Source organism: Botrytis sinoallii, assembly GCF_014898435.1.
Source record: "Botrytis sinoallii strain Bc 23 chromosome Unknown BSIN_001, whole genome shotgun sequence".
Taxonomy (NCBI): domain Eukaryota; kingdom Fungi; phylum Ascomycota; class Leotiomycetes; order Helotiales; family Sclerotiniaceae; genus Botrytis; species Botrytis sinoallii.
The window spans coordinates 4,559,126-4,843,553 of NW_024066028.1; the positions used below are offsets into that span (position 1 = coordinate 4,559,126).

A 284,428-nucleotide genomic window follows, 5' to 3' on the forward strand; every position below is an offset into this window, starting at 1 on the left:
TTTATTTAAAAGAATATTCCAAATTCATCTTTCCCGTTATCTGTTTTAATGATAGCAATCTTGTAATTGAATTTTTTTTCAATTTGATTGATAAGATTTATTAGTATAAATATAACAATCTCTACAGATTTATTTTTTATAAATTTAAGCCAAATTTTTTTTGTTATATTATTAATAATTGTAATAAAATATCTGTTTTTATTTTCAGAAGGTTCTTGAATTTCTGATAGATTTATATATAAGCATTATAGTTTTGTAAATATATGGATAGCTGTATGTTTATTGAAATACTTATTCATTTTTTTTGCAAAACAAGGCTCATAAGTTTTTTAATTAGTATTTTTCTTTTTTTTAGTATAGTGCAATCTATTTGAAGTTTTCTTTAGCTTATTTATTTGATTATAATTAAAATAATCTAAGTGTTGATATATAATTTTAGCTTTATTATTATTTGTATTAATCTTTTTTGTTTTTGAGTCTATATCTATTATATATATTTATTGAATAAATGGTTGTTGAACGATATAATTATTATTAACATATCTTACAGCTATTTCTAATTAATTATTTTTCTAGTATAATACTGAACCCCCTTCGAAAATAACTTTTCGATCTGTTTTGATAAATATTTTAATTGAAATAAGTTGATTATTTCGAAAGTCCTTGATATATTAGATATCTCTTAATATAAAGTTTCCAATAATGACTATTCTATATATAGTATTTATAGAATATATATTATTCACAGTTTTGATTCTTCATGGAGTACTCTATTATATAATATTAAAGAGATTTTCAATAGAATTAGTAAAATAATAAAAGACTCCCGAATCAAGAATCTATATATCATTTTGGATTTTGGTATACATTACAATATTAGAATATAGAGAACCAATATATTCGTCTGTTATAGTTATTTGTATAAAACTATCATTCTCAATATTTTTATTTGAATACTAGGCTTTTCTGATTTTATTATACTTCCAATAAATATCTTACTAGTATTCTTTTTTTTTATAGAATTTGTAAGTGTAAAATCCAGTTTTGGTAGTTTTGCCAGAACTTGGTAAAGTATTGTTATCTTTTTCAGATATATATTTTCTTTCATTCCTATAATATTCTCCACATCCTTTTTTGTTCTTTTCTCGAGTTTTTTTATTACCTCTTCCTCTTATATTTCCTTGTATAGTATTAGTTGTTACTAAATAATTTATTATATTTTAAGGAATTCTCTCAGCTTGTTATAAAGTATATAATATATCTCGTATATTCATATTTGATAATATAATAAAGTTTCGCTATATCTACTAAACTTCTATATTTAATAATATATTCAAAAGATAAAAGTAGATCTTTATTTCGGATAAAGGTTGTATTGTTACAAATAATTTATATTAATAATCGAGGAGTCAATCAAAAAAGAATTGAATCATCTCTGTTTTAGAATCGAATTACTTACAGATAAATTATTACCAGAGATTCTGAGCATATTGAAGATTTGTATTATTATTGAACATTAAGAGTTTCGTTCAGATTTTTGTAATGTTTTTTGCATCGATTATATATATGAGTTGAGAATGGTATATAGGAATAATACAGAAATTGATGATAAAGAATATAATTTCTGCTTTTCTATTCTATTCAGTAATATCAGTTCGACCATTTACTAATTTTACACTTCTCTCTGTATACAGGGATAGTGCAGATACTGTCATGGTACGGGTAAAGACTTATATTGTACCATAAGGGTAGAAGAGCTATGGAAGAGTGAAGCCCTACTTATAGGAAGTAGGGCGCGCTAGTATTCTATACCTGAGGCACAAAGGCAACTATAGATCATATAGTTGGCATCGTGATAGTACCCCCCGCTCAAAGCGATCGGTCCACAATCGCAATACCAATTAATCTTTTAGAATACAAAATAACACTAAAATACTCTAATTTCTATTATTGGATTAAAATGAACTTTTTTAGGAATAGTAATCAATTAATAAAGCTTTTTAGATCTGCCTCGGCCTCGATTTAGGGGTACGCTTGGTGTAAATACTAATAGGGAATCAGGAGTAATAGGTCTTTTGAAATCCATTTAAATAGGCGGTTCTAGCTTATCTGGATTTGTTAAGTGAAAAGCGATGATCGTATCTTTCTAGCCGCAAAGATCTTTAGCAGGTTGCCAGAATACTAGATAATGTTTCTATTTGATCTGGTAGTGAAATCCGTCCTCATTATAATAGTCGAATAGTTTATCGAATTCCTACCACTCGATTTCTTTATTCGTTTCGTCATCTCTTTTTAAAATACATTCTTGATTCTAACAGGATTCAGTATTATTGATTGTTTCTTGATCGACTAATCCGGGTAAACGATGGAATGATCAGAGTAATGAGTTGTGGAATACTGGAAAGATCTTGAAACTAGTGGAAAGCTGGAGTAGACAGGCTTATTTATAAACTTTAATAATCTTATAAAAACCATCCCATTTATTATCGCCTTTCTTTATCAATCAATTAATCTTCATATTCTTAGTACTAATCCACACTTTATCATCCTCTTTATACAAAGAAGCATCAATACAAATCTTATTAGCGTAATCTTTATATTTCTGAATAAACTAAATAGCTAAAGCTTTCAATTTTATTAGAATAATATCAAATCAATCCATAATCTTATTAACCTTTAGGAACTTGTACCTACATTGATATAACAAATTCAAAAAAATAGATAAAAAAAACTCAACACCAAGGCATAAATAAAAACTATAATTAACAAAAAATAGAAATATACCAATAATCTCCGAGATTATATTATTAAATACAAACTCTACAAACAAAAGCTAATCGTATTAATCATCTTAATGAAAATTCATAAAAACTCGAAGATATTATTCTACCATAGCATTTATTCTCTCTGTTTATTTATTGGACTTAGAGTAGAACAAAAAGGATCATTTCAAAATGATCGATAAACACTCGAATAAATATTTCCAAAATTCTAATATAAATTGCAAACCTCTATCAAATATAATATTATCGGATAAGCTATATAAACAATAGACTTTCTCAACAAACCGATCAGCAAACTCCTTTACAAAAAATCCTATAACTAAAATGAAATAATGCATTTTCGTCAAACAGCAAACGACTATAACAATATATTAATACTTCTTACCATAGCATTCGCTGATTAGTAGCAGTATGATATAGTCAATGGAGATATCGGACCAGGAACAAAATGGTATAAATAGAGATTCTAGGAATCCGGGTGCAATAAGGCGGGAGGTTTTGGTTTAGAAACAGAATTAACAGGCTTATATATAAGTTTCGATTTCTCTTAATATATTGGACCACCAGTATGTACAGGAGACAAGATCAATAATCTTAACTCAGTCAGGGTGCCTAGCGGGGTCCAATGGAATGCATTCAATATATAATCTGGATATGGAATTCAGCAAAGGAGGGGATAAAAAGGCGATTGCAATAGAAGATTTTACTATTAATCAATCTACAATCTTGAAAAACGATTCGGAGATCTTTTCGAATTAATAATAACTAATAGCGAGCAACTGAGTTTCGAAAGGTTTCGCATATAATAATAATCAATTCAGATGATTTGTATACTATATTGATGAGATTGTCGATCAGCTTCTCGGTATTAGAAATAATTATACCCATAAGGATTGTAATAAGATCAATATTGTTATTAATTTGTTAGATAAAGTCTTTAAATATAGTATTATCAAATACTTTTTCTAGAAAAACTATTTGTAAACGATTTTTGATCCAGTTATTATTAGAATTAGTGTAAACAAAATAATCTTCTGCCTTTTGGCTCAATATATTAGAACGAATTATCTTATAACCAGAATAATATATAATACAAAAGTTAAAGTCAGATAGGAATTCAGTTTATCTAATTTGTCTTTGGTTTAGCATCTTTATCAATATAAAGTACTCTAAATTCTTATAATCAGTAATAATTTCGAATAATTTCTGGATTTTATATAATTCAGATTTCTATTTTTCTAAAAACTTAATGATAATTAATAATTCCTTATTATAAATCTTGTAATTACATTTAACTATATTATATTTCAAGAAGAAGTATATAACTGAATATAGTCAATCCTCATTATTATATTGAGAGAGCATTCTGTTTACAGCCCAGTTTGAAGCATCTGTTTCAACAATTGTACAGCGATGGTGATCAAATATTACAAAAACTGGAATGAAGACAAAGGCATATTTCAGGTTTTTAAAGGCATTCTTTTGATCAGTAATCCAATTTTATATATTCTCTTTTTTCAATAAATGGTTTAAAGGTTCTGTGATTTTAGAAAAGTTGTAAATAAAGTGTTAGTAGAAGTTGGCGAACTCTAAAAAGTGTTGGAGGTCTTTTAGCTTAGTTAACGATTTTTATTTGAGGATAGTCTTAATCTTATCAGAGTTCATCTCGATATTACTAGGAGTAATGATTAGGTCAAGGTACTTTGTTCTCCTCGTTTTGAATTTGCATTTATCAATATCAATTTATAATTTAGCATCAATAAGTCTCTGAATAACTTTACGAATTTACTTTCGATAATCTATAATATTTTCAGAGTAAATCAAGATATTATCTAGATACACTATATAATTCTTATTCAGAAAATCAAAAAGAATATGATTGATATAGTTCTGAAACGAGATAGGAGTATTATAAAGGCCGAAAGGTATTATTAAAGATTTGAATAAGCCGAAATGAATTGTAAAAGCAATTTTCCATTTATGACCTTCTGCGATCCATAGTTTATTGAATATGACAATAATATCCAATTTGGTATAAACTTTAGTATAGTATAAGGTATCAAGAATTTCTTTGATTAGTGGTAATAGATAATAGTTCTTAATAATAACATTATTCAGTCCATAGTAATCCTGACAGATTCGAATACCCCCCCCGGGCTTTATAACTAGAAAGAATAAGGTAGTTAATCAAGAGCGGGATTTGTAAATAAATCCTTTATTTAGATTATTATCGAGCTATTTGTAAATGACTTAAAACTCAGCTAAGGATATTGGGTAACCTTTATTATATAGAGATTCTTTGCCTGGTATAATCTCGATTTTGTGATCCCAAGAGTGTTGTAGTGGAAGCTTGTTGGCAAGGGAGGATAAGAATCTAGCGAATAGATTGCGAAGCTAGGGTAATAGTTTGCTCTGAATCTCTATTATAGATAATACAGATCGATCAGTCTTTTCCATAAACTTCTTGATATCACTTTTTATGATATTGCGATATAGTTAAATAGAATCGTTTATTACTATATAGTATAATTCGCAAGCTCTATCTAATTTATTCCAGATTACTTTTATAATATAAGCTTTTTGATTTTTATAGAATTAAATAAAGCTATTAACTATAAGGAACTTTATATTATTCATTTTCTATTAGATATTTTGTAAAACGTTAATTGATTTTTTAAAAAGTTTCTATAGCGATAGGAAATTCAATAGGAATAAAACGTTTTGATTTTATGGTGGTTGATTGATTGATTGATTTAATTAACGTCCACCTTCAGTCTATGACTATATAGGACGGCTAGGCCAAATGGTCTAGCGGATAACTTTTAAAGTACAAAATTAGGAATTTTAACAATAGGGTAAGTGAAAACTAATACTGGGGACTCGTTCCCGCTTACTATACGAAGTGCGTATAGTAAGATATAGAGTAGAGAGGGTTAAACCCTTTCTTTTCTATCTTTTCTCTCATCCTCCTCCTTCTCTTTCCATTTCCAAAATGGCTCTCTCTCCTTCTCTTATTGTCTCTTCTTCTTCCACAATTTCGTTTTGTATCTCGGCTCTTGATAGGTGCCAAGTTCGAGTAGCGATTTTGGTAGTATTGATGAATTTGATTGCTAGTTCGATACCTATTTTCGTATGTAGCAGAAATTGTAGGTTGATTTTCGAGATTGGTATTTCTTTGAAGATTTCCTTTCTTTCTTTTCTATATATTGGGCAACCAATAAGGAGGTGTGCAGCTGTTTCGATATTGTTGCAGATACACTTATTGTTTGAAAGTTTGAATCGATGTAAATAAGACTTAATATAACCGTGGCCGATTTTGAGTTGAAAGAAGGCGCTAGCAGTATTTCGCTTAGTACCTTCTGGTAGCTTGATTTTGGAGCTGATTTTCCATGGGAAGAGTTTCGAATAGGTTGTATCTGATTGATTTGATCTGGATTCGTATTGATTGAGAGTCTCTAGCCATTGATCGGAGTCGTGTTTCTTTACTATCATACCAAGTAGCCCTATACTGGTTTCGCTTGAAGTGGCCCGTATTGAAGTTGCTTCTTTCGCTAATTTATCAGCCATTTCATTTCCTTGTATCGAAGTGTGACCTGGAACCCAATTTAAAGAGACTTCAGCTCCTTTTGCTCTAATATCCTCTGCTGCCTTGATTGCTCGTATTTGGTAGGCTTGCCCGGGGTGATCGGAGGGGGTTTTTAGACGATAGAGTCCAGCTTGGTTGTCCGAATAGATCTTGAATTTCTGTCCTTCATATGCTACAGTGCTAGCATATTCGATAGCTTTTGTAACTCCCAATAATTCTCCATTGTATACTAATTGATTGATACCAATATTCGAACGTTTTCGATAAGAGATTGATCCATTTGATTGTATTGCAACTATCCCTACTCCTATTCCAATTCCTTTTTGGTAGAAGATGCATCAGTATATATATAAACTGTATTTTGATCTCTGTGTTTAAATATAATATTGTGAAGAGTAGCTGTATCTTCTTTCGAGGCTTTACTAATATTGACTTTGTAAGGTGTATCTCTTTTCCAGGGAGGGAAGTTGAAATGGGTAATCTTTCGAGAGTAGATGGATTGAAATCTTGTTCTATGGATTCTCTTATTTTATCTAATTGAAGTGGCTTGTAACGTTTCCTTCGAGGGGTAGCCATTGCTTCTAGGTCCGATTTGTGTTGAGATAGCACTTCTTTTTCGATATTGATTGGGTGATTTGGTGATAGTTTCACTAATCGAAAGGCATATCGTTTTATGTTTGAGTCTAAACGGATTTTTGCTGGCTTTAGTCCTGCTTCGATTTCCATTGGAAGGATTGGGGCGGTTTTGAAGACTCCAAGTATCTTTCGAAGAGCTAGATTTTGAAGTGATTGAAGCGTGTCCTTGAATTTGATCTGGCCTTTCCACCAAACTTCCGATCCGTAGTCAGCAATACTAGTTATACAAGCTATGTATAGCTGTCTCATAGCCTTAGGACTAAGGCCTTTTTCTGTATTAGCTAAGCGAGCCATTCGTTGAAAGGCTCTTTTCGCTTGTGCTGCTCTGATATTGACGTGTTGATCGAATTTGAGATTCGGATCGAACCAGATACCAAGCCATCTAATTAGAGATTGGGGTATTACTGTTTCCGAATTGGGTAAAGTAATAGGATATTGAGCTGTTAATTTGGAAGAGGAAAAATGCATTAGCTCTGTTTTAGCTAAATCGAATTGGATTGCATTCTTTGAGCTGAGTTCGTATAATTGTTTTGTAGCTCTTTCTAACGAATTAACATTCTTTCTCCAAGTAGATGACTTAGTGATAAGAGCGATATCGTCAATATATGAAAGGAATTTGATTGAATTGTTTTGGAAAAGATCTCTAATATAAATCAAGAAGAGGATTGGCGAGATAGGGCTGCCTTGTGGTATTCCGGTCGAAATTGGCTTGAAAGATTCGATTTGATTATTAAAAGATAGTTTTAGTTGTCTTTGTTGAAGAAATGAAGCTATCCAGGAGATAAGATTGGTTGGTAGTCTCAGCTTCTTGCAGATATCCAATAATCGATTTTTGAAACATGATCGAATGCTCCTTTTATATCCATAAATAAACCGAAGTCTTACTATTAGCTCGCTTGTTGCTTTCAATCTCTGTATTCAAAAGGAGAGCTGTATCGATTGCCGATTTCTTTTGTCGTCCTCCCATTTGGCTATAATGTAAGAGATGGGTAGTTTCCGCTAGATATCCTAATCGTTGAGCTAGAATCCTTTCGCTTACTTTTCCTAAGCAATTGAGAAGTGCAATAACCCTATACGCTTTTGGTATCGAATAATCTGGTTTCGAAGCTTTTTTTAGGATTGCTCCAGTGGCTTGTTTCCAGCATTGTGGGTGGTATCCAATATTGAGAAGCTTGCTATATAAAATAAAGAAGGTTTGTGGAATAGCTTTATACGCTCTTGTAATGATTTCTTGAGTAATACCATCTGGACCAGGAGTTTTCCCTTGAATTTTAGCCGAACAGGCGTTCTTTAGTTCATTTTTAGAGAGATCAGGCCATTCCCATTCGTTGGATTGTTGATATCCTTCCCATTCAGGTTCGGCTGTGATAGGAGGTTGAGGGAACAGAGTAGTTCGAAAAGCAGAGCATTTTCCTTCAAAAGAGGTTTCTGAAGTAATATCAGGGATCCTTTGATTTTGATAATCCTTTGTATAGGCCATTGCTTTGAAAATAGTTTGAGTGTTCTCTTTTTCTAGGAAATCGTTCCAATGATTCTTCTTTGCTGTTTTAATAGCTTGAAAGTATTTGTTTCTGATAATTCGATAAGCTTCTTTTGAACTAATATTTTCGAGATTGGATTCAACTTGTTGTTTTGCTTTTCCTAGTTCTTTTCGAAGGGCTTTCAATTCAGGAGACCACCATGGCTTAGCTCTTTTGTTTGTTATAACCTTCGGAGTACAGCTTTCCATTGCCTTTTGGATAATCCTTGTAAGTTCGCTAGCAGCTTGATCCAATTTGGAACGATATATATCGTTTTCTTGAAGGAAATCAATCGAATCTTGTGTAGTTGTTGTAAACATACTTAGTTCGGCTAGAGTGGGCGAGTGTTTGGCTTTGAATTGTAGAATAGATTCGAATAGCTCCCAATTGGCTAGCTTTGTATGATATCTGATTATTGGCTCTTGAAGAGGGGTATTTGAAATCTCTTTTCCTTTTAATTCAAATAGAATCCCTGAATGATCGGATCCAATATTAGAAAGTGTTTGCCAATCTTGTATCCTTGAAGAGATGCTTTGAGAAGCTAGTGTGAGGGTCGAGTATACTTGGATTTGTCAGATTAGTTCGAAAGAAAGTAGTAGCTCCAGGCTCATTCAATAGACTTAGATTTTGATCTTCAATCCACTCTGCTAGTTGATCGGCATTAGCGCTTTTGTTTGAAAAGGGATTCCATAATGGATGATGGGAGTTGAAGTCGCCTAATATTATTGTTTGTTGATTAATCGATAGATTGTAAAGGGACCGATCAATTGTATATCCTTTTTCCTGTGCTTGATCTGCTTCGTTATATATATTGATAATTTGGAAGGTTTCGCTTTCATTTTGGCAGTTTATTATCTGTATATCCGGGTCTATTGGCGAATGAGGGGCTAGATTAACTGTAGCTCGGAGGTCTTTGGAAATATATAGGAGGGTTCGGGGTTTGAGATCGGGGTTGAAGTTGGGGAGAATTTGTATAAAATTGGAGTGTATAGTCGATCTGCAATTAGAGAAATTGGTTCCATTTTTTTGAATCCAAGGTTCCTGAATTAAAATCAGATCAATATTGAGCTCAAGAGCAAGCTGTAGAACGTTCTCTGTGGCTTGGGAGCTTTTGTTGAGGTTTATTTGAAGAAATCTGATATTATTGTAACACATTGATTAGTGCTGTTGGCTTTTTTGTTGAATAGCTTTGAAGATTTCACAGCTTTTAGAGCTAGCTGTATGATTTCCTTGACAATTAGAGCATTTGGTGATAATATGAGAGCAGAGTTTTCCTCTTAAGTTGCAGACCATACAGAGGTGTATTGCTGTAATGTGTTTGCCTCCGCACAATCCGCAAGAAGGGTCTTTTTGCAATACGAGCTTTGATGCCCAAAGCCCTGGCATTTTTGGCATTGTGTAGTAGGTTTGGATTCGTAGAATTGTTCTACTCTGACACTAGTGCCTGCAATATACAACCGCTTTCGAATAGCTAGTTCGGCTTCTGATTTTGAGGCAAAAGCTATAACGATAGCGCCGTCTTTTTGGTGGGCTCTTTTGGCTATTGGAGTGAGCCAGAAGGGAGTTCCTATTGGCTTGAAATCTGTATTGAAGGTTTTGATTTCAGTTGTAATCAATCCATTCCTTTGGGCCCAGAGAACTCTTTTATAGGGATATTGTGAATAATAACCCTATGCCATTCTTGGTCTTTTTGAATCCTTTCGAATTTGATAACATTTTTCCAGATGGCTTTCTTTTTCAATTAGGAATTGTGTTGTAAAGGGATCATTAGTAGTGATAATGATATTGTTATTGAGAGAGAGTATTGCTGCAGCAACTACTGGTCCTTTGATTCCAATTTCCTGGAAGGCTTCATTAATCTTGTTTCGAATCGTTAAGGGCGAGAAGGTTTTGGAGTTAGGGATTTCTGGTTTGATTAAGAGTAATCGTTTTTGGATAATACTAGTCTTTTTCTCTATTGGAATAGATTTGTTACTTTTTCCTTTAGTAACTAGATTCCATTCCCCTTCTTTTGTAATATTAGCGTAAGAAGGTTTTGATGTTGATATTGTGGTACTGGTGGGAGCCGATTTGGTTAAAGCTTTGGTTTGAGATTCGATTTTCCGTGTAGCTGTTTCCAAATGATTGATTTGGGATGTGATGATTTTGGAAGCTGTAGTGAGATTTCCTTTTTCAGTGTATTCTCTAAAGATTTCTAAAAGATCTAATAGCTTAGATTGTTCGTCACGTGATTGAGAGAGAGTGGAAGCTAGAACTATGAGATCTCTAGCTTTTAGAATAGCTTCTTTAGGAGTGATTGGATCGTTTTGGATTTTGAATTGCTTGTTTGGATTGGTGAGTAGTGTAGTAGAGTTTCGCTTTTTGTTTTGGTTGAAAATTTGAGTGATGTTGTTTGGCTTTTGAGTAATAAAAGGATCGCTAGGTATACTGAAATCTTGTATTCTGATTTCAGGACTGGTTATTTGATTGATTGATGAAGTAAGGCTTGATAATTCGATTGGGGTTCTTCTGGAATAAGTAGGCAAATTTGGGGTTGTAGGAGGGCTGGAAGTGATTGCTGGATAGGTATTTGGTATTATAGATTGGTCTGGGGTGGCTTCTCTCATATCTATATCTGAAAGAGTATTCAGATTAGTATTTGGAACCTCTACAACTATACAATCGGAGTGTTCCATATTGATGTTGAGATTGGGTTGTCTGTTCTGAAGTCTTGGAACAGAGTTTTTCACGCGTTTTTTCGCGTGCGTTTCGTGTTTCGAAGCGTCGGCGGCAGTATCACAACAACTACTGGCCAGAATCACTTGGAGATAATTGCAATGGAATTGTATTGATAACTATGATCTAGAGCGATCGTGAGAAGGTCGTATTTCGAAGAAAAAGTTTCCTTCGAAATTTGTTGTGTGTTGATTTACGATTTTATGGTGGTCTTTTGTGTATTCTAGAGCTTGTGATGATTTGTGTTGGAGCTAGTTTCAGGATTGGCTGGTTTAATATTATTTTGGTATAAGTTTTTGTTTTTCTATTGATTTGATGAGTATAATGGTGGTTTGAATCGGGTGGTATTGGATTAGTAGGATTTATGTTATAAAGGTTTCTATTAGTATTCTTTTTCACAGTTGGAGTTGGAGGATTGTATTCCAAAAGTATTGATTAGTTTTGAGGTGAAAAGGAGGGAGTCTGGAGATTTTTGTTAATGATTTCTTTAGTAAAGACACGATATAAGATTAAAATAGATTTCTTTAAAGTAGACTTCAAAATAGATTTCCTAATAGATATTTGTAGTATTGGATTGAATGCTATATCTGCTGGGATCGATATATTGTTACAATCGGGGATGATAGTTACAATAAAGTTAATTAAGCAGTAATATCTGGAATAATATATAGACATGAATTTAAGAATCATTATTGCCCAATTAATAATAAGATTATAGCACTGAAGCTATAAAAGACCAAGAATCATAAAATCCGTATTAAAAAGATTAGTAATATAGAATAAGTCAATTTCTTTATGATTATTAATTCATAGATCTAATAATATATATTGAGATAGGATATCAGAAGTCCTTCCATCTACAAATAACAGATTGCAAATAGTAAGAAAGGGACATATAAAAATATCAAGCTTGAATATAAGAGTTCTATCTATAAACCCATATCCCATGGCTCCATTATCTATTAAACCAATAAATAGAATAATTACATTAAGCATAAGGAAAATTTCCATTGAGATTTTAAAAGATTTGCTATTCATTATTTTAAAATATAAAGGATCCCTAGACATAATCGATCTCTTAATCCACAAAGACAAACTTTCTATAAAGAATCTCGATTTACAATTATAAATCGAGATTAATCTTTTAACATATTTAACTAGAGAATTAAATTTCCACTATTATCCGAATGTACAAAGCCTTCGACAAATCCATTCAGATTTTTACTACTAGTGGGAACTGGAGAGATATATCGAAATAATGCCGCGACAATTGGGAAACGATTAGTAGGCGGGAATATATTCTGATAAATAGAACTATAAGTGTTATAATAGGGTCCAGGATTATAATGATAATTAATAACAGGAAAACGGTAAACATTCGAAGTATATTGATTTGTAATAGGGGGATGATCGGGGTATTGTATAGTTTCTGAATTAATATTATATTTTATATTATTGCATTACTTTTCTTTGTAGTTGAATTTGATATGATTAGGCTTTTTGTAATAAAGATAGAGGCTAAAATCTAGATATTGTTTTCTATTATAATGTAATAAGAATCGCTGGCCTTGGCGAGTAGTATCTAATTGTATAGGATCTCTAGAGGGATCAGGTATAGATATTATAGTAGTAATAGCAGGTTTCTTTTTATTAGATTTTTTCTAATTGCTGAAGTTGATGTTTTTGTTATATGGATATATATATAGTAGTAAGCTATCAGGAAACAATCCCTGATACTGTGCCTTTTGGACAGATTGCGTGTGTGGCGTAGTGGTAAAGCTTACAACTCCTATTGTGTCCGCTTACGTAACAGAGTATCAGGGATTTTACCTTGTGGATATCGTTCTGGGATCTCTGATTTCGGGCTTTTAATTGGGATTGGGTGAACAACCAATTGAAAAGTGGATCGAATTAGGGACGAGGATGTATCTGCTTAATGATTGGATATTCTGAATTCATTAATAATGGATTATTAATGGTGAGGGTATTGGATAATAGAAGAGTGTTATTCTATTATTACAAATCATATGGTTGACTATAGTATAGTATAATAGCCCCTGTACTAGCCTTTTCGGGACGAAAAGGTTAAAGAGGAGGGCTCTGTTATATGGATATATATATAGTAGTAAGCTATCAGGAAACAATCCCTGATACTGTGCCTTTTGGACAGATTGCGTGTGTGGCGTAGTGGTAAAGCTTACAACTCCTATTGTGTCCGCTTACGTAACAGTTTTGGTTCTTGTGTTGATTATCAAAATGAATCTTCTCCTCTAAGTCATTATAGATATTTTGTCATTAGATTATTCATATATCGATATTGGTGGTAGAAGGTTTATTAGAATGGTTAATTGAAGTATTGATTAGTTTTTGTAAGACTTTGAGTTTAAGATTGGTGACTTGTTATTCAGCAGTCTTTTTATATTTGATAGCAAGCTATTTGAATTTGGTAATAAAGTTATCAAATAGGGTTTTCTTTATTTTATATTTATTATAATCCATGGAAACTTTATATGAGAGATCTAGAATCTGGTATTGTTTGTTTAATTTATATTAGATATTTATTATAGTATATTATTCAGAGGACTAAAGATCAGAATTATATATATTATCTGTAATTGTATCAAAGTATATCTGATTGTTTGTATAAGTAAGGCTAGAAAGTAGGTTAGCAAGAAATATGATTTTCTAAAACTCTAATTTATTTTTGTAATTTGTAATCAAATAGCGATTGATTGTGCTACAAAAAGTTATATATTGATCTTAATACTTTACAATATCTTATTTATTATTATTAAACTTTTCAGGGGTGGTAAGATATTTGCAATAAAGTAAAGCTTGTAAATTATTGTGAATAATAATCTTCAATATTTTAATTGTATTTTTCAATTCGATAATCTTTGATTGAGTATTGGTGGCTTAAGCCTGAACAATGGCAGCTTGGGCTTGTAATAAACCTGCGATTAATTCGATTAATTTAAATACAGCTTGAACAATAACAAAGTATACAGCATTTAAATTATTGAATAGATCTATAAAGGAAGAGATATCGATTTCAATAAAGTTGAGAATGTGGTTTAAAAAAAGGAATTATGGAGGTAGGCCAGATATAGATACTTTTAATACAGATACTTATTTATCTATTTTTGATACTTTTTGAGATTCAAAATATTAATAATAGGGTATATAATGGATTAATGGTAAATATGATCGGCATAATTGGGATAAGGTGTTGGTAAGGCTTTGGAAATAAAATGAGAAATAAAATTATAATAGTTTATTTAATGATAATACAAACTATTATAATACAAATAAAGACTTATATTATACCATAAGGATAAAAAAGCTATAAAAAAGTAAAGCCCTACTTATAGAAAATAGGATGTACTAGTATTTTGTGCCTGAGGTACGAAGGCAACTATAGATCATGTAGTTGGCGTTGTGACAGATATTATTATCATAACAGTTTGAATAGCTTTATAGAAATCTATCCAATTATAACCATTAAAAGTAACTAGTATTCCCCATTTTATTTGGATTATATCAATAGTAATTTTGTTTGCCATGATATCAAAAATAGGGGTAGCTATAGGGGAATGAGAATTCGAAACTCAGAGAATACAAAGATATAAAATGAAGCTTATAATAACGCGATGCTCATAACCTATCAGAAATAGATAGTAAGTTACGCATAAGAAGTAATATATTGAAATATATATATCAGATCTATATATCCGGAAAGTCCGAAAAAGGAGTTTTATAGTAGTGTGCACGTGCCACACACGTGCTACACATGTGATTTCCAACAATAATATTGATTACATCAATTCTATCCAGAGGCCATATTAACCGGGTCTTATAATCTATTAGAAGATTGAGTGGAAGAGGCCTCTATATTGACTATATAGTTGTATGTGTAAGCATATTGATCTCCCCGTAATATTATATGAGAGGATCAATATGCCTGTCTATGGTTCGTCTAATCTAGCCCGTTTAGGTAACCGTATTACTAATCACTACACGTGCTTAGCACCGGTAACTTCTATTCCTTTTAACATTATTCGATATAGAAATATGATACACTGGTAAATATAAGCCTGGCCTAGGACAAAGCGATTCAAGCAAAAGTATAGGTATAAAAGGTTATCTCTATTGCATCAATAGAATAATCAATATTGTTATAAGAGAAGCGATCCTAATATATAAGATTATATTAATCACAGCTTTTATTAAGAAAGCCAACCTATTATCAGAAATAATTGTATTAGAATATATCAAACTGTGATTTATACTTTATTTAAAAATAATCGATAATCAGTATTTGTTAATAAATCGTTTAAAGCCAATAATACAAAAACGTAAATGAGGAATAGGTATAGTAAGAAAACTTCTTACAAGAATCCAATAGCTAGGCCTTCTCATCCCAGAGACTCAATACTCGAAGCTATTTTGTTTGTACTATTTGATTAATTATAAAGCAAATCCAATAAAAGGATTAATCAAAAAAGAAGCAACTCAAGCCTTCAAAGAATAATAACAACAACTCTTATCCAAAGATTATACGATCTTCTTTAATAAATTAGAATAAACTATTAATTGCGAATATTGTATTGATTATAAATATATAATATATTATAATAACATTTAAATAGTTTTTGGATTTAAGCAGATTCAAAGCGATTTATATGTATTTAATATAAAAGTGATAGGAGTATGATATAGATTGAAGTATTTAATTATTATACTTGAAGATTCCCCGAAGAATTAGATTTGAATATGTATTGATAGTATATCGATTATTTGGAGTATATATGGAAATGTATTGCTTATAATGTAATAAGCTTTTTATAAGTGTTATAAAGTAATAAAACAATTTGATATCAAAATAAAATGATTATCTAAATATATAAAAATCAAAGGCAATAAGGAAATAGATTGCTTAGCAAATGTAGGTGCAATTAGGCTTATGGATCAGGCAATCGATAAACTATTAACAATCAGTGAGGTTCAAATAATTATTCGTTAGAAGTGCTTATATATAGAATCTATTTAATGGGAAGAGATAAACTCTTTTTTCTTTACTAACTACAAGGAGTAATCTTCTAGATATAGTATAAAGAAGCTAAAGGAACTAATTCTATCAAGAGTAGTCTTATATTGACTAATAGTTATAAAAACAAACTACAACGACTACACTATTTATTATCAGCGATTTGGTTATCAAAACAATAAGCTAAATTATTTATATAGCAGTATTAAGGAATTATATTACTTCTTTAAATATATTATAAACAATTTAAAGTGTTTAGATTAGCCTTTTGCCCCTATAGAAATGTAATTTAACAAGCAGGCAATCACATATATCAAGAAACTCTTATATATATCTAACAAGCTTACTCAACTAATTATCAACTCAGAATTCTACATTCAAATCTATTCTAATTATTAAAAGATCCTTAAAAAGCAATAATTGTCACAGCGCCAAGTACTCTACCACTAAGCCACGTAACCCCAAAAGGGTATAAGTAGTTTGATCAACATCAAACCTACTAAGTAGAGTTATAACCAATCCGTGACAATAATCTTTTAACAAAACTTACTACTCACCCCTTATAAACTCATTATTTAATTGATTACTCGAATATATTATATCTCTAAAAACCACAAATTCAATATACAATATAAAAGCCCTATTATTGACTAAACAAATAATAATCCATTCTTATTTCTTCTCCTTTATTATAGAGATTAAAACTTATAACGAGTCTATTCATTCAAAAACTAAGCTCTATTTTAATAACAATCTGAATCAAATATTCCTTTCTAGAAATAGAAATGGATCACATTTATAGAAAAATGAATAGCCCCTGATATTGAAGTTAAATTGCTAAATTCGATTATAACAATCACACTGCTCAAATAGTTCCTTATCTTAGCATATCTAAATACCCTTAGAGAGGTTTAAAACAAATGTTAATTAATATAAATAAATAAATAAATAAATATATCTTTATTTATAAAGATACCCATCAATATTTCAATAAAAAGTAAGAAGAGAGTTTAATTAATCAAATCAATAAGCTGATACAAAGATCTATACCTTCTACAAGTCGTATAATCAAAAACCTAGTGGAAGAGATTATAGACCAATCTATAGAGAAAAATTGAATAGCCTAATTCATTTTTTTTATTTATTTATTTATATTAATTAACATCTGTTTTGGATCTCCCTAAGGGTATTTAGATATGCTAAGATAAGGAACTATTTGAACAACATGATTGTTGCAATCGAATTTAGCAATTTAACTTCAATACTAGGGGCTATTCGCTTCTTTACAAATACAATCCGCTTTTATTTCCAGAAGGAAATATCTGATCTGGATTATTATTAAGATAGAGCTTAATTCCCAAATAAATAAACTTATTATAGACTTCGATTCTTATAGTAAAAAAGAAGAAACAAAAATAGGTTGCTATTTGTTTAGTTAAACAACAGGGCTCTTATATTATATATTGGGTTTGCGGTTTTTAGAGATATAGTGTATTCAAATGATCAGTTGAGTAGTGAGTTTATAAGGGATGAATAGCAAGTTTTGTTGAAAAGATTGTTGCTTTCTAAGGGTCCTTTAATAGTTAGAACAGATCTGAGTATAGAACTCTGAGTCGGTGATTAGCTGAGTGAGCTTGCTAGATGTGTGTAAGAGTTTCTTGATATATGTAATCGCCTGCTTGTTAGATTGCATTTCTACAGGGGCAAGGGGCCAGTCTGAACGCTTTAGGTTGTTTATAGTGCATTTAAAGAAGTGATATGGTTCCTTAATGCTGCTGCATAAGCAGTCCAGCTTGTTGTTTTGATGACCAAATCGCTGATGGTAAGCGGTGTGTAGTCGTCGTGGCGTATATCAAGCCTAATTCATTAAGAGGCATAAAATATGTTTTAAATTTATTTATTTATTTATTTATATTAATTAACGTCTGTTTTGAACCTCTCTAAGGGTATTTAGACATGCTAAGATAAGGAACTATTTGAGCGGCGTGATCGTCGCGATTGAATTTAGAAATTTAACTTCAATGCCAGGGGCTATTCGCTTCTTTGCAGGTGCGATCCACTTCTGTTTCCAAAAGGGAACGTCTGATCCAAGTTGTTGTTGAAACAGAGCTTGGTTTTTGGGTGAATAGGCTCGTTGTAGGCTTCGATCCCTATAATAGAGGAGAAGAAGTGAGAGTGGGTTGTTATTTGTTTGGCCGAGTAGCAGGGCTTTTGTGTTATATATTGGGTTTGTGGTTTTTAGAAGTGTAGTGTATTCGAGTGATCAGTTGAGTAGTGAGTTTATAAGGGATGGGCAGTGTGACGATCTGGCCTCAGGCCTAGATTAGTCATCCATTTGCCCCACCTGGCAGGTCAAATCTCGCTTCGCTTTTGGTCCCCTCTTGGTCCTCTTCTGGTCCCCTCCAGATCTATAAAAGCCTTTTACAGATTCATTCTTTATATAATAGTTTATTATTCTTTAGTATCGATAATTGATTCATTTATTATTATATTATAAATCTATTATTATTATATTATAACAAACTTTTAATATTTTTATAAAGAATAGAATATCTTTTTGAAAAGATCAAAATATCTACTTATAATTATATTCTTTAAATCATTAAACTACTTATAAAGAATAGAATATCTATTTATATTATACTTTTTTGAGTTTTTAAACGAAAATAGATATTATGCTTAAATTATATTTTTGAAGTTATTAAACGAAGAAGCAAAAGACTTCATTATCCTATTATTATTAAACTCACAATACCTTCTTGCTATATACCAATATATTAACAATCTAAGGAAACCAAAATCCAAATCAATAGCTCTATCAAGAATAAGAAATTGATATAGGAAATACATTACATAAGAATAACAAAGAAATGGAATCCAATCACTTTAACCCTTCTCCTCTAGATCTATCAAAACAGAATCTTTTGAATTTCCTTAATATTAATACGATAATAATGGTTAGACTTCAAGAGCTATTTTCGGAATAGCTATTGGAATAAGGAATATATAGCAAAAACTATTATCGCTTAAGAGCAATTAGATGGACTACGGTATTGAACTTATTGAATTTCTATTTATAGTATAGAAATGCTTTCGAAAATCCTATAGGAATTTTTTCTTTAATTGAGATATATAATGGTTTTGTAATTTTCCTTACTCCCAAACAAAGTTGAATACTAAAGTGAAAGATCCGGAACCCTTGAATAATAAGGTTAATTCTATATTTGAAGTATAGAGATTATTTGTTAAAAATAAACTCTTAAATAATACCGATTATTATCCAAACAAAGATTTATAAGTAAAAGCAATTTTTAAATAAACTATTAATGAAATACAAAGATATCTAAAATCCAAAATGCTATACAAAGATTTCCGAATCTCCAAAAATACTCTAAACTATTTTGAAGATATATATCTAATATCCAATTATTTGGAACTAGCAATTAAGGAATTTAGAAACTTGAGAATAGAACCCTTTACATTCCATCAATTCTATATTCAGTTCCTAAAACTAACTACAGAATCAGATCAGTCTGAAAAGAACCTTTATAAAGAACTAATTGTGAAGATATCTCTATCATTAAAAAATGCAATTATTATTACTATAAATAGTTATTCTGAATTTCAAAAATACATTTCTCATTTAACCAATATAAATATAAGGATATGAGCTAGCTATCTAAGGAGCTTGACAATATCAAAACAGATATCCCAATACTTAGAGAAATTATTTTCAAATTCTTTATAATTTGATAAAACATTAAGCTAAAAGAAAACCGCTTTTATTGGATTTACTAAAGAGAATTCTATAATTCCCAAAGTTTTATTTAATTGAAAATCTCATTTCCCTAAAGTCTTAGAAAAATATTTCATATATAATGTTTCTAATTGAAATAAAGATTACAAATGCTTAATAAAGATTAATAAGATTAACAAAATGAAAAAAAGCCTTTCTATTTAGAATAACTAATTAGATTTAAAACAAATCTTTGATTCTGATTTATATAAATCAGGAAAAGATTAGTTTTTGAAAAAGTCTTTATTTAAGGATTTCAATATATAAAGAATATTGATCTTAAAAACCTTATAGAAAGTAATAGCTTTGCTATTATCTGTTATCTACAAATTTATAGCTTTTAAATCCGCTGTTATACTCTAACGGATATTGATATTAACGCTTACCTTCTTATCAATATTCGATTTGCATAACAAATTTCCAAATATATGAGTATCTTTATATTTACCTTAAACCATTATATTGATATTCAAGATTATAACGAATAGTCAAAGGCCTCTATTACTCAAGCTATACATCTAACTCTATAACTAAATGGTAGAACCTTTTTTTAAGTATTATTCTTATTAATTGATATGAAAAGAGATGTAATCTTAGGCAATGAATAGCTTCAATCTTACAATATTACCTCTCGATTCTATAATCATATCCTTATATAGCCTGCTAATCTACCAGTTATACCCAGTTTCTCTAGTGGAATCAATATCCCCCGCAATTCTCTGGAAATCCTTGAAACCTATAGTTATGAAGAGTATTAAGTGGATGTTAATTGAAGAAATCAATTTTTTAATATCAATTCTATTAATCTTTTTTTTATACCTCAAATTAAGTTTATTAATTGGCATAATTAAAATATTAGAGATAATCTTAGAAAGATAGAAAGATTGATTGAATAATATAAGAATGAAGAAATTTCGATTCCTTTCGAAGGCATTAAAATTAATACTTTGATTCCTTTTACAAATATCAAGATTGCTATTCTCAACCATATTCTTATCAATTCCGATTCTTTTGAATCTCTTCTATATAACTCAATAGATATTACTGTTATCACTACCAAAGCCTTTAAGATATATACTCATTGTCATAACAATACGGTTTTTGGGACTAGTATATATGAAGTCAATGATATTCTTAAAGATTGTATAGGAAATATGGAATCTATTGAAGTCGAAGAACTCCATTCTCAGATTCCCACTGTCTATTATGATTGAATTAATATTTTTTCTAAAACTATATTTAATAAGCTATCTAAATATACTTTTTATGATTATTGTATTGAAATACCAAAAGATACAATTTTAAAAACGAGTTCAATCTATAATATGTCAATTAAAGAATTCTTAATTGTTAAGGAATATATTATGGATAATTTAAAAAAGGTTTTATAGAAGCCAGTTTCTTTCTATTTGCAATGCTAATTCTATTTATGATTAAGCCTAATAGAGGATTATGATTCTATATAAATTATCGATATCTTAATGTTATTACCAAAAGAGACGAATATCCTTTATTACTTATTAACAAGATATTAGTTTATATCTTTAAAGCTAAGATCTTTATTAAATTTGATATCCACCAAGTCTTTTATTGAATCCGAATATATTTTGATTTAGAAGATCTTATTATATTTCGTATACGATATAGCATATATAAGTATAAGGTTTTACCTTTCAATTTGATTAATGATCCGGCTATTTATCAAAAATACATGAATGATATTTTGTTCGATTTTCTCGATATTATCTGTATTGCTTATTTAAACAATATTCTTATTTACTTAGAGAACAAAGAGAAGTATAAGCGATATGTTATTCAAGTTCTAAATTACTTATAGAAAGCTAATCTTTAAGCTAATATAAATAAGTGTGAATTTGGAGTTACTAGAACTAAATACCTAGGTTTCATTATCAGTATTAATGGTGTAAAAGTCGACCCTGAAAAGGTTGAGATTATTAAGAAATAAAAGCCACCAATCAATATTCGAGGAATGCAGTCCTTCCTCGGATTCTGCAACTTCTACTATCGGTTCATTCAAGACTTCAATAGGATTGCCAAACCTCTCGTCCAGTTGACTAAGAAAGACATCAAGTTTTTATAGAATACTAGCTGTAATACTAACTTCGAGGAATTGAAAAGACACCTAGTAAATACCCTTGTTCTGAGATACTATTATACGAAGAAGTAGATTATAATCAAAACTGATGCCTTTAATGGAGTGGTTGGTGAAGTTCTTTTCTAGTTTCAAGAAGATAACCAATGGCACCCGATGGCTTTTTTTATTAAAACTATGCTTTTAGTAGAAATGAACTATACTATTTTTAATAAAAAGATACTTGCTATTATAAAAGTATTCAAAATATAGTGCATTGAGTATATCGCTTTGCCTTATTGTATTAAAGTTTATATCGATTATAAGACATTAGAGTATTTTATAACAAAAAGAATCTTAAATTAGAGGTAAGCTGGATGGGCTGAAACCCTATCGAATTTCTGGTTTGAGATTATGTATTAATTAGGAATTAGTAATACTGTTGCAAACGCCTTAAGTTGCAGAGAATAGAATACTGTAAATCAAAAGCTTAAATGCTTAAAATAATATATTTAAACTTTTCTATTAGATATAATTCTCAATAAAAGAATTATCGACAAACTTAGTACAAAAGAAAAAGAGGTAACAGAATTATTAGTTCTCAATACCGAGAACATGGATTTGATAGACAGAATTCTAATAGTCAACCGAAACCATTTTTTTTATAAACAAAATGTAATTTGGCAATATATTTAAAAAAAGGATATTCTATGAGAAACAATCTCGTTTTATATAAAGACTATCTTATTGTTTTTAATATAGATTATCTATATATTAATCTTATAGAAAAAGCTTATACTCAAATCTCTTTAGTATACTTTAGAAAAACTAAGATTAAGTTAATCTTGTAAAAAAGATATTTCTGGAAAGATATATCGAAATTCATTAACCAATATATTAATAACTATACCATTTATTACAACTTTTATATTTCCAGAGATAAGATATTAGAATTCCTATAGTTATTATTTATATCCTTAAAACCCTAGGCAAATGTATCTATGGATTTCAAAACATTCCCTATTGATAAGTTTGGTTACAACAATGTCTTTGTGGTAATAGATAGACTATCGAAATAGTCCATTTCTATATCATGCTATAAGACTACCAATACTAGAGATATAACAATAATATATCTAAACAATATTTATCAATAGAAAAGTGCCCTAAAGATTATAATCTCCGATAGAGGCCCCTAATTCATATCTTTCTTTTAAAAGGAATTCACTTGAATCTTAGGAATAAAGTTGAAACTCTTTATAATATATTATCCTCAAACAAATAATTAAACAGAGATCATAAATTAATATTTAGATTAATATCTATATCCTTACATCAATTACTATTAGGATAATTAGTCTGAGCTCTTATATATTATAGACTACGCATAATTCACTCTTCTATATAAAAGTCTAGGAATATTCTTATTTGAGCTTCAAAATGGATATAAATCTGTTATCTTTTCGATTAGGATAGGTTCTTTACTATTTTTATTATCCAAAAGAAACTTTTTTAAAAAGAAATATAAAACTTTGCTTCCAGAATATACAAAGCCTAGAAAGTTATTAAAAAAATCATTTTCAGATTTCAGAACAAGAAAAGAAAAGATACCGATAAATACAAACAGACTATCAATTTTAAGGTTGGTAATAAAATCTTTATTATTATAAAAAACTTTATTATTGAAAGATTTAGCTAAAAGTTTGATCTATAAATAGCTAGTTTTTATATCATTCTTTTCAAGAAGGATTATTCTTATTATTTTAATTTACCAAACAGTATAAAAATATATAAAGTCTTTTCTCCAGATAAATTTCGAAAGTATCAGATAATCTTATGCCTGGTCAAAAAGTCGATTCGCTACTTTTAATTGTAATTATTGCAGATATCGAATTCGAGGTTCAAGATATATTAGCCTTAAAGATTGTTCAAAAAAAGGTTTGTTATAAGGTAAGGTGGATAAATTATAACAACAATCCTGTATAGTATTATTATAGAGATATAATATATATATTCTATAAAGTTAGAAGATTTTATATATAATATCTATATACTACAAATCCTTCTGAGAACTTATTAAAATGGATAAAGAATTGGAAAAATGGTATTGATAATTATAATAATCTATTAAATGAAAATCCCATGGATATAAGTAAGAAATAGTCTTATCTAGCTAGTTTATTTCGAGAAGAGTAATCTGATGTATAGGCCTTTTTCTATTATCACGAGAATTTGTTTGTTTTATATTTACTTTTTGTTGAATTTTCTATACTTTTATTTTACTTTCTACTTTATTTCTGTAAATCAATTTTATTTAAATCAAATCAATTCTTTGATTCAATTTGAAAATAAAAATATTAGCAATATTTCAAGTTCTGTAAAACGTCTTTAGCTTCTCAATGCGTTTCTTTGAGTAGCAAGCTCAGGCAACACCATTATAATCCTCTTTACTCTTTAGTTCGCATTCAACACCAAATTACGAAGAACAAAATCTGCTAGACTAGCAATTACAAACTGTAATATCTACTCTGCTGCCTGCAGACTTATCTATTCTCATTCTTATTTTCAGCGATTCTATTTATTTTATTGACATTTTTATATATATCGACTTATATTCAAATTTCCCAAAGTTTTAATAAGCTGAAATAATCGAATTCAGCAAAACACAAGCCGCAAAGCTTGGTATCAGCTTAGACAGCTTCGCTATTAGATTATAAATCTATAAGTTAAAAAAGGAACTTTACAAATATCTGAATATAACAAAGGAAAACTTACAAACCAAATATACGGTTTTCATAACTATAGCTACCCATAACAAGTGTTCATAGAAAGATATTGAACTTGCTACTAAGCAATTAAATAGCCTTATGGATGAGAGAAGCAAACGCCTGAGTCAGCTTATTCAAAGTAGTACTAAATGGAAGGATAATATAACTAAAATTATGGTTTTTACCCAATTTCTGAAAGCTGCCCTAAATGGTCTTATTGCTTGCTATATATTAAATACAATAATTATCAAACAATTTGGAAAAATCGAAAATCATCAATAAGGTGGTATTCGCTTTCTAGGACCCACCACTATTGATATCAAGAGAGTACAAGTCCTCTTGAAAAAAGTTCCTCACTATATCTTTCTCCGCCCCTCTTATAAACTCTCCTTGCTATGAAAGTATAGTATACATATACTACCCGAAAGCATCTATAACAAATGGCAAGATGACGAACTACATCAAATAACCAGCTTCTGGTTTGATGGAGAAGAAGAAAGGAAAGATGAATAGTATATCTTAAAGGTAATAAACAATGTTCCGCATTACAATCAAACGATTTGCACAACTGCGGTAAACCCTCTGCAACGAGTATACAATATCCCAATCAATATCTTTGATAACAAGGAGGACAACAATGACAAAAAAGAGGAAAATGAACCGCCGACTATACCTTCAAAAAAGCAAAAGGCAACAAAAAAGGCAAAGGAAATAATAGTAATGAAAAAGGAGCCTAGGTTTTTAGAGATAAAGAAGTAAAAGAAAGGATAAGAATAGATTTGAAGGCAAACCGTTTTTTAAAGAAGGGGTGATATAATAATCTAACCTCAGATCTAGATTAATTATCCATTTACCCCATCTAACAAATCAAATCTCGCTTTGCTTTTAATCCCCTCTTGGTTCCCTCCTGATTCCCTCCAGATCTATAAAAGCCTTTTATAGATTTATTTTTTGTATAGTAATTTGTTATTCTTTAATATCAATAATTGATTCATTTACTATCATGTCGTGAACCTGTTGTTATCACAAGCAGCAAGCTTTGTTGAAAAGATTATTGCTTTCTAAGGGTCCTTTAGTAGTTAGGACAAACAAAAAGACCATTGTTCTCCGTAAGGAGTGGCTGGCTCAATGGTAAAGTGATTGGTGCCCACTTCTGCTCAGAGCTATATCCCAATCGATATCTGTCTTTTCGAAGCCTAGTCACCTACGAAACCACAGCTTATCATCCGCATACAATCAAAAAAGAACGTCGTGCCCCCTTCCCGATCCTCTAGCCCCGATATAGAAAAGCCTTCACTTTATTGCTACTCTACTTCCCCACTAGAAAAAGTGATTCCACCTGCATTCGAGCGGTTACAATTATACCTCCCTCTCTCGACAATAATGATCACCTATTTACAACAACCTACAATCGCCTTGGTTTTTAACAGTTCGATCATTTCAGCCTTTATTAGCTTATGATTACTCCAGCCCTTACCGATTGATAACCCTTGCCTTTTCACAAAACCCCGAACAACCCCTGAACTTCTCAGTATGAAATGAATTGAACAGTTCGAACTTGTAAGTTAGAGTGAAGCAGCAAAAGCACTCGTAGCGCGGCTGCCCTGCTCGCTACTAGTATCATAGTTGTAGAAGAACGGAATGCTTGGCTATACCAGCAATTGTATGTATATAGAATTGTTAGTTTAGTTCATTCCTAGTACCCCCTGGGAGGTCGTGGCGAGCCCCTGTGGCTTGCCCCCCGGATGTAAAATAATAAATAAATAAATAAATAAATAGTAGTTAGGACAGATCTGAGTGTAGAATTCTAAATCGGTAATTAGCTAAATGAGCTTGCTAAATATATATAAAAGTTTCTTAATATATATAATCGCTTACTTGTTAGATTGTATTTCTTTAGGGGTAAGGGGCTAGTCTAAATGCTTTAGATTATTTATAGTATATTTAAAGAAGTGATATAGTTCCTTAGCGCTATTATATAAGCAATCCAGTTTGTTGTTTTGATAATCAAATCGCTAATAGTAAGTAGTATAGTCGCTATGATCTGTTTTTATAGCTATCAGTCGATATAAGACTGCTTTAGTAAAATTAGTTCTTTTAATTCCTTTATATTATATCTAAAAGACTACTCCTTATAGCCAATAAAGAAAGAAGAGTTTATCTCTTCCCATCAGATAGATTCTGTATATAAACACTTCTAACAAACAATCGTTCGATCCCACTGATTGTTAGTAGCTTATTGATTGCCTAATCCATAAGCCCAATTACACTTATATTTGCTAAGCGATCTACTTCTTATTACCTTCAATCTCTATATATCCTGACATCGAATTGTTTTATGTTTGTAACACTTATGAAAAAGCTTATTGCATTATAAGCAATGTATTTCTGTATATACTCTAAATAACCAATATATTGTTAATACACATCCAGATCCGGCTATTCAAGGGATTTTCAAATATAATAATTAGATACTCCAATCCACACCATATTCCTATCACTTCTGTATCAAATACATATAAATCGCTTCGGATTTGCTTAAATTCAAAGGCTATTTGAATGCCATTACAATATATTGTATATCTATAGCTAATATAATATTTACGATTAATGATTTATTTTGATCTGTTAGAGAAGATTGTATAATCTTCAAATAGAAGTTGTTGCTATTACTCTTTGAAGGTTTAAGTTATTTCTTCTTTGATTAATCCTTTTGTTGAATTCGTTCTACAATCAATTAAGAAATACAGGCAAAATAGCTTCAAGCATTGCATTTCTGGAATGAGATAGCTAAACTACTAGATTTTTATAAAAGGCTCTTTTACTATACCTGTTTTTTATTTGTATTTTTATATTACTAGCTTCAAATGATTTATTAATAAGTATTGATTATTAATCGTTTTTAAATAAAATGCGAATTACAACTTGGTATATTCTAGTATAATTATCTCTGATAGCAGGTCTGCTTCTTTGATAAGAGCTGTAATCAATATTATTTTGTATATTAGAATCGTTCTTTTTATAACAATATTGATTACTTTATTGATATAACAAAGATAACCTTTTATGTTTGTATTTATATTTGGATTGCTTTAGCCTAGATCAGGCTTATATTTACTAGTATACTATATTTCCATGCTGAATAGTGCTATTAAGAGAATATAAATGATCACTGCTTTTCTTAGAAAGAAAGCTAGCGGTTTATATATAGTACAGATAATCGATCTGATATACAAGGCTACTTTCATAGCTTTTGCTATATATATTTTGATATATTATAAAAATAAAAACTGGCGATCAAAGAAGATGCCCAGTTATTTCAAAATAGACTGAGTACTTTCATTCATTATAATTAATATTAAAATGATTATTAGATTTGGATTTACTACTAATAATAAATTAATAATATTATATTATCTGGTAATATAAAGTAATTCGAATTTCTCAGAAGCGAATAGGATTCTGTTTTCTTTACTCTATTTGATAATCTATTATATTTATTATTATAGGATTCTAGTATTTATAGAGAAATACTTAAAAGAGTAGTAGATCGCAATATTATCTACATAGCCGAAATGGAATTTCGTATTTTGATTAAAAAGCTTAGCAAGATAGAGTATATAGAGTATAGGTGATAGTGGGGACCCCTGAGGGGTACTGCATGCTACTAGATACTCCTCAGTTGTAATGCCTTCGAGTCTCACTCTGACTTTTCTGTTTGTAAGGAAATATGTTTTAAAAGTCAGTATCTCTAATACATTAACAATCTATATATTAAGGCTAATAATATTAAATATTTTGAATATTTTTATAATCTAGTTATGTCACGGGGTGACACTAAGCCCTTTCTGTCCTGTCCTGTCCTGCTATATATGTGAGAGTAAGGTAGAACTTCCAGTTCTACCTCCTAGTCTTTTGGGCGTTTAGCTCAGCGGTAAAGCTTCTGAATACTCCCAGAGGTGATCCCGTGACAGAAATCAGGACTAAAAATGGGCGAGTAATCATAATACCAATAAGATTTAAAAGCTGACTATTTAATGATTCTATACGAAAATTCTAACGTGGTTTATCAGTGCGTGGCCCATATCAGTGGATGGCCCACTTTCACCTCAATTTACACTTTCAAATTCATATTTCTTAATAATCTTTGAATCAATTGATTAAAGCTATTATAAATCTAATAATCTAGGATCTATTATATTATTTTTATAGGTTCTTATATTATAACCTGTCTTTCTATACTTATTATAATATCGATTAGAGAATGCCTTCGTATTGGAATTTCCTTCATTTTGATATCTGTCGTGTTGAATTTGGATATCAATCTTTTGTTGAGATAATATATCTGCAGCTTTCTGTTTAGTAAATACTTCTTCTTAATATAATTGGGTTTTTTTTGTATATCGATATTTACTTAATGCCTCATTTGCTTTTCGAAGTGTATAAATCTTTGTATTCAAAAGTGTATTTTTATATACTAATTTTTCTGTACTTTTAGCTAAAGCTAGTATAGTTTTAAATAAAGGTATAGGAGAGTTTGATTGATGATAAGTTATTGGAGATTTAATTAGTATTAATTGAAAGAGCGCTTTTGTAGGATTGTAAGGTGTTTGAGAAATCCAAGATTCTGAATTGGGAGGAGGAGGAATAGGTGTATGAATTCGAATATCTAATTTAAAAAGCATTATTTTAGGATCGAATAGGACTAATCCTGTTTCTCGAAATTCTGATTTCATATTCTGATTTGTAATTGATTGTTGATATATAGCTTTGAAAGCTATAAAGAATTCAATCTTTGAGATATAATTGATATATGCCCTTATAAACCCCTCAATTTATATACCATACTTTTGTTTTAAGATATTAAAGTATTCAATATCAAGAGGCTAGGTTAAATGATTTGAATATAATGGTAAACATATATATTTAATATTATTCTCCTTGTAATAGTTCTGGAATGATATTGATTCATAGCTTTCATACTTATCTAGCACTAGTATTCTATATTTGCTTTTAGTTCGATTTCTTGTATATTTATCGAAATATTTCAATTATTTTAATCCTGTTTTATTATTCGTCCACCCATTGCTTATAGATTTAATAGCCTAATCTGCAGGAAGATTGGTTTCTGTATATCAATTGGAAAGATGTACCTGTTCTTGAACTATTAGAAATAGAGATATAATATTCTCCTCACTATTGCCGCATATAATCACTATAGCCTATTCTCGATTGCCTGACTATATAGCTTTACTTCTGCCATATCTCTCAGTATCAGTAACAATTATATCAGTACTTATCATTCCCATTATAAAGCCTGTTTTATCAAAATTCCATAAATTACAATCGAGAATATCATATTTCGCTCGCATATTCGATATAAGTCGGAATTAGTTTTCAATAAGTATAGGATCTTTGCAGAAAGCTTTTTGAAAGTTATAAACACATTTAAAACACATCTTTAACTTCATATAACATTTGATAAATCAATGAGCCCAAAGCTTTCTAATTCTTTTTATATCTCGAGATTCAAAAATATGATTCGTTATATTTTCCACTCCCTTTTATTTAGATACAAAACCTTTCGAATCCATATCAATTATATACTAAATAATAATTTCCTTTTCTAATTCCAAAAGATTTTGAGATTTAGATTGAATTTCTATATAAGGAGATATATTATCAATTCTATATTGTAATATTAATTATAGAATATTGTATAGTATTGCAGCCTTTCAAATACTTAGCTTTTTATTTTTTTAAATAACTGCAATAGCGAGTAATATACAGACTTCTTTATTATTCGAATCCATTATAAATTGTTAATAAAACATGTGTTGAAATGAGAGAGTCGAATTAAGGTGAAAGTGGGCCACCCACTGATATGGGCCACGCACTGATAAACCACGTTATATCATATTATTAATATTTAAAAATTTCAGTTTGATATCTTATAAATTATAATTATTATTAAATATTGAAGTTCTAATAATAATGAATTTGAGATTGTGCAAGATGTGGGGTAGTGCAAGATGTCGGGATATCGGTTACACCCAAGAGATAACGCGTCAATCGCTCTAACCACACACCACGTAAAATGCTAACGGCAATCTGAAATCGCAACCGAGAACGATTATCACATGGTTGTCAGAAAAATGAGGAACAAGAATGCTTCTATCCATGTCCTGTCATCTAGACGCAAGCTGCTTTGTCATGTCTATATATCTGCAACATAATCCAAATACTATCCTAACATCAGCAACGACGAGGGCAGTCCTTACTGTTCGTCAAATACCAAAATTGTGTAACCTTATAGAAAGGATACGAAGTTCAGCAATGACTCGCGGTCCCGAGCATGTGCTAAAACTCTAGCTTCCCCCCGCGTCTTGCCTTGTTTCACTAGTTCCACAAATTCGTGATTATTAATCGTATGAAATCATCTTACTTGTGGAATATGGCCATAGGATCGCCAATTTATAGTCTCAGGAACAATATGCCACTTTTCTTCTCTTCCAAATATGAATGCTCAAAGATTGTATGACTACGCACGATCCCCTTCTTACTTGGGCCTCTCCCTGGAGGCTTTTACAAGCTTTCTAGTTCTATAGTTGGATCTTCCGGTCCTTTCAGCCGAGCTCGATATTACTATTATTATAATTATTGGCAAGATCGAAGATATACTGTTATATCGATCAACCGATCGATTTAACATAGATAGGGGAAAGCGAATAGAGAAAGGGTAAAGTTATTGAATCTTACTTGAACTGAGTTCACTTCACTTATATCTGATAGGGATGAAACTGATTACCTTTAAAGGCTTTAAAATGAAGAATTGAAGAGATAAAAGCAAGTGGAGGAGTCTCCTCGAACCGGGGGCTAATCCTGTGATATTTCACGTATATCTTAGTAATCACTTTGCATCTCAAAGCACCTCCGGATGCAACATCTTCCACACTAGATCCATATTATGCGATTTCAGGTGGTTCCGTGGAGAAAGATCAGACAGAACAATCATGTATAAAAGCTCCTTTCCCTCAGCTCTATTCATATTTTTCTCGTGGCAGAAATTCGAATTCCAATTCAATATCATTGACATCCTCACGTTGACCAAATGTCCAAGCGTATTCTTCTCACCGGAGCAAATGGCTTCGTGGGTTCATGGATCCTCGACCACCTCCTCAGACAAGGCCACTTTGTCCGCGCCGTAATTCGCTCTGAATCCAAAGCCGAACGAGTTTCCTCCGATTTCCCTGCCTACGAATCTCATCTTGACTTCGGGATCGTCCCCGATATCACCGCCCCCGGAGCTTTCGACGAGGTGGTCAAATCTGATCCTTCTTTTGATGTCGTGATTCATACTGCTTCTCCATTTCTCTACAAGGTTATCACGGATAATCGTGAATTTCTTGATCCTGCAATCAGAGGAACAATGGGTGTCTTGGAGAGTGTGAAGAAAAATGCACCGGAGGTAAAGAGAGTTGTGGTCACAAGTAGCTGTGCTGCGATTATAAATTTTGCTGAGGAGGTTGTTAGTCAGCCGCCAAAAGTCTATACGGAGGAGGATTGGAATCCTACTACATGGGAGAGTGCATTGGAGGGAACGCCGAATAATGCGTATCAGGCTAGTAAAAAGTTTGCGGAATTGGCTTGTAAGATTTTTATTCCTTGGAAATTGGGATGATAGAATAGTACTAATAATTTCTTTGTAGCATGGGATTTCGTGGAGAAAGAGAAACCGAATTTTGATTTAGTAACCTTGACCCCTCCGATGGTTTACGGACCGTTGAGACATACAATTCATAGTACGAATGATCTCAATCAATCAAACCTGAGGATTTATAGTGGATTGGTCAATTCATCTAAGGATGCTGAGCTACCTCCAAGTATGTTTCTTCAATATTATGATGAAGATGAAAATAAAAGCTAATGTGACCAGACGGCCTCCATACATTCACTGATGTTCGTGTAAGTATACTCCCCTCTCCTTCGAAAGGCCTAAACATCTAAAAAAAATCCAGGACCTAGCAGAAGCCCATGTCCTCGCTGCAACTCTCCCAGAAGCATCGGGACAGCGTTTCATTGTTTGTGAAGGTCAAATATCATCTCAAAATATCAGTGATATTCTTCGCAAAAATATCTCAGAATTAGAAGAAAGAACACCAAAAGGTGTCCCCGGTGATAAAGGACTAGAGGATGGCTCTTTCGCATGTAGTAGCGAGAAGGCTGAAAAGGTGTTGGGATTGAAATTCAGAAGTAAGGAGGAGACTTTTGTGGATTTGGCTAGACAGCTCTTGGATATTGAAAAGAAACAGAAAGATGCAGAGTAAGTTGTGAGAAGATAACTTATTTGTGAAGGAGTGGATGCTTTTATTGATTTATATATCTATTGTTGCAAAAAATCTTGAGCCGGCGCTCGGGACTCTAGATGCAGATTGACTGTGCTACCGTGTATGGTCGTTTGAAGACCATTGTTTAATGGCAATAACCACTCACGCAAGTATAGTCAGCGTTGCAAGGACTGTCTGCGCTGCAATCCCATCCATTGCAACCCCAAGTACAAGCTTCGGCTTGACGGCAATAACCACTCACGCAAGTATAGTCAGCGTTGCAAGGACTGTCTGCGCTGCAATCCCATCCATTGCAACCCCAAGTACAAGCTCCGGTTTGACTGGGAGCCTTAGTAGTAGTAGCGCTGGCAGTTGGTGTGCTCCCAGTGGTAGTGCAGCCCGTCTTCGTATTGTGTAAGAGCAACTGTTGGGCAGAAGACAAAACTGATGAGCCTCCTTCCACAATCAAGAAGTTCTCTTCTTTGTTATACTCGAACCATGATGCTGCAATGTAGTTTGGATATTCGCACATGTCTTGATTCACCAATTGGCTTATCCACGCAGCATTTCCAGAAGATCCAGCGTAGGCTGTTTCACCAATGGCGAATGGGATGTTATAAGCAGCGGAGTAGGTTTTGTAGAAATTGCCGTAGCAGTTTGAGAAGGCGGAGGAAGAGAGTGGTGATGATGAACTGGGGTAGCAATCGACACCTACTATATCGACGTAAGACGCGCCTGGCCAGTATGGTGCAACCGGAGCAGATGAAGTGTCCACATTGGGAGACCAGTACATTTTGATCTTGGGATTGGTGGAAACAGCTGCATGAATATTCTTCCAAGCTGTAACAAACTCAGCCGCCGTTCCATGGTATGTACCATCCGTCTAGTCTGATGTTAGTCATGATGATAGTAAAGTTTGGGATGATTAATACTAACAATGTAGTAATTCATCTCATGACCAAATCTCAACCAAACCTCTACACCCTTCGCAGTGAATTGTTCCAATACACTTGCAACCTGACTAGCTACACTACTAGTTACCTGACTAAATGGAATAGTCGGCATGACCGCTGGTTGGAACACAGCACCAGAAGCAACAACATCATCTAGACGTTGAAGGAGTTGAGATCCAGTAAATGTACTAGATGTTATTTGCGCATACCATCCATAAGTACTGGCTTTTCCGCCGAGTTTGCTGTTTATTTGTGCCATGGTATAGGCTGGAGATGTCACTTGGTATCCATCTGAAGGAAGGAATCCAAAGGCCACGCCGTTGGAAACTACTCCACCGGAAGGAAGGCCATCAATTGGAGCTGATGAACATTAGTCATGAGTTTTACAAAGAATATGGATCTATCACCTCGTTTTTCAACAGAAAATTGTGGAGTAGCCAAGGCTGACACTGCCGAGAAAACGGCTGCACCGGAAAGAAGAGAGGTAGAGAATGATTTCATGGTGGGATAGAGATGTAAAGACTGTTGGTGTAAAAGTTTAAACCAAAATTGTTCTAAAAAACAAGATGAGATGAGAGTAATCGAGCAAGTGAGATGATAGATTAAGTACTTAAACGTTCAATGAATCACAGTATGTGTAGTTTCCCCTCCCGTTCACTAGGATGGTTTATCATGTGAAGAGAGCCCCAGCCGTCCCTTGAGTTTCAAAACATGCACCACCATGGCCCATGAAGCTTATTTATCGTATACTTTCGGGTATCCGACCAACGCTAGCAAGGATAATTACTTTAAGGTTATTTTGGAGTTAAGTGGCTTCCCTTCCTCATGGAATAAAATGCCTTGAAACAAAAGCATTTGATAAATAATTTATTGAACAACAAATCAAATAGCCATGGTTATCTCTGGAATTTTAATTTACGATGAGCTTAAGTTTCGAATCCTTGCTAGCTTTGAACAAACTTTGTGAAAGAATAAGATAAACACAGACATGGAAATGGAAATGCCGTGTGGATGACGGAATCCATCTGTTCAGCCGCATGGTATGACATTTCTCACTCTCATTGTACACCGAAATCTTTTATCTGGGATTGGCGCTTAATTGGTAGATCTTCTTGATGGAAAATGATCATTCTTTCATCAACCCTGCAAGGCAACATCCAGACCCTGTGAGACCACAAAAGCCATATACTACTATTCCTGTGGGGAAAAGTATATTAGATCGAAGTTTGAGATTGAGAGTATGAGGTGGTTTATTATAGGATTCAATATCGCTACGCTCATCACATCTCGCTTCATCGCTAGATTCTTTGGGAGTAACACTCCTCTGTCTCTATATAAACAGAATATTACTAAATTCATACAGGTGTTTCCATTGCAATTGGAGGTGGAAATATCTCTGATATGTATATGCCAAGTGAGCGAGCAGGTGTTTTCGGGGCAACGGATAGCATCGCTACTATCAAGAGTGGAGAGAGGCTTGAAAGATAACAGCCTCACGGAGACGCCGAATCTAAGATATCACCGTTTAGAAAAGATCTTCACTGCCCCGCATGTATGACCCGCAAACATGAACATATGCGAGAGGGGTAACCATCAGGGTGATATTTTGAGCATCGCACATCTGGATATGTTGTATACCAACAGGGATTGATGCCTCTATCCAGCCTGATATTATCAGTTGTGCCGAGAAGTGTCTCTTGGATGTGTTGTTCAGTATTGTTCAATGCCCAATTCCTATCAAAAGTTAGGAGGTGCATACAATCCGCAACAAGATTTCAATATATACGATGAAGGAACATACACCCACCCAAGTTCATGTATGTATACACGCACGATTCCTGATGTCAATATTTGTGGACGCACAGATATTGACATCAATATTTTGCGTTGTGAATTATGATGTGGCAAACACAATGTAGACGTACATCATTTGACCGTATATCATGAACGGAAAGCTGATGGGGAAGGTGGTAAAGACTTTGTGGGTGCCGTTGGGGGAAAGGGAAAGCTGATAGGGAAGGTGGTAGAGACTTTGTGGGTGCCGTTGGGGAAAAGGACTGGGTTATGACCAGAAGATACGGGCCTTGGCAAGATGGCTAGTAGATGTAGTCGAGGGGAAGGCGGACAAGTGGATTTGTCGAATGCCTAGGTAATTCAGACTTCAAGCTATTCTACTAAAAACCCATTATTTATTGAAATATTTACTTGATACTTTGATTTTCACAGCGATCGAAAACCCATCATAACAGTAAATCGCAAACTGGTGTTGCAGCTGCGGTATCTCCGAGCTTAACGCTAATCGGTGGAAGCTTCAGTCAGTCTACTCGAGGCAGCCGCAATTTTGTAGCAAACAGTTGAATGAATGACGAAGAACATGATCTATACTATGTGTATCATTTGACCTGTATTTGGTCTATTTGAGAATAACTGTGTAAGAGTTGGTAAGGCCAGGGCTGATAAAATCGTTTTTGGTTGAATGCAATATCTCTATACAATGAAATACTCCCTCGTGATCGCTCTAGAGGCTCTTAATGGTGAAATCGAACTATGGATGCCTGATAAAGGTGGGATCTGAGGACAGTGTGTCGCAGTCAGCAGGATGATTCAAAGTCAAATCTAACGTCAATATTGAAGTCTTAGAAACCGCTATCACAGACTATTCGGCCCGTTGTACTCTATTCCTTCCACATCATAACGGTAAAAGGAGCATTTTTGCTATAATTATATTGATTGTTCTTGAAAGTGATTTCTCATCTCGTGATGTTTAAAGAAAAGATTATAGAATCAAGCCATGAGAAATCAAGAAGTCCTCATAAGAAGGAATACAAAATATATACATGTTGGTAATTCAATAAAATCAATGAAATAATTGAAAAGGTAATAATCAAATTGTTAATATAATAATTCGATTACAAACTCAATACTAACGCTATACTAACTCTATATAATCTAAATAAGAGATGGAAACTAAATACTATCTAAAATGACTTCAATAATTTAAATTTCTTACATAGTCCAGATTATGAATATAAAAAAACCTCAAATTTTCTTTTGATCTTCTCAAACTCTAGTATCTAATTTGAAGGAATCATAATTCATTAAAGAAGTCCTTTGAAAAAGTACTCAACTCCCGTCTCTTATTTTGATTGAGTACCTATATAGGAACTAATCGCTTATTTTAAGCGGTCAATTATTTAATTAGTTACTTCTTTTCTACTTTCATTTTTCAACTCTTTAATTCGTTAACAAAGCTTTTCAAAGATAAGTTATGTATTATTTCTGTAACATAAGTCTAATTTCATCAAGAGTAATTTCAGTTCCATCAATTTTATCGAAGTAGTGATTCAAGATACATTTAGACATTGATAGGCCTCCTTTCTTTTTCCATTCGCTTGTTACCCCCTTTCCCCTTTTCATTTTATTCAATACTCAATCAATTCATGATATATCTCCAATTTTTGGTAATAGGGATGTGTGAATCGAGCTCTTGTGATGCTCCAGAGTATCGAAAGAGCTTGTAATAGAGTTACAAAACGTACATGAGAATCAATCGGAGGAGGATTGTGCTTAGTCATCAGTATTTACACGCTAAACTATACAACAGCCACCATTACGAGGTCTTTACATTAAAGAAACTAGACAAAATCTTACACAAATATGGTCCTTAAAACGGTATTCTGTGGCCATTAGAACTGTACATAACAACCGTATTTTACGGCTATTTTGATTTTACGGGGAGATTACGGAAGGATTGTTTCAAATGCCAATGTGGTTAGGGGTTGTGGTGTTGGTGTCCAATAGTTCTTGTGGCTTGAACACACTAGCGCCGTCAGACCCCAAAATAAAACTGTCCTAGCGGCAAACAAGCATTTTCCTAGAACATCTTCATTTAAGGGTATGACATCCGGATTTGCTCGATCCTAAAGCAACTATATCGAGTGTGGACTCCAGATTCCACGCGCTGCCCCTGAACTATGCCGATAGGAGTTGATGCTCATTTAATTCTGTGGAAGTTTGTCAGCGAGGGATTCTTATATCAGCATCGGCAGAGCTCGAGGTTACATTGTATCATGAAAATCGAGACAAAGGTGTTGACATTTGGGGTTATTATCGTAACTTTCATAATCTCACTTTTCAAATGCTGTTTTATTGCTTTCAATCCGCCTGTCAAGAGTCCAGGATGTGGTGTATTCATTGTTGTTGGCCCCCACAACATCCGTGCCGATATTTTCTAGGGTATCAGAGCTTTCCACGGAAATCCTCATGGACCCTTTCTTAGAGTTGATACCGGGGATATATAACAATCCAGAAAGTTCTCCACAAGGATATCCCAGACCATCAAAGTTAGAATCCCAAATCGTATTACAGTTCAGACTACTGAAACACTAATGAGCAGCTGCCTAACGTAGAATAGCGTCTCGTGTTGCACAATGTTCCATCACCTAGGTAGTATACCATTTTTAAACGCACTCGTTGAGCTGAGAGAACACCGCTTCCTTCTTTTCGTCATTATCTAATCAATTTTATAGCATGGAACAAATGTCAGCAAAAGGGACGCACTGATCTTCTGCAGCTACATGAAATTCCATATCTACTAATTGCGGATCATGCAAGGTGATTTGATATCATTCTTGTGTGATATAAGCCTAAAGTTTAATTTGAAGTCGTTGGTATATATATTGGTCAAAGCAAGACGTGTTTTTTCATTCATCAGCTTTCCCTGTATCTTTCTCACATTCATTCACTGAATCTTAATTCTATTTTCCTAACAGTCATTCTTTCAACCTTGTCTATTCCATCATGCATTTAAATCAGTTGATTGTTTCTGCATCTCTTCTCGCCGCGACCGCACTTGCAGCTCCCTTGGATGCTCGCGGGTAGTTCCACACCTCACCAGCCAACGCAAAAGTTACCCTAGCAGCAGCATTTACTTCTGGCGCCGGCAATAAAGAGCCAAACTCTACCACCAGCAACGGTGTTGGTAAAGGCGCAGATAATTACAAGTGCTACTCCGGTGGCTGGCAATCTTTCCCATCATCTTCTGAGTGGGTGTCATTTGATGCCATGTGGAACAGTTCCACTACATATCTCAAAGAATCATGTGCCAATACTGGTGCCTTTGGCTCTGGCGACAGCCCGGCACAGATCGATAACATGTACAACTCAATCTTGTCGGTTGCAAGTGCTAGTTTGGTGGACCCAAGATTCATCTACGCCACAATTTTGCAAGAAAGCAGTGGTTGTGTCAACATCGACACTAGCCAGAACCCAGATCCAAGTCAACCTGACAACCCGTATGTTCTCATTTACTTTTCTTCTTAATCAGCTACCTTTCAAACCCAAATCACTAACAGTGTCCAGCGGACTCATGCAATCTGTCGGCGGTGTAAAATTTGTCGGTAACTCCGCATCTGCTTCCGCCCAAGCTGCATCTATTCGCCAAATGATCGTTGATGGTACTCAAGGCACATCTCAAGGCGACGGACTTGTTCAATGTATCAATCAATATGGAAACATTTATGAAGCAGCTAGATGTTACAATTCTGGCGGGGTCAATAAGAGTAATCTGAATGATGCTGAGGGAGCTACACCAAGTTATGTTACCGATATTGCAAACAGAATGACTGGGTGGTTGAATGCGCCACAGAAGTTCGGCTCTTGCAAGAAATAGACTCCATGGTGCAGTATGTAGATACGGGGTAGACGGAGATCTGTGGAGTGCCTTTGGCGAGGTGTCTCGGGGCAAATGAGCAAGGAGCTACATCTCGCTCGCGGAGGTGTAGTTTGTGGTTCGCAGTTTCTGTGTTCTTGGAGCTGGAGAACTTCACAATGTCATAATTTGAGTTACAGGATATGTGATAGTCTGGACTGTAGTCCAGCAATTTACAACCCTGGAATATTCAACCTAGTTCTTGATGTTTTAGCTATTTCAGACATTGATATAATTATCGTTGTTGAATTCACAAGCATTCTACTATTCTGTCTTTTTGCCACTGTTTCTCACGATTTTTAAACTAGTCTCTCTATGAATAATGTGAGCTAACAATAAATTCAAAGATTGCAAAAACTCAAAAATAGCTATACATATGTCTTCTTGCTAACAATAGAAGTAACAATCCATGTTGCGATTCTAGACACATTCATACATTAGCTCATATTTGAAATCGTAAAGACATACTGCTCTCACCGAAATTGCACCCGGAGAAGTCTCAGGATTAGCCCAACCACCAACACTACAATTTGGCATCCCAGAGTTCACGCTTGTAGTCCAAGACTGGGTTCCATATACAAATTGAATGTAGTCTGATGGATTTCCATTAAGCTCCGGGGTAACGACGATAGGAAAAGGTAAAGCGGTGTTGAAAACGTAAGGATTTCCATCCCCGGCGACCTTTGTAATATTTTTTGAGCCATCTTCTCCACTCCCCACAACCAGAATATCATTTCCAATACCATCTGTTATATTTCCTATGTGCACTTCGAAGATAACATGTTCGTTGCTTGGTCCAGGAAAGCTTTTGAATTCTTCGAGGTGAAACCAACATTTTCCTGCTGTGTAATTCTGGTTGACTTGAGGAGTAATACGGTACGTAACTATGTCTACTTGAAGCGTACCGCCGGTCTTCCAATTTGATGGGTTCCTGGCAGCATCGGAGTCACAGGCTGTCAAATATTAGCAAGCTTCATACCCCCGCAAAGATGATAGAGAATTATACTATCCATGAGTGATGTCATGTTGTTAGAGCAATAGTTCTTCAAATCATGCATGATATCTATCCCAGGTGGCCAGTCAATTGCCAAATCAACTTCATAGTGCCCACCTTGGTTGTAAGTATCGAGTATTGAGCCGCTATCTTTATCTTGTGTGCCTTGTTTAGCAGCCTCTTGACAGAATGTGTTGATTTGATTCATCATGTCATCGCGGGCCATAAATTTATTGCTTCCGGAATTACATGTTTGCTTAGGTGTTGAGGTAGGAGATATGGCGACGGAAATTGAGTTACTCGATTGTGAGACTGAAGAGATAGAGGTTTCTGAGGGGTTTGGCGACGATGAAGTTGAAGATGATGTCGAGGAAACAAAAGTTGTCGATTTGATATATGTTGAAGGACTAGCTGATTCAGATGTTGATATCGACGCGAAAACTATCGGAAGACCTGTTTTACTAGCAGGAGCTAAGAGATTATCGGTTGTTTGTAAGGAATCATTAGATTTGCTGAGCCTTGTTGCAATACCACTGCTGGTTGTCTCGGAACATAGCGTCGAAGAGGATCCAGAGATCTCAGCTGTCGTGATGATGATCGGAAGCGCTGATGTCGTCGGGAGATTAACTCCCATAGAGGTTGTACTGGTCTTCAATATAGAGCTAGTGTGGTTAGCCACTATTATAGTGGTACAGAGACAATCACATGAAGATGCATTCAGCTCTTTTCCAAAGACGGAAGATATTAACACAGAACCAAAGATCATTGAAATAAGAAGATAGTGCGGGAACCGCCTTACGGGTACCATATTCAAAGAGAGCGCATACATGATGTAGACTTATATTTCACTTTGACAGAAATAGCAGTATGCCAATTGATAGGAAATGGAGTCTAAGAGCAAGCTACTTATAATATTCTATATGTACATTATTGCCCCGTTCTAGATTAATTATGACGCCAAAAAGTTGATATTATTTGACTCATATAATATAGCAACATGATAATCATTTTCAATCATTTCAATTAGAATTCGCAAACAATTTTCTATTGAATGGCAATGCTAAGTATAAATTGTAGCACAAAAGAATAGAATGTGTGATTCAAGATTGTGCGTTGATGCCCCAGAAGACAAACAATATTTGTTTATTTAGCCAAAGATTTTTTAAATAACATCAGAACCTCGAATCAATCTCGTCTCGGAAAAAACTCGCTTAGAGGGAGTAACTAGATTCGAGTTCCAGATTACTGGGGGAGTGCGAACGCCTTTAATTATGCTGAAAAGCATCTAGGAAACTTCAGACCCCTGCAAAGTCCCTAGAGCCTCCGCTTTTTTCGCGACGACGGAGCATCAACTACCATAGATTTTTGATCACGTTTCATTAAAGGGGAACTTCGCTAATAGCACGACAACTGAGAGAGCAATCTCGCAATTTCCAATCGGGATAAATAATAATACTGAAAACACATAATATAATGGCGGATTAAGTTTTATTAGACTCACCCTTGAGCAAGGACTGATGTGTTCTTGACCGGGGATATATTGCCACTGAAGATGCTACTGCCAAGAACACTGCGACGACGGGTGAACATGACTGAAGCTGTATCATGTAGTCCGCTAGTTCGGGAAGGGTCTTTATCTTTTCACAACCAAGTCTGTTAAAATTTCCACCAGTCAACATGTCGATAGTTTCTTCTATGATCATGATATTGCATGAGACAACGGCACAAGCCCGCGGATAATTTGAAAGTTACAGATTTGGTACAGCCAGTAGATAAGAAGAACACGGCATGAATCCTTCCATAGATAGGAGGGATTTCGAAGTGATTCGGGAGTGGCAAAAACGGTACGAATGTCAGAAGTTTGATCCATCGTCGGCGTTGCCGATGAAGATAAAAGATTATCTATCCGACGGGGCTTTTGAAGACGGAACAACGAAAATCTGCGCTGTAACTAACATGCTTATTCTTGGCGTTCTGTTTTCTTCCGAAAGGACTATGAAAGCTCGGGGATATACGGAGGGAACTCATGTCTTATGGGATTATTCAAGATACATGCATTAGGTTCACCTGCAGGATTGACCGCCGCGTAAAGATTACGCTGATATCATCGAAGTTAGCTTCGAAAAAATTATAAGAGATTGTTGGACCTCGTCCGAGTCCCCTGCCAGGCTGATGAAACCTTGTACCTCAAGACTAAAAGGGTTCTGTTGAAGATCTGTGAGGACACATAGTGGATCTAGTATAGATGTCAGTTATCTACTGGCCTTGTAGTATTTGGAATTCGGCATGGAATGTGTGTCCTTAGCCTTTTTCAAGCCCTTTATACCCTGCAGTCACCAGTGAAGATTGTGCATCGGCCTTGATCCTAAAATTTGATATCGTGATGACAGTGGCGATTTCTTCAAGCCACAAAGTAGAGATTTCACAGGCTCTGTTTTCGCTGTGACCTCGGTATCGGTAATCACGCCAGATAGAGTGAAAATGAAGCGATTGCCATCTCGCCAAGGGGTGCAGTTTTCTTGCGAGATTACGACCGGGAGTATATGGAGGTGCGGAAATCTGTATGTCATGTAAGCTCACGACGAGGAGCAAGGGATGACAATACGTGGATACTTGGGTGTATCTATCGATATCGATGCCACGGATTGCTTTCAGTTGTTGAACTCAAAATAATAGAGAGAAGAGAAAATTCGCTGGATGTGGAAATTTCCCAAAGGAGGCAACGGAGAAAATACACGGCTTGCCTGGAGATGGTAATATTTCCAAAAGGAGAAATCAAGAGTGATATATGAAGCTCCATACGTTCAAGGACCGCACATGACCTGATATTAAGCGAGTTTGAGGCTCTTCAACATGAGTGCTCGTTCGTTGCTATTCCCCTAGGTGGGTAGTTAATGTGGTGGTACTGAGAGACATCGGAAAAGTTGTTCTGTGCTGTACGATTCCGCGTCGTTCAAGAGATCTTGCTGGTCAACTTTTTCCTATTGATGTCATTAGATATGCGTCATAGAATATCAAGAGGATAAAAATGATAAAATCAATGAAGATATCTCAGCTTACCTAGAGCTGACAGTCGGAGTGCGCAAGGTTCAATACACGGCTTTACTTCGGCTTCCAGACGCGCCACGCGCCACGAGTGGCTGGTGGGAGGTGTACCCCGTCCGGGGCCATCTTTGAACTCCAGCTCCTTTCGAGCAAATTTGATGTTAGTGCAGACTCTTCTCTTTTGGCTGGTGACATAGCTTATTAATTAAACTCGTCTCAGACTTATAATTATATTCCAATAGACACTGTTCGCGCACTCGTTTGCAAAACAATTCTGTTGACTTTCTTATGAAAGGTGCTGCCCTACCCTAGCTCCACTGAGTCAGTCGGCTTCAAAGGCTCGATCGCAAGTTCACATGCTTGTCTCTGTACGATGCTCTGTAGTTAAGCTTTTATTGCTAATATCGAGCCATTGTGGACGGGTGGACGCGAATGCACACCAACCAGTAGTTTTCAGCGCACTTCAGTTACTTACGTAACCCCAATGAAGCATCATTTGTGGGTGTGACTGGCGGCTAGATAGGGTCATGAAGCCCCAAAACTTGCGAGAAACCTAGGCTTTGAAGTTAGCCCGAGGATAAATTTCGGGCTTGTGAACCTAATTCTCCTCTCAGCCGTGCTTTATACACCGCTGACAGCGTCCTAGTCCTCATTTCAGATCTTACACAAACCTTATAGAGACCCGTGCAAGCATCACACACCATGGAGATGCCTGTGTTTGGGGCGGATTTTCGTGAATCATCAGTATTTATTCAAGGAACCAGTCCACTTCACCCCGCAAAAAATGTCTAGTGACATATCTCGGCACTCCAAGTTAAGGGGACGCGTCCACTTGTGGGGTGTCGTCCACTTCTGGGCACCTGCCGGACATCGTATTGTCCGTTCAATGTTGGGATGCATCCGAAGACATTTATCAATATCTCAAACTTCTCTCTTCGTTGCATAGCGTTCGTCTCATCTCAAGCTTCATTTTCAACGACCAAGAGTTTCTTTTCGTCATGCGCTGGTGTTCGAAATATGTTTTACCGATAGCTGCTTCAGCAGCTGCCGTCGCAAATGCAGCCAGTGCCACGGTCACTTCTATGCCATCCGTTACTTTGGATTATTCGACCATTGTTGCCACCGCTGGTAGTGAATCGATTGGATATTACAAGTACCAAAACATTCGTTATGCTGCTGTTCCTACTGGAGATCTTCGTTTTGCAAAACCACAATGGCCCCCAGTTGAGACCGTTGTGAACGACGGTACTTTGGCTCCAGAAAATGTCGACTGCGCAACTTATGAGGACTGTCTGTACCTTGATGTCTGGGCACCTGCTAATAGTGCCAACAAGAGCCTGCCCGTTGTTGTATGGTCACATGGAGGTAGATTCATCTTTGGAAGCAAGACAGCGGTCACTCCTGAAGCCCTCTTCGCCTTGAGTAAAGATTTCATCTTCGTTGCCTATAACTATAGGCTCGGAATGACAGGTCTAGCTAACGGTCCGACCCTGAATCACGAAGGCGGAACTTCGAATGCTGTAGTTTGGGATTCTGCGCATGCTTTCGATTGGGTCAAAAAGTATATTAGCCACTGGGGTGGTAATCCAGAAGAAATAGTAGCCGTTGGATTCTCAGCCGGTGCTTCACAGGATCTTTTTCAGATTACTGTATGAAACTGATCTATTTTAATCCAAAATATAAATCAATGACTGACCCTTCTCGTGTAGAAATTTGCTGGTCGTGCTGAACAGACTTTTGCTCGTGCGTACCTTATGTCGCCAGGCTATGTACCCGGAGCTGGTCATCAGAATGCTGAGGTGAGATTTTCTATATATCCATACAATTCTTGGATTGATTGTTCATAATATATTTAGGCCTTTTACCAAAATGTATCCAGCTCTGTTGGGTGCTCGGGTGGTAGCTTGAAATGCTTGCGCTCTGTTAACTTCACAACCCTTCAAACAGCCGCTACCAACATGGTGGCTAATTACACATATAAATTCCAACCTCGTGTAGATGGGGACTTTATTTCCGATACATGTGCGTCCTCAATTATAGATACTATCTCATCCATTACTAACTAAAGTCAACAGACGAATCTCAGCTCTATCAAAAACGCTTCAACTTCACTGGTCCTCTAGTAATAACTCACGAGCTCCACGAAGTCAACAAAAAAATACCTGCGGGTGTCAATACCAGTTCAGATGTCGCTCCCCATCTGCGACTATACTTCCCTTGTATTACAGATGGTATCATCAATGAAATCCAGGATCTTTACCCCTCAGCCGACTATACAAGTGAAGGACTTCGTTTTGCAGATATTGACCAGGACTTCGAGCTTGTGGCCCACAACTACGCTCTAACTGAAGCACTTAACAACCAAACCTGGAATGCTATGGTGGCGCTTGGTGTAGCTACTCACGGCATGGATCAAAATTATTATTGGTACAGTAACTTCACTCTTGTTGAAACAAATACCACTACCACTACAACTACAACTGCAGCGGGTGCCGGTATTGTTACCACTACAGACATTGATTTCAGTGTTGCTCTTAAGATGCAAAAATATTTGGTGTCGTTTATCCTAACTGGGGACCCGAATAAGATGTGGCCGGAGGATAAACTATACTGGCCATTACATGGAGGAAATGCATCTTCGCCTGGCCAGGAGTTGGTTTTTAATGATACCATGTATATTCAAGATGATATCTTGGCCAGTGAAAAGAGTGTGTTCTGGAACAAGGCACTTTGGTATTAAAAATTTCAAAAGAGTAAAATATTGTTTTCAGAAGGATCAAGGATATATTCAGCTATATAAGTACAATTATTTGATACCGAAGATAGACCTCAAGACCCTTGCCAATGTGTGGATATTATGTCTTGCTACTAGAAACAAAGATGGAGTGAAGTATCCTTGAACAAAAGCCCACTAGACTACAGACATTGACTTCTCTAGTTTGAGTCAAGACTCAGATCCAATTAGTACTGAGTATCAAAATATCTGGAAGTTTCATGAGTAGCGGTCATGCGAGACCATTTCAAACATGACATCAGGTGGAAGTGGGGATGAATGATAGTAGAAGCTAAAAATGCGGGGTAAGCACCCCAGAACATTTATTATCGAACAACCCAATATCCCAATTCCACATCCGCATATCCAGAATCCCATTCAGCATGAAATTCCCCATACTCAGCGATCTCGGAGCAAAAACTCGCTTACTATCCATTATCCTGTATGATCCAAGAACCCGAGTACAACTCATACCCCAAACCCCGAGTACAATATATTTCTTCTCGTCAACGAAAGGGCCGTATCTTGGCACGTAGTATTTCCTGTCCTACCGAGCCGAATATGCATACTGTGCAACGAGACCCGACATACCCGAAACCGAAAATCGGTTGGGTCCTTAATTTTGGCTGCTTTTTTCATGCACAAGTCTATTTTCAATCTTCAACGGCCTGGCCCGAAGACTAGATCGTGGGAAAGCCAGGAGGCTGGATTGAAGATTGAAGAATGTGTAATTTATCAATTGGGAGAGAAGGTTTAGTAATGATAGATACACCCATTGTGGGTTTTGAAGGTTGCCATGGAGATGGGACTGAAATAATTCCGCGTTGATGTCCATCTCGAACTTGGGCATTAAAGGCATGTGTCAAGCGTCTAGCTATATGCTTCGTAACTGTAGGTTGCAATAGTATCAGGTATCAAACGAACTTCAGAGGTTAGCCTTCGAGCTCAACATAATTCAATGGCTGAAACTGCTTGTCGTGATTCAAGATTAATGACCGCGATCGTGATGAGAATTTCTCTTAAATTTGCTTGGACTCTCTGCTACAAGGCGGCAATTGTATTTTTGATGGAATTTACGGCACGAGACCAGGTTATGGGTACTTGAAGCGGTTGTCAGCTCGGGCTCAGCATACTGTCGGTGAATGATAGTGCATCTTCCAGCTGAACCACAGACATATACTCTTCAAATAGGCTTTCCAAAGTTCAAGTATTTCTTCCATTTCATGTATGAATAGTGAGCTAGAAACGATTAATTACAAGAATGATGTAAAATTTACGCCAGACCCCATGAGAAAAGAAAACAAAAGAGAACATTCGTCATCTGCAACAATTTTGCGCCCCGCATACAAATCTAAAAGAAGCCGTAATCGCATATATTCTATACCATGATTTCATCAAATCATATCACCTGATCCATAAGCTTTCAATCACTTAACCCACTTCTTCAACCATTGACTCAAGAATTGCTTCACGTATCCATCCTGAATGATATCAGGTGGACTCTGCAAGACTTTGCTATCTCTCAAGATTGCCTTGGTGTCGAATGTGACTCCGACAATTTCAAAGTCGCTGATACTAGTTCCCTTGCTGCTTGGTGGTGTAGCACCAGAGATACTGCTTCGAGGACTGCTAGCACCACTTGAACTTGCAGTAGCCTCGGCACCGCTGTAGCCATGGCCGTTGTTACTCTGAAGGTATCGCTGTTCGAAATGATCCAAAAGCTTGACGGCTGGGTTTTGCTCTTCTTGGCCGTTAGCAGCTGACTCTCTGAGCTTTTGTAACCAATCTCCGAATGGAATAGCTTTGAAGTCAAGACCGGCTGTAGAAAGTTCGCCGAGAAGAGACTCCCAAGTGAATGTGGCAGGGTTGACCATATTGTAGACAATAGGAGGGTTGGTGCTGTCAATAGCACATGGTCGAGGAAGTGACTTGAGTTTCTCATCAATCTCTAAGATGGCAGTGGCAAGGGTATCAACCGGGATCCAAGAGCAGTTCTCGTGGAAAATTGGGAGAACTTTCATGGAAAGTGCAGATCTGATCATGGATGGCACGAATTCGGCTTCGTTCCAGAAACCGTTATCCCTGTCTCCTACAATCTGTCCAATACGAAGAGCATAGGCTCGGGCTCCACCACGAGCAGCATTAAGAACCATGTATTCACCAACAAGTTTGGATTGGGCATAACCCATATTCAAAGCGTTATTGAAGTCTTCAATTGGAGCATCTGGGATGAGAGCTGGTGCAGGTGTGTTCTCAGCTGTGGAGATAGAGGAAGCGTAGAAAAGACGAGCTGGCTCTGAACGATAGACAGCGAGCGAGAGGTCCAAAAGGTTCTTCAATCCAGCAAGGTGGGGTTCAAAACTTTGTAAGCCAATGATGAAGTTGACAGACCACGCTAAGTGAATGATGAGTGAGACCTCAGTCTTGAATTGCTCAATCATAGCTTTTCCAAGACCAAGATCACTGAGGGCAAGATCAGACGTAAAGGCGACAACCTTAGATCTTGCGGCAGGAGTGAGAGATAATCCACGATCTTTGATAGACTTTAAGACTCTGTCCATTGGATTCTCTCCTCTAACAAGACAGTACACTTTTCTGAACTTGGGGCTGTTCACCATCTGGTATAAGGCGTGAGCACCCAAAGAGCCAGTAGCACCAGTCAAGATCTATTTTCATGTAAGTATATTGGCATCAAAAGGGTAGTGGAAACTAGACATACCACAACTTCTCCAAAGGTGGAGTATTTCTGAATCAATGATTCCATCAGTGGAACGTTATCTTTGTTTTGCTCGCCTCCACCAGAGCTAAGAGAGAACAAGTATTGTGCTAGAGCTCTGACAGTTCCATGTTCGTAAACGACGTTACTGCTAAGTTGTTGGCCCTTAAGATCAAGAGTCTTCTGGATTATGCGTCTCATTTGAATGGCCCTCAAACTGTCAATATCGGCATTGAAGAAATCGGTATCGATGGATTCCAGAGGATGGCCTGTAATATCCTCGTATGTCTCGGTTAAGAAAACTTCAGTACCGGCGAGATCGAGTTGTAAAGTTCCTTCCGCATCTCCATCAAGACTTTCATACAATTCATCGATTTTATCCGCAAACTTCCTGTAGATTTGTGCGCGTATGATGCTTCCCTTATCAGTTCTGGGGTATTCAATATCTGAAGCTACAAGACCGACCATCTCCTTGGTAATTTGAGAGAAGCCCTCAGCACGAGAGTTGGCGTCAACAATAGCTGGCCAGATAGCCTCAAGATATTCTTCATCTGGGAGCTCATCGGAAGCTCTGAAGATCAAGACACCTGGAATAGCTCTGTCTACACCAAAAACGGCAGCTTCACGAATGATCTCTTCTTGACGGAGACGACCTTCTATTGGAAGTGGAAGAACTTTCTCTCCATTGCTCAAGGTGACACGATCATCAAGACGAGTCACATATTTCCAAGTGTCAGGAATGGTTGGATGCGGCTCAAAAACGTCCTTCGAACGCCACGAACCAGGCGCGGGATCATCCGAGTTTGAGACGGACAATCCTGGATGGCTCTTAAGGTACACACACTCGAATTGATTGTCGCCGAGAGGGTCCATGTAGATAGAACTTCTGATGTTTTGGTAGATTCGAACGTAATTCCATGAGTCATCGCCGTCGGCACGGCGCATAGTATCACCAAGAAGACCTGCTTCAGTACTAATTGAAGTTAGTTGACATGAGATCAGAAGTAAACAGGTGGAATGGGATACTCACGTTCCAAATACGACACCAATATTAACCTTCTCCGAGGCCAAGAGATCACCAAGCTCATCAGGAGTACGAGCACCGGCTGCAGTGACAATCTTAGCTTGCTTCAAATATGCCATACCTCTTGGGTGCTCAGTTAAGAGTCCCAAAGCATATGGTACAGCGTGAAACACCTCAGGTTGAGTTGCTTCAATTGCGAGCATGAGGTTGTCTGCAGTCATTGGTAGAGTAGCACTAGGCAAGTTTGCCTTCTTTGCCATGTACATAGCTTGGAGTGTAGTCGAGAGACCATACATGTGGTACAGTGGAAGGGCACCGAAGTTGTGCATTCCAGCACCTTGTACTGGATGGGTCAACACATTCTTGTGGGTAAGGAATACCGGTTTAGGTAGCCCAGTAGATCCAGAACTGTGCATGACAATGGCGACCTCATTGGTCTCAACCTCGCGATCGAATTCTCTTATGAAAGGCTTCTCACTCGCTGGGCGTGGTACTCCATATTGAGCCCGCTGAGGAATGACGACAGATCTTAAAGTGGCCTCTTGTGCAACGGCATCACAAGTAGCAGCAATTTGTGGTGTATCACCACGGATTATGACCTCGCACTCTGTTTGCTTGAGCAGGTTGATGATAGCTATGGGTGCTATGCGAAGGGAGAGGCAGAGAACAGTGTAGCCCAAACGACTGAGAGCGAAGAAGGTGACCGCGAAGTCTACATTAGATGGAGAGTATAGACCAATAACTTTTTTCCCGCCCTAATTTCAGAGTCAGAATAGTTACAGTGAGTCTTGGGGGTGCATATTAAGTTGACTTACAGGCTTCAACCCATTCTTAATGAAGTATTTGCATGCAGCATCGACGAATGAGTCAAGCTGTTGACCAGTGAAAGTCTCATAATCGCTTGGATTATCCTCAACTCTTGGATATCCCAGAATAGGAGCAGGAGGATTATCTCTGGAACGATGGCGGATAATATCGTCGAGCACCCTGAGCTCTCCGAAGGTATCGTAAAGGTGCAAGATATGCTCTGGGGTGAGATGGGCCATTATGATCTAAACGACAACTAAGGAGGCTATGAATAGAGCGAAAGAGATATTGATTAAGAATAGAGAGATAGCAGAGATGTTGATGAGAGAGGACTGAAGAATGAATGAAATCTGAGCTGGGGAGCCGACTTGATAAACACCTTTCGGGTTGAGAATTCGGATGCATCGGTCAGCCATGGCTTGGTGACTGTATACCGAAAACGTGAGTCCGGTAAAGCAATCCTCGTCACTTCACCCATTCTTGCGCTCATTAGAGTTTCTTCAACTCCGGAATTGCTAAGGTGATTGTTTTCTCCGCACTCTATGCTTCACACACATCCCTCATTCTTCCAAACACTCGCTTTGTCTGCTAGCTCTGGCATAACAATAACTCCATCTCGGCAACTTTCCGCTTTGATTGTTTACAAATGGATGAAAGCCAATTGATATAACACCGGAGTCTTCACGTAGCCTAGTTGTAGTGCCGCAAGTTCACGCTAAATGATTACCTGCACTGTGTGCACACCTCGGAGCTCAAATTCAGACCTCATCAGAACTTCTGACGGGATAGAATACCAATGGGTGCATTTAGCCAATGTTTACTGCAGCACGATATTACGTGGCTATCGTATTGTTGAAGATTTCACCCGAGATGAAGAAGTCGTGTGCTTGTTGACTCGGGGTAGAACTTAGATTGTGATGGTTGGGTTAAGGTTCTGGACCACCACAACAATGATTATGTCATCATTTCACCAGCCACATGAGACGCACAACCTTAGCCCATGAAAGCGTTGAAAGATTACCAGGTAGGTAGGTAGGTATGTCTCGCATTTCCGACAGAAATTGTCCTTCTACACCATCTAAATGTGAGAATTGGCTTATCAGTGATAAATGATCAGTCATTGATGCAATTTCGAGAAAGCCATCATTCGATTCCCGAATTCAACTACTGTAAGTGACATTGGAATTGAGAATAGCTCATCATCACTTTATCAGACACCTGTAAGTCGAGATGGTGATCGGTACCTAAGTTCAATAGTAAGTTTCATGGGAAATAAAACAGATTTTTACACTACTTGTACCTAAGCAGATGCTAATATTCATCATATATCTTTTGACTTTCATGAAAATCCTGAGTCAAAGACATTACAGAGTTTATTCCTCACAAATAGGACAAGCATATTCAAGCGGTACGTAGAAAATCGTGGTCAAATTCTGTGGTGCACCATATAAGGTGTCTTCTCTATAAAACTAATTTCACCAACAACTCATGTTCCATATCCAACATTAATCTCCTGAACCAATTAATTGGTAAGAGGAGGAGTATCAACCACAAGAACACCCATGAGATGCTCAGCAACTCTAGTTCCAACCACTTCAGCACTCTCAATTGCATGTCTAATTGCTTTATCCTCTTCATCTGACAAGTCCACATACAGAGCTCCAATATTCTCTTCCAAATACTTGATCTTTTTGGTACCTGGAATTGGGAAAATGAGGGGGTCTTGTTTAATCATCCAGGCAAGTGTTACTTGTCCCGGGGAGGCATTCTTGGTTTTTCCAATTGCAGTAATGGTGTCGACGAGTTTCAGATTCTTATCGAAGTTCTCCTGGGTGGCAAAACGTGGGATTGTTCGTCGGAAATCATCCTTGTCGAAATCATCGACTGATCTGTATTGACCAGTGAGAATACCACGGCCCAATGGTGAATAGGCAACAAGCGCTATGCCGAGTCTCTTGCAACAGTCAAGAAGTCCAACTTCTGGCTTCTCAACATCCATAGAGAATGGACTGTACTCAATTTGGTACGCGTGAATTGGGTGAATCTTAACAGCACGTTCGAGAGTATCAACACCACACTCGCTGAGACCTAAATATTTGACTTTGCCAGCACTTCCGAAGTCAGTATCTGAAAAAATAAATGACGCGACTGAAGACTTACTCGACAAATTCTTTCATAACAGTAACAATTGTCTCGACTGGAATTGTTCCAGTGAATCTATGACTATTCGGATGCGCATGAGAACAAATTACGTTTTTCTTGAAATCATTTTGGGTGCACCTACCAGTAGAGTAAATCTATGTAATCGGTTTGAAGTTTTTCAAAACTCTCTGCTACAGATTGACGGATGTACTCTGCATCGTTTCGGATTTCGCGACCACCTTCTGGGGTGACATGGTTACCGAATTTGGTAGTCAAAAAGATCTAGACAACAATAGCACCCATCTTTTAGCTTTCTTTCGGAAGCTGATGCAATCTCACCTCACTGCGTTTTCCAGTTCTCGTGAACCATTTGCCCAAAAGTACTTCATTGTCGCCATACATTTGAGCTGAATCCCAATGAGTGCAGCCTAGCTCATAAGCACGATCAAGGAACTCAAAACGCTCCTCATCCGAGCCAGGTTTTCCATAGAAAGCTATAACAATTGTCAATGTAGTTCTCATTCATTGATGAATTTGAAGGACTTACTACTCAAACCCATGAGTCCGAGGCCAAGGGCAGGAATTTGAGGACCGTTGCGTCCCAAAGCACGGGTTGGAAGTTTTGTAGAAGAAGGCATGTTTGATCTTTCAAATGATTTTTAAAAGTTGTTTGTTTAATTATTTTATCGAGATATTGATTCTTGTATTTAACTTTCTCAACAGTAGAGTGAACTGATTTTGAATTAGGCACGGCTATATCTTGGGATAACAAAAAGTAAAAGAGGTGTCCACTTCATTTCAAATAGTCGGGGTAATGGTGATATCTATACTCGCGGCCACCGATATAGGACTTGGATGAGATTCCGTGACTCCATTACCAAAAGGGGGAATAGGAAGGATGTTGTGAAATGTCGCTAAAGAATGTGGGTTCGATGCTGATAATCTTCAAGCTGGAATGTTGTAAGGCTCGGCCCGTGAAACTGCCAAACCTTAATCTTTTCCATTGCATTTGTCCCGTTCGGTTGCTCCTGATTGTTTACGATCGGAGACAGGGAGCCGGGTTTGATAATTGATGCATTTCATCTGTTGTTGAAGAGAATCAAATCTTCAGCCGGAGAATATTTGTGGCATAACCTTACACAACGCTATTGATGCTTGGAAAGTCACAAGCTGTCAGGTCTTCTTCCAAGGAATTATGTAAGCATGTTGTGACGACTTTTTTTCGAAATTTTATGCTCTTCCAGTGGCATTAGATTTATGGTACCAAAAAGCGTACTATTTTTTCCCTATATCTGTCTAGTCTACTTGGGGAAATATCTACTACCTGCATTCCAAATTACTACTCTGAATAATTCCATAATTACGAACTCATCATTGCCACTGTCCCAATCTCAGATTTAGAACCCATGAGCCAATGACACCGGGAGAAATACGTATTTTTTCTTTCATTTAATCGTTTATTATCTGTTGTATTTATTAACACATTCCAAAAATAAATTGTTTAATATTTAATTCTTGGAGAGTCTAGAATCCATGTATAGGTGTGTGATAAATATTTCTACATCCACCCTCGAGCAGCCTTTAGGTCATCTCATCAACTACCTTACCCTTTCTACATTCCTTGTTTGTCCAGTACTCCGAAAAGGTATTCCTTTCGAAGCAACAGAGTGCGTTTAGAAGACTGTCTGTGTAACAGCGATTCAAATCGAAGATTACTGCTGGTATCTCTCACATAGTTTTCCATTCAATAATATCAGATAATGACAAAGACCGGAATATTTCCACAAAGTAAACTCTAAGATTCGGTAGGAGAACCGGAATGAATTTGCTTTGATCATATTCGAGTGACAGTGAAGTTTGGTGCACAATCCCAAACCGGTATGTAATATTTTCCTTCACACAGCAGTTGCATTTTGAGTGCGAAATCCGGAAATTCTCACGCAAGACTTACAACAGTCTTTCCCTTACGCTTCGGTGAAGCATCCCAATTTGTACAAACCTACTTAAGTTTGAAGACTAACTCAATAAAGCAAAGTATCATTGAACTCCTTATCAGATTACACTTTCTATCAGAATGCTTGCTCCACGAACATAATCAAAACATGGGAAAGCCCCTCAATTGCATGTATGGCCCAAGCTCCGGGAGCTATGGCGGAGTGTTAGTGACCAGAACGTGTCTGGCAGTCCCGATTTAGAAGCTCCATCAACGTCTGTTGCAATGGATCATGAAACTCCTGCAAGATCTAGGATGTACGATTGGTACCATAGCGCGATGGTACTAGCGTTACTACCATGTAGAAGGTAACAAGCTGAGATAGGGCAACACCACTCCTGGAGTAGCCATTGGTATGTTGTCATTAGGAGATTTTTGCAAGCTCCCGAATTCCCAATCGCGCCAATCTCATCTCCAGATCCAGCAGCAATCTTAGATCTCGCGCAGGAAATGTTCATACACCTTTGGTATAGGAACTTGATCTCATTGAAGATAGAATAGGCCGAAAGTAGCCCGTTAGCTCTGCTCCGGCTGTCCGCTCCCCACGAATACCATCACTGCTCAATGGAATGTTCCTGTTGCGCGGTATGGAAACACTCTTTTGGGAAGTGTATACACTTCACACTATGTCGATAGTCAACAAGATTCTGATATATAAGTTGTCGATGTTGTCGAGGTAAATACTTTTTTTATCATCATCAACAACAACATCTTCAACATTCTATCAAGGCATCGCTAGAACATCACTTCCCAGTTTTCCAATACTTGAGTCTTAGACATCTAACCATCTACATCCAACACCTTCACTAAAGCTTCTTTGAGTCAATCAACCATCTTTACATCCAACAATACTTCATACTAATAATATCAACTTCTTCAACTTCTTCAATCACTCAAACCATCTTTAAACATGTCTCAACAAGGAACTCTCCGATCTGATGTCCCAGCCGCCTTCGCCGCAGCCAACTCTAACCCCGCCCGTTTGGTTCACCTCATCCCAGATGAGCTTGCCAGATCGGTTCCTGATCATTCAATCTTTGCTTACCCAAAGACTGATATGCCACAAGATGGCTTTGTGGAAGTATCTGCCAGGTCTTTCGCCAATGCGATCAACCGTACCGCTTGGTACTTGGAGTCAATCCTCGGGAAAGCCCCCGCTGGTGAATTCCCAGCTGTCGCCTACCAAGGCCACAGTGAGTACATTCCTTCCATTCCACAATGAATTTGACATACTAACATGGCCACCAGGTGACATTCGTTACTTTCTTTTCATGTTCGGCGCTATCAAAGCCGGATACAAGATGCTGTATCTTTCTCCCCGTAACAGCGTCGCCGGGTCTCTAAATGTTCTTGAGAAGTCCGACTGCCACATCTTCTTGACAGCTCGCAACACTCATGTTGAGAACATCTTGAGCCAACGCAACATGCGCACTGCAACAGTGCCAGAACTCGAAGAGTTGCTTGAAGATGAAGAGGTCCGCGCCTATCCTTACAGCAAGTCCTTTGCTGAGGCACGAACCGACCCGTGCCTCGTCCTCCACACTACCGGCTCCACCGGTCTTCCAAAGCCTATTACCTGGAAGAACGAGATCCTCAGCACATATGAGGCTTGGAGAACTATCCCAGCAGTCGACGGATATGTTCCAACAACTGAAGTCTACCAACAATCTCGCAGGGCTTACAATCTCATGCCTTTGTTCCACACTAGTGGTTTGAACATCGGTATCACCATGTCTCTCCTTCTCGGTGTCACCACTGTTTACGGTTCTGCCAATGTCGTACCTCACGCTGCATATGCCGATGAGATCCACAAGTATGGTGGTGTCGACGCTTCAATTGGCCCCCCATCCATCTATGAGGAATTGAGCCACGATCCCAAATCCCTCGAGCGTATCCACAACTTTAACTACATTCTCGTTTGTGGTGCTGCCATCTCCCAGACTGCCGGTGATATTATCTCCAAGCATTGCAGAGTTGTTTCCAACTTTGGAGCTACTGAGACTGCCTGTCTTCCACGATTGGCTCCTGCCGTCGAGGATTGGGCTTACTTCTACTGGCATCCAACTCACTCTGGTATTGTCTTCAGAGAGTACATGGACGGTCTTCACGAGCTCTACATTGAGCGAAAGCCTGAATTAGATCTTTACTACCAGGGTATCTTCAGCACCTTCCCTCAACTCGAGGAGTACTCCATGAATGATCTCTACTCTCGCCACCCTGATCCAGCCAAGCCTTTCTTGTACAAATGGAGAGGTCGTGCTGACGATGTTATCGTCCTCAGCAATGGAGAGAAACTTGCCCCAGCTCTCATGGAGGCTTCTCTCTGTAGCAGTCCACTCGTCAAAGGTGCCATGGTTGTCGGTCGTGGCAAGTTCCAACCAGCTGCTCTTGTCGATCTCAAGGATGCTCCACCAGCTAGCGCTGCTGATCGCCACGCTCTCATCAAGGACATGCTTCCAGCTATTGCCCAAGCTAATGTCCACGCTCCTGCTCACGGTCAGCTTGATCAGTACCACATCTTGTTTGTTGATCCCAGCCGCCCGATGCACTACCTTGGTCAAGGTAAGATCCAAAGACATCAGACATACAGATTGTACGAGAAAGATATCGAAGATGTCTACACTGCTGCCGAGAATCTCGATGATCAAGAAGGTGAAGTCGGTGACATGCGAGTGGACTTTTCCGACCGCACCAACATCGCTAAATGGCTAAAAGACCTCATCGAGGAGACCGCCGGCATTCAAAATCTTGGACCTGATTCAGCATTCTTCGAATCTGGCTTGGATTCTCTCCATGTCATCAAGATTGTTCGTGAGCTCAAGATCCATGCCAAACTCACTGGTGGCAACAACCTCACTCCGGACTCCATTTCACCAGCTTCTGTATACTCCAATCCATCTTTGGTTGAGCTCTCTGAGTTCCTCTACAAGACAGCAGATTTGGCACCTGAAGATCCTGATAGTGCCTACCAAAGTGCCGATCCTAACGAGAAGGAAGTCAAAAATCCTAAATTGACTGCCATGGAGTCTCTCTTCCAAGAATTTGTCTCCACCCTACCAGTCGAGTCCAAGCCTCGTGTCACACCAGTTACCACCGGTACTACTGTTCTCCTCACTGGTACTACCGGTTCATTGGGTTCATACCTTCTCAATGAGATGAACAATGACTCCAACGTTAAGCACATCTACGCTCTTGATCGCTCTGCTGGTGGTGCCGAGAAATACCAACAAGCCATCGCTGCAAGAGGATTAAGCCCCATTGATTCCAAGAGAGTTACTTTCCTCAAGGCAGATCTTTCTGACTCTCAATTGGGTGTTGGACAAGAGAACTACACTAAGATTTTGGAGAATGTTACCCACGTCCTTCATTGCCAATGGCCAGTTAACTTCAACTGGACTCTCAATTCATTCAAGCCATACATCACTGGTGTTCGCAACCTCGCTCAAATGGCTTCCAGCTCTACCAACAACGCTTTCGTGATGTTCATCTCATCCATTGCCGCCGTTGGTGGATACAAAGGAGTTGGTGGTGTTCCTGAGGCACCAATCCTCGACTTCACTGCCGCAGCACCTATGGGATACGGTCAATCCAAGCTTATCGCTGAGGCCCTCCTTGAGAAAGCCGCTCAAATCTCCGGTGTCCGTACTGCTGTCTGCCGTGTTGGTATCGTAGCCGGTCCAGTAGAACAACAAAAAGGAATGTGGAACAAACACGAGTACATTCCATCTATCATTGTCTCATCCGCCCATCTCGGTGTTGTCCCAGAGACCTTCCCATCCAGAGATCACATCGATTGGCTCCCAGTCGACAAGCTCTCCAAGGTCTTGTGCGAGATCCTTGAGACCGCATCTCAGCCAGAACTTGACGCCGCTACAGGCGCTATCTCTTCTGCTCCTCTCCACAGCAAGACTTTCCACGTTGTCAACCCACAGTTCTCCAGCTGGGAAGAGGATTTGGGACAGAACCTCCTCGCCGCTTACCCTGAAGGCATGGTCAAGCCAGTCAAATTTGAGCAATGGGTTGACGCACTCAAAGCTTCCGTGGATGAAGCTGAGCGCACTGGCAAAGTCGATGTTGACGCCAACCCCGCCATGCGCCTTCTTGAGTTCTACTCCAAGGCAGCAGCTGGTGGTGCCGTTGAGAAGGGTGCTCGTACCTTACCTACCAACGTTTCTCAGTCTGCCAGTAAGACTTTGAGAAATCTCGGTCCTTTGAATAGAGTGTGGTTGGAGAACTGGATGGTTCAGTGGGGTATCAAAGAGCCTGTAGCAGTTCAAAATGCTTTCTTGGCTTTGAATTAGACATGGCTGTCACTTAACGAATTTCCTTTGTCACTTTTCATTTCATGTATCTTTTCATGCATCTCTTTTAATTTATGAATGATAGACTTGGGTATTGGTTTAGATAAGATATTGGGATAGATGGATCAGGAGTTTGGGATTTCATTCATGAATCACGATTATTGTTCATATTTAATCATCGATAAAACACAAACAAATTTGATAAAATCACAATTACATCATTTGCCCCAAACAAAAGTGACTGGATATAATATAAGTTACCTGACGATCATTGCTTCAAATCTTCAGGTGTCAAGATCAATTCAACTGATCATTCTAATTCTCTCGTCTTTCCAGAATCCTTCATCTTCTTCATCCATTTCTAACTTCGAGCGTTTTCCACTTTTTGAGATGGATGTGTCCTTAAGTTTTGTGGTGGCTTGTGATGGGTGGCTCAGTAAAGCGGAGCGGCTTACCTAGTGGCTGGTGCAATCACACAATCACACACACATGTGACCTTGAAAATTAATCTTGATCATGAACTCCATAACTGGTGCACGTGATCGGCTTGGTTATACAATGAATTATGCCGTGTCGGCTGAACCGCCCAACTTACTTCACCGTTGGTTCATCTATTCGGGTCCCGTTACACAGCCTTTGCATGAATCGATATATAAACATGATCTGTTCCACTTACCTATCACCAAGCTTTTACAGCTTTGCTTGGCGATCCTAGTTTCCTTAGCAATAACATACTTATTGCTTGAATTTGGGGGCTAGAACTACATCACATGACTTATTCTCAGCCTACCGCATAATTCTGAACTAGCTGTGAGAGGACCTGCGTGGAACATGATTAACAGTACATGAGACATTTTGCTCGCCATCAATAAATGGTTGGATAATTTACGAGTTTTGAAGCAAACAATGCTGTAAATGTATTGCATCCCTAGTTCTGACTCGGGGCATGCGCTTTGGGGCTGAGCGGGAAGGAATGGGAACTGCGGGTAGAGTGGAAGATCTGCAGGTAATTGAAGAGGTGGGGAAGGAGAAGGTTTCGGGAGAGCTCGGTAATGAATGATTTTCGGTGAAGTTGTGTTATCCGAAGGCATCCTCTATTTAGCCGAGACACCCCTGACGTTAGTCGGCAAAGAACCCGTACCCGAAAAGAATCTTCACGAGTAATGAGGATTGAGAATTTGGACGAAAGTTGGTCAAAATCTTCATAGTCAAAGCTCATGATTTTGAAGTTAGATATTGATACTAGAACTTAAGGTGAAGTTGCTGGTTAAGCAATTAGAAGAATTTGAAAGTCCATAATAATTTGAACGTTGATGAATGATGTTCGGTAACATCATCAAACACCAACTTCAACCAACAGAATAAGATTTGCAATGATAAAACTGATATCTGCATGGATAAATGGTGTTGGTTGGTTTCCACACGCTTCAAAATTTTACAAATGTTTCAAGGATTAGCAAATACTATCCAATAGTTATTTTTCCATGCGAAGGCCAATGATTGGTGGTGATGGTACGAAATAAATCAAAAAGCAAAATCATGACCAAAACCTGCGTTTGCTCAGTATTAAAGTCCGTAGATTATCGCGATGCTATTAGGTCAATCCCCTGGTCTTTCTTGGCTAATTCTGCAGTGTCACCATAATCGATGAAACTCGGTCACGATCTGCAAAGCACATGGGAAGTGTGTGAGTTGCTATATGAAAACATGGTTACCACTATATATCTATGACTGTATAGTACATCTGTTTCCTCTGTACGGTACATATGAAAGAAATCCGCCGCCCAAATATCACATCAAAAAGGAAAAAACCCAACGATGCTCAAGCTACCCCTCAGAATGAGGATGCGAGCAATTGTTGTACAGTGGCATCCAGCTAACAAGGTCTGCGCGTAAAGATCGATAGTGTTCGAGTACTCTGCGTGCTTTGGTGTGCGGAATATCTTGGAACTCAAGTGGTGCATCAAAATATTCCGCCGCAGTTGGCGGGAGGTCAAAAGAAAAGAAGAGATAAGTGATTTAGCCATGATGCTTCTAAAAAGGATCTATCGACGACATAATAAAGAGAAGTTGAATCAAAGTGAGGAGTAATAGTTAGAGATGATTTCGGATGGTGGCGCTTTGAGGCGAACTGCTTAACAACCAATAATGTCGCAAGCGATCTTCTCAGCGAAAGCATCTGAATGGAGTGTTAGTTACTGTTCAATTGCTAATTTTTATAGGAAGGATAAGACTTACAAACTGTGGACATAGGATGTCCAGGAGGAAGATGTGGGAAAGCGGCAGCGTCAACGACACGGACGCCAGATACACCAAGAACTCTGGCCTGGTTATCAACAACAGTGTTGGTATTGTTAACAAGACCCATGGCACAGGTCGATGTTGCGTGCCAAATAGTGTTGAAACTGGTTCGGACAAAGTCTTCGATTTGAGCGTCGGTCGAGATGTTAGATCCGGGGAAGTACTCGTCACCAATGACGAAGCTTTGAAGGGCATCGGTGGCGTAGAATTCACGGACACGTTTGACTGAAGCAACCATGATGTCGACGTCAGATTGTTCGGTCAAGAAACCTGGGTCGATCAAAGGAGCAACATTGGTATCGGCGGAGGTGATGGTAAGAGATCCGCGGGATCGAGGAGCGACGAGAGCAATTGCTAATGTGGCATAGTTGAATCCATCATTTGGATCAGTTCCCTCGATGACCTGGTTGCCTAGGAAAGAAGAGATGGCAATGTACTCAACCTCAGGCCAATCAGCAGGGTATTCAGCCAAAGCTTTCTGAGTCTCATTGCTCCATTTGCTTCTGTACTTTTCGGGGATCTTCTCCCATCCAAGAACATCAGTATCGGGGCTAGTGTACATGCCGGCAGCTGGGGTGCTCTCGTACATCTCAAGTTGCTCAGCAGCATACTCAGGATCGTTCACAAGTCTTGAAATAGTAGGAGCATTGACACGGTATCCGATACCAGTGAACAGATGATCTTGCATTCCTTTTCCGACACCTGGACGGTCGGCAATGACATCAATACCGATGGCACTCAATTCTTCTGCGGGTCCAACACCAGAAGCCATAAGAAGCTGTGGAGATCCGAAAACACCAGCAGACAAGATGACCTCCTTGTTGGCAGTCAAAGTAAATGGGTAGCCACCAGTCTCGACAAGAACACCGGTTGCTTTCTTGCTATCGTCGAAGAGGATTTTCTTTGCCATGGACAGAGTGTAAACCTTGAGGTCAGGTGATTTCATACCGACCCTGAGGAAAGAAGTTTCGGAAGAATCACGTGTCATCTTTTCAGCATCAATGGTGAATGTAGGGTATGAAGCTCCAATCAAGGTTCCACCCAAAAATCCAGGAATCACCGGTACACCGATTTGAGCAAGACCTTCGATGGCCCAGGTTCCGAAAGCTTGGGCATAGTGGGACCAAGTGACTGAAAGTGGACCGGTAGCTGGGAATACTGCAGCATCAGCAGCAACGAACTCTGGAGTGGAGTTGGTCGATCGAAGGCTCATGTCGGGAGCAGTGAAGTTGACAGACTTCTGGTAGAAAGGAAGAAAGTTATCCCATTCATAGGAATCATCGCCAACCTCGTCGGCCCACCTCTGCATTGATCCAACAGTTGCACGTTGATAGACCATGAAGTTTCTGGCAGAACAACCTCCCAAAGTCTTACCACGAGCATAGTGAAGAGAAGTGTTGAATGCTCCCTGTTGAGAATGTCAGTAAGTGATTTCCAATTCAAATCATAGTCCTAGAACTTACAGATTGCGCGGTAGTCTGATAACCCCAATCGATCTGAGGTTGCCAATCGGTAGCACCCTTTCCAGCGAATACACCATCAGTGGCAGGAAGTTGAGAGATGTTTCCATTGCTAATCTCATAGAAAGTTCCAGCTTCAATGACAGCAACGCTGCCAGCCTCAGCTTCAGCCAATCTCATGGCGATAGTTAGACCGGCATTGCCACCACCAACTACAACGTAGTCGTAAGTGGCATTGCGTCCAGGAACACCAAAAGAGTTACCTAAGAGAGCTCTTGCTTTGAGATGAGAAGTACCCAAGGTAGGTCCTGCTTGCGATTGAGAGACCAAAGAGAGAGCTGCCAGCCCGACTGCTGTAAAGTCTTTGCTAAACATATCTGCTAATAAGGAGGATAGTATGCAAAGGTGCGAGGAAGGAAGTGATCTTCAAGTGAAGTGATGATGGCAATCGGAAGAGATTCTTCTGCAATGAATGAAGCTGAGGAAGGAAGAAGATGATGGTGATGAGGATTGAGCTTAACGTCGAGACTTTGAGCAGTTTATATAGACGTTCAAGTTGATGCTTAGACCACTTCTCAGACCCTTTTCGCCCTCGTTCCTATCACCCATGATGTTTACTATCGTATAGTCTCACTTCATAGCCCGCATCGAATCATATTCCATACCATGAAGTCGAGGGTGTTGAAGAAAGAACCCTGGCTTGCCGTAATATCGCGTACGGCGCAGAGACAGCGAGGTTAAGCTTTGTTCAGCTCGTTTCTGAGGTAGGATTAACGAATGTCGATATTTTGGGAACCGAACTGCTGGCGTTTTCGCGTTGTTGACATGTGGTAACCCTGCTTACATGCAATGAACGTGCAGCGGGAGCCTAGTCCCGCGTTAGCTCGTATCCTCGAACCATGATCAGCAGAGGAAGATAAGCTATAGAAGAGCTAGGGCTGCCAATACTGATGAATGTCTCAAGGCGATATCACGGCTTTGATTTCATCACATAAGCACCCGAACTTGAATCCGGTCCGGGCAAAGACCGACGAATGTGTACCTTCTGTTCTACAACATTTTGATATATGATCACTGCATCATTTTGAAGAGCTAGAGCAAACAGCCAGGTACCGTGATTGAAAACTGTTCCAGTAACTGCAAGCAGTCTTGTGAAGTGAATCCGAGTGTTTGGTCCCAAGTTCCTAAGCTTCTTGGCTCACTCAGCCTCACGTGAGCCTTTCTTCATGTTTAAGCTATAGATGCTGATGTTGTTGCCTGGTTCCCCGAGACCATGCAAAACTCAGGGTCTACTAGGTTCTGGAAAACCACAGGATACACCACATATATGGACTCGGGCCCGCTGCATATCTGCAAGACCCTGAAAAAATAGGCGGGATTACATCACACCCATACGCGCGGGAATATCAATAAGGTTCCCCCCGCTGAAGAAACACGCCGTTGCATAAGATAATAATTTAATCGGATCCGTGCCTTAGGCACATTGTATATCTACAAATAATACTTCTTTCAATCAACGCCCTATCATGAAGTGAAACGCTGAGATGAAGGTGTTTAGATGGTAAGACCAATGACGGTAAGCCCTTTTGTTACGAAGGATTTGTACCTTGCGCTGATAATCGTAAATGCCATGCTTACCAAGAAACACCGATTACAATGCCGAGTGAACCGGCTACTACCATACTCCGTACGGTAACATTCTGATGAAGCTCAAATAATGCTCATCAAGGGTACTTTGCCATAATCCTATGTCTTCGCAACTGAAACAGAATTCCCACTGTTTTCGCTTTCGCAACGACGGAATACAGAAATGGCGAGAAGACATATGGATTCGGCAAATCCTGTTCTTTGGCAACCAAGTAAGCTTATTTAAATCTCTCGGCTTATTCATCCGATATAAGAAAGCCGGGCCATGTATTCAAGACATTGTCATGAAGAGAACTTGAGTCGGCTCTCTGCCGTGGTTCGGATTCCACGGCTTCGGACCCGAGTACGTACAATTTGAAGTTCCAGCCAGTAATTTTGTGGCCGTACTAACTTCTCGGTTCGCCTTTGATTGGTGTTATCAACGAAAGCCTTGCACGTGGCGAGGACCCGAGTGCAATCTGAATGTGTGAGAACTCAATTACTTGCAGTAATTGGTGACATTGTTGTTTTGAGTGAGATTGTAGTATTAAATGACCTCGTAGCTAAATTAGGTAGTGTGATGAAAGTACGTACACTCGCAGTGGGTATTCCTATCGATTATAACGTCCTATCCATGATAATAGTGCTGTGGATTAGCTTTTTGAAGTTGATAGGTCGTGCTGAGAGAGTTCCTTTTTGGAAATAAGATTATGTACTCCGCAGGCAGTTTTCAGTAGGTGGGGTGGAATGATGAAAGAAAGGGCTGATAATAATCAAGCGTTTTCCGGTGCTATTTACGATGCATTTTGACAGATCAACATGGGTTTTAGTGCAGCCTTTATGGGGCTCATAGGCACGATAGGCTCTTCTCCGAAGCCCAAAACGCTATCTCCGCCTCAATCAGTTGCACCGGTACCTAAGTAGTCAAAGCTTGGTAACTCTTTTCAGACAAGTCGATTAGAAATTTGTAATGTATCATATGCATGATGTAGATTGGTATGATATCGACGGTAATTCCGATAGATGTCGATTTATCTATGAGCATTAGCATTCTGATGAATCATTGGTTAAGCCCTACCCAAGCGTTTGACATCATGTCTAAAAGCAATACATCTTAGTTCGCTAGATACTTCATCTCTAGACCTTTCTGGTATTGACACTAGGCATCATCCACGGGAAAATCGAATAGTACAAAGCCGTAAAAGCCGTATGTTGTTTTGTGGCATTCTAGCCATCTATCTTCCCGGGTCCCTTCAGGTGGGGCTGGTTGGGGTAGACCCCTTGGCACCCAAAACACATTAATTGTGCCGCCCGTGCACAAATAAAGAATACCAGAGATCTGCTCGCACTTTTGACACCGCAAATCATACAAACTCCATATTCTGTACATACAGGATTGGTATCCTCTATGCTCATATCTTGAGACTTTCAACTTTCCTAAAATTGACCTTAGGAGGTACTAATTGACCGTTGATCACGAGCAATAGCCTTCGGCTAGGTTTTGTAGCAATCTGCTATCAAATCTCAGTTGCTGCTGTGTCGCATATACATCCATCTAGCCACCGTCATCTCTCCAGCGCATCTCCTCTCCGTCTCTACACTTGATACCCGTCACATTACTCCCAAAATGTTCACCACTTTCGTGAGCATGCCTTCTACTACGCCTAGTACTTCTGCATCCCCAGAACCTCCACCACGGCCCCGTCCACGTCAAAAACGAAGTCAAGTGGCCAAAGCGTGCGATTGGTGTCGAGTTCACCGGATCAAATGCGATAATGACCATCCGTGTAACAACTGCAAAACTCGAGGCGGCAACTGCAGCAATAGCGGTGCTATGAAGTTGGCAACCCTTCCACATGCATATCGTGAGATTGAACGCCTTAAGCAAAAAGTGCAAGAACTTGAAAAGGAACTCGATAAAGAGCGCTCAAGCGATAGCAAACAGAACATGCAAATGCTTCCTCCACATGGACTTCCTTCGCCGCCGAATAGTATTGGAAGTTCCCGATCGGGACACGACACTGGATTAAGCGGTATGAGTGGCTTGGGTGGTATGAGCGGCCTTGAATTTGACGCAAACTCAATCAAGAGAGAATGGGAAGGCATTCACATTAGCACCGCGCGTTCCCCACAAAAGACGTGGTATGGTTCAGCATCACTGTACTATTTCATCGGGCGCCTCAATACTTTCTTGACCGCTTCACTACACCAAAAACATTCTGCTCATGCCATGTTACCGAACTCGGCGAGTAAGGTACTCGATGGACCGACTACAGCAGACACATCAGACAACAAAAATGGGATGATGGTCCCGATAGAAGACCCCCTCAACGTTGGTGACTATCTTTCACCAACACAAGAAGAGTACTTTCTTGGGCTCTTTTGGCAATCATACTATACCTCAAATCCCATTATCGATGAACAAGAATTCAAAGAACATTATCAGTCGTTATGGATGAATTCTGACAAAGAGAGAAAACCTTCCGCGCTTGTCGATATTATCCTCGCAATGTGTATGCAGTACGGCATGTCTTTTCTGCCCAATGTAACACGCGCACATAACCCCAGCTCGAGAGCTAATGTAAACGTCAATGACGCAACAATCGCTGGCAGATGGCATTACCGACGTTGTCAATCTCTACTGGCAGCCGATCTAGAAGCACCCACAATAGCTACTCTTCAATGTCATATTCTCTGTTCCATATACCTCTGTTGTGGATCATTTCAAAATATGGCAGACAGCGCTTGCAGTGCTGCTGTACGAACAGCTTATATGCTTGGTCTACATGTCGAGCCTCCCCAAGAAATGCCAAGAAAGGAAAGAGAACTGCGGAAACGCATGTGGTGGACGCTCTACGTTCTGGAGAGTAAAATGAGTATGAAACTCGGACGTCCATTTTTGGTTCATGAGTGTAATACTACATGCACCCTTCCTACAGACGACCGCGATGTTGCCATTGCTGCAGGACAAAGCTTTGCACCTCTGGGTGATAATGTTACCTGGTTGACTTGGAATCTTCACAATACGAAACTGTTGCTTGTTGCTCGATCGGCCTACTCTGCATTTTACGATACCCCAGTCCCTAATACAGTCAACGTAAGAGGAACCATTTGGGATGACTTACAAACTCTTGCAACTTATGCAGATATGCTGGAACCACACTTAGAGCGAATGGATGAATGGCTCAGGGGTGTACCCATGGCACTCAAAACTGATCGTCTCAATGGCGGGTCCCCCTTCTCCACAGATCTATCACATATTAACATCGAGCCATTCGCACCACTGTGGCTTCAACGACAACGACTCCTCTTGGAACTTATGTACCACAATCTCAGCACCAACCTCTGCCGGCCGTTCATCATCTTCAATCCAGCAAGCACACCCAGTGCTCTCTCAGAACAAATCGCACTCAAATGTGTCGGCCATGCTATGCAGTTGACGCACATTATGCATCATGTAATCTTGTCGACATCGATCCTAGCAGGTTGGCAGGAATCCTTCCAGTGGCAGTGGAACTGTGCAATGACTCTCGTCGGTTATATCTTCGCATATCCTCAAGGCACACAGACTCGAGCAGCAAGAGGTGCTCTCGACCTCGCCATCGCTGTTTTCGATAACTTTGGGAACAATTTCGCTCAAGCTGCCAGCGCTGCTAATGTCATGACTGAGCTCAGTGCTAAAGTCGATATCCGCCTTGCGCAGACTTATGAGAAGCAAATGATGGTGCAACAGTCGAAAGTCATGATCAAGCCCGATGAAGTACAATCTGTCATGAGTGCAGGAGACTCGGGATATGAGAGTCTTCTCGATGATAGCTTCACTGGAATGCAAGGTGTAGATTCGTTGTCTTTCGATAATGAGACGAATGCAGAGATACAAGATATCTTGGCTCAATCCATTGATATGACATTTCCAGCCGATTCATATACAGACTTTGAGATGTTATGGGCGAATATGGGGACGATATTTCCGGAATAGTAATGATGATGATGATAAACAAGAGGCATGGATTTCAGGCGTTCTTTTCTTTATGTTTCTTTCCATTCTATTACTATAGTTTTCTCAAATTCAATCTCGGGTTGGCAATGGTATGGCAATATGCACATCATGTTAAACGCATGTGGGTGGTGGCTGTATTGGGAAACAATATTGTGGAGTAGCGAGATTATCCTTCGGTAGTTACTCTTGTATCAGCAATAATTATTCGTATAGAATTAATGCTTTAACCACTTGGATATCATGTACTTGTTTATTGTAACATACAGCTGAATTATGACAAAGAAATTACTCCATGGCCATCTTCAATCATAAAGCTAGAGCCAATCATGGGGAACTGTCATTTTCGTAGCTCGCAAGCACAGCGATTTATAGATACGCATGATCGACTTTGAGTGTTAAGCCAGCGATGTTCGATCCTTGGCTTGAGGCCGGGAAGGTTGCCGAAAAGCCTTCGGCGCATGAGCATGTAGTCTGATTGGCTCATGTTAAGACACGAAAATCGTGGGGTAGCATAATCGAGAATTCTATAATTTAACTCCGAGACTCCAGATATGGAGTTGCAGATTAACTTTGTATTATCCAAACGTTGATGGATAATAACCAATGATCCGTTAAATTATCTTATCGTCCAACAGTTGGTCACCAACATTGCTTACATGGTTCAGCCCTAATGGGGCATCCGGAGATTAGACCCTAGTAAATTTTGTTTCGCGTTTAGTCATAAGCCTAAAGAACGTGGGTCCCACTCGGACATAAAGCAGTGAATGCCCATAATTTGTCTTCCGGATTCTCCTTCAAGATCAGGTAATCATCAGGGATCTCCGTCGGATGCGAATCGGTAAGTTTGATTACGAACAATCCCGTGAGTACATGCGCTTGTACACTTCGCTGATAGTCATTGTCACTAATCAATACCAACGCATGGAACCATGGGCCGGATAGTGCCTGGACCCAAACATGGAGGAGCGGCCCTGAGTTCAAAGATTATATAATGTGAGTTAAAAGCCATGGTAAACATATTTTATCCCATATCAAATCAACTTCCTCTTCTACTCTTCCCTCCAGCTTCTCAAGACATTCAAAAACATCTATAACTTCACTTGAAATTCCAACTTTTCAAGTCCATCCTCAAATCATCTACTTCTTCCCAAAATACAATCAACATGCCTACCTTCACAGTTTTCAAGGGCAGAGCAGATGGTACCCCCATCAAGAGCACCACCACTAAGCCAGAAGAGCTCAAAGGGGACAGCGTTTTGGTAAAAATTACCGCTTCCGGTGTTTGCGGAACAGATCTTCACTACGTTAGTTCATACTCCATTGCCACCCTTTGTCATTTGTTCTATAGCTAACCCCCACCTAGAAAGGTGCCGACATGGTCCTTGGCCACGAAGGTGTTGGTATCGTTGAATCTGTTGGCCCTGATGCCAAATATCTCAAGAAGGGAGACCGTGTAGGATGGGGTTACGAGCACGATTCTTGTGGCCACTGCAATGAGTGTCTTACTGGAAACGAAGTTTTCTGTCCAGAACGTGCTCTTTACGGATATGCCAACCTTGATCAAGGATCATTTGCTTCCCACGCTATCTGGCGCGAGGCCTTCCTTTTCCCCACACCAGCCTCCATCCCTGACGAATATGCCGCTCCTTTACAATGTGGAGGTGCTACCACATTCTCTGCCCTCCAGGGTATCAAGAGTACTGATGTTGTTGCTGTGATGGGAGTTGGTGGATTGGGACATTTGGCTATTCAATTTGCTGCCAAGATGGGTTGCAGAGTTGTTGTGTTGAGTAGCTCGGACAAGAAGAAGGCTGAAGCCACCAAGCTCGGTGCACACGAATTTATCGCTACCAAGGATGTTAAGGAACTCAAGGTTTCTAAACCCATTAACCGTCTCCTCGTTACCACTGCCGCTCAACCAAACTGGGAATTGATCCTCCCAATCATGGCACCCCGCTCCACCATCTACCCCTTGACAGTTTCTTTCCAGAACCTCGAGATCCCATACATGCCATTCCTTGTCGCTGGTATCAACATTCAAGGAAACCTTGTTGCAAACAGAAGTGCCCACAAGCAGATGTTGGACTTCGCTGCATTCCATGAAATCAAACCCATCGTTCAAACTTTCCCTATGACGGAGTCAGGTATCGCGGAGGCAATGGACAAATTGGACAAAGGACAAGTTTACTATAGGGCTGTTCTCTTGGCGCAGTAAGTGGAGCGCTTTGACTTTTCTTACTGTTGATAGAGGATTGGGTGAATGATTTGGATGAGAAATTGGAATGTACAAAAGCAAGAAAGATAGAAATACAAGATGATCCTACACTATATGGTCTTCTAGCTCAGATACTTGTGAACTCGCGACTAACCTTACTCTTCTCTCTCCATAGAATCATCGAGAAAGTCCTTCCTGGTGCCTCTCGGTCATCAACATCTTCGTCCACTACCCTCCGCAGTCGATTCACTTACAAGACTTGGTTACATTCCATTCTTTCCTCTTGCTCGCCCAAAAGCAAGAAAGCCAAGAAGAGTGTTGAGAAGAAATGAGTCCGCTTGACGACCTTTTATTTCATTTGTTTTTCAGGTGAAGATAGTTATCGGGACGTGGATGAAGTACTGTTTGTGATAGATACACTTAATACCCCAGGTTGAATGTTTTGCTTTGTAGTAGATAAATCATTAGGACATAATCGAAATATTTTCTTGTATTTTGAGTGCTATTTGCTTCTCAGCATCATATTCCTAAAAATGGAAAGCTCTAAGATCTCAATATAAAGTGATGGGCTGATATTCATCTCGAGGTAGTCTTATTACGACTGGCCGTGAGTATTTGATAAGCACACTTATCAAGTAACCTTGGAGCAAAAATATCTTGCACTCTGCAGATGAGATTACCCTGTCACAAATTGAACTGGGACCCTATCCAAAATAACCCCATCTCCGTTGCGATCAGTCGCTGCTCACGAACAGCGTTGATTGTCCTCCAGTCGGAATCCAAATATCGCTGACCTCGTCGATGGAGTCGAAGATGAGATCAATAAACGTGAGCTTCTTCTCGAAGATTCAAGACTGCGCATCGGGCACTGGACATGGATTGTGACGACAGTAAAAGTTCTGATTCAAAATGCGAGTTCTCATCCAGTTACGAGCCCATGAAGTAGATAGATGCGATGCTATGATACCCGCATCCATAATAATCTCAACGTTCTTGTCTTCATGTACGAAAGCTTAGGCGAAAGATGTAAATTCCTCCGCAGGTGCTGAGATATGTGCAGTTAGTATACGATGGGAGAGTTATTTGGTCATGAGTCCAAGAAAGCCATAAACTGTTAGTTGAACATATTTTTCTGTGAGGTCCATCGCTTGAACATTCATGCAGCAGTTTTACCGTCCATTATTTTGCGATCTCGTTTGGTTATTCCCTCAATTTATCCCTGGGCATCGACCTTGGTTGCATTTTCTATTCCATCTCACCAGTCTTGCCACTTCATGAACTCATTTCCAAGAGTAATAGTCCTCATATAACTCAGCTTCACTTCCTGCGCAAGTCACATCTTTTACCAGTGTGAAATTCTATAATGGCATGAAACCCCATTCAATCTCTTTAACCGACGAAACTGGGTGCTTGCGAGCATTAATTTGAAGTTGCACCAATTTTACAAAACTTGTAAAATTAGGTTTAAAAAGGAAATCGATCATCCCCTACTGGGCTAGTTTCGCCTCCAAAGTCTACAAATTAGTCCCGAACCTGGTGTTATTGACCTTGTGAAAGCCATGCAACAACTTTCCAAGCTCTTTTGTATATCTCAGACGTCAAAGCAACTTCCTCACCAGGCCTCATGGAGTCCTGATTCTTTGCAAAATCCATCGACCCGAAGCCTGCGTCGTCTGCCAACATAAGTTGCTTCTGAAATGACAAGAGAGCGTTCCAAAAATTAGATGTAAATGGCATCTTACAACTATCGAGCTGAAGATTTTCAGCTGATAGAGCAACACTCCAACAACAAAGCAGAGTATAGATTCAGCCCATGCAAATCTGTACACTGCTACGACGAGTGTAAAGCCATTGATATTTTCATGCTGACACTTTAAGCCTCAGTCGAAAGACTTGCCTATGTTCCTCGACAACTTCAGAAACAATTCACAAAAAGTTAGTTCCACCACCAAGTCAATTCATACAGGCACTTTCTTCACGATTCCTTCATTTCAGTTACTCAGAATATAATATCCCGTCTTTCCACATCTGTTGGGATGCTGGATTTCTCAGTACAGTTCGTTGAATATCACCAGAATACTAAAGAAGAAGATGAGGCAACAACAACAGTCATTTATAAAGACTCCACTAGACTGAGATATAAGTCTAGGACGTAACATCATACTTAAAAACGGGGAGACAAACTCTCAAGAACACCACATACAGAATATTATCTACTAAGGCGTGTTGCTAGAGCGCAGAATCCATCAAGTATTTGTACAGGTTTTTAATAAGAACTTCTTCTATGTCTAAATGGAATGGCTGCAGCAACTTGAATTTTGAAGTTGGCGCCATCATCGCATGTAAGCTCGTCTTGCAATTCCTCACTCACTCCGTCTACACGCCTGTAAAGTCCCAATTTGCCACGAAACTCTCTACCATGCTTGTCCCATAATTTTTTTGGTTGTCCCAGACCCAGGCCCCGCCTGTTCTGATTTCCCATCGCTTTTGTAGATTTAAATACCTATCAGCAAATTCTGTTCCTAGTTTCGTCTCGATGAGAATGACCAACATTCTTACGGGTAAGAAACCCTTGAAAATTCTACATAGGTTTGGAGGGTCATCGTGCTCAATTGTAGACTCCATTATAGCGAAATTCTGAACTAACGTTCTTCGCAAGGTGTTCCGATTGACCCGTGGTGCCTTGTCAAGTATATCATCTGTCTCTGTCCAAAACTTAAACTCTTTATTAGGTGGAATGTATAGTATATCACGCCCCGGATTGAAAGGACATGAAAATATGGGATATCCTTCAATTTTCTGAACAACAAACCCTTTTTTATGAGCCCATTCCACAGCAATTTCACGAGCCTCGTGATTAACCGATACTAAGCGCGTCTCCATTTGTACATGGCCTAACATACTGTGGCGGAACTCTAAACGCATGTTCTTCGTGTCATCCAGCGGGTCATGCTCACCACATGGGTCGTATTTCGTAAGATGAAGAAGGTGCCAACATCCGTGTTTGTACTGGAATAAAGCTGGTTTGATAGCATCTGGCAATGTATCATGCCATATCTTCATCCGCAGCTCTCTGTAAAGGTTCATGAATAGAGGGAAGCCAGTAACAGCAATTGTTGATGCGCGCGCCATGTTCTTTTGAGTGTTGAGTCAGTGTGTGCTCTAAATCCACGACTCAGCGTAAAATAAAGCGTAAAGATTCATGGATCAGGGATTGAAGAGATTTTTCTGACATGCGAGGAACGAGGGAAACGTACAATGTGATTGCCCGGTCCTCCACCTGATATCAATGTTATCTGCAGTACCAATCCTAGAGATAAATGAGGCTCAGTTTCGTGAGTGCGGACTGAGGAGTTTGATATTCAATAACAATTGGTAGCCGTCCTTGTCTTAAATCTTGGTTTGAATGTAAAGAAATGCTCTCCAAGATACTCCAAAGACGAAGTTGCGACATGTAAGAGTAAATAAATATGGGAATCTTAGGCAAGCCTGTACGAGTAAATATTGAGGGCTGGCTCTTGCCGCAGCCTTCTCGCTCTGCAACATGCGCAATGTTAGTGCCTGCTTATTAAGTTTGCGAGGAAGCTGCGATGCCCTTTTGAATAAGACAAGGATTTAATTGAGAATCATAACACTTCATAGACCGAAGTATCAAAAGACCTTTTTACCACACAAGGAGAATCTCTTCCGAACAATCATCGGACGAGCCGGAGGGAACTACATGCATTAGTTGCGCACCAAAATTACTGGTATGAAAAGAGACGGACTTCTGAAGTGAAAAGCCGGAGGAATATTTCAAATAACCAGTCCAGTGATGAGTATACATCTTCGAGACCCATGGAAGAACTCTCGCAGGGAAGTGCATCAATGAATCGGCACCTTAGAACTTTCTACTTCTTCGAATAAAGAGCAAAAGTAGCAAGCTGTTGCTGTAATCATATCTGTTGAATTATCGAGCGGCTAATTTGTTGAGGAGCTTTTATGAGTGGTGTACTAACGCCATTTGAAAAGGAGTTGATACGAGCTATTTGAGAAAGCTTTTTTCGGGATCATGGCAATTAATTGTGTAGGAGAATGAAGGGGCTATCACACGTTCCATTCGTTATGTGTCATTTTTTTATTGGAGGTTTTAGCTCTGCCCACATGCGATCAGATATTTGAGGCTTTGAATCCCATCAGATGTCTTCAAAGAGGAATGATTTCGGCAACTCTAATGAGAGCAAAGCACAATAGAGAGCCATAGCGAAACAGATGGCAGCATATTTAGTAGAAGAAATCATCAAAGTAATCATAATTATTTCATGTCAACTGCACCTTGCAGTGATGTTCATTAAACACCAAAGTATTAACCGTCGCTCCTTTTCCTTAAACAAGAGACCAAACGCCATTCTCGACTTTAATTTCCACCTCTCTGTTCTCATCTAAAGCTCTTCTTCCAGCTTCCAAGATAGCGGTTGTGCCGACAGTATTGCCCAATGTGGGTAATCCTCTATCATCCAAGACCTTGACCGCAGAAACACCGTCTCTATTGACTAATCTGCATCCATCGACAAACTTCTCGAAACTGACATATCCATATCCTGTCTGTCCAGCGAAGTTGCCCTCCTCGTCTGGTGCGTAACGCATGTAGAATGGGTTATACCACATCAATTGACCGACTTTGTCATCTGCGACATCGTATCCTCTCTTGGCTTGATCAATGCGGATTTCACCTCCACTGGCCATGTAGTGGAAATATTGATTTGAGTGAACACCAGCTTTTTGTGGTGCAGTCCAGGAAGCAGTATACACACCGGTGGCTCTCTTGTTTGGATCATCCTTCTTGACCCAGTGCACAAGTAAAGAAATAGTATCCTCTGTAATTGGATCACAACCTAATCCAACGGCTGTTCCCTTACTAGCACTAGCTGAGACCTTGACTGGCAAGAATCCTTGCTGTGAAACCATTGACTCGCAAATATCGATGTGATGCGAATTCAGGTAATAACTAATATCTGAATCCACACCAGCCCAAGCCTTGAAAGTCTCCAATTGTGATTTGGGTTGACTCATATAACTGTAAAAGTAATTGAAATCACCCAATCCCAAGCTCTTGTGTCTAGCATCGGAGTATGCGGGATCAAATCGTTTGTGGTGCTCGATGTAAACAAAGACACCATTCTTTTTGGCAGCTTCGAGAAGCTCGAGATGCTGAGAGAGAATTTTGACTGCGGGCTTGGTGATCAAAACGTGGATTTTACGTTCGATGGCGTAGAGGGCGATGGGGTAGTGGGTTGTATCGGGAGTAAAGATTGTGATGGCATCACCTGGGGAAAGCGCATCGATGGCAGTTTTGTAGGCTGCTGGATCTGTTTTATCATTTGCTGGGAAGGAATCGAAGGATGTGTCGAGATTGTTGTAAACTTGGGAAATGTTCTTGTTAAGATGTTCGCCTGGTCAATTCTGTCAGTGGGTGATGCGGGGAGTAAGATGCACATTTAGATGGAGGTGGGAGACAAACGGATAGCTGGGAATTTTCCACCAGATGTGCCAACCATAGACAATTTATCAACCTTCCCACGTCTTCGCAGATCAAATAATGAAAGTCCTACAACTCCCACTTTCTTGTCTGATCCTGAAGCCCCACCTCCTACGAAACCGGTGGTATATTCACCAGTTCCCACCATGAGGACATTGAGGGGTTTCAAATCTGAAGCCATGATGATAGTGTTAAGATTCCTGTTTGTGTGAAGTGTATTTGAAATTTCTGAAAAGATGAAGAACAAGTAAAGATTTAGCCAAAGTCAATTGAGATGCAAGTGAATGGAGAGCTTAAGATAGTGGGGGATGATGTCGACTTCATAGTGAAAGTGGTGGTATAATTACCCTTAGCTTCCAAGCATTAATTTGCTTAACCATAAAGGAAAGAATCACTGTGGAACAAATTGTTGGGTCACGAGTTTTGGCGGAGAATTTGAGGGGTCAATATCGGAGTTGCTCGCTGCTTAATTATCCGGGGCTAAAAAGCGAGAAAAATTGCGGGATGAAGGGTTGGCTCGGATATCTAGAAGAATCCTGGATGAGACTCTACATGGAAGGAAAGTCGACACTTTCTTAGAGTGTAACTCTTCTATAGTCTTGGATTCAATCGTAAATAAGCATTTCTGCATTATTGTGTTACATTTCAGGAACAACTACCACGATCTCTCAATTCCTCGAGTCGAGGGCTTTCATCCCGACTAGGAACATCATCATATAACCATTCTCCAATCATTCAAGACTTTTAACCCCGCGATCTTGATTTCATAGGTACAGCAATCTTGTGCTCCCATTCCTATTTGTAAACGTCTCTGCATCTTTTCTCTAGTCTTGAAATTAGACGGATCATATTGCATGATTGAGCCTCAACGCCTAGCTAGATTGTATATCATCTTAAGACAATCCACAATAACTTTTTGATCATGAGGTTTTTTCCCCATTCTATACCCAGAAACATCTCTCCCACTCCCAAGTTTGCCCCGCATCCCTTTTTGGTAGCGTAAACTAATTTCAATTTGGCCACATTTCTACCCCACGCCCTCGGCATCATCAGAAATTTTATTGGTGGAAAAAATAGTTTTCAGCATCAAACGATACTCAGAATGTTGAATTGTCAATTTTAGTCCACATGTTTCGAATAACGCTCAATCACTACATCAATTGGAACACTTCTGAATGGCTCAGACGGCATTGATCACATCATATTGATTGTCATTTTAACATGCATAAATCTATTACAGTAAATCGTTAGTCAAGGGAAGTGCCGTGCATCATCGTCCTAGACACCCAGGAAACGATCAACAAGAATAATACGTACAAAGATACATACATGGCAACTGGAAAAACGACCAGATGCCAATTCAAAAACATTGCTATGTACAACCCTGAAGCAGAAATCTCTCAAGTTATGAATCCCTTCTACTTCAACCCGCTTTTTCTTAAACTTCTTGCCAATTAACGTGTCAATGCATGGTTGACGCGCAAATCGGAAGAATCTTAGACGGGGAAGTTAGAAAGTCCCCCCACCACTTCCACAAATTTAGATCATAAATTGAGAAACTATCAGGGAAGTCCGGCACACTATTCCAGGCTCGAGCTCCATGGACCACCTAGATTCGGCATGTTGATAGAAAACAACTCAATCTTATTTTTAATACTATTCACAAAAAGATAGGTCACCGGTCCTCGGACTAATTTAGTATAGATTTTTGTCAAGTCATTCAGAGGATTGCTCATCATTTTTTGCTGCTAGCATATACATAAGATACTCTTTCCTACTTCAGTCTTTCATCCTCTTATTCTTTTTCTCTTCATACTACCTTACACATACCCTCTGAAGATATATTTTTTCTCTTCGATATCTGAATTCTCAACACCTCACGTCCCACTCTAGACCCCCACTTTCTCTTCATCTACACATATAAAAAGTCATAACAATGGCGGCAACCAACGGCTCCAACGGTCACGCTACACGTAGACCTCTCAGAGATGGAATTTACGCTCCAACTATGACATTTTTTGTCCCTGAGACTGAAGAACTCGACATTCCCACCATCAAGAAACATGCCGTTCGTCTCGCCGAAGCCGGTCTCGTGGGTCTCGTAACCATGGGATCCAACGGTGAGGCTGTCCATCTCTCCCGCGCCGAAAAACAAGCCGTCACACGTGCAACTCGTGAAGCTCTAGATGCCGCGGGCTTTGATCAAGTTCCCATCATTGTCGGAGCTACCGAAGGATCCGTTCGCGGTACCATCGAGCTCATCAAAGAATCAGAAGCAGCGGGTGGAGAATACGTTCTGTTACTACCCCCTTCTTATTTCCGTGGTCTCATGGATGAAGATTCTGTCTACAACTATTTCATTCAAGTAGCTGATGCATCACCTTTACCTATCATCCTATACAATTACCCAGGCGCCGTTGCCGGTATTGATATGGATTCGGATCTTTTGATCCGTCTGGCCAAACACCGCAACATTATCGGTACCAAATTCACCTGTGGTAGCACAGGAAAACTTACCAGAGTTGCCTTGGCTACCAATGCCAAGACTGTCTTCTCGGAAGGTTCTGGCTACATGGCTTTCGGTGGTATTTGTGATTTCACTGCTCAAACCTTGGTTTCCGGTGGTTCGGGTATCATTGCCGGTGGTGCAAATGTTATGCCAAGGTCTGCGTTAAGATTTGGGAGTTGTACAGGGAGGGAAAGAGGGATGAGGCTTTTGAGTTGCAAAAGATTTTGAGTAAGGGTGATTGGGTCCTTACTAAGGCCGCCATTGCTGGCACCAAGAGTGCCATTCAAAGCTACTATGGATATGGTGGATACCCAAGATCACCTTTGAAGAAATTGGATGAGGTTAAGACTAGTGCTATTAAGGATGGAATTGATGAGGTTATGAAGGTCGAGTTCAGCTTGTAAATGAATTTCATGGAGGTTGTGGTTGTTGCATCTGGTAGATGAGAGTTTCGGATGAAATCACGGCTTTTCGCTTGTATAGTCGACTGGGAACTACTACTCGCCAGGATATAATGTGTATGCACAATGCATACTTGGCCATCGCCACATATGATGGGATGAACTTTAGATGAGAATTTAGGAGTTTTTGATCTTCGATTTGACTGTCTTTTTGCCTTTAATATGTGTTTTGGAATATCTTGTCTTGTTGTCGCTTGTACGCGTTATGCCATCTATTGTTATTTGTTGTTGTTGTTCATAATCTTGTTTTCTCTTTCGGTATTCAACATTGACTCTCCAACTCTCGACTCATTTTCAGATTAATGTTGATGTTCTATATCAGGAGCCAGAATATGCTCTTTGCACAATCTCTCATCCCCCATACCAAATTACTTCCATATTATCTCGATCTATGTATTGTTACAATCCTTCTTTTCAAGTAGTACTTATAACAATCTACTTCCTTCTCATTCCCTCAATATTGCTTCAACCACTATTGCGTCATCTTTGAGATTCCACATGCGAAGCAAACTCTCAACAACCTCTTTGTATCCACTTTCTCAATTATAGGGATCTAGGCCCTTCAATTCACTTGTTACCCCTCTTTACATGTTCAAGATTATTACGATCGAGATTGTTGAGTTTATATCGAATACTCTCGTTGAGAATCTCCCGTATTTTCTTTCCATGGGTCAATATTCTTGGTAGCTCAACTGCGCATACTTGGTTAATGGATGTCATGTTGTAGTTGTTCTACATGAATCAAGGGCGCTTCTGTGCTTTTGGGGAGTGGTGTAGAATAACTCAATTTTGTTATGATATCGAATTTGGCCTTGAGAGCTCACTACATGAGTCTAGCTATTGACGAAAGTTTATGAGGCCATGCATTATGTGATGATCTATGTGGTGTTTACTTTATAAACGTTTTGGAATATTACTATAGAGAGATGAACACCTAGTTTTTGCGATTTCAGCTGACCTGTTTGGTCTCTGGAGTTGTGCGCTGAGAATCAGAAGTAGAGCTGAGTGAATATACCGTTGAGAAGGATAATCGAAATCAAGCCAAAACACTAAGGGTATATAAGACTTGGAGAGACTATCGATGAACAGACGAGGAATCCACGGGATAGTAATTTTTGTTGGAGCTGAGAGCAAGTGATCCCCATAGCTTCTAATAAGTGTGATAATCCCACAAAGGTGAGGATGTTGGATTACCTATGGTTAACAGAAAATTCGACGTTTAATGTACCAAGACGAGAGGGTGCTCGTCGTAACAACAACAGAACATAGTATATAACATTGACAATCTTTGCATGGTGAATCTCTATATGTTGAACTGTCATTAATTGGTAGTATTGACAATAGAAAAGCCCTGGCTATTCCATTGGGACCCATATCCCTTTGACTTGATGCAAGTCAAAACTTATTCCTGATTTCGGAGCGCGTTCTTTCCAGAAACTTCCGCTCGCTATATTTGTCGAGATTGCTGCTTATACAATCTCTATCCTTGATAGATAATATTAGACCATCCTTTTATAGATGTAACATTGTGAGATAACTCGGTGGCTAGTGGGTCAAAGCCTGCCATGTGAGGACGAAAAAATTCCCGGGTGAAGAAAGACTTATCGAGGTTATCCTATCCAACTCTGTGTCTCAACTATAGATACTAACCAATCAAAGCAATCCCAACAGAACTGTAAGACGCCAGTAAGTTAATCTGGGGCTTGGCGTGGTTTGGATCCTCGAACGAGTTGTCCATCATACATGTTCCATCTTAGTAGTGAGACACATGAAAAAAAAAGTTGTATTATAACATATTGCTGGAAGATTGTGGCACATACACTGGCGCTGCATGCCTCCATCTCTTCTTCTAGATTAAGCTCAATGCAATCAATTTACGTGTTCAAAATTGAATTCACTCCACTGGTCTGCTTCATTTATTATAAATCCATGTCATATGGATGGATAAGAACGATGATTGAACTGGATTACTTTGGAAACTAGCTAATGACTTTTCAAGAAGTCCTATCTGAGGCCCCATATTCGTTTCTATCCAACCGTCAGATGAGAATTTTGGTGCGGATCATAGAAACGCATAAGCTGATGACAATGGCTGTTGCGTGTGGGTGAAAATCTTAGGGAAGTTGTTGGTTGCGCGCTTAAGAATGAAATTGTCGAATGATAGTGGGCTTATCCTATGCTGATTGAAGGAGACCCTCCTCAATCTTGCAACAAGCCGTACGATATGACAATTCGTAGTCAATCTCAGATTCTCCATCGGAGGTCTGTCTTTTAACATAATATCCTCGCTGCATTACGCGCCTGGTACCTCCCATCTGAGCCAGTTCCGAAATAGCGTCCATAATTTCATTCCGAGCCTCCTCCTTATTTCCCGTGAGTTCATAATCCGTGACCTTAAAACTCCATCCATAGTCCCGCGACTTGTCTATCCAGCCCTGATAACAACCTCTAAGGTTCGGGTTGATGATTTGAAGATGAACGACGATATCTTTCAAGAACGGCATGCCCTGTAATTGCTTGTGTAGCCAGTCTGTAGCAATCAAGAATTTCTCAGACCAATCGGGATCCAAGAATGCCCGAAAAAAATCATGTAATTGATGTAATGCCATTTTAAGTGTTGCAAGTTCTGTACACTGTTCGTGAATTTGCTTCAATAATCTTACATAATCTTCAACGGGCTTGGGGACTTCTCCAGGGCGGTAGCAATCTGGAGGGGCAGGATCGAATTCGGGAAATTCGATGATAAGGTGACGAAGAAGCTTTGCGTTAGGAACACCAATTTGTCTTAAGAAATGAGCAAAAGCTGCATCGGTAGTGGGTAGTAGTTGTGTAGGGGGGATGCCAACCAAATTGAACACCGGATTAGAGTAAAGATATGGTGTGGCTTCACTATGTATTTCTTTCTTTGTTTGCACGAAGCAGTGCGGTATGAAGACCATAGTTCTTATCAAGATGTAAGGCCAGCGATGGAGACGGTCCAGTTTGGAATGAGATCGGTTCGGTGAAGATAAAGTATTCATCATAGATCATGCGTCGGATTTCAAGTGACAAGTCGAGGAAGCCGACAGGAGAATTCGGAGATCTTTTGAATGAGGATGAGGTCGGCTCATGTTTTTCTGAATGATGGGGGGTTGAAGTCTCACTCCGGGTGTCTTCTCTTTGTTGGGAAGTATCTGATGATTCTTCATGCACCCCGACTTCTTCCGTGTTGTTATAAACAATAATCGCAGGAGGAGGATTCATGACTAGTTGTTGATGGCCAGTATTGTGTGAGGCTGGGTGATACCAAAGTTTCTTGAAGTTGAAAAACTTTGAGTGTAGCACTTTGGGAGCGCAAGAACTGATCTGTTTGTAGATTTGTTAAAGTTAAATATTCTTAAAGTTTCTAAGACAGGTTACCTACCTGGCAGGACGTTAGGGACTGTGGTGCGAAAGATACAAGAGAAGTGGTGTTTGAAAATGGTGTGGATTTCGGGAAAGATAAAGTGTTTGTGTAGGAACCTTGGAAGTATTAGAAGGTAAAGCTTACCAGTGCCACTACTGCTTACTTTCTAATACTTGCCAAGGTACAAGCTGTAAAGTGGGGCTGACTTTTCTTCTTCTTTCTTTTTTCAAAATCCATCATTAGCTCATTCAATACGAAGCTGTATATAATAAGTGAATACGCCATCCCGTAACTCCGTCATTCACATAGCAACCATATAAGATTTCAAAAATTCTACATCTCATCTCAACAAAACACGAAGTCAGGTTAGCTCAATGATGTCGAAATACTGATACAGCCCAAGAAAAAATGAAATATGTTATCATTCAGCATCAGGCCACGTGTTGAAGTTGATTTGGAGGCCAAAGAGACGCAAGAGCCTCAAGATACTCAAGACAAGAAAAACTTTTTTGTGAAAAGCACAAACCGGTTCTCCGCTAATCTACCATTCGTCCAAAGTGCGACGAATGGCATTTTTGCAATTTCGAATGGAGAGCTAAAAACTCGCAGAGTGCTAAATTGTTCATCAGATGAGGAGATTCTATTTCAAGAGAAATGCGCTCTTGATATCGGAGGACTGGACTAATAATTTGCTGAGAGGACTCTCGTCTAATCCTTTACTTATTAACTATGGCTTCACTTCGCGTCCCAAAATCGACCCGGGTAACGAAAACCCCAAATGATGTACAAGAGTATCTCATTTACCAGAACTACAATCAAAATATTGACAACCATCATATCGAAATATCCAACTAAACCCTCACATTCAAAATTTATAGGCACCGACTACTCGCCAAATCAGACATGCGCAACAAAGAAAGCCACGCGAGTTGTATGTAACCTTCTTTGAATCTAGGACAAGGCTTTTAATTAGACAGTACGACGACAAGGTAAGTAAAATATGAGATGGCGAGAACCCTGACAGGTATATTCGATCTCTATAAAATCTTAACTTACATATTGATCGCCAATATGTAGTAGCATCTCTGATAATGGGATCAATGAGGGGCTCTTTCTGTTTCTATTGGTTTCCGAGCGCTGTGAATATAGTGAGGGTATGAGTAGAGTGGGTGGAAAAGAGACAAAAGGGGAGATTCAAGTGCATTTTTAGGCATTTGTGGAAAAGGCGCCAGATTGGAATCTCTCGGACTTTATACATGTTGAAAAGAGTGCGAAAAAGTGCAATGTCGGACAGATATAGACTAGGCATGGTTTTGAACTTTGGGTGATTGCGGCCAGCGTTTATAGGGTATTTATACCCGAAATTGGGGTGAGTTCAGACAGCGAGCAGGCTTTAGATGGATCAGATGTTACTGTATAGAAAGGAGCGGATATTTCGATGACAGAGGACAGAGGACACTGTTTCAAAAATATTCAGGATAGTTTTAAATAGATTCCTATGGACTGCACGAGAGATTCAGCGAGGTATATCCAATGAGCTCCTGCCTTACCAGACAACAATTTCGGAAGGGACAAACATAATCAATCATACAATCCGCGCCCATGTGTCTTCAACGACAGTAATTAGCGACGACGACGACAATGACAAGAACTATGTCTGGATAGTTCGAGCCCGCTCCCTGATGTACTCAATCGTGAACAACCGGGTATTCATGCACAAATCAGGCAACCTGAATCAACGCTTGTATTTTTTTGGTAACCTCTGGCGCAGTTTATTTTGGCTGCATAGAGACAACGAGAAATATATAGTTAGCAATTCAGGATATATCTTGAACTTTCCTCTCGCCTTCTTCCTAAGCGAGCGACACGGACTTATTACACTAGCGCCTACTCCCGAGCTTCTCGAAGTCCCACATCCCATCATCCATCATTATAAAAACATACCAGAGAGCCAAGAGTGAGAAGTGCAACCCATATATGAATTAACTAGAAAAAGTTATATTTTCAATGGCGCATGAGACGAGAACAGAACAAGCAAATTTCTTATGCCTAAGAAAATTATCTGTCATATTCACCCGTATGAGAATGAGAATGGAAGGGTGTAAGAATTCGTTCTATAAGCTGATGATTTATAGCAATAGAATTGAGGGAAGTGACAAAAATCGCAAGATCGACGTGATTCATGGAAGACTGACGACGGGAACGTAGATCAAGTTCCGGTGCAATGGGTTAACTTGTTGGACAACACTTCTCTGGTAATATCGAATATACAGGAAATTTAAGAGGTATGAATGCGTCATCCTTGTATCGGAAAAGATGAGTGCTCACAAACTATAATGTCTCGGAGTGACAGAAAGACTTCTTTATATAGGTACCAAGAGGAAGACTGTTCGCCAAGTGAGAGATGTACGCGGTTCATGTATAAGTCAGTGAATGAATTGTAGATCGATCTTGGAGTCCACTCTGGTAATTTCAAATTAGCTGTTTGAATCAATTGGAGGAAGATGACGTGTTTAAAACTCCTGTGAATAGTCCAATTCCCAAATATAAGAAGCACCGAATATCTTCCTGTTCAATTTCCCTATCAAAGAGGATCAGTTTTCAGAGAAAGATCTACTTTAATGTGTAAATAACATGAAAATAAGTAATTTTACCTGGTTGCGAGTATTCTTCCTCCCATACATTGTGTTTTTCTTCGCTCTAGTGGATTGACAAGAAAAGTTTCCTGGCGGTATTGCTGATGTGAATGCGTAAATGAAAATAGTCTCTAATTCAAACTCAACGACAATAGATCCCCGGTCAGTGACAATAAAAAGTGGCATCTTCCACCAATATTTTCAGATCAAGACGTGAATAACCTTAGTTGAAGTTCCCCAAGAGAGTTCTAGAATAAATAATTCATCACCGATAATCTCCTTGCTGAGTCTCCTTAGTCTTAGAGATCTCAATTTATGCTGTATACTGTTTGTGAATCAATGAGGGGGATGTTTATATACCCCAATATTGGAAAGAGGTCTCATCTTGATTGTGGACATGAAGAGAAAATGAGAGGTGGATTGAGAGTGAGGGGTATGACCCCCACCAAAGCCCAACTATAGAGAACATCTCTACCGTACAAGATCGACCTCATACTCCGAAGTATCACGATATCAGCTATAAAATAGTATGGATATTTTCCGCTTCTTACCTGAGGTAAGTATATTCCAGAAATCATAAACAGGCAGTAAGAACGAAGCTATCTCCCAAGATTCAGACCCAAACAGTCTTTTAAGTTGGTGTGTGACTCTCAGGTAATGACCCAGCACACTGATCCTAGAGTTCCAAGGTTCCCAAAGACATTTTTGAGTGTGATCACAATCTACAATCTATCACAACGTGAATTTCTGAATAATAATGATATTCAAAATTTAACAGAAAAGAAGTACTGGGTAATCGATAATAAAATATCTTATCTCTTTATAAAAGGTTTTTCTATAATAATCTTGAATTTCTACTCCCTAACTGGTTATATTTATATACTAAGATCCACAAGTTAGAGTAGTAATGCAGAGAGTAAGTCATGCTGAATTGAGAGATAGTTTCAACCCCCATTTTTCTTGTTTTTCCTCCTGTCGCGATGGGGATGGTGAAGATAATATTGTACTATGGTTCACACTGTTGTTATATTGCTTCAGGTTCTAAAAGCTAGGGCTACGAAACTTATATGGTAAAGTGCCAAGGCACTAGCGCAAGCGCTAATGTGGTCACAAGATCCCTGTCCCGACCGATTTAAACATTTGTGGATGCAAAAAATTAGACGGATCGTTCGGTGGGAGGTTTCACATAGTTGAAATTTGAAAATTTGATGAAAGATTTGTGGGGATTTAGTTCGGGAGTTGGTGGGATAGTTTTAAAAGTGAATACAAGAAATTAACTCACTGTACATGATGAAGGCACTAAAGATAACGCAACCTCATTCACTCAATCAATCCTTATATCCATTCTTCTTCACCCACCCAGCATTTCACCAATTACTCCCTCAATACTAGCGTTAGGTGTTCTATCTACTTTTAAGCGAGAAATCTCAAGGCAGGTGTGATATAAATACAACCGAAATGCTAAGAGTACTAGGTAAACAGTAAATAAAAAAATGAAAGACAGAGATAAGGGGGATCATGAAGAAGGATACATAAACAAAAAAGCTCCTCATACTTGCAATCTCCCAATCATTAAGTCTTAGTAGTCGATAGTACGAATGAATTACATTTCGAGGGATGAGTTTGGTAGTTTTGACAACGAAAACGAACACCCCACCATTGCACTTTCGACAAACAAAAATTCAAACTCGCTAGCAATAGGAAAAAAATATCATAAACCAAAAGTAACAAGTAATTCCACTACAAATCAGTTTGCATCTACAGATTTTCCGGCCCATTCGGATGCATTCCTTTGACGGTATAAAACCTCTCACTAAAACACTGCGTCTTCTTGAAAATTTGGTCAACATCTTTCTAAAACTTAGTGGCTCTAGTGGTCAGGGAAGTGGTACTATATATATATATATGCCTCTCATTCTGAACTTTTTCGTGCATCAAGAGATGTAGAGCAAAATATCAGAGTAGGAGTGAGGAGTGTGGATCGATGATTCACAACATCGATTTACTTAACGAGGTGAATAATGAGCATAATCGTCTAATCTTCCTGAATACTCGAGTCGGCTAATCACAGTTAGGATTATCTGTACATCAATCAACATATGGTCCTTGGGGTATAAAATATCCTGTTTATCGACTTCGAAACAGTAAACAACTCTGGCCAATTGGAATTGGGCAACAAGGGCTGGAAAGTAGAAATTGGAAATTCATTTGACTCTTTGATTCTCTGAGACTTCTGAAAAATGAAGAGGAAATAGAAAGCTATTAATTGATCCTGAAGAGATATTATGGTATGCGAGAAGCACGATAATTGAATCAAGACGAACTAACAACACCGCTCACCAACAATCAAAATTCTCAACGACAACATGACGCGGAAACTCCTCACAGAGTAACACAACAATCCACCCAAAGCCAAGAAGAAAAGAGAAGAAGGAATAACTCCACGTCTCATACACTTCCGAGAATTCTCTAGTCCCTGAATCTTAGGTATCCCGCGTGGATAACACCCTGGTTTCTACAATCTAGTTGTAGCAGCCGTTTTTATACTTTCTTGGGATCGATTCGTGATCTCAGAAATCACGACTTCTTTCTCCAAAGAGCCCCGCAGTATGCATCCCAACAGCTCACAATACTACCCATCGAAGTCACCGACTCTTTATTCCTCACCCCAAAAAACCCATCTCAACCCGATAAACTGCTCTCCTACTCCCCCTCAGAACCATTCATTAAATTCCTCTAAAACACGCGTGTAAAGAACTATTGAACTTCTTTCTCCCCTCCATCTCATCTCCATCTCCATCTCCCTCTCCATTCCGTCTCTACTCCTTACTCCTCACTCCTCGATCCCCACTCTGCTTCACCTCTCAATACCATCAAGCATCCATCCCTTCCCACTCAACTATCCATCTTTTCACCAAACATATCTAAAAATCCAAGAATTCCGCACCGACAGTGAACAATTCCAAATATCCATTTAAAAGTAAAACCCTAAATCCACAATAACAACTCCCCCCCTCAAAATCAACCAACAAGAAATCAGTATAGCGCAATCTCAATATATATAGTTTGAATAAAATACAAGAGTGAACTGAGATTTTTTGGGGGGGGGAGGGGGTCGCGTTTAGAGATCTGGATTTATAGGAGGGTGGGTGTTTGTATTCTTTTTTTCTGGGGGATTGATGGAGAATATGAATATGAATATGGAGAGGAGAAGAGAAAAGGAAATATCCACGCCAACAACGACGACAACAACCCCCATCGGTAAACAACTACTTCATCATCAATAAACTACCAAAACCATTCAATCTTCAACTTCAGATTTAGTCTTCCAGAAATAACCTTGGAATATACAACATCCCGCACAAGGAGATTCCACTAGATGAGCGACCGACCTATGAGTTGCTGACTCGTGATATTTTGGAAAGTACAGGGAGTTGAGGAACTTTCTTAGAAAAATGGAAGAGGGGGAGGGTGTCCACTTTGAGCCCCACTAGTTCACTTCGTATCAATGATCTTGTAAAGTAACACGCACGCACGTACATACAATCTCCAGCACAGGTAAAAAGAACCAATCCACCAATCAAATCAAAAAGCTTTCTTATTCTATGGTATAATCCCCGCATACAAAATTCACAACCACGAATTAATCAGATTTCCACCTCTCAAATGACCAACACCAAGCAAGCAAAACCCATTTGAAAATGTCCAAAAGACTTCTCATCTTCTTCGCAATCAATCATACATCCACGCAGTTTTCAGATCCCTTTAAAGCTCAGACTTGGCGTCATTCAAAGCCTCTGTGACTGCTTTCTCCAAAGCCTCTGGTTTGGTGGTGGAAGCCCATCTTTGCTTGACCTTTCCATCTCTACCGACTAACCACTTTTCGAAATTCCACTTGACGCGTTGAAGACCGAGGAGACCTGGTTTTTCTGATTTGAGCCATTGAAAGAGAGGAGCGGCATTATCGCCATTTACGTCGATTTTTTTCATCTGTGTAGTAATTGTTAGTAAAAATTCCAATTGATTCAATGTCAAGAATAGATGGCATGTCATAATCCAAAGAAGGAATATGCAGAGAACGTACAATTGGGAAAGAGACGCCATAGTTAATTTGACAGAAACTTTGAATTTCCTCGTCAGAACCTGGATCTTGACCTCCGAATTGATTACAAGGGAAACCCAAGATGACAAAATCATCACCGTGCTTCTCCTTCATATCTTTGTATAATTTCTCGAGTCCTTCATATTGAGGAGTGAAGCCACATTTGGAAGCTGTATTGACGATTAAGAGGACTTTGCCTTTGTATTCTGAGAGGGGTGTTGGTTCGCCTTTTTCTGTAAGGAGATGGGTGGTTAGTATAATGATGGTGAAGATTACTCGTGTGCGAACATGAGGGGTAGGATGTATGCAAGAATGGGATGAGATGCAATGGGATGCGGTGAGATGATGTGCCATGGAATGCGAGCGAATGCGATGCAATGTGATGCAAAGTAATGCGAAAAAGAAAACATACTATTCAAAGGTTCAAACTCGTAAATGGTAGCTGCGGACGACATGGTGATATTTCTGATATGTTGTTGCACGTAATTTTGGGAATGTTTTTTGAAAGTTAAATCTGTTTTGCGTGATGTCCAAATATTGGATGATGAGGTACTTCGTCGAGAGAATGCGACGAAGATGTATGAGAGAGAAGAGAAAGAAGAAGAGGATTGGAAATGTGAGGGGAAGTGGGTTTTATGAAGGGATCGTATTGATCGAATCGCTTTGGATTGGAAGTGTGTGTGTATGGGTATCATAAAGAGATGGGATGACGTTTGAAGAAGGGGAATATTTGTAAGAAAGTGAAGGCTCTGGAGGTCTAGATGGTACAGCTTTTGTATGGGATTGTGAGGGGTCTGAGAGGGTTTTGGGGTTAGAGCGTGTGAATTTGAGGCAAGGGAAGGAATTTCGGATTTATCTTGATGCCGTGGAGGAATTAGAAAATGGAGTGATTTCATTGGTTGGAATTAGTAAATTTTAAAGTTTACCTGAGTATAAAGTGGAGATATCAACATTTATTCCGAGGTTAGATTAGCAAATATAGCGGGGAATGCCGAAGACGAAAACAGTATGGTGAAGCGGCAAAAAGCATCAAACACTCGAAACATTAGTAGCTAGTTAAGTATTCTCACGTGGGAATGGAATGACTAGTTGACCACTAGAAACTTATCAATTATTAGTCATCGACCGGCTGGTATTTGACTGGCTGACTACTCATACAGCTGACTAAGTAAAGCCAGCTTAGACCATTTCAGGCTAAGATAAGGGTCTTATCTGACTCTAGCTCACGCCTTTCTCAAGCCTTTCTCAAGCTACCATAGCACGGCTACTCAGTACCTGTCCATCCTGAAACTCTATTTGTATAAACATTATTATGCTCAAGAAACAATCCGAGCACTTGATTCGAACAATGGCAACGGCAACGACAACGGCCACTTCTCCAACTTCTCCAACTTCTCCTACGGAAAAGAAAAGAAATATTGTAATTATTGGCATGTTATTCTCTGTTTCTTCAATCATCACATCATCATTCTAACTCTCAACAGGTGGTGGAATTATTGGTTGTACATCTGCCTATTACCTCACTCGCCACCCCTCATATAACCCCTCTACAACAAAAATTACCATCATCGAAGCTCAATCCATCGCATCAGCAGCTTCCGGAAAAGCAGGTGGATTGCTTGCATTATGGGCACGTCCAGCCTCAATTGTACCACTTTCATACAAACTTCATGCCGAACTGGCAAAAGAACATGATGGGGCAAAAAGATGGGGTTATCGTCAATTGCATTGTGGTTCCATAGGAGCCAAGGCACGACTTATCTCGGAAGCCGATCCTAAAGAACCAACTGAGAATGAAGGAGAAGCTTGGAAAAAGTTACCCAAAAGCGATATGAAGAAACAAAAGAAATATCAGGGAGATGATATTCCAACGAATTTAGATTGGTTCGAAAATGATAATATTAAATGGTATTCGGAAATGGGAACTCCAGAGACCACAGCACAAGTACATCCATATCAATTCACCACTTCCATGGCAGAATTGGCGGTGGAAAAGGGAGTCGAAATTATTTATGGTTCGGTTACCGCAATTGATTACACGGGGAATCATGTAAAGGGTGTTACTTATGAAGACAAGGAGACGAAACATATTCACATGTTACCTGCGAATGATGTCATATTATCTGCGGGCCCTTGGACCAGTCATGTATGGCCAGAAGCACCAATTACTTCACAAAGAGCACATAGTGTTGTGATTGAAGCAGAAGTATCTCCTTGGGCAGTCTTTACAGAAATCGATTTACCAAAGGGATTTGGAAGAAAAAGTGAAGATGGAGCAAAGAAGAGAAAACATGATAAGATGGTCAATCCAGAGATGTATGCTAGACCTGATGGAACAGTATATGCTTGCGGTATGTATTTCTTCATTCATCCTTTTTGATTGGTATTGACGAATAAATGTACAGGCGAAGGAGATGAGAGAATTCCTCTCCCTAAATCTTCAAATTTAGTCGTATGCGATGAGTCTAGTTGCGATGATATTCTAGATTACGTAGGATCTATCTCCGATCCTTTGCGAAAAGGAAAAGTCCTAGCCAGACAAGCATGTTATCTCCCATTAGCTAGTAGTGGTGGCGGTCCTCTCATCGGACATACGGGTATCCGAGGACTTTTTCTCGCAGCAGGACATACATGTTGGGGTATTCAAAATAGTTGTGCGACTGGAAAATTGGTGAGTGAATTTGTGTTTGAAGGGGAAGCAAAGAGTGCAGACATTCACAGCTTGGATCCAAGAAAGTTTTTAGGTAATGAAGATTAAATGGCTTAGCAAAGGGGAATGGTAAAGGCTAGGTAGGTATCTAGAAGTAGGTATTTAATGAAATAAATATACGATCATCTTTTTTTTCTTGGTAATTACTAGAGAGTACATGGAGAATGAATTTTAAAACTTCCAGAAGAGAATTGTGTGATTGAGGTGTACGATTTTTCTTTAAGGTCTTGGTTTTTTGGTGAGATGTTTCTGGGGACGGGACGGGGGGGGGGATATTTGGTTGGTGTATGTGTGTGTATATGTGTGTTGTATCCGTGGGTTTCTAGCTGAATTTTGCGGTTAATGGATAGCTAAGAGCAGCTCAATAAAGAAGAAATGAAGATTTGGCGAGTAAATGCGTAAATCGATGTATTCTCTGGGACATACAGGGAAAGGAACGGGGAGAGGAGGGTATATAAATATATAAATATCGTTCGGAGAAGGGGGTAGATTGATGATATTGTGCAATGTGGATGGGATATGGCGACTAGGGCATACAGCGGTGCTGGGTTGTGGGTTTGCTTACTTTTGGGTGGGAGTTTGGGGTTGGTTTCGTGGTGGAGGGGGATTGATGGAGGGGATTGATGGAGGGGATTGATGGAGGGGATTGATGGAGGGGATTGATGGAGGGGATTGATGGAGGGGATTGATGGAGGGGATTGATGGAGGGTTGGAGGGGATTTTAGGGTTGGGGATGGTGTTTTTTTTGTGGATGATTACTGGGCAGTTTTATCATTACCGCATTGTCTTTGCTGTGGATGGCTGTTTCGAAACTTTTTCTGTCGTTGAAAGTCTTCATTGTCGAAATTTAGATTACACGGAATTGGTTGGTTCGCATTTCTTGAAATTGAGGATCTAGTTCATTCTGCGGGTATTGTATTGTGATTTGAGAGAGCCGCGGGACTGTTGTCTAATCACTCTCTGGATCAATTTCTTCCTGCTTTGGTTATCTTGGGGGTTTGATAGTTGGGGACTTTATATAGGAGCACGGAGGGGGAAAATTAGGAGGGTTGGAGTGGGATGAGTTGGTTAGTGCGAGTGAATCTGGAGGCGGCTCGAGTGGAATGTTGGGTGATGTGGTGAAGGTGGCTTAGTGGAGATGAGATTGTGATTGGGAGTTTTGAAGAACGTAAGGGAGAAATTCGAAAATGGGAAATGTCAATCTGGGTAAACAATTTAGGTACTCCCCCATTTTCGATCCATTCCTATGCATCTAGGATAAGATGCTTAGAGTACTTCGCATATGGACGGGTTTTATTCATTATTTTACATTTCCAACTTAGCTGTTACGTTGTAGAGATTTCAGTTACTTGAGAACTGCTGATAGACAGACATACAATGAAGTTAAGTTTTGGTTCTGATATATCTAGTCAGGAGAATAAGTTCAGGGACCCAGAGGATGTAGAGTGAAATTTCACACGAATACATATCCCGAGACGGGCTTTGCTCAGATTGGATGATTGAGGCACAATTTTCAATCAAATCTAGTGCTTTGAAGAATGAAAAGTTTTAGCGTGGATGATCAACTTCAGTGAAAAAATTCGGATTTCAAAAGAAGTGGGGACTGGGGAAAGAGTTTTGGGAAATCACGACGCATATATACTTGAGTTTTTTGGTGTTTGAAGCTTCAATTGAAGAATCGTACAAATGCTCGTATCGAGGACATGCGGCTTTGGAATTTCTGTCACCCGTCGTCAAGTTGTGAAGGTGCACTCGCATTGCGAAGGTTTTGCTCAGAATATTTGGAGGCTTGTTAAAAGCTTATCTTCTTTGCCGTCGTCGTCAACTGTGTTACATCTTTCAATGGTAGCAAGGAATTATCATAAATCACGCTCTCAGTTACTGTCATTCATTGATAATGACCGTCAAAAAAAGCTAATCGTTGTCCTTTATTCAAACATCTCGCTTAGTTTAACGAGAATTTTCTGTGAGGGATGAAGGGACTCGGCCTTCTGGAAGTGATAGGTAGGACTTCTCCTATTGCTGCATGTTCTGTAGAGATTGAATTATTATTTTATAGCTTCGGTGAACTGATTCCTATTGGATGCAGTGAGAAGTCTTTGGTTTGTTTGTGGTATATATAGAAAACGAAAACCTTATCTTCCCCCTTCTTCCTCTGTGTCCTTGTCATCTACTTGGGGAGTGAATATATCCGCACCTTCCATATTTTATTATCTTACTTGGCTGAGCTTAAGACTCCGATACATTCATTGAATAAAATTTATTGATTCAATCACCGAATACACAACCATTTTGGAATCTCCCTCAAGATCAGGTATATAGTTTTCTCGAAGATTGGAGCAATTCTGCTACTCTCGAGTAAAAGACTAAGTGCAGAGGATAGGACGACATGGGAGAATATGGCGAGTTTTTGCAGGTTGAAGGTGCGTTCGAATTGGACAAGACGTACGTGAAATTTTTATCTTTTAGGTTTTGACCAGGGATTTCTTTCATCGTCGGGAGTCTTGGCTTTTGTATAAGCAAAATCTTTTGTTGCGTGTAAATAAGTTTTATCGTCAAACATTTGAGCACTGTCATGAAATTTTAAATCACAATCATAATTTTGAAGTCACAATCTTCCTTCCGACGATTATTGTTCGAGCCTAAGCCCCTCTGACTTGAGAATAAAAAATCTGTACTTCATATCAATGTGTGCTGATTGAAAGTCTTCAAGTATACCCCAATAGTATGGTATGCTTCTTCATGCTTTTATCTTGATAGTTGGGTAATTAAGATTATTCAGTCTTTATATACAGTAAAGTTGGAAGACTGAGGGGGGAAGCTGAAGTGAAGAGTGGGGCAGGATATTGCGGAACATTTTTGAATCTTCTTGGTTGAGTTTCGACAGTGAAATGGTAGATTGACCTTAAGCGGCTAGTAGAGATGTTCGGAAATTCAATTAAAATCATTACAGATCCGCACTACCAGTGGGAGTCTCAGCTGAGTACTGTACTTCTGGCGAAGGAAACAAGATCATACTTAGATTCATTCGCTTAAATTAGGAGGCCCGCTTTGTAGAGAATTGGGACGTGCTTAAGAACTCAGGTGAACAACGTTCTTCTTTCTAGCAGGAAGCGCGTTTGATTCAGTCCTTGAAAGCCAATATGAAATTTGAATTTTTTCTGTAATCAGATTTACTTTTCCTGATATTCTTACTGGCTTTTCGGGGTTTGATCACATGACATGAGCAGAAATTCTCAGTTGTGTTATACCCTTTTCATTAGAAATCCATATTTCATTCTCATTGTTGCCGAAATAGTTCATTGTCAAGTTGATGATAAGCCCTGTCATTTAGATCTTCAATCTAATGCTTGTAACTCAAATTCTCATGGTATCCCTGTATATGGCGATGACTTATGCCACACTCATGCTTTCGATGGTATCCAGCCCTGTACGAATTCAAGGTTTACCCATTCTTGGATCCTTGATGTTTAAGGGTAATGAGTCTTCATAGTGTTGCGGGTTCTTGGAATTGACAGTTGTACTGTTCACATGATAATGTGATAGGATTGGGTGTAGGATGGATCGAAGTCTTGCTACTAAGTTTTGCCATACAGTGAGTGAATCTGCAGGTCAGACTTCTCAATGAGAAGTTGAGCTTGGAAACATGAGTCAATAATAAATTGTCTATTCACCCCTTGGATAAATACCTCTCACACTATTCTCAATGAGTCAATTCGAGTGAGCTATTGTGGATCCGTAGAGAAGCTAGGCACTTGAGAGTTTGATATTCTCTATAATGTTTCTTTCATTGAAAAATGGCCCAGGAAGAAGATACTTCTACAAAAAAATCTCACTTGGTATGTTTCAGCCCCATTAGTTAGTTCCGATGTCTTTGTCAGCTCTTTTTGGCTGCGTTTCTATTCAAAAACTTATCCTTATAAACAAACCAAGATGGAGCTAAGCTTTTAAGACTTCTTAATCAGATTATTTGTATGAGATTGCACGTATCAATGTAGCTTATAGCTCGAGAGCCTGGGAGTTGGAGATCCAGGTGAAATTAGAAAGATGATATTATTCTGAGCCTTGATATAGCTGCCGACATGCATTTCTTCTTCAAATAAATAGTTTGTACTGTGATATCGTTCGTTTGGTAGCTTTCAGACTGACAAAGTGGATATTAGAGCGTCAGAAGAGAGAAATTGAAGCGTGTCGAGGAAGGAAGGCGTTATCGAAAATACTGATTGTGGCAATGAGATCTTTGAACTTTCCATATTCGTATTCTCCAACCAATTGGTGTCGTGAAATCGAAAGAAAAACACGAACTGAAGACCTCAAATAAGTAGATGAGAGGATCCGAGAAGGAAGAATGGTGGAATGGGAGAACCAATTTTATCATCTGAGACAGTGAAGTAGAGAAAAGGATAAGAGGGTGATATGAAGATGTTTGTAATTAGATGATGAATTTCTAGCGATATGGATATAATTGAGAGCCCAACAAGCTATTTCATCACGAGTACTTGCAAAACGTGACAATGCGAATCAACTTGTACCGGGATAATTTTATCCACAAGGCTGTGTTTCGTAAAATTGGTAATCTTTAGATATCTTATTAATGAAATGCATGTCTGGTAATTCAACTTAAGAGCAAATTTCTCACTGCTTAAACGAGCTCCAATCGTCCATTCACACGTGCATCTCTATGCCACTTTTCTTGGAATGGGCACACTTCGATGCATTGGCAACAAAGGCGCTGGAAATTTTCTGTGGCAAAGTCTATACAATTCCTACGCCCGTCTCCTGCATTCGTGGGGGATTTTATCTGCAAGAGAAACATTTTCTCATGACTCGGACAAAGATATTTTACTTCGTCCTTCTTTGATTGGGAAAATATGTTTACAATGCCGTTATAATCTTACATACAGACTATCAAAAGACTGGCCCTACTAAGCCTGAATTCAGATCTAGTCACTATTTACTTTAAGCCTCACGATCTATTCAAATTCATCAATTAATTCTCAACCTCCAGGATCAATATTGTGGAAATCTTTGCTTTCCTCTCAAACTTTGAATCTTTTTTCGAAATGTCCGATCAGAGCACCGAGAATACGGTGGCGACTCATCCGAGCCTCCCTAGCCTGGATTTCGGCGAAATCGATATCACTCCACCAAGCTTAAGACGTCAATCTCGGCCTCAGAGCAAACCAATAGGTCACGAATTTGAATCGATACCGCAACTTTCTTCCTCATTCAGTGATGCATCTTCTCTTCTCGATTCCAGTAGTCGTACATCGGATATAGCTATCAAATCGATCTCATCGCGATCCCAAGCCAAATTCCATGACATTCGCCATTGTTTGATGGAGTATTATGTTGACTGGAAGTGGGAATTCTTTGCAAGCCTTATCGTCATTGCTTGTCCATTCATTATTGTCGCGACACTATACCCCAATGCAGGAAAACCTTTACCAGAGTGGCCGTTCCAAATATCAATCAACACACTTCTATCTATACACGGTCTTGTGTTTAAAACGTGTTTGATTTTCATTGTCACTTCGTGCATTGGACAGCTTCAGTGGTTTTGGTTTTCTTCCCGTCGTCCACTTTACGACATCGTTTGTTATGATAGAGCTACTCGTGGACCATGGGGCTCCATCCAGTTATTGTTCTCTGAGCATATTCGAAATCCACTCACTGGACTTGGTGCCATAATATTGATAGCTGCGGTCGCTATTGATCCTTTGATCCAGCAACTAGTTTTGCCATACGATTGCGAGGTAGCAACACTGAATATTGAGGCGACTTTGCCCAGAGCCAACCAGTTTGACAATGTACACAGCACATTGATGGACCCTACTTCCGGATTACCAATTAAATCTGCAATTTACGCCCCAGAAGACTGGATGACCTGGCAATGTATAACAGGAAACTGCACATTTTCAGAGACATATGAGACACTGGCATACTGCTGCAGCTGTGAAGATATATCGGGTAAACTCATCCTCGAGACTACCTGTTATGATGAAGAGGCTAACACTAATATTACTTCCGGAACAGAATATTGTGCTGGATCTTTGGGCTCTATCGCAACAACTAGTCTTTACGTGGGAGACTATCCTCCTGATCCGGAAGACCCATTGATTGGTTATTAGATTAATTCGACAATTGATGAGACAACGATGAGACTTGAAGGCCTTGACCCCATCCGACTAGTAATATCGAGAATTTGGAACGATCCAGCTGGCAGCGCGCCCGGCGAGAAAATGTATATAATAGTTCCGAGGACCATAGACCCAATCAAACGACTCGATGCAGACATGTCGAGGCCTTGGATAGATCATAATATGACACTGGCATCGAATCCTTGGCGGCTCCAAGGACATGGTGCGGCGGTATGTTCGCTGCAGGCATGTGTCCGCACGTACAATGCAACGATAAACGGAACTCGGCTTACTGAACACCTGGTTTCCAGCACTGCGACAGATGCTTGGGGTGTTAGTTTAGAACCCGGTGATGGATGGGATTTCAGCGGTGAAACTTGGATAGGAATGATTGATACACACTGTGTAACGGATAGAGAAAGGGAGGGGTTGTCAGAACAAGGCTATAAAATTGACACTTCTTCACGATGGCTTGCTTTTAACAGGTCTTTCATCCCATCTCAAGTTGAAGATGACATAGTATCATCCCTGTTTTCACATCATTGCTTATACCTGATGGCAAGTATGATGTTGCGCGGCGTTCCATTCTTGTTTGATATGTTGGGCGACAACTTGGAGGGTACTGTATCAAGCCCGGGATTAACTCTAAGCATTTATCCAGGAGTTAGTAGGAAAACTGCATTTGGTGGATTGGTTGGCCCTCGAATGATGTTTGACTTGTATGATGATGGCTACATTGAATTTGAAGATATACAGGAAACATTTTCAAATATTTCAGACATAGCTACAGCTTGGATACGAACGCATGGGAACAGTAACTTTTCAGATCCCGCTGTTGGGAAAGTCCTACACTATGCAACATGTTTGCGCGTTCAATGGCCGTGGATAGCATTTCCTGCAACCCTGGCAGTCCTTTCACTGGTCTGTCTCGTGGCTGTGATTACTGTTATGGATAGACAGCAAGTACCAGTATGGAAATCATCACCGCTGGCATTGATCATGAGAGGATCAAACAGAGAGTTTTGGTGCAAACCTACCGCCGACGCAATGGAGGAGAGATCTAAGGAGATCACTGTCATTCTTATAAAGGGGTCTGATCCACAAATCCAGGTTGTGCAAAAAGATTTCGGGCTTGTGGATATAGCCAACAGAGGAATAAATAATTCGAATCAAACTCTGAATGACGACGTGCAGGAATGATCTGTCTCTAGATACCCACGATGCTATGCAGGATAAATTATTCAACTACTTGTTATCCGTTTTGACTCACCTTGAAGCGGGTAGACCAAACAAAATGCAAGGGCTACCGATTAACAACATTTGGCAAGAACAGAAAAAAATCTCACAAAATCGCATTCCGCGCCAAAATATGGAGACAGAAAGAATCGAACTTCCCTCTCACACACTCACGGTAGAATCTTCCAACTGCCGGATCACCAAGGCACGACTCATTTTCATAAATCTTTTCAATCTTCGGAATCACACTGAGAGGTGTGTATTCTACCACTGAACTATATCTCCTATTGAATTTGTTTGATGGACGTTCATATTGGTTACGTCAATGGGATGAGTGGATGTGGATAAATTTAATCTGGGAGTGGGTATGAACATTATGGTCGTGGAAGGAGCACTCGACCTTGTGGTAGAAGACGGAAGGTGATGGATAATCTGAAAATTATCATACAGTTTATGAACATGGGTGTGACTCCTGAAGACACTTCACAAGTCATATAGTTTCGAGTGAATACTGCCACTCTCTGAAAGTAATACCTTTAATGGATCTACCCTTGGCTACCTATGTATATAAAGATCTCGAGACGGTCAATTTCCATATCGTTTGTTCTCGTAGCAACTTGCATTTCGAAGCAGGGTGTCCATTTTGAGAGGGCCTTAGAATGAATGCAAAGCGAGGAGATTTAATATTATGTTCCAATTGTTGTTGAGAACCGTAATTTACTCAAATTACTGAAAGATCATCGTTTTCTTGTGATTGTTGTTCAATGTTCGTATCCTATGGCATTTTCATCGCCGACATGTAACTACTGTTGTCGATTTCATACACTGTTACGCTTGCCATATCAGCCACCCCTCTCTATACTTATTCCTCTGAAGCAAGTAATAGGAAATCAGTAAAAGCGACGTGCCTTCCGAAACTCCAACCTCGACGTTTTTACAGCACGGAAAATCCGAAAACCCCATTTTCTTGGTGAACTATCTTCGTCCATTGTATAGCCATTAAGAAAAGAGAAGAATGTCTCTTTTATATCCTTTGGAAATGACGGAAGTACGCATCAAGATAGAAGATAGGGTGAATCAAGGACAACAGGTTGATACAAAATTAGTATCCTTGGAAGAAACGGAACTGCCACAAATCAAGTGAAAGTACTACGTTTGATTTTCCACCGAAGGCTAAGAGTGAATGCCTGCCAATAAGTCCGTTAATTTGTCCTCATACCTGTATATAACTCTCCAACATTGCCATTGTGATAGAGACCGCAGAGAGACTAGCTATTGACATTACAAAGACATACTTGTTGCTTTGAGTCCAGAAAAGAAATAATGATTATGTTTAACGGGTCCAGTTCCTGGCCAATGGCAACAATTATTTCGGGGTGACTTGGGCATTGTGTGATAGTATGATAACTTGTCGTTGTTGCCACTTATGACTCTCTATTGTCACTAGATTCCCGTTCTACGAGATGACAATAATCGATCAAACATTCCTCTCCGCGCTGGGGGCAATGATATTTCTCCGTGTTTGAGACACCATGTTGAGTAGGAGTGCTTTACAATACAACAATTCACAACTTCACCACTGACTCCTAGTCAATCTGCGTTCGCCGGATCAATGTTGCTTGTTCCATACAGAGAGTCTCTATGATAGCTTTTATAGGATTTCCTCCAGTGCCCCGAGAACAGAGTAGTGGGGAGGATTGAATTGCGTAGCAGCCAGTATGTTTGATCAGGGGTACGTTTATGAGGAAATTCACTCGAAGTTGTATCAAATCTAGTAATCAACGCAGACTAGAATCCAAAAGGTATTGCCATGCGAAGAGAAAAAAAAGAGTAAATGATAAGTTCAGCCTCTCGGGGTGAAGATAATTCGTTAACTTTGGGTTGGAGATCAGATTAAAACGCAAGACTGCTAGGTGAACTATCGTGGTAACACAATAGGTCTATTTTTACTGCCATACTGTTCTCTGGTGTTGTTGCATCTTTCTCTTTTGCCGTCCTTGTCAAACTACTCATGCTTTCAACAACTATGATGTTCGAAATAGACGCTGAACGACAACATGACATAGTCCATAACAATATTTTGAGGCCCATAAGTGCTGATTATCCTAGTGTGGATATATTGGCTACACACCTTTTAAATCTTCCATTGAATCAGGTGAGAAAAGGAAGGTGAGAAAAGGAAGTTGCTCATCAATTGCCACGGGAAGAAAGGTAGCTTTTTTGAAGATGTAAGAAAACAAAGGAGGAAGCGCAATTGGGTCTTTAATACTTGAATTTGGAGAGCTACAAACGTGAGAAGCGCTAGAGAAGTGAAGGAATGTTTCGACAAGATACACTACTTGCGGACCATGTCATCCCACGTAGACTCAGTCCTGATCACGATAAATTTTATCCGGGAGACATTGAGCGAGGGGAATAGTCTGGTGGAGGGAGCAGTCTTGATTTTGCGGAGATGATTAGCATAGTAACACTTCAGCCGTTGCTTCATCGACAATGCTCACGAACAAATAAAGCGGAGCCCAGCAGAATTGTTCAACAATGATCATGATAAACAAAAACCTTTCATTCAATAATTGGACCCCGTCATAACCGCCGTAAATGCTGCCTTAACTTCACTACCCATCGGTCTTCCAGTTTCTTGGGCCAATGTAGGTCGTTCCATCGCTCCAGTATACCCACTACCAACACTCAAACTCATCATTGTCCCAATTTCCACCTCTGCTTCTCCCATAATCTGATGATGTGGTACATCCTCAATCACAGGCCAACAACTCCACGTCCGTTTTCCCCATCCAAACCATCGATCTCCAGTGGTACATCCCCCAATATCTCTACTTTCAGGTGTAATATAACATTCTCCCCATCGCTCCCCATTTCTCTCAATATAAGCATCTTCCGAGAAGTAGTTGTGGAACCGTAAATTGGTTAAATTGCCTCGTGTGAATTGAGGATGCGCAATTGAGAAGTTGGCAGCGTCTGATACGTCAATTGCTGTTCGACACCATTCTGGTGTTGTTGATTTTGGTGATTCTGCTACTTCTTTGGAGACGGATGGAGGGGATGGTGTCCATGCCAAGAAATGCATGGAAGGCGGGTAGAATACATGGCCGATATATATTGGTTCAACGTCAAGTATCGTTTTCGCAGACGCTGAAAGAAAAAGAGGATACAAAGCTGCAAGCGCAAAAGGAACTTTCATCTTGACGTTGACTTCTTCAAAATATTGCAAACGACAGGAAAACAGATTAGAAGCTCAAAGGAATCATTCACTTAGATGAAACGTCGAGAAATTAAAGTGGTCAAAAGTGGATAACGGAAATTGGAGAAAGTGACCGTGGCCCCAAGCCTTGGTGTGTATTTTTCCTCCAACGGACTAATATATCAAAAGTCTAATTTATGCTTGTTGATGGCCCGGATGTTGAGGCGAAATCCCGATATAAGTTCGGATAAGTTGCTGGTAAATAAGGAATAAGAGGAGCCAGAAGGTCAGCTGAGTGTGTGGGGCCCCGCACTCTCACTGTGTGGCGATGTGGAACTGCGACCTTGCAGTTTCAATCTTAGATCACAACTCTAGCTATACATTACTCAAAGTCGCTGTCGTTGTTGGAAATAGTTGTAGATGTAGATGTTTGTGAAGTTACAAAAGGTAGAAGTTCACTGAGTTCGGACTAAAATTTAGCGATGACAAATCATGGTGCAGAACAGAGGCTGACTCACGCCGACGATAGCGATGAGGTCGACTGCGAAACAATTCCTCTATTTGGCATACTGTGAGTTTTCACTCAAAACAATAGTTATTCTTCATGGTCCTCAATTAATCCAAAAAAAACTCATAATTTCTATCGTTTCTTTGGGACAGCAAAATACTATAACCTGAGTCCAAAGTCTACCCCGCATCTCTGGCCCCCAAACTCAATTCCACCATGAATCTCACACTTCGTCCCGCAACCACTGCCGACGCAGAAGCCCTAACAAACATCTATTTCTCGGCATTTAGCACCGACGAAATCTCCCTACTCTGCTTCCCTCGCTCTCCCGTATCATGGACCTGGTGGTACAACTCCATCCTCTCCGAAATCCAAGATCTTTCATCCCATTTCCTCTGCATTCAAGATTCTTCCTCTCCGACTTCAGAGATCATCTCTTACGCAAAATGGAATGATATATCAGCTCCCGTAGCCACACTCAACGATTTACCAGAATGGCCTCGAGGTTGTGATGTAGAAGTTGCGAATCACTTTTTCGGGACATTGATAGAAAGACGTAGAGAGATTATGGGAGAGAGGAAACATTGGTATTTGGAGATTATAGCTACGAAGCCAGAAAATAGGGGCAATGGAGCTGCGGGAAAACTCATGAGATGGGGATTAGAGAGGGCGGACGAGGACGGAGTTGAGACGTATCTGGAGGCTAGTCCAGTGGGCAAGGAGGTTTATGAGCATTTTGGGTTCGAGGAGAAGGCGAGATTGGTGGTTCCAGTAAATGGAAAGAGTGACTTCGTGGAGTGTATGATGGTTAGACACGGGAAGAAGAAGGCGGATGGTGTATAGAAGCACGTGGTTATAAGTCATCAAAAAGCGTATGCCGATATTAAATTACCCGAGGAGTGTCCAAGAATTATAACGAGGTTGGCACTTACTTTGTAAAATTATAAGTCCGCGTCCATTTGATTTGACGATGCCAAATCCCAAAAGAAAAGCACAATAAGAACGTTGTTTTATTGATTTTCTGAGTTCTTCTCCAAGGTTCATGTAGACATCATTAGATAGGAACTTGTGGCGCGCAGCGGGGTGATTTGACTATGTGGTGAGTAACGACAGTGTGTAATTTTTATTACAGCTAAGAAAGTTATGTACAGTCCCACCTTACTCCCCTTCGTTTTCCTTCTCCTTGAATCTCTCTCAGAACTCCATTCCCACTTTATGGAACGGCTTTTGCGTTCAATACAGCGGCGTGATTAGTCACCAACGTGGTATATTCGCTTGTTCCATAATAAATCGTATTTCCATCATCTGAAGTCTTGCCTGTTGAAAGAGTGTCACCGTATTGCCAGTACATACTCCCAGCAGTTGCGGTGTCGAGGACGGTTCCTTGCCAAGGCAATTCATTGAGATGCGTAGGTGAGCCATATTCTTCCAATACTAATGGTTTACCAGCAGCAGCAGTTACATTAGCATGACTTGAGATCCAAGAAGATCCCCATGAATCAACCTCTCCCCATGATCCAGGGTAAAGATGAATAGTAGCGAAATCGATAGTTGGGATAGCAAGGAGATCTGTGAACCATGTACCAGGGCCGGCAGTAAATGGGTAGGAAGTATCGTTTGCAACGGTAAGACCAAATCCTTCGTCTCCAACCGTTACCATGTGGTTGGGGTCGAGAGATTTGATATATTGAGAGATGCTGGTAGCCCAATTTGTGATGACTGAAGTAGCACATCCAGTACATCTAGGCTCATTAGCAAGTTCCCAAGCGAAAACTGCGGTATTTGTCTTGTAGCGGGCTACTACTGCAGCAATATATGCTTTGTATTGGGCTTGAGCTGCTGCGTTTGTGTACCAATCTGTCAAGGAGATACCGTAGTATGTAGCATATGCTTGCATTCCGCCGTAATCATTCCAATTGTTAACGAAATTGATGATGAGACTGATTCCATGAGCCTGAGCCGATTGCACGACATAGTCGAGACGTTGAAGGCCATTGGCACCGGTGTTAATCACTGGTGACTGTCCTGCTATGAACGATTGATACCAAACGCTACCAGAACCTTGTGCTGTTGTGACGTCATTGAAACCCCAGACGCGAAGTACTTTAAGACCAGACTATGACGGATTAGTCGTTGCTACATGATAAGGCATCATTACACTTACAGAAGCAAGATGAGACATAACCAAGTCAACATCTGCATTGTTGGTCAAGAAACCGCACCAATAACAATTTGTTCCTGCAAAGTATGTTTTCTTCCCATTGATCTGGAAAACAGTTCCTGCAGTTTTAGCATAACCAGTTATGGATGTAGCGGTGCTCGCTGGTGCAGCTGTAGTGCTTGTGCTTGAGGTGGTGCCTGGCCTGGTAGTTGATGTAGTTGATGTAGTGGCGGGCTTGGTGCTTGTAGTGAGAGTTGTGGATGCTGCGTACCACATTAGTAGATGCCAACCATTGTCTCAGGGAGATGTCTAACCTGATACTGGCATGCATTGAGAGTAGAATTCACTTGAATATGCACATGTAAATCCCGTTACGCAGGTTGTCGGTCCTGTCCAATTCTGCCCACCACCTATCAATCGTCAGCATATATGAAGCATTATCACTATAAATACTTACACTTTGCATATCCGGCAGCTTGGCCTCTGACAAGAGCAACCGCACAAGAGGTGATGAGTGCAATTGATACTTTCATTCTGAAGACTTTTGATCAAATCTTTGATCGAAATACAATGGAATGAATGATACAAGCCAAGATGAAGGAATAGAGCAGAGCGATGATTTATGTAAATAACAAGACGGGGCGAAAGACTGACTTCGACCCACCCTAGATAGCGGTAGAAATGCGAAGGGAACAATTATATCCCGTCGGTCCGGAAATGAAGATTACGGTGCATACTAAATGCAAGAAAACGTTGTGACTGAAGGAAAATCATCGAATCTTCCGTATCAAACAATGCTCGTGAAGAAAATCACGAGTACATGAAGCCATAGTTACTATTTTCGAGTACACGGAAGAACCTCTCTGTGACCACAAGAAGAGTACTGCATAAATTGATATTAATTTAATATAAGGTTTATTCTTTCGTGTCAAGCCGCTGATTTGATTGATGGAGTCGAGTGGGTGGATCTCCACGACGTGGTGATTAGACGATCCATCTAGTTCCACAGGCTTTGCGGTACGATATCCGCAAGGCACATGCACGATTTCCACAAAATCTGGGGTAATGAACACCAATCGGCGTCCGAGGAAATTCTTCATACCCGTACCAAATCTTTCAAATTTAATTGTCACCAGATCGTAGGCATTGAACCGGAAGAATCAGCCGAAATAGTACAACGGACTTGTACCTTCCGTAATCTGTAATTAGCTAGTGTTCGGCTACTATTCCAAAACAAAACGCGTATTTCATGCAGCGATACACATCACCTGATGATATCTTCAAGTCTCAGAAACCTTACAGTGCATTATCTATGGATCCCAATGGATACGTAGGATAATTTCTCTCCTGGGTCTCAGGAACGCAGAGAAATGCAGAGATACAAATAGATATCATGCTGGCATGGTCTCTCGTCTGGATTTTTGTGAAGGTGTAAAATATCCAGATACACTCTCTCGGTCGCAGCTATTCATCCTATCTTTTCGCTACTCGACATGTGATATCTGTCGAGCATGTAATCTTCCCTATTTTTACCATCTCCCGATCGAGCAACCGAGGAAGCAGGGGGGGTTGTAGATGGAAATAGCCCAGTACTTAGTCATACAAGACAAGCGAAAACATGATGTTGCAGACAGCACTCGTTGTCTGTATGTGTGTATTCACGGTAACATTAAATGAAGCTTCCAGAATTGGTTTAGGAACGAAAACAATACACATCAAAAAACCCCGAGAAATAGAAGTATAGTAGCGAATGCCGCATGAGATACTGTGCAATGCCATCTCAAAGACATTTTGAGTGTTTGAAGACGAGTAACTCAATAACCACTGTATCGCACATGTCTATAAGTAGTTTTCTTGTGCATCTAGAATTCCGAAATGAATGAGAGCGAAGGTCAATGTATCAGCCCAATCGTACACAAAAGCCCAGCAACTCGGGCCCAATGTAAGCACTGGCCATTCCCCTTGCCCAGGTTTGAGCCGCACACCCCGCTTCAGACGTCGATCTCCTCTAGAACGATTCCCCCCTTTATGTGATATAGGTCTAGGAAAGTAGATAGTCCAGAGCCCAAATTAAGATATAGCCGAAGCTTGATAGAAGTGAGGCAATTGATCAATACCTGGAAGCCGTGCCACTCGTTGCAGCTGCATTTCGATCGGGATTTGAGAAGAAGTATGATACGCTGATTCAAAAAGGAAAGCAGATCTCTTGAGCTTGTGAGCATCTGCTATCATCCATCTGTTTAAGCTGACTATTAAGATTGCGAGGACTTGGGTCAGATTTGCTCCATAAAGCTGGGAAGAGTAGAAGCGTCGCCGTCTACTCGTTCCCCAAGAAAAGCAAATACAGTATCGGAAAGTGGTCCATATAGCATTCTTCCTATCTAAATTTCCTTTGTGGTATTTCATTCAGAGTTCTTAACTGCATTGTGATTGTTTTGTTTCCATAATTATCGTAGTTGTTGATATTTTGAAAGTTGGAAGACCTCAGAAAGATAAAATTGATCTTGTGGCCAAGTGCAAAGTCGGGCACCCTAAATGTTGTTCCGTTGGTCCGTGCCTCGACCATCAAAACAACTAAAAGACCTCTGTAGACTAAACAACCAACAACTACCTACCAACTGCTGGAGAGTTCCATCTGGGAGTAGTAGTAAGTGCTACTTGACAACTTTGAACACCTTCAACCATTGAAGCATTCACATCTTCCACCTGTTCTTTGATGAACATCAGGAGTATCCATAATCATGTATCACAGTGGTACACACTGCAGAACACAACAATCAATCTCCTCAATGCAACTATGTTTGGCTTTGTAGTTGTCTCACACATGCCTTACATCATTGTACTATGGCACAACGAATACATAATGACTCAAAGACTTTTTGGAGCTATTGTATTCGCACCAAGATAAAAACAAGGAGAAGGACATGCATCTGAGAGGCGCGGAGGCTAGGTGTTGCACATGGCTCTTCAAGAATCATTCAAGTGGTTAAAATGAAGGGGAACTTCAACGATGGACAGGAAAAGCTTTCAGATCCAATTGCAAAGTAAAATCTGGTCCCAAAGTACAATACCAGCCACTCGCAATGTGCCCCCAAACTTTCAATATTTATCACTATCAGCCCCCACCTTTAGCCCCTTTTTCCAGTCCATAACATAACTGTAGTGCAAGTCCTCGACCTAAGCCTTCAACCAGTGTAGTCTTCGCTAGCCTTTACTCATGCTAGCCCTCAGTCATTTGTCCCTGAGCCCCTAGTTTCTGATCTCAATAACTTTCTTCCTGGCCATCCTCGTCGATGTCTAAGGAGACTTTTGCTATTGCTGTCTCTGTTCCTCGTCAGCTAAGTTCTTATCCTTTGATTAATTTTCTCGTACCAGTAGCCAATTTCTTTCCTGCAACTTTCTTGTTCAACACGGGCACATTTTCTTCCGCCTTGATCACGTTCTTCAGTGAACGCTTCACGCCCCTCTTCCGACCCCTCGCGGGCGGTTCATCGTTGTTTGCAGCTTCCCCCATATCCTCGTTATCCGGGCTCAACTGGCCGCTTTGTTCAGCCATCGAGGATATCCATCTCCTGAATCTATGATGGGCTGCATTCTTGTTGGCAACACCCATATCTGCAATTAAGCGATCATGGTCAAGCTTATTCCAGATTCCCCTGAACTCATCTGCGATATCAAATTGTTTGGATATAGCATTCCAAACAAGAGTGTTGTTGTCAATTCTCGGGTTGGGAGGCATGTTTGCGTTTGAAGTCAAGATGTCGAATCCAAGCTTGATGTTTCTTGTCGATACGGTATTGCCTTGCGGACAGTTCTTCAGATGTTTGAGAGGTGGCGATTGGGAGAGTGGTCGTTTGATGGCAACTTGTCTCTATTTGTAGTGAGCCTTATAATCACCTACAAGCAGAAACATCTCCTACCAAAGAAAGTTTCTTAAGCTTTCTATGATCATTCGAATAAACACCATGGAAATCCGCGCCTGGAAAGACTTTTTTCCTTGTTGAGAGAGAAATATTGCCTAAATAGTGAAACGCAACACTCGCCCATGAACCAGCGCTCTAGACAAAAGTATCTACCACCGGCTGTAAGTTTCAGTCGTTCAGGATTATACCAGATAAACTTCCCATCAGACATGCGTGGAATCAATTCTCTTGATATTTCATGAACCTCAAGTATTCAAGGAGTATCTATCCATGACCTCAATTCTCAAAGAGAAGGCTGATATCTAGTATTCTCTCATTTCCCAGTGCTGTTGCAATCTCAAGAAGGCCTGTGCGCTAGTTCACCACACATAAAATAGCCGAAGTTCTGATACTTCCACAAGCACCAAAACACCTCCAAAGAAAAACAAATATCGAAATATCTTCCGGCTCTTCGAATCATCGAGAATCTTAGATTGTCATCAATTGCAGTCTACGTGTTCGTCACCTCCTCCTTTAAGTTAATCGCACACACACTTAACCCGAAATTTCACCCTCCAGAATCATGTCGGAAAAACCTCACCAAGCCAAGTTCACTCAAGCCGAAATCGACCTATTGTGGGCTGTTATCGAGAAAGTTCCGAAGGAGCAAATCAACGCGTGCGTGGCTAGTAGCGTGGAGGCCGTGGCTGAAGATCTAGGAATCAAAAAGACAGCTGCTGAAAAGCGATGGTCCCGTCTCGCAATTAGAGTGCGCAAGGGAAAAGGGGCTGCCGAAAAGGGAGTTGTTGCCGCAGGCATTGCAGAGGAGACCGAAGCCGAAGCCAGTGGTGAGGATCAGGAGATTATCAAAAAGGATAATGGTGGAAAGCATGTTGGTGGCAAGGATTTCGGTGGAAAGGATGTCAAGGCACTCCGTGTCACACCCAAGCATAATCACAAATCTCTTGTCAAGAACAAGGTCTCTCAGGACAAGGTTTTCAAGAAGAAGACTACTACAAAGAGCAAGCGTGGCAACAAGCGTACCAAGGATGAGGTCACTGCTGAAACCAAAATCAAGGTAGAAGAATCCGAGGAGGGTTTTGACGATGATGAGGCAGCTTTCTGACTAGATTTGGAAAATTCATACAGGTTGGGGCGTTTGGCTTGAAGGACGAAGCTAGGATGCCAGCGATAGCGAACTTGGGGAAAAGTTCTAGATAGGCATCACCTCCAACCTCCCATTTGTTTCTCTCGTAATCAATACAAACAGTGGCATTTGGCGCAAAGAAAACTCCTCCGTAATTCATTATTCCGAATGTGATAGAATTCTGTCATCATCCATGCATGTATCCTTGTATGCGGGGACCATTGAAGCTACATCCGTTATCAATATTCCTTTTGTCTCATTGATTAGACAATTTTGCTAGAACAATCGAGGGGTTTTATTTCAAAAAAAGTAAGTTTTGCATCAGAATATTCAGACAATTGATCACGTAAAACTAAAGAAAGTTCAAGTTTCACTCGAGCTGGTTCTAGCTGCAGGTAACCATGATGTATCAACTCGCACCTGCCGTTCGTAAATTAATCACATCCTCGTGAACATCCAAAACGTCAACGGTATCTTCTCTCCGCCAAAGTGACACCCTCAACCTTGACATTTGCATTCAACCAACTCGAACACGCAGTAATCATGTCGACCGACGCAGAAACCCAGGACATCAATCTCGTTCTTACAGCTCTCTTTAAACAAATCGATATTGGCGCACATGGGGCCATCAATTTCAAACGTCTAGCAGAAGATATGGGTGTCAATGGTCAGAATGCTGCTCGGCATCGCTTCCACCGATTCAAAAGATGTTTTACTAGAACTGATGGGGTACATCCCACTCCTGCCGACGTCAACAACAATAATCTCGTTATGAGGACCCTTTTCAAGCAAATCGAGATTGGCAGGATCGACTTCGCACGCTTGGCGCAAGATATGGGTGTTAATGGTCAAAATGCTGCGAGGCATAGGTGGATCCGGCTTTTGAACAGTTTTGGGATTAGCAGACCAAATAGGGCGGGTGGGGATGATGGCAGAGATGACGAGAAGAAGCACAGAATAAAGTCTGGAAACAAAGATGGGGAAGAGGACAGAAAGGAGAGAGACGAAGCAGCAAATAGCCCCGTAAAAGTCGAAGCGAATACCAAAGCTACTAGATTAAGTCTGCCTGGCTCGCCACTAAAGTTTGAGATCAAAAGGGAGGGAACCGTTCTAGAGTCACCTAAGAAAATTGGCAAGAGAAAGATGGAGGACCCGGATGGAAATTTGACGGAAGAGAAAGAGGGGGCGAGGTTGATGCAAATGCCGGCGAGAAAATTTCTGAAGAGTGCGACGAAGAGTATCAAAAAGAGAAAGAGTAGTATACAGACGAGTGATGGTACCGGGGAAGGCTATAATGGGCATGGTCAAGATGAGGGGTTTGAGTCTGGGTTTGAGGACATCGACTACACAAAAGTTCCTGACAAGAAGAAGAGGAGGGGTGGAATGGTCGACGAATACAGTGGCGAGGAAGATTGGGAAGCTTAGATACAAGTTGAATTTCCACCGATCTGGCTTGACTTTGGGACTATTCCGGGTTTGGTGTTGTAGGTATCTTGCAGTATCTGAGAATGGGGTATGTGGTTTGGTATCGGATGGATTTTGTTTGCGGAATTCGATTAGAATTCGTCTTTGCTGTGGACTTTGAAGCTTGATCTTAGAATACAGACATAATTCATGCCAAAAGGCAATTTCATGAACTTTTGGTGCATAACTGTGAAACCCAGTAGCCCGTATATCCCCCGGGAGTATTCCTACTTCGTCTGTTGGGATCAGCAAAAGAAATTCTTCTATTTCGGTCTAGCTTCGTTCGAAAAACAGCAGAACACCACTATAAAGAGCTTGATGCCCATCAGCAGATATCTGTTTCATTTCGCAGACGAAGAGCTTCGGTAATTTCGTCAATCTCGATTTTTGTCTTTCGAAAGCATTATCAACCTACTTAGTCCTTTCTTGAACGTAAGCCTCTTACATCGCAAACAAGCATTTCAATACACAATCGATCTTGTTTCTCAAGATGGCATCCATGGAAGAGAAGCTCCTCATGGGAGTGTTGACTCAAATCGAAGTTGGCCGCATTGATTACGAAGGTATACAGTCTCCCCCTCAACCATTTCCAAATCATCGTTCATTGCAAAATCATGCGATCAAACGCTAACCTGACACTATCTACAGAGCTTGCAAATTACATCGGCGTGGCTACATCCAAGGCCGCTCGCTGCAGATGGGATCGCTACAAACAAAAACTTACAAAGGGGGCACCCCCAATCACTCCGAAGAAGGCAGCTGGAGTCGGCAAGAAAATTGGATTAGTCTCACCAAAGAAGGCAGGAGGTAGTCCAAAGAAGAACAACCACGGAAGCCCCAAGAAGTCACGCGGTCGAATCAAGGAAGAGGAATTAGACGTAGACAAGGACGAGGAAATGGATTACGACAAAAATGCTCCGGATCTCGGTGTCAAAATGGAAGAGCCAGTCACACCATCCCGCAGGTTGCCGTCCCGACGAGCAAGGGTTACGAAGTTTGCGGAAGAGACTAGTGATGCGGAGGATGAGCAGGAAGAGGAAGATGGGGAGGTGCAGGTTGGCGCGGAAATTGAGGGAATGAAAGATTTGGCTGTCAAGGATGAAGATGATGGAGGATATCAGAATGAGGACGAGGCGTAGGCTATGTGAGAATGTGATAGATATTTTTCAGGTCAACTAGGTAACAGCCGGGGACGCGGGAAACAAATGGAATACTTGCAGGCTTCGAAAAGCAAACCTTCACGCTTCTTCTTCTAATGTCCAATCTTTGCATATCTAATCCATTTATAGAATTTACAGTAGAACTCAAGTAGTATATTAACGTCTATTTCTCTGTGCAATAAGTGTCAGAACACAACCAAACCAATTCTTTTCCACAGAGCACAAGATCACTTCAACACTTCCCAATACCACCCACAATGAACGACAACGACAAACAAATCATGATTGGAGTTCTCCAACAGATCGACAGAGTCGATTTCAAAGCCCTCGCCCAATCTCTCCACCCCGAGCTAGAACCTGCAGAAATCACCCGAGCCATGGTTGAGAGTCTTCGAATACGCTGGAAAGGCCTGAAACAACGACATGGAATCGAACCTCCTCCTACCAGCCCCAACGTCTCGCCGAAGAAAGAAGCAAACAGAGCTTTAAATAGAGCTGGCAATGGAAGTGGGAGAGGTAGAAAGCGAAAGGTCACCATCGAAGACAACGACGAGTCTGAACCCCCGAGCCCGACGAAAAGGAAAGACAAAAGGACAGGGAAAGGCAGTTGTGAAGTTGGAGATCAGCGATAAAGGGGACAAAGCGTTTGAGGATGCTGTCTTTGCTTATGGTCCCGACGATGAGGCTTGAGATAATGGCTTGCTGGGATTTAGATTGTGCAGGGCTGAAGCCTAAGCTGGAAGGAGTCGTGCATATATTGGTGGTTGGTGGCTGACAGGGGATTGTCTGTGCTCTGCATAAGGGGCGGATATGTGAGGCAAAGAAATCATGTTGCTAGATTGTTCTGGGGTATGGGATGAATAATTTAATTTTTACAAGCTCTTGGGAATATGATAGAAAGTATTTAATTGTGTGAAATGTCTTTGCGATAGTATAATTCTCAAGTAATTTCATCCCAATCTCGAGAACCACACATCAACCACACAAATTCCACCACGCGAAATTCCATCATCATGCCACCGCAGCCAATAGAACATAAATTCAAAATTCTCATGGCTGCAATGTCACAGTTCTCAAGTAACGAAAAGGAACTTTTCCCAGTTCCCAACTACACCGTTCTCGCAGAACAACTCGGATTGCCTAGCTATGCTTCTGCGCAAGGAGTATAGAAACGACTCACGGACGAACTCAAAGAGGGAGCGAAGGGAGATCTAAAGATTCGGGATCCAGAAGCAGACAAAAAGAAGAAGGATAGTGCTGCCCAGCAATACGAAGAAAAGTCTCCGGTCAAAAAACGAGCAGCCGAGGAATCGGACAAGATGGCAAACGAGCCTGAGTCCTCCCCTATCAAACGATCGAAATTCAATGTAGGCAAACGCGCCGGCAGAAAATGAACCACCAAGGCAGGAAGCGAATCGAAAGGAGAAGTTTTGCGGTCGGGGCCCGGCTGGGTGAAGCTGGTACCCGGATAACGAGGCTTGAGTCTGCGCATGGTAATAAGCAATGGAAGACTACAGAAAGTGGGGGTGTCGGAGAATTGTATCGATGGTCAGACTTTCTTGGAAAAGGAAGTGCATGACTAGACGAGTCTAGTTAGTATCAAATGCAAGCATCTCGACCCATGCAGACCTACATGGACAACTGAAGAACTATTTGTGAGACTTTCTGATATCTGAGATGCAGTATATTAATTGTGTAGGATCCTAGACGTTAACTCATTATTTCCAATCTCATTCCAACTCCACGTCCCTCAATACCATACTTCTCCTCCGATTCCACAACAACAACATCCGACAACAAACCCTCAAATCAAATTAGCACAAAATACCTCAATATGTCTGCAAGTCCAAGTGTCGACGACCTCAAAAATGCTCATTGCAGTCCTGGTACAACTCGCCCCTGAGAACAAACCCCTTCCCTCACCTGACCACTTGAGATTGGCAGAAGCCATTGGCCTTCGCGACCGGGTAGCTTCTAAAAATAGATGGTTTAATCTCATGAAGAAGTTCAGAGATGGAGATTTTGGAGATATGGGGGATCTTATCGCTTCGAGGGAACCTAATGAAGCTGCGGCAAGGAAGCGACCAGTAGTCGAGGTACCAGTTGAGGGGTATATGGACGAGTCCGCGCCTTCTCCTACCAAGAAAGTCAAGTAGGTTCTTAACGTCTGTTCTCATTTCTCAAGTGAAGCATGCTAATCTCATCGTATACAGAGGTGCCCAGAAAGCGGGAAAAGGAAAAGGCAAGCAAAAGAAAGCTGTCAAGGAGGAGACTAGTGAGGATGAGGTCTGAGATTATGCGGAAAGGGAGGCAGACGAGAGGATGGGCGTACAGTCACTTGGTATGCTGCGAGGAATCCCATGATGGGTTAATGCATTTCGGATAGCAAGCATGGATTTAGTCAATGAATCATGATTGAACAGCCGTTGAAGATCTTATAGAGTGTCTTATTTGAGTGTGAAGTTATCTAGGAATGATAATCAAGAGAAACTAGAGACAGCCAGAGTTGTGCATCAATAGTGAACATTCAAGCACGCACAGATGCGTAAAGTCATTCGAGAGAGCCTCGATCTATCTATATGGTACTAGCTCCTTCTAGTCTAGTACTATCCGAACCGATCTCTTCGCGAGTCTCTTACCCTGTAAATTTCCTGTCACCTTTTGGTTCGACATTTCCGCACAATCCCACAAAAATACATCCACGTTCGTACAATTGCCATCAAGACTTTCCTTCAACGAACAATCTTGCACGCCCACACAAAATTCTTTCGAACCCAAGCTAATTCAACGATACACAACTCTTCCCTACTATCCAATTAAATCTACAAGGATGCCACCAAAGTCCCAAACCCCCTTGACCGGTAAAGAAATATGGTATGCCGCGGTATTAAGTCAAATTGTCTCGGAGGCCAAAGTTCCCAAGTTGGAATATGACAAGCTCTTTGAAGATCTGGGTCTTCCAACACCTGATGCGGCTCGCGTTCGTGTAAGTTTTCTCTGCCTTTCAATTTCACACTCTTACTATGGTCAATTGCTGATGTCTTCTTTACTAGTGGGGTCGTATGGTAACAATGATGAAAAATGGTACAGTTGGAGAGTTAAAGATCGCTAGTGCTGGCAAAGCACAAAAGCGCAACAAGGAAGAGGCTGGTCTCGAAGATGAAATTGAGGGCATGGACGACGTCGCTTCTCCTACTAAGAAGCAGAAGCACCGAGCTCCTCGCAAGAAGGCTGGTGGCGCTGGTGGAAAGGCGGAGAAGGAGATTAAAGAGGAGAGATTCATGAATGGAGGAGAAGGCTCTGGATTTGATGTCCCTGATGACTCTGGTTTGGTTTAAACATAATGCAGGGTCTTAAGGATGAAGTCAACTAGAGTTTCGGGGTCATCATTGAGACAGTTGCGAACTGCATGGAATCTTCAGGAAGTCAACATAATCAGCTGACGAATTGATCAATGAAACACCTGAAGTTAACTCTCTAATGACTTTTGCTTTACTATTTGAATGACTGTGAGAATAAATCTATGCAAGATAGTCCTAAGCCTCTATCAACCCACACCCTACGATAACCTATTACACAAATCCACTAAAGATCCATTTCCGCATCCACAGCACAGCAACAAGTAGCGCTATGACACGCAGCGACAATACCCAGCTTCTTATTGCGGTCTTCAAGCAATGGCAATCTGCTCGTATAGATACAAATAAGCTAGGGGAAGATCTCGGTATCAATGGCGGAGCTGCAGGTATGCGTCTGTTTCGACTTAAAGCGAGGCTCCGTACTGGAGAAGGGCCAACAACCGCTGATGTAGCACTCCTTACAGCCATCATAAATCAGGAAAGGCTTTTACCTAGACTCGATTATACGCTGCTTGGTGCAGATCTCGAAATCAACCCTAGAGCTGCAGCCATGCGTTGGTGGAGGTACAAGGTGCGTCCGGAGGGGGATGCTAGGATAGTCCAACAGCAAGAGAGAGAGAGAGAGATAATCCACGAAGCGACCCAGCAGAAAACCAGATTGCTTCGGAGAAAGGAACAAATAGCACAGAGTCAGGGGTTTTTGGATGGCCGTACAATGAGAAGGGCTGGCCGGACGATGCTTGGGAGGCTTAAGATCCTTGCAGGGATTCAGAGCCACATGGAACTCGGTCTCGGAATGCTGGAGTAGGGGTCTTTCAAATAGGCAGTCGCATGTATGCATAAAGAATCAACTGGAGCTCAGATTTACATTCGACGATTACTTATTGAGACTGTGAAAGCGCTTGCACTCTGTTGATATAATATTCACAGCTTTACATACATTTACATCTCCAAACGATCTTCACCATTATCATAACGCAGGGCCAACAAATAATCACCATCACTTCACAAAATCTACGAAAAGTGTACAACCATGCCTCTAAAAGCTAACGCCTCTGAGAAGAGTGACGACGAAAAACTTCTCATTGCCGTTCTCAGTCTTTGGAATCCTCTTCCATCTGTCGACAACAATAAACTAGGCGCACTTCTTGGAATCAAGCCCGGAACTGCTGCTGTGCGCTGGCATCGATTCAAGGCAAAACTTCTCAAGGGCAGCGAGAACAATAAATCCGGAGATGATATGAAAGTTGAACGGACAACGAGGCACTTGGCGATTCAGCTGGAGACAAAACATCTGCTGATGATGTGGATATTGGACAGGCAGCCGCGGTATTCGACAACAAAAAGAGGGGCAAGAATGGAGGACGGAAGCGAGCAGCCGTGACGGAGGGACCAAATGAGCCACCTGCTCAGCGCAAGAAAATCGACAAGTCGATTGGCAATTCTTTGAATGCGTCTACTTCGAAACCGGGATTAGGCAAAGGCAGGAAGACAAACAAAGACAAGGAACCATTGGAAGGGCTGAGTGCGGTTAAGCAGGAAAATGGCCAGTTCGAGATTGGTATACAATGGCAGGAGACTGGGGATGGTGGGAACATGCTGGATGAGTTGTTTTCAGTACAAGAGGCTTGAGATTCTGCAGCCACACGTATTTCTTTGGCTTCTGATGCAAATGCACGAGGAGAAACACAATAAGCAATGAAATTATTCCCTTATCTCAGCACCCTTGTAACAAAATCTAGACATTGCCTTGTGTATCTATATAAATGCATGTCTACCTTTATATCACATCTCCCAAACAACCACCGCAGTTGCAAAATCCCAGCGCAAAGTCACATTCGGTCAGTAACGCCTGGTTGGTAACTTCCTCTTTTCATTACAAGACTAATGTATTTGATCAGCAGTCCCGTGCCCAAAAAAAGAATCCAAGACCCATCACAATGTCTACCGAATCCGCCGAAGACCAAAGACTTATCGCAGCCGTATTCAAACAAATCAAGCTTGCCGAGATAATTTTAGATTACGAGCAACTAGCAAAGGACCTTGGAATCAAAGCTATGCATCCAGGAAAAGCTGCAGGCAAGCGTTGGATACGATACAAGCAAAAACATGGTCTTGTTGCGGGAAAATCGGCAAAGAACGAGGTTAGTGGTGAAATGGAGAACTGCATGAATGTTACACCGAAGGCGGGAAACGGCAAAAAGACAGGGAATGCGGCAGAAAGTACAAACGGAGGGAAGAAGGCTGCATCAAAGAAAAGAAAGGTCGTCAAGGATGAGGATGAGGAGGAGGAGGAGGATGTCTCTGATTAGGACTTTTTATGCTGAGAAAAATGATAGCTCAGATTGTTAAGCAATATTGAGGAGGTTAATGGGGAGACCAGTGTCCAAGCGGGTGTTTATTGTTTCCAACTGATGACGATATCCACCTTGAGAATTTGAAGTAGGAGAATGATTCAGCTCAAGAATTTACTTCTTTGAGACCATGTGAAGTTTGCGGGGTGATAAATACTTAATTATCAGTGATCCGTTCTTATTTGTTGTCCATCAGTCCCTTCACACCACACATACATTGATATAAATTCTCACAACACCATTGTACCTTCAGATTCAGTCATGTCTAGCGACGCAGAAAAGAAGTTGTTAGTTTCCATTCTTAGGCAAGCCAATATTGGCCATATCGATTGGGACAGAGTTGCGAAGGATCTCAGCGTTCCCACCAAGTCAGCTGCACAAATGCGATGGCAGAGATTCAAAAAGGCGTTGCCCGACTTCAACCAAGAATAAAACGGCAATGGGAATTCCTCGCCACTAGCAACACCAAGAAAAAGACAATCTCCGACGAAAAGCAAAGCTCCCAAAGGCAGCCCCTTGAAAAAGCAAAAGCGCTCGAAAGTTGAAAGTGACGACGACGACGAAGAACTAGAATTCGATAACTACGATGAGAAAGAGAACAAGATTGCCCCAGAGACACCAGCACGAAGTCTCCCAGGTAGAAAAGCAAAAGCCAGGTCTCCGATGAAGGATGTGAGTACACTTCATCTGGCTATTTCTTACTATGCTTATTGATATCCCTCTTTCAGGAAGGTACGAGTGATGAGGAATATGACATCAAGAATGAGGAATCAGGTGAAAATGGGGAAACTCAAGAAACCGAGTTAACTCAGGAAACTGTTGCGAGTGGGGGGACTGCTGTTGATTCCGGATCGGACTTCGATGGAGATGTGGAAGCATGATCAGCTATGGTCCGAGAACATAGTTTGGGAAAAGGAAAGCGCGCTTTGTTCTGTTTGCAAGTTTGATTGGGCTTGGATGATGCAGTGGGCTAAATGCGTTTGTTCATGTCCCTAGCTTTTTACCATGGGAATCGATGATTATGCGGATAAATCAGTGGCTACCCGTGAAATGTGAGTTGTCATTTCGAGGATTGATTTTTCCTCTGGCATTATCTGTAAACCCATAACAGCTGAATAGCCTAGCTCTTCATGGAGTTTATGCTCATGTAGGTAAGTGATATGAATGTTGGTAATCTTGCTCCAGGCAATCGCCGTTTCCTGAACAAATAAGTCGAAAGAATTCACACTTCCTATCAAGAAACGGAGAAATTGCGTTTAGTGATGTTGACATATACAGGACTACCGTAGGAAATCAAGATCTTTTCCATTGGTTAACCTACTATCTGAGACAGAAACCCTGGTCAAATCCGGATAAATCCTTAGATAATCACATGATCTGATCCGTATCATAGATCATGTGATAATTTGACTCAAAATGATTCTTCTACCCTCGAGATCTTTTTGCCCCGGTGCTTTCAGTCTACTACTCCTCTCTGAGGGGACAGAGACTGTGGGCTTATCACTCCATGATTAAATTATGTGCCTGTGAGAGTCAACAGTCTTGATTGGCTGACGGATCCTGAAACAAAAACAACTGTTGGACATTCAATGAAGCTACCTCAGCACAGCTTAGAAGAGGAGACAGATATCTTGATCCCGACTTTCTCAATGATATACGTTAAATAGTTTTGCTCCTGTATCTTGCGGCGCAAATAGCAGGACTTTACCCTACAATTACCTTTACCATCCACAAACGTTTGAAAAAATAAGCCAACCACTTGGTAGGGCAAACATGACTACGTTATTCAACGATCTACACTTCGTATCAGCGAAACAGAATGAACCTTCCGTTGAAATCACGTCTTTTCATCATTTTTCCATTCTTCCCAAAGAAATCCGTCTACGTATTTGGCTACTCGCACTTCAACCACGACCCCGCTTCATCTCAATTCACAACCATCTCACAACTCTTGATCAGACTGAAATCCAGCACATTCAGTCTCAAATGTACACTACTCGCAATTCTATGGGCAATATCATAAGCGGTAGCTACTATGAACTCGCAATCAATTAGTCCGCCGCGAATCAGATGAGCAACGCAATCTTCTCGACCTCCAAAGAATCAAGATGGGTGGCGCTAGACTACTTCTGTCTTAGTCTACCACTCGCAAACAACCGCCACATCCGAGTTAACCCTGATCACGATGTTCTGTTTTTCCACCCTGGTCATGACATCCGCGATATCAACATGCTTGCTGCTATCCTCCATGATGTCAAAGCATACGATCCAAGAGACCAAGGCCTCAAGCACTTAGCTATACTTGGAGATACTCTGTTTCCAGACAAACAGCCCTTTACGGGAGAGGTTGGAAGCTGCGGGTCGAATAGGCCCATTGATAGTACGAGCGCTGGAGGTGCAGGAAAGATTGCCTTAAGCCATTCCATAGCCCAAGCATCTCTCACTGACATCCTCGGCACAAAACTTCGAACGTTGTGGTGTGTTCAAAAAATGTACACTCGAACGCGGGTTTACGGTCCAGGAATATTCGATCGTCCAGTGGGAATGCCCCAGTGGATGGAGACTTTACCGATGCTGCCTCCCTTGAGTAGATTGGGCATATCATATCTCAACTTCGAGTGGATCGAGAATGATCCCAGACCTATAGAACCGGACATTGGTAACATGCCATTTTTTAAGGATCTGCGACGATACCTCCATAGTTGGAAGGCAATCGAGGAAGCCCTAGGTGTGAGACATGTCACACCTTTTCGTGTCTTTGCTTGCGTGTTTTCCGAGTTAGCTCCGGCGGGAACAACGGGACATATGACCCAACCTACAGGGGTAGAGCTCAGAGTACTCCAATTAGTCGAATCCAATCGACAGATGGAAAAGGAGGAGTGGGAGAGAGCCATCAATTACTGGGTCGACTTGATGCGGCCACTCAGCGAGAGCGCATTTGACGAATCATGGTTTCGAGAGAGAAATGTGATGGTAGACCGGGATGATATGACGGCGATTGGCATGTGGTTGTTTCCAGCGGAAGCGTTTGGGCGAGTGCATGATCAAAATTTCGCTGAAGTGTATCATTCGTGCAAGATGCGTGCCAAATCTTCGGTCACCCCTGGGCTTGCGTTGTTCGATCTCTCTTCCCTACCCGCATAGATCTACAACAATTTGAGAATAGCTACTGTGGAAATGAAAACTTATTACAATGCGATCAACGCTCATGTTATATCGAGCTCAATATGAATCAACGGTACCTAAACCTTTATTGAATAGTACATCCAGAAGACAGTAGATCCCGTTTTAGATATCCGCCAAACTTTGGGCAAACTAAGCATCTATATCTCTCTAAATTAAGTGATAGACTCAAAAGCTATACATTTCCTAGACAAAAATAGTCTTAGATCTTCTACGCCTGAATCATTGGATCAGTTCTCTTTCGCATCAGTCATCATGAGAGTTAACTTCAAGTGACACGTGTGAAGCTTATTCTTGTCTAAATTGCACAAGGTGAATTGGCAATCTAGATGACTTATGACTTTAATGAATACAAGATCGTGTTTGAAAGAGTAGCGGTGAGTCAATTGATTATACAGATATATAGCTTGAGTAAAGAGTTGGTGACAGCTTGATTTCAAGGGACTTCTTGCTGTGTGGTAGCGATTGACGGAAACAATTTGGGGTAACGAGAGATCTTTATATAAAATTTGATGGCTCAAGCTGCCATCGACTTGAGTCACATTACCACTGCCTACTTCTCGTTACGAATTTGTCTCGGGGGGAGCTGGAGATCTCTTCAGTTTGTTTGTTGAATCAACGAAGTAAAGCAGCACTAATTCGACTTCCTTTGACTCCTTCCATCCCAGACCGAGCCATATCCTAACAACATCAATTACATGTTAAATCAGCTTTTACTCTCGCGTGTTGTCATGTGTCTCTAAAGTCAACAAACTTGACATGTTCAATGGTCGATAGCATCTTCGGATCTATCATCAGGATTTTGTGAGATAGCGAGGCACGGTAAATGAAGGATCACATGTGCTGGATGATATATCACGAGCTCAAGTAAAGTTTGAAAAAGATCGACTGAAGAATTTTTAATTGGTACATGAGATAATTGTTGAGTTTCATTTGCTTAGCCACTGACAGTGCCTGCGCGTAAGTCTCTCCAGTTGAAGTAAAAAAAGACAACTTCTCTTTTCCAATCTCTCCTAATACGTCTACCTAGAAACGACGAAAAATAATACAAATTGCTCGGCACCGCAACATGCAATTACATCGCAGTCGATCTAAGAGCTCTTAGTCTTTATACTGACACAGAGCCACCCCAACATACTATTGCGTGCAGCGATGGCAATTGCCAAGAGATACTTGGCGTAATCAACAAAAAAAGATGCATCGGGACAGATACCTTATTCGGTGATGGAAACATCGATCGGAAGCGTAATGCTCTGGTTACCGGCTGTTTGTGATGTTTTAGAGGCTGTGGAATATCTATGGAGTGATGCGCCGAAATTCTTACGGCTACGGAGTCTTTTGCTTAAGTCTAGGAGTTTGAAATATGGCTGAGGGATTGTCTCGGGATGATTTGGTTTCGTTGTTCATTTTCGTTTTTGGGGAAGCATGATTGAATTTGACTCTACTGTTTGATGGCTTTTAAAGATATTGATTTATCCACGACACTTTCTTTATAACTATAATTCATATCTTCTTGAAAATCATGGCGTTCTCACCCAATACTTCGCTGAGACATTGTGTTGCTGTCATTGAACCGCAGAAGTGAAGGATTAGGGGCCGATTAGCAAACTCGTTGGCCAATAGTAATCCCGGAATATGCTCCCCGAAAGGTACTTGTAGAATCTCGAGCATGAAGATCTCGGTGCATATTGTTTAATGGCATCTTGACCTTCTACTGGTACAGTACTACAAGAGAGAGGAGAATTTTCACTGATAGAAACAGCAAATTTTGAGCCACAACCTTGCAATGAGCATCGGTCCTCCGTGGAGGGACTTAAAGAAAAGAACTGTTCCCTTCCCCAGAAATGATGCAAATCGCTTGCACAAGGGATCGGAGCGAGAACACAAACAAAAGTACCCTTATCACGTAGCATTAGCTGAGCTAAGCTAGAGATAGGTCTCCTATCATACACCCTTCGAGTAATTATATTCAAGGTAAAATTTGCTAAAGCCGCGAGACACACAAGGGAGAGAGATTACTGTAGGAAGCGATATGCTCAAACAGAATGTGAACGAACGATCTTCCAAATTAAAGTAATCTATTACATTTGGTCTTCATGAATATCTTTCTCGCTAGAGGATCTACATATGGCCCTCTCTGACTAGGTGTTCAAAGCCGAACAACTCAAGGAAAAACCCAGTAAATTCCTGTTCATAACGCATCAGAGACTCCGATCAGGACTACTTCATATTGCAAAAGCGTGAGATAAGTGGCTACAATTATCTGTAGGTAGAATGGTCAATAATCTAGACTTTTTTGGGTGGAGGGTCGAATTCCAACATCTCAGTGAGGCATTGAAACATTTGGCAATGTTGAACTTTATTTCATTTGTGGACTCTTTGCCACGGCTACTAGATACAGCAAGCAATTACTTCTATAGTTGCCGATATTTATATGGCTGAATGAGATGTGGAGTTGAAGTTATGGTATATTACCCCGAATTACGTGCATCATCACTCCACTACTTTCCACTCTTTTGTCCGTAGAAAACCTACATGACATCTAATTTTGACTCCTTTTTTGCAAGTTGAATATAGCATTGAAAGATGTGTGGCCTCGTTTGTGGAATTTAGCGAGTATACTAGAATCATGGCGTGGAATTTCCATGACGTTGGACGAGATAGCCTCCAGTACGGAGTCCCAATTGGATGTGCGACTAGGTATCTTGGTAGGATTTTGTATTTCCAGTCAGTCTACTTTATAGGTGGTCTCATTTGGAAGCAAACTTCTTTGCCCAGGAAAAATGAGAATTCTGTCTCCAGATACAATTACAAATTTGATCTTACCCATTGTGTAAACAATCATGCATCATACGTTTGCTCAAAAATCTGGCAATTTGACGACGGCGATGCTAGAATTCGCAATTTCGATCTTTTATCTACTTCTCAATAGTTACTTACAGCAAGGATCGCTCCAATTGAATTCACCGAGCATCTTATCTCTCTTGTAATCAATCCTCCGGTCGATTCACTCCGGATCTGCCCCTGAAGTCGCGAAGGAATAGCACCAACGACGTCACACAGTCATAGAATCCTAAAAACTACATCATCACACATGGTCACTTCATATAAATCCAAGCAAGTTTGGAAAAGTCATTCAGGCATTAAATTTCCCACATTAGATAATGGGTATATAATACGTGTGGAACATGTCAAAACCCGATCCCAATCTCCCATTCTCCATGCACTCAAAAACTCCTTCGAAACATCAGAATCCGGTCCTAACCTCCCATGTCCCACTCCGAAGAATCCAAAGATCCTATTCCCAGCAACGAAAATATCGAAAAGCCAATTAGTTCCTACGAAGAACTTGTTAGCAGCAGATTCTAACCAAGTTGCGTCCTCACGGAAGACTTTTCAGAGGATGAAAAGATCAAATGTTCGAAGATAACGAAAGGTCGGTTCATACAGTAAGCTGCGACTACATCAAGCTGCAATGGGGACGGACGACATTATTAACCGTTTCTGCAACAAATACTCATGTAAGAGATGTTTATCCACCAGTATCCCTTGTACTAACGTCAGAACAGGAGGGGTTGAGGAAATAATAAAGGTGGTGTGAACTTACAATAGTGCCAATTCAAGATCACCATGGATCTTCGCTTTCAGCGTAATCTCTACCTCGAGATTCAAATCCAGCCGTAATCTAAGTGTATCTTCCTTGTCGTCTCCCTTCTTTTCACCACCACCACCCAAGACACCGCCAGCAACGTTACCAAGTGTATTTCCAACTTGGCCGGCAGCCCCTCCGACGGTGTCACCAACTTGATTCAAAGGAACCATATCACTGACACCACCGAGTGGTCCGCCTCCGCCTCCACCACCTTGTTGCTTTTGCTTTTGCTTTGCCGGTCGACGTGGGGGTGGTGCTTCTTCTTCTGATTCTTCGTCAGAGGTATAATCATCGGAATCGGTTTCCGATTCCGATTCAGGCTCTGGTTGTCTCTTTTTGGGGGGAGCCTTCTTTCCTTTTGTGGCAGTCTTGGTGGCAGCAGCCTTTGGCTTAGCTTGACTAGCCATTGTCGAAGTAGAGCTCTGCGAGAGAGACCTCCGTATGAAAGGATGCTGAAAATAAAAAAACGGGGGTTGGATTATCCTAAAAGGATATGAAGAAAATGGAAAGATGTTTGTTTGAATGAGGAGAATGAGGATATGATTGACTCGAACCTGTGTTCTTTAAAAGAAAGACTGAGTGGATTTCTCGAGAATCGAACCTGCTTGCGCTGATTCCACGTCATCATCCCATTTGATGCAGACCCCCATGCCGGCCAAAGCCGTTTTCTTGTTTTTCGGGGTAATAGCTTGTAGCTAATTTCTCCAGGTCCTTCTTTGGCAAGTTTTCACCAACCATGCAGTGTCAAAGTTGGCAAATTGCGAAACATTTGTTCTGTGGCTGGGAAGAATATATTGATCCTAGTGGGTCAGATACAAGCATTTACAGGCATTACCTCGCGCGATTTTTCCCCATGTTCGATTGGAAGAGGCAGGATTTCGTCATATTGCATGTAAATTGATTATTTTTGAATTGTTGTACAGGATTAATCCTTCAGAGTTCGAATTTGTCGAGTCTCGTGCGTGTTTGTAACATGAGTATTTTGGTCTAGGCTTGACAGTGCAGTGTGAATGGGAAGACTTCGGATGAGTATCATGAGATTTTCATTTTGTGTTATGTGATTTTCTAGTGGTGAAATTATTAACCACCCTCCTTTTTCCTGTCGGCTGGTACTAGCTGACTATTCCATCCACACATCATCCGCCGGAGCAAACAAACTTCCTGGATTTTCTTTCCTGTGGGAAGACCAGAGAAATCCCCATTTCTATCAAAATATATTTGCCATAATCCAGGCTCAACTTCTACTGCAACAAATCCTTCATCTTCTTCCAGCGTCAAATTTACTTCATCCTCTGACCATTCCCATGGGTGTGCTAAATTGCCCACCGTATCTGCTCGCCCACCATATCGCACCTCCAAAGTATTTGAGTCGACAAATATCCAATTTAGCATCGGAGGATTATCTTGAATCGTCGATACCAAGCCATGTTCTTCGGTGCCTGGATACATGAAATAGTAACCACAAAATCGATGTCCTTCTTTCGGCGCATCGGGGTGATTTAGATACATCTACAGATCGTTCGAAATCAGTATCTTTCTTCAATATTCACCATGATATTGATGTTAGCACATAGAAACTCGTGGTAACATACCCTATTATCGCGTAGAACGACCTGTGCTTCTTTTTCATGAGCAGCCTTGCCATCCAGAGCAAAATTCGCCGTCATGAAAAACTTTGCTTTGTGCTTCTGAGCCAAATCCTCCTTCTTCTGAACATCTAATGCTTCAGCGGTACCGATCACCGTCGGTATGGCATTTACTAACATCAAAAATAATGCCATCTCGTGATTTTCATCTGACTTGTTGTTCTCAAGGTTGAACGTTATCGTAAAATTGTATTATCGTGGTATTGTATGTGTGGTAGGTCTTGTGGAAGTGGAAGTGGATACTGGAACAGTGTATAATTAATTGAATTCAGTGTTAGAAAGGTGCTGTGGGGACGGAAGATGTCGATTTAGTTGCTCACCAGCCACAACTTATCTCTTCAAACCCCATGTCTAATGCTGAATTAGCCCCTCACCACTTCAATTGAAAATGATATCATGTGGATGTAATCATGAAACCCGAAAACATTACTTGTGCTAGCCTCGTGGAGGTAGCTTTTTTGACATTTTGAAGAACAAGGTAATAGTGGCCGCTAGCTTACTTCTTGTATAGGCTGTACAGCTACTGAGAGTGTGTAAGTTTTCACACCCAAAATACCCTGAAAAGTTTTAGGAGACAACAGGAAACATTGAATTATTTACTATTGTTCTTGTTCGAATACTATTAGCCTTGATTTTTCAGAAATATGCGCCTCTAGACTCGGAGATTCGAATTGGTGGACGGATGGACTCGACCTTTTTGGTACAAGTAGCAGCCCTGTAGCTTTTCATGACCACACGCATACGTTGGTTTGTAAAACCCACAATTATCACCAAAATCCTTGCGATAAATCATCTAATCCAAGATTCTTGACCTCCATTATGTCCAAAAACACAATAACCCCCTGTATCTTACACCTGTTACAAGGATAAAAATGAGGGCAGCGGTTATGTCATAGTTGAGTTGTTTGAAAGCTTGCTCCATAGAATTTGGCATGAATTTCCAAGTTTACATTTTTTGGTTTTCATATAAGACAAAACTACAACGGTGCTAAGTGAGATTCCTCCCCGTATCTAATTTTGAAAGAATTTCTTGAGTCTATATTTTTGACTCTTAGCTATATACCCTTTTCCTCACGTACACGGGGTTTCCTCATCTTCTAAATCCTTCACTGCACCACCTAAGTACATATCACAAATCCACAAGCCAATATGCCGCCAAAGGAGAGTACACCGATTGGTGGTAAAAAGGGAGCGCCAACTCCTGATGCCACCCCTGACAGAGACAACGAAGAAAACGAGCAAGTAGAGCAAGAAGAGGAAGCTCAAGATGAGGAACAAAACGAGGATGGAGAAGAGGAACAAGATGAGGAAGAACAAGAAGGTACGGAGCAGAAGGCACAGGCATCAGTAGAAGACGACAATGAAGGAGAACAAGCTGGTAGTGATGGAGGGGCAGAAACTGGTGCCGAAGCCACTGCTGACGAGAATGAAGGCGGCGAAGAAGCTCAAGACGAAGAGCCTGAAAAGGAAGTAGAAGAGAGTGAGGATACTGCCGTTCACAACGAGCCCGAACCTGAACCTGAACCGGAAAAGAAGAAGAAGAAGCATCGCCGTCGTAAGGTCAAGGAGCCTGAGCCAGAAGAAGAGGAGGAAGAAGAGGAAGCTCCTGCACGCAAACCCCGTCGTAAGAGGAGAGATCGTCCTCAATTCCTCGAACAAGATGGCGGAAACGATTATAAACAACAGATGCAAATGATGCAACAACAACACGAACAGCAAATGCAAATGATGCAAATGCAACAGCAACAGCAAGGTGGTGGTGCTGCGAAAGAGCAAGGAAAGCAACCCTTGAAGTTGAGATTAGATGTCAATCTTGAAATTGAGATCGAGTTGAAAGCCAAGATTCATGGTGATTTGACATTGGCATTATTGTACGTTCTATCCCAATTCCCATTCCCCTTCGCCCACTTCCCCTTATATATCGTAATCTCCAATCCTACTCAGTGTAAATGTTGAGAACAAGTACCTCTCAATACAATTCACGAGCTCGGTCGAGCTGATTATTTTCAACAGGTCTTAAACGCAAAAATTATCCATTCTAACATCTATCGTGTTGCTTAGTTCTGGATAGAGTGGAGAGCATGTTTGCTAGAGGCAATTGGATTTACCGTGCGTTATATGGAGAGTTTTTCACATATTTCTTTGGTGTTACTGTATCTATTCATGATATGGGCTGCGGTGCTTTGGGTGTGGTGGGGTTCGGGATATTTGGATGATAATGAATGGCATTGTACTTTTAGATTTAATGATCAAGAATCTTGATATGGAAATTTCATGAGATGCTCGTATTGGTCGATATATTGATTTTCGTGATTTTATTTTCAATATCGAAAAACCAAGAATTTCCACGGTCATTATACTTTTAGATTGTTACGTTTATTGTTAAAGTGCAGAGATTATGTTGCAGAAATACCGAGAACATTATCCGACAGGAATTGAAAAATTGTTATCAGATACATAGCCCAATCCATCCGAACCTTCAGTGATCTTCTAGCCTGTGTCGCAATCACAATAGCGTGTACTAGCCTAACGACACACGTCGTTTCCACGAGTCCCTCTAAATTAGCTCTGCTGTCAAAACTACTTGAGTCATATCTCAAAGAATCTAGGCAGTAAATTTGAAAGCAATCTCAACTTTTTTAGTATCAAATTTACGAAATTGTTTTACCGTCCATCTCTAGTCGGAAACTATCACGAATCGTCACTTTTCCACTCATTTCAAATACGGGGTGTGATTAGAAGCTTCTATACACCATGGCGATTTCACGCAATGAAGGAATCGCTAGACTTTTCTTCTTTTCACCCCGCCCTCGGCGTTAGATTCTTAGTATCTCGTGATTTTGTGGCTTGCAGATTGTGTTCCCTCCCAACATAAGCAACTCAGGTAATGAAGCAAATTAGTTGGCAGATATCCGGATTGGAAAATTGATACCGCTGGACCCTGTCGAATTTCCAACTTTTTCTACTTTCATTTTGGGAATCATGGCTAATTGCTTCTTCGTATTGCCAACTTATTCTCTCTGTTTGTAGGTTGTAGCACTGCACAACGCTCAGACGTGAACATGAGACCTTTAGCGCTTTGTATCATGTTACTCAAATGCAAGAGTCCTTGTGCAAAGGAAATCTCTCCGAACGACTTGTATTCCAAAAACTTGTCACTTTCAGCATGGTATCGGATTGTTAAATAGCATTCGAAAAACTTCATAGCACATATCTCCGATTTTATTGTCCGTCCATGTGAAACAATTAGACGATTGGCGTTGCACTAAGACTGGGACGACAAGTTGGTTTTTCTAGCTTCCTCTTTTCACGTGTAGGTAGCTATTTATGAAATGTGGCTGGTGAGTGCAAGTATTGCCGCAGACTACTATCCTTGCTAGTTCCACATAAAGAACATCGTAAGCCTACATCATGTGTCAAATCTCGATGGAACATCAAAATCATCAAAGTGCCAAATATGCATAGAAATGTATCATTGCTTTGTCGAATTTGCTCCGAGACAATGAAACACTTCATGATTCCTACCTAGGTAGGTATCTTCGCTTGGTGCGCAATTTGTCTCGTCCATCGGACACTTTATACCAACGACAAATCGAAAGGGATCGATGATTTCTAGGAAATCACAACAGGGCTTCGAACAATCCCCGTAGAATCGCTCCCATTTGCTATTGTGGCGTGTAAGCTGAAGGATCAGGTCCAATTAGCTTCCTTAACCTACAAGGTTGCATGTATATGATGCAAGTTGCTATAGCTATCCACTCTGGGGCCAAACTTCCTTGTTCTACTCTGGGGAAGCCTGTAAGCTCTTGTAAAGTTGACGCAATGATGTATTCCAATCAAACTTGGGTCATAGTTGGTCCCAGCCTTGGTTTTCGGGACACCTTGGAGACAGTGAGATCATTCTTTGCGCATCTAATTACTAAGATGAACACAGCATTCGACTTTAGTGCCATTAACTGTTACACTACTGAAGCCTCTATATACCTGTGAAAGGTATCCGTCAAACTGTCTCCTCACTTTATTGTTCGTTATCAGTGGACGCTTTTAGTCAAGCAACGCACATCTCGCTACAATCCAGATTCCATACAATTCACATCATCCACAACCGCAAAATCACAGAATGGCAGACACACAAGAAGCTCCTAAGAAAGTCTTGAAGAAGACTAACAAAACTCCTATCAAGAAGAAGCCTTCGACTCCTAAAGCAGATACCTCTTCAGTACCGAGTGAAAAGCCATCGGTTCCAAACACACCAACTGTCCCAAAAGATACCAGCGATGTAACGAAATCCGCAAAGCAGGGCTCCACCACCAAAAGTAAGTTTCCTGCTCTGGCTTATATGCCTTCTTTCGCCGACCGTTATACTCCTCTTTGTTTCCGGACAAAATTCCTGGCCTTCACCTCTGGTTCCACCCAAAGGAGGACCTTATCCAAGGGATGAGAAGGAAAGCAAGAGGAAAAAAGAAAGACTGAAAGAATATTCAATTCAAGTCAGAAGGCTAACATTGAAACAACGTAGGCCAAGAAATTCGCACCTAAATTACCAGCAACACCACCAGCTGACAAAAACATACCACACCCTGAAGTGACATCTCCTTCGCCAGCGCCAAAGTCCCAAAGCAAGCCAAAGATCAAGAAATTCAAAAAGGCAGTCGAAAACCCTGAGCCAGTTCCTGAGCCAGAGGAACAAGAGAAAGACGGCGAACAAGACGATAACGACGAATCTGAGAAGGAAGAGCCCCAGCCTGAGAAGCCAAAATCTAAGTCGAAGAAATTTTCAAAGTCTAAGAAATCTGAGCCTGAGCCTCAACCTGAGCAAGACGAGCCAGATCATGACGAGGAAGCAGACAACGAGCCTGAACAAGATGAAGAGCACGTTGAGCCTGAGCCAAAGAAGGAGGCCCCTCGGCCAAAGAAATTTTCAAAAACCAAGAAACCTGAACCAAAGCCAGAGCCTGAAGAGCAAGATCAGGAATCTGAAGCCGAGGTTGAAGGTGAACAGGAAGAGCCAGAGAAGGTAGAACAAAAGGAGGAAGCACCTCGACCAAAGAAATTTTCAAAGACCAAAAAGTCTCAACCCAAGCCGGAAACCCAAGGTCAAAACGAAGAATCCGAGGGTGAGGCTGAACAAGAAGAACCAATCAAGGCAAATAAGAAGGAGGAACATGATGAAGGCATCGAAATGGCAGATGGTGAGGAAGACGGGGAAGATAATGAAGATGAAGCCGAAAATGAGGGCGAAGTAGATCACGATTCCGATGTTCAAGATGACGAGGAACAAGATGTCAGCGAGGAAGAAGAGGATGAAGAGGAAGGAGATGATCAAGATGAGGAAAATGAAGAAGAAGAGGAGGAGGAAAATGAATTGGCTGAAGCTATTCCCGATGTCCAACCAGATGTTATTACCTCAGCACCTCCTATCCCAGACGACTTCAAGGAAAGCATCGAGCCTCTCAAGTCAGTAACTAAGTCTGAGCCTACTAAGCAAGTTACAAAGTCTGTCGAAGACGCAAAAGACTCGGTCCCTGAGCCTGCAAAGGAAGCTGCTAAACGACCAAAGAAATTCCTAAGCAAGGCTTCCAAGGCTGCCCAAAAAGCCCAAGGCCAAGTCAATGGTGTTGCGGATGACAGCTCCAAGAAAGCTCAAGACACTGTCGATAGTGCACCTGGCGCTGACCAAGTCAAGGATACTGCATCCGGCGTAACCGACAAAGCCAAAGATACTGGAGACAAAGCATCTAAAGCATCCAAGGAAGGAGTTGATAAAGTCAAGGAGACTACTGAAAAAGTTCCGGACGCTGATCAAGCCACCAGTGCTGTTGATGGTGCAACTTCCAAGGCTCAAGATGCTGGATCGAAGGTAAAGGACAATGCTGAAAAGGCTACCAGTGAGGTCAAAAATGCTACACAAGAAAAAACCGATGAAGCATCCAAGCTCGGCAAAGATGCTAGTGACAAGGTCAATGGAGTTGCGAGTGACTTAAAGGAAAAATCCTCGGATGCCACCGATGGTGCCCAGGGTAAAGTCAATGATACCAAGTCAAAAGTCAATGGAGTCGCCGGCGATGCCGAAGACAAAGTTGGAAATGCCAAAGATGATGCGCAAAAGAAACTTGGCGATGCCAAAGACACTGCTGGAGAGAAGCTCGATGGCGTTAAGGGCTCAACTGAAGATGTCAAGGGTGGTTTACCGTCCACAGATGATGCCCAGAAACCTTTGGGTGAAAGTAGCGAAAAAGCTAAGGGCGCATTGGGAGGAATCCCTGGCACTGATAAGGCTACCGATGCTGTGAATGGAGTCAAGGACCAAGCTGAGGGAGCGACAGAAAGTGCCAAGGACGTTCAAGTTAACATTCCAAACATCAATGACATTGTCGGTAAGAGTATCTCTGTTATCAAAGACGGCTACCTCTTTGATGACCAAGGAAATGTTATTGGTCAAGCTACTTCCAACTTTTCAGGGAAGGCAATTGGTTCTTTCAAATCTAAGGAATTGGAGGCCAAAGCATCACAACAAGTCCAATCTATCGGCAACATTGAGAAACCAAAACTCGATGGACCAACATCTGGAGATGTAGGATCTCTGGCCGGCACATCAGGGCAAAATGGGGATGCTGCTGCTGCAAGTAGTCCAAGTGAAATTTTCTTGGATGTCAAGAGTACAAATGAGGGGATCAGTCTGCAAATCAGAATTCCTACTGCGTTTATGATGAGACCTGGGCATTAGGGTCGGCGCTATGGTTATGGTAGGGTAATATTTCGTGGAATGGACGGATCCGTCAGGCAGGATGGTAATGAGTATGGATGGATGGGTACTGGGATGGTTTGGTTTGGTATAATCTTTTGAAGTTTATGTTTCATTAATGGTTTCAGCACACGGAATTTACGATTCAAAAGCCAGCGTGTTATTTCAGCGTTTAACATTCATATATATGTAGCTCTACTGTTCACTTTAATCAAAAAATGGTAATATTTGCGACTTGGTCAAATCTTCTGAATTCATTTATAATTGTGATCTTGCTGGAAACTGGACTCGATCTAATTTTCATCCAATGGACAAGATGACGGAAAAAATGTACGTTCTTCTCCATCCAACACGAGTTATTGTTGATGTGTCTATATTTGAAAACCCCCTTTTCCAATCTGGTCTTGAATAGCTGCATCTAGACTCTTGTAAGATCTTGGTCATTCTCGCAAGGGGAACTATGCCGGGAAATCACGAGACCATGAACACGGGCACATTGAGCACGAAATACGCGTGTATCTAATACAATCCGAGAATCAAATTGGATTAAGAAACATGGCAATCATAGAAGAGGAGGGCATATGCAAAACCCGCTCACCCAATAAATCACCCCACGACCCACCATCCAAATCCTGAATCTTCAAATTGCACTCGAATATTTACCCATTCAAAAGGAATTAAAATGATGTAACCAACCAAAATGACAAAAAATAATTTCCAGGCATAAATCCTGTTACCGAGTCTATAAAAACAAGAACATTGTCGCTTCGACCCGAAATGAAGGGGAAGTCCTAACCGAGATGTCCCCACCAATTTGCATGTGGCGAGTGCTTTGCGCGGCACGGCCCAACTAAACTTGGTCTAGTGATGTAATCTCCGCGATGTTAATATATCGCACGCGTCTGTATGGTTATCATCACGACGCACATTTTTGATAACAGGAAATATTCCTTGCAATGTGGCTAATGAAAGACGGAGCGATAACGTTTCGTGTCAGAAACAATCAGTGGATCCAGGGGCTCGAATCCAATGGAGAAGTGGAGATACTCTGTCAAACCAAGAAAAGAAAAATTGTGGCTTGATGTTGGTGGCGCCTGAATTTTGAAGGAGCTGCAGCTTGCCTTCCTTGTACTGTACGTACTCTATCGACTGGGACAACGCGGTCGAAAGATTGAGCACTCGGTTCCTGGAAACGCGTTTGGATGGCCATTCGGGGCTAGATTTCGCGGGATTGAAAAGAGTTCTATTTCTTGGTTGTAAAACTGGGGGGGAGCTTTGAACTTCTTAACTATTGCATGCATCATTAGTTTGATGTCATGTCGATTGCAGGAGAGACCCATGGTTACGAATTTATGATCTTTTCAGGGTTGCTTTTGGCCATACCAAAAATAAAGCTTGTAACCACTCTTTTAGCAAATCTATTGTCGATCAAAGGTAGTCTACCGATTCGCGATGCATCAGGATTTTCGAGCACAATGTCGCGGGGGTGGTACAAAAATAAGCCGACCAATGATGAGCAAGTGACCACCTCCACTACATTGCCATGGCGAATGCAATGACGCACATTGCCAGGAAAGATGCGGTCTTCAGCTTTGAGGAATTTTCAACATGGTGTGGCTCACCATCCCAGACATTTCAGTCTATCAGCTCCAAGTGGCTGACGTATAGAGCCTGGAAGCTGATACTGTGCAGCATCATAGCTCCCAAGCTGTGACGTACTTACATCATAGGCAAGCTATCCAAGCTGCTTTGCTTCCAAGTAAACCGGAAATTAGCAGTCTGATATTCCAATACAAGAAGAGCTCACGGGTTCTGTACGAAGCCTATCTTTTTTTCTGTATGACCACTACTTTTGAATAAACAGTACAATACTTTAAACACAACTATTACTACAATTTACAAAGATACCCAAACAACCGATAATGACAGACACCGAAGAATCCCCAAAGCAAACTTTGAAAACTCCCAAGAGCGCATCTAAGACACCAAAGACTCCAACCAAGACTCCTGCAAAATCACCTGCACCAAAGAGTGTTAAGAAGAACGTTCCAAAAGCTCCATCAACACCAGAGCCAGTACAAACCCGCTCAGAACCTCCCGATTCTCCAGAAAGAATGGCTCCATCAGCCATTTCAGACAATGAGGATCACCTCACCAATGGAGAGCAAGAGGAGTACGAGGAAGATGATGAAGGAACTGAGGAGAATGGTGTTGCCGAGGGAGAAGAAGAAGGAAGAGAAGAAGATGATGAGGAAGCTCCAGTAGAAGAAGAGGAAGAACTCACTGAGCGCGATCCAAATGAAGATTCCCGCAATGTTGGAGAGGCCACAGACAAGGCTTCTCAGGCTTCCCATGCTTCAGACGAGAAAGAAGTCGATGGTGTCCAAGAAAAGGCCACCGAGGCAGGTGAAGATGTCAGGGATAAGGCTTCTGAGACTGGCAAAGATGCCAAGGAAACTACCGAATCCAAGGCTGGAGACGCTAAGGAGACCACCGAGTCTAAAGCTGGAGATGCTAAGGAAACCACCGAGTCCAAGGCTGGAGATGTCAAGGACACTCTCGAATCCAAAGCTGGCGACGTAAAGGAAACTGCTGAGGATACTGGCAAAGAGGCCGGTGCAATCGCAGAAGATACTGAAGCTGCTGGAAAGGTTAATGAGAAGGGTGAAGTCGTTGACGACGATGGAAACGTCATTGGTAAAGTCAACGAAACCGATATTGACGCATCCAAACTCAAGGACAGCATTGTCAATGAGGAAGGAGATGTCTTGGACAAAGAAGGCCAAATCATCGGATCTGCAGACCCAATCGATGATGCCGAAGATGCTCTTGGAGAGGTTGCCGATGGTGCCAAGTCACCAGCTGACAGCGCAAAATCTGGTCTCGAAGGCGAGAAGCCAGATCTTAAAGATGCCGCCGAGCGTGCCAAAGAACAAGTCAACGATACCAAATCCAAAGCCGAAGATGCTGTCTCGAAACCAGATGCCGATCCAGTCGAAGAGCCAATCATCCCACAATCCAAACTCAAGGGTCCATTCGAGATCCAAGAGTCTGGTGAGATTCTCGATGCCGACAAAAAGGCAATTGGAAAACTCCAAGATGATGTCGATCTCAAATCTTTGGTCGGCAAACAAGGTGTGAATGTCGATGATGAGGGTAACCTTGTTGGAGAGAATGGCACCATCATTGGAAAGGTCGATTTACTTCCAGTTGATCAACTACCCATCCCAGAAAGCGTCAGAGAGCGAATCATGAACGTTGGTGTCGCAGAAGGCGCTAGCCAGCTCGGAAGCAAGCTTGGCTCCAAGGTCGAAGGCTCCAAAGCTGATCTTGGTTCCAAGGCTGATCTCGGATCCCAGGTCCCAGAGGGCGAAGAAGTCAAGGAGGGCGTTGATGGCACCAAGGAAGGTGTTGAAGGCGCCGTCGAAGATGGAAAGGAAGGTCTTGAGGGAGCAACTGACGAGGCTAAGGCCAATGTCGAAGGTGCTACTGATGAGACCAAAGATACTGCTGAAGACGTACAGGAGGAAGCTGAATCCGACATTCCACCTGTCTCCATTCTCGAGGGTCTCAAGGTCAACAAGTCCGGAAAGATTGTCGATAGAGATGGAAACCCAGTTGGTCAACTTGTTGAAGGTGATGCTAAGAAGCTTGCTGGCAAGAAGTGTGACAAGGAGGGAAAGATTTACAACGATACCGGTAAAGTTATTGGCCGTGCCGAACCTCTCCCAGAAGCCGAAGAGAATGGATCAGCACCATTCGAAGACTTTCCCGGTGCAATTGTTGAGAAATCTGGCAAGGTCGTTTACGAGGGTCAAGTCATTGGTCAAGTTGTTGAGGGTGATGTCAAGAAGATGATTGGCAAGACTGTCGATGAGGATGGTGACATCCTTGACAAGAACGGCAACGTCATTGGAAAGGCAGAGCGTACCGAAGAAGAGCCGGAGCCAGAGCCAGAGGGACCAGATTACTCTGTCCTGTTTGATAAGAAGGTAAACAAGCTCGGAAACGTCACTGATGATTCCGGTCGTGTTGTTGGTCGCATCATTCAAGGTGCTTTGAAGAACATGATCGGTCGCCGATGTGACAAGGACGGTGCTATCTGGGGTGACAGCGGAAAGAAGATTGGTCAAGCTGAGCCAATCCCAGAAGCAGAGAAGGAAGAACTCAAAGAGCCAGCACCATTTGAGGATTTCCCAGATGCTACTGTTGAGTCCAACGGCGATGTTGTTCACAATGGTGAAGTTATTGGCAAGGTCATTGAAGGTGATGCCAAGAAACTCAAGGGCAAGAAGGTTGACGCAGACGGAGATATTTTGTCTGCCAGCGGCAACGTTCTCGGTAAGGCTGAAAGATGGGAAGCCCCTGAAGCCGAAGCAGAGCCAGAAGTCGACAACTCTTCCTTGGCTGGAAAGCGTGTCAACAAAGCCGGTAACGTTGTCAACAAATCTGGAGAGATCTATGGTCGCGTTGTTGAAGGTGATATCAAGCAACTCGCTGGTAAAATGTGCGATAAGCAAGGTTTTGTCAGAAATGAGGGAGGAGATATCATTGGAAAGTGCGAGGTCGTTCCAGAGGGTGACCGTGAAGGTTTGAAGGAAGGTCCTTTCACAGACTTCGACGGTTGCACTGTCGACAAGGAAGGTAAAGTTGTTACCTCATCTGGAGAAGTCGTTGGTCGATTGGTCTCTGGCGATGCCAACGTTCTCTTCGGTCGTGCTGTTGATGATGATGGCGAGATTGTTGACAAGAACGGTAACGTCCTTGGTAGAGCTGAGAGATGGAAAGAGGAGGAAGTCCAGAAGGATGTCAGCCCAATGGCTGGTCGCAAAGTTAACAAGGAGGGTAATGTTGTTGACGAGAATGGTGATATCATTGGTAAATTGACAACTGGTGATCTCAAGCTCTGCGCAGGCAAGAAGATTGATGACGACGGAGATGTTGTCGATCAAAAGGGTAACTCACTCGGACACGTGACTCTTCTCGAGGATATCGTTGAAGATGAACCTGAGCCAGAGCCAGAGGTAGAGCCAGAACCAGAACCAGAGGTAGAAGAGCCTGAACCTGAGCCAGAGGAGACTGAGGAAGAGAAGAAGAAGAGAGAGGAAGCTGCACTCGATGAAAAGATCTGTGGTCAGATGACCTACTGCGTCGAAGATGCCCTTGGCAAGATCAAGCCAGTTCTAAAACAGATTATTTCACACATCGACAAAGCCGAGCGTACACCAAAGGACGAGCTTGATGAAGAAGACCTTGTCAACAAGGTCAAGCCATTGATCGAAGAAGGTGGTCGTATCCTTTCTGAGGCTAATTCCTCCATCCGTGCTCTTGACCCTGGTGGAAGACTTGCTTCTCAAGCCAAGGCTAAGACAGCAGCTCATGAAGCCACTCCAGCAGAGTATCATCTCGCTGATTGTCTCAAAGAGGTATGTTTTCTCCATGTCTGATACGCTGATTACATGAACATTTACTAATCATCATTTATAGCTCACCGGCACTGTCAGTGAGACCATCGAGAATGCCAAGAGAAAGATTGAAGGCATGCCACACGCCAAGAAAGAAATCAACCCTCTATGGAACCTTCTTTCAGAGCCACTTGCTCAAATTCTCGCCGCTGTTGGCTTGCTTTTGAGTGGTGTCCTCGGATTAGTTGGTAAACTGGTAAGTCATCACGTGAACACATTTATCCCTTTCCTAAACAAATGCTAACAACTTTTACAGCTCAGCGGACTTGGTCTTGGAGGCTTGCTTGACAACCTTCTCGGAGGTCTTGGTCTTAAGGGACTGTTGAACGGCCTTGGACTTGGAATGGTGGTTGATTCCATCACTGGCAAGAAGAAGAAATAAATGATTTGACGAATTTTACGAGCGGTTTGCTTTACAAATTACTTCAAAATGTACATGTATTTTATAGCGGTCTTGGATATTGGGAATATCGGTCTGTAATTTCTCTTATCCTTAATGTTTAGCGGACTTTTTTGGTTCTTCCTGTATTTTAGCAAAAATTTACAATGATGTTCACAAAATTTGAGATGTTTGAGATGGATCAAAGAAATCTCATAATAAATCCATGTTAAGGTTACCAATAACGAATTGGAGATCTCAGTATCCTGATTTCAAATCTGACATGAGATGTTGACAACTCTTAAACAATTTCGTTGACTTGCAACTTACCTCGCATTCGTCTTTTTCATGTTTGCCAAGATTGTAAAATCACGTGCATTGGCAATAACATCGCCTTCCTTTGTTGTCCATACCTTCTTTTGCATCCCGCGTTTATTTATCAAAATCCCATGTCCGTCAAAATGAGGACAGCGATATTCCTTGTATGTCGAGCTGAAATGACGTACATGGCGGTAAGGATTGATAAAATTTATATATGAGATCATCCATGAAGAAATGCATGTGAATGTGAAAGCTTAAAACCCTGAATTGGTGGTTTGCGGTTTCCATGATTTCTAGTGGCTTTCTCACACTAACGACCTCACATCCATCTATGAAGCAAGATGATCATATCCATATTAATACTTGAAGCCCCATACTGTCGTGGCTGATCTTTTTCTTCATGAAATTTTATTAGTAATTCACTCGTACGACTTTACAATGAAGCGAACATTGCTCCTATGTTTTATCCATGGGTTCAAGGGTAATGGAGAGACCTTTTATACGTTCCCTCAGGTAAGCCAATAATGAAATCCGTAGTTTGAAAAAAGGTATTGACCCTCGAGATAGAACCTTCAGAAAAGTGTAGCAGATAAGCTACCAGATGATGATGTTGAACTTCTGATATATCCAAAATACGAGACGAGAGGTGACCTGCTGGACAGTACCGATCGATTTCTTGAATGGTACGTATCAATAACTAGAGTGTTTGGATTATGTTTTAATCAAATTGACGTCGTAGGCTGAAAGCAAAGGTTATGGAAGTTCGGAAAGAGAAGACCGAAGCTCCATGGCCACCAAATGACAGGTCTGTGGGAGTCATCTTGGTTGCACATTCAATGGGGTAAGAACCAGCTCTATCATCATATTTTTGCAGTTGTACTGACTATATATTCAGAGGGTTTGTAGCATCTGATGCACTATTCTCAATTCTTAATGATCATCATGATAAAGAGGACGAGGACTCCAATCATGTCATATTTCCTCTTATCCAAGGAATTCTTGCTTTTGATACCCCTTACAATGGTCTCGCTCGTTCCATGTTTGTCTATGGTGCTTTCTCACAATACAATAAAGTAAGAGCTAAACCCTCTCTGGTTTGATGAGTACTGACTTTGATGCAGGTTAGCAACATCTGGAATGTAATGTCAGCGGCGTCAGCTGGCCTTATTAGTGCTAGATCCTTAGGGACCATGACTGCGAAACAAGCTGCCAGACAAGCAGGAAGCTCTTTGACAGCTACAACCAGGACTGCAAGTCCAGGATGGAAGATTTGGGAAGGAATTGCAGTCAAATCCGGTGTCATAGGAGCAATTGCTGCTGGTGGTGTGGCGGCATATAGAAATCGCGAGACCATTATCTCAGGCGTCAAGAACCTGAACAAAAACTCTCTCAAGGATGGAGCGGAGCAAGGTTACGATGCATTGGGACAGGGGCTCGCATACATCAATCGAGATAGCGTCGGCCAATCTTTCGCATGGTTGTCAAGCCACCTTAAGTTTGTAGGTGCTTTGATGAGACAAAAAGAGATGGTCCAAAGACTTGAAAGACTGTCCAAGATTGAAGGAGTTGGAATTCGAAATTTCTATACTTCATTGGGAGAAAACGGATACTGGACAGGTGGATATTTCGTTCCGGAGAGAACTTTCTCTGCAATACCTGCATCAGGACAAAAGTCTCACGATCTTTTCATTCGAACTGTTAATGGGGCAGTCGAGGATGAAGTTCAAGCTCATATGAGTATGTTCAAGCCACAGACCAACGATAATTATGATGCAATGTCGGAACAGGCAAGAGATCTAGTTGTTGAATGGTTCCAAGCCGACAACAACCTCGTGGATATTCCACCACCGCTAGAACCTTCTCCAGATGCTGCACCGGCGAAAGATGCTACAGATGTGCAGACAGAAGATCTTGAAACGGCAACAGCTACAGACTCCGAATCGATTCCTAATTTAGACATGGACGGAGTCGATGACTCGCCTCTTGATATTGTGGCTGCGGCTGCAGCGATTCCACTGCCAGATATCCAAGAAAATGACCTCGATACAAAGCAGCGAGAATCATATCTTCAAAGTCTTTACCGGATTTCTCAAAGAGCAGGATCCGGTGTATCTGGATACGCATCTGCTGCTGGATCTGGTCTCACTGGCGCAGCTTCAACAGGCTTAAAGGCTGGAGCAGCTATTCCCACTTATGCATCCAAAGGAGTTAGCTCTTTCTGGAGCTCAAATAAGGCCAAGAAGGCAGATACTGATGGGCCTGTGGAGGAGGAAGAACCAAGTGAATCTGTAACCATTGATGCCGATGATGATGTGAGAACAGAAAATAAGAAGGGATCTGTATGGTCATTTGGTTCGTTGTTTTCGTCGAAGAAGAAAGGTGAAGAGGTTGAGGAGGCTGTTGATAATAATTATGGTAGAATGGATGAGTCGAAAGTCGATAATCATAGTGAGTTCAGTCGATTAATTGCCACATGGTCAATAATCCCCTAACTTTTTCTAGGGACTCAACTGAAGTGATTTATTTTGGTTTCTCAATGTTTGGAAGTACGAGTATACGATTATGTAGCGTTGTTTTCTTGTAATGAAATTTTATAATTATGGCAAATAATCATTAGTTACGTTAAGCCCATTTGAAAAGGGGGACTCTCGGCTGTGACATTGGCCCTCCAATCATCATGTCAGTGAATATCAGGTAGGTAGTTTTACTTTCTTATTATTGATATGTTAGTATACAGCAAAGCATCACTCAAAATGATCAATCGTGCATGTAAACTCAGTACTTCGAACGGTCGATGCGCAAGAATCAGATATGCAACAGAACAATTTACCCAACTAAATGAATGAAATTCTCTATTTCAACGGTGAATATCCAGAAACCAGACATGCAACGGAATTTCTCATCTACTTCATGCATGTATTCATCCTCCTCCTTTGGGGGGTTTGACTATATAAATATATACCTGAAACGCTCTCAACGATGACGCTAGTCTTGTGAAACAAAGTTGATGTAAGGTTGAGTTTGAGGTTGCAATGGTTGGAGCTCACGGTGATTCTTTAGTCTCATCTTATCTCATCTCATCTCATAATCTTATCATCTTATCTTATCTTATCGACATCCTCCTCAGCTCAATATCCGCATGGACCGTCGAATTGTCTCGGACCTCGGATATACTCCGGTCACAGAGTACTTACTCTCTCGAAGTCAATTTGATATTCATTCACGAAATGAAGATTTTCAGTCTGTTTGTCTATTCATTCTTCAACTACCCCCCTTAAAGCCATCCGACGGAGGGCAGGATGGATGATGGTTGACAGGGACATTTGCTCGCTATATTTGCAAGGTTGCAATTGGCAAGGCAGGCAAATGTCGCTCGCTGTGCAAGTCGTGGGCGTTTGCATCGTCTACATCTTCACGCGGTTGTCAAGTCACCAATTAACGAGACGGTAGTGAAGAGTAATTGAACACTGATCTGTGAGATCTTATTCCACTACCTTACCTCGGCTCGCTCGGTAGAGACGCGTGCGCTCAACTTGGATCGTCGCGCATTGCATAAGTCGGTTACCCTACTTTCGGGCCACCTCTGTTTTGGGCTATCCTTTTATATCAAAAATCACTTTTTAGGTTTATTAATATCTCTATTAATATATAATATAATTTAATGAAAATTTTTATGTATATAATTTAGATTATTTTAAGTTTATTCTAGAAATTTGAGATATTTAGGATTTTTTTGAATTGAAATCTAAAGTTTCAAAATATCGATTTTCAAAATTATATAAAAATTATATACAAATTTAGAATTTTTATAAAATCTTTAATAATTTTTTAATAATAATTATTAAAAGAAAACTATATATCTTTTTAAAAAAAAATTGAATTTAATCTATATAAAAATTTAAAAAGAAATTAAAAAAAATTAATAGATATAGAGATATAATATATAGTGAATATAGAATAATATAAATAATCCCTGTCATTTTAAAAATACTTTTTTAAATATTTATTTATAAGAGATTTTCTATTTTTCTGAATCTTTTATATTGAATATATTATAAATTTATAATAAGATTTTATAGTTTATTTTTAGTAGTTTTTATTAAGAAGTTATTAAAGATTTTATAAAAGTATCAAATTTAAAAATCGATATTTTAAAGCTTTAGATTTTAATATAGAAAAATCCTAAAAATCTGAAAATTTCAGAATAAGCTTGAAGCGATTTAAATTATATATATACAAATTATCAATAAATTCTATTCATAAATAAGAAAATTAAAAATTTCATTTTTGGTGTATTTTTGGTGTAAAAAGTGGCTCAAAAGAGGGGTGGCCAGAAAGTGGGGTACCCGACTTATACGATTGATGCATCCACAAATCCAACTGTTCGGCAGAATCAATCTATTTACCACAAGACAGTTCAGCTGGATATTGATTCTTGGATAGAATAGTAAGATGTTCATCTCATTCCTTCTCTAACCATCCCTCCCAAATTTTCACTGCATTTTAATCCCACAGAGACCTGGTCACTTTAAAAATCAATCTTGACAGTCGTGATGGATTTACCTAAAGTGCTGCTCATAGGAACAATTTATTGTGCATCTTCGGAATGGAGCAATTTGTCGGATATCGCGGAATTAATTGTGAGTGTTCATTTGTCACGAAAAATGTTCGCGATGCTAATCTGAGATAATAGCATCTTAAGGATGGAGACAGAGATACTTTCCGCAATGGTTGCCATTCCGGGCATTACGATGGAGTGGTAGTAATAATAAGATGCGAAGATGCTTACAAAGTACGTGAGCTTACATTTCAGCCGACATGGGCTTACAGAAATAGTACACTGGTCGTTTTGACACCGATCTTATTCAATCTTTGCCAAAATCGGTCAAATTCGTATGTGCTCCTCAGGTTGGGTACGATCAAATTGATATCGATACCTGCACTATCCAAGGTAGAAAAGATTGCAAAGTACATATTTCGAACCATTTGTAACATATTTTTGCAGGCATCGCCGTTTCAAACTCGCCAGCAGATATTGGTAACGCAACAGCCGATGCTACCATATACCTCTTGCTTGGTGCTTTACGCAGATCGTGGATTTCTTCTTTGTCAATCCGAAATGGCCAATGGCGTGGGCATGCTGGGTTAGGACATGATCCTGAAGGCAAAGTTCTGGGGATACTCGGCATGGGCAATATTGGTAGTGTAGTAGCCAAACGAGCCGCAGCGTTTGACATGCATATTCAATATTACAACCGAACTCCCCTTCCCGTGGAAAGGACACCTCCGGGCACCAAATACGTTTCTTTTGAAGAACTTCTGCGGACAAGCGATATCATTTCAGTACACCTTCCACTCTCGGATGATACTAAGTACACGCTCGGCTCGAACGAATTTGCACAAATGAAGGATGGAGCCATTCTGATCAATACTTCGCGTGGGCCTATAATTGATGAGCAAGCTTTGGTCGAAGCCCTTGAGTCTGGTAAACTATACAGCGCTGGTTTGGATGTTTTTGAGAATGAGCCTCAAGTACATCCCAAGCTGCTAGCAAATGAGAATGTTGTCCTGACTCCGCATATGGCTGCTGGCACTGTCGAAACAATTGTAAGCACCAATACTTTCAATTGCATTCTTCAACTAACGAAAAGTAGCACAAATCAGAAGCCCTTGCTATGTCTAATGTTCGGAACGCACTTCAGCATGGAACGTTATTGACGCAAGTTCGTGAACAACGAGCTGAATAAAATCCCTAAGGCGGTGAAAATATTTAGTGGCTTGCAGCTGATTGCCGTATGAGAAAAGCTTGAATATCGGCACAGCTGCTGACTATTAGTGGTTTCCTCGTATTTTTCGCAAGGTAAAAACAAACAGGGTAGACGAATGAAGAAATGACTTTCAACGAAAGTGCATGATACGAGGCTCTGTGCAGTTTGTAAGACCATAATTATTCAGGCTGAATTAACGCACCTGCAAAAGAACCAATATCTCTGACAAATGGTAATCACCTATGGTAGTATTCAATTTTGCTTATTCTAGATCCCAGGGTCATCGCGAAATCTTCGGTACAAGGCCACGAATTTTCATAAATAAATCTACAATTCCTCATTTTCAAAGATATTTCTATTCTCGAACTACATTCGATTCAAATTCTCGAAGACTACGACCGCAAAACAGAAAAGATGGCTCGCCTAACTTCAACTTTCTTTTTCTTTATGATCATATCTCTCGCGATTGCTTCTCCACTGAACCCCGCTGTGGAAATCATCGCCCGGACTGCAGCACCCCAAGACGATACACCAACCACAACCATTACAGCCACCACAACTTATTTACCTACTACCACTGATGTACCCACTACAACCAGTATCCCTACAACTACCACCACTTCCTCTGCCGCAATTGCCACCAAAACTATCAATGGTTGCAATGTCCAAGGTACAGCCGACACAGCCCTTGCCGCACGATATTTCGGATCAGGCCCCTACGCCGACATTCTGAAATGTCAATCTACTTGTCGTGGTGTAACAGCATGTATATCATACTCATGGACGCCCTTGACCAGTAACTGCACGTTGTACAATTCATGGATGGATGACTTTAACACGGGTGATACTACGGGTTATGTGGTTTTGAGTGATGATAGTGGGACCTTCTTTTCGGATAAATATCCGAGTGACGGCAGCGATTTTTGTTACAAGGCTATTTAAAGATGAATAGGCGGATTGTAAGGGATTATTCCTGGAGGTTTTAATATGAGTGGATATGGGTCACTCTAGAGAATAAGGTCTTCGAGTCCCTCACATACTGGAAGAAGAGGGATGGAATTGGCTTGACCATGATTAGATTCTTGTTAGATATCAAACATTATCGGCCGACTCCCAATCTTCTAGTTCCATCACACGAGTCATTCAAAAGAGCCTCGTCGCAATTTGCTTCGTTATTTTTTTCCATTTCATGGTATCATTCAACCTTTTTTGGCGGAGTTGTGGAAAATGTCCGAAATATCACGTGAAACTCACGTTATAATTCTTGGGCTCCAACCAATCGTTCACCAGACGAGCTGTAAGCAAGGCTTGCAACAAGAATTCATCACATAGGTCGCTAAAAGCAAGTTCCTTATGATAATCAGTGTGGCTGTGACCTCGGGTCGACCTTCCTTGCCCCATTTGCGACCCTCTTCATCACGATCTCATGCATAATCTAGATCCCGTACCCATTCTTTCCATCAATTACGTCAATCTCAATCCCTCCCTATCATCAGACTACCCCACCATTGATGTCTGACAGGTGTTTAATCATGACATGCGTTCTGGAAGACCGTTGGTTGGACCCTCCAACATCCCAGTCATTTTTAATATCCGATCTACGTCAGGGTCCAACATGGATCCTAGCCTTGATTTTTGGAAAAAACAGGAAAATCCTGAAATTACCATCGACCCAAGATCGAGAAGATGATGGAAGTGATCCACCATTTGTGGCGTCAATATGCATATGCCAACACGGGGTTTAGACGAGAATAGTTGAGCTGGAGAACTATATATCTGGGGGCTTTCTGCCGGGTAATTTCTCCTCCTTATCAACAAACACATCATCTGCAAATCTACACACGATTTTTAAATCTCAAATCAAAATCAAATACTAAGTCCCTCCTCCAAATCAAAACAAACCCAACCCCTCAAACCAAAATAATCATGTCTCAAGGTGGGGGACTCCTCGGCGGACTCGTCGGCGCACTCGATAACACTCTCACAGGCGGCGCCCAAGCAAACGGACAAGGTGGCCTTCTCGGCGGAGTCGGCGGTGCCCTCGGCAAGACAACTGAAGGACTCGGAAACACATTGAACACTACTGTTCGCGGTGTTGGTGATGTAGCTGGTGGCGCTACCAACACTGTTGGCAATGTTGCTGGCGGAGCTACTGGTGCTTTGGGTGGCGTTCTTGGAGGTGTTGGAGGTGCCACTGGAGGAAGCGGTGGAAGTGGTGGTCAACAGTTGAACGCTTGGGGAGAACCCATCAAGAAGTAAAGTGTTGGCCAACATGGCACAACGCATTGCTTGGGATATGAGATTATGAACTGGGATGGATTAGATGGGAACATTTTGTATAAGAGTGGAACTGGAGCGAGGATCGTTTGTTTTTTTCGACACAAATTTGGTTGGTCGTTGGCCTGAGAATGGTTTTTGAAATTTTTGAACTGTAGATTACGACATTTGTAGTCACAGTACTGTTTTATGATAATGAAACTCAATATTTGTTTCTGCATATCATGACTTTATAACTTATTATATTCGTATCCCATTTGTTCAAGTGAGCGATTGGAAGTCACTATATCATTCCAAGCGTTCAGGACGAGTTTGGCTATACAAATCCATGCTGAACCTAATGAACAATGATTTTATTTTTGAAGTGGGAGTCGAATTCGCATTTGAATGCCACCCTGTACATTCTCTTGGAGCAGCTGTTTCTCAGTGAATTCAGTACCTTTACCGGGAGAAAGAAGATGAATCTTTTAGAAATGATGCTACATCATTCAATCCTTGTAACAACATGCTGAACAGCACTAGTTATTTGTCAAAAAGCTTCCAAATTTTGACAAAGTTACCTTCCTAAAGGGCGACCAAATGTATCATTAAAAACTTAATTCAATGAGTAGTTGATTTTTGATAAAGTCTAACAAGAAAAAAGGATAATAACTCTGTTTTCGGCTATCATGCAAACATTTACTGTATAGTAAATAACATATATATTCACTGAACTTAGTTCTTTATTATCAACACATCTATAAAGAACAACTTCAATTCCAAGAAACTTTCTTTTCAATATCTGAAATCGTTTCTTTTTGTTTGAATTTTAAAATAAAAATATATACTACATTTGAAGTGTCTTACCTCAGGGCTATACAATCGTAGATCTAAAAGTACGACAAATTACCGAGCGACACTTGCTTTACTCTCATGCCCCTTAGATTCTATATCGATTCTAGCCTATAATAAAAATAAAAAAAGAGAGGAATTCAATTGAAAAGTTCAAAGGGAGAGTAGGTAGTAATATAGGTACCTATAGAATCTATTCTCCTCCTTTATAGATTCTAGCCTGAAATGATTAGAATCTACCCTTAAACTATAGAATCTAGTTTAAAGTGACTAGAATACCCTCCTACCATTGAATCTACCCCCCCCTCCACATTAGATTCTAGCCTGAGATGGACGAATTCTATCATAGAATCTAAAAGGCATGAGAGCAAATCACTTCTCAAATTTAGGGTATGAGGGTAATCTGCCGTTAAGAGTAGGCTTATTAAAAATTGAAAGCTTTTCAATAAATTCGATTCATTTACTTTTCCTCGTCTGTGACACACGCGCAATTAAGATTCGGCGCCCAAACACTATCTCCCTAAAAGCATTCACTCATTAGTACACACTATATCCTATATATTAAGTACCACTCTCCTCCTATTAACTTGCTTCACGGCAATAGTCGGGTATCTTACCACTATGATCTGATTCTGCGGAGAGGTGAGGAATGCTTTTGTTGGTCGCAGTGGCTGAATCAACGGATAACCGCACCGTAGCCTCATTCCCCGGCAGCCCGGTATCATTCATATTTGCTTGATATTTATTCAAGAACTCTATATTGAAGATCTCATCCCATAATACCTACCAAATGCTGATAGAGTTATTGATAGGTTAGAATGATCATTTTTGCTGTATAATGCTGATCCAAAAAAAGTTGGTCCGAAGCTGGAGTACTTAACTTACACCGAGTGCCATTATACCTGCGGAATTGTACTATAGTCGTTCAAGATCCTTTTCTTACGTTTACAGGCTTTAAGAGCACGTATGCACAAGTGACACGACACAGTCTACAGTATTCATGCAATATTTGCGTTTCTCTCATGAGGTATATACAAGTAGGAGTGAGTGGGGAACACATTTAATAGAACTAGTAACTCCTTTCTTGGCCTAAAATTGAAGTTTATTCTCCCATATCACTCCACATCTACATGCCTTCTGGGCCTATCGCCCAGGCTACTTCTTCATATCTCCCTCAATTTTCTTTCTCCGCTGGCGCTTCTGATGACGAACGACGGTGTGGCGTATTTGGTCTAATTATCCAAATCTCGTTAATACTCAATCTTTACAACCGGAAGCGAGAAGCTTACTGTCTATAAAAATAGTAGCAAAAGTATACGCTAAAGGATATCTGGGACAAAAGATCCTATTTGCATGTGATTTGTCGACATTGATGTACATCGTTAACACAAGTGAGAAGAGAAGGATAGGCGAAATGATATATGGCAGGGACTGCTCAATTTTAATGAGTAGGGGTGGCAATTGGAATTCGCTGTTATCAATTAGGTTCAATATACGTTTGGGTGTTCAATTCTCAAAACGGATCGGGATAAGTGAGGACTCACGGCATCTTGATAAAGTATATGAATGCAGTGCTCTATTTGATTGAGTAGATAATGTACTTGCAGAGATGTAATATATACATATAGCTCAGCTCTGCTTGGATAAGAGGCTAGGCAGATGGGCGATGCTCGGCAAATCTATACGAGGGTTGCTCCACTTGGGACCAAAGTCACCAACTGTTGGAGAATCTCTTCGAACGTGGGGCAAAAGAACGACTGTTTAAGTTGCGAACTTCCTGATTTGAAATAAATCTACTTGATGCGGCTTACAGCACATAGATTGCAGAAAATAAGGTCATATGGCGTATAACTCGAGAAACCTAGCTTAAGCTAGCTTTGTGGGGTTTAAGATTCCTCGTTTGCGCTACCTAAGACCTCACTCTACCAATTGGATCAATTGATATAGTGGATAAAAATTTGGTGCCCGGATACCCGTTTTTGTGTATGCGAGGGAGTTTTACCTACGGAGTATAGGGCTGTAGACTTACGCTGAGTGTATCAAATTGACATGGTATGCACCCGACTAGATGCAACTAAAGCCTGGTCCCGCCAGTTAGTTTCACTCAGGCCCGCTTAATTGGCACAATTGGGCTGTGCACTTTAGTCAAAGCTTCGATAACGACAGTCACGTCCTGGACGGGAGATACCACGCATTAAAGAGGGACTAGATTTTCAAAATTATACGTTAAATCGATTTATCACTATTCTCATTTGAGATTCAAGCAGAGTCCTTTGAAAATGATGCATTATGGTTTCAATCTAATTTCTCGACAGCCGCTTCATGTTTAGTGATACAATACAGTATTGAAGTGAATAAGCTTTTATCGTTTTGCGACTTTGGACAGATTCGGTGTGCAGTTTTTATCCGCCTAGGGTGTGAAATTCGCCTGTCTGTCTCTCTGTGGAGTGGTGGCCGAAGCTGCTCGGTGCGATCTAAAGCTCAGCTAACTATTCGGTCCGAGCCGCCTGCACCCGCGCGAGTGGGGACAGAAGGAAGGTGTTGTCGAAAGGCGTTACCTGCATGACTTCATGACTAAGCTACCTAGGTGGAGTGTAAAAGAGATCGACTGTTGTATTGTACTCCGTACTTCCAGATCAATGCAACTCATCCCTCACTTGTAAAACTTGTCTTCTGGCATCTATTGTGGAAACTCATCAACAAGAACACGCACTAAGCCTTTTTGAGCCCTGGTTCTTACCGGGCCTTCCGATTGAAAATAAAGGGAATAAGAAACGGTAAAAAAACCCATATAGCAACATTCCATGTATTGATACCTCAACTAGCACGTGAGAAAACGAAATAGCAATTTTTGTTACACCATCACTAAAGTTATAGGGAGAATCTTATTGAAAAGTTATTTAGTGTGAGCTCTTGTTGGTGAATTTACACAGGTGTTGGAATACTGCGGGAATTTTCACATGTGAATAGGGAACTTCAGCCCTTGTCGAAAATCATTCCTCTTATATCATAGCTCTCAGGGTAAATCGGAATCTAACAGACCTACTACTCTCCTTTTGTTGACATATATTTTGCGTTCGCTGAATTATGTGCTTCAATGTCCGGTATAGGTTGTGCTTCGTAAGGATATCGGTATTAGCTCATGACAGCATTGACAGGAGCGGAGGTCACATCCATATAGGCGGAAATTTATTTGAATGCCCATGCAAGAAGAGTATTACCTTCTCAAAGGGTGGGGGTGGGGCAATCGGAAGAACCATCCGTAGAAAGTGGTTAAGTGAGGAGCAGAGCTACCAGAATTTTGGAGGGCGAAACTCACATTTCAACGGACGTGTTTTTTTTCTGGCTTTTTGTACACATAATGCAGATAGAAATCAAAATTCTCAAAAACTCAAATCCAAAAATAGAAGAAACTAGCATCAGTGACTCCAGTCTAGCCAGAGACACAGCTTAAATCACCTAAAAACAGACTGGAGCGGACTTATAACAACTTTAAAAAAACAAATCCTCACGAACATCATGCTTGAATGTTCTAACAGTACTAGCGGAGTTATGGCAGGGAACACTGTGAGTAAGACAGTGTGATTTTAGTATCCCGCGATTTAGCAGATGCACTCTTTAGTGTTGAGTTCCACTTAATTCCCACCGTAACTTCGGTGACATATTTAGCAATGACGAAAAGGTGCCTCTTGATTCAGACATTGGTTACCAAGCCGTCGGTATCAAAATGAATTGTAGGGATTAAAAAGATCCATTCTTTCGCAGTAAAAAAACCCAGCACACAAGCAAGAATCAAGAAACAGTCAACATATTGATTAGTTTTAAAGCCCACCTAACTGAAAGCTTGGCGGTTATTTTGTACAAATACCGGTAGCTCGTCCACGATATTTTCATCGCAGCTCTCTTCACTACACTACTATTACAACTAGAAAATTATCGCCAGCGCCATTAAGCTTTCGCACTCTTCGCCGTATCTAGCTAAACATGCGTATCACAACGTCAATCCTCCTCGCATTGAGTTCCATGACATCACTCTATTACTCCACTAACATCAGAACCGCGATAAATTTTATATCAGGCGCAGGTAGGTGCAGCAAGTCTTATGGTTCATGTAAGTCATTTTCTGGTATAGAATATGTTCTTTCCCAACGAATAGGAGCTGTGAAGATATCTCAAAAGCTGCAATCCTGATTATCTGATGGCAAAAAACCTCGGACTTGAAAAGTAACTGGGTTCTAACTTTAATTCAGTGGACGGTGTTTCTTGGGTGTATTATGCGACTGGTAGAAACTGTGACACAGCTGCAGAAGCCAAAACTATCCAGAAAGCCATCAAACATCAGTTAACAAATGGCAATTCTCCGTGTTCCACAGAATGTCTCGATCTTACCCGCTCAGGCGCCTGGAGTGGCTTTCTCCTCATTGGACCGACAAACAGCTTTGATGGCACCATGTACTGTGGGCCCAGTCTCTCTATCGGATCATGCACATCCGGAGGGAAAAATGACTTATAAATCTACCCCTAATCTCGTTTTGAGATGGAACATGATAGAATTGCGGTGGCTTCTGACGAGAATTTGCCGTAACTTATTCTGTTGAGATTGGTTTCAAAACAAATGATTGGGATAGGAGACATGCTGGGGGCGATGTTGCCCCGTGACAAAAGCCTTGGTGTTGATATAGTTGGATGATACAACTGAAGGTCAAATCGTCATATTCGTGACTACAAGTGGGGGTTTCGGAAGGTTCAAGGAGTAGTTTTGCTTATACACAGAAATGAGGAATCTCACAGGCCGTATTGAAGTTGCGCAAAAATTTCGTTCTGTTCTTAGTCTTGGGGGGCCACTATCTTACAGGGGAAGCTTTTTTCTTGAAAAGAAAAACACTTTGAGTCAACTTGAGGAGATAGTAGAGTATTAGTAGCATGTATTATTGTGATACTACCAAAACATAATCGTTTAAGCTCCAGCTTTTTCTCGAAACAATAATTTGAAGATAAATACTCTGTTTCAATTGGAATTTGCAACCCTAAGAAGATGATGAGTGAAAGTGGAATTGTGGCTAGAAACTCGAATTCAGATTTATATGGAAAAGAGGTTGACAGAATTGAAGATTTTACTCTAACCTTTTTGACGGTAAAATACAAAAAAGAAATTTACAGGAAGAAGCGGAAATCGTAATTGGAAGTTTGAATAATACAAGTGAATAGCAACATGAGAATTGCAAAGGGAGAAGGAAGATGAAATAGGAACTCTAAGATTAATCTTCAGTGCGGGTGACATCACTACTTTGAACATCTCTTTGATGCCAATCGGCACCTTATTGTGATTGAAAATGGAAAAGCTCGACAGTACCGACCTAGGTAGACCACGACACCTTGAGCTCAGTGATCACCTCAAGCGGCAATAGTTTTGCTCACTCTTCAGATACACAAAAATAACACCTAGTCATTGTATGTGTACGGTCTCAAGAATAGTCTCCAATACTTGGCATGTTAAGATAATGGCCATTGGGGCTTTTAGTGAAGGTATGCAAGATTAGCGAAACGCGTATCACCAAAAGCGCACCACCCCCTTTTTCTCTTCGTTAGATAAATGCTAGCTATTCAGACCTCGATTGCAATCACCAGAAATTAAAACAAATAAGGAATAATATCACAATCCTCCTTCAATCAAAACTTTCAAACTTTCCCTGCAATCTCCCACCTAGCACATTAATCCTCTCCTTCTTTCCCTTTTCAATCCGTCTCTAAATCCACATTCTTGCAGTTCCATCCCCCAAGATCAGTATCTTCCTTCACCAATACACCGATAGGGGGCTGTGTCATACTTTTCTTGTGACTATCAATCCTTGAGATGGCACTGAAGAATTTGATTCGATGATAATTTTCCGACTTCTTCTTTTCCTTTTGCTTTGCCTTTTTCCTTCTTGGATTTTGAGGGAGAAGGAGGGAAGTAATATAACATTTCTCGATTCTGCAGATCGGGGAAGATAGATTGAATTTTGAGTATAGCATACCGGAACCGTCTTATCATCCGCTCCTTTGAATAATGGAATCCTCATAACATTCAACTCTTCTCCTCGGGTAACAAAGAACAATTCTGTATTCGTCCACGTTAAAGTATACGGTAGTCGACTAACACTCATGCGAGCGCTTTCTCCTAGCGCCGCATTTATCTTGAACAACAGTCGAGGAGGACTTCTGGCCGTTTTGCGGGAGGATAGATGGTGGGTTGAAACTTGGAGACTAAGATGCATTTCAGATTTCTTTTCAACGGGACGGCCTTCGAGTGCCGCAAAGTGAATGAATCTACCACAGGAGGAGAATTTGGTCTCGACAAAAATGTGACAGGAGTGGTATGTAGAACAACAAAGTTCTCTGGTGAAGTACGTATTGGTTAAGTAATTTGCGAACAACACTCTGCCGTCACCTAAGGGCCAGACCAGAAGTGATGCTGTTGGGTGAAAGTTGGGAGGGGAGTGGAATATCCCCCAGATACACGTTCAGAAAGTGGAAGATTGGCGTTTGGTCTTGCATCGTAGTGTCAAATATTTGGATTGAAACGCGAGGTGCGTCCTTTCCAAGGTCCTTCTTCCCAAGGTAGAGATTCTCCAGTCTCTCTGACTCTTCGTTATCCATGGAATCTTCATCCCCTTGGCTGTTGCTGCTTTCTGAACCACTACAAAGGACTCTGTGAATAATGACTAGCTACAGACGACTCTGTGTCTTCGGGGTCCGTTTCGAAGTGAGCCCGCTTCAGAACGTATCCTGGTGCTCCGGATAGGATCATCTCGATATCGGAATCTTTATCCAATACCCCCCATTTCTTCTTCGTTTTCCGATTCGTTGAAATCATCCAAGAGATTGTCGTTAATCTGGAACTTCTGGAATATCGGAGCCGAAATCATCAACATCATTTGATTTTTGATAGTTTGAGTCATCAAACTCGTTATTGAGATCTTCAAAGTTGACGCTCATTGGCCCAATCGTTTCATTGATCCTCGTCGTCTAATTCATCCGAATCACCTGATGTTGACCCTTCACTCCAATCTGTCTCTGCTGAATTACCATCTGAACTGATATCAGAAGCATCCACTAGATCATCAAACTCTTCAATAGTGGTTTTCTCATCTTTGTGTTTATCAGTATCGATATCATCTTCGATTACAAGTAACCCTAACCCTAACTTGCAGATGGAAGAATGAAGGTTGAGAAGGCTAACGTATGTCAATATGTTCTTTCGGAGCTTCTAGACTAACAATTTGATAGTTTCATGGTCGTGTTATGGCAGATCCGGAGGCTTGGAAGTCCAATAATCGTTGGTCGAGTCTGAATCAACCACGTATCCGGAGAGAGAAACCGTATAACTGGTAAAGATTTGGATTTGCGTGATGATCAATTAATGATTTGCGCAAACTGGATCAATGGCTTCAGTTTGACTCACAAATGTTGGGGTCAATTTTCTGTTAATAGCTTGAAAGATATCGTTTGGAATGAGGATGCTTTCGAGAAGCTGGTTGTTGATGAGACTAGACGAAAATTGATTCACGCATTGGTCAGAGCTCACCGACAAGACGAAGCCTCCTTTGATGACATCATCGAGAATAAAGGGAAAGGTCTCGTTGGACTGCTCAGCGGTGGTCCTGGTGTTGGAAAAACATTAACTGCTGAGCTGTTGCTGAAGTTACCTCCCGTCCCTTGTACCAAGTCAGCACAGGAGGGCTTGGAATCGCTGCCGATGAAGTCGATAGACGTCTAGGTACGATACTAGAGATCAGTAGACGATGGTGTTGTGTTCTACTTATAGATGAAGCGGATGATTTCTTGGAGCACGAGGAACCGATCTTGCTCGCGACACTCTCGTCAGTATCTTTTTTACGAAGGCTTGAGTATTTTAGGGGGGTTTTGATCTTGACCACAAATCGGAAGTCAGAAATTGATCTAGCCTTTCAAAGTACGTAGTATCCCTAGAAGCAATGCTCTTGAGCTAATACCAGGTTAGGCCGCATACACTTCTCTGTCGAATATCCTGATCTCACGGAATCTAGCCGCGTGTCCGTTTGGACCACTTCATTAACATTATCTCGAAACAAAATGGAACTCTTACTATCGATCCAGCTGATATCAAGAAACTCGCGAGACTTAAGTTGAATGGACGACAGATTAAAAATGCGGTCTCATGTGCAGTGTCACTCGCAAGAGAGGGGAAAGAGCCTCTTTCCGTGAATCATATTGAGATGATCTTGAGCACCACAAATTTGTGAGGAGCTGGATGATTTTCGACGATGATACTCTTTCATGTCTAATAATATTTCTTATTTTCTGTGTATATCGATCATAACAATTGAACACCAGGTACATTTGCAAAATTCCAATCTGCTAGCCTCACATCACCGAAGGCTGCCTGCATTATTGATCCTACTGTTTGTGACGAATATATCAAGAAAAGCAAACGAATTCGTTTAAAAGTTGTTACAAATATATATTTTGCAGTAGTACTAGCTTGGTGAAATACTCCTCACTTCAACTCACACTCAATAGTAGCTAGCATATTCATCATTGGAATACTTGTTCCACACTTAGACCCTTCCGACAAGATGTTTCGTTCCAAAGTCTTCATATACCTTCAATCCCAACATTTCTTAGACCACCCGTTGATTCAATTTAGTCTTTTCGTCCCTGAGATTTTGCGAAGATGCATATTTCTTGGCAATCATCGTACCTGGAGCGATGAATGTCGCTCCATCTGGGGAGTCAAATGTAGCAAAATTGACACCGATTTCTTAACCAAATCAATTGTGTAGCTCTACAGGGACCAGTTAGTTGACTATATATGACCAAGTGAATGTTGAAGATGTATCTATTCTTTTGATATAATAAAAGCCAAGGAGTGAACCCCTCTCAGCAGCTGAGCGATGATCAGTCCCAATTGATTCAAGCTTTCTGCTTCTGAAAATGCGGTGCCATGGTTTACCACAGCTTCTGAATCGCTGCAGATATATCTTACACCTTTTCGATTTCTTATGAATGACGTAGAAGGGGTTCACGCATCCAATACAGGATCTCAATTGTTCTCGAGCGTAGCTTTGCCGGAACAACGAAACAATCATAGGCTGAGGTCTTATTCTTCTTGGTGAAGGTAAAGATAGACCTCAATGATATCGAACACGGTGAAAATCTGTGCCTGTGGTACGTTTCTGGAAGTTTTCTTCTCTTTTCTCCATCTTCTCGACCGGAGGCAATTTTTGAGTGGATACCATTCTTCCTTGATCTCCGCAGTGTCATTATGTCTTCATACTAATGCTGATTTATCTAGTCAGTGAACAGTTTGCCGTGCCCATTCTGTCTTTTTTTTTTCAAGTCGAATGTCAGATCATGAGCCAGTCATCAATATCTCTCACGGGAACAAAATATTACACTGGATGGTGATATTATCAATTGATTAATCATTGGTATCTGAAGGCTCATTGCGCAAAGCTGCAACTTAAGAAGAAGTCACAAGAAACTAATCCCCCAACCTATCCCCAGTTAACCCTTCCACTCATAACGCTGACAATAAACCCAGAACGAGATTCCAGCCGACAAGAGGCTTCTTGGTGTGTCCATTTTTCCCCAGCCATAACAACCTAAAAAGAGTTTCATTACGCTTTCTCCAGAAAAGTGGAAGAGACGCGAAAAGCAACAGCAGAGAGTATCGAGAGGTTCATCGTTCAACGAACTCTGTGCCCTATCACCAAATCACCTATCATCCCCATCAGCCATCCGCCATCCGCTATCTACCACCCGTTGCCCACTGCTCCTAACTTTCAGCACTCCATGGATGATAGATCCATTTACTGATTTGCATTTCTTCTCCCAAGTCTGATCTTGACCAAACCATATCTGGCACCAACGATATCCCAGATAAATCTATACAATAGGATCACAAACAGAATAAAGCAAGGCCACAAGATACTGATATGGTGATGTGTATTATTCGTACACAAATCATTAGCATCGATATAATTGCAAGTCGCAACCGTAAGATTTGAACCAAAAAGATTGAAATCGTTGACCGGAGCAGTCGTACCATTTCCGTAATTGACGGTGCCGTTAACAACTTCGATATTCTTCATGTCAACCGAAACTGTGAATTTGATATCGTTTGTGTAGACTGGAATCAAAGCGATAGGCAACAGGATAGCGGTACAGAGTCCAAAGGAGTAGATGCTGGCCACACAGAAATCGTAGTACTTGCTGCGGCGCATGCCCTTCATAAGGGTATTGGAATTACCTCGACGAGCTGTCTTGTTGTGTGTAGAGTTTTGGACAATTGGGTTCATCGTAGGAAGTGTGCCGAGTTCAAGATCATTGCTGACATCTTCGAAGTGATCTTGATTGAGAAACTTGCTAGAGGACTTGGCGGTGTTGTAGCTAGCGCCGCTGCTTAAGTCGCCTTCGTCAGAGAATGCACCAGCTGACTTGGTGGAGTATGTGCTGTTTCTATTGCTGACGGCGAGGGTACCTGTGTCGGAATCGAAATCTTGTTCATGGGATCGAGAAGAAGACATCTTTGATGATCCGAGGTTTCGTAAATCTTTTGACTTGGATTGTTGAGGGTATTTTGATTTAATCTTGAGTCAAGGGCTGAGTGGATCTGACTTTGTAGTGGTGTGTTATGATAAAGTCGAAGTGTGTCTGTTTTGTGTTGAAGGAAGATCTTTTGACTTGGTCTTTTAGAAGTGTTATGTGTAGAAGGAAGAAAGCTATCTCCATTAGAAGAGTTGAGTGCTTATGTATGTGAGGACATGCAAAGTATACAACACGTAATTGACCAGTGTCATCGTTGAGAACGTCGCTAATTAGTGATCATCTATTAACCGTACGCGCCGTACGCGCCGTACGCGCCGAATATGATCTGGTGATGAATGAGAATCTCAAAATAATAGCTGCACCGTATTAGACTCATCGAAGCCGTACCAGGTCACTTCTTTGTACTCTACTTAGGTTGTTGAGGCATAGTAAAGCAGTTGGTGAAGAATGAAGAGACGAAATACGGTTCTGCGAAGAATGAAAGAGGTGTATATAGTTCAGACTCCAGAAAGTTTTACATGAGATGAATGCAATTTGAATATACATATATAATTCCCGTTTTTCAACGCTCTATGTTGTGTGCGGCCCAGCAAGCTTCAGAGTAGTACGCTCAAACTTCGATCTCGCGGCCCATCCTTCGGCTTGGATACGCTCATGAACCCTTCCCTCGAAGCGTGATATATTACATAGACTTGTGAAAAAAGATGCCATTATCAATCATGACCTGGAGTAGTAGTTTGAATTTACATATTGAATTATTGCTAACATAATTTCTGATTTCCATCCTTTTGTGCAATATCAAACTGACTGTTCAAATATGTACATCTCCCCAACTTCTCGGACAACGTAGTGTCTTTTCTTCCAAAGATCACTCTTCCAATTATTCATTAATAAATCGGACATGAAATTGTCTTCATGCCCACCATTCGACCTTGAAAATATCTAACAAAAGAATGAAAACAGAATAACACCAACCGACAAAAGGGCAAAGCCCCCGATAGCTTGGTAGGCCAACTTATCTTCTCGATCTTGACGATCTTGACGATCACATTCCGCGAGATACCGCTGCAAATTTGCCTGGTACTTAGCAGCTTTTCTTTCTCTGGCTCTTGTTATCTTTCTTTCAAACTTTTCCTCCAAAGTCATGCAATGTACCAAATCATTTTGTACCACATATCTTCTATACTCTTCCCGTCTCCTTAATTTCACTTGCTCAGCCTGCCACTCCGGATCCTGTTGTTTGAGATAAAGTTCTTTCGCTTGCTCGGCTAGATAATCGATTTCCACCTGTCGCTGAATCTGAAAGTTTTTGTAGTGCATGAATTTGCCGTATTGAGGCGAGAGTTGAAATCGGATGTCGTTCCAGTTCTGGTGCTTACGTATGCTGTTGTGATGCCACTCTCGTTCGCGAGCTCGAGTGAGCTCTTCTTTTCTCAACCGTTCATGAGATTGCAGGTAATAGGTCGCTGACATTTTGTGTAGATGCTGTGAAGCTTTGTTAGTACCGACTCCGGGCCTGGGATTGACCTTCAAGGGATTGGGAAGGGATCATAACTGGTTAGAAAGGGATGGTTCAGTAGCTTCTAAGAAGTAGAAAATCTGTGAGATTAGTTATTCCGATGGTACTACGGATCGTGATGACGCCGACTAACGATGGTGAGATGGGTCGAAATACGTGATTCGAAGATTTTGACCTTGATGCTGTGATTCTGGGATCCGGTGTTGTTGTTGATGTCGATATGAGTTGCGATATTGGTTTGATGTTGCTGTTGATGAGATGTGGAAGATGAGCGTTCAAGGCCATAAATTCGGCACGATCATTATTCCAAAGATACGGTATGCTCAGACCGTAAGACAGAAAGATAATGAGCTAGTTTAGCTAGCCGCACCAGCTTTTTGCGACCGTACGATTTGTAAGTTGGATAGTAGAATAATGGCATATCCAGATCTGAAACAGCCGTAGCTCGGCAAAATATATTCGGTCTAAAATCCCCATAGACCGGACTGCAGACCCTCAATAGAATCTTTCAATTGCTGGATTCAATTAGAGCATTGAGTTTGCTTGATATGCGAGTTCATTGTGGATAGTGAATTGTTTTTGGACATCCAAAACTTACTTCTAATTTGGTATCCCAGATTGCTGGATACTTCATGAAGCATCACCGTAAATATATGAAGTCACACATTGCCAGCAAATATATCCAATAAAATGATGGGAAATTTTAGTTCGAAAGATCAATTTTATTGCATGGTAGGATAATTAAGTCATTCCTCTGCACATTTACAGTTGATCTGGTCATGAAAGTTGAAAGCACTTCACAAGCAAGAGCCCTCCAAACTATTACAACCATTACCACAGCGCTTATCCTGTGGAAGAAACAGACTTTGAAAATCACAACGGGTACAATATAATAATTTTCCTCCATAACTGAAGCACTCGCAAGTGCAGCGTGAATTCATATCGACCATGCCGAAGACCAATCCTTAACATGCACAATGAAATCTCGAATGCATAATGACGATGTTTAAGAGTCATCAAACACTACCAGTTGTAGATAGGTAGAAACAAAGGCTCGAAATCGAGAGGAAAGTTGATGTGATGGAAGAGCTCTTATACTCAAGAACTATAAGTTGTTGAAGTTAGCGAATGCTCATCAAGAGTGAATTTGGAAAAAAATCAAGTAAATTATTACTGGTACACCCGAAGTGAAAAGAGGTCTTTGAAAAGAACTTAAGACCGGTCATGCATACATACTTACTCAAGCAACTCAAACTGAAATAGTTTACCCAATTGACAACTGATCCAAACGGAAAACATCAGAGTAGGTGACGGATGTTACTAAGCTTGCGTTTGATCCATCCAAACGGCAAAAACAAGCAGTTTCTGTCTTCCTTTTCATCCTTAGCACCAACACCAGCTTGGTTGAAAGATCCATCGTCGTATCCGCCCAAAGTATCAACGTGAGTACCGGAGCGGTTATAGTCGGAGTGGGGAGTGTTTTGAACCTAGCATCAAATTCAAATTAGTTAGGGGTTCTTGATAGAAAGAATTTTTGTCACTCACAGCAGCCATGTTAGAAGCTCTGGCAAAAGGATAACGAACATCCGACGGATTGCGTAGAAGTTCAAAGACTGCACCAACAGTAATCATTGCCTCTCGGTCACCGGCAGCATGTTCAGCGTTGGTACGAAGCTCACTTTCTGGGAATGACTGCAGCTCAATGCTTCTGATGTTGTCATCGAAAGATGGACGGTCAAAGCTAAAAGTTGGAACGTCAAGAGTTGCTTGATTCTGTTGACTACCAAGTCCAAAGTCCATTGGAGTGGCTTGACGACGAGGAACTTCTTGAATCTCATCGAAACTGGCATTCATCTCGGAATGCTGATTATCAGGTTCCTCGACAATGGTAGGGGTTCTTACAGGGATAGGAAAGGGGATGCTTTCCCAAGCTGGAGAAGGCACCGCGACTTTTGGAGAGGTTCTAGCTGTTTCCGCGAGAAATTGATGAAAGTCGGCCGACTGAAATTGCATGCGCTCTCTGAAAGCCGCGTGTTCTTTTTCGGTTTCTTGCTCTGTTGAATTTCCAACGAGCAATCGCAACCTCATTTTCCGACAAAAGAGAAGATCCCTCGGCGGTTGTTACACTTCGAGATATCAGTACTTTCGTGTTTTCAAATTGATTAAGGAGAGAATGGTGGAATTTCTTACCTTGATTGCGAAGGCGCAACATTTGGGGACATCTTAAAGCTATTGCCAGCAGTCTCACTTCCTGAGCGTTAGTATCTCTTTGAGAATCTGACCTGGTAATCAGGGGAGGATATTCTCACATGGATTCCGACATGACTCGTATTAATTTCGAGCAAACGACCGAAGAAAATATAGTGAGGTATTATAGAAATTCTCAGACTCGATGCAAAAGCAGGAGCAGAGCTTTGAAATAAAAAATTGTTGGAAGTAAGTTCGAACCTTGAAGTGTCTTTGCAAAGATGTTGTTATTAGGAGAGTTCGAATACTGTACAGGCGATGCCAAAGAGTGGATGCTTTGAATTATGATATTATATGTGAGTAGAAGATCTTGACGCTTTCCTTGAAGGTAAATGAGAAAGAATCTCAGATATCCAACAAGAAAAGTAGTTCTCACTCGAAATAACGGGATTGAAGAAAATGTTGTTGTTGTGGGAAAGAAGATGGGAATGGAACCTAAAGTGAAAGATATATTCACCACTCGAGGCTTTAGTTAAAATATTCACCGCCTAGAAAAAATCATAATTGGATACTCGAGATTCCTCAAACTATTATTACTGGCAGAATAGAAGGCTGAACTATCTTCTTATATCGAGTCAGCCTTGTGTGAATTATTCAAGATTGTGCTGTGCTATTTGGTTCATCTGACTTCTAGCTTTCTTATGGATATTAAATTGATGAGTTTGCAGTATGGTAACTGTCGGGATATCGATCATGTGATCTAAAGAGGGCACCGTATTGCACTAGCGCTAGCACTAGCGCTTGCACTTCTACTATATCAAGTACTAGCTTCCTATAGTTAATAATGATCAAGACGAATAATATAATCAATCATATTGATAAGACTGAAGTACTTTACACTTTAATCAATACCAAGTTGATACCAACACTAATTAGTGATATCATAAATTAGGGCCTTGGATTCTATTAGAAAGTATTAGGTGTTTAGAAGTAGTATTCAGGATTGGTAGAAATTCTGAAGAGATTATAAAGAAAGATATCATTGTACTAGGTATGGTACACTTTCTCTTCTTGTTGTGCTAAAGAATATGCTTTGGATAATTGTATCAGGAAAACATATTTAAAAGAATCGATTGGTTAAGTGTGACAAATCGATTTTGTATCCATTATGCATTCACCTTTGTACTGCACGTTGTACAAGGTAAACCCTTTATCTAAATACCTTTCATACACCCTCTCATACCTCTTATATCTACAACATACCTACAACCTTCGAAATACCTACAACCTACCTACAACCTTCGAAATACCTACAACCTTCGAAATACCCCTATACACACCCTATCATGTCGGATAGCGACAATATCCCGATTACCTCTAAGGTTATTGGCAAGGAATTATATATGGAAGAGGAAGAGGAGTACTATGAAGAGTGGTTAAGCTTATTAAAGGAATAACAGGCTGATAGTGGAATTGTTGATTTTGATTTTAAGGAGTTTATTAAATACATCAAATTTAAATGTAAGCAATATGACTATAAGGATATCAACGATAACGAGCTAGCCGAGGTTTTTTATAATGACTTCAGTATATTCACAAGTGGGCAATTCGCGAAGATCTATTAGTTGGATATATGAAAAACTATGAATAGTATATGTGCTCGAGGGGTATGGATGCTGAAATTAGATGTTGAAGTATTTATAGCTTTATACGATTAATTATGTAGGTCTATTATAGATGTGTAGATGAAAGATTAAGTTTAGGAAGTTCTGAAAGATTGTAATCTTAAAGAATCTAAGTTTAGATTTGAAATAATCAATAGATTCATTGATAACAACTTCGAATACAATAAAGATAATTGAAAAGATGATAAGAAGGATGATGAAGGAGGAGATTCTAATGATAATGATAATAGTGATAGTGATAGGAAGGACAATAGAGATCGATGCGATAGGGATAAGAAATCATTAATACATTTTAATATGCAATCTTTTATTAGTTTGTCAAAATTCTATATTAATGAGGAGAAATATAGCGGGGACGATGATAATTTCGATTTCAAATTTTCGATATTTTATGAAATCTCATGATGTGTGGAGGTGCTTATGGATATACAATACAAGGCATTTCCAATTATACTAAAGGATAGCGCGCTCGAGTTCTTTCATGCTAACTACGAAGCACTACCATCTACATTCAGAGAGCTTTATACTTATATGCGGAGTAACTTTGAGGGAGAAGAGTACCAACACAATATGCTGTCTAAATGAAACAGTATTATTCTCAAATCGATTAAAAAGGAATATAAAAACAAGCCACTTAGTGAGTGTCTTACCATCATGATCAAGCAGCTATGTATGCTATAGTATCGATTTGATCCTGTTATGCAGTAGATGTTACATCTACACAATAAGCTTATACTAGTATGTGAAGATGTTGAGGTATATAATCTAGTTTGTTTTGATTTTAAAAGGAGGTGTTTGGTTTAATCAATCAATTGTGATAATTCATTAATATGTGGGAGAGATTGTATAAGAAGAAGATATAGTGCTATTTATTGATAGAAGATTCTGTAGTAATAATGATTGGAATAGTTCAGGTGGTTCTAGAGGTTTCAGAAGTGGTAATTTCAGAAGCAACAGTTTCAAGGGTAATACTAATAGGTTTCGACAACAATCTAATTCTTCGAATCAACGAAATCGTTGCTGGATATGCAAAAAAGAGGGATATCGATCAACAAAGCATTTCTAGGAGGAATAGGATAAAAATCGATGTGAATATTGGGAAAAGATCAAGGATGGTAATAACAATACATTTAATAAGCATTACGATTAATGGTTGATCGAATACGAGGGAGAAGCTACTGATGCAGAATCTGATTCAGAAACCGAAATGGGATAGTTCTTTGCAGATCTTGATATTGATGATATTGAAGAAGAAGCATTTTTCGTTAATTCAGAATCTGTGAATAGCCAAGAGATATTCAATTAGTTGTCAGTCAATACGATATTGCATACATTGATTAGAGACCCTGTTGAAGCTACTCTACCGGTAGAAAGTGCGATAGACGTCTTTTTACGCAAGTTACACAAGCAAGGAGTTCTTCGGTATATGTATCGATACAGCTTGTGCAGGTAAATCTACAGTTGGGATGGACAATATCATGTATGGCAATAGGTATGCCCAGTGATGTATGATCTATAAACAGCGGGAGCGGTGAATGTACGCTTTGGGAAGGGGACTGTGACGTCAATAGATTCATTTCGTGTCGATGCACTATTTGGATGCATTGTTTTTTATATTATGGATACCAATATTCCATTTTTATTGGGACTTGAGGATATGGACTGGCTTAAAGTATTCTACAACAATATTACCAATAAATTCATCAATCCAATCGGTCAATATTCTGTTATTAGGAGATGCGGGCATGCATTTTTGATATGGAAGGTGAATATGGATCAGCTCATTCAAGAGTTTATTCACCAGAATGACTGCTATTTAACGACTACTGAGCTACAGCATTTATATCAACAATTTGACCACCTATCTGCACAACGCTTTTATAGTGTACTACAACACGCAGGCTACGACAAGAGCAATGATGCTATAAAACATTTTATTAAATATTGCAAATATTATCAAATGTATAGCAAGTCACCCGGATGTTTCAGGTTTACTCTACCAGAGGATACTGAATTTAATTATGTTATATATATCGACGTCATGTATATTGCAGGTGAACTAGTTCTGTATATTGTCGATGAGGCAACACGCTATCAAGCAACTCGATTCTTTGAAAACATTTCAGCTAAGTATATATTCGATACTCTTCAAGAGTGCTGGATTGATGTATATATGGGACCACCAGATTACATTATTTATAATACAGAAAAGAACTTTGTAAATAAAGAGTTCATCCAAAATACAAAATCTATATCAATCACCACCAAGAGTATACCAGTTGAAGTATACAACTCTGTAGGTATAGTAGAGAGATATTATTATTCCCTACGCCGTGCATACAAGATCTTGACTAAAGAGCTTGAAGATAACAATTTAATAAAAGCAATAATCCTGCAAATGGCAGTGAAAGCTGTGAATGATACAACCAAACCGAATAGGCTTATTCCCACACTGCTAGTTTATGGGACATACCCTAAATTGAGTGATATTAAACTTATCAATTCCAACAATCATTCAACACGCGAAAGCTATGAAAAAAGCTATAGCAGAAGTACATCATATACAAACTAAGAGATAGATTACAGAAGTATTCAGATTGAGGAATAAACTATCCACGATATTAGTCTTTACTCTACCGCTTAATTTACAAGTTTTAATATAGAAAGAAGGAAAAGGTGGCAATACGTTAGGCAAATAGATTGGACCACACACTCTGATTGAAATAGATAAGGAAATATATAAAATGAAATTTATTAATAAACCGATTAAATTTCGATCTACATTTATACGATCTTTTTATAAAAAGCTTGAAGAAATTGAATCGAATAACGATAATAATAGGGATGCGAAGACTCAACACCTGTACGCGGTGCATCCTACAAACCTCCAGCTCTCTCTTGAGAGTCTGCAGAGCTAAGATTGAGTCGCAAATGGAATTGGAAGAATTGGAAGGAGAGAGGTTCAGAGATATAACGAAGGATTATATTACGATTTTATAATAGCAATATCTACAAAGAATTGAATATTAGCTTTAGATATGGATATGAAGATTACGGAAGCTCTGGTTAGATTTAACATCTATTATTGATTATTATTTCAAATACAGAAATATAATACGCAGTAGATCTCTTCTTTTAAAAGAGTCTTTTCGATATAGAGCTTGCCGCCACTCTACTCATATTACAATCCTTTTTTATACCCTTTGGCTTTCAGCCATTCGAATATTATAACAATACAATACAGAGAATACCATTGCCTTCAAATTAATATCATACTCTGGGCATCGATACAATACAATGTTTTTCTTTTAATTTTCGAATTTTCGAATTTTCCGAATTGATTTGTATATAGGCAATAGGGCTTAGGATTCGGCCCTACCCCACTATTTTCAATAATTTCGATTATATATATCTAATAAAACTAGAGGATATCAAGCTTATAAAGATATACAAGGGGCTAGTTTAAAAGAGATAAAGATAGAGAAGAATAATGTCTTCTTCTACTATCTCATTAGTAAGAGGACCCTTTACTATATTGGAGGCAATTCGGGAGGGGATAACTCTTGTTTTTTATAGAAAGGAAGGGATAGCAAATTGGATTTAGGATTTTAAAAAGAGAAATTAGATATTGGGATACTTTAATTGAATTAGGGGTAGGGGAAGAGTAAGGAAGGAAGTATCTCAGAGGATGAAGACTATTTAATCTCTATTTGCACTCCAAATAGAGATTGGGCATAGCACTCCAGTATTCGTTTTTACTCCTCCAAATTGAATATATCTACTATAGATATCCACTAGCAGTTGTTAGGTTCTTAAAGCCTAGCCGTCCTAAATAGTCTTGGACTGAGAAAAGGACGTTAATTAAATCAATCAATCAATCAATCAACGATAATAATACAAATAGTAACAACAACAGTAACACTATAATAGTTAATACATTATAAATGGAAATACTACAATTACAAACACTACTGCCAGTAGTACAATCAGATATGCAACTACATTGTTACATAAAAAGCAATTTGACTAATATGATCAATTTGACGGATATCGACATTAAGCTATCACCACCACAACTAACTGTATTCTTGCAAGATAATATACCTACACAATATAAGGAATCATAATGCAAGGAAGTTGACGGACTAATAGAAAATGGAATCTTTAAAATCGTTTCAAAAGCTAGTATACCACCCGGAACACGATTATTTAAATCACGATTTGTTAACGAAATAAAAGAAGAAGGTACTGATAAAGCATACGCGAAATCACGATTAGTGATTCAGGCATACCAAGATATAGATAAAACCATTGTTTTGATACAATCACCGATTATTCAATGCGTTAGCTAGCGTATTATACTTGCACTTACCACTATTTTGCAAACATCAAATAAACATATTCAGATCTATTTACGGGATATCACACAAGCATATACCCAATCAACCACGACTTTGAATAGATCTATTTATATAGAAGCATCAGAAAAGATTGGACTTGATTTCGGATATGTGCTATACATCATAAAGCCCTTGTATGGTATACTAGAAGCAAGAAATCACTAGTTTGGAATCTACCACAATCACCATAGGGATAGGCTAAATATGACGCAATCTACATACGATCCCTGTTTACTTTACTCCAATAACGGCATCGGCATCGTAGGATTATAAACCGATGATACTCTTATAGTTGTAGACAAAAGATTTGCACAATTAGAACAAAAGCAGTTGGAGAAAACCGGATTTATAGCTAAAAACAGAGAGCAACTCACCGAAGATTATCTATTTAAGTTTAATAATGGTTTAATCATTCTTAAAGGTAATAGAATCTATCTGAATTAGGAGAAACAATGCAATAATCTTTAAATAGTTACGCTGGAGAGCATTGATATGCAGGAAACGAGGGGAAAGATTCGAAAGAATATCACTTCGAAAAACCAATATATCGCTCAACACACGAAAGGTGTATATATCGCAACAGTATATCAACTAAAAGCATCATACCATCTTTTAGTTGTTGTCTAGGTAGTAGATCCGAAGGAAGAAGATACTATTAAACTCAATAAGGTTATCAAATAACAGATGGACAATCCAAGAAAAGGATTAATCTTTATATCTCTTGACATGGATTCTATCGAATTAGTTGTTTTTACCGATACATCCTTCACTAATAATACTAATCTATCTTCACAAATTAACTATATCATATATTTAGTAGATAAATACAGCAATACTAATATCATCCACTAGACATCAATTAAATGCAAGAGAATTACTAGAAGTGTACTAGCTTCTGAGCTATATACACTAATTCTAGGTTTTGATATAGATACTATTATTAAGGGTACTATTAATACTATTCTCAAGTCTAAGAAGCAAATACCGTTAATATTATATACAGATTCTAAGTCACTATATAACTTATTGACTAAGCTCGGCACTAGCGCGGAAAAGTGCTTTTTAATCGATATTATAACTATACGACAATGCTACAAGAATAGGGAAATCGGGGAGATTAAATGGATTGATAGGAAATCGAATCCTGTGGATGTTATGACTAAAAATGGTGTATATTAAGTTTTAAAAGATTTGATTGATATTAATAAAATAGTTATTAAAGTGATATATTGAGTAGAAAGAGAATAGTGGAATGGGAGCTAAGGGAATAGGAGTAGAATATTGTATTTAAGATTGAATAATGGGCTTAGGCACATGATTATATTCAACTTAAGAGTTGCTAGTGTCGGGATATCGATCATGTGATCTAAAGAGGGCACCATATTGCACTAGCGCTAGCACTAGCGCTTGCACTTCTACTATATCAAGTACTAGCTTCCCATAGTTAATAATGATCAAGACGAATAATACAATCAATTATATTGATAAGATTGAAGTACTTTACACTTTAATCAACACCAAGTTGATACCAACAGTAACTTCACACAACTTAGATATCTCACTTCATAGAGCTTTCACCCAAGTTACACAAGATGGGAGAACAGAGTAGTTTATTGAAAGGAGCCTTTCATTTACATCGTCATGATAACTATGAATGCAACATGCAAACTGTCCTTGTTATTCTTGAACACTGAACTCTCTCCAGTACGGAAACCCCAGAATACAGTAAAGCTTTAGTTGTATGGTTCCAGTCCCAAAGTCTCCGAAAGATTCATTTAAATGATATCATCAAGTTGTTTTCTATTCTGATTGTATTCCTTCTCGTGGTCCATCTCCAAATTAGCATCAGCAGAGTCCTTCTTGCAGGCCATTTTGACATTGGTAACTTGACTGTCCTTCTCTAGAATTTCTTCTTCAAACCCCCGGATAAGATCTCTGATATGACCTTAGTGTACAGCTGTCCCTCATTGTTCAACAAATCTTCATATCTGATTAATCTGCCTTGCAATTTCTCAATCTCTGTGCATAAACGCCTATGGACTATGTTAGATGCAGCCGAGAAAACCAGAATCATTCCAACAAACAAGAAGACAAATACACTGATATCATACTCCAGGTATGTTTCGTGGCATTGGGCACTATCGGTAATTAAATCGCAGATATGTCTTCCTGGTTGGAGGACTAAATTGTTATTCAATGGAGCAACACCCTTGAAATCGTACACGAGAAACTTGTGCCCAGACACGTAACTTTCAGTTCGATTGGAGTAGCAATTGAAGCCAAGAATAATAACGACAGGAATCAAGGTAAGAATGGCGATAGCACAGAGAAATTCGAAGTAGCATTTGGCGAGGAACTTGCTGTACCAGTTCATGGCATTTCCACGCTCGAAAGATGTTGCACGTTGGGTAATGCTTTGCCTGATAACTTCTTGATGTCCCATAGATTTTTCGACATCCATTGCTTTATCAATGACATAGGAATAAGAATCGGACTTGGAACGCATTTTGTGTTTGGGTGGACCTATCATCTTTGATGGAGTATGGTGGATAGATACTGTAGTCATATAGTTAGTAAATAGTTTCTCAAGAAGTAGCCATACTCTTTTCTGAGCTCTGACAAGATATCGAGGATAGATTAAACCCAAACTCCAGTGTTCTGAAAGATGTAAATTTTGAACAAGTTACAACAACATATTACTTGAAAGGATGGAAGTTTTAGGTGATTTCAAGAATAAAGAGCCTTTCGGTTTTGGACTGCTGCCTAGACTACCAGACAATCTTTCTGGAGACTGAATAAGTGCATACCTCTGTTGAAATTTGACTCAAAATGGATGAGGTTGTATGGAAGTCTGGGCTTCTCGAGGCTGAAAGAGATTGTGAAGCAAATGGGTACCTATGTCAAAGACAGCGGAGAGTCGTTGGCAACACCACGGTTTGATAGTTTTAGTTCAACAAGCAAACAATATCAATGAGTGAAAGTGTGTTGAAGATGCAAAGGAATAGGTATTTGGAGAAGCGATTTTGATATTAGAGGTTAACTTAAGATTTTGTCGCCTATGGTAGCGCGCCGGGACGCTAAGCCTATAGTGTGCGAACTTCTATCATATTTAACTTCTACAATTGACAGTGAATTATCAAATTTCTTCAAGGGTATTGATTCCTCATCTTCACAGAAACACACGGAATTTCATTATTTGAAAATATTGGAGTGAAAATACGTTTCCGTCTTTCGAAAACTACCACAAAGACTTCCTTCACGTTCCTCGAAGGTCGCAGCCCCGAGAGAAGCCACCGATGCACTTAATATTCATTTAGATTGTACGAATGATACTTGAGTTCTGCTGCTTTCTCCTGAGCCAAGCAACTGTGAAAACTAGTAGGAAACACTAGGCCCAAAAGTAGTAAGTGTAGTAGTCTCGTTTTCATCTACATGTTCTCCATAATCATTCATCTAATTGAAGAATCACACTTTGGATCCGAAGAATCATAGCTCCGCACTTCCTTTAGCTAACTTGAACTTGAAGTCCTTTAGCCCGCCAATCCCAACGTCGACCTTGAATAGTGCTCCCGCATACTCGTCGCCCCCATCACTTGCGCTCGTGACCCACAACTCAGTGCCCACAAATACGGGACAAGTCACACACTTCGTTGGATACTTGATTTCGCCAACGACTTTGCCTTGAGGATCAATCTTCAGCACACGCCCTTCGCCGAATACACATTGCCAGATATTCCCTTCCGAGTCGAACTTGAATCCATCGGGCTCTCCATCTCCATCGAGTTTCCAAAATACCCGCTTGTTGGTCACATCGCCAGTCGAGGCATCGTAGTCGTACGCCCAGATAGTTTGCTCGGTTGTATGGGTAAAGTACATAGTTTTTTGGTCTGCAGACCAGCCAATTCCATTGGGAATTGTCAAACCTTCACGAATAGTATGGCGTGTGAGATCATTGTCGAAGCGGAACATTGTACCTGAAGGGGTCGAGTTTAGCGGCAAGAACGCATAGGGTGAGGGCACAATTGACATGATTCGGGGTAGATCACATGCAACAGACTACAAACTGGAACCGAGAGGTTTCACACACCCACTTGGTGCTTGTTTGGAACTCATAGCTCAGGCCCATTGTCAGTATATAGTCAGGAATCAAAATGTCACCCACCTTCACTTTGTGGCTCCCCCACCCAAAAGTCATTCATAGTCCCTATCCAAAATCTTCCTTTTGGATCTACGGCCCCGTCATTACTTCTCAGTCTCTCATCTTTTTCCTCACTATCATAAAACCTCTTCAATAACTTCATCTCTCCATCACTTCTTCTAAGTACGTAGATCCCGCTTTTACCACCCACCAATATCCTATCGGTGCAATCTATACCCTCAATATCAGCTGTTACGCCGACAGGAATATCTAGCTGCATGGTCGTAAGAGACGATGGACCAACATTGAGATTGATTGTATGGAGACGCTTCTTCTTGATGTCCACAAAGCGGAGTGTGTTGGTGGAAGGCTCATAGAAGGGAGCTTCACCGAGCCCACAGTGTGGGTTGATGTATGGTTCCGTGACCGTCCATGTTTGTATGGAAGACATTACTAAACGATATCGTGAATTGAGATCCGAGTTTAGTTGCTGCTTGAATGTGGAAGGTTGATCTACAGATTTTGAGGCACTTGAGTACCACAGCTGTTACTGGCTGTATATATGGCACGGCGATTATCTGGTGGGGAAGGAAGTGATGTCACATCGGAAAATCTTTTCAGCGAGAATTGAGACTTCGAGATATTGCTTCCTGACATGGAATGAAATTATATCACTGCGGAACTCTTAGAAAGAGAAATAGGACTAAGTACTTCTACAATTTTATATATCATCGCTTTCATATAAGTTGTGCCGTAATTCCTGAATGCTTTTGGCAAAATCCGGTATTCCGGGCCTCTTGCCGTCGTTGCAAAAGGCGCAAATTTTGGCAGATTTACATATACCTGTGATTCCATTGGAACTGCGGGAACAATATGTGCCAGTGGGATCGGGAGGTACTCGAAATACTTCTTCCTTGGAAAATTCGTTTATCTGTGGAATCTTACTCTTGCTTACTTTCATTGATTATCCTTCTTGTCTTTTACATTCAAGGTTTCTATTGTCCGGAATTAGTCAGACAATCAGAGTTGTTCCACTCCCGAAACTCATCATAACAATCAAAAGACTTGGGTATTGAAATCGCTTCAAACGTTGAATTGTTTCGACTATTGAAAGTCCCCAGCCAGTCTGCCAGGACGGACCATTTGACACTCTAGTCGCAGTCCTTACGTGAAGCCTGATGAAGGATTGGGAAGGATTGTATTGTATACTCCCTGTGCTTTATCTCTATGTAGTTCCGCTACATGTGACCTGTGAAACAGAACGAACACGTCGCATTGGAAGAAGAGCTTTGGTGCAGCTTCTCTGACGTGTCGCTCTCGCTGTCCTCCAATTCTTGATCGTCCACTTTCTCCATTATTATCGTGCATAAAACCGAGTTTCTCGGTCTCTACCGATGACCCCGCTTTGTAGGATTGATGAGAGCATGGTGAAGATAGCCCACCGTTGCCGTAGATGTTAATTGAGGATCAAAGTTTAAACACATTGTCGTGAATTCATCCCCCGTCATAATCCACCGAGACGGAATTTCCCCATTCTGTGCAATAAATTCACATCGCGTTTATATTTGTCGGAACCGCGGAGTCGGAACCAAACCTTTGGAATCATTCGCAGAAGCTTGGTGTATATGTATGCCCTATAACTGCATATTATTCTTCGAGTGCTCGGAGATAGAAGTCTTCGCGGCAATCGCAGGTTGATATCTCGAAATGCTATACCGACAATCTGTTTCAACGGCTATCAGGCATTATGTTTTGCGGTGAGCCACAAGACTAAAAAATCAATGGAACTTATTGGGTTTCCGAGGAGAGCTCTCTGAGTCCTAGTCGCGTAAATGCAGAACTATTGACCTAGTGATGCGTGTCTGAGCTTGCCAGCAAAGAGATGCATGTAATCACCTCCTTCAAGACGTGGAAAAACTCAATTGCCACTACTTCTGTACATCATGTCGCAATGCTTATTCGAGTTTAGGATGAACATAAATTGGTAGTGGTTTTGACGACGCGTAAAGCACAAGTAATAATGCTGGCCATTTATGATGATGTTGCTATTGGCGCCAGCGAAGAATCTTCACCGCTGGGGCTAGAACCCCTTTTTGTCTCTTCGCCTTTCACCGACAGTCGCGGATCTATACCGTAATCCCAATTGAGACAATTGCGTGGCAAACGTGGATATGATTCGGTATGGGGATAAAGCTGCAAGTGAACGCACGCATAAATATCGTCGACTTGGCGCTATCTCGTCACATTGCGCAAGAAGAGAGTCAATCCCGAGCCCCATAAGACTTACTTGCGACTTGCAGATTCGGATAGGACCCGTTAGGACCAAACAGCAGGAAAGACAAGCAGGCAGACCGCTGTTCGCCATGCGTTTTTTCGCAAGCTCAGGATAGTGTGGAGAACCAAACTGTTGCTGAGGCAATTGACGAATCTCACCCGATGGCAAATGCCGGGGTACTTTCACGTGACCGTTATTGCTTCCAGACGAGATGCAGATGGCGACGCACGGATAAGCTTAATATAAGCAAGCAGATACTTTTTTGCTTCGGTTGTGTTCTTCCTTCATTCTGGAATCAAGTTGTTAATGTTGTGTCACTCCCAAACGGGGATCGCGTACACATCAAGTTTGGTGATAACAGGCATGGTGAAAAACGTGAATATCATTTTTCTTCCAATATTCATAATGGTGAATTGACCACTAACTTCTATGGAATCCAGAATCAATATACATTCCAAGATTCTTTTGCACGCGAAGATATTGATAAGGGTTGGGATTTGCATCCTCCTCTGGATAGTATGTCAATAGTCCCCGTTGAAATACAACAAATAGCCGTAAAGCGGCCTGATAACTTCGGAAGCTCAGATCATTATTATCAAATCAACCAAGTCCCAGCCTCTTCATTTTTGGAGTTTCGTATTACCGAATCGAACGTGGTGGCTGGGATGTTTAAGAGTCGAAGTAATCGCGCTTGACATGGCCCCGGGGCATTGAATCATGACATTGGCTCCGAAAAGCACATGACTGTCATTTGCTGCGACTGTCTCCCGCTGCGTGTCCGTTAGGAAGTACATATGCGGTATCTGCACGTGCGGGAATTTATAACGTGCATCTTCAAGGGACCCAAGCATTGAAGGGCCAATCATTCTAGCTCGCCTCAACATTCGCATCCATATGCAGTATTGGACTCACAGTATATGACTTATCTCTTTTCATCAATCAATTGGGTTGGCAGAAATCGGTGATTGATTGCTCTGATCCATATTGTTGACGGCTCACCTTGTATAATCACAACTGTTTCCCTAGATTTTCCAATTAGGTTTGATGGTTGCGTGTTGTTTAGTTCAATCACAGTCGTATCATATGGTCTGCATAATTGTGATGTGAACGAGCTCGCATAGCTTGCTCGCATAAACCGTTGTCCAATACTGTCTCCCTCACTTATCAAGATGCATCGGGGCCGAATTGATTAATGGCATGACGTTTTTTCGGTTCTGTCAACCTACTTTTCCAAAATTGATGGTAAGCAAAATGGAGATTGTTGAGCCGTATTAGTTTTTGAAAACGGAAGTCTCGATGACCTTGGAAGCTTGATAGATACGGTAGGGAAAAGTAAAATGATTTTAACATGTGGATTGTCGGAAGTTCTGGAAAACTGATAATGAAGTATCAGACAGCGCCAAGCTTATTCACACACAACTCACTGGGGTTGACAACATCAATCAGAATTGTAGACTGAGCAAACAGAATCATTTAATTAAAATCCCTAGACGATGTAGGCCTGCCCATAGGATTCGGGGGTGCTACCGAGAATTAATGGAATTTTTGTAGAAGATGGATTGTACCCCTTCATCAATCCTCGTCTATTTGTTTGCTGAGGTAAAGGATTGGTGGTGACCCGTTCAAAGATTATCGAGATTATCAAGGTTAAGATGTTCTTATTGTTGTTCTCGGTGGACCAATTCTAGGTACGGGGATCTAAAATAAAGTCTATGGTATAGGTAATAACGCTAAGATGAGGTTCCAATAGTTCGAACCTAGATTAAGAGTGGGTATGCGACCTTCCCAAGTTTGGCTTCATCAATTTCTCATCGACTCTCGAGTTTCAGAAAAGTTTCCCCAAGTTCAAGCTCGTCGGTGAGGTATCCAGCAAAGATATCAATCTTGTCGATAAGTACAAAGCTCGCGAAACCTCGGGAACTTCTGCCTACTAAGAAATCGACGAAAAGAGTATCTCTCGAGCTTGGATTAAGTATTTGGTAATTTTGGACTTTCATGAAAGCTTGGTAACGAGCTCAGGGTCCGCACAAAGCGACGGAGAGACATAACCAATCGTGGAAGACGCCGAAGGACGAAGATGGCGTATCCATAATCACCGAAGCTATGAGACAGAACGGTCGGCCTTGTTGCTGAAGAGGTTAGTTTATCATACACAAGTCCCATTTCATCACATCCATTTGTATTTCATCAACAAATTTGAGGTTAAAGACTTTTCTTGCCCCGGTAAGCATTCAACACAAGCATAATGAGATGAGGCCGGCACGACCACTCGCAAATTGTACTATTGTGCCATCGAGTTTGAGTTTGGATCTACGGGCATCATATGACAATAGATGTGATCTCTGTGGATCAGGTACATATGCCTTTTGGGCAGCTATGCGCGCTGTGTAATTGTTATGCGGACCATCTTTTCGAGGTAGTATCGTCAGCGGCACGGCGCGTGGCGCATGACTTTCCTTTTTCTGTAGAGCCGGATGAAAGGGACCAACCTTTCTGGTGCAAAGAAATAAATCAAATATGCGCTGTCTTCCGTGATTTACTTTCTTGTCCGCGTTACGTGATCTGATCGGGACAGGCGATTGATATTGACGAATGTTTTGGTTAAAATTACCTTATATCGAATGGTTGGGAACGGTTGTCGAATCTGATGGCTACACTTCCATGCGATGGCGCCCTCAAGGATCCCCCAAATTCACATACATCAGTGCGTAGGAGACTGGAACTTATGCAGCTCATCTTGCTGCCGCTCACCGGTGCTCTGGTCCAAACTAAGTGTGGAAACATAGTGTGGCCAAGCCAGCGTACGACCACCGGATCAAATGTGTCGACATGGGTTAAGATTGCAGCAAGATCAAAGATCACCGAGGTCCGCCATTTCAAGGTTCTAGTTCAATAAATTTCTCTTCTAGAAAAAGCAGAGAGAGAGGTAAAATGTTTAAAATGTTGCAATATTTCCGATTTGACATCATTATGTGCATGCTGTACCTGGCGTACGAGGTGGTTACAGCTAATGGGCGATCATAGAACTTTCCGAAGGATGGTACATAATTGATTCAGACCATTCAACTATCTCACACAACTATCAGTTATCTAAAATTCAACAAGAGGGGTTCAGGAAAATCATTCTTGCTTGGAACACAGGGTAGGAAATTAAACTATTATAAAAAGAAGTTTCACCTGGATAATTTCCATGATTGTCATAAATTTCTTTCTAATTCAGTAGAACCTGTGAAGTTTGCATGTCAAAACTCCCAATGTGATGTGGTGGTTCATGTGGCAGATCTCGAGGCCCAAGAGAAACTATTTCTGAAGCTTCGAAATTCTCTCTGATATTATTAGCCATGTTCGCTATGCTATGCAGTTTCCCTCCCTGCTGTCAGAATTCTCGGGTCCTTCTACTCGGTGGCGTGTAGCGATGAAAAGAGAAAACAATATTGCAAATCAATCCGCCAATAGACACCTGTCTTACATGCTAATATCAAAGCTTTCTCCCTATAAAATATCAGAAACTGTAGAAACCGATCAAATAGGAGAATTGGGAGCGAGCAATGGCCGTTTTCGTCTACTTCCTTTTTCTTTACATTTTCACTTGCAGAATTTCCTATGCATGTGTATCGTTTCCACATAGACATAGGCTGTGGTCACTTGGTCACCACGTTGAAAGGTTACCAACCACACTGATTTTGTCCTGCAGACTGCGGATGTACTAATGCAAAGCGATATGATATCCATCAATCAAAGTTCTTATTTCTACAGGGCGTAACATGGCAACGACTTCTTTCCATCAGCTTTAGCCTATACTAGTATAAGTAGAAAAGTAACTAATTCGACTAGCAAGGAACTCGATCAACTACAGCTTACAGGGAACTTCCATTTCACAGACCGTGGCTTCAACACCATGTTTTGACCGTGCTAATGCAGGATAGCGTCACCTCCCACCCTCAATTCACTACTTTCCATTCCTTCAGCGCACTGATTGTTGAAGAAAGAAGTGCTTATCTTTTTCTAGTGAGATCCTTCATGGTTCTATAACCTTCACCGAAAGGAAGACTGATTTAGTACGGCAAAGCGATTTCAGTACGTCAAACAACAATTCGTATGAAGGGGTCGTAGAGTATGGTGCTTGAATAGCGGGGAGATTATGCATCTACCAAGATGTGTGTAGCGTTAGATGCATTATCGTTCTATGCGCCCAAGTATCTATATCTTTATGTCACAAATTGATGTGTGAAGAACATCTACCCGCCTAGGTAAGGTACAGCAACTAAATTTTTCTAACAAGCGCCCTTTGCTCAAAGGAGGATGTTAATGTAGTCTATCCATATAATATAACGTGATACACAAGGATCTTCTGCGCGTGGCCTCCCGCTTTCCGAATGCTGGAACCAAGCACGGTATGGCTCCAGAAAATAGTTTCCTGGGACATTGTGAACCTCTAGGCTTGTTAAGAATCATCTCAAAAGGATACGTTTAAGCCCTGGTACCTTGATAATGCTACAATGCCTGCAGCCAACAAGCAACCCTAGCTAATGCCTCGAGAAAAAAAAAGACCCGCCTCACTACGACCCTGGAAACAATTCCATGAACTCTTGTGGGTGCTGGTGCGGTGAAGGGTAGGGTCAGTGTCTGTGAGCAATGAGCGTGGGACTGGGACGGTTCGAAGAACCACAAAGCTTGGGGTCTTCCTCCTCATGCAGAAAGTTGTGCAGAGCTAAAAGCGTCATCCACCACATTCTTCCATCTATAGTCATTCATCACCGATTTCTACATTCTTTGGTATTCCTTTACGACCAGACTACCGCATCAACCTGTAGAAACCCGACAGAGCTAGATTCTGACATCCCATCGGTGCTCACCAACCACTTATAAAGCTTTTTTTGCTCGTTAAGGACTGTGAGTGGTGCGCCAACCTTCAAAATCTCCACCTATCTGTATGTTTATTTCGTTATGCCTTCGTTTTGTTCCACACTACTGGTTATAGCATCCACTCCGTTCATCTCTAATGCTCAGTGAGTTTGCCTCACAGTATTACAAGTCATTCATTCCTTTGTTGGTTCGAGGCAAGGCCCGCGTTCCATATTTACATATTCACGGTCACATCTTATGCTCCCGAAAGAATCCCTGTCGAACCACTTCACCTCACAGGAGTCAATACAAATACATCCCAAATAATCATTCATGCGCACAATTATTGCTTTTTCATTTGACGATTGAATCTAAAACCTTCGAGTGACGAAGCTGAGAATAGCAGAAAAAGAGCTGACCCCTCACCGCTCGCTGGAAAGCCTCATTGGCAAGCCAGCGCCATAGATATTCGATCTGGCTGTTCAAGGTCCTTTAAGTCGCCCATTGCGCGAAAGTTCTTTCGTTGCTTTTGCCGATAACGCGGAAGCGTCTTCATTGCTAAATCGTTTTCCCGGAACACAATCTTCTGAACTACTTGAACAACGACTTTCGGATTTTGTTTCTAAGCTTCACAGCTACCAGCAGAGTTGGGAGGGAGAGGGAAAACGTCAATGTCCCGGTCCTCGAGACCAAGAAGGGTTAGGGGATCAGGACTCGATGTCGCAGAGGCCTTCTGCGTCTCGTCCTGCATCTCGCTCACCACCAGAAAGTCAAAAGATTACTCTCCCACCTGTGCAGATGCGAGATGATCCTCGACATGGAGGGCGACAAGCAGACAGACAATTAGATCAGGGCAACCGAGGATTACCACAACCTCATCATACACTACCTTCCCCTTCATCACGGACTCCTCAGCCAGTATCAACTGGAGAGGATTGGAAGTCCTCGGGACCATCGCGCGATCTTGGTGTACATTCAATTTTGAACCCGACAGAACCTGAAAGCGCAACTCCCAGTCGCCGATTGAGTGGTGGCACTACAGATTCACCAATCTCTACAGCAGCCGGACCAACTTCACATTTTGCTGCAAGTCCTTCGGTGGCAGCTACTCATCCTTACTCCAATCGTCCTCCCATCAGCACTTCGCCTTCCTTAGACAATTTTAACCCAAATTTCCCAAGGGGCCCAGGCCGCAGAATGCTAACACCCAGATCACCTCGGCCTGCCAGTATAGGCAGAGCGCCGGCTCACGGGACTATCAATGCACAAGAGTCACCCTTTTTGCCACCGAGAAGGCCGGAACAAGGGCAAACTCCAGTATCAGAAAATCCTCCTTTAGCAACACCATCCGGGCAATCTCACGCCCAACATTATGGGTTTCCCTCTACAGGCACAACCCCAATAGAACGACGAGCAGATAATTCTCAGATGCAAGTTCCAGGACGTGTCCAACATAGCGCTAGTCCCAGCATCTCAGCATCTTCACAAACACCGAGCCAGACTTCCCCCGCGTCCGGTTATCCTTATCATCAAAGTGGGCAGAATCCTCAGACAAGTGGGTCTTATTTTCCAGGTTCCAGTTTTGGTTCATCAGTGCAACAAGGGAGTGGATTACAATTACAAGCACCGCCTGCGGCATCAGAAGGTCCGTACAATGCTTCTCAGATTGGTTCCTCACTCCACTCCACTCCAAGCTCGAGGCAGGCTTCTGCCTCCGAGCCCTACGGTGTCCTGACAATAACCACGGCTCACGGCGTGGCTTATCATGTACCCGTGGACACGCACCAAGCGTCGCGTTTAGCTGACGAGAAGCGTGCGCGCAACGCAGGAGCATCGGCGCGATTTCGACAACGTAGAAAGGAAAAGGAGAAGGAGGCTTCATCCAACATCGAAAAACTCCAATCGCAGACTAGAGAACTTGAACGAAGAGTGAGAGAAGCAGAAGGAGAGAGAGACTTTTACCGGGGAGAACGGGATCGATTCAGGGATATGTTACTTCGAAATCCTGGGACTAGAGATATGGCACTTCACGGGCCACCGAGTCCTCGTTCAATGAGGCCAATGTCTTATCCTGGTCCTCCTCCACCAAGTGCGCAATCCATGAGTTTTCAAGGTCCTGACAATGGCGAAAGGCCACCAAGACGTCGGAGGACTGATGCCCAAGGAGAATTCATGAGCGTACCATACTCGCATTCTCCAGCGTCAACTCTACCACCCGTTCAAAGTGGTTTTCAATCCGCTCATGGACAAGGGTTGCCTAGTCTGCCTCCTCTACGCATCGATAATCTTTCAACTGGTACAGCCACAGGAGCATCGACTCCGTCGTTATCTGCTGGTCCTCCTTCATTTGATTCTTATTCGCGAGGGCCATACGATCGAGCCTGGCCCAAACAGGAAAACGGTGGACGACGATAAATTTTATACTTAATTTTACTATAATACACTTGATGGAAACAACAGCACTTCAAACCTTTGCTAAAAAGTCTTCCAAATTCTACGAATCCGCTTTCCGAATTTAATCAAAGAAACATTCTCCAATATACAAATCGATCTCTTCTATCTACAATACTTACTTGATTGTCACCTGTATATTTACGCTATTTCAAACGACACTACTATACATACCAATCGCAAGATTTCTGCAAAAAGAACTGCATACCCTCGGGCGACCGAACCTTCTTATTTTGATATTTGCATCTCTTTATGTTAATTATACCCCCTGGCGGCTAATTATGTTCCTTACCTTCGTTTGTTTCTTTTGTAAATGCGAGACATTTCTTTTCTGACGGGAGTGTGGACAACTAGTGGGAATTGGTCAAAGCATCATTTACTTTGTAATACCATTTTCAATTGGGAATTGGTAGGAGCGGTGTTAATTTCAGAAGTGTTATTTTATTTGTTTGGGCAGTAGGGTGTGGGTATTCCCAGAGACAAGTAGGGAAAATGTCTGGTGGGAAGATTACGAAGCATATCAATATATACACTTAATATCACGCTGAAGCGAGGATGGAGGCAAAATTGGGGTCCGAGACATGTAAGAAAGGGGCTTTGGACGGAAGAAGGTTGTATTTGCAAACCATATTGCTTTTCCAGGGCTAGGAAGGCTGATTTATCATATACAAAAAACATCAGATTGTACAACGATATTGTGTATAACCTCAAGTTTAGCACACCATGGGGAGTTAGAGGAGCCTTTATTTGACCCTGGAACCACCACGTTCTACATATAATTCAGTACATATAGATAGATGGAATCATTACTGCCAAAATTAATACCATATTTGATTCCCATCTTTGACCTTTTCCATGCTGTGTGATTGAATTAAGTTGGCGAGAGGCGTAGCTTGCATTCCTAGGTATGGATAAGAGAAACCGAGATGTACAGGTCTCACTTGCAAACAGCTCTTTTCGAGGCACCGGAGAATCCCATATCAAATCCTTTACCTATCACAATTATCATCATCTCAATGTCTGATAAAGATTGAAATTGAATATAGATGTCTTGAATAGATAAGAGTTGCTCTTACTATTGAGATGAGGGAGACAATCGTCGGTAATGGTGCGGGGGAGCTACAGCTTCGTGAAGCTTATACATTATAGGAAGGGCCAGCCGAAGAACTCCACTAGAATCTGATTATCATTGGTCTTATCTTTTCATCCCACCAAGCACCAATACACCAAGCTGTAACCTTGACAAACCTGCGAACCAACAATAGCCAGAAGCAAAAAAGCCCCGCATTTGCACCACCTATGGTGACTTCAATAAAAGAGCTTTGTATCTCCTCTAGTCTTTGAACTCCCCCTTCAGATGTTCAAAGTTATCCCTCCTCTGCAATCATATCTGCGTAATACAGCATTTCGAAGATTCTCCTCGCAATTATCTAGTGCAGCTCCTCGAGTGAAGACCGAATTCTCTGCCAAGTCCTCTATCCTTCCATTACGACCTTATCACAGATCTTTCAGCAGTACATTTGCCAAGATGTCTGATCTTACTGTTGAGCTCACTGCCCCCAATGGCAAGAAATACGTTCAGCCAACTGGTCTATTCATTAACAATGAATGGGTGAAGAGTAGCACAGGTCAAAAGATTACATCTATCAATCCCTCGTATGTCAAATTTCAACTCGGCATATTACGACTCTGCTAACTTCATGGTTAGAGATGAATCAGAAATTGCATCCGTATATGCTGCATCAGCAGAAGATGTCGATACCGCAGTCAAAGCAGCTCGAGCAGCTATGCGTAACCCTGAATGGCGCGATATGTCCCCTACCGATCGCGGTTCCCTCATGATTAAACTATCCACTATCATTGCCGAACATACAGAACTACTTGCAACTATCGAAACTTGGGACAATGGAAAGATCTATAATGACGCCGTTGCGGATGTTAACGAGGTGGAAGCTGTTTTCAAATATTATGGTGGATACGCCGATAAAATACATGGACAAGTGATAGATACTGGTGTTGCAAAATTTGCATATACAATTAAGGAACCAATAGGAGTATGTGGCCAAATTATCCCATGGAATTATCCATTGGGTATGGCTGCATGGAAATTAGGTCCCGCTTTGGCATGTGGTAATGCTGTTGTGATGAAGGCTGCGGAACAAACTCCGTTGAGTATTCTTGTCCTCGCAAACTTGATTAAGCAAGCAGGCTTCCCACCAGGCGTGGTAAATATTTTGAACGGGTATGGCAGAGAAGCGGGAGCTGCAATTGCAACACATCAAGATATTGATAAAGTGGCTTTTACCGGTAGCACTAGCACAGGAAAAGAAATTATGAAGATGGCTGCTGGCACCATGAAAAACATCACTTTAGAGACGGGAGGAAAATCTCCCTTGATGATTTTCGATGATGCAGATCTTGACCAGGCCGTCAAATGGGCGCATTTTGGTACGTTTTTATTCCGAAAGCCACATGTCGTGTCATGTTCTTTTCTCCTGTAGCACAATCCTTCAATTCTCCCATTTGCTAATCCGTCCAAGGTATTATGTCGAACCAAGGTCAAATTTGCACCGCCACATCTAGAATCCTCGTGCAGGATTCTATCTACGATAAGTTCATTGACGCCTTTAAAAAGCAAGTCAAAGAAGTTTCGGTCGTTGGTGATCCATTCGCAGAAACCACATTCCAAGGTCCGCAAGTCACTAAAGCTCAGTACGACCGCGTACTAGGTTACGTTCAAATAGGTAAAGATGAAGGTGCCACACTACTCTCCGGAGGTGAAGCTTTCACAAACGCTCATCCTTCAGGGAAGGGGTTCTTCATTACCCCCACTGTCTTCACAGATGTCAAGCCAAGCATGAGGATTTACAGAGAGGAAGTTTTCGGACCATTCTGTGCCATTGCTAGCTTCAAGACGGAGGAAGAAGCAGTGGAAATGGCTAATGACACGACATATGGTCTTGGCTCGGCAATCTTTACAACTAATCTAGACAGAGCTCATAAGCTTGCCAGGAGAATCGAAGCGGGTATGGTTTGGATCAACAGCAGTCAAGATTCAGACTATAGGATTCCATTCGGAGGCGTAAAGCAGGTATGTCAACCTTCCTGCCATTTTCAAACGCGTGTATCACTTGCTAACGTCAAAACAAAGAGTGGTATTGGCAGGGAATTAGGACAGGCTGGACTAATTGGTTGTTATCCCTCTGTTTCCAATCAATCTCGTCATCTTTCGACGTCGTTCCGATTTGATTACGATTTTTTACTGATTTTTTTCACTCATTTTAGCTTATTCACAAGTCAAAGCCGTTCATATCAACTTGGGCACAAGACTGTAGGTTCTTTGAAAGCAAATAGGCTGTTAGCTTGTTCTACTATGGTAGATGGGGTCATAGCCATCGTTGTTGTCGTCGTCGTCGTCGTGTATGTGCATGATAAAAAGATACCAATATTTAAAGTTCCATTTTCCACAACACGAAGCTTTCTCTTAAAGTCTGTGATGGCTTATTATATCTCCATGAATTGTAAACCATCAACAGCTTATTCATTATTGTCGAATTTTTCTAACTCATTTATATGTTCTTAAACACAAAAATCTCTATGATACGTGGATGTTCGTTGTAAGTCTTACGTTAATTTACATACCCGAAATTCCTTGCTTCCATCTCTACTAACAATTTCAAGCAAATCAATTAAATTTGCCGTTGAAATGATGAATTCTAAAAACTTGGCTAGCCAAGTCGCCTGCTTTGCAGCGCGCTTCATGTATCGTGCATGCTTTGAATATACATACTCCCCATCCTTTAACACACCCCGCTTTCTCAACTCCCTGAAAGCTTCCATTTCGGCGTTTTTAGGGAATCTTGCTATTTCTCACGTGGAATTCGTTCCATGGTTCGCAGGGACTCCTAGCAAAGTTGTGGCAGCCATCTCCAACGTTTCCTCGTTATCTTTCAGTGAGACGAATATCATCTCATGTTTGTAGCAATGGTACTCTTCGTGATTCGGCTTTGATAGGTCGAAGTTGTGATCCTCCTAATGAGATTCGTCTCGAGGATTGTGGCAAAAACCATTTCACCTTCCTCTGTAGCCCTCAAGAGTTTGTAATATCCCAGGCCGCTGAATAATATATTCAATCTTCACAGCTTTTGGATACTCGACAACACCTTCAAGAAGGACACCCAAGCCGCCTCCTTCTTTCCAGCCCAGTTTTTTCGTGTAGCTTATGGCCCATTTTGGTACTATTGTTTTTGTTCTGAACCAAAACAAATGATATCTTTCTGATCTTGTTGACGGCATTTCTGTCTTGCTGTGAGGGTTAGGAACCCATTTGGAAGCTCGGGCCATAGCCTTTGCAAAAGCATGGATCTATATTTGTTGGAAATCACATGTGTAACACGTGTGTGGCACGTGCACACCACTATAAAACTCCTTCTTCGGACTTCCCGGATATATAGATCTGATATACATATTTCAATATATCACTCCTTATGCGTAACTTGCTGTCTATTTCTGACAATATTATTTGTTCTACAAGTTTTTAGTACTTTTTGTAATCCTTTTTTTTCAATATATATAAAAGAAAGGAATAGTATTTATACAAACTCTTTATATATTTCTTAATAGTTAATCTTGAACCCTACTTTTGAGCTACTCGAAGTTGGTCTCTTACATTAGAAGTATATTACTCTCATCCACTACAGATCAGAGATAGTATTAGTTAATCAGTTAATTAGTTAGTCAATTAGTCAATCAATTAGTCAGTTAGTTAGTTAGTCAGTCAATTAATTAATCAATTAATCAGTTAGTCATATCTAATCAGTAATCAATCACTATCACAATAGAATACAATATAAGTATAGACCAATAAAAACAACCTAAACCTTAGAGAATATTCTTTTAAGGGTATCAATAACAACTCTAAGTATTCTTTGAAATATTTATAAAACCCTCCTAGTGGTTTACATAGTATATGCAATTCATAATGTATATTACTAATAATCAATATAGATTTATTATTTTAACAAATATCGGAAATAAACTCTCTTTAAATCTTAAATTTGAATAAAGAAAATCTCAATATTCATTTCCACATTCAGATAAGTTTAGTAATAAGGACAACACTCAATACCCTTATTTCAGAAGTCTATTAAAAGCCAAATTGGAAATCAATACAAGAGCTATTAGCAATAAGATGGAAAAAGTATAGTACAGATTTAGCCAGCTATCAAACAATGTCGCTACAAGAATTTACCCCTGGATACAATATGCTAAGGACATAGTCGAGTTTATATCGGAAGGACTACTAAGATAACTAAATCAAATATTTACTAACTCTCAAAAGAAAGCCAAGGCTTTTACAAAGATTAATCGAATTTGATAGAGTAATCAAGATTTCCATATATTCCTTTAAAAGTTCGAGTAAGTTTTATTAGAAACTGAAGGATAAGAATAAGCAAATTGTTGAACCTTAATGCCTTGTATTTAAGGTCACTAGGAATGAGGGGTAATCAGGATCGACAGAGGCTTATAGAAGATTCTAGTCTTGTAGCAATAATGATATTGATTAGAAATACAAGAGATAAAATAGAAGGTTCTAGATAGTCCTAAAAGGCCTATATATATAGATCCTCTATCATTATAAATAAATAATCAAATTGAAATCAATATTCAAAAAAGGATAATATTAAATCTAAGTCATTACTCGTATATATATTATATATCATTTATATATATAATAAACCTTTGAACAAAAGGTTATAAGCCCGGGATAGTGCTAGGACTTAGATATTTCAATTCGATCAATCCGAAGAGAAGCTTATAAAATCGATTTATAAAGCTTAGTACACTTAGACTACAGGTTAGAATGGAGGAAGATTACGGTTTCGAAAAGCCGAAGATCAGTAAGCTTATTGGTACGAATTATAGACCATAAAGCATTCAAATAAAGCAACTTCTTAAAGGCTAGAGCCTTTGGAATGTGGTAGAGAAAGGTACAGATATTAGAAAGGAGGCTTTAGGATCAAAGGATCCGAAAGTTATAGACGTAAAGGCTAGTATAATTATTATAAGCCTTTACAAAAGGAAAGCTTTAAACTTTATATTATTCTGCTCAACTACTAAAGAGTAATGGAAAATACTGAAAGATATATATCAGCCATTAGAGCAACAACAATTAAGCTCTAAAATACAAGCTTTTATAGAATATAAGATATCAGAAGGAAGTTCAGCTAAGATAATAGAGATAGCTAATTATCTTAATACCTTACAAGTTGAAATAAGTAAAATATCATTAATAAAGAAGCTAGACTACGTATAGTAGTGGGTATAAGACCCCAACCTTTGTTTTCACTTCCCCTAAGTGCGCTATTCCAATTATTGTACTTTAAAATTTACCTGCTAGACCACTATAGTCTAGCCGTCCTATATAGTCATAGACTGAAGGTGGACGTTAATTAAATCAATCAATCAATCAATCAATAAAGAAGCTATTGTATCACGAGATCACCTCTGGGAGTATTCAGAAGCTTTACCGCTGAGCTAAACACCCAAAAGACTAGAAGGTAGAACTAGAAGTTCTACCTTACTCTCATATATATAGCAGGATAGAATAAAACAAAAAGGGTTTAGTATCACCCTGTAACATCACCCCCCTCTTTAAAGTATAATCTCCATATTATTACCTACTAGGAGATTTCAGGATTCTGGATTCTAATACCTTAAGCATTCAGACAGGCAGACAGGATCTATATATACTAGCCCCTAAACCAATAAAGGCTTATAAGCTATAAGTGGGCTTCCTACACAGCTTTATTTATAACCAAAGATAGTTTTACCTAATATCACAAGATCACCTCTGAAAATATTCAAAAACTTTACCGCTGAGCTAAACACTCAAAAGACTAGGAGATAGAATTAGAAGTTCTACTTTACTCTCACATATATAGCAGGATAGAATAGGACAGAAAGGGCTTAGTGTTACCCCGTGACATATTGGATATATTAAAAATATCAATCTTTTATAAAGTAATCAGGGATATAGATTCACGGTTTGATCCCTTAATTTTTCAATTAGAGGTTAGAGATAAACCATTAAGTTTTAGTACTATGGTGGCTAAATTCATAGAATTCAAGTGTCGAATGGGCTTTAGAAAGAATATAAAAGAAAATGCTCTTAATGTAAAGATAGATTCGAAAGGATTTAAAGAAAAATACTTTAATTACAAAAAGGGAGGGTATAAAAAGGCTGATTATAGAAAGGCTAAAAAGGATCCGGATAGTTTTAATTCGAATAATCTAACTACTAAACCATTATCGATATCTAATAATAGTAAAAGCCTATCACCAAAAGCAGAACAAGCAAAATCAGCTGAGATTAGTTGGATGACTAATATAAGCCAAAAGTGTTCTCAAGAATCTATATGAATAGTGAATTCAGGATACTCAAGGTATATAACATATACTAAGGAGGAATTTAGTGATTATAAACTATTAAATAAACCTATTAATATTATTATAATATTGGAAGCTGTAATTAAAGCTATTAGTAAAGGGACTATAATTTTAAAGGTTAAAATTGAAGGGGAAATTAGGCTTACACCCTTAACTCGAGTTTTATATATTCTAGGACTAGCAGGATTGTTAATCTCGGTTTTATAGCTTTAAGATAAAGGACTGATTATAATAACTATAACTAATCCTGAAAAGAAGCTACTGATACAATATCAAGGAGTGACTGTAGATACTGTCTATCGAATAGGGTATGTCTATATCCTTGAAGGATCTGATCAATATAGGGTTAATAGTTTAAAAGCTTTTAAATTGATAAAAGTTCCTAAACAAAAGGAAGCAGTATTGTAACATCGAAAATTAGGTCACTTGAGCCCAGGAAGTCTTAGTACACTATATAAAGCTATTAAAGGCTTGAAAGAACCAATTAAAGGCTTAATAAAGCTATGCGAAGCTTATATTACCTCGAAATCAGTAAGAATAATAAATCGGAAAGCTTCAGAACATTGTAAAAGCCCATTAGAGAGAGTCTATAGTGACTTTTAGGGTTCTTATAAGATACCAGGCTTATTCGGAAAGCTTATCACATCAGATTCAATCACGAAAATAGCACGAACACCTGTACATACGGGATTGAGAAAAGCCTACTGCACTTCTTTTAATGTTCAATCAATAATCAGACGCGCAACGACTGGCCGCTTGCACCAAATCGACTTCGATCCGAATGAAATACGATAGCATATATCAACCGCATCCTGCGAATACAATATAGCTTTACTGATCTTCTCACTAGATTCAGATTCTATATTAGGATATACTCAAATTATATAAAACTATACGAATTCCAATCTACTCCAATACCCCGAGAATAAGCTTTCTACTTTAATCAACTTAAGATTTATATCAACCAATCATAAGCACTCCGAGTGTTCTCCCAATCGATAACAATCGATCTGATTATTCATCAATATCTAGATGGTATACAAAACAAGGCCCTCTAAAACAAAACCACAAACCATTAAATAGAATAGCTGTAGGATTGCTATAAGCAATATTGAATAGGGGAATACTAAAAGCAACAAGCCCCTGATTAGCTAACATTACACTACTATAAGCAACTGAAACGCTAGCGGCCTATAGGCCCGCTCCTTAGTACATCTAGAATACCCCTTAGGAGGTCAGATATTAGACGTTAATCACTATAAATAAATAAATAAATAAATATTCGGAAAGCTTTATATGCTTACTTTTATAGATAACTATACTTGCAAATCATGGGTTTATTTTACTAAAGATAGGAAATCATTATAAAGTATATTTCAGGTTTTTAAGGCTAGAGTAAAGAATGAGATAGGTTTAAAGCTCAAGATTCTTAGAGCTGATAATGCCCCTGAATATAAGGCATTAGAATCTCAAATAGCTATTATTGACATAGTATTCGAATATACTACGCTATATACATTTAAATAGAATGGAATAGCGAAAAGGCTAAATAGAAGCCTAATATCGCTAGCTAAAGCTATACTTCAAAACACAGAACTACCACCGAAGTTTTGGCCAGAAGCAGCTGCTACAGTCTGTTACTTAAGGAATAGAATTCCTATTGGCCTTGATAGCAAAATACCCGAAGAAGCATATAATGGCAAAAAGCCATATATCGGATATTTGAGAGCATTTGACTGTGTAGCTTATACTCATATTCCAAAGGAAAAACATTCTAAATTGAAACTAAATACTAGGAAAACGGTATTTGTAGGTTATATGCCTACAAGTAGACAATATAGACTATATAATATTGAAAAAGGAAATATTATAGTATCAACAGAGCCTAAATTCTTGGAAAATAAGTATCTGAGATAACTAGAAGGCTCAAAAGATAAAGGAGAAGTATCAGTGCCTTTCAATTCAATAGAGTCTGTATTACCTATTAATAGTAATAATAAGGGATCTATAGAATTCCAATCAGAAGAAGAAGATATTGGCGATATAATAATAGTAGATACAGGAAATTGAATAGCCAGATCTAGATTTCCTAAGAATCCTAGATTTAGGGGGATAAAGGCTTTTAAAGAAGAAAAAAAGTCTGAAAGCGAATTTGAAGATACCCAACAAGAGTCGGAAACCCAGGATCCTTAAGATATATTAAACGAAGAAAGGTTTATAGGATGTACACTCAAGGAGCGAAAGCCAATAAATTACGTTTTGTCGATTATATTGAAAATCAAAATATCTGAAAGCTATAAAGAAGCTATAAACAATCCTGTGTATAGTGTATATTGGAAAGAAGCTATTCAAAAAGAGCTAAATAAGTTATAAGCTTTTGAAATTTGGGAATATACGGAATTATTTAAAGAAAAGAAAGTAATAGGATATAAATAGGTATTTATACCACATCGCAGTGGGCTTTCCTCAAATGTCACAAACTGATGCAAACGCACTCGATCCAGATCAAATGGTCGCCAGGCCACACAGGGATCGAAGGGAATGAGCGTGCGGATACACTCGCTGATAAAGGGACAAGAAAATCAGCCTCAGGGCATGCGAATCGACCTACAGCGAGCAGTATCCGCTCTATAGCAAAAACTGCTATGGAATCGGCAGCACAAGCATAATAAATCAAACAAAAACCAACGCTCTCCAAACAATACCAGAAATGGAATCCAAAGAACACAAACAAATGCTCTAATGAACTAGAACTCTCACAAGCTACTCTCCACCACATACTAGCGATCCACTCAGCACACAGCGATTTCGAAAGCTATCACCGACAATTTAAACACAAGGAAACAACAATCCATTACTTATATAACATATACAAATCCCTCAAGCATATCATATACTATCGCAAAGTCCTTGTAATCTACAAAACCTGGTCTCTAGATATTAGGCCCAAATACCCACTCCATAATCAAACAGCTTAAGAACGATTACTAAAACAACTAATACACACATCAACCAAGTTCACTGAATTTATTATTATAACAAACTTCTATAAAAGCATATACTCTAAAATACTATTAGAAAAATAGAAAAAAGAAATAGAAATGAATCGACCAATCCAAGTGAATACAAATATAGAATAGAAAACAACCGATATAGCAAAACTATAAAGAACAAAATCGATATAAACAATATACTACATTACACTAGAATATATACAAAAACTATTCTTACAGAATAAAACAGCTTTCAATCAAAATATTATATAAAAAATCGGAAAGCACACACAGAAGCATTCAGAGAATTAAAAACAAAAGCGCAAGCATACTAACTATCACTTGAAAGGCTACTAAAGGTATTGAGACCCCATTCTTAGGAAAGGGGGATCATGTAAATTAGAGATTATCCCGCAGTTAGCCCAACCGTAATGCCCCCTGGGAGGTTCGCCTATACGGCCCGGTTGAAAATTACTAATAATAATAATAATAATAATAATAATAGGTATTTATAATCAAATATATCCCTATTAGTAGGAGTCAGGAGCACGTCACCCGGAGTCGATCGGGCAACCGTTCGCCTCCTCAAGGCATGCTGGCCTAGCACGAAGAGTGTAATACATGAGATTTTCGTGGCTTGTTTCAGGCTCAGCTATTACCCTAACAAGTGGAAACTCGCTGAAGTAGTTATGCTGCTTAAGGTTGGTAAAAAGGACAGGACATTTTCGAGATTGTAGAGACTGATTATATTAATATTGTATATTAGAAAAGGATTAGAAAGGTATATTGTTAGTCAAATTGTATGGATGGTTATGAGATATAATATTATTAGCCTTTAGCATTACAAAGTGTTGTTGAAAAGAGCTGGTATTGATTTCACAGTTGTTTTTATTTATAATATTGAGTTTACTTTAGTAATTAGTAAAGTAATTATATTAATAATAATGGATATATAAAGTATTTATGATATATTTCTTAAAAGATAGCTTTTATAATGTATAAAGAAGTAGAATTAGTTTATAGCATTCTTACAATTCATTGATTCATTTCTGATTAAAAGATGTATATATATAAGGCTTGAGGGGATTATAATACAGGATTTCCTGATCATATGCAGTACTCTTCAGGGATTGCTACTTTCCCCTATCCTGTATATTCTTTATCTTATTGAGCTTTTCAATCAAGATAGAGCATAGCGTTTTTGGATATGCTGACGATATAGCTATATATTATATGTTTAAGGACCTATCTACGAATATATGTATGCTTTGCTGAACTGTTTGATGTATTTTATGATGGGGAAATCGGAATAAGGTTTTTTTTTGTTTTGGAAAAGTTTGAGCTACTTTATATATCGAGGAAACATGAAATTGCAAATCTAGTTATGAGAATAAGTTGGGATCTAATTATTACACCAATCTTTTTAGAATTTACTAATGGAGTATAACCAACCTTATACTAACTTGATATCTTTTTTGATCAGCATCTAATATTCTTATAGTATATCAAAATGTGCATTGCGAAAGCTATGTGTATTGTATTCTACATCCAATCAATAGTTTATATAGTCTACAGATTATCTGCAGTCTACCTACAAAAAGCAATCATTATTTATATATTCCCTATTGCCCTCTTTAGCTCCAAAGTATAGTTCAATAGGCTATACAAACAATATCCAAATACAAGCTATATTCTAATCGGTATCGAGATTAAGAAATATATCGACTTAGTCAGTAAGATGATTTACAATGTAGCACGGGAAGCTTTATCCGTTTACAAAACAACCCCGATAATCACATTCCTTATAAAAGCTAATTTCCTAATTGGAATTGTTATACTAAAGCAAGTCAGACTGAGATTCGTATTTCAGCTTTAGACAGTGGATATACAATATTTATTTATAAATTAATTAAAGCTATATATTAGGAAAAGAGAACGAGGTATAAATACTCTAAAAAATCCTAATACAAAACTGCAAAGAATAAAATAAGCAATCCCTGCTACTAAGTATTCTAAACTCTTATAGCCTTACTTCTTTCTCGAATATTATATTGATTCAATAAATAGTATAAACAAAAAGGACACTGCAAAAGCATTCAAGGAATGATGGGATTTAATCCTTCAAGAAAACTATTCTATATTTCCAGATAAATCTGAATAATACAACAAATATGGTTACTGTGTAGAGTATAGCTTTGCAATCTATTGCAGTAAGCAACAAATCGATAGCAATTACAACTGTATACACAAACAGTCACATATTTTTAACACTAAGGTGATCAGCATGTAATAGGGATTAGAATGCCTTCTAAATATTATTGATTGTTTCTATCAGAAACGAATATGGGTATATATTAATAATACCTCAATAATCTGGGGAATACAAGAAAGTACTGCTATCTCTTCTTAATAGGTATACTACAAGTATTATTAAACAATACAATACTACAATATTGTAATCAAATAATTCCCTAAGCATACTAAGATTAAAAACAATAAGGCAGTCGATCGCTTTGTTGATTAGGGTACGGTTGGATTGCTTGACTCTAGCTTATCCTGTCTCCTTATAGTTAGTAGCTCCTGTTTTATCCTATATACCAAATGTCGGTGCTCCGAAAATAGATGGTAAAAGGAAAAAAGAAATCTGATTTTCGAAACATATAATATATGGAAATCAGTATATAATACCTCAAAACCGGAAAGCCTTAAGCTCCCTCACAAGGTATTATATAGACTTATAACAATATGAACTGGATATAATGATTTTACAATTTATCATATCAGATTCAATTACGAAAATAATATAAACATTTATACATACAGGATTAAGAAAAGTCTATTACATTTTTTTCAATGTTTAATTAATAATCAGATATGCGGCAACTAGCTGCTTATACCAAATCGATTTTGATTTAAATGGAATACAATAATATATATTAACTATATTCTGCAAATATAATATAGCTTTATTAACCTTCTTGTTAGATCCAGATTCTATATTAGGATATACTTAAACTATACAAAACTATACGAATTCCAACCTACTTCAATACCCCAAGAATAAATTCTCCATTCCAATTAATCTAAGACCCATACCAACCAGCTATAAGCGCTTCGAGCACTTTCCCGATCGATAGCAATCAACCTGATTATCTGCCGATACCTAGATAGTATACAAAACAAGACCCTCTAAAATAGAACCACAAACTCTTAGACAGAACAGCCACAGGATCGCCATAAGCGATACTAAGCAGGAAAACACCAAAAACAACAAAGCCCCTGATTAACTAACATTACACTACTATAAGCAACTGAAACGCTAGCGGCCTATAGGCCCGCTCCTTAGTACATCTAGAATACCCCTTAGGAGGTCAGATATTAGACATTAATCACTATAAATAAATAAATAAATATCCCTATTAGCTTGATTAACAAATTCAAGGCTAGACTAGTAGCCTAAGGATTTAAGCAGATTCCAGGGGATGATTTTCTAGAAATATTCAGTTCTATAATTAGATAAGAAAGCTTGAGAGTCTTATTGGCTATAGGAGCTTATAAGAATCTGGAAATACGCTAAATAAATATAGTCAGTATCTACCCAAAAGCTGAATTATATATTATAATATACTTTAAGCTTTCAGAAACATTAATAGAATATTTAAAAGATAAAGCTTTGTTTCTGAAAAGATTATTATATGGTTTAAAGCAATCAGGAAGAGAATAGTATATTAAGGCTTGTAAAGAATTAAATAAGCTAGAATTTAATTCAACTTATAACGATCCAAGTATATTCAGAAGTCCGGAAACAAATATATTAATAGAATTATATGTAGATGATATGATTCTATTAGGATCCAATTTAAAGAATATTCAAAAAATCATAAAAAGAATATCGAAGATTTGAGAGATAAAAGATTTAGAGGATGTAGGCAAGATATTAGGCTTACAAGTTATCAGAGATCGATAAAAGAAGACCCTGAAGATAAACCAGAAACAATATATTGAAGATCTAATCGAGTGATTCAGAATAAATAAGGCTAAACCTGAAAAACTATTAGCAAATAATCGAAATACATTGATTATAAAGCTTCCCAATAAAGCTTAAGCAGATTAAGCTTTATATCAAAGTACTATAGAAAGTATATTATAAATAGCTAAAGGTACCCGTATTAATATAGCTTATATATCGGGACAAATCAGTTAATATTATAGTAGGCCTATAATAAAGCATTGGAATATTATAATAAGGGTATTGCAATACCTTAAAGGAATTATTGATTATAATTTAGAATATAATCAAATAGATAAAGCTACAAAACTATAAGAATATTGTGATACCAATTATACTGGGGATATAATGAATCGAAAATCGATATCAAGATACCTATATTTATTATTAGGAGGACTTATAAGCTGAAGCTCAACTAAATAACACTGTGTCAGTACCTCAACAATTGAAGCTGAATATATAGCTTTATCGGAAGCTAGTAAGTAAGGATAGTGGTTGAGAGAGCTATTGAAAGAACTTTATAGGGGACAATATCTAGGCAAGAGCTTAGAAGTGTTAGTTTATAGTGATAATCAAGGATATATAATATTAGCTAAGGATCCTATAGCTTACAATCGCATTAAGCATATTGATATCAGATATCACTATATTAGGGATCTAGTAGCCTATAGAAAGACTACTATTGAATATTGCCCAACTAAGGATATGCTAGTAGATTTACTTACAAAGCCATTGCCAGTACCAGTATATATGAATTGTATCAAAGGATTATTAAAGATCTAATAAGGATAGGAATATTTACAAGATACAGGAAGAGGACTATTGAACCTTAATGCCTTATATTTAAGGTTATTAGGAATAAGGGGTAATCAGAATCGATAGAGGCTTATAGAAGATTCTAGTCTTGTAGCGATAACAACATTGATTAGAAATACAAGAGATAAAACAGAAGATTCTAGATAGTCCTGAAAGGCCTATATATACAGATCCTTTATCATTGTAAATAAATAATCAAGTTGAAATCAATATTCAAAAAGGAACAATATTAAATCTGAGTCACTACTCGCGTATATATTATATATCACTTTGTTGGTATCAACTTGGTGTTGATTAAAGTGTAAAGTACTTCAGTTTTATCAATATAATTGATTATATTATTCGTCTTGATTATTATTAACTATAAAAAGCTAATACTTGATATAATAGAAATGCAAACGCTAATACTAACACTAGTACAATATGGTGCTCTCTTTAGATTATATAATTGATATTCTGATACTAGCAACTCTTAAATTGAATGTAATCATATACCTAAGCTTATTATTCAATCTAAAATATAGTATTCTATTTCTACTCCCTTAACTCTTATTTCACTATTCTCTTTTTATCTAATATATTACTTTAATGATTATTTTATTAGTATCAATCAAGTCTTTTAAAGCTTGACATACACTGTTTTTAGTTATAGTGTCCGTAGGATTCGATTTCCCATTAATCTATTTAATCTTTCTGATTTCCTTATTCTTGTAGCATTGTTGTATAGTTATAATATCAATTAGAAGACACTTTTCCATACTAATACCGAGTTTAATCAATAAATTATATAATGATTTAGAATCTATATATAATATCAACAGTATCTGCTTTTTAGACTTAAGAATAACATTGATAATACCCTTAATAACAGTATCTATATCGAAATCTAGAATTAGTACATATAGCTCAAAAGCTAGTATACTTTTAATAATTCTTTTATATTTAATTGATATTCAATGGATAATATTAGTATTACTGTATTTATCTATTAAATATATGATATAGTTAATTTGTGAAGATAGATCAATATTATTAGCGAAGAATGTATCGATAAAGATAATTAATTTGATAGAATCTATATCGAGAGATATAAAGGTTAATCCTCTTCTTAGATTGTTCATTTGCTATTTAATAACTTTATTAAGCTTAATAGTATCTTTTTCTTTCGGATTTACTACCTGGGCAGCAATTGAAAGATGATATAATACCTCTGATTGACATATTGTTGCAATATATACACTTCTCACGTGTTGAGCGATATATTGATTCTTCGAAATGATATTCTTTCGAATCTTTCCCCTCGTTCCCCGCATATCAACGCTCCCCAACGTAACCATTCAGAAATTATCGCATTGTTTCTTTTGATTCAAATAGATTCTATTATTTTTAAGAATAATTAAATCACTATTAAACTTAAATAAATGATTTTCGGTAAATTACTCTCTGTTTTTAATTATAAATTCAGCTTTCTCCAACTGTTTTTATTTTAATTGTACAAATCTTTCGTCTGCAATTATAAAAGTATTATTGATTTGTAATCCTACAATACCGATACCGTCATTGAAATAAAATAAACAGGGATTGTATATAGATTGCGTTATATTTAGCCTATCCCTATAATGATTATAGTAGATTCTAAACCAGTGATTTCCTGCTTCTGGTATACTATATAAGGACTTTATGATGTATAATATATATCCGAAATCAAGTCTGACCTTTTCTGATACTTCTATATAAATAGGTTTATTCAAAGTTATGGTTGATTAGGTGTATGCTTATATAATATCCCGTAAATAAACCTGAATATATTTATTTAACACTTGCAAAATAATAATAAGTGTAAGTATAATATATTGGCTAATGTATTAAATAATCAGTAATTACATCAAAATAATAGTTTTGCCTGCATCTTAATATACCTAAACCATTAATCGTGATTTCGCATATACTTTATTAATACCTTCTTATCACGGAGGTAATAGCTATGTCTAATGGTCACTTTGATCAGGAGATAGGTATATAGAGTGATAATAAACTAGATTGACTTGAGGTGTGATCATAAGGATCATACCTGCTTTATATACCCTGATCAGGCGATGGAGTCGCCTAATTAGGTATATAGGGTACACAAATGAACTGAGTGAAATAGTTTTAGTAATCATGGGAATGAGTACTCCGGAGGAGTACTAGGATTAATACCGTAGGGTTACACTATACGGTGAATTCCGTGACACTTCTTCTTTTATTTCGTTAATAAATCATAAATTAAATAATTATATTTTAGATGGTATACTAACTTTTGAAATGATTTTAAAGACTTCATTTTCTATTAATCCGTTAACTTTCTTGTGTTGTGATTTTTTATATTGTATAGGTATATTATCTTACAAGAATATAGTTAGTTGTAATAATGATAGCTTAATATCGATATCCATCAAATTAATCATATTAATCAAGTTGCTTCTTATACGATGATGTAATTGTATATCTAGTTATACCACTAACAATAGTATTTGCAATCGTAATATCTCTATTTGTAATGTATTAACTATTATAATGTTATTATTGTCGTTACCATTCATATCATTACCATTATTCGATTCGATTTCTTTAGACTCTTTATAAAAAGGTTATACAAATATAAATCAAAATTTAGTTGGTCCACTAATAAATTCCACTTTATATATTTCCCCATCCATTTTAATTAGAGTATATAATCTAATCCACTTGTTTAACATATTACTACCTTTTCCTTTTCTTTATATTAAAACTTATAAATCAAATAATAAAATAAGGATTAATGTTATAGATAGTTTATTCCTCAATCTGAGTATTTTTGTAATTTGTCTCTTAGCTTGTATATGATATACTTTTGTTATAGTTTTCTTTATAATTTTTATGTATTGAATGATTTGTCACGGGGTGACACTAAGTCCTTTCTGTCCTGTCCTGTCCTGCTATATATGTGAGAGTAAGGTAGAACTTCCAGTTCTACCTCCTAGTCTTTTGGGCGTTTAGCTCAGCGGTAAAGCTTCTGAATACTCCCAGAAGTGATCCCGTGACATGATTATCGGGGTTGATAGATTAATATCACTCAATTTAGGGTATATTCTATAAACTAGTAATATAGAAATAAGCCTATTTAATCCAACTATATCATTTATAACTTTCACTATCATTTACAAAATTATTGTTGTGTGAACAAGGGAATTCACTTCAAAAGAATGACTTCAATACAATGGCTACTGTATCAAAGGTATTTAGGCGAATGCGAAGGAGACTAGCTCTTTCAGTAGTGCCTATATAAGGCCTACTATTTCCCCTCATTAGCTAGCTCTTTAGACAGAATACAATACAGACATTTAGGGGCCTACTAATGATAGTGGGAACCACGTCTCCCGTATTCCTGATCTCATTATTGAACCAACACTAATTAGTAATATCACAAATTACTTAACTTACTTATTCGAAATACCTTCTCACTTTTATTTCTTTTATTTCTTGTTGTCAGTACTATGATATCTCGGGCAAGCGCTAGTACTAGTTCTAAGCAAGTTGGCAAGAAATCTGATGCTGGCAAGAAACCTGTTCTATCCAATCAATCCATCGGCATAGGAGGATTTATCGATACGACAATTGACGACATCGATCCTTTGCAATAGGAGTTCAAGACTTCTCTTTATGAAGATATGATCAGTGCTCCTCCTCATCCTTCTGCTCCTTTCAATCCTTATATTCCTGATAAAGCAGTAGCTGAAGAAAGAAAAACTCAGGAAACTGCTAAGGATTTGAAGTTCAAAGGAGAATCTCAGAACTATTCCTTTCCAAAAGATCTCAATAAAGTTAGACAGTTCTATAAAGGATATACATTCAAGATGGGGACAGAGCACCAGATCGACGGATACTTTCTTTTTCGAATGGCTGTGTACTCGAATACAAGGATCATCGACGCATTTCTTCAGAATACAGTCATATTCGATTTCGAGCTCATTCAATGAGCCCTATTCAGGAGTGTTGATAAGTTGATATTATATGATTTTTGCAAGGTCTTGCAACATTATAGAGTTTATGTCAATATGAATGCAAATCTCGATAATACTTTAATGGAAGCATTTCTCTGTAAAGAGTATTACAATTGAACTACGGATCAACTTCTAGAATACCAGATTAATGAGGTACAACCATTCGTATCTACAAAATAAGCCCACCTTCCTATCGGACTCAATCCGAGACTACAAGCCGAACCTTTCATTGAACCTCAGAATAATGCTCCAGCTGATCACCTAACTTTGCCAAAACCCGGCAAAGTTATAAGTGGTTCGATTATTCCTCTTGATATGCATGGAGGACCAGCTTTATTCCAATCTGGGGATGTACGAGTCCCACGTGCACCTTTACCAGTACCAGAATCAGACTCTAGAATTCCACTGGTTAACGTTTCTGTAGGATCATCTGGTGATGGTGATGATCCGGATGATGATGACGATTGGGGTAGCGGTCGAGGTGGTAATAATGGTAGAGGCGGCGGTAATGGCGGTAGAGGCGGCGGTAGAGGTGGTAGGGATAGGGATTATTCTGATCATTCCAATCACAAGGACGATGATCAATGTAATTAGAGCCATTGTCTTGTTGATCTTTCGAAAATCTATAGGGATAACGACAGATATAAGGGTATCGATGACTCTTTTGATTTGAAGATCTTTATATTCAGGGAGTATTGTTGCAGGATATTTGTATTAATAGAGATAACTATGACAGCCTTTCCGATCATACTCGCGGGCACGGCTAGAGACTACTATCAGGCAAATCTTAGCAATCTTCCTGATTCGTATCAAGGCTTGTGCGACATGATGATCAACAATTTCGAAGGACCTGAACATTAACGGAATATACTTCTCAAGTGGAATAACATCACTTTCAAGGATTACATTGAGAAAAACCCATCCACAGAGCCTCAGGAAGTGTTTAATACAATGATTACAGATTTACGCTTCCTCCAGCATACTATTTCCAGGACAATACGCGATCCTCAATCGTATTATATTAAGATTTTGTCTGTGTGTGATAGTGTTCTGAAGTGTTATTCTGCGATATGTAATCCTCATCCAATTGTTGCAGAGCTTATTAACTAGATTAAACAAACTATCGACTCTTATCGAAAGGCATTTCCGAAACCATACCCTTCATCTGAGACATTCCTTACAGATCGACATTTCTACAATAGTGCATCTTCGGGCTTTTCCTCTCGGAAACCTTATAATAAATACATCAGTCGACAATCCTTCTCTGCACTAGCTGATAAGGGCAAGGACGATTGTTATTTTCCTGGTTGCAAGAAGAAGGGCTGTAGATATTACAAGCATATACAAGAAGAGAAAGACCGATTTAAGACGAATTACCGTACCAAGTACAGCAATCTCGATGACAAGAGCTTTACGAAACGATATGATCAGTTCGTCACTGATATCGGACAAGAAAATGATTGAAATGGTAATAGTAATGATGATAATAACCATCTCATTGATTAGTATCTTATTGATATAAGTAGTTCTGGAGGGGTCTCTAGGATATTCTTTACCTCAATAGGTGCTTGTGATGGTTCTTTAGTAGCGACTGATCTCAATAATGCTGCAAGCGTTTATAAATTGATAGCTGAGGCATTTACTGCAAGCAGCGAGCGATATAGTGTTGATACGTTCTTCGGCATCATGATCGATACAAGTGTGGCTAAGAGATTATCTATCGGATACAATCAGTATTTGGCATAGAAGAAGATCGAGGATGTTGAGTACGATAAAGCTATCGTTGGACAAGTGATAGTCCAATACGGTATTAGAGCGACGACTTCCATTAGTTCGTTTTATATCAAACTTCTATTTGGAGAAGTAGAATGGAACGTGATAAAAGCCGACCTTTCATTCTTGCTTTCTTTAGCTGATATGGATAGACTTAGATTCAAGTATGATAACCTTGATGATGTTGCTATTACACCTAAAGGCGTCTATCCTGTGTATCAACGATTCGGCTATGTATTTTTGCTATAGAATATCAATGTTGAGGGACTGATCAACCATTCCATTGGTAGTGATGATTACTATCTTACCAAAATCAAGTTGCAACAAATTCACCATCAATTCGGTTATCTATTTGTACACAAATTCCATAAAGTGCTTAAACGCTTCGGGCACGATGAAGACTTTGAAGCAATCAAACAGTTTACCAAGTTTTGTTACCATTGTCAAGTTCATAGCAAATCGCCCAGTAGATTCAAATTCTCTTTGCCCAATAAGGATTTTAAATTCAATTATACCATACTTATCGATGTGCTTTATATCAACAATGATCCGATCCTGCATATTGTCGATAAAGCTACACGTTTTCAAACTACTCGATAGCTAAGCAATGTATCTGCAAAACATACATGGGATAAACTCCGTGAGTACTGAATCGACACATATATTGGTCCACCGGAGTATATCACTCATAATACTAGTATCAATTTCATTGAAAGAGAGTTTCAACAACATGCTATGTCAATATCTATTCAAACAAAAACAGTCCCTGTGGAGGTGTATTATTCAATTGGTATTGTTGAGAGATTTTATGCACTATTGCAAAGATCTTATGAAATTATTTACAAAGAGGTTTATAAACTTGGTATTCGCAAGACAGCTATACTCCAAATAGCTGTAAAAGCAATTAATGATATTACCGGACCTGATGGTTTAGTGCCTACTTTACTCGTTTTTGGTACTTTTCCTCACATGGTCGATATTAGCCCTCCAACACCTACTATTCAACAACGTGCTACCGCGATCTCTAAAGCTATGATAGAGGTTTGTAGATTACATAGCTTTATGCAAGTATAAAAAGCCTTGAATACACACAACGGATCTTCTACGATTATACTTCATGACTTGCTACCAAACAGCAAGGTTTTGGTCTGGAGAGAGGGCAATGAAACAGCTACTGGTGAATGGAAAGGATCTTTTTCACTCATTAGCATGGAAGGGGAGATATATACTCTTGATCTACCTTATGGACCCACGAGATTTAGATCTACATCGGTAAAGCTGTATTATAAGCATTTAGAAGCTGGATGTATTGAGGAGGTTGAAGAAATTGATTATGATATTGATCCCGAGGTAACTTTGTCAAATTCCGGTAAAGTTATATCGCCTCCTTCAGGAATAGCGATTACGCGTGTAACGAATCCAGAGGAACCTCTTTTGGATTTATCCAAGAACGACCAGATACCTATACCAATATCTTTCCCGTGAATGGTTATATCTCAGATTCGAGCTTATATACAAAATTACTATCCCGAATGTTTTGCTGCTAATTCTAAGGATTCTATTATATATAAGGAATCCAGAAAGAAAGAGATTGATGGATTGACAGCTAAGAATGTATTCGAGGTTATATCACTTTCGGATATTCCTTTTGGTACACGTATTTTTAAGTTGCGATTTGTCAATGAAATCAAGAACAAAAGAATGGATACTGAATTCCATAAGTCGAGGCTAATCATTCAAGTATATAATGATATTGATAAGATATCCGTATTGATACAATCCCCAACAATTCAACAATTGTGTCAATGTATTTTAATCTCATTAACTACGAGTACTCGAAAAACAGGTACAGGAGTGTATATTCGAGATATCATTTAGGTGTATATTCAATCTATTTCAAACTTGTATTGCATTTTTTATACCCATACTCCAAAAGAAATGAATCTATCAACCGGTATGATTTTACTTGTTGTTAAGTTATTATATAGTATTCCTGAGGCAGGAAACCATTGGTTCCGGATATACCATATTTATTACTGTGAGAAGCTTAAGATGCAGCAATCTACATATGACTCTTGTCTTTTGCATACTAATGATAAGGGGACTGGATTCGGTATTGTAGGGTTTCAGATAGATGATACGCTTATCATTGGGGATAGTGCGTTTATACAAGCTGAGGATGAGCAACTCAAGCAAGCTGGCTTTATAGCTAAGGATCGCGAGGAACTCATTTACGATTATCCATTAAAGTTTAATGGTATCACTCTTACACTCAAGGGTGATGATATTCATCTTGACCAGGAGAGGCAATGTGGCAATCTACAACTCGTATCTACAGAATCTATAGATATGCATGGTACACGTGGCAAGGTTCGGAAGTATGCTTCTACACATGAACAGTATGTTGCACAACGAGCCTGCAAAGCATACATTGCAACTATGTATCAACCCGAGGCATCTTTCGATCTATCCATAACAGCACAAACGATCCAACCTGGCAAGGATGATATTGCGGTGCTAAACAAGCATATCAAGTAGCAAAAAGAAAACTCTACCAGAGGACTCAAATACATACCACTTGACTTAGATTCACTTAAGATTGTTGTCTTTGCTGATACCTCTTTTGCAAACAATAAGGACTATTCGTTCCAAATAGGCTATGTGATTGTTATAATAGATAAACACAACAATACTAATATCATTCATTAATCATCCATTAAATGCAAAAAAGTCACACACAATGTTTTGGCATCCAAGCTATATGGATTAGTTCAGGGATTCGATATCGATACAACAATCACTTCTACAGTTAGCACCATTCTCGGTAAGGAGATTCCATTAGTTTTGTACACTGATTCCAAGTCATTATACAACCTACTTACAAAACTGGAAACGACTAGTGAAAAGAGATTAATGATTGACATCATAGCACTACATCAATCCTACAAGCAGAGGGAGATTGTTAAAATGATCTGAATTGATGGTCCAACTAATCCGGCCAATGCGATAACGAAAGGAAAGCCATATCAAGCTCTTGCTGATCTGATCAATACGAATAAGATCGATATCAAGGCAATGAAGTGAATGGAACGGGATTAAAGGAAGAGATTGGTTCTGCTGGTAAGAGGTCAGGGACTTTAGCCAGCAGATGGAGGATTTTTATGATTTTACGAATTTCTTTTCAGCCATTGTATTTGAAGCCATAAAAGAGAGTTCCGAATATATGAACAAGGAAATTCACTTCAAAAGAATAACTTCAATACAATGGCTACTATATCAAAGATATTTAGGCAAATGCAAAGGAGACTAGCTCTTTCAGTAGTGCCTATATAAGGCCTACTATTTCCCCTCATTAGCTAGCTCTTTAGACAGAATACAATACAGACATTTAGGGGCCTACTAATGATAGTGGGAACCACGTCTCCCGTATTCCTGATCTCATTATTGAACCAACAATTGTTTTTGTTAAATTATTATTTTTAAGCTTTTTAGTCAAGATCTTATATATACAACGTAAGGGGTAATAATATCTTTCCATTATATCTACAAAATTGTATGCTTCAATTAATATGCTCTTGGTAATAATTGATATAGATTTTGTATTTTGAACAAACTCTTTATTTACAAAGTTCTTTTTTATATTATAAATAATATAATCTGGTGGTTCTATATATACATCAATCCAGTATTCTCGAAGAGTATCGAATATATACTTAACTGAAACGTTTTTAAAAAACCGAGCTGCTTAATAATGTATTGCCTTATCGATAATATGCAAAACTGGTTTGTTTGCAATATATATGATATCGATATATATAGTATAGTTAAATTCAGTATCCTCTAATAGAGTGAATTTGAAATATCCAAGTGACTTGTTATACATTTGATAATACTTATAGTATTTGATAAGATATTTTATAGTATTATTATTCTCGTCATAGTCCTACGCATTGTAGTATATTATAAAAGCGTTATGCAGATGGGTAGTCGAATTGTCGATGTAAATACTATAGCTTAATAATTGTTAAATAGCAATTATTCTGGCGAATAGACTCTTGAATAAGCTGATCTATATTTACCTTTCATATCAAAAATGCATGCCCATATCTTCTAATAACAGAATATTGATTGGTTGGATTGATGAATTTGTTGATAATATTATTGTAGAATATTTTAAGCTGGTCTATATCCTTAAATCCCAATAAAAATGGAATATCAGTATTTACAATATAAAAAACAATGTATTTAAATAGTATATCGATACAAAATGAACCTATTAATATTACAGTTCCCTTTCCAAAGTATACATTTATCGCTCCCACTATTTATAGATTATACATCACTAGGCATACCTGTTGTTATATATGATATTGTTCAATCCCAATTATAGATTTACTTGTACAAGCTGTATCGATATATATACCAAAGAATTCCTTGCTTGTGTAACTTGTATAAAAGATGTTTATCACATTTTCTACTAGTAGAGTAGCTTCAATAAAGTCTCTAATTAATGTATGCAATATCATATTGACTGATAACTGATTGAATATTTTTTGGTTATTTACAGATTCTGAATTAACAAAAAATGCTTCTTTTTCAATATCATCAATATCAAGATCTACAAAGAACTATCCCATTTCGATTTCTAAATCAGATTCTGTATTAATAGCTTTTTTTTTATATTTAATTAATTATTAGTTGTAGTGTTTATTAAACACGTTATTACTATTATCCTTAATCTTTTCCTGGTATTCATATTGGTTTTTATTCTATTCCTCTTAGGAATGCTTTGTTGATCGATATCCCTCTTTCTTGTATATCCAATAACGATTTCATTGATTTGAAAAATTAGATTATTATCGAAACCTATTAATATTATTCTTGAAACTATTGCTTCTAAAATTACCGCTTCTGAAACCTCTAGAATTACCTAAACTATTCCGGTTATTATTACTGCGGAATCTTCTATCAGTGAATAGCACTGTATCTTCTTCTTTATACGATCTTTCCCACATATTAATAGATTATCGCAATTGATTGATTAAACCAGATATTTCCTTTTTGGGGTTGAAACAAGCTAGATTGTATACCTCAACATTTTTACATACCAATATAAGCTTATTATATAAATGTAACGTTTGCCGCATAACAGGATCAAATCGATGCTGTAATATACATAGCTGTTTGATCATAATAGTAAGATACTCACTAAATGGCTTATTTTTATACTCCTTTTTAATTGATTTGAGAGTAATACTATTCCATTTAGATAGTATATTGCATTGATATTCTTCTCCCTCAAAGTTACTCTGTATATAAGTGCAAAGCTCTCTGAATGTAGATGATAGTACTTTATAATTAGTATAAAAGAATTCAAACACATTGTCCTTTAATATAATTGGGAATACCTTATATTGCATATCTATAGGTATCTCCGTATATTATAAGATTTTGTAGAATATCAAAAGTTTGAAATCGAAATTATCGTCGTCCCTACCATATTTCTCCTCATTGATATAGAATTTTGATAAACTGATAAGAGATTGTATATTAGAATATATCGATAGTTTCTTATCCCTATTACATCGACCTCTATTATCCTTCCTATCATTATCACTATCGTCGTTATCATCAGGATCTTCTTTTTTGTTATTCTTTTTATTATCTTTTCAATTATCTTTGTTATATTCGAAATTGTTGTTAATGAATCTATTGATTATTCCGAATCTAAACTTAGATTCTTTAAAATTACAATCTTTCAAAACTTCCTGAACTTGGTTTTTCGTTTATGTGTTTGTAATAAATCTATATAATTAATTGTATAAAGCTATAGATATTTCAATATCTAATTTCAGTATCCATATTCCTTGGGTATATAATACTATTTGTAGTTTTCATACATCCAACTAATGGATCTTTGCGAATTACCCATTTATAAATATATTGAAGTTATTATAAAAGACCTCAACTAGTTTGTCGTCATTAATATCCTCATAGTCGTATTGCTTGCATTTGAATTTGATATATTTGATAAACTTCTTAAAGTCAAAATCAACAATTCCATTATTAACCTATTATTCCTTTAATAAACTTAATCATTCTTTGTAATACTCTTTTTCCTTTTCTGTATATAATTCTTTACTGATAATCTTAGAAATAATTGGAGTATTATCGCTGTCCAATATGATAGGGTGTGTATAAGGGTATTTCGAAGGTTATAGGTATTTCGAAGGTTGTAGGTAGGTTATAGGTATTTCGAAGGTTGTAGGTATGTTATAGATATGAGAGATATAAGAGAATATATGAAAGGTATTTAGATAAAGGGTTTACCTTATACAACATATAGTACAAAGGTGAATGCGTGATAAACGCAAAATCGATTTGTTATACTTGACTAGTCGATTCTTTTGAATATGTTTTTCTGATACAATTATCCAGAGTATATTCTTTAGTACAATAAGGAGAGAAAGTGTACTGTACCCAATACAATGATATCTTTTTTTGTGGTCTCTTCAGAATTTCTATCAATCCTGAATACTACTTCTAAACACCTAATGCTTTCTAGTAAAATCCAAGGCTCTAATTTGTGATATCACTAATTAGTATTGATATCAACTTGATATTAATTAAAGTGTAAAGTACTTTAGTCTTATCAATATGATTGATTGTATTATTTGTCTTGATCATTATTAACTATGGGAAGCTAGTACTTGATATAGTAAAAGTGCAAGCGCTAGTGCTAGCGCTAGTGCAATACGGTGCCCTCTTTAGATCACATGATTGATATCCCGACACACTTATATATAATAAACCTCTGAACAAGACTGTTTGTAGCCGAAATGCGAACCTCAGTTTAGCTTATTCTAATATAACAATCCCTACTAGGAGATTGGCCTCTACAAGGAAAGCGATTGTTGGGATTGTCTTGTAAACAGGTAGAGCTTTCTATACTACATTGTGAATTGTCTTGCTGATTAGATCGATATATTTCCTAATTCCAGTATCGACTGGAGTATAGCCTGCACTTATATATTGTTTGTATAATCCATTAAACTATACCTCGGAGCTGTAAAGAGTGATAGGAAGTACACAGATAATAATCGCTTTTCGCAGGCAGGCTGTAAAGGGTCTGTAGACTGTATAGACTATTAATCGAATGTGAGATACAACTTGTATAGCTTTTGTGATATATATTTTAATATATTATAGGAACATTAAATACTAATCGAAAAAGACACTAAGCCAGTATAATACTGATTATACTTTACTGGTGAGTCTTAGAAGAATTGGTGTGATAATCAGATCCCGATTTATCCTTATAGCCGGATTTGCAGTTTTATATTTTCTTGATATATAGAGTAACTCAAACTTTTCTGGAGCAAAAAAACCTTATTCTGGTTTCCCCATTTTAGAATATATTATATAGTTTAATGGAGTATATATATATTTGTAGATAGATCTTTAGATATATGATATATAGCTATATCATTAGTATAGCTGAAATACTATACTCTATCTTGATTAAAAAGCTCTGCGAGATAAAGGGTATATAAAATCAAAAAAAGCAGCAATCTCTGGGGGGTGCTGTATGCAACCAGAAAGTCCTTTATCGTAATCTCCTTAAGCCTTACACGCACACATCTTTTAGTTAGGAATGAATCGATGAATCGCAGAAGTGCTATAGGCCAGCCCTACTTCTTTATATATTATAGAAGCTATCTTTTAAGAAGCATATTATAAGTATTTTATACATCTATTGTTACTAGCATAACTATTTTGCCCACTGCTAGTACAAGCTCAATATCATGAGTAAAGATAGCCATAAGATCAATACCGGCTTTTTTCAGTAATGCCCTGTAATACTAAGGACTAATAATATTGTATTTTATAACCGTTTATGCAATTTGACTGGCGATATACCTTTCTAGTTCTTTTCTGATATATGATATTAATATAATCAGCCTTTACAATCTTGGGAACAATCTGTCTTTTTTACCAACCTTGGGTAATATGACTATTTCAGCGAGTTTCCACTTGTTGGAGTAATAGCTGAACTTAAGGCAGGCTGTAAAGATCTTATATATCATATTTTGATACTAGACCAGCATGCCTTAAGAAGACAAACAATTGCCCGATCGATTTTAGGCGATATACTTCTAACTTCTATTATATGTTTTTTCATTTCTTTTGTAATGATTATCCTTTTTTATGATAAGATTATTTAATAGTCCTTTTTCTGTAGTGAATTATACTATAGATTATCCAATACTTTGAAGTAGTTGAGTATTATTGCAAAGAGCATTTCAGTCTTCTCCCTAGTATCAATAATCTCCTAGTCCTCGATCACTAAAGGGGAGGCCTTAAGGTTTACTTCTAGGGTCAGCTTATGCTAGTTTATAACTTTATATAGTTCCTGATTGTTCTGTATATCGTCCAGGCGCTTAGTTTAGTAGGTTTGTTTCGATGCTTGTATAACCCTTTATAGATCTTGTTGAGCAATTGTCACACCATCAGCCATAGTAGTCTCCCTAGCTTGTATGTATATACAGTGTGCCTCCTTACACTCATCGGTCCACCACGGGGATGACCAGTAGGGTTTGCGGCCTTTCTGTCCCACGGCTTCTATAGAGGCGCTTAGTGCACTTGTGAGTCTGACAGAAATGAATTATATTATAACTACTTTCTAGAATATATTATAATACAAAGTAGGTTCGCTACACCTACAAACGCTTCCCCGGTTCACTTATAATAAAGCCACTAATACTAAGCTTCTATAGAATCTTCTGACTACATTAAACTACCTATTGTGTAATTACCTTCAGAAGTTCTGATCAGAATCAAAACCATTTCTTTACGTTTTTATTCCTATTTGCTTCTTAAGCCTATCTGATACCTCCATTATGCCCTCTGCCCTATAGTATCCAATTATAGACCGATACACGCATTCATCCTCTCGAGCTATATAAACAGTATTACTGTCGCTATTATTATATACTACACCTCACAGCTAGTAGCCGTTTCGCATTACCTTGCCGGATTTCTTCTATATAATAAAGCTAACTATATCTTGCAGACTTGCTATTTCAGATTTTTAATTAAATAGCCCTTCTATAGTATTTCCAATTCACTAACCAAAGCTCTACTTGTAAAATTCATTCCCCCAATATATAGTTTATAATCGAAAATAGAATACTAAAAGTATATTATACATATATATTATAGGATTAGCCTTTACCTGAAATCCTTTGCCACCATAATATTGATTGAGTATTATCAAGTATGGTTTACTAAAAGCATCCTTCCTATATTGGAGTTCTTCCGCCACCATACCACTTCCGCATACTCGAAGATAAAGTGCTAAAAACATCCTTTCTCCTACTCCATATATACTCCCACCGGCCTTAGTAAATACTATCCTAGCTTTTGTATACTTCCTACTACTTCTTTTACTATTTATAAATATCTAATCCAATATACTCATAGATTATACATATTATTAAATTATAAAAACTTTATATATTAACACTCCAAAGATATTCTATCAATTTTCGTTTATCAAATTAAGAATATCAGCCCTACTCCCAACACAAGCTTCAGTTAAACTCAGCTATATTATAGAAACTTTATTATCCGCTATTTCAAGAGCTAGTTTCGCTTTGCAAATGCTCTATCACAATATACTCTAGCTCTACTTTCTATATAGATTTGTAAAAATATAATTCCACATTAATCCTATTCTCATCTCCCTTTTACCATCAAATAATTTTCATTTTCGTTTTATTAATAGTCCTCTATTCCAAGTATCTTCACAATCACTCTTTAATAATCAACTACGCATATCTTCACTCCCAATACAGCCTTCGATTAGTATACAATCATCACCTAGCTTCAGCTAATTCTACTTAGCTCTCCGATCGCACAATCGAAAGTTCGTAGGATACATCACATACAGGTGAGAGTCATCGTATCCCTGGTTTTTGGCTACTTGTATTTTGATATACTATTTGAATATAAACTTGCAATCAAACTATATGCTTAGTTATTATAAAGCCAATTCTAATATAATTAAAGAAATAGTACAATCACAATTTATTTTGTATATCGGATTAATAGAATATTTATATTATATTATATAGATTATGTTTATTTTTTCGAATACAAAGATCATTTTGTTTCTAGTTTTCTAGTGAAATATACTTTTCATATCTCTTATTAATATTATAATGTTTTGTTAAACATTTACTAATAATTGATATAAATAGATATTGTTTGTATACCCAAATCGGAGTTTAAGGTTTTACTAAAATAATTCTATAAGATAAAGTATATATAAAATTGACAAAAAAGGTAATCCTTATAGGATATTGTATTTTATTATGTTATAATTATTTATTGCTTTATTAAGTTTAATTTTGAGTTGTTTTTGGGTTAGGAAGGAGTTGATTAGAGTGATTAGGTTTTATAAGAATCTTTGTTTTTTTATTTATTTTAGAAATCTATTTTTAAATAGAATATTGAATGCTCTTTATATATTCAGTATAATCATTATAATTTTGTAGTTTTTTATTAAGTATTATTTTTGTATTATAAACAAATGAATTTATTAAGTCTATAATTGATTATTTCAGAAAGGCTCTATAATGTTATAAACTGAGTATTTCTTGTATTAAAGCTATTTATATTAGATGTTTTATTATAATCCTTTCAAGACTCTTTTCAATATAGAAGAGAAAAGTGATAGGCTGTTATAATTATAGGGATGTTTGGTTTATCTTTCTCACTTTTGATAGCATAACTATCTCTGCTTACTTTTATACTGTAAAGAAGTAATTGAGCTATAGACATTTGTTGAAAATGATATGTAGAACTGGGCCTATTTCCGCTCAGATAGCCTTCAGTAGTCTCACTGTGATCCGGTCTGATATAATATTATATATAAATCTCTAAGAACCTTTTTAAAGATATAAAATATATAAAATTATATTTTTATATACTCTTTTTATATTCTCAATAAATATCGTGAGCGAAACTTAGTACGAATCAAGTGACCTCTTTTTGTAGTAATATTTATAGGTCTTCTTTATATAGTTTCAAATACACACGAGTTCATAACAATCATATCTACGGATATCCCGAAATCACATTATACAATATATACCAGCACGATCGCTATAGCACTCCGAGCTACTTAACTCGAGAATACTGTTACAACAGAATCAGAGAGAGCCGGAGAGCTAGTCGTCATTTATAGGGATAGTAGGCTCCTGATTAATCTCGATAACCACTCCTCAATTATTATTCTAAAGAGGAACACAAACTAGTAATGAAAATACTAATCCCTTTCAAACTCGTTCAAAAATGATTAAAATATTATTGAAATAGTTATAAAGATAGTTATTCAAAAGAAAATCGATATACAATAGAAGTGTATTGTAGACGAGGCTTTATGTCAACCGCGTCCTGCGAACACAATATAGCTTTACTGACCTTCTCGCTAGATCCAGATTCTATACTAGGATATACTCAAACTATGCGAAACTATGCGAATTCCAACCTGCTCCAATATTTCGAGGATGAGTTCTCTACCCCAATCATCCACTGATACTCAAATGATATACAAAACAAAGCCTTTTGAAATAAAACTACAAACCTTTAAACAGAACAACTACAGGATCGCTATAAACGATATTGAGCAGGGGAATATTAGAGACAACAAATTCCTGATTAGCTAACATTACATTACTATGAGCAGCTGGAACGCTAGCGGCCCGTAGGCCCACTCCTTAGTACGTCTAGAATACCCTTTGGGAGGTCAGATATTAGACGTTAATCACTATAAATAAAATAAATAAATAAATAGACGAGGCTTTAGTACTTACTAGCTTCAAAACAATCCTTGTACAGTTTGCAATACAATTTGTGGAACAGGATCTGAGCCGATTAGCAGAAGAACTGATATATAAAGCATTAATAGTTATTATAGATAGTATAAAAAAAACCTACAATTTGAAGTTAATAATAAAAAGTATAAAGTTAATTATGCAGATGTATATGAGGATGCTTCGAATCTCCAAAATCGTGATTGCTATTCCCTTCGGTTTAATTATGAAAACAGGGGCTGCAAATAAACTTAAATAAGTAATCAATAGAATATCGAGATTAGAATGTATAAACGAAAAACTTTTCCTTCAATTTGATAAACAAATCAAGATAGAGTTATTCTTATAGAGGATCAGATAGATATTAGTAAAGGTAGTTCTAGAGATTGTTATTCTAGGGGCTAGAGTTATTGTGATAGTAATATTTATTCGAACTGGGTGAGTAGTTATAGTTTCCTCAAAAGCCTATATAGTTCTTTTTGTGAACAAGCAATAGACTATAGTAGCTATTAAAGCTATAGATCTTGTAATTAGTGAGTTATAATATATATATATAGTACTAGAGGTTCCAATGATCATTATTGATCTCCTGAAAATACTTACAAAGATTGGGGAAAAACAAATAAAGGAAGAAATCTAATATCAAATGGGATTATATTTAATATAGATAGCGAGATTCAAGTTTGGAGCAAATAAACAGAATCGGATTATTTGGATATTATCCTTTTAGAAATAATTATTTTGTTGTAATTTATTTAATAAGATTTGAATGTTTCTAGTAAGTAGAAGATAAGCCTTGAGAAGATATGATTCAGAATACTAGTAATATTGTAAAAGCTGGAAATGTAAAAGAGAAGTGGTATGCAGAAAGTGCATATATCTGTTATTTATTTATAAGTTAATCAGGAATTATAATTATTCAATATAATGTATAGGATGCTGTAGGCTCTTTTTAGCGGACTATGATAATTGCTTTATCAAGCTCTAGCGGGTGAACGGCAAGATGGTATGTCTGGATTGAAAGCAGATCTAGATTATCTGATAAGTAGGGGAGATTAGTATTACTATTGTCTCAATACTAATAGTAACAATTCAAATACTGGTAATAGTATAAGGAAGGAAAAGGAAATCTAGGATGGATGTAGTCTTTCGATATAAAGATGGCAGTAATTCGGAAAGCGATACTGAAAGAGAGCAAGCGAATGATATCTCTAGGAACTTAATAGATAAAGAGCGGGATATGTAAGGTCAATGTATTATCTATAATAGGGCAGCAAAGATTAATAAGAATCTCAATCTTGAAGTTCTGAGTAATTAGGCTATGATTAAGGGATATGATATAATAATGGAAGATCTATATAAATAAATCGAATCCGTTGTCTATTACTTAAATAAATATACAGAAAAGCTTCGCATTGTATATAGCAGTATTACAGCGAGTGTTTGAGGAAAAGATCGATATAATATATATACAAAAGCTTTGGATATCCAATATATATATTCAAATATATAACGAATATCAATGCCTATCCCTAGTGATCTTTTAAAGAATAAACGAAACATACAAGAAAGGGTAGGGACGTCTACAAGTAATGATATATATCAGAATTGAGATTAGATTACAAATACTATAATTAATAGGAGAGGAGTATAAAGATTATATATAGCTTTCTATAAACGGAATTAAACTATTAAACCTATATAGAAAACCAAATACCTCAGGAGTTCTGGAGATGATTCTTGATCTGATACCAATTGGGGATACGATTATTAGGGGAGACTTCAATATTCACTATACATTATTTGAGCTAGGTATAAATACAGTGTATGGTGATAATCGGCTTGCGGAATGGTCTAGCGACAGAGGCTTCAAGTTTACAAACATCCTAGGTCAAGTGATATATAGAGCAGAATATATGATTGATCTAGTTTTTTCCAATATTTCAGGAATATATATAAAAGTAAGGACTGATATGCATTGTGGATTCGATTACAATATTTTCCTTATTATTATACAAAGAGTAAGCTTAGCACCGAGATTCCAATATATGTATTGTATTAGGGAGGAAGACCTACCTCTGTTTCAAAGAATAGTATCAGTTAATATAATGGAAATCAAATGAGAGACACAGATAGCAATCACAAGTATAACCCTAAATCGAGCTATCGAAAATATGCAAAAGATACTATAATAGGTAATCAGAACAATAAAAAGATTAGATCGGAAGATAGGAAAATCGGCCTCCTAATGGATACCCAACTATACAATCGCTCGAAATATATACCTCCAAAGCCATACAACCAATAGCAATTACTCTACAGAATATAGAGTATTCTTATTATACATACAATAGGCCAAAAGAGAGTACTAAAGGAAATTCCTTAATAAAATAAAATCAGATTGAGATCTATATAGAGTAATCGGATGGTACAACCTGAACCCCATATATCGCTTTCCACCAATCATAGTAAACGAATATATTATTATATTAAATAAAAGAAAAGGCCGAGTTGCTATACTCAAAGATTTTGTAATATTTTAAAGCCACCAATAATCTCCCGGACTTCGAATATAATCAAAATAGGAAAAAACTACTCTAAAGAGAGTTTATTTCTATAAAAAAAGTGGAATGTAATATTATAAAGATCTCAAATACATCCTTAAGGGCAGACCGGATTATAGTAAGATTACTAAAAACTATCTAAACAAAAATAGGCCCAATTCTATATATCATTTTCAACAAATATTTACAGCTCAATTACTTTTCTATAGTATAAAAACAAGCAAAAGTAGTTATACTATCAAAAGTAAGGAAAACAAACCAAACATCCCCATAATCATAACAGCCTATCGCTCTCCTCTCCTATATTAAAAAGAACCTTAAAAGAATTATAACAAGATATTTAGTATAAATAACCCTAACACAAGAAATATTCAGCCCACAATACTACAGAGCCTTTCCAAAACAATTAGCTATAGACTTGATAATATTGTTCGTTCATAATATGAAATAATATTCAATAAAGATTATGAGATTACAATAGTTATACTGAATATATAAGGAGTATTCAATACTTTACTCAAAAACAGACTCCTAAAATAAATAAGAAAATAAGAATTCCTATAAAATCTAATCACTCTAATCAATTTCTTCCTAACCCAAAACAACTCAGGATTAAATTTAATAAAATAATAACTAACTACAATGTAATGGAATATAACATTTTATAAGAATTATCCTTCTTACCAATCCTATATATACTTTATTTCACAAAACTATTCTAACAAAACTCTAAATTCCGATTCGGGTATGCAAATGATATCTATCTATATCGATCATCAACAAGCATTCAATAAAACATTATAATGCTAGTAAGAGATATAAAAAGCATATTTCGCTAGAAAGCTAGAAATAAAATAATCTTTGTATTCGAAAAGATGAAGATAATCTATATAATATAGTACAAGTATTCTATTAATTTGGCATATAAAATAAACTGTAACTATACCATCTCTCTAATTATATCAGAATCAGCTTTACAATAGCTAAATATATAGTTTGATCGCAAGCTTATATTCAAACAACATATCGAAATGCAAACAGCCAAAAACCGGAAATTGGCTTACTATATCCAAGGGCTAGCCCGGATCACAAATAGACCCCTAATAGTATTCCTATGAAAAGTAATAATTACTTGCTTATACCTAGCTTTATTTTATAGAATAAAGGTATAATATGCAGGACAAACAAGAACCACTAGACAATACCGAAACAAAACATTAGTAATAATAAGTATTCGATTAAAAGAAATGATTCTAGTTATCAATAAGATTCTCAAGCTACACAAGTTTATAAAACATAGCAAGAGTCGAATGTACTGCTAGATATAAACGGATACTAGCTATATTATAACAAATCATATTGAAGGAATCTTACAATACCATGATACTGTCAATGTACGGTCGTAAGCGACCTATCGTGCCGCCGAGCGTGTCGGATCGCGACCCAATCGCTTCAATAATGATGATGACGATTATATTGATAATTAAAGCAAATGGAGATAACGATATATAGTTTATCTACAAAACAATAATCGATTAATTCTATAAGGAGGACAAAAAGCGACAAGTAATTCTAAAGATTGCAAACACGATCGATGCGTGCATTAAAACCCTGAGTAAGATGGAATTGAGCTATGCCGATATACTGAGGTCTATATATATCGATAGCATAATCAAGATTATAAGACAAGCCGAGCCTATATAGAAAACCCCTATACCAATCACAAGAGCAATCCCAAAGGGAACTGCTAAATCCTATACTGATACACTCAAAACTGGGGGGGTGCCTCAGGCACCAAAGAGCATTAAGGCAAGCATGCTCAAAACGATGGAGACGATATAGGAATACAAACAACAAAAGCGAAACAATCGTATAATCCTTATAAAGATGGGAAGTAGGCAACAGATAATCGCTAATAACCTCTTTGAACTACAACTGAAGATTATAAAGCAATTCCTAAATTAAGGCTCAAACTGATCCTTTCGCTTTATTACAACAAAACGGGATGAACCCTGGGATATAAGATACTAGAGAAATACAAGAATTTCTTGTAAGATGAAAATCGTATACAACTAATCACCATACTTAGTACAGATGATACTCAAGTTGCAGAGATCTGGTATAACTATATTATACTTCAGGTCCTTTACAATACACTGAATACACTTATAATATTTCTAGATATAATTATTTGAGAAGAGATCAAGATGTAGGTAGGAGAAGAATTAATGTAATATAAAGTCTCTAAGTACGGGATGAATCCTTTTATAGAGAGGGTCAACTAGATTGTTAATTTCAAGAAGACAATAAAACTATTCCGGTTATTTAATGTTAGTGAATACTCGAAGCTTTTTGATAGGTTGCAATACTCTTAACCATAACAGTATTCCAACAAATGCTAGCTATACTATAACCCGTATGTGTGTTATCGCCCAGCTCACTGTTCTAGGTATAGTGAACTGATTGCTAAATATATCAATAGAAAGATTTATAAGTAATATCAAAACGATGCTTAATGTATAGAATGCTTAGGACCTTTTCGATCTGTGTACAGTAACTGTTTAATGGTATTACGATTAGTTAATAAAAAACTGATTAGGTTTATTTATCGATAAGTGAGAGAAGTTAGGATCGCTAACCGAAGGGAGATTCAGGAAGTATGTAAGGGAAAGGTATTTGTTTTAACACTAGCCAAACAATCTCAAGTGGTTATCCCCAGACCCCCTATATTGGGGACCTGTATCACTGCCTATAAGAACGAATGGCAATTGGTGGATCGATCATCTAAACGGGTTTGATTAGGGAAGGGCTCTTTCAATAGTTCAATTCACACCCCGGGCTGTAACCCTCCATGCTGTGTTAATAAAGGGATAAACTATAATATAATAACTATAGCTGAAAAAGCCTTTTTATCTCCCGATTCTGAAATAAGCAAGAGGAGTAAGTTAAATACTAATAAAGCTGCTATTATCTCTGTATAAGTTATATAATCAATGTGAATTTAATAGAGAAAAGGAGATTTACGATTGTATAGACAAATATGAGATACAAACACTTCAATTATATTATCCTCCTACAGATCGCTGGAGAGGCTGATATGAATATCATCTGTATCCAAGAACCCTGATTGTACAATAACTCGGCAATTCAAAATCATACTGTATATAACTGATACCAGCCAATTAATATCTGAAGGGTGGCTGATGACTTTAAGCATAGGCTATAAGTGATTACCTATATACAAAAAGAAGGCAATTTGAAAATTAAATAAATAAAGTAGACTGAAAGTAGAGATCTATTTTGAATCAATATTAATAGGTATTTAATCCTCAATACTTATTACACCCCACTTGATTTATTGATAATAGAATATATATTCGAACTAAAGATCGCTTCAAGAATTGGTATAATCATTAAAGATAACTTCAATACTAAATATAATCTATAGGAACCTGAAGTAGCAATTATTAATCAAGGTAATATATTTGTATAATGAATTGTCGAATAGGGAATAGAATATATCGGAACTCCTAATGCCCTTATATATACAAAAGAATATATTCTGAACCTAACCTTTTCCAATCTAACTATTACTATAATAATAATCGATAATAATCTGTATAACAGCTTTAATCATACCACTCAAGTTATTACCATTTCGAATAAAAGATCCTTTAAATATAAATAAATATATATCCAAATACGCGATTCAGATTTACTTTGCCTGACAAGCATAATAACCAATCGCTTAGCAAACCTCTAGAATCCGGACTTCCAGTCTACCTACAATATCGATAGACTGATCGCTAAACTTACAAGCATACTAAGCGCCTTTGTAGCAATTGTGGGGCAGAAAGGCTACAAACCCTATCGATTATTCTTGTAATGGACCGACAAGTGTAAGGAGGCATACCGAATATATATACAAGCCAGAAGAACTGGAATTATTGACGGAATGGTAATTACCCAGTAGAATCTATAAAGGGTCGTACAAGCATTGAAATGAACCTATTGAATTAAACGTTTAGATGATATATAGAATAATTAGGAACTATACAAAGTTATAAACTAGCACAAGCTGATTTCAAAAGCAAGCCTCAAGGCCTCTCCTCTAGTAATCGAAGATTAGGAGATCACTGATATTAAAGAAAAAGCCAAAGTACTTTTTACAACAATATTCGATTGCTTCAAAGCATTGGATGATCTATAATATAATCCTCTACAGGAATAGGATTGCCAGACAACCTTATTATAGAAAAGAACAATCATTGTGGAGGAAATGGAAAAATATGTAATAGGAGTTAGGAATATGTTACCCGGAATCGATCGGGTAATCGTTTGCTTTTTTAAGGTGTGTTAGCTTAGTATGAAGAGTGTAATACATAAGATTTTCGCAGTCTGCTTTAAGCTCAATTATTACCCTAACAAATAAAAACTCATTGAAATAATTATACTGTTTAAGATTGATAAAAAGGATAGGATGTTTTTAAGATTATAGAGACCGATTGTATTAATATTGTATATTGAAAAAGAATTAGAAAGGTATATCACTAATTAAATTGTATGGATGACTATGAGATATAACATTATTAGTTTTCAGTATTATAGAGTGTTATTGAAAAGAGCTGGTATTGATCTCATAGCTGCCTTTATTTATGATGCCGAGCTTGTTTTAGTAATTGGTAAAGTGGTTATATTAGTAACAATGGATGTATAAAATGTTTATAATGTATTTTTTAAAAGATAACTTCTATAACGTATGAAGAAGCAGGGTTGGCTTATAGTGTTCTTGCAACTTGTTAATTCATTCCTAACTGAGAGATGTGTGTGTGTAAGGCTTGAGGGGATTACAATACAGGATTTCCTGGTTGTATGTGATACTCTTTAGAGATTACTACTTTCCCCTATTCTGTATACTCTCTATCTTGCTAAGCTTTTTAATCAAGATAAAGCACAGTGTTTCGGATATATTGATGATATAGCTATATATTATATATCTAAGAATCTATTCACGAATACATATATACTCCACCGAATTGTTTAACGCATCCTATAATGGGGAGATCAGAATAAGGTCTTTTTCATTCCAGAAAAGTTTAAGCTATTTTATATATCGAGGAAATATGAAATTGCAAATCCGGCTATAAGGATAAGTCGGGATCTAATTATCACGCTGATCTCTTTAAGGCTTACCAACGGAGTATAACTAACCTTACGCTAGTTTAGTGTCTTTTTTGATCGATATTTAACATTTCTATAGTATATCAAAATGTGTATTACGAAAGCTATATATATTATATCTTATATCCGATTAATAGTTTATATAGTTTACGGATTATCTATAGTCTGTTTGCGAAAAGCAATTATTATCTGTGTACTTCCTATTATTCTTTTCAATTTTGAAGTATGGTTTGATGGGCTATACAAACAATACCTAAATGCAGGTTATGTTTCGGTCGATATTGGGATTAAGAAATATATCGATCTAGTCAGCAAGACGATTTACAATGCGGTATGGGGAGCTTTACTTATCTATAAGACGACTCTGATAACTATACTTCTTATAGAAGCTAGTCTTCTAGCTAGAATTGTTGTACTAGAATAAGCTAGACTGAGATTTGTGTTTCGGCTTTAGATAGTAAATATATAATATCTACTTATAAATCAATTGAAATTGTATATCAAAAAAAGAAAATAAGGTATAAATATTCTAAAAGATTTTAATACAAAACTATAAAAAATGGGATAGGCGATTTTTGTTACCGAGTGTTTCAGACTTTTACGATCTTATTTCTTTCTTGAGTATTGTATCAATCAAACGAATGGTATGGACAAAGAGGATACTGCAAAAGTATTCAAAAAATAATGAGATTTAATCCTTTAAGAAGACTACTTTGTGTTTTCAGATGGATTTGAATAATACAATGAATATAGTTATTGTATAAGGTATGGCTTTACAATCTATTGCGACAAACAACAGATCGATAGCGGCTATGGCTATATATACAAACAGTTGTATATTTTTGATGCTGAGGCGATCGGCGTGTGGCAGGGACTAGAATGCTTTTTGAATATTATTAATCGCTTCTATCAGGGACGAATATAGTTATGTATTGATAATATCTCAGTAATTTGAAAAATGCAAAAAAGTGTTGCTGTCTTTTCTCAATAGGCATACCACAAATACCATTAAGCGATGTAACACTACAATATTATAATCAAATGGTTCCCTAAGTATACTGAGATTAAGGGCAACGAGGCAGCCGATTGTCTTACTAATTAGGGCACGGCTAGATCACTTGATCTTAGCCTATTCTGTTTTCCTATAATTAGCAGTTTCCGCTTTATTCTATATACTAAATGTTGGCACTCTGAGAATAAATAATGAAAGAAAAAAAAAAGCCTAATCTTTGAAATATATAATGTATGGAAATCGATATATGATATCTCAGAGCCAGGAAGCCTTAAGCTTCTTTACAGGGTATTATACAGATTTATAGCAATGCAGATCGGATATAATGACTTTGCAGTTTATTATATTAGATTCAATTACGAAAATAGTATGAATATCTGTATATATAGGATTGAGAAAAGCCTATTGTATTTTTTTCAATGTTCAATCAATAATCAAATACACAGCGATTAGCCACTTACATTAAATCAACTTCGATTCGAATAAGACACAATAGTATATATCAATTATATTTGTCAAGGTACGGGTAAAGACTTATATTGTACCATAAGGGTAGAAGAGCTATGGAAGAGTGAAGCCCTACTTATAGGAAGTAGGGCGCGCTAGTATGCTGTGCCTGAGGCACGAAGGCAACTACAGATCATGTAGTTGGCGCCGTGACAGTACCCCCCGCTCAAGGCGATCGGTCCACGATCGCAATACCAATTGACCTTTTAGAAAACAAAATAACACTAAAATACTCTAATTTCTACTATTGGATTAAAATGAACTTTCTTGGGAGTAGTAATCAATTGCCGGAGCTTTTTAGGTCTGCCTCGGCCTCGATTCGGGGGTGCGCTTGGTGTAAGTACTAGCGGGGGATCAGGAGTAGTAGATCTTTTGAAGCCTACCCAAGCGGGCGGTTCTGGCTTATCTGGATTTGCTAAATGGAAAGCGATGATCGTGTCTTCTTGGCCGCGAAGGTCTTCGGCGGGTTGCCAAGATGCTGGGTGATGTTTCCATTTGACTTGGTAGTGAAATCCGTCCTCGTTATGGCAGTCAAGTAGTTTATCGAATTCCCACCGCTCGGTTTCCTCGTTCGTTTCGTCATCTCTTTCTAGGATACGGCCTTGGTTTCGACGGGATTCGGCTTCGTTGATCGCTTCTTGACCGGCTAGTCCAGGTGAGCGGTGGAGTGGTCGGAGTAATGAGTTGTGGAATACTGGAAAGATCTTAAAACTAGTGGGGAGCTGGAGTAGACAGGCTCGTTTATAAACTTTTAGAATCTTATAGGGGCCATCCCATTTGTCATCACCTTTCTTCATCGGGCGATTGGTTTTCATATTCTTAGTACTAACCCATACTTTGTTACCTTCTTTGTATAGAGGGGCGTCGGTGCGAGTCTTGTTAGCGTAATCTTCATATCTCTGAATGGATTGAGCGGCTAGGGCTTTCAATTTTGTTAGGATGATATCAAATCGGTCCGCAATCTCGTTGGCCTTTAGGAACTCGCGTTTGCGTTGATATGATAGGTTTGGGGGAACAGGTGAAGAGGGCTCAACGCCGAGGCGTGGGTGAAAACCGTAGTTAGCGAAGAATGGGGATACGCCGGTAGTCTCTGAGGTGGTATTATTAAGCGCAAACTCCGCGAGTGGGAGCCAATCGTACCAGTCATCTTGGTGGAAGTTCATAAAAGCCCGAAGATATTGTTCTACCATGGCATTGATCCTCTCTGTTTGTCCGTCGGACTCGGGGTGGAACGAGGAGGATCGTTTCAAAGTGATCGATAGACGCTCGGATAAGTGCTTCCAGAATTCTGATATAAATTGTGAACCTCTATCGGATACTATATTGTCAGGTGCACCGTGTAGGCAGTAGACTTTTTCGACGAACCGATCGGCGAGCTCCTCTGCGGACAGTCCTATAACCGGGATGAAATGACGCATTTTCGTTAGGCGGCAGACAACTGTGACGATATGTTGATGCTTTTTGCCATAGCGTTCGCTGATTGGTAGCGGTGTAATGTAGTCAATGGAGATATCGGACCAGGGGCGGAATGGTACTGGCAGGGGTTCTAGGAATCCGGGTGCGGCAAGACGGGAGGCTTTGGTTCGGAAGCAGAGTTGACAGGCTTGTACGTAAGTTTCGATTTCCCTCGACATATTGGGCCACCAGTATGTGCGGGAGACGAGATCAATAGTTTTAACTCGACCGGGATGTCCTGCCGGACCAGTGGAGTGCGTTCGGTATATGATCTGGGTGCGAAGCTCAGCGGAGGGGGGAACAAAGAGGCGGTCGCGATAGAAAATTTTATTATTGATTAATCTACAGTCTTGAAGAGCGATTCGGAGGTCTTTTCGGATCGATAGCGGCCAATGGCGAGCAGTTGGGTTCTGAAGTGTTTTACGCATGGTAGTGACCAATTCGGATGATTCGTATGCTTTATCGATAAGATCGTCGATCGGCTTCTCAGTATCGGGGATGATCATACCCATAGGCGCCGCGGTGAGGTCGATGTCGTTATTTGTTTGTCGGATGAGGTTCTTGAATGCAGCGGTGTCGAATACTCTTTTCGGGAGGACTGTTTGTAAGCGATTCTTGATTCGGTCGTCATTAGGGTCGGCGTGTACAGGGCGATCTTCTGCTTTCCTACTCAGTGCATCGGGGCGAACTGCTTTAAGACCCGGTCTGTATATGATACGAAAGTTGAAACCAGCCAGGAATTCAGCCCATCTAGCTTGTCTTTGATTCAACATCTTTGTCGATGTGAAGTACTCTAGATTCTTATGATCAGTAATGATCTCGAACGGCTCTTGAGTTCCATATAGTTCGGGTCTCCATTCTTCTAAGGACTTGATGATAGCTAGTAGTTCCTTATCATAGATCTCGTAGTTGCATTCGGCAGCGCTGTGTTTTGAGGAGAAGTATGCAACCGGGCGTAGTCGGCCCTCATCGTCATACTGAGAGAGTACTCCGCCCGCAGCCCAGTCGGAAGCATCTGTCTCGACAACTGTGCGGCGGTGGTGATCAAACATTGCAAGGACTGGAGCGGAGGCAAAGGCATGCTTCAGGTTTTCAAAGGCATTCTCTTGATCAGCAGTCCAATTCCATATATTCTCTTTTTTCAGCAGGCGGTTTAAAGGTTCCGTGATTTTAGAAAAGTTGCGAATGAAGCGTCGGTAGAAGTTGGCGAACCCTAGAAAGCGTTGGAGGTCTTTTAGCTTAGTTAACGACTTCCATTCGAGGATAGTCTTAACCTTGTCGGGGTCCATCTCGATACCACCAGGAGTAATGATCAGGCCGAGGTACTTCGTTCTCCTCGTTTCGAACTCGCATTTGTCAATGTCAATTTGTAATCCAGCGTCAATGAGTCTCTGCACGACTTCGCGAACTTGCTTTCGATGATCTGTAACATTCTCAGAGTAGATCAAGATATCGTCTAGGTACGCTGTACAATTCTTATCCAGGAGATCAAAAAGAACATGATTGATATAGTTCTGAAACGAGGCAGGAGCATTGCAAAGGCCGAAAGGCATCACCAGGGATTCGAATAAGCCGAAACGAGTTGTAAAAGCGGTCTTCCATTCGTGACCTTCCGCGATCCGTAGTTTATTGAACGCGGCGATGATATCCAATTTGGTATAAACTTTAGCATAGCATAAGGCATCGAGGGTTTCTTTGATCAGTGGCAGCGGATAACGGTTCTTAATAGTAACATTGTTCAGTCCACGGTAGTCCTGGCAAATTCGAACGCCCCCCCCGGGCTTTGCAGCTAGGAGGAGTGGGGCGGCCGATCGGGAGCGGGATTCGCGGATGAATCCTTTATTTAGGTTATCATCGAGCCATTTGCGAACGACTTGGAGCTCGGCTGGGGACATTGGGCGACCTTTGTTGTACGGGGGCTCTTTGCCTGGCATGATCTCGATCTTGTGATCCCAAGAGCGTCGTGGCGGGAGCTCGTTGGCGAGGGAGGGTAAGAACCCAGCGAACAGATCGCGAAGCCAGGGTGGTAGCTTGCTCTGAATCTCTGTTGTAGATGGTACGGGTCGGTCGGTCTTTTCCATGAACTTCTTGATATCGCTTTCCATGATACTGCGACGTAGTTGAATAGGATCGTTTGTTATTATACGGTGTAACTCGCAAGCTCTATCTAATTCATCCCAGGTTACTTTTGTGATATAAGCTTCCTGATCTTTACAGAATTGAACAAAGCTATTAGCTGTGAGGAACTTTATATCGTTCATTTTCTGTCGGATATTTCGTAAGGCGTCAGTCGGTTCCTCAGAGGGCTTCTGTAGCGATAGGGGGTTCAATGGGGGTAAAACGTTTTGGTTTCGTGGCGGTCTTTTGTGTATCCTAGAGCCTGCGATGATCCGCGCTGGGGCCGGTTTCAGGATCGGCCGGTTTGGTATCATCTTGGCGCGGGTCTCTGTTTTTCCGTTGATTCGGTGAGTGTAGCGGCGGTTTGAGTCGGGTGGCATTGGATCAGCAGGATCTATGTTGTAGAGGTTTCTATCAGTATTCTTCTCCACAGCTGGAGTCGGAGGATCGTATTCCAAAAGTATCGACTGGTCTTGGGGTGAGAAGGAGGGAGTCTGGAGACTTTCGTCGATGACTTCTTCGGCAAAGGCACGATATGGGGTTGAGGTAGATTTCTTCGAAGTAGACTTCAAAATAGACTTCCTAACGGGTGTACGTGGTATTGGATTGAGCGCTGTGTCTGCTGGGGTCGGCACATCGTTACGATCGGGGACGACAGTTGCAGCAGAGTTAACTGGGCAGCAATATCTGGAGCAGTACGTGGACGTGAACTTAAGAGTCATTGTTGCCCAATTAATGGTAGGGTTATGGCGCTGAAGCCATGGAAGACCGAGGATCATAGGGTCCGCGTCGGAAAGATTGGTAATATAGAATAAGCCAATTTCTTTATGATTGTTAATCCGTAGATCTAACAGTGCATACTGAGATAGGATATCAGAAGTCCTTCCGTCTGCAAGTAACAGGTTGCGGGTAGTAGGGAGGGGACGTGTAGGGATACCAAGCTTGGATATGAGGGTTCTATCTATAAACCCATATCCCGCGGCTCCACTATCTACTAAGCCAATGAGTGGGATGATCACGTTAGGCGCAAGGAAAATTTCCGTTGAGATTTTAAGAGATTTGCTATTCATTGTTCTAAGATACAAAGGATCCCTAGACATAACCGATCTCTTAATCCACAAAGGCAAACTTTCCACAACGAACCTCGATTCGCGACTATGAATCGAGGTTAGTCTTTTAACATGCTTGGCTGGGGAATTGAATTTCCGCTATCATCCGAATGTACGGAGCCTTCAACGAATCCGCCCAGATCTCTGCTGCCAGTGGGGACTGGAGAGGCGTATCGAAATGGTGCCGCGGCAGTCGGGAAACGATTAGCAGGCGGGAATGTATTCTGGTAAGTAGGGCTATAAGCGTTGCGATAGGGTCCGGGGTTGTGATGGTGATCGGTAACGGGAAAACGGTGGACATTCGGAGCGTGTTGGTTCGTAGCAGGGGGACGATCGGGGTATTGTATGGTTCCTGAGTTGGTATTATATTTTGCATCGTTGCGTCGCTTTTCTTCGCAGTTGAATTTGATATGACCGGGCTTTTTGCAATAAAGACAGAGGCCAAGATCTAGACATTGTTCTCTATTGTAACGTAATAAGGGTCGCTGGCCTTGGCGAGCAGCATCCAGTTGCATAGGATCTCCAGAGGGATCAGGCGTAGGTATTACAGCAGCGATAGCAGGCTTCTTTTCATTGGGTTTTTTCTGATCGCTGAAGTTGGTGCCTTGGTTCTTGCGTTGATTGTCAAGATGAATCTTCTCCTCTAAGTCATCGTAGATGCCTTGCCACCAGACTACCCACGCGTCGATGTCGGCGGCAGAAGGTTTATTGGGGCGGTTAACTGAAGCATCGATTAGTTCTTGTGAGACTTTGAGTTTAAGATCAGCGACTTGTTGTTCGGCAGTCTTCTTGCATTTGATAGCGAGCTGCTTGAATTCGGTAATAAAGTTACCAAATGGGGTCTTCTTCATTTTACATTTATCGTAATCCATGGAAGCTTTGCGTGAGAGATCTAGAGTCTGGTATTGCTTGTTTAATTCACGCCAGATGCCTGCTACAGTGCGCCATCCAGAGGGCCAAAGGTCGGAATCATGCGCGTTGTCTGTGATTGTATCAAAGTGTATCTGATTGTTCGTATAAGCAGGGCCAGAAAGTAGGCTAGCAAGAAATGTGATTTTCTGAAACTCTGATTCATTTTCGTAATCCGCGGTCAAGCAGCGATTGACTGCGCTACGAAAAGTCGTGTACTGATCTTGGCGCTTTGCGATATCTTGCTCATCACCACTGAACTTTTCGGGGGCGGCGAGATACTTGCGACGAGGTGAAGCTTGCGAATTATTGCGAACAGCAATCTTCAATGTCTCAATTGTGTCTTTCAATTCGACAATCTTTGATTGAGCATCGGTGGCTTGGGCCTGAGCAGCGGCAGCTTGGGCTTGTAATGAGCCTGCGATCGATTCGATCGATTCAAACACGGCTTGAGCGGCAGCGAAGTGTGCAGCGTTTGGATCATTGAATAGGTCTGTAAAGGGAGAGATATCGGCTTCGGCGGAGTTGAGAACGTGGTTCAAGAAAAGGAACTGCGGAGGTAAGCCAGATGCAGGCGCTTCTGGTGCAGGTGCTTGTTCACCCATCTTCGGCACTTTTTGAGGCTCAAAACATCGGCGGCAGGGTGTACAATGGATCAACGGTGGGTGCGATCGGCGCGATCGGGACAAGACGTCGGTGGGGCTTTGGAAATAAAATAAGAAATAAAGCTGTGATAGCTTATTTGAAGATGGTACAAACTGTCAAGGTACGGGTAAAGACTTATATTGTACCATAAGGGTAGAAGAGCTATGGAAGAGTGAAGCCCTACTTATAGGAAGTAGGGCGCGCTAGTATGCTGTGCCTGAGGCACGAAGGCAACTACAGATCATGTAGTTGGCGCCGTGACAATATTCTGCAAATACAATATAGCTTTACTGACCTTTTTACTAAATCCAGATTCTATATTAGGATATGCTCAAACTATACGAAACTATGCGAATTCCAACTTACTCTAATATCCCAAGGATGAGCTTTCCACCCTAATCAATCTAAAACCTACACCAACTAGCTATAAGTACTCCAAGTACTCTCCCGATCGATAGCAATCGACCTGATCATCCGCCGATACCCGGATGGCATACGAAACAAGGCTCTTTGAAATAGGATTACAAACCCTTAAACAGAACAGCCACAGGATTGCTATAAGCGGTATTAAACAAAGGAATACTAGAAGCAACAAGCCTCTGATTAACTAACATTATATTATTATGAGTAGCTGAAACGCTAGCGGCCCGTAGGCCTGCTCCTTAGTACGTTTAGAATACCCCTTGGAAGATCAGATATTAGATGTTAATCACTATAAATAAATAAATAAATAAATCAATAAGATTCTACAAATAGCAATTAGAAAAGTTCTCCCAATCTGGCGAACAACTTTGAATATAATAATGATAAGGGACAGCGTTCTTCCACCAGTAGAAGTAATATTAGAATAAATAAAATGGAAAGTAGCTCTTTATACCCAAAATATTAATCCAAAACACTCTTTTTATTATCAAAAAATAAAAACTATCTATTTTTTTAACAGCAAAGAAGGCCAATTACAACCAGCCAGAACAAAGGTCCAGATAATCAGTCAGTATTTTTCCCAAATCAAGGAGATGATTTTAGCAGGGCTTTATTATATATTAGAATGTCGAACGGATCCTATTAGAGGCTTTATAAAAGAGATAGTAACAAAGCAATTCCAAGAATGATGGAACAAATATATATATAATCAGATCATTATATTCTTTAATAGATCAGAACAGATCGATAAGGATAATAGGCGAATAGGATATAAATATATTATATATAAAGGATAAATAATAGTATACAAAGGAAACAATAGATTGCATTACAACTTTTATGTATTCGATACAAAAGCGATCGGGGCATACCAAGACCTCTGTCACGGATTGGTTATAACTCTACTTAGTAGGTTTGATGTTGATCAAACTACTTATACCCTTTTGGGGTTACGTGGCTTAGTGGTAGAGTACTTGGCGCCGTGACAACCTCCAAACAGTAATCAAAAATATTATTAGTATAAAACGGATAGAAATCTGTATATATATTGATAGTATATTAGTAATATAGGGAATAAAAGGCATAGTCTTTATTATATTATAATAAACCTTTCTTAAATACTATAAACTAATACAAATACATCTGATTCAAATCAAATAGTTGCTAGGCCATATAAGAATCGAAGAGAATGAGTAAGTAGATATATTTGTTAATAAAAGGATAAAAAATCAATCTCAGAATATATAAACCGATCTATAATAAACAATATTTGTTCTATAATAAAAACTATTATGAAATTGATAGTATAAATATAATGGATCAAACAAATACTAATACTCTCCAAACAATATCAGAAATAGAACTCAAAGAGTATAAACAAATATCCTAAAAAATTAGAATTCTTATAAGCAACTTTTTATTATATATTAATAATCCGCTTAATATATAACAATTTCGAAAACTATCACTAATAATTTAAACATAAAGAAGTAATAATCCATTATTCATATAGAATATTCAAATCCCTTAAGTATATTATATATTATTATAAAGTCCTTGTAATTTATAGAACCTGGCCCCCAGATATCAAGCCCAAATATCTATCCTGCAATTAAACAACTTAAAAACAACTACTAAAACAATTAATATATACATCAATCAAATTCACTAAATTTATTATTATAATAGATTTCTATAAAAGCATATACCCTAAAATACTATTAAAAGAATAAAAGGAGAAAAGGAAAGGGATCGATTAATCCAAATAAATATAAATAGGGAATAAAAAGAAATAAATCTAGAAAAGTTATATAAAAGAAAATTGAAGTATACAGTATATTATATTATAATAGAATATATACAAAAGCTACCCTTATAGAATAAAGCAGCTTTCAAATAAATATTATATAGGAAATCGGAAAGTACATATAAAGATACTTAGAGGATCGAAGATAAAGACATAAATGTACTAACCATCGCTTAGAAGACTACTAAGGGTATTGAGATCCTATCTTTAGGAAAGGGGGATTATATAAATTAGAAGATCATCCCGCAGTTAGCCTAACCGTAATGCCCCCTGGGAGGCTTGCCTATACGGCCCGGTTGAAAATTACTAATAATAATAATAATAATAATAATTCTTTATATAGTTTAGAAAAAGTAATCAGTTCCCACCCACCTTCTTGTACGTTTCGTAAAGTGCTATATAGAGTCTCTTTTTTCTCTCCTTTGTTAGAGGCGCTACATCTCAGTAACTTATCTGTAATATTTACGAAGGATTACTCTATGACCCTACCACCTTCAACTCTTTTATAATATCAATTTTAAATTCGATATAAATTGATATATATATATATATATATATATACCGATATACAGATAAATCTTATTTGTTATAATAGAATATCAAGAAAATATCTATGAATTTAATGGTTCTTTATTTTTCGATATTTATATATATAAATTTATATATTCTATAATCAATTTTATCATTTTAAAAGGAAAGTAAAAATAAAAAAGTATAAGTAATTTGTAATCTTGAATATTATCTAATAGAATAAGCTTTTAATTAAAATCGATATATTCTATAGATTCAAAATAAGTCCCTATTTTCGAAATAGGAATAATATTTAAATATAATATTCCTATATTAGTAAAATCAAATTCTATATTATTTGAAATTATATTAATCGAATTATTGTATATAGTGTATATAACGTAGTTTAACACCGAGTGGGCCATATCACCGAGTGGGCCATCATTTTTACATACAAAATTCGTCTGTGCATAACCGTGCACTTTCTTTATTTATAGACAGAATTCTCTAAAGATTGAAACTGGAAAATTTAATCATATAAATAATATAAAATCTAATTATTTATTGAGAATTCAATTTATTATAATAGTTATTATAGAAATGTTTCTTTTGTAACGAAAATCGTGACAATTTCTACTTATTTTTAGAAAATATAAGAAATTTTTATATCAAAAATAGATTTATAAAGAGCTAAATTCTCATTATTATTTTATATTAATTTTCTTTTAAAAAATAATGATTGATTATTAAAATACAAATATTAAAAAAGCGTTAATTTTGGTGTATTTTGAAGTGGCCCATTCGGTGATATGGCCCACTCGGTGTTAAACTACGTTATTGTTTTTCTTATTTTCAATTTTATTTACAAAGTTATTAATATTCTTGCTCAGTATTGTCACGGTGTGAGATCACGTGACATATTGGTCCCCTCGGAGGGGACCGAATTGGGCGCTCGCGCCGGAGCGCAAGTGAGCTAGGGCCCGATCGGGCTAGCTCGCTTAGCAAAATCCTATATATCTTCAACTTGGAAGATTCTGTATTATAGCTCTTTGAGCTACATCTTAATCCTCAATCTAAATCTATTACCCGAATCAATATAACTTTGCCAGATTAGGGCAAAGTTATTAGAACCCTATCCCGCCCGCCTACTTTGTGATACTACATAGCTCCTACTCATTAAAACATCACTTTCGCGATAACTACTCTGTACCCGCCTGGCCGGTCTGGGGACTCCTCAGAATTTGGCGCTTCTGTATCGGAGGACCCCCAGGTTTGGTATTAATATCTCCAGTCGGCATCTGTATATTATGTCGAGCTGGAGGAAACCAATAAATCGCTTGAATGCGAAATTTCCAAATCCCTAGTCTGCGAATGTATTCAAGCCACTCTGCACGAGCAGATTGCTATTCAAAATGCCTGCTTATTCGATCGCCTTACCAAATCTATGCCTACTATATCTGCTTGTTTGAAAACCATATTCCCCGAAACTCTTGCTAACTTTATCCCCGAACCCACTGTACCTACTTCAACCATTCGATTGAGTAAACACATCCTTGATCCAAAAGAATTTGATAGCACCCACTCCGACCTGTATAGATTCGTTTAACAGATATATAGAAAATTGAATGTGAATAATGATAGATTCCTGATAATTTCTATTTATTTGATTTATATTAGAAGATTGGGTGGAAGAGGCCTCTAGATTGACTATTTAGTTGCGCGTGTAAGCATATTGATCTCCACATAGTATTATATGAGGGGATCAATATGCCTGTCTATGGTTCGTCTAATCTAGCTTGTTTAGGTAGCCGTATTACTAATCACTACACGTGCTTAGCATCGGTAACTTCTATTCCTTTTAATACTTCCTTATAGGAGTTATCACCTTTGATCTCCCTGATCTTCCACACCTCTACTGTCTCAATCTCAGCATGTTTTTGAACCTTTCGAATGTTACTCTCGCTAAGGGTTTAGTTATCCCATCTGCTATTATATCCGATGTATTGATGTAACTAGTTACCACCTTTTCTTTTTCAGTAAGATCCCTGATGAAGTGGTAGCATATATCGATATGCTTTGATCGTTCATGTAAATGCGGGTTTTTGGTTAAAGCAATTGCTTTTTGGTTATCGTCTAATAGTTGAATAGTATCTCTGTGTGCAGATATATATTCAGTCTTTCTAAGATCTTTGAATACTTGAGCTAACCATTTCTCTTGCTTGGTGAATATTGTTATTGATATGTATTCGGACTTAGTATTTGATGTTGCTACTGAATTCTGCTTCTTATTAGCCTACGATATTGGTCCGTTATAGAATATAGCAACTCTTTCAGAAATACTTTTCTGATTATATCGATTATTTGCCCAGTTTGCGTTAGTAAAGACTTTTATAGTATCTATTAGTAAATTATATTCCTTTGCAATTTGGTATTATACTCCCTCGGGCCCGTATTTGAGTTTCTGAGTGATTGTAGTTTTCAGATATCGTATTAGATTCTTTACTTCTATTCTATAGCATTTCGCTGGCTTTGCCATATATTATAACAATCGGCCTAACACGAAGGAGATATCTAGTCTTGTATATATTATTAGATGAATGAGATTACCTATAACTTATTGATATTCAATAATATCAATCAGTTCGTTATCTTCTGTAGCAAGTCGTAGGTATAAATAATCAGTAGCAGGTATCTTCTTAGCATAGTGCTGAGCATATAAGATTCCGAATTTTGTAAGCATAGCTTTTAGATATTTTTCTTAATCCAATATAAAAGATCTATTTACTCGATCTCTTATAACCCTAATACCTAGAATCTTATTAATCTCCCCCAGATTCTTAATATTGAAATGCAATAAAAGTATTATAAAAAACCAATTAAATTGATCTTTTGAAATCGAAAAAGCAATTATATCATCAACATATACTAGCAAATTGAATTGGCAAACAGTGTATATATAAAGACACAGATCAACAAGACTTTAGGTGAAGCCCCAATTGATCAATTAAGATTTTAAAAGTTGATTCCAATCTCGTTCAGTTTGTTTAAGGCTATACAAGCTTCTCAATACGCATAAAACGCATCCATCTGATATCTTGAGTCCCTGAGGTGGTATGAGGTATATCTTTTCCTTGAAATAGGATTCTGTAAAAGCATTCTTTATATCGAAATGCTAGTATTCCGAGTTCTCTTTTGCAATAATTGCTAAGAACAAACAAAGCATATCGAATTGCACTATAGAAGTAAAGGTTTCATTATAGTCTTTTCCGAGAATTTGACTAAAACCTCTTATTATTAATCGTGCCTTGAATCTCTCAATCTTATTATCCTTTGTCTTTATTATAAATATCTATTTTATTGAAATAAGATTCTCTTTTTTTGATAAAATATACTCTTTTCAGATACTATTTGTAATCAATAAATTAATTTTTTCTTTAATAACTTGCTTTCATTTTTTTTTATATTTGGGGTCCGAGATCGCTTGATAATATATAATAGGAATAGGAATTCTTAGAATCTATTCTACAGAAAAGGCTATATCCTCGTTTGTAGGATTTCCTAAGATTATTTACAGGTTTTCAAATAGTTTTGTTTTAATATTTGTATTGATTCTTGATATAAGTGGTATAAAGATCATAGCATATTCAATAGCATTTCTATCTAGATTTACTATGAATATTACTATTATTACTCTAATCAGTTTTTGGATATGCTCATTGATCCATCGTTATTTCACTTGCGTTTTCGAAAAGAGTATCTTTCAGGAATATCTATATCTATAAATGTAATCAGAATTTCGGTCAAGGATTAAATTATAGATACAGTATCTGATATCTCTGCCTTCATTGTTTCTAAAAATAGTATTGGGTCCTCAGATAGATTAATCTCGATGATATTCCCTTCACTATTTCATTGAATTTCTGAATATTATTTATCTTAAATATACTGAGAATTATTATCTTTAGAGTTTTAGGGATAGTAATATCTTGTAATGAATCAGATGGATATTCTGATTTTTCTTATACTTTGTAAGGTTTATTTCTAGGTTTTCTATTAGAAACAATATTCTTTGTATCTTGAGGATTTGATACTGAGTTTCTTATTCTCAAGTCTAGATCTCCTTCCTTTTTGGATTTGTTTATGATTACTCGGCTTGCTTATACAATATAGTTTAGTTTTGGTAAATATATTCTAATGTATTTATTGATTGTAATCGAATATTCTATAAAGATACCTTCTCGAACTGTATCTCGTAATTTGTTGTGTTGTTGATTCTTTGGGATTGTTTTTGAATTGATATATATATAGTATTTGTTTTCTTATATTCTATAATAACTGATGTCCAGAATTGATCCTGTGAATACTTCGATCGGACTGATTATACTGTTGTTGATAATTGGTTTAGTGTTTGTTTTGTTTCCTATAGTGTGTATTATATTCAATAGCTTCATTCTAGAATTCTAATAGTAATCTGGATTTTTTTAGTATAGCTTTTATATCGGCTTCAGTAGTATTAATGTTTCTCTCGGTAGCTCCATTCTAATAAAATAATGTTATAATTATTAATTCTAATCGGATCCCAGAATTCCATTCTTTAACAGTTTGGATTAGCTCTAATACATTATCAGTCCGAGCAGCTACTATCTTGTTACCAATATCGAGTTTCAATTCGGTTTTTTATTTCTTTAATCTTGATATAACTTCATCTTTTGTTTTTAGGATCAAAATCCAATTCATTTTTGTTTAGCTGTCTATAATTAATAGGAAATAGTGGTTTCCTTGTAATGATTTTGGGAATAGGTCAGTAATATCAAGTGAATGAGCTTTAGTCTTTTTGTCTTGTAAAGATTGAGTTATTTCGGAATTAGATTCTTTATCTTGATAAGTATACAAACTTTGCATACAGGAATCTTGGATAGAACTTTAATCAGCTTTTCCAATATAATAACTTTATAAAGATTCTGTATTTTCTCTAAGCCAAATAGTTAAATCGTTTATATTATAATAGATAAGTTTCTAGATCCTTTTTAATCTTATCTGAAAAGATATCTAGAGTGGTTTCATTTGATTTAATATCATTAATAATCTCTATACTCGGTAAAGCGATATTTTTATATCCTTTTACAATATCCAAGATTATATAAATTCCTTTATTCATTTTTATTTTGATAATATTATTTCATTCTTTCGAAAATATATACAATCTGAATTAAACCTGCCCTTGAGTTCAGCTTTACAGATCTTCTTGCCAAAAAGGAGATTAACTCCTAATCCCGGTATATACAATATTTTTGAAAATAAAACCATACCCCCATTTTCCAGCTCCATTGCAACAATACCTATCCAATCACAATACATAACTCCCCCACTGACTTTATTATCTTTCTCTTTATTTTCTTGATATTTTTAAAGAGGAAAAGTTGGTTAGATATGTATAAGGAAGCACTAGTATCTGTATACCAATAAGAGGGGATGATTTTATAGATAAGCTTTTTGGATATATAGCACTTTTCGTTATCAGATTTTTCTTTGCTTTCTAATAAATCGAGATTAACTAGAAGGCTCTCACTATCTGCAAGATGAGCTGATTATTCTTTTTAGAGAATAATATTTTGATTGTCTTTTTAAGTATTGCTCTCCGTTACTGGGCTTTATAATATTGTAGATTAAAGTTGTACAAGTAAGAAATCTTTGTAATTATATAAAAAATATCCTTTTTATTTATACAAATAACAAACAAAAGATTTTATATTATTATTTTATTTTGCTTTCCAAATAGACTTGATCCTCTGCGTTCTCTTTATCGATCCAGAATTATATACTTTCCATTAGCAATATAAGCTTGTTCTGTCTCTTTGATATTAAGTTCTTTAGCTATAAGATACTTGATCTTATCTCCGATTACTAATATGCTTTGAATACTTATAGTATTGATCGTTGTTTGGTAATCAATTAATAGACTTCTTGTAAGAACTAAAAAGAAAGCTTGATTTTTATATAAATCTTTGAATATAGGATTAGCTACACCGAGCTTGTATTGATATTCTTTAAGCTTATCCCAGACTTCAATAATAATCATCTCCGATTGATTTGAGAGTTTGAAGATAAATATCTGGATTATCGTTAGGTACAAGTTTGCTGTAATATTATTTGTTTTCGAGTATTTGGATTTCAGGTAATTTTATAATATACATACTGTATCGTATTCGTTGACTAGCGCTTTATTGTTATTGCTAAGCGATCTACATATATATAAAAGTATACTAGCTTTGTTTTTTAAATATATAGTTTTCTTTTCAATGTTGAATCTGATATGTATTGTCGTAGCATTTTTAGTGATTGAGCAGATCTTAGTGTTATTGATCTTTATTCCAAGTTCTCCGATCCTTGCATAATCCTGAAATGTGAATTCAATTGTATAAAACCAATCCTTTTTTCTCAATTGTATTTTCATTTGCTGGAATATTTCTCGTGAGTTTCTTGGGTGAGAGTTGGGATATGCTTGGCTTGCTTCTTGATATTGTCCATTTTGGTGTCTGTACAGAGAATTTGCAGAGTTTTTCCTTTTCCTTTTCTTTTTCTGTATAGACAATGTTATATAGATTTGTGATTGTAAATATATAAGTATAGATAACATTGTATACTTTTCAACTTTGCGAATTAGTAGTGATGATCGATCGTAGTACTGCGTATTGATTATAAGGTAGTGCTGCGCACTCTTCAACTCCGCGAGTTGGATATAAGATAATGCCATGCACTTCTTCAGCTTCGCGAGCTGGATGTAATATTGATCACGTCAATTCTATCCAGAGGCCATGCTAACCGGGTCTATAATCTATTAGAAGATTGGGTGGAAGAGGCTTCTAGATTGACTATTTAGTTTGCGCGTGTAAGCATATTGATCTCCACATAGTATTATATGAGGGGATCAATATGCCTGTCTATGGTTCGTCTAATCTAGCCCGTTTAGGTAGCCGTATTACTAATCACTACACGTGCTTAGCACCGGTAACTTCTATTCCTTTTAACAATTTATACTATTGAAAGACTTATTAGAAAGATATATAAGCTTATATTATCTAAGATTTCCTATGGGATTCCTCAATTCACCGATTATAACTACACTTTTCGAATATCTTGAAAACGTCTTTGAGGATTCTGATCGAATATAAAATGTATAGAATAAACTAACGTGGTTTATCAGCATGTGGGCCATATCATCATGTGGGCCATTTGAAAATACACCAAAATTAGGGCTTTTTTCATATTCTTTATAAAATAACTAATCATTATTTTGAGGGAAAAAAAGATCATTAAATAATAATAAGAAATTAGCTTTCTATAAATAAATCTTTTAATGAATATTCCTATTAGATTTTGGAAAAAGTCAGAATTGTCACGATTTTCGTTACAAAAAAACTATTTTAATAATAACTCTTATATTAATTTGAATTTTCGAAAACTAATTAGAAATCTTTAATACTTTTATAATCAAATATCATATATTAAATTTTTGAGAGATTATATTTATAAATAAAGAAAGTGCACGGTTACGCACAGACGAATTTTGTATGCAAAAAGGGGTGGCCCATATGATGATATGGCCCACATGCTGATAAACTACGTTATATGTATTAAAATAAAAACACCTTGATTTTAGTATTTTCTTTATGGAATTCTAGAGACTTGTTTTAAAAGGAGAGATGTTTGATAATACTCTAACCCTATTCCTATTTCAAGGAATCTCTTACAAACTACAAAACATACTGTTATATAACTCCACTCCAACCTGTGAATTTCATTAATATACTAACTATTTATAATAATTCAATAATCGATTCCATTAATATTAATAATAAGTTCATTGTATTTATTCTATTACTTTTGAAATTTTATTTTAGAGAATAATCGCTGTTCCGCTTTTATAATTTGCTAGCCCGAAGTCTATTCCTAGAGATCCAATAAACCTAAGCTTAAGAAAAAGAAATATACTACTAGAAATCTAGATTCGCAACAGGAATATAGTAAATACTATTACTGTGGCTCTACCAGCCACTTGATACAAGACTACCTGTACCCCGATATTCGTTCTGTTCAACTTCAAGTTATTATTATTACAATCAGTCTTACAAGAACCAGCCCTATACTGAATAGTTCTTCGAGAGGCTAAGTCCCTATTTGTTCCCTACCTCGCTCTCCTTCCCACTCGCCAACTAGCTTAATCAATTCGAAAAACAGGATACGCCTGATCTAAACCGCAATCAGAACAATCCTTCATATACCCTCCACTTATCTGCTATTATTATTTATAACTTTCTTTTAAAGATGAACTAAATAATTGTACGGATCTGATAATTCTATTCATTATCTTGCTTTTGGAAAAAGACACCCTTCCGATATATACTATGGTCGATAGCGGATGCAAAGGAATTGCCTTTACAGATCGAAGCTGGATGTCTTTCCAGAAAATACTAGTATACCAACTGTCTACAGCATTCGAAGTTATAGGATTCGATGGAAACACCCTGCTCGATAATCGAGTTACCTCCTATATCCGAGTAGAACTTAGAATCAACAATTATATCGAGAAGAAGATCGTTTTGTATATAATCAAGCTAGTTTATTATCCTATTATACTGAGGATAGTTTGGCTTAAAAAACACAACCCCTATATCGACTTCATGACAAATTCGTTTTAGTTCGATAGCTCATTTTACTACAAATTTTGTAACACTCTATCCCACCCATTCCATATAAAAGCTCTACCAGATGTTCCTTTAAAAGCCCGATCTATACACCTGCCTGCCCACTCTGAAAGATTAAAGAATAAGGATATAGCCGCGATCTCTCTAAGAGCCTGTTCGGCTTACACCCACTAGAAATACGAAATATTCCAGATATCGATTGAGCAAATCGATAATATTCTAAATAAAAAGAAGAAGGTATTTGACCCCAAAGACCTATTACCCGAGTTTCGAAATTGGAAAGATGTCTTCTCCCCAAAGAATACAAAGAAGCTACCCCCTTATCAAACTGTACGACTATAAGATCCATCTCAAAAAAGGAGCTGTTCCTCCTTTCAATACCTTATACTCCATATCCCACTCCAAATTAGAAATTCTAAAAGAATAACTAAAAAAGAATTTTAGAAAAAGATTTATCCGGCCGAACTCTTCCCCCACCGCTTCCCCTATTTTGTTTATCAAAAAGGCTGATAAAGGCCTTTGGTTTTGTATAGATTACCACACTTTAAACAACTTGTTGATTAAGGATTAATACCTCTTACTATTAACAAAAGAATTTCTAAACAATCTAAAAGAAATAAAGTATTTTAATAAGATTAATATCATCTTTACCTTTAACAATATAAGAGTGAAAAAAGGGCAGAAATACCTAACTGTATTCCATACCCGATTCGGATTGTTCGAATTCTTAGTCATATCATTCAGACTGATAAAGGCTCCTATAACCTTCCAGAGATTTATTAATGATTCTCTATAAGAATACCTAAATGTATTTTGTATCATTTATTTAAACAATATTCTGATATACAGTCGAATTCGAGAGAAACATATCCGCCATATTTAGAAGGTTCTGCAAGCATTAAGGAAAGCCGGCTTATTCGCTAAATTCGAAAAGTACGAATTCCTGAAATCCAAAACCAAGTTCCTAAGCCTTATTATAGGAAGCAATAATATTCGAATGAATCTAGAGAAAATCCGAATAATTATGGATTAGAAATTGCTTATTAGTATAATCAACATTCAAGTATTTATTAGATTTTCGAACTTTTATTGATGGTTTATTAAAAATTTTTCGAAAATCATTAATCTAATAATAGATTTGATTAAAAAGAATGTTTTGTTTTTATAGAGTCTTGCCTATCAAGAAGTATTCGACCAATTAAAGCGAGTATTTATTGAAACATCTATCCTGGCTTCCTTTGATTAGAAAAAAAAAGTGATTATAAAAACCAATGTTTTCGATTACATATCTGTTGGAGTACTCTTCTAAGATAATAATAATAGAGTACTTAGACCTATTACATTCTTTTCTAAAAAACATTTGATAACTGAATGCAACTATAAGATTTATGATAAAGAACTGCTAGTTATTATTCATTGTTTTAAAGAATAGCGCCCCGAATTGGAAGGTGTTGTATTACTAATTCAAATGATCACTAATCATAGAAATTTGGAATACTTCATCACAACAAGTTATTAAATTACCGTTAAGCCTGTTGATCCAAATTTCTGTCTTGATTTAATTTCCAAATTATTTATTGTTTTGGAAAGCTAAATATCAAACCTGACACACTAATCAGAAGGTTAGAAGATCTCCCTAAGGAAAGGGATAAACACCTCCTACATTAAAGTTGTATTATTCTGAAACGAGAGAATCTGGATTCTGACCTGTTTTCCGCCACTATTATCCTAATCGGACCCAAGATTGCTAAAAAAGTACACTTCATTATAACCACCTGTAGCCAGAGAAACCCCAATCTTACTAATACCACTAACCACTTGAATTCTGATGATACTATAACTTTACCAGAAAATAGTAAAGTTATAGAGTTTACAATTCTATATGCTATATTTGTACTCAACCTGTGATACGATTAGAGAATCCAGAAACCCTTTTAGACCTTTCTGCCAATTTGCTTACCCTGTTCCACAAAGACTACCAAGCTAATTCTGTACCCGAATCTGTCCTGAAATCCCTACAAAAGGGATTCCCGAAACACCCGAAAATCATTCTTACTGAGTGTACCGAAAACAACAATTTGCTGTACTACCGAGAGAAACTATATATTCCCCGACCATGACCCCCTGAAAACCTACCTGCTCCACCTGTACCACAAATCGCCCACCGCCGGTCACCCACATTGTATTCAAATCTTCGAATTACTATCCCGAAACTATTATTAGTCTGGATACTATAATTATATTATACAGTGGGTTTGTAACTGTTATAATTGCCACCACACTGCCCCGAGTCGTAGAGGCCAGGAGGGAGTTCTCCACCCGCTCCTGATCCTGTAAAAAGCTTGGCAAGATATCTCAATAGATTTCATTATGTATCTGCCCGAAAGTATTGGTTTTAATGCTATCATGGTAGTAATCAACCGATTAACGAAAATAAAACATTTCTTGTCCTGCTATGGTACCTACAACTCCGAAGAGATTGCCCATCTGTTTTAAAAAAATATCTGGAAGTTCTACAACTTACCCCTGATTATTATATCTGATTATAGAGCTCAATTCGTTTCTGAATTTTGAAAATATATCTGTAAGCGTTTAGACATAGCTGTTAAACTTTCAACCACTTATCACCTTGAAACTGATGAATAAATCGAAAGAGCTAATGTAATGCTAGAACAATATCTCCAATTGTATGTAGCCTACCTATAAGACGATTAGACAGAATGACTCCTATTTGCCAAATTCTCCATCAATAACATCTGATTCAAAAGCACTCGAATAACCCTATTCTTCTCGAATTACGGGTTTCATCCCTGTCTAGGCTTTGAGCCTGCACTGTCCCAAAGTAACTGTCCTGCTATATAAGATGCTGAAGAATTCGTCACTAAAATGGAAGCTATCTCCTTATATCTACAGATCGAACTAACTGCTAGTCAAGTTTGATATTCGAAGAATGCCGATATCTGCCGTTCCCCTACCCGTAGATACCTGCCCGGTGATCTGGTCTGACTGAATGCTAGAAATATCAAGACCCTGTGTTTACAGAAGAAGCTTGATTGGAAGAACCTCGGGCTCTTCAAGATTTGAACTCGATAGGCCCATATGCTTATAAACTGGAACTCCTTGCCTCAATAAGGATTCACCCTGTTTGTCATATCAACCTGTTGTACTCTGTATATAATAACCCTATCCCTGAATAATGCAACCTGCCGTCATTATTTGTTAAAGTCAATAGCTTAGAATAATTCAAAGCCATCGAGGATCCTGGACTCCCACTAGAAAAGAAGAGGTTTGTAAAGGATCTCATCTAAAGTATATTATCCGCTAGATCGACTACAAAACACTAACCAAAGAACCGCAAGCTACCTGGAGAATGTATAAGAACTGATTTGCAATTTTCATTGAAGATACCCTAATAAATTAGGATCCGCTTGATTGAATACTGCCTGCCTCCAAACAATCGAACTATAATACCTTCACCTCAACAAAGCTCGACTTTTAGGAAGGGGGTAATATCATGGTATAAAATCACATAACATATTAATCCCCTCGAAGGGGATCAAATTAGGCGCTTGTGCTGGAGTACAAGTAAGCTAGGGCCCGATCGGGCTAGCTCGCTTAGCAAAATCCTGTATATCTTCAACTTGAAAGATCCTGTATCATAGCTTTTTGAGCTACATCTTAATTCTCAATCTGAACCTATTACCCCCGAATCAGTATAACTTTACCAGATTAGGGCAAAGTTATTAGAATCCTATCCCGCCCGCCTGCCCCGTGATAAGTATATAAACTATATAGGTGCTATAGAGTGACAGTCTAGGGGACAGGAGAAGTGTGGAGGTTGCTGCGGGGTTGATCTTGAATTATTTGCAGGAGCCACTAGCCTGATCAACTGTCGAAGTGCCGACTTTTTTTCTCCCTTTCAAGGGACTTGATATTCTTCTCTCCGAAATTCTGCGTCTCTGATTTGCAAAGTACACCTTCGTCGAACGCTACCTTTGTGACTTACAGGAGGGGACTCCTTGATAATGCAGTGAGCCATCCTTCAGTATAGGAACCGGGGTCGTGGATGTGAGCTCCCAAGTTTCGTATTCGTATAATCTAAATAACCCATGGTGCCAAGCCTCTATTTGGGCCATTCTTCTAGAGCGTTCTGATTACTTCTCCTTAAATAGGGTACTATTGTGTAGAGAATCAAAACATTGTTATCGAAGTGTTGTGTCTCCTAGTCTGGAGGGAAGACTGGATGAAGAATGGTATGGCATTGTGAGGATTCGTATTCCAATCATCAAGGACTTGTTTTTGTTCTATTGAGCTCTGTCAATTCTCTTAATTGGGCCGATACAATGGTACCGTTTTTCATGCAGGCGGCTGCAAGTAGTGTTTGTAAAACTTGATAATATATCAAGCTGAAATGGACTGGATCGTCATCTTCATCTGAATTTCTCAACTCAACTGTATGGAAATCCAACTAATTCAACACCGCTTGGTTGCTATTAATGGAAACAGTGGTTATCACACTATAGCTCCAGCATCGAATCCTTCTATGCTAGATTATGGATTGTTGTCCTCCAATCTCAGTGGTAATAGGTTGTTATGCGACTTAGCTATGTGTGGCCTTCTGGTCGTGACTTCAAGGATGCGTTCCGCCGGGCATAGTTTTTTGATAGTTTTTTGCAATGTTCTTCTTAAGGTATAATGTTGTAATCGAGTTAATTCATCTTTCTAGCGGCCAGTCTCGGAGAATTGAACAGGATAAGAACGAAGTACCCCTTTCCAATTTTTCTGTGAAGACCGCAAGGAGGAGCAATGAGACTCGCGCTACACACTGAAGTAAAAATATTGAAGAGAACAAAGAAGGGAAAGAGCCTGGACAGGCGTCTGCCTACCTATGTAGAGCCTTCCAAGAAATTTTTACCGACTTGTTCTTTCCACGTGGTAAGGTATATTGACATCAAGTTGATTTCAAACATGGGATGAGGGTATTGACTAGCTATAGCAAAAGCTTCTTGCAATCGCAGAGAGAATCGCCACTCGTAACATGAGATTATATTTGATATTTTGAGTTTGATTTAAGGTTGGGCTGGTCCATAAATTCTGGCTGGCCTCACTTCCATCGATTGAGAAGGATCGGAGTTCATGTGGCATACAAACTCTCAAGTCGCTTCGACATTTCAATATCTTGCCAGCGTCATGGTAATTTGGCATCGATAAATATCTGCATCAGGATTATAGAGTTTGGGCAAGGTGCAGATCACCCTCTCTACAGGCGCTGGAAATGTCCACATGGGCTGTATCTCCTCCAAACGAAAGATTTGTAGGTATCTTGAGAGAAATGAACACCTGTTCCGGACCCCTTCATATCTTGACTTCCGGAAACTAGGAGGCCACTGAACCAACAAATCCGCAAACCGAGGCTCGGTACCTTGGTGAAGGCGTTGGACACATAAAAAGAGTAGATGATCTGCATTAATTAACTTTAAGCTGCCAACAAAGATTGTCGATATTACATGTGGATCATTCCGCATGTCAAGCGCTGTGGCAGCCATAAAAAGGACCAGATCCGAACCTGTACAATGGCGGGATCGTCAATCGCACACCACAACTGAGGCTATGGACCACCGGAGTAGATTATCGACTTGATATTTCCTACCAAAAGTTCAAGCATGAACCTGAACATCTTCAATTGTATGCACGGTTTCGTTCCGAGATATGTCTGGGCATGCAATGATACGCCCAAGAGCGGACCCGCTAAGGAAATTTCCCCTCTCCTTCATTTATGTCACAGGCTCCATCCGCCTACTTCGCATCCATCAATCAATCACATTGCTCCCGAATCCCATTATCGTGCCGTTCCGTCTACGGACCTTGATCTCGACCTCCACTAAGCAACGCTTAGACTTGCTTAATTTCACTTCCACTTCCTCAATCACTTGATTCCACCAATCCGCAAAGAATCCCTCCACTCGTCCCTATCCTTATACTTGGCACTTGATGGATCCAGTTCAAGTACCGAGAGGAAGCACAATTTTCCTTTTTAAGTTTAAGCCAAGCTTTTTCTCGTATATGCGAGAAAATGCTTGGTTTATCTGCAACTGAGGCATTTCGACAATTCTATATCGCATCACGAAAGATAGGCTAATCCCACTTTCGAAGTTAAAATTTATTCGTTTATTCAGCATCTTCGCTTCCCATAATTTATTTTCGGGACCGGTGTGATTAGAGATGAACGGTGCATATGCAGATCAATGTGAAATAGGAGGACTTTTGGGCCTTGTGCATTTGTTGTATATCAATCTGTACGTTTGTAAACAAGTGACTGCACATGTGCCTGTATGTGAAGACATGACGTGACGTCGAAGTGCATTCAAACCATCAAGAAACAAATTGAAGTATGAGAGAAAACCTGTTGTGGTAGAGATCAAGAATGCATATGTTTTTGTGTCTGGACTCAGGAGGTTACCCGGACGAAATACATTCAATGATTCACTGTGTGAAATCAACGTCTATAATATCAAACATTGCTCATATTGTCTATAAAGTAGTTTCTTTCCTATGACATAATTCGTAACTCATAAAATAAAGGGCGCAGGCATAACATGATTGAGTGGACATCCTTCATTTTCCGCACCCGTGACGCCCACCTGCTCCATCATTTTTTTTCATATCCATACCAGCCCGCGACCAATACCCATTATTCCTGCCGACCACACACTCCATGCACCAGAAGCCCCTCAGTAGATAAAATCAACAACTAAACACAATCGCTCTCCAGATTGTGCAAAGGAAAAGAGCATTGTGGCTATAATAAACATATATAAGAAAAAAAGGCCTCGCGTAGCTTAACGTACTTGAAATACATGATAAATGTGACATGGACAACAATGGATATCATCGTAACAACAGAAAACAAGTAGTCGTCAAGTCGTCACAAACAAATACCCCAACCATATAGACAACTCAAACCATAATCCACTCACCCTCAATGCCGTCCATGTGCTTACTCCATTTGAAAGGTCCGCCTTGACCTCTCATCGCATCCGGAGATGCTCTACCATCTTTCCCTTCTGCCCATAACTTTTCCAAAACTTCCAATCCCGCCAAGTTATTGAGATACCCAGATCTCCCCATAATCTCTCTGCATTTACTTCTTACAATACTCTGTTGCAATTCATTGACACACTCACTCCCGCTTATGAAAAGGGGCCACAACAAGAACTTCTCACATCCACTGTTGGTCTCCAAACTTGTTACGTAGAACAAGACTTGGCTGACCAAATTCTGGAAGTTGAGATGCGAGCTTGGTGTTTTGGGACATGCAAGACGTTCGGTGTATAAAAGAGCTGAGTAACGGAATGCCTCAGAAATATATCCGAAATCGCGGAGCTGAGTGGGAGTTGGAGTGACTGGAAGGGAAGAGACAATGTGAGAAGGAGAGAACTCCCACTCTTGAAGTGCTAGGCGAGCGGCTTTCCATTCGGTCCAAAATGTAGTTTGTGGATCGTCAGTGGACATGAAGGATGGAACAGATGTTGTTGGAGAGCAAGAAGTAGGCGAGAGAGGTGTGAGATTTTGCATAGGAAAAGTGGGTTCATCGTCAAGAGACATTGTTGAAGCGAAACCATTGCCGTCGAATGAAAGAGAATGAAGATTATAAAAATCGACAAGTGCTTGGCCAGCTAGACGAGGTCTGTGAAGTCCATTGGCATGGTGAATATGATTTGGATGAGGGGGGTGGGTCAAATCATCGTTCATAACTGGACGATGTTGCGACAATAGGTTGAGGCGTCCCAACTTGGCGATTGTTTTGAAAAGGACAGCGTCGCAACCTGCCATGTTTTCCAGCCCGTGATTGGGATTAGATGGACTAGCTAGCATCTCAAGGTATCCACCTCGAAGCTGAGCTTCACGATCATTGATTGAAGCGGCAATGCCGTCAAAATAAGTGAAGAGGGATTCCATCCATCCCCAATTACCAGTCTCGGTTCCGCATTCTCGCATCCCGAGAATCTTTTTCACTCCGGCAAATTGAGTACGGAATTGAGCAATACCAGATTCGCACATTCGGTAATGACAGAGGATGAAGAGTGTCGCGAGAACACAATCGTGGCGGGCTTTGGAAGGGTCGGTCAATTGTTGATTAAGCAGGGAAACAGCTAGAGAGCGATGTTGATATTCTTCTTGGAGCGATGAGTCGGTGCTCAAAGAATCGGTTAATGTTGATTGAGTGGAGGTTCTTCTAGTGCAAACCGGTCTGCCGATAGACCCCGCATTTATACGATCTTGAAGTTCGAGTTCAATTGATTGACGCCAATGATCTTGACCTAATGATTGTTTTCGTTTCATGCGTAAGTTGCAAGCAGCAAGCGCACAAATGGCATGTTGAAGACTTTGACTTGAGGATGCTAGAGCGAGAATATGTTCGCGATATGGATTTGAGGGGCTATCGATGACCACTACCGACGGGCAGATGATTTTCTCGTAGTAATCTAGAAAGAATGAGATTCGAGGTGACATTTCAGATGTAAGTGAAGATGACATGGAATCATGCCCAGTGATATGACCATAAGTATCTGTCTCCGACGTAGGGGAACCAACATCATCTTCATTTACAGAAGTCCAACCAAAATGACTTGACCTAGCGCTTGTAGCAAATACTTCAGGCTCGTGAGAGTTTTGAATGCCTAGTAAACAATAGTTAGCAAAGGGGGTCTCAATAAACGCGTCGAATGAAATTATTCACCTAACATTTCATCATCATAGAAGATTTCATGTACTGAAGAAGACGTTTGATGAGATCTTTGAGGTTGGCGTCCCTCTGATAAGTCATACATATTTTGATGGGAACTCATGCTTGAGCTCATTTCTGATGGAGCGTAAAATTGATCTGGACATGATGTAGGCCCACGTGAGTTTCCCATAATATCCGAACTTTGATCTGCCACCGAGGTATTTCTGGAAGAATAGCTGTTGTACAAAGGCGCCGGGCTGTTGAGAAAGGGCACTTCATCATTTTGAAAAGACTGACTGATTGGTGATGTATACTCGCTGTCAGGATATGGACTCAGAGAGTCCACGGAACTAGAAAGTCCTTCTGGTCTTCCGATACTAAGCGTATGTATACGATGAAGTTGTGGGGGTAAAGATCTTTGCATATGCCGTTGTTGTGTATCAGGATGGTACTTTGGAATTGTGAATTCGTGAGATGGTGCGGTTATATTCCAATCTGACATTTGGGTAGCCGTTGAAGCGTTTCCATGAGGTGCCATATTGACAAAATCATATGTCATAAATGGGCTAACCGGTACAGAAGCTGCATTTTCGAGTTTGATTCGAACACCCTCTTCATTTTTTTCCAAAGTTCTCGCAATGGTAGAAGCAGCTCGAGGACGAGTAATGGGTGGACTTTTTGGAGCAGGAGGGGATTTTGCAACGGGTAAGGATAAACCTCGCAGTTTTCCTCGACTTGCCACTCCCACACCCCAAGTCAATTGAGTTTTGTAACCTGAGCACTCATTTCCTACTTCCAGGCATTGCGAGCAATATGGTCTTCTTCGGTCGCATTTTACGTTGCGTTTGCTACAAGCGAAACAATCGTCCGATGCACCGCTGGCTGGAGCTCTCCTGCGTCGCTTGCGTTGAGCGACAGTAGGCGGATCCGACGAGGCAGAGGAAGGAGGACAGGCTACAGGGAGAGTCATTTTTGATGGTAATTATGAGGTAAAAGCTTGAAGATTTGATTGAAAAGAGAAATGCAAGTCCATTGAAATATAATGTAGCCAAGTGAACCAAAGAAGCATGTGGAGAATAGCCGCTGGCCGAAGCTTGGGGTTGCAATATTTGGAGAAATACATGGTGGGCATGTCAATGAGTTATGAGGAGCAAACCGAGCCAGACGATGAATGACCCCTAGACAGTAGGTCCGCCCGGCGCACATTCAAGTAACGGGTGGGGATCAGCACTGCGGCTTTGCAAGGGGGGGAAAGGGAAATGTAAAAAGATTGTGATGTAGGGTAGAGTGGACAGGGTATTGAAGTGGGAGTAGCGCGGTTTTTCTAGGAACCGAGGGCCATTTTCAACTACCACCTCCGAGTGGTTTAATCTATAATTCGACTAATCAGAAATTATTCACTGTCTGCAGAGGAAGCACAACGCAGCCTTCCATGCAGGAATCTTTGCTTCTTTCAATTACTTTCCACATAGTCAATAGCAACATCAACGATATTCTTAGTTGATCGTGCTCGTGAAAATCTTGGCTTAAGAACGAAGATTGGAGGAATTTTGAATTGGCTTTTGCATTGGTTCTTGGTCCGAATGCTTAATTTTAGGATTCTGGTTCATCTTGGCCCACTTTGATATACCTGATTTTCGTGAAGAGATATGAGATCGAGAGCTTCATATGAATAAGCTTAATATGTCTCAATCCACAATCAATCCACTGAAGCATGTCCGTTCATTTTCCGTGCCGTGGAGGTTGATCTGAAAGCCGGGGGGATATTTCGCCATTGCGGAAGCTATCTCGAGAAGTGCCAGCAGACCCCATACAACAACCGGGTTCTAAATTATGATTAGTTTTAACAGGCTCTATATATCTTGGACCGTCATGAAATCCCATGTCCCATTTTACTAGCATCATTTCCCATAATAGTTATTGGATGAGAGGAGTTTAGAAATGATAGGTACAGATATGGCTTAAAACAGAGTGTAGGAATTTCGGAGATGAGAAGTAACAGGTAACTGTCGACAAGCCACTGGCGTCAAGCAACCACTAAAATGCAGTATCGGTGGGGAGGCAAACGGTGATTCTATTTCTCCCCTGATTGTTCGGTACTGCCGTGCACATGCCTGAATTAGTAGCCCGGCCGTTGACAATGTATGTTTAGCTCGCCTTGGCCCTGTTTTACTTGTGCAAAACATCAAGAAAGCGTTCATATCCCGTGTTGTAATACTAAATTTGCATTATGACGAGGTTGTTGATGTGACAATGCAAGGCATAGTTAGGACTTTTACCCAGGACATTGAAATGATGAAGGGCGATGGAAAGGAAATTGCTGTAATTCGACTCTTTGATCCCAGTCTGACGCAATGTGCGATCAAGGCACAAAGCGTCTGATTACATCCGATAAGATTGCTAATAGATAAGAAGCACTATACTATTTGCATTTGAATGCAGGAGAGGGTAGTACTGATCGTACCTAATGAGGGGTATTGTATGTATTTTCATGTCTGAGCTGTCCATGAAGAACTAACTTCATCATGGGTCTTAATGAGGTTGGGTAGCAAACTAGTATACGATTGGTTACTTGCCTGCAGAGCTCAAGCTCGTTTATATTCTGCAGCTAAGAAAGCGCGAAAGACGCAAAACTGTAAGAAATGAGAGAATAGCTACTGGTAAGGTGCGGATAGGATTCATTCGAGTCTCGTAAAAAAAAATCCACTTCATCCTTCTGTATGGCAGTTGGATATTTCTTTCATCATATTTTTCGATTGGACTAAGCAAGAAACACCCACAAAATGATATCAAGTCTTCCGAGCCACTCATATCAATCATACTCCATATTGTATGCATCTGGCCGTCGACTAGCCTTCATTATGGGCCATTTTGCACTAGGATCCCCCTCATGATCTTCATTCCGCTTTCACAAACCTCTGGATGAATGCTAAGGACTGGATGATAAGAATAGTAATGATTCTGACAAACAGAATCATTGTTATTACATACACTGTGATACGCATGACCATTGATTAAGGGTCCAATCTAGACAATTGCAGATCTGTTGAATCTATACGGCTGGACCTCAAATCAAAGCAAAATCCTTGATGATCATCAACGAAATTCACAAGAGGGGTGTAGTATTTCCGTATGATTCCCATATCTGTTACTGCAAGACAAGTTAGACAATCGCTGCATGAAATAAAATGAATCTTTGGCGGCTCCCCCAAAGGTTGATTCGGCAAATCACAAACCGAGCACCGCAACCAAGCCGACCAATCCTTGTAAAGCCTCTCTTCAACAAGATTTGATTGCACTACCCTAGAGTGGATACGAGCTAGAAGCTTTCGAAGACGCATAGAAGGAATTGGCGCCACGATGGAACTCCCCGAAGAACGATACAAAGCAATATTATATCACAAATATATAACCTTAACATACAGCTCTCCTCCAGCGCTCTTCCAATCGGTTCACCTATATGCTTTAGCAAATCCGTGCCTACATAATATCTTTAATCCTTCCAATTGCAGGCTTTAGATGCCTCGGTGTGGCTTCTCAACTCCGGTGGAAGTGGATCAGGGGGGATAGATAGATCCCTGTTAATCCCTCAGAGGTTACAACTTTGCCGGTCGTTTCCTTCATCTTGATCGCGAGTCAGTATCTCATCAAAAGCAGGGCGATATCCAGCTACTTTTCCTCATTTTTCAGACCAGAATGGTCCGGATGTATGTGCTATTTCATCATTTACGAGGGTTTGCTAGCCTCGAGCTATCTCAGGTACAAGTCAAAAAGTTCAAAGATGCCTTCCAGCGATCAGCCGAAGTAACGAGCTAATTCTTCTTGAAGTCAAATTTGGACAACTTTTGGTTCACAAGCATATGTGTTCTTAGAAATATCAGCAAGGTTAGTTGTTTAAACTTTACGGGAATCATGGTGGCTCGATGGTTCAGCACAATAATGACAGTAAACATTAACGGAGTACATATTGGTAAGGAAGCTAACAAAACAACAAGGAAACCATGACAACGGGCGATTAACAATAGAATTTAAGACCTAGTTGTGAGAAAGTCTAATAGAACTTTCAAGGTCTGTCAAATTTTGGGTTATTTGGCGTCCTATCTAGCACGCAGCAATGTTATCAAGATTGGGTAATATCTCCGATACGCCATCGTTCGTGATGTCTCGGATATGCCAAGTTAACCTATCTTATTTACCCGCACCACAAGGTGGACCAGCCCACCATCTCAATTCCTCAGTAGATTGACGGACTTGGCCTAAAGTTGCTCTACCGACATCAATGAATGGTTAACGATGCGAATCATATGATACAACAGCCTTCTTTATGATTTTTTGCGCGGCTATTTTGAAGAAGTCATAGATGCAGTCTGTAGGGGATCAAGAAGAATTAACGGGAACTGAATCCTACCGCTAGCCTCTCATCGCGCTGTCCGTTGCCGAACTTCGCCGCCTACTCCGAAATCCTTTCGCACTTAATAATTTGCTGCTGATTGGTCTAGATATTTCTTTACTGCTCAAGTCACTTGTCAAGCGAGAAATCTACAGACTGTGATGGAACGTTACACCAGCTGCGTTGGGATTGGCTGTTGATCCTTTTAGGACTTCGCCTCTTCATCCTCCTCCACTGACAAATCAATATTCAAAGGCAAAGGCTGAAAAGAAGAGAATAGGAAAGATGAGGTAGATCGTGAAGAGAGTAAGACAACTTTGTGGGGGTACGAAGTGCACAGCATTTTGCCCATGCTCCGTATAGCAAAGCAAAATAGATTTCTTCAGCATTCATACCTAATCGTCCCCGATTTCGGATATTACCATCGGTATAGAAATAGTGACATGCTGTCAAATATCCGATGAATTTATCCCATGAACAACCAACCAAGTCCATATATATCCCAGAATCTTATATTCACACCATGCTGAAAGGTATAATTGTGACGGAGATGAAGTCCGGAGAAAATACCATTCTCGTTTAGATAGGTGCACCTCCATAGATTAGCATTGGATCACTGTTTGTTTGACAACAATACTTTAGATAAGTATCTAGTACCTAAGTCGTGGGGATTGGGGGGGTGGGGGTTCTTCCGTGTTAACTTTTGACATCTCCGTAGACGTTATTGGACACGCGGAAGCAATATACATTTGTACTGTTCTAGTTCAATCAGCTAGACAGGCACAACTGGAGGTATGTAAGGCCCACTTGGGATGAAGACATTCACATATGTGATGAGAGTTGCTTAATCGCAATGCAAGTATATATTAAGACACTGCTTAAGTCTCTCGCTTCCGTTATTAGATCGAGATGATGAAGATATACATGAGACGACTAAAAAAAAGGCTGTTCGGGGCCGAGGTCGATTCTACAAAAAGAAGAGAGTCACGCGACCGGATCACGGGATCTGGAATGCTAAAATGGATCATCTGAATCATGTGATGATAAGCCCGCTGATAAGGCTAGCTTCGAATTTTTCAAATTCAATGTGAAGATTTTCGAAGTTAGAGTTTGAGAGGTAACAATACATTATCAAAACAATCTTATTCCACCACCTCACATATCATCTGCAATCATAGAAAATGGGTCGCGAACTCCAAAAGAAGAAGAATAGATCTGGAAACAATAAGATCAAGCACAAGCCAAAGTCTAAGCGTATCAATCCTTTAGGCAATGCAATCGTCGCTGCAAACTGGTAAGTTTGCTACACAGCTTTGTATGTTTCCAATTAATCCTAATCACTTATCACAGGAGACAAGATGAAACTCTTACACAAAATTACCGCCGCCTTGGCTTAACTAGTCGTCTCAATACCGTTACCGGTGGTATCGAGAAGAAGACTGCGGGATCCGAATCAAAAACCTCCACTGCGAACAAGCTCGCCATCTCAAATGCAATTCCAAAGAACTTTGCACCAACTGAAGCGCGAGTCGAGAGAGATCCAGAGACTGGAAAGATTATCAGGGTCATTCACGATGAGAAGAAATCAAATCCATTGAACGATATTCTGAACTCGGATGACGAGGATGGAGAAGGTTTCGAAGGTTTCGGTAATGAGGAGGGTTCCGCATCCAAAAACGAGATTGTAAAGATGTTGGAGGAACAAGCTTCAAGAGCAGGCGAGAAGAGGGAGAGACAACAGAGTGAGAGGGAGAAAGAATGGATTGAGAAGTTGGTCAAGAGATGGGGAGAGAACTACGGAGCCATGGTCAGAGACAGAAGATTGAATCCCATGCAACAAACGGAATCGGACATCAGAAGACGAGTACAAAAGTGGAAGGATGCTGGCGGGGTTGTTACTACCGAAGCATGAGGTTCTCTCTGGATGTTCGATGATGCATATCAGAATGGTGTCTGGCGTTTTGTGGGGGCTATAACTACGAAGAGGGTTAATAAAAGTCATATCAAATTCAAAGGGCCAGTTCTCTTGAAGTCAAGAACTGCGCAAATTTTTCATCCATTGTATTTCCCAAATTTGTGTTATTCTCCACATAGCATGATGTGCGGCTGTTTGATTGTCAACCCTAATTGGGAAAGGCAGCTTTCCATTGCCACAGAAGAGGCTTCTGGGCGCCAATAGCCAAGAAGCCAAGGTCATGAGTACGCTAAGTACATTCACAACATCAAAGAAATTAAAGCATTTCTGATCATTAAAAACATTATTTCTCGATACCCTAATCCTGCGCTTGGATAGGGAGCACTCTATATCCGAAACTGGACAATGTCCGTTTCCAAAACTTCCTTCTACATAACTCCAACATTCCAAATGCAAATCCTGCAAGCGCTATTACTTTTAATGCAAACTTTGATGGTATCAATGGCTTTGCAGCCTCTCCTTCTTCCTCTATTATTTCCTCTGTCTCGGGTAGATCGATCTGTTGAATCGTTAGTTGGGACATCTCAACGAGTCGATGGGAGTCAGTAAGAGAATAACATACCGTATCTTTACAGTCTGTTCCAGTAGCCCAAATCTCACTAGTCTCCAGCTTTACACCCTCGCCATCAATAGCGATAACTCTCACCCAACACCAAGCTTTTCTCTGAAACAAGATTTTAGTCTCAAACCCACTCTTCTTAACTTCAGCTACCATCTGAAATTTCTCTTCGCCTCCTTCTCCCCTGCCAGTCTTCGCTCCCTCCATAACCCATGCTCTAACCTCCGTAGCCCCATTCCAACTAACATACACGTTGTTCTGCACCACCTTCACATCCGGCACTGTATCGGGCCTGCCAATCCATGCATGTTTCAACACCTTATATGTCTGCACCGCTCCTGTATTGAATGTCTTTTGAGATCCAATATGAAAATCACAGAGAACTTCTCCTTCAGAACTATACTCAGTCCAAGCAGCATTGTACCCATATCCAACCATTACATTTCCATTTTCGAGTACCTGCATATTGCCTTGGCTAGCACTTAAGATTTTTCTCGGATTCACATATACGCGTACGATTTCCGCAGTCATGGCTTCAATATCGAGGGATACATGAATAGCACGGGAGCTCTCAACTTGCGGTCTCAATCCATAACGCGCCCCGTTGTCGAATAAGGTAATTCCCTTACGATCTGTAGTCCGATGAGCATCATGTTGCCAGCTGAATACTGTCGCTTTCCCCTCGGACAAATCCTTGAAACTATTCCTTTTTCCTCCAAGCTCCCAAAGAATCTCACCCGTCTTCCCATCAATATAAGACACGGATTGATAATATCTTGGACTGATCAGGTAATTTCCCAATCCATCTTTGTCAACACTATTGATGTGAAAGAAATCATACCCATGGCTACTTCTTAGTCCAGCACTTCCGGTTGGAAAATAGGAGTCTTCGGTGTTGAAATGTTCGGATGCGTGCCATTCGAATATAATCTCGTTGGTTTCTATGTTAATTTCTTGGATTACGGAATCCTAAACCCAGCCTTTACGGGTGCGACGACGATATTGGATGCCCATTTCTTTGAGAATGTATTGGGTTACTAAAGCGGTTCCTTCAGGTGTTATATGGAATTCGTGGAGGTCTCCTAGGACGTTGTTGCCAGCTGTTAGACGGTAGGCTTCTTTGTATTGGGAATCTAGCTGGATGAGATAGTCAGTATAGATCACATGTCTACATATCTGAGAGAAAAATACCAAGATATAAACTCCCTCCCCATGTGCCCCCACCGAATCATCACCCTGCCAAAAGGTCAAATAATCCACGTCTTTGCATCTCTGTACATTCAGCCCAAATGTCTCTCCATACGATGCATTCATCCAAACAAGATTCCCTTGGTGGTCATGGATCATGGGGCTTTGTCCCGTGATATGCACTTTATCACCTCTGAGAGATATCATCGTATATAATCCATCATCACATCTCGGATCATCTTGGAGGATATTAAGACGAGGAGAGATCAAGTCTGGGCGTGTTGTATAAGTGCGATTCGGATAGGCACCATAATCTCCAGCGTCAAACTCTGTAGATTGAATGTAAGGGAAGGTTTCTGGAGTCGCGTTGATGAGACGCCCAAAGAGGATGGGGATAAGGTGTGTGAATTGTGTTCCCCGCATTGCGTGATTTGGGAGTTTGGTGATGGAAAGAGGGGTATCGAATATGAAATAGCTGAACAGAAGGGTATCAAAAGGTGCTGCGTACTCAAAACTAAAGACAATTTTCAGGGGAAAAGGGGTTGAAAATCACAGAGACAAAATCAAGAATTTGAAACAGGATAAGACGCAAATGCAATAAATAACATCTACTAAAAAAGGAAAAGCACTCTTCAAAACCTCATATCGACTTTCCTCTCACATCTCAAAGACACAAAGACTCAGAGAATGAGCCTTCCCACAGTACAGACCGAAAGCATACATCCTCTTCTCCTTACGACGCGGCTGACGTTCTAGAGATAGCAAAGCAATGTGATCCATATGGTATCCATTCAAGACCGCCAAGCACAAATCATGATTTCTGAATAGGTGTCAAACTTTTGGAAATTTTCCTATAGTGGATATGTATGTAGATGGGAATGGGGAATTTTGGTCATTTAAGATTAACGCGCGGCGAACGTGCACGTATTGTGGGGATCTTTGCGTGTAAGGACGCGCCAGCGAGATGGAGCTTGTTTGGAGATTATTGATAAGGTATCGATATTTCACAATTTCAAGATGTCAAGCTTAAATTTTTGATTTTGAAGAATAGTTACTTGTGGTTCGATCTCTACCTGTCCTGAAGATGTATACAATCGGATAAACAGCTGAAGGAACCAGTAACAAATGTTAAAAAATAGGGGTTCATTGAAGCACAAACAACAAAAGAAATATGAAGTATCAGAAATTTCTTTTCAGCCGAATCATGCAGTATGTACGAATGAGATCTTGATCCGTTTCCACGCAATTGGGTGCAGGGTATCAGCCTCAGTTTTACGCAGTCCTTGCCTCTTCACGGTGATCAAAATGTATAGTTTTCTCCACAGCCACAGCAGCTTCCTCTGCCAATGCATTGTCTTCAAATACTATTCCCAAGATCTCCAGTTAGTGGTGCTCAATTGAATTCTCAAGTTGATATACGAATTCCACGAAACCAAAGACACAAACACTTACGAAAAGCAAGTTCTTCCAACTTGCGTCCCTGAGTCTCAGGATAAAAGAAGTATATCACGATTATCTCAATACAAATGGTTACGCAATACATAATAAGATATTTCCAGCCGATATTGGTCATACCGATGGGATTTACGTAGGTGGTGAAGAAATTAGCGGCTCGGACGAAAAATTGTTCGATGGAGATGCCACGAGAACGGTCCGCGTAGGGGAAGAGTTCTACTAGGTATGCTGTGGGGTTTTAGTATAGTTTGTGGGTTTGGATCTCAGCATTTGATAGGTCAGAGGATGGTACCTACTATACGCAAGTGCATTGTTCCCAATATTATAACAAGGCGAGTAGAGAAATATAAAGAATAGTGTGGTGATAGCAGCAGCTTTGTTGGGCCGATTGGTATCATATGCTAGCATAGCTCGTTGCATACTGATTGTCCATGCTATATACACAAAGAACATACTACAAGCACAGAGTAAAAACATAGTGCGGCGTTTATACCTTGGTACTATGAGGGCGGTTAAAGTTCCTGTGAAGAAAGACCAAGCTGTCGATCCGAGATTAATCATGGTTTTAGTGTTGATATCCTTGTAACCTATCATGGCAAGGATCTTGGAAAGGTAGAATCTGGGGTTGTTAAATCATGAGATGAGCGAATGAATAGGGCACTCACGAAATCAAAGTATTGCCAGACCATTGTGTGAAGACTCCCATGGCAGAAGCGAGAAATACCCGGCGTCTCATTCCAGGAGTACTCAACATGGACATCCAAGATCGTTTAGAAGCTTCTACTTCTAGTTTGATCGTTGTTTCAATCTGAGTCATTTCAGCACGAACGAATACCGAATCACGATTTCCTTCTGCATGATACTTGACCAAGATATCGAATGCTTCGTCTCGTCTGTCCTTGCTAATAAGGTACCGAGGACTTTCCGGCAGGAAGCTTTGTCTGTTGTTAGGAGTATCTTGGTAAATTCAAGATATATTTACAAGACGAAGATGATCTGAATAAGTGAGGAACAGGCTTGAAGAAGAGATGGTATTCTCCATCCCCAATCTGTATTGATGGTTGCAGTGCGAACGGTAATACCGGAGGCAACTAAAGATCCTACAAACCAAGATGCATTGAAGAGAGAAGTCATAACTGGCCTTTCTTTCGGGTATGCTAATTCACCAAGCATGGCTGATCCGGAGACAATTGCGAAGACAATACCAAATCCAAGAAACATTCTGGCAACGATGTACATCGCAGCTGTTTCAAGGTGAGTGTATACCCAATCAGAGGTGTTCAGATGGCCATACCATTGATGGAGAAGCCCTGAAGAAATGACCCAACGACTATCACAATAGACCCAAACATTATGGACCACCTACGCCCAAAACGTTGAGCAAGCATTGGTACGAACGGCACCGACAAAATAGCACCTAAGCTGTATGCCGCAGCCACAATGTCCAAAAGCTCTGCCTTCAGAGCATACGTCGAATTCCCAGCCCCGTCAATAGTCGGCTCACCAAAGTCTGTATTTCATCATCATCAATATTCCTCCGACCAATAAACTTACTAAACACTGAACTCACATTTATTCCAAGAAGGAATAAACTGCAATCCATTGATCATCTGAGAGTCGAACCCCGACGTCATCTCAATCCCCATACATGTTGGATATAGCAAGAGATACAAGATTCTTAAATTCCTTCTTCTCCACCAAGCCACCTTATCCTCATCAACAATCCTGGTGAGAACGGGATCTGCTTCATGACCCAGATTGACTAGACCCACTTTCAACCCTGTTTTCAAACCCGATCCCTAAAAATCTTCGAACTGTTGAAGAATATTGACGCCCAAAGATGTTTTATTCCAGAACGTTCTTTGGGTTCGGCGTTGAAGTGAATTGAGGAAGGTGGTATGGTATTCAATAACTAGACGCGGAAGAAACTAAACGAAAGTTGAATGCGTCCGATCGTGCAGATATAGCTTTTCAATATCCACATGAATGATTTCAGGGGGCTTTTGACCCCGCGCTGACTGCACACTTAGCGCCTTGGTCGGCATCTTCCTGTTGTACAAATAATGTAGCCAAGACGGTGTCAGGACCGAAAATCTCCAAGTCCCTGGATAAATAGGTTCGTGGGGGTCATGCGACCGGTATTTGAATTTATAGAATACATTCTACAAAAAGGTTGTTAATATGTGCAGGTAAAGCGGATTTTAGGAGACTTTTCCAAAATCAGAATTTTATTTCTTGTCTCCTTCCATATCCAAGAAGAAAGCCGGAGTTCCTGCAGCGACTTCATGCGCTGTGGAGAGCTAATGCATGTCAATTTGGGGGTGGAGATCTTCTAGAAGATGAGCTTCCTTCCGTTTCACTGCATATGTATGCACAGAATTGAAGATGTAGGGTTCGATTCAGGGAATATTACTCTTTCTCCGAGACTCCCGCTGCAAATACCGGGCCAATTCATCGTGAAAAGAAGTATGTACAACGGCAAACATGCTCATATCTTTCGAAATTATCTAGAAGTGACCCCCATCGTGTTTCGGCGGGTCCCGATTCTCTTTCCAAAGTCCAAGGCAAAATTCCAGATTCCAAACAGGGTTTGACGGCATCCAGAACGTTTTCCAAGTTCTCTCGAGTAGTTTTTGAATCGCCAGGATAGTAAGGTATAGATCGCACGTAATTGGGCTATTTGTTACACAAGTCCACAGAATGCAACTCATCTCCATTCAATTTTTCAAAATTGATTTTTCACGTAGTTGAATTTTAGTGACCTCATACCTCAAAATACGTGTTTCAATGGTCTCCATTCACACAGAATTGTGTATAATCTATACAAATTATGGTGCTTTATGCTGGGTATGTGACTTCCGAACCCTGAATTCTGGACCCTGTCAAGATCTGTTCGGTCTACGAAACTGCAGAAAGGCAAGTAGTATGACTTCCAGTCCACTTTGTAGTTATGGCGATCTTCGCGAAAAGACAGAATGTCCTTTTCATGATTGAAAAATATCACTGGACGAGCTGTGATATTTACAATAGTCAAATGGATCAAGCCAAAAGTAAGCTCGTGCCTCTTCAAGACGAGGCTTCGTGAACAGGAGCAAATACGGAGTGCAATAGGAATTGGCGTAGTTGATTTATATATTGTCCAGTGATGCTTGGTCCTTTTTCTTTTGGAGCCTGTTGCGAAATAAGGATGTAGAGGAGCGAACATTTGTTGGCTATGCAAAACAACTACTCGATGTTCTTCAAGCTCGCGTTCCGATGTGTATATTTGAAGCTCTGAAGGCAATTTGAGAAACTAGTAAAATTCCTAGTTTCACCAAAACCCTCCATGGTAGACTCTCCATGCTCCTAGCTAGCTATATCGAGCTGTAGCATTGGTATGCAACGTAAGCTAGAGCAACTACTCCTTGATAACACCAGGTATAGGATTCAAAAGTATGTAGTCAAGATTGCTTGTGGATGAGATGAGCTCGAGTCTCGCCCTCTGGCCTTTTACAACGACCTCACTTTGTCAATATTTCCGTGCTTGCTTCAATCGTATCGTAATCAATAACCTACCTCAAAGATGTGCCATCTAGGACGTGGTAGACCCCCAGAAAATGTATCAGAGAAAGTTATCTTGAGGTTCGTAGTCTGGAGATGTATGAAAACATCTCTTAGAGCCCATATTGTTGCGGATTGGTCTCTTGAACAGCAGTGCTTGTCGGGGGACGAAGCAGCTCAGCAATTAGCCCGAAGGCTTTCCTGCAACCACCACATTGATGGCTATCCCTACTTTCACCATCTCTTAGCTTCTGAACACATGGCAATCCCGCAAGACCTTCGTTCGCGATACCTCCCCAGCATTGATGCGTAGACCTCTGCACCAGCTACATCTCTTCCAGATATGCCATTATTTCGCGAGTTATTGGAGACTTTGCAAGCTTCGCGATAGATTCATCGGAGTTGACTGCCCAAAATGCCGTGTGAATTTCAAATACCTGATGCACTGCACTCACCTCATTGCCATATTTGAGCGTCGATATGTTTCATAGACTAGGAGGTCGAGTATACTAGGTCGAATCTACTAATGGTTCCGCGGTCGAGGAAATCCGCAGATAGCAAAGCATTAAATCGAAGGGCTCGGCTTGTTCGGGGGGCAACTCAGTTTGCTGTACCAGGAACTTTAAATCAAAGGTGTTGTGCATTAAGTGTATCAATCTGCAGAGAGCCTCTTAATCGCGGTTGCTCGAATAATCCAGGAAAAGGAGCAAAACAAAGTCATAAGGTGTTGTTCGCATCTCAGTCTAACTAGCTAGATGCCGATTTTGGGGGTCCATTAGCTCAGAGCTTGGGATGTCGACTGAAATGATTACGTAAGATGGATCATTCCCGCACTTCTTCCTCACATTTTCCGACGACTCCCCATTACCAAGACCATGCAACTCAAGTGAGGACTAAACTCCATACGCTGTTCAATTCCACTCGCAGAATAGGGATTTCTTCGTGTGGATTATGGTAGACTTCTGAAACAACAGGTAATGTTGATTACAACGTGGTAGATTGTAATCCCCGAGAGCCCACTTAGACCTGCTCCATGAGATGAACGCGTTGGTAAAATATATCTCAAATTGATATCTGACCATGGTAGATCGAAGGATTCCAAGATCCCAAAATTCCAAGATTCCAAGAGTTTTCATTCATTCATATTAAATGCCTTAGTTCGAGAGGATCACGGCATAAGGCAGCTTTCAAGTGGAGGCCTATCAAGACAGTGTCGTCTGCCCAAAGTGGTAAATTACGGCTGATATTGAGGCTAAAGCTAAATATACAGCCTACAAGTCTCTGCCTAGGAATGAATTGTGTCTATAATAGCGGGGGTTAATCTGATAATGGTAGACTACTACCGATGTTGTGATTCAGTAGATTCAGCTGGACTTCGACTTGTTAGATCCGACCGGATAAAAGTCAATCTGCTCTCAAGACCTTGTACCAGCTCTTTCAAGTATACAAAACCTGTTTCCTTGATACGCGTGAATCTATATAAGATCTGTTCCTTCTGCATGTTTGAGCTCTAGCTATTGGATCATTCGAAAGAGGCAACAAATACTTCGGTGATAGTGCTTGTGGTGTTATGTTTAAGTCTCGTCGATACTTTACATTCAATCACAGGTAAAGATTCCATTTGAAGACGAGATATTCAACCATCATTTACCATGAGTTATTCGTCGCAGAAATAAAACATAGGTAGTGAAAGTTCACTACTTTGATGAGAAACAACTCACAGGCCAAGCCCCGAAACCCCGTTAATATACACCCAAGATAACAGAAAATGCAGATATTCTTCCCTGGGTCTCCCATAAATAAACGCGCAATCATTTTTGATTCTGTACATCCTTCCCTTAAGTCAAGACAAGAGCCACTTCAGTGCCTAAGCATCTTCTGCCATGCTAAACCTTTATCTCACATCTCATAACACACAATCTATTTTGGCATACTCCCCTTCTCACAATTTTTCCACCCTAAATTCTCAGAATCTGAACCTTCATATCACAAACTTCGGTCCAATCTTTCCACCCCGAACAAGACTTTCTCGATCAAACCTTCTCACTCCAATCTCCATCAGCTGCCTCGCCACCATAAAAAAAGAATAGAAGTAATTCCGCGATCAGCGCAGGCATAAAACGTAAGACAAAAATTATACCTAATAGCCACGCCAAAGCCACAAAGACTTCACACAAAGTATCCCAAAAGCTCTCTTCTGGTTCGAACTTCGAGGGTGGATTGGGACATGACTTGTCGAAATTTTGTAATACCTGACGATCGTTGACACCCCCAGTAGTGAGATATGGCTCGTCAACAGGCATAAACTCTTCGATATCATGAGTAGAAAAAGATGGAGTCAATGTAGGAATGCCCATTCCATATGGAGGAACATGTCCACCAATCCCACCATGGCTACGACCTGGATTTCCTTTCTTGCCTGAAAGTGTTTTACTTGAAGTCATCCAAACAAGCCAGATGATGGAACCTCCGAACAAAATGTATGCACCCAGAACTCTGGGCCTCACATTACGTGAAAAGCCCCGGTAGATTTTTTTAAGAGACGTGCGAGGACGAGGAGGTCGATTCCGGAGCCAGAATCGTAATCAGAGCTACCTCCAGATGAATATTTCTTGGAGGCAAAAGGAAGATCAATAATACCGTTAATGGTATGATACTCATAGAATTCGCTTGGAACGCTGGATGCAACAACATGACGAGAAGACCCAGTAGAGAACGATGTCGCTTTGGGAGGAGTGGTGTTGATTGAGTTTTCTTTGTATAGGGCGTGATGGAAATGATTCTTCGGGCTTGCGAGTAGCACTAGGTGTTGAGGGTGCTGTGGAGACTTTGTTGATGCATGCGTGGAAGAAGTGTACGATGCGTCAGACGTGTGTACTGGACTTGGGACAGCAGTAGAAGCGATTGGTCCAGAAACAAGTAGGGGCGATTCCGTCTGAGAAATGACACCCTTAATGATAACAGGCTCAGGCGGCGAAATAGCGGTAGTAGGTAACTCTTTCCCTTACTTGCAAGAGGACTACTCATTTTTGGCGCAGTTGTTCTAGTCTTAACCTGTGGAGATAGCGGAAGATCACGATCGGGAATGGCAAATTGATTTGTAGCCATTGCCTCAGCGATCTTTTCCCTAACAGTCGAGCCAGAATCCGACGAAGAAATGCTAGGAGCATCTTTGTAACGTAAACTTATCTTACCAGCAAGGGCAAAAGCAATCGGGCTCGTACGAAGCGTTGAGCCAGGACTACTTAGAATCTTTGAGATCAAAGTTCTTCCACTTCTGTCCTTGTCTTTGTTATCCCCCTTAGGAATCTTCCAAGTCCGTGTTGGAGTCTCGGGGGTTCTACAAGCGGGACAATTGCTCTCGGATTTCTCGGGTGAGGTAGATGGAGGCGTACTGGGATTCATCTTGATTTGGGGATGTGCACTAGCTGCGACACTTCTTGGTATTTTGGTGGGTTTCTAGAGTGGCGGAAACCCTTGGAGTCTTCTATGGTGATTAGTCAGTTACTGTAAAGTTTTTGCTAAGATAATAGGGAGAGTGGTAACATGGAAAAAGCAGGATGGAAGATAAAAGAAAGGAATGGTGGAACAGAAATTGACTATACCTTTACTGAAAACCATGTTAATTGTCATAGTTCTACAATTCTTGATTCTCTGTAAATTTTCCGAACTGAATAAATCGATTTGAATGTGGTTTAGAGTTGAAATTGAAAACCATCTATTGAGATGTTTTCGCATCAAATGAGTGGATTGGGAAAAGAAATCTTCATGTATCTATCCCGAAGATTTCAATACGGTGAATTGATACTGATGAAACGGTTGCTATTGTTGATGCGCGTAAATCGTAACTTCTAGTGTTTGAGAATACTTGTTTAGGTAATGATGTCACAAGAGTGAATATCTACCTACCGTAGCAAGCGAACCGAGTGAAGGGGCTATGTGAAATTTTTGAAGTTGACTTTTGCAAGTGAATTTACTAGTTCCAGAGAATTTGTATTAGACTCGAGTTGTTAGTGATAGATTCCACAATGATAGAGAATCATCTAGTACCGTAGATGTGAATTTCGGAGTCTATCAACCTTCAGACAGTATCCCCTATAATCTAATCATTTCATCTTCTAGCAAAACTTACGGTTCAGTATGCACGAAGAATAATGGAAAATTCTCGATCAAGATTCTAGATCCTCGGATAGTAAGTCTTTTCCAAAAATTCATTTTATCCATCTCTCGTCTCAGACTCACCTCTGCAACTGCTTTGTGTTTAAGCACATCAACGTCGTCTAGCCACCATATCAAAAATATACTGCAAAAATCTCCTCTCATTATCAAATTCAGAGAAATTCCTACATCATACTTGACTAGTATGATGCGAGTAATGAACAAGAAAGAATTGCTTCATAATCTACCACAATTCAGCATGAAGCAAGGTTACTAGCTTGCTAGTTCTAACTTCTGAACCGTAACATCTCAATCTTCTGAAGTCTTCATCAGAGTACTGCCACCCAAGCTCCCACTCGAAACCACTTAACCAACCGTAATAATTTCAAAATCTATATACGCAATCCTCTTCATGGAATTCCTCAGAATGTAGTACATTATAACAGAAGACGAATTCTCTCCACAAACCCACGTACAAATTCGAATGACTTCCAACACACAACAAATTTCGAAGGAAACTTTTTCTTCGAAATACGACCCTTTCGCAATCGATTTAGATCATAATTATTAAACCAAATTGATTGCAATTGCCCCCAAGTGATTCTGACTAGTAGTTGTTGTGATACTGTTATCAACACTTTAAATATAAAACTCACACAAAAATTCGCGTAAAATTTTCACTTTAAATCTTCAAAATAAGAATATAACTTCTAATATAGATTGTTACAATAATCCATCAATACTTCGGGATACAGCTATAATAGAGGCTTCTTCTGAAGCCTTCATCATATTAAATACTTATCCCATTATTGTCCTAAATACCCCAATACCTTCAAGCCCTTTTTCGCCTTCTGAAAACCCTCAATTCGAAATCTCTAGCCCTATTCTACCAACCAATCAATCAACCAATTCTGAAAAAAGAGTTAAAGAGTTCAATCTACTTAATAACTTCTTTATTACTCAAGATACAATCAATACTATTTATATATTCAATCAGAATAAGAAATAGTATCCTACAATACCCTTTAGCAATTAGAACAAACAATCTAGAATATAAAATAAGGCAATTATATTAAGAAAGCGATCCTAAAAGCAAGAGATTTTATAATACTAGCTTCAATTCTTTTTCAATTATATAATGAGCAATCGAAGTTATTAGATCTCCTAAAGATCTTTAGAGAATATATTGAAAAAGGAAAGCTTATTATAGCCTTCAATATTATTGCATTCCAAATCACTCACCTCAAATTAGCTATACAGAAAATCGAATCTCAAACTAAAACACTAGCCAAAAATCCAATCCCAATTATTACAATACCAACTAAATCAACTTTTGTAATTATAGCAAAAGAAAGAGAATGGAATCTAGTTAGTAAAGGAAAAGCTATTAAGCCTATTCCAATAGACAAAAAGATTGAAATCACTCAAAAACGCTTAATCCTAATCAAACCAGAAATCCCAAACTCTACTTCCTTCTCCTCTTTAACTATTTGAAATAAAATAAACGAAGCCTTTCAAAAGAGTGGAATTAAAGAGCCAGTTATTGCAGCAACTACTCTATCCTTCAATAATAATATCATTATTATAGCAAAACGATCCCTTTACATTACAATTCCTCTTAGAAAAGAAAACTATTTGGAATAATATTATTAAATTCGAGAGGATTCAAAAGGATCAAGAATGGCATAAAGTTATTATCCACAAAATCCCAATAAGAGAATTCTCAGGACCGAAAGGAATGGATCTTATTTTAGAGGAAATCAAAACCTTTAATCCAGATTTCAAACCAATCAGAACCCCCTTCTGGCTCACATTAGTTTTCAAAAGAGCTTATCAATGAGAGGGAGCTATAGTTATTGCTTTTGCCACAAAATCAGAAGCAAAATTAGCTATTCGAAAGCGATTATATATTGCTGGAAGTAGTACAAAAGTAGAAAACTTTTATGAATCGAAATCAATTATACAATACCAAAAGTGTTAAGGGTTTAGATATCAAAATGCTTACTATAGAAGAAACCCTTTTTGTGGTTTATATAGAGGCAAATATATTATATTAGTATATTTGTATATGGTATATAATATTAGAGAAAGTTCTATTAATACTTAATAATGAAATACTCGAACTACTAAAGGAACTATACAGCAAATTCAAAAACATACGAAATCTACTAGGCTATTCAACAAAAATCGAATAATACTCATTAATAAATCATATCAATATTCGAATCATTTAAATAAATCTTAATCGAAATTCACAAGCTATAGAGAAAATTCTATAGCTTGCAATAGAACTCAATATCGATTTTATTATTATTCAAGAACCTTGGATTATCAAAAATGAAAATGATTATTCAAATACAAGATCAACTATACACTCTAATTTCACACAAACACTTCCGAGATTCGATCCCAAATACCAACCATGAACACTATTATACACTTCAAAAACCCTTTAATTTACAATCAACCTTTCTCCCGATTCTCTAAGAGATCCTGATATTCAGATCTTCAATTATCGAAATGGAAATAAAACCTTTTAAATAGTTAATATTTATAATGAAATTGATTAAGCTAAAGAAAAAGGCTTTATAATTAAAAGATGCTTATACAATTCAATGATTATATAAGAAACCATTCTCCTAAACGACTTCAATTCTCATCATCCATAGTGGGATCCTTTTTTGGAGAAGAGTGGAAATGCTGATCAATTAATCGAATGATTTGAAGATCAGAACCTTATTCTTTTTAATAAATCTGATTTTAGTACCTTTTATTGTATTAATCTCCTTAATCCAAATATTATTAACCTTATATTAGCCTCAGAAGGAATCGCCTTTTAAATCCAAAACTAGCAAATACTTTTAAATACAGAATCCGATCATACAGGAATATTATTCGAGCTAAAGAGAAAAGAAGCAAGTTCCCTTAATATAACATTGCTAGCTAAATATAATACAAAGCTAGCTAATTGGAATAAATTCGAATTGATATTGAAATCAGAATTATTATATTCCTCTATTCTCTCTATTCTAATATTAATAATTTCATCTAAAGAGGATTCACTAAATGGTTTGAAAGAAAGAAATAATTATTCTAATCTGGATCAAGCAGTAAGCGAACTTACAAGGATTATCCAAAAAGCTACTGAAAATTCTATACCTAAAGCTTTGTCAACTAGAAGAGCGAAGCTATAATGAACCCCCGAATTAATAAATCTTCGAAAAGAACTAGAAAGAGTAAAACAATCAATTGAATTGAATCTGGAAAACTCAAGCCTTAAAGAAGAATATCGAATTGCTAAAAACAAGTATTTTCAGGCTATTAAAACAACTAAAAAGAATTATTAGAATGAATTCCTAGAAAAAGAGAATATACAGACAATATTCAAAGCAATAGCTTATACAAAGGATTATCAAGATCAAAGGATATTGAACATTTCAATAGAAAGCTCTTTTGAAGAAAAATGCTCTGCTTTTAGATCAACTCTATTCCCACCTTCTTCTATCACTCCAAAACCATAATGGGAAGGATATAAGTAATCCAAGAAATGAAAATGGCCTAGTCTTTCACAAATCGAATTAAGTAATACTTGCTTAATCAAAATTCAAGGAAAAACCCCTGGCCCAAATAGAATCATTCAGAAAATCATTATAAAAGTATACAAAGTAATTCCATGGATCTTTTTCAATCTATTCAGTAATCTAATCAATTTAGGATATTACTCATAATACTGGAAACAAGCTATTGGAGCGATTCTAAAGAAACCTTCAAAACCCAATTACTTAGTCCCAAAAGTATATAGAGTTATTGTATTTCTAAACTGTTTTGGAAAGATTAGCAAAAGGATTTTAGCTTAAAGATTAGACTATTTAGCAGAAACTATTAATCTATTATACAAGAGTCAAATTGGAGGTCGATAAAAGAAATCAGCAATTGATGTAGCCCTTCTTTTAATTATCGAAATCAAAAGAAACAAACAAATTCACAAAAAGATCTTAGTTCTATTTATGGATATAAAGGGAGCCTTCGATTATATTTCAAGAAATCGATTACTAGATATTTATAAGAAATTGAAACTGCCAACAAATCTTATCTTCTGGATAGCCTCTTTTCTATAACAAAGATAGCTAAAACTTTCTTTCAATAATCAAATCGAATCCTTTAAGCCTATTTCAACTGGAATATCACAAGGCAGTCCAATTTCTCCAATCCTTTTCCTAATATATATTAGAGAATTATTCTTTTCAAAATCGATTAAATTTCTCTCCTATATTGATGATATTGCTTTAATTATAAACTTATTCTTATAAAAAAAGAATATTAGATTTCTTGAGAAAGCTATAAAGCAAATCTATAAACTCAGCTCGAAAAATGCGATTCAATTTGATTTAGTAAAGACAGAATTAATGCACTTCTCAATATTCAAGCTAACCAAAAACTTCCCAATTATATTACTCAATTCGGATATTATTAAACCTCAATCTTTAATTAGATGGTTAGATATATAATTCAATCCAAATCTTAAATTCAATCAATATATTAATATCTGAATTATATAAGTAAAAGGAGTCTTTTATTAAATAACTTGGCTAGTAAATATTAAAAAAGGCCTAAGTCCTAAAGCTTTTCGATAATTATATATAGTTTGTGTGATTAGTATAACTGATTATAAATTAGTGATTTAATGAAGAGAACAAGTCTACTTCAAGAATAAAATGCAAGCTTTTCAAAACCTAGCTTTTCGAAAGATACTAGGAGTTTTCAAAACCGTTCTAATTCTTTTAATAGAAATCGAATCGGAATTAAAATCAGTAAATATCCAATTAAACTCAAATATTAAGCAATACACTTTTCGATTAATAAAACTCTTACTCAAATATCCAATCAATATCGAAAAAGCTACTTTAGCATATCAATACGCTAATCGGGAAGCGATCAACACTTCTCAAAGAAAGCTATACAAGCTAATTCAACTCGATAGAATTAGGGAATCAATTGATAAAAAATTTGATTCATTCTCTTTCGAAAAGATTATCCATTTTCACTTCTCTTTATAGAAAAAGGAAATCCCTTTTAAAGTTAATATTAGCTAGACTTTAAAAGAAAATATAGCAATACTCCACAATATCATTTTTAAACATAGAGATCAAAATACTATTTACATTTATACAAATACCTTTTCCACTAAAAAGGGAATAGGTATTGGTATAGGAATAATATCAATATAATCAAATGATTAGATTTCATATCAAGAATAAGTTAATATTAAAAGCAATCAACTAATCTATAATGAAAAGCTATATGGAGTTACCCAAGCTATCAAATATACTAGCTCAATTGTTAATAGTGGAAAGAAGTTTAAGGTCTATTCAGATAATCAAGTAGGCCTTTTTCGATTGAAAACACCCTTAGACTATTCAGGGCAAGTATACCAAATTCGAGCAATCAAGGTAGTCGAAGCTATTATAGCTAAAGGATCTGAAATATCCTTGAATTGGATATCAGGGCATATATTAGTTAAAGAAAACGAGCTAGCAGATAAGCTAGCAAAAGAGGCTATTATAATACAATTCACCTCAAATAAAACTAGTTTTGGATTGTTAGAAATAATAATTAAAAAATCCTCTCTCAATCAATAAAGTTTCAACTCTCAATCAATATAAACTCAAATCCAATTAATCGGCATTAATCTATTCAAAGCTATTTTTATAGAAAATTGAATCGAAAATTAAACTACTAATTGAAACTAGTCGAAATATTGCTAATATACTCTTCCAATTGAAATTAGATTATGGATATATCAAATTATATCTATATCAATTCAATCACTCTAATAATAGATATATATGCGGTAATATTGAAATATCGCAACACCTCCTAATTAGCTGTCCTATATACAAAACAGAAAGAAAAGAGATATTCCAGAATATATTATTATCGAAAATCACTATACAATTTCTATTGCATACCAAAATAGATATCGAATTAGCTATCAAATTTATCAATATCACCAAAATCGCTACAAGAACATAACATCTAGCAAGAACTCTTAAACAAGAAGTAATAGAGAAAGGAATAATAGTGGAAGAGGAGAGAGAAAAAGAGAATGAAAAAAAAGCAGTTGAGGAAATAAAAGGAGGGCTTGATTTTCTCACAATTTCTTGATTATTAGAATTTTCTTATTATATGCAATGCGTATAATGAGCAAACACTATTCCCCAGCATTTGTTTTCACTTCCCTAATAAAATCATAACCAATATTGTAAATCAAAAAGTTACCTGTTGAGCCCATCAGGCCCAGTCGTCCTATATAGTCTTAGACTAAAGGTGGACGTAAATTCAATCAATCAATCAATCAATCAATCAATCAATCAATCAATCAATCGAATGACTTCCAGAGACATACTCACCATCAACCTATCAACTTTTCAAAAAAAATCAACATCCGCTCGACAAGAAACTTTTCTCGATAACATCTATCCTAATTGAGAACTCTGAAATCTCGTAGATTTTTCTCGAGAGAAATCGATTGTACAAAATAACTCCTGCAACGTCTGAATAGAGTAAGCATTCGTCCAACCTGATTAATCTACAACTTTCCTCTTCTGTTCATACACATCCAGAACTATATTCTAACATCTCATCTCATCTCACCTCTCATTCATCCTTCCCCGATTAATCTAACGACAATACAGAAACTCACTCCAAAGATGTCTCCACGACCAAGATCAAGACCAAGATCTATCCCCTCGCTCTACTCCCTCTCCGGCGCCTCCTCGCTTACCAGCATAATTTCCACTCCAACCAAACCCATCCGCATCCAGATCTACATTTCGCTCCCGCTCCCCTCCTCTATCGCACCCAATCCCAATTTCGATAACAACCCCACCCCATCCCCCTCAGAATTCATCTTCCCCATCCCCTCCAGCGGCGACCCATCCGAAACTTCTCCTCTCCTCTCCCCTCCCCACCAATGTCTGCCACGCAAACCCTGCACCTGCAGCCATCCCAAACACACCTGCTGCCTACACCAAACCGCCTCAACCACCAAACCCTCTGCCATCCAATTCCGGAACTGTTCCATCCAGCGCTCCTCACTCCTCAACATCCAGATAATCTCCGATATTCTACTAATCTTCTGTCTCGCCATCATAATACTCTCTCCATTTCCAAGCCGCGCCGGAAATGAAACTTCAACTCTACAGCGAGATATTCAATCCTCGCATAAATGTTCACTCTCGCATATCTTCACAGCCCAGATGATCTCATCAACACAAATTTTTCCGTGCAAGCCCAAACACAGAAACTCGATACCCCCAACTCAAAGGCATCGAATTCGCAATCGTCTGTTTCGCAATCTTTGTCATATGTTCTATCATGCGAGCGACAAGTTATGTAATGAGTATATGGGGACTATGTTTTGGAGGGGAGGGATCGGATGGTAATGGGGATATCTTTGAAGAAGCAGAAGAAGAGATGATGGGTTTATAGTCACAGAAGAGAATCGATGCAAGACAATATCGTTTAAGCGAGTGGAGGACAGTGCGAGAGAAGCGGGGGGAGGGGGAAGTTTAAAAACAAAGAAGCAATGACGAGTTCACTCTTAGTCTAATCGTCGCTTTTCCAACGAGCGTAACGACTCTTGCAGTAGACTTCTATAAAGGTCTATACGCTAGGGGCCTCAATACCTATAATATAAGCTTGAAACCTCGATTAAGCCTGAAGAATTGAAAATCTTGATTACAAATATTTTATACTTTTCCTAATGTATACCTTTGAGCTTTTAAGATTAGATACAAATCAATCACCAAAAGTATATATGTATAGTTTAGTATAAATCCTTATGCAAACTAATATAATAGTTTGTAATCTATATTTCTAAAGAAATAGTTTGCAATCTATATTTCTAAAGAAATATAAAAAACCTTTAAATGTCATAAGTTACAGTCACAGAAGAGAGTCAATACAAGACAATATCGTTCAAGCGAATGAAGAACAATACAAGAGAAGCAGGGAGGGATATTTAAAAACAAAGGAGAAATGACGACCTCGTTACACCCACAGAAGAGAATCAATACAAGACAATATCATCTACCTAATCAACTAATCAACTAAAAAATAACACAAAAAAGCAAAAAAAGCAAAAAAAGCAAAAAAAAGCAAAAAAAGCAAAAAAAGCAAAAAATAAAAATAAGCGAAGGGAAAGGGCGGGCGGGCTAGCGGGGGGTGGGCAGGCATAGAGGCGTTGAACGTTAACAAATCATCAAACCATACAACAACAAGAACAGACACAAAAACAAGAGACACAAACAGAGACACAAACAAAGAAATAACTTATCAATCCATCAGAAAATTTGAGATTTGACCGAGTAACCTTAGATTATAGCACGAGGGATTATGGCAATAGCATGATTTTACAGTAGGTGCCCGGGTAGTTTAATTAGCGACTTTCATTCACTCCTACAACGAGAGGAGAAAATCAACTTTCTTACCCCCTCAAGAGTCAACACGAACAATCTGTCATCAAAAAATTAGTTCACATTTATCATTTCCAATTAAATTTTCATAGTTAATTAAATAAATAACCATATAATTATAATTTTTTTCACCCGCCACCCCCCCTCTCTCCCCTCCCTTTCTCCCTCCCCCTCTAAAACCCTACCCCCCATCCCCACCCCCACCCTCTCCCTCCTCCCCAAAAAATCCACTCAACCCCAACATATCCCCCGGCAAATACTCCAACCAAGGCATCATATCCTCCCCCAAACCCCTCATATCAATATCCTGACTCTCCATCATCATATCACCCATCCCATTGTTTCCCATGCCCATGCCCATGTAACCGTGTGAATGTGTATGTGTGTGATTGCCCGCATGATATGAATTTCCCTGTCCATTACCCGATCCGTTTGCGTGCCCATTGACCGCATGTATATTATTACCGTGTAAATTACTTGCGTTATTATTATTGTGATTATGATTGTTGTGATTATAGAATCCTCCCGCTCTAGATGTCGATAGTGTATGTGAGAAATCATACCTACCTCCTCCACCAGGTGTACTCGAACTTCCTGGTCTTGGACTCATCGTATTTCTTGGTCCTGGATCAAAAGCATGGTTTTCACTCCTCGGTGTCGGATATGGACTGCCACTCCCATTTCCTCCAGCACCCAACCCCAATAACATTTCAGCATCCGCCGTTGCACTAGCATCAATATTTGAGTTCGTACCATGCATGAATTTTGGTCCTGGAGGAGGCATATGATTACTCCTCGAAGCCCCTATAAATCTATCAAACCTCCCACTAGTCGACGTACCACCCGCTGTATTTTCCGGTAAACTTTGTCTAATAGGATCATAAATCATATTTCCCTGTCCATATTCTTTCTGAGCTCTCATCTCCAAATGATCCGCTGCACTTTGATTTTGATACATGAATGTCAAATTGGAACTTGGAGAATTAGTAGTTCCAGTCAGAGACCAACCAATAGCTTGAGCCAAATCTATTACCGGAGATCCAGGAAGTGCTTCCATCATTGGTGAACGTACAAATTCCGGAAATCTACCAGGAGAATTTGCAGAGAATTTTCGTCTCCAATTAGGTATAATTTCATGTCTTGGTTTAGTAGCTTCGGTATATTCTTCCGCGGTATATGTTTCGACCTCCTGTGGATCTATTCCACTTTGTTTCTGTTCCATAGCTACTCGAATATATCGTGTTCCAGCCCAATAAGATTCGATATGCTGTAAAGCTTTGTGACATCGTTGATAGTTTTGATTCGCTGCTGCTGCAAGCAATGAATGTTTTTGTTTTTGATTTCCTTGATTATTGTGATTCCCACCTGGTTTCACAGTATCTGAAGGAGGGCTTTGACGAGGACTGGGGTTTCTAGAAGATGGTTGAGAAGTATGTAGCGCAATCTCTTTAAGAAAAGCACACCCAGCGATGTATATCGGTTGACATGTGAATGGATTTCCAATAAATGATCTCGGATCAATGAGTTCAGCAAAAGCCAAGATATCCGCAATAGTTTTAGCAGATGACATGCTGAGTTCTCGACTATGAGGAAGTAATTGTAGAACTTGTCCTTCGAGAGATTGCATCAAGGTAGGTTGATGAAGTAACATAATCAAGGTGTGAAACCAAAAATGAACCTTGATATTGATTAGCAAAACTTATCGGTATACTTCCAGAAGGAAAGTAAAACTCACAAGTATAAAATTTGTTCCCTCCCCACTCTTAACATAATGTTGAAAGTTGGTCGCTGAAAATTCCAATCTCCCATCCAAACTTTGATACAACACAGTCAGATCCTTTTCCATGCCCTTGAGCTGTTTAATCAACCCGGGTGTAATATCGTCTGCACCTCTTATCCTATTCAACAAATCTGAAACTAGACCATATAAATGTATGATTCGGATAAGTGCAGGAAAAGGATCTGGCCATGCTTCTTCTGTATTATTGGACACGGATGGAAGTGTCAATTCGAGATCTTCATCTTTGAGACTCACTGGTCTACCAGTTCCAGAAGAGATAACTCGATCAAGCATGAGGACTGCCCAGAGTGTATCTATCCTTTCTTCTTCAATTGCACTTTTCTCTTCCGCCGTAATAGTCGCATCCGGTTCATCCGATTCTCCTTCATTTGTCGACCTATGATATCCTGGATCTTTCTGCCCTTGATGTTTCACACCATCCAACTTTTGAAGTCCAAGATCCACAGCCATCCGTATAGCACATCCAAGATACATCCATAACGCACTATCTTGATTGGCACCAAATCCCTCATAAGCAAGTAATAAACAAGCTTGTACAGCTCCAACTGTGGGACACGGAAATGTATCCACAACAGCCGCTTTAGCTCGCTGAGCAAAGACTTGTCCATATTCTGATTTCGGTTGTGGTGAATCATGTGAAGTAGTAAGAAGTGGATGATCTGAAAAACGAGCCGCTAATGCACAAACTGCATCTACAAGAATAGGTTCAACTTTCTTTTCTTCTACCAGACGTTTGAAATTCTCCTGTCGTTTCGATAGAAAAGGGTAATTACAACCCAGATGAGCAAAAAAGACCTCCACAAGATGAATGATAAGCCTATTGACCGGTAATGGATCATTAGGATCATAGAGTGGCATATCGATTGCAGACCTTGGTTCAGTCCCCGCTTGAGATGGTGTTCCATTCACAGAACCCCCACTAGAATGTTTCGCGGATATAGGTGACATTGTGAGAGAAGAAGACGATGGAGCACCCATACTCCTCTTATGTTCTCGAACAGAAACTACCATCTGCTTGAATCCGGGTACAATCGCTGTTGGACCAAAATATCTGAAATATGGCACTCGATGGCTTTCACTGATGGTTGTTTCACTGAGAAGTGGTTGATCCCTTTCGAGCGGATTGGGACTCTCATCCGGAAATAGAACTGCATCTCTATAATCAACCCTTCGAATTTCAGGTCGATTATTCCCCATATCCTCACGTCCCAACCTTCGAGACGCATCGTGCATATATGATTGATCAACCTCAACTCTTGTCCGTGCAGCAGTCGTATTCGCTCTTTGTTGAAATTGTTGCGGTACCGCATCCCTCGAGCTCTCTTTCAACAACCCAGGCCCCTGCAGATGTGAATGTGCATAATCCCCCTCATCTCCTTCCCCACCATCTGGGGTTTTCACCTCTTTCCTTGTCGAGTTCGTAGCTCCATCAGATCCCTCCGCATACCCCATGCATTCATGGCCATTGTCCGTACATGTCGAACAAAGTGGTCGTTTTCCATCGCATCTTGTTTTCCGTTTCCTGCAGGTCCGGCATCTGTATGCCGCATTGAAAATTAGCTATACTCTCGGTAAATCACCCCTTCATTCTGCGATTGTTCCAAAAAGTATACATACGCAGCATTAACCCTACGCCTTTTCGCAGGCGGTTGTCCCTCATTATTCACGAAGCGGATCTGTTTCTGCTGTACTCCTCCTGCTCCTGCTCCACCTCCAGCGCTCATATCTCCTCTGCAGCTCTGAAATCCTCTATTCCGTAAGCCCTCTTGCCAATCTTCCTGTATCCCTTCGGAAACTCTGCTTCACTTCGCGCAAACCTCAGACACAATCAAACAGGAATCCCCACTCACATCATACGTCGTTTCTTTCTCTCGTTTGTTGAGCTCGTTTGATTTGTCTCATCCAATCTGGTATCGTATTGTCTTTCCCAGATTCCTTCTCTCGATTCGTACCTTTGCGTCTAGTCCCTTCTAGTCGTCACTTTCGATCTAGTGTTTTGTACTCGGTGTCTCTGTTCCCTTTCCTTTTTTTCTCTCCTGTCTTTGCCTCTTTGCCTTAAGCCCAATCTATCATGGACTGCACCGCACCCTCGCAGAAACAATCACCCCACTATAAAATGAATCGTGAGATTGGGTATCAAACAAGAAACAAATTTCATAAAACCCAATGAGCGCCAACCGTTGAACACCAGATGCAAGATGAAGCAAAATTCCGTTTCTAGAACGATAATTTCCGTCTTACAGTAATAGATACCTGGTACAAAAAAATACAGGGTGTCCAAGTGCCGATCCCGGGGAAAAGCTAGGGTCAAATACGCGCTTACGGATAGAGGCGGATCAGCGTCGATAGCCTGTATTGGCAGATGTTTTTTATATATATAGTAGGACAAGTAGGACAAGTAGGACAAGTAGGACATGCATATACTGGCGATGTAGAGTTTGCAGATGAATTTGTATATAGTCGAGTATATTTAGATACTTCCTTTTAAAATCCACTGAAAATCCACGAATAGTTTGTTTCTCGTTAAGCGGTCATCATTCATAAACCCATCCATGAATCCATCCATCCATCCATCCATCCTTTCGTTTTTACCTTTCCCACCACCATTCCACCATTCTATCAATATTTCCATCGTCCACCCCTCAAATATCACCATCGAATACCCAATCCAAACGACACAATGAGTTCAAAATCCAAAGATCTGCCATACTAACAAATAGCATGAGTCTTTCCAGTCTTTCCTTGCAAACTATGCTTCTCATTCTTATAGTGAGAATGGTTATGCTTGCTCTTTCCAGAGTTAGTAGCATGCGACTTAATATATTCTTGATTCTTCTTGACAGTATCTTTATCCATCTCATCCAAGACACTGCAGCATAACTTGATATCACTCAATAATGAATCACATCTTGATTTACTGAAATCCTCACGGACGACTACACGTAACATCTTGAGGTTATCAGTCTTTGGTGCCATAGTGTATGCTGGGACAACCCATCCACGTTGACGGAGTTGATGAGCGATTGCAAATTCATCGTAATGTTTGTTGGAGTTTGGGTCCATACGGAAAGCAACGAGTGGGAGACCTTTACCATTCTTTTGCGACATGATAAGGAAACCAAGTTGTTCAAGAGAATCGGAGAGATAATCGGCGGTTCTTGTCAAGTTGCTCATGATAGCTTTGTAACCCTGCTTACCAAGACGAATGAGTTGGTAATATTGAGCGATAACTTGAGAAGCACCCTTGGAGAAGTTAAGAGTGAAAGAAGCTTGATCAGCACCAAGATAATTGATGTTGAAGACAAGCTCCTTGGGAAGGTACTCTGGTGCTCTCCAGACAATCCAACCAACACCAGGGTAAACGAGTCCATATCTAGAGTTTTGTTAGTCGTCGTGTAGGTAAGAGGGGATGAAGAACATACTTGTGACCACTGGTGTTAATAGAAACAACCCTTTCTAATCTAAAATCCCACTCCAAATCTGGTACGGTGAATGGAGCTACAAATCCACCTGAAGCTGCATCAATATGAATAACAGTATCGATGTTCTTCTCGATCAAAAGATCGTTAACAGCCTTGGCATCTTCATACTCTCCAGTATAAGTCGTGCCGAGAATAATGCAGATACCAATGGTATTCTCATCGACCAAATTGACTGTCTCCTCAGGGTCAATTACATATCGATCGGGAGTACAGTAAACATATTTTTCCTCCACCTCGAAATATCTAGCTGCCTTTTCCCAGCAAACTTGAACAGCGGAAGACATAACGATATTTGGGTTATCGGTTGATTTTCCAGCAGCGATACGAGCATTCTTCCAGCGTTTCTTCATGGCCAAAACTGCCAACATGATGGCCTCGGAAGAACCAACGGTCGAGGTACCGACGGCAGCATTACCTTCTTCATTTGTAGGAGCGTTGAACAAACGACCGATCATGGAAACACATCGGTTTTGAATGTCTGCAGATTGAGGATATTCTTCGTAATCTACCCGAAAAGTTTAGCGTGAGTTGGAGTAAAGAAGGTATGGAAAGCGGAATAGCAGGATGAGAAGAAAGTGAACTTACCAATGAAATTCTTGCTGAAACTCTCAGTCATGAGGTCTTCGACTTCTTTTTCCTACATACTATTAGCATTGAACAAGATGATTCATAGATCCCCTCGATTCAATCGCACTCAGCGTGATTGGTGCGCATAATCAATAGCCTCAATATCTTCAAGACTCCAACAACCGGGTCGCTCATGAAACTCAAGGAAATGGTTCAACAAACTCACCATAAATGTAGTAACAAAAGATGCCAAATTCAGCATCGGGTTTCCATCGAGTGAAAGATGATCTTTGATCATGCGATACGCAACCTATTCATGCACCACATAAAATTAGTCTTTCTGCCCCAATTCCAGATTTGCATTCAGATGCCAATTCTACATCAAATCACATACCTCCTTGGCATCTCTCCATCCGGCATCTCATACTCTGGCAGATCCTCTGCAGCAAATCTAGAACCATAAACACTAGTTGTGAATCGATCCTCCTCGCTCGAGGCAGCCATTGTAAGTTTCTTCAACCCTTCGACGAGGGGAGCAACAACCTTATCATTGCTAGGGATTTGGGAAAGGTGAACCATTGTTGCGGTGGTTGTTTGTGTGG

The 284,428-nt window shown here is 39.0% G+C and overlaps 62 protein-coding genes across 62 annotated transcripts; 34 read left to right on the plus strand and 28 right to left on the minus strand.

The window, feature by feature from the left end:
• Window positions 1-31,911: 31,911 nt before the first annotated feature.
• EAF02_000978 (uncharacterized protein) lies at window positions 31,912-33,332 on the plus strand. Its single transcript, XM_038897026.1, has 4 exons — window positions 31,912-32,592; window positions 32,653-32,826; window positions 32,880-32,908; window positions 32,962-33,332. Exons 1-4 carry the CDS (start codon window positions 32,055-32,057, stop codon window positions 33,268-33,270), a joined length of 1,050 nt encoding a protein of 349 aa, XP_038763885.1. The 5' UTR covers window positions 31,912-32,054; the 3' UTR covers window positions 33,271-33,332.
• An 83-nt stretch (window positions 33,333-33,415) lies between these two features.
• On the minus strand, window positions 33,416-34,724 carry EAF02_000979 (uncharacterized protein; the record flags this gene model as incomplete). The annotated part of the gene is made up of 3 exons (XM_038897027.1): window positions 33,416-34,153; window positions 34,207-34,583; window positions 34,631-34,724. The coding sequence occupies 3 exons, from the start codon at window positions 34,722-34,724 to the stop codon at window positions 33,416-33,418; spliced, it is 1,209 nt and encodes a 402-aa protein (XP_038763886.1).
• A 4,106-nt stretch (window positions 34,725-38,830) lies between these two features.
• Window positions 38,831-39,894, plus strand: EAF02_000980 (uncharacterized protein; the record flags this gene model as incomplete). Its single annotated transcript, XM_038897028.1, has 3 exons — window positions 38,831-38,837; window positions 39,121-39,517; window positions 39,585-39,894. The coding sequence occupies 3 exons, from the start codon at window positions 38,831-38,833 to the stop codon at window positions 39,892-39,894; spliced, it is 714 nt and encodes a 237-aa protein (XP_038763887.1).
• Window positions 39,895-40,320: 426 nt separating this feature from the next.
• Window positions 40,321-42,517, minus strand: EAF02_000981 (uncharacterized protein; the record flags this gene model as incomplete). The annotated part of the gene is made up of 4 exons (XM_038897029.1): window positions 40,321-40,353; window positions 40,402-40,886; window positions 40,940-41,589; window positions 42,429-42,517. 4 exons carry the CDS (start codon window positions 42,515-42,517, stop codon window positions 40,321-40,323), a joined length of 1,257 nt encoding a protein of 418 aa, XP_038763888.1.
• Window positions 42,518-44,970: 2,453 nt separating this feature from the next.
• EAF02_000982 (uncharacterized protein) lies at window positions 44,971-46,712 on the plus strand (the record flags this gene model as incomplete). The annotated part of the gene is made up of 4 exons (XM_038897030.1): window positions 44,971-45,621; window positions 45,682-45,771; window positions 45,829-45,994; window positions 46,048-46,712. 4 exons carry the CDS (start codon window positions 44,971-44,973, stop codon window positions 46,710-46,712), a joined length of 1,572 nt encoding a protein of 523 aa, XP_038763889.1.
• Window positions 46,713-47,935: 1,223 nt separating this feature from the next.
• On the minus strand, window positions 47,936-51,726 carry EAF02_000983 (uncharacterized protein). The gene is made up of 4 exons (XM_038897031.1): window positions 51,301-51,726; window positions 50,492-51,240; window positions 49,465-50,434; window positions 47,936-49,411 (listed from the first exon to the last, which is right to left on the minus strand). The coding sequence occupies exons 1-4, from the start codon at window positions 51,529-51,531 to the stop codon at window positions 48,173-48,175; spliced, it is 3,189 nt and encodes a 1,062-aa protein (XP_038763890.1). The 5' UTR covers window positions 51,532-51,726; the 3' UTR covers window positions 47,936-48,172.
• A 1,088-nt stretch (window positions 51,727-52,814) lies between these two features.
• EAF02_000984 (uncharacterized protein) lies at window positions 52,815-54,072 on the minus strand (the record flags this gene model as incomplete). The annotated part of the gene is made up of 5 exons (XM_038897032.1): window positions 52,815-53,403; window positions 53,453-53,515; window positions 53,577-53,716; window positions 53,774-53,928; window positions 53,982-54,072. 5 exons carry the CDS (start codon window positions 54,070-54,072, stop codon window positions 52,815-52,817), a joined length of 1,038 nt encoding a protein of 345 aa, XP_038763891.1.
• A 2,265-nt stretch (window positions 54,073-56,337) lies between these two features.
• Window positions 56,338-59,728, plus strand: EAF02_000985 (uncharacterized protein; the record flags this gene model as incomplete). Its single annotated transcript, XM_038897033.1, has 2 exons — window positions 56,338-56,620; window positions 56,676-59,728. 2 exons carry the CDS (start codon window positions 56,338-56,340, stop codon window positions 59,726-59,728), a joined length of 3,336 nt encoding a protein of 1,111 aa, XP_038763892.1.
• A 2,135-nt stretch (window positions 59,729-61,863) lies between these two features.
• On the minus strand, window positions 61,864-63,864 carry EAF02_000986 (uncharacterized protein; the record flags this gene model as incomplete). The annotated part of the gene is made up of 3 exons (XM_038897034.1): window positions 61,864-61,907; window positions 61,967-63,437; window positions 63,493-63,864. The coding sequence occupies 3 exons, from the start codon at window positions 63,862-63,864 to the stop codon at window positions 61,864-61,866; spliced, it is 1,887 nt and encodes a 628-aa protein (XP_038763893.1).
• A 2,878-nt stretch (window positions 63,865-66,742) lies between these two features.
• Window positions 66,743-69,094, plus strand: EAF02_000987 (uncharacterized protein; the record flags this gene model as incomplete). The annotated part of the gene is made up of 1 exon (XM_038897035.1): window positions 66,743-69,094. One exon carries the CDS (start codon window positions 66,743-66,745, stop codon window positions 69,092-69,094), a length of 2,352 nt encoding a protein of 783 aa, XP_038763894.1.
• A 994-nt stretch (window positions 69,095-70,088) lies between these two features.
• On the plus strand, window positions 70,089-71,868 carry EAF02_000988 (uncharacterized protein). Its single transcript, XM_038897036.1, has 3 exons — window positions 70,089-70,419; window positions 70,479-71,326; window positions 71,506-71,868. The coding sequence occupies exons 1-3, from the start codon at window positions 70,279-70,281 to the stop codon at window positions 71,660-71,662; spliced, it is 1,146 nt and encodes a 381-aa protein (XP_038763895.1). The 5' UTR covers window positions 70,089-70,278; the 3' UTR covers window positions 71,663-71,868.
• A 1,838-nt stretch (window positions 71,869-73,706) lies between these two features.
• Window positions 73,707-74,462, minus strand: EAF02_000989 (uncharacterized protein; the record flags this gene model as incomplete). Its single annotated transcript, XM_038897037.1, has 1 exon — window positions 73,707-74,462. The coding sequence occupies one exon, from the start codon at window positions 74,460-74,462 to the stop codon at window positions 73,707-73,709; it is 756 nt and encodes a 251-aa protein (XP_038763896.1).
• Window positions 74,463-75,695: 1,233 nt separating this feature from the next.
• On the minus strand, window positions 75,696-77,029 carry EAF02_000990 (uncharacterized protein; the record flags this gene model as incomplete). The annotated part of the gene is made up of 2 exons (XM_038897038.1): window positions 75,696-76,762; window positions 76,831-77,029. 2 exons carry the CDS (start codon window positions 77,027-77,029, stop codon window positions 75,696-75,698), a joined length of 1,266 nt encoding a protein of 421 aa, XP_038763897.1.
• A 1,755-nt stretch (window positions 77,030-78,784) lies between these two features.
• Window positions 78,785-79,761, plus strand: EAF02_000991 (uncharacterized protein; the record flags this gene model as incomplete). The annotated part of the gene is made up of 2 exons (XM_038897039.1): window positions 78,785-79,512; window positions 79,542-79,761. The coding sequence occupies 2 exons, from the start codon at window positions 78,785-78,787 to the stop codon at window positions 79,759-79,761; spliced, it is 948 nt and encodes a 315-aa protein (XP_038763898.1).
• A 2,231-nt stretch (window positions 79,762-81,992) lies between these two features.
• On the minus strand, window positions 81,993-82,757 carry EAF02_000992 (uncharacterized protein; the record flags this gene model as incomplete). Its single annotated transcript, XM_038897040.1, has 1 exon — window positions 81,993-82,757. The coding sequence occupies one exon, from the start codon at window positions 82,755-82,757 to the stop codon at window positions 81,993-81,995; it is 765 nt and encodes a 254-aa protein (XP_038763899.1).
• A 6,568-nt stretch (window positions 82,758-89,325) lies between these two features.
• EAF02_000993 (uncharacterized protein) lies at window positions 89,326-90,636 on the minus strand (the record flags this gene model as incomplete). The annotated part of the gene is made up of 3 exons (XM_038897041.1): window positions 89,326-89,829; window positions 89,924-90,174; window positions 90,354-90,636. 3 exons carry the CDS (start codon window positions 90,634-90,636, stop codon window positions 89,605-89,607), a joined length of 759 nt encoding a protein of 252 aa, XP_038763900.1. The 3' UTR covers window positions 89,326-89,604.
• Window positions 90,637-91,253: 617 nt separating this feature from the next.
• EAF02_000994 (uncharacterized protein) lies at window positions 91,254-92,699 on the plus strand (the record flags this gene model as incomplete). Its single annotated transcript, XM_038897042.1, has 3 exons — window positions 91,254-91,371; window positions 91,426-92,292; window positions 92,347-92,699. The coding sequence occupies 3 exons, from the start codon at window positions 91,254-91,256 to the stop codon at window positions 92,697-92,699; spliced, it is 1,338 nt and encodes a 445-aa protein (XP_038763901.1).
• Window positions 92,700-97,714: 5,015 nt separating this feature from the next.
• On the plus strand, window positions 97,715-98,782 carry EAF02_000995 (uncharacterized protein; the record flags this gene model as incomplete). Its single annotated transcript, XM_038897043.1, has 1 exon — window positions 97,715-98,782. One exon carries the CDS (start codon window positions 97,715-97,717, stop codon window positions 98,780-98,782), a length of 1,068 nt encoding a protein of 355 aa, XP_038763902.1.
• Window positions 98,783-98,809: 27 nt separating this feature from the next.
• Window positions 98,810-99,991, plus strand: EAF02_000996 (uncharacterized protein; the record flags this gene model as incomplete). The annotated part of the gene is made up of 1 exon (XM_038897044.1): window positions 98,810-99,991. One exon carries the CDS (start codon window positions 98,810-98,812, stop codon window positions 99,989-99,991), a length of 1,182 nt encoding a protein of 393 aa, XP_038763903.1.
• A 2,602-nt stretch (window positions 99,992-102,593) lies between these two features.
• EAF02_000997 (uncharacterized protein) lies at window positions 102,594-103,226 on the minus strand (the record flags this gene model as incomplete). Its single annotated transcript, XM_038897045.1, has 1 exon — window positions 102,594-103,226. The coding sequence occupies one exon, from the start codon at window positions 103,224-103,226 to the stop codon at window positions 102,594-102,596; it is 633 nt and encodes a 210-aa protein (XP_038763904.1).
• Window positions 103,227-103,950: 724 nt separating this feature from the next.
• On the plus strand, window positions 103,951-104,577 carry EAF02_000998 (uncharacterized protein; the record flags this gene model as incomplete). Its single annotated transcript, XM_038897046.1, has 1 exon — window positions 103,951-104,577. The coding sequence occupies one exon, from the start codon at window positions 103,951-103,953 to the stop codon at window positions 104,575-104,577; it is 627 nt and encodes a 208-aa protein (XP_038763905.1).
• Window positions 104,578-104,947: 370 nt separating this feature from the next.
• On the minus strand, window positions 104,948-106,428 carry EAF02_000999 (uncharacterized protein; the record flags this gene model as incomplete). Its single annotated transcript, XM_038897047.1, has 4 exons — window positions 104,948-105,850; window positions 105,899-106,158; window positions 106,210-106,305; window positions 106,353-106,428. The coding sequence occupies 4 exons, from the start codon at window positions 106,426-106,428 to the stop codon at window positions 104,948-104,950; spliced, it is 1,335 nt and encodes a 444-aa protein (XP_038763906.1).
• Window positions 106,429-109,157: 2,729 nt separating this feature from the next.
• Window positions 109,158-109,634, minus strand: EAF02_001000 (uncharacterized protein; the record flags this gene model as incomplete). Its single annotated transcript, XM_038897048.1, has 2 exons — window positions 109,158-109,219; window positions 109,268-109,634. 2 exons carry the CDS (start codon window positions 109,632-109,634, stop codon window positions 109,158-109,160), a joined length of 429 nt encoding a protein of 142 aa, XP_038763907.1.
• A 746-nt stretch (window positions 109,635-110,380) lies between these two features.
• Window positions 110,381-110,923, plus strand: EAF02_001001 (uncharacterized protein; the record flags this gene model as incomplete). The annotated part of the gene is made up of 1 exon (XM_038897049.1): window positions 110,381-110,923. One exon carries the CDS (start codon window positions 110,381-110,383, stop codon window positions 110,921-110,923), a length of 543 nt encoding a protein of 180 aa, XP_038763908.1.
• A 564-nt stretch (window positions 110,924-111,487) lies between these two features.
• EAF02_001002 (uncharacterized protein) lies at window positions 111,488-112,369 on the plus strand (the record flags this gene model as incomplete). The annotated part of the gene is made up of 1 exon (XM_038897050.1): window positions 111,488-112,369. The coding sequence occupies one exon, from the start codon at window positions 111,488-111,490 to the stop codon at window positions 112,367-112,369; it is 882 nt and encodes a 293-aa protein (XP_038763909.1).
• A 529-nt stretch (window positions 112,370-112,898) lies between these two features.
• EAF02_001003 (uncharacterized protein) lies at window positions 112,899-113,547 on the plus strand (the record flags this gene model as incomplete). Its single annotated transcript, XM_038897051.1, has 2 exons — window positions 112,899-112,971; window positions 113,057-113,547. The coding sequence occupies 2 exons, from the start codon at window positions 112,899-112,901 to the stop codon at window positions 113,545-113,547; spliced, it is 564 nt and encodes a 187-aa protein (XP_038763910.1).
• Window positions 113,548-113,825: 278 nt separating this feature from the next.
• EAF02_001004 (uncharacterized protein) lies at window positions 113,826-114,200 on the plus strand (the record flags this gene model as incomplete). The annotated part of the gene is made up of 1 exon (XM_038897052.1): window positions 113,826-114,200. The coding sequence occupies one exon, from the start codon at window positions 113,826-113,828 to the stop codon at window positions 114,198-114,200; it is 375 nt and encodes a 124-aa protein (XP_038763911.1).
• Window positions 114,201-114,581: 381 nt separating this feature from the next.
• EAF02_001005 (uncharacterized protein) lies at window positions 114,582-114,962 on the plus strand (the record flags this gene model as incomplete). The annotated part of the gene is made up of 2 exons (XM_038897053.1): window positions 114,582-114,731; window positions 114,765-114,962. The coding sequence occupies 2 exons, from the start codon at window positions 114,582-114,584 to the stop codon at window positions 114,960-114,962; spliced, it is 348 nt and encodes a 115-aa protein (XP_038763912.1).
• Window positions 114,963-115,436: 474 nt separating this feature from the next.
• EAF02_001006 (uncharacterized protein) lies at window positions 115,437-115,954 on the plus strand (the record flags this gene model as incomplete). The annotated part of the gene is made up of 2 exons (XM_038897054.1): window positions 115,437-115,720; window positions 115,782-115,954. The coding sequence occupies 2 exons, from the start codon at window positions 115,437-115,439 to the stop codon at window positions 115,858-115,860; spliced, it is 363 nt and encodes a 120-aa protein (XP_038763913.1). The 3' UTR covers window positions 115,861-115,954.
• Window positions 115,955-116,398: 444 nt separating this feature from the next.
• Window positions 116,399-116,906, plus strand: EAF02_001007 (uncharacterized protein; the record flags this gene model as incomplete). The annotated part of the gene is made up of 2 exons (XM_038897055.1): window positions 116,399-116,554; window positions 116,622-116,906. The coding sequence occupies 2 exons, from the start codon at window positions 116,399-116,401 to the stop codon at window positions 116,904-116,906; spliced, it is 441 nt and encodes a 146-aa protein (XP_038763914.1).
• Window positions 116,907-117,198: 292 nt separating this feature from the next.
• EAF02_001008 (uncharacterized protein) lies at window positions 117,199-117,735 on the plus strand (the record flags this gene model as incomplete). Its single annotated transcript, XM_038897056.1, has 1 exon — window positions 117,199-117,735. One exon carries the CDS (start codon window positions 117,199-117,201, stop codon window positions 117,733-117,735), a length of 537 nt encoding a protein of 178 aa, XP_038763915.1.
• Window positions 117,736-117,960: 225 nt separating this feature from the next.
• Window positions 117,961-118,559, plus strand: EAF02_001009 (uncharacterized protein; the record flags this gene model as incomplete). The annotated part of the gene is made up of 2 exons (XM_038897057.1): window positions 117,961-118,173; window positions 118,248-118,559. 2 exons carry the CDS (start codon window positions 117,961-117,963, stop codon window positions 118,557-118,559), a joined length of 525 nt encoding a protein of 174 aa, XP_038763916.1.
• A 134-nt stretch (window positions 118,560-118,693) lies between these two features.
• Window positions 118,694-119,239, plus strand: EAF02_001010 (uncharacterized protein; the record flags this gene model as incomplete). Its single annotated transcript, XM_038897058.1, has 2 exons — window positions 118,694-118,768; window positions 118,832-119,239. 2 exons carry the CDS (start codon window positions 118,694-118,696, stop codon window positions 119,237-119,239), a joined length of 483 nt encoding a protein of 160 aa, XP_038763917.1.
• Window positions 119,240-119,542: 303 nt separating this feature from the next.
• On the plus strand, window positions 119,543-120,514 carry EAF02_001011 (uncharacterized protein; the record flags this gene model as incomplete). Its single annotated transcript, XM_038897059.1, has 3 exons — window positions 119,543-119,688; window positions 119,752-119,953; window positions 120,010-120,514. The coding sequence occupies 3 exons, from the start codon at window positions 119,543-119,545 to the stop codon at window positions 120,160-120,162; spliced, it is 501 nt and encodes a 166-aa protein (XP_038763918.1). The 3' UTR covers window positions 120,163-120,514.
• Window positions 120,515-121,351: 837 nt separating this feature from the next.
• EAF02_001012 (uncharacterized protein) lies at window positions 121,352-122,425 on the plus strand (the record flags this gene model as incomplete). Its single annotated transcript, XM_038897060.1, has 1 exon — window positions 121,352-122,425. One exon carries the CDS (start codon window positions 121,352-121,354, stop codon window positions 122,423-122,425), a length of 1,074 nt encoding a protein of 357 aa, XP_038763919.1.
• A 3,571-nt stretch (window positions 122,426-125,996) lies between these two features.
• EAF02_001013 (uncharacterized protein) lies at window positions 125,997-126,523 on the minus strand (the record flags this gene model as incomplete). The annotated part of the gene is made up of 2 exons (XM_038897061.1): window positions 125,997-126,012; window positions 126,072-126,523. The coding sequence occupies 2 exons, from the start codon at window positions 126,521-126,523 to the stop codon at window positions 125,997-125,999; spliced, it is 468 nt and encodes a 155-aa protein (XP_038763920.1).
• A 673-nt stretch (window positions 126,524-127,196) lies between these two features.
• Window positions 127,197-127,897, minus strand: EAF02_001014 (uncharacterized protein; the record flags this gene model as incomplete). Its single annotated transcript, XM_038897062.1, has 2 exons — window positions 127,197-127,625; window positions 127,709-127,897. The coding sequence occupies 2 exons, from the start codon at window positions 127,895-127,897 to the stop codon at window positions 127,197-127,199; spliced, it is 618 nt and encodes a 205-aa protein (XP_038763921.1).
• A 592-nt stretch (window positions 127,898-128,489) lies between these two features.
• EAF02_001015 (uncharacterized protein) lies at window positions 128,490-130,169 on the plus strand. The gene is made up of 2 exons (XM_038897063.1): window positions 128,490-129,633; window positions 129,776-130,169. The coding sequence occupies exons 1-2, from the start codon at window positions 128,912-128,914 to the stop codon at window positions 129,780-129,782; spliced, it is 729 nt and encodes a 242-aa protein (XP_038763922.1). The 5' UTR covers window positions 128,490-128,911; the 3' UTR covers window positions 129,783-130,169.
• Window positions 130,170-131,882: 1,713 nt separating this feature from the next.
• EAF02_001016 (uncharacterized protein) lies at window positions 131,883-134,489 on the plus strand (the record flags this gene model as incomplete). Its single annotated transcript, XM_038897064.1, has 2 exons — window positions 131,883-132,041; window positions 132,282-134,489. The coding sequence occupies 2 exons, from the start codon at window positions 131,883-131,885 to the stop codon at window positions 134,487-134,489; spliced, it is 2,367 nt and encodes a 788-aa protein (XP_038763923.1).
• Window positions 134,490-136,122: 1,633 nt separating this feature from the next.
• On the plus strand, window positions 136,123-140,637 carry EAF02_001017 (uncharacterized protein). Its single transcript, XM_038897065.1, has 3 exons — window positions 136,123-139,933; window positions 139,995-140,168; window positions 140,229-140,637. The coding sequence occupies exons 1-3, from the start codon at window positions 136,430-136,432 to the stop codon at window positions 140,352-140,354; spliced, it is 3,804 nt and encodes a 1,267-aa protein (XP_038763924.1). The 5' UTR covers window positions 136,123-136,429; the 3' UTR covers window positions 140,355-140,637.
• Window positions 140,638-141,110: 473 nt separating this feature from the next.
• Window positions 141,111-143,191, plus strand: EAF02_001018 (uncharacterized protein; the record flags this gene model as incomplete). The annotated part of the gene is made up of 6 exons (XM_038897066.1): window positions 141,111-141,185; window positions 141,240-141,355; window positions 141,412-141,513; window positions 141,568-141,745; window positions 141,794-143,120; window positions 143,175-143,191. The coding sequence occupies 6 exons, from the start codon at window positions 141,111-141,113 to the stop codon at window positions 143,189-143,191; spliced, it is 1,815 nt and encodes a 604-aa protein (XP_038763925.1).
• Window positions 143,192-145,225: 2,034 nt separating this feature from the next.
• EAF02_001019 (uncharacterized protein) lies at window positions 145,226-146,419 on the plus strand (the record flags this gene model as incomplete). The annotated part of the gene is made up of 5 exons (XM_038897067.1): window positions 145,226-145,312; window positions 145,366-145,464; window positions 145,509-145,623; window positions 145,678-146,279; window positions 146,327-146,419. The coding sequence occupies 5 exons, from the start codon at window positions 145,226-145,228 to the stop codon at window positions 146,417-146,419; spliced, it is 996 nt and encodes a 331-aa protein (XP_038763926.1).
• A 435-nt stretch (window positions 146,420-146,854) lies between these two features.
• Window positions 146,855-147,382, plus strand: EAF02_001020 (uncharacterized protein; the record flags this gene model as incomplete). Its single annotated transcript, XM_038897068.1, has 1 exon — window positions 146,855-147,382. One exon carries the CDS (start codon window positions 146,855-146,857, stop codon window positions 147,380-147,382), a length of 528 nt encoding a protein of 175 aa, XP_038763927.1.
• A 984-nt stretch (window positions 147,383-148,366) lies between these two features.
• On the plus strand, window positions 148,367-148,699 carry EAF02_001021 (uncharacterized protein; the record flags this gene model as incomplete). Its single annotated transcript, XM_038897069.1, has 1 exon — window positions 148,367-148,699. The coding sequence occupies one exon, from the start codon at window positions 148,367-148,369 to the stop codon at window positions 148,697-148,699; it is 333 nt and encodes a 110-aa protein (XP_038763928.1).
• A 2,004-nt stretch (window positions 148,700-150,703) lies between these two features.
• EAF02_001022 (uncharacterized protein) lies at window positions 150,704-151,097 on the minus strand (the record flags this gene model as incomplete). Its single annotated transcript, XM_038897070.1, has 3 exons — window positions 150,704-150,780; window positions 150,838-151,019; window positions 151,093-151,097. 3 exons carry the CDS (start codon window positions 151,095-151,097, stop codon window positions 150,704-150,706), a joined length of 264 nt encoding a protein of 87 aa, XP_038763929.1.
• Window positions 151,098-153,532: 2,435 nt separating this feature from the next.
• Window positions 153,533-154,061, plus strand: EAF02_001023 (uncharacterized protein; the record flags this gene model as incomplete). Its single annotated transcript, XM_038897071.1, has 2 exons — window positions 153,533-153,659; window positions 153,799-154,061. The coding sequence occupies 2 exons, from the start codon at window positions 153,533-153,535 to the stop codon at window positions 154,059-154,061; spliced, it is 390 nt and encodes a 129-aa protein (XP_038763930.1).
• A 1,223-nt stretch (window positions 154,062-155,284) lies between these two features.
• On the minus strand, window positions 155,285-155,805 carry EAF02_001024 (uncharacterized protein; the record flags this gene model as incomplete). The annotated part of the gene is made up of 2 exons (XM_038897072.1): window positions 155,285-155,464; window positions 155,566-155,805. The coding sequence occupies 2 exons, from the start codon at window positions 155,803-155,805 to the stop codon at window positions 155,285-155,287; spliced, it is 420 nt and encodes a 139-aa protein (XP_038763931.1).
• A 3,576-nt stretch (window positions 155,806-159,381) lies between these two features.
• Window positions 159,382-160,098, minus strand: EAF02_001025 (uncharacterized protein; the record flags this gene model as incomplete). The annotated part of the gene is made up of 1 exon (XM_038897073.1): window positions 159,382-160,098. The coding sequence occupies one exon, from the start codon at window positions 160,096-160,098 to the stop codon at window positions 159,382-159,384; it is 717 nt and encodes a 238-aa protein (XP_038763932.1).
• A 964-nt stretch (window positions 160,099-161,062) lies between these two features.
• EAF02_001026 (uncharacterized protein) lies at window positions 161,063-161,593 on the minus strand (the record flags this gene model as incomplete). Its single annotated transcript, XM_038897074.1, has 1 exon — window positions 161,063-161,593. One exon carries the CDS (start codon window positions 161,591-161,593, stop codon window positions 161,063-161,065), a length of 531 nt encoding a protein of 176 aa, XP_038763933.1.
• Window positions 161,594-162,937: 1,344 nt separating this feature from the next.
• Window positions 162,938-163,851, minus strand: EAF02_001027 (uncharacterized protein; the record flags this gene model as incomplete). Its single annotated transcript, XM_038897075.1, has 3 exons — window positions 162,938-163,126; window positions 163,185-163,693; window positions 163,830-163,851. The coding sequence occupies 3 exons, from the start codon at window positions 163,849-163,851 to the stop codon at window positions 162,938-162,940; spliced, it is 720 nt and encodes a 239-aa protein (XP_038763934.1).
• Window positions 163,852-171,811: 7,960 nt separating this feature from the next.
• On the minus strand, window positions 171,812-172,417 carry EAF02_001028 (uncharacterized protein; the record flags this gene model as incomplete). Its single annotated transcript, XM_038897076.1, has 1 exon — window positions 171,812-172,417. The coding sequence occupies one exon, from the start codon at window positions 172,415-172,417 to the stop codon at window positions 171,812-171,814; it is 606 nt and encodes a 201-aa protein (XP_038763935.1).
• A 980-nt stretch (window positions 172,418-173,397) lies between these two features.
• Window positions 173,398-174,500, minus strand: EAF02_001029 (uncharacterized protein; the record flags this gene model as incomplete). The annotated part of the gene is made up of 2 exons (XM_038897077.1): window positions 173,398-173,885; window positions 174,074-174,500. The coding sequence occupies 2 exons, from the start codon at window positions 174,498-174,500 to the stop codon at window positions 173,398-173,400; spliced, it is 915 nt and encodes a 304-aa protein (XP_038763936.1).
• Window positions 174,501-181,886: 7,386 nt separating this feature from the next.
• Window positions 181,887-183,584, plus strand: EAF02_001030 (uncharacterized protein; the record flags this gene model as incomplete). The annotated part of the gene is made up of 1 exon (XM_038897078.1): window positions 181,887-183,584. The coding sequence occupies one exon, from the start codon at window positions 181,887-181,889 to the stop codon at window positions 183,582-183,584; it is 1,698 nt and encodes a 565-aa protein (XP_038763937.1).
• Window positions 183,585-184,977: 1,393 nt separating this feature from the next.
• On the plus strand, window positions 184,978-186,955 carry EAF02_001031 (uncharacterized protein; the record flags this gene model as incomplete). Its single annotated transcript, XM_038897079.1, has 5 exons — window positions 184,978-185,276; window positions 185,329-186,068; window positions 186,161-186,711; window positions 186,772-186,811; window positions 186,906-186,955. 5 exons carry the CDS (start codon window positions 184,978-184,980, stop codon window positions 186,953-186,955), a joined length of 1,680 nt encoding a protein of 559 aa, XP_038763938.1.
• Window positions 186,956-250,008: 63,053 nt separating this feature from the next.
• Window positions 250,009-253,673, minus strand: EAF02_001032 (uncharacterized protein). The gene is made up of 2 exons (XM_038897080.1): window positions 252,247-253,673; window positions 250,009-252,187 (listed from the first exon to the last, which is right to left on the minus strand). Exons 1-2 carry the CDS (start codon window positions 253,202-253,204, stop codon window positions 250,464-250,466), a joined length of 2,682 nt encoding a protein of 893 aa, XP_038763939.1. The 5' UTR covers window positions 253,205-253,673; the 3' UTR covers window positions 250,009-250,463.
• Window positions 253,674-255,248: 1,575 nt separating this feature from the next.
• Window positions 255,249-255,858, minus strand: EAF02_001033 (uncharacterized protein; the record flags this gene model as incomplete). The annotated part of the gene is made up of 3 exons (XM_038897081.1): window positions 255,249-255,385; window positions 255,658-255,714; window positions 255,777-255,858. The coding sequence occupies 3 exons, from the start codon at window positions 255,856-255,858 to the stop codon at window positions 255,249-255,251; spliced, it is 276 nt and encodes a 91-aa protein (XP_038763940.1).
• A 1,947-nt stretch (window positions 255,859-257,805) lies between these two features.
• On the plus strand, window positions 257,806-258,536 carry EAF02_001034 (uncharacterized protein; the record flags this gene model as incomplete). Its single annotated transcript, XM_038897082.1, has 2 exons — window positions 257,806-257,918; window positions 257,975-258,536. 2 exons carry the CDS (start codon window positions 257,806-257,808, stop codon window positions 258,534-258,536), a joined length of 675 nt encoding a protein of 224 aa, XP_038763941.1.
• Window positions 258,537-258,897: 361 nt separating this feature from the next.
• Window positions 258,898-260,769, minus strand: EAF02_001035 (uncharacterized protein; the record flags this gene model as incomplete). The annotated part of the gene is made up of 4 exons (XM_038897083.1): window positions 258,898-259,098; window positions 259,162-260,099; window positions 260,145-260,295; window positions 260,350-260,769. The coding sequence occupies 4 exons, from the start codon at window positions 260,767-260,769 to the stop codon at window positions 258,898-258,900; spliced, it is 1,710 nt and encodes a 569-aa protein (XP_038763942.1).
• A 600-nt stretch (window positions 260,770-261,369) lies between these two features.
• Window positions 261,370-266,079, minus strand: EAF02_001036 (uncharacterized protein). Its single transcript, XM_038897084.1, has 9 exons — window positions 265,797-266,079; window positions 265,357-265,569; window positions 263,372-265,300; window positions 263,096-263,311; window positions 262,784-263,045; window positions 262,467-262,736; window positions 262,098-262,420; window positions 261,799-262,029; window positions 261,370-261,710 (listed from the first exon to the last, which is right to left on the minus strand). Exons 3-9 carry the CDS (start codon window positions 263,445-263,447, stop codon window positions 261,619-261,621), a joined length of 1,470 nt encoding a protein of 489 aa, XP_038763943.1. The 5' UTR covers window positions 263,448-265,300; window positions 265,357-265,569; window positions 265,797-266,079; the 3' UTR covers window positions 261,370-261,618.
• A 1,295-nt stretch (window positions 266,080-267,374) lies between these two features.
• EAF02_001037 (uncharacterized protein) lies at window positions 267,375-268,746 on the minus strand (the record flags this gene model as incomplete). The annotated part of the gene is made up of 3 exons (XM_038897085.1): window positions 267,375-267,774; window positions 267,849-268,143; window positions 268,350-268,746. The coding sequence occupies 3 exons, from the start codon at window positions 268,744-268,746 to the stop codon at window positions 267,375-267,377; spliced, it is 1,092 nt and encodes a 363-aa protein (XP_038763944.1).
• Window positions 268,747-278,157: 9,411 nt separating this feature from the next.
• On the minus strand, window positions 278,158-281,501 carry EAF02_001038 (uncharacterized protein; the record flags this gene model as incomplete). The annotated part of the gene is made up of 3 exons (XM_038897086.1): window positions 278,158-279,654; window positions 279,712-281,314; window positions 281,395-281,501. The coding sequence occupies 3 exons, from the start codon at window positions 281,499-281,501 to the stop codon at window positions 278,158-278,160; spliced, it is 3,207 nt and encodes a 1,068-aa protein (XP_038763945.1).
• A 985-nt stretch (window positions 281,502-282,486) lies between these two features.
• On the minus strand, window positions 282,487-284,405 carry EAF02_001039 (uncharacterized protein; the record flags this gene model as incomplete). Its single annotated transcript, XM_038897087.1, has 5 exons — window positions 282,487-283,150; window positions 283,200-283,764; window positions 283,845-283,896; window positions 284,053-284,136; window positions 284,217-284,405. The coding sequence occupies 5 exons, from the start codon at window positions 284,403-284,405 to the stop codon at window positions 282,487-282,489; spliced, it is 1,554 nt and encodes a 517-aa protein (XP_038763946.1).
• Window positions 284,406-284,428: the final 23 nt, after the last annotated feature.

Coding starts and splice junctions, on each gene's coding strand:
- EAF02_001032 (XM_038897080.1), bottom strand. CDS start 253,204: ATGACTCTCCCTGTAGCCTGTCCTCCTTCCTCTGCCTCGTCGGATCCG. Junction 252,188..252,246: donor CTATGATGATGAAATGTTAG/GTGAATAATTTC, acceptor ATTGTTTACTAG/GCATTCAAAACTCTCACGAG.
- EAF02_001017 (XM_038897065.1), top strand. CDS start 136,430: ATGACAGACACCGAAGAATCCCCAAAGCAAACTTTGAAAACTCCCAAG. Junction 139,934..139,994: donor TCGCTGATTGTCTCAAAGAG/GTATGTTTTCTC, acceptor CATCATTTATAG/CTCACCGGCACTGTCAGTGA. Junction 140,169..140,228: donor TCGGATTAGTTGGTAAACTG/GTAAGTCATCAC, acceptor CAACTTTTACAG/CTCAGCGGACTTGGTCTTGG.
- EAF02_000983 (XM_038897031.1), bottom strand. CDS start 51,531: ATGGCCCATCTCACCCCAGAGCATATCTTGCACCTTTACGATACCTTC. Junction 51,241..51,300: donor TTAAGAATGGGTTGAAGCCT/GTAAGTCAACTT, acceptor CTCTGAAATTAG/GGCGGGAAAAAAGTTATTGG. Junction 50,435..50,491: donor ATTGGTGTCGTATTTGGAAC/GTGAGTATCCCA, acceptor AACTTCAATTAG/TACTGAAGCAGGTCTTCTTG.
- EAF02_001036 (XM_038897084.1), bottom strand. CDS start 263,447: ATGGGGATTGAGATGACGTCGGGGTTCGACTCTCAGATGATCAATGGA. Junction 262,737..262,783: donor ATTCAGATCATCTTCGTCTT/GTAAATATATCT, acceptor CAACAGACAAAG/CTTCCTGCCGGAAAGTCCTC. Junction 262,421..262,466: donor TCTGGCAATACTTTGATTTC/GTGAGTGCCCTA, acceptor TAACAACCCCAG/ATTCTACCTTTCCAAGATCC.
- EAF02_000988 (XM_038897036.1), top strand. CDS start 70,279: ATGCCTACCTTCACAGTTTTCAAGGGCAGAGCAGATGGTACCCCCATC. Junction 70,420..70,478: donor GCGGAACAGATCTTCACTAC/GTTAGTTCATAC, acceptor ACCCCCACCTAG/AAAGGTGCCGACATGGTCCT. Junction 71,327..71,505: donor AGGGCTGTTCTCTTGGCGCA/GTAAGTGGAGCG, acceptor CTCTCTCCATAG/AATCATCGAGAAAGTCCTTC.
- EAF02_000978 (XM_038897026.1), top strand. CDS start 32,055: ATGTCCAAGCGTATTCTTCTCACCGGAGCAAATGGCTTCGTGGGTTCA. Junction 32,593..32,652: donor AAAGTTTGCGGAATTGGCTT/GTAAGATTTTTA, acceptor ATTTCTTTGTAG/CATGGGATTTCGTGGAGAAA. Junction 32,909..32,961: donor ATACATTCACTGATGTTCGT/GTAAGTATACTC, acceptor AAAAAAATCCAG/GACCTAGCAGAAGCCCATGT.
- EAF02_001015 (XM_038897063.1), top strand. CDS start 128,912: ATGCCGCCAAAGGAGAGTACACCGATTGGTGGTAAAAAGGGAGCGCCA.